The 255,551-nt window shown below is 36.7% G+C and overlaps 18 protein-coding genes, 2 long non-coding RNA genes and 2 pseudogenes across 52 annotated transcripts; 10 read left to right on the forward strand and 12 right to left on the reverse strand.

Annotated features, from left to right (window-relative positions):
* Positions 1-4,112: 4,112 nt before the first annotated feature.
* Positions 4,113-11,673, forward strand: LOC147537322 (uncharacterized). 4 transcript variants are annotated; one of them, XM_086639182.1, is made up of 12 exons: positions 4,113-4,239; positions 4,725-6,998; positions 7,122-7,229; positions 7,304-7,404; positions 7,516-7,606; positions 7,718-7,828; positions 7,927-7,992; positions 8,815-8,874; positions 9,383-9,940; positions 10,128-10,247; positions 10,334-10,453; positions 10,960-11,673. In XM_086639182.1, exons 2-12 carry the CDS (start codon positions 4,770-4,772, stop codon positions 11,026-11,028), a joined length of 3,633 nt encoding a protein of 1,210 aa, XP_086495308.1. In that variant the 5' UTR covers positions 4,113-4,239; positions 4,725-4,769; the 3' UTR covers positions 11,029-11,673. The 4 variants fall into 4 exon arrangements, with proteins under 4 accessions (XP_086495308.1, XP_086495310.1, XP_086495309.1 ...); XM_086639184.1 differs by having other exon boundaries at positions 11,059-11,673; XM_086639183.1 differs by having other exon boundaries at positions 4,139-4,174.
* Positions 11,674-20,475: 8,802 nt separating this feature from the next.
* EMB1138 (DEAD box RNA helicase (RH3)) lies at positions 20,476-25,453 on the forward strand. Its single transcript, XM_086639186.1, has 10 exons — positions 20,476-21,045; positions 21,146-21,282; positions 21,374-21,788; positions 22,220-22,318; positions 22,880-23,104; positions 23,348-23,725; positions 24,054-24,197; positions 24,292-24,387; positions 24,567-24,850; positions 25,057-25,453. The coding sequence occupies exons 1-10, from the start codon at positions 20,602-20,604 to the stop codon at positions 25,133-25,135; spliced, it is 2,301 nt and encodes a 766-aa protein (XP_086495312.1). The 5' UTR covers positions 20,476-20,601; the 3' UTR covers positions 25,136-25,453.
* Positions 25,454-25,868: 415 nt separating this feature from the next.
* On the reverse strand, positions 25,869-30,707 carry LOC147537324 (VAMP-like protein YKT61). 2 transcript variants are annotated; one of them, XM_086639187.1, is made up of 7 exons: positions 30,370-30,707; positions 29,009-29,212; positions 28,654-28,751; positions 28,290-28,394; positions 28,025-28,090; positions 27,010-27,096; positions 25,869-26,216 (listed from the first exon to the last, which is right to left on the reverse strand). In XM_086639187.1, exons 2-7 carry the CDS (start codon positions 29,208-29,210, stop codon positions 26,166-26,168), a joined length of 609 nt encoding a protein of 202 aa, XP_086495313.1. In that variant the 5' UTR covers positions 29,211-29,212; positions 30,370-30,707; the 3' UTR covers positions 25,869-26,165. The 2 variants fall into 2 exon arrangements, with proteins under 2 accessions (XP_086495313.1, XP_086495314.1); XM_086639188.1 differs by having other exon boundaries at positions 30,374-30,584.
* Positions 30,708-36,213: 5,506 nt separating this feature from the next.
* LOC147537325 (CLP protease regulatory subunit CLPX1, mitochondrial-like) lies at positions 36,214-42,684 on the forward strand. Its single transcript, XM_086639189.1, has 15 exons — positions 36,214-37,734; positions 37,809-37,870; positions 38,051-38,151; positions 38,293-38,372; positions 38,452-38,502; positions 38,700-38,774; positions 38,856-38,933; positions 39,129-39,185; positions 39,417-39,487; positions 39,573-39,672; positions 39,762-39,866; positions 40,528-40,590; positions 40,716-40,838; positions 41,395-41,550; positions 42,343-42,684. The coding sequence occupies exons 1-15, from the start codon at positions 36,853-36,855 to the stop codon at positions 42,415-42,417; spliced, it is 2,079 nt and encodes a 692-aa protein (XP_086495315.1). The 5' UTR covers positions 36,214-36,852; the 3' UTR covers positions 42,418-42,684.
* A 3,081-nt stretch (positions 42,685-45,765) lies between these two features.
* Positions 45,766-49,357, reverse strand: LOC147537326 (P-loop containing nucleoside triphosphate hydrolases superfamily protein). Of its 2 annotated transcripts, XM_086642537.1 has the most exons (9): positions 48,974-49,357; positions 48,819-48,881; positions 48,261-48,338; positions 47,867-48,087; positions 47,723-47,795; positions 47,347-47,631; positions 47,100-47,243; positions 46,622-46,672; positions 45,766-46,332 (listed from the first exon to the last, which is right to left on the reverse strand). In XM_086642537.1, exons 1-9 carry the CDS (start codon positions 49,211-49,213, stop codon positions 46,261-46,263), a joined length of 1,227 nt encoding a protein of 408 aa, XP_086498663.1. In that variant the 5' UTR covers positions 49,214-49,357; the 3' UTR covers positions 45,766-46,260. The 2 variants fall into 2 exon arrangements, with proteins under 2 accessions (XP_086498663.1, XP_086498664.1); XM_086642538.1 differs by lacking the exon at positions 48,819-48,881 and having other exon boundaries at positions 48,974-49,347.
* An 11,234-nt stretch (positions 49,358-60,591) lies between these two features.
* On the reverse strand, positions 60,592-61,985 carry LOC147537327 (transcription termination factor MTERF15, mitochondrial-like). Its single transcript, XM_086639190.1, has one exon. It carries the CDS (start codon positions 61,847-61,849, stop codon positions 60,701-60,703), a length of 1,149 nt encoding a protein of 382 aa, XP_086495316.1. The 5' UTR covers positions 61,850-61,985; the 3' UTR covers positions 60,592-60,700.
* A 3,554-nt stretch (positions 61,986-65,539) lies between these two features.
* LOC147537328 (tetratricopeptide repeat (TPR)-containing protein) lies at positions 65,540-89,816 on the reverse strand. 10 transcript variants are annotated; one of them, XR_015224916.1, is made up of 20 exons: positions 89,667-89,804; positions 89,483-89,559; positions 88,544-88,880; positions 87,781-87,883; positions 84,814-84,921; positions 84,169-84,365; positions 83,501-83,696; positions 76,190-76,444; positions 75,819-75,962; positions 74,363-74,441; positions 73,409-73,522; positions 73,154-73,323; positions 70,630-70,751; positions 70,004-70,127; positions 69,786-69,857; positions 67,622-67,748; positions 66,986-67,100; positions 66,683-66,883; positions 66,453-66,565; positions 65,540-66,046 (listed from the first exon to the last, which is right to left on the reverse strand). XR_015224916.1 is itself a non-coding variant. In XM_086639195.1 (20 exons), exons 3-20 carry the CDS (start codon positions 88,876-88,878, stop codon positions 65,780-65,782), a joined length of 2,826 nt encoding a protein of 941 aa, XP_086495321.1. In that variant the 5' UTR covers positions 88,879-88,880; positions 89,483-89,559; positions 89,667-89,816; the 3' UTR covers positions 65,540-65,779. The 10 variants fall into 10 exon arrangements, 6 of the variants coding, with proteins under 6 accessions (XP_086495321.1, XP_086495318.1, XP_086495322.1 ...); XR_015224919.1 differs by having other exon boundaries at positions 73,154-73,317; positions 89,667-89,803; XR_015224918.1 differs by having other exon boundaries at positions 73,154-73,320; positions 89,667-89,803.
* Positions 89,817-100,944: 11,128 nt separating this feature from the next.
* Positions 100,945-106,988, forward strand: LOC147537329 (nucleic acid binding/RNA binding protein). Of its 2 annotated transcripts, XM_086639197.1 has the most exons (9): positions 100,945-101,307; positions 102,305-102,373; positions 103,062-103,190; positions 103,443-103,525; positions 103,640-103,715; positions 104,748-104,933; positions 105,552-105,680; positions 106,338-106,508; positions 106,698-106,988. In XM_086639197.1, the coding sequence occupies exons 1-8, from the start codon at positions 101,233-101,235 to the stop codon at positions 106,497-106,499; spliced, it is 909 nt and encodes a 302-aa protein (XP_086495323.1). In that variant the 5' UTR covers positions 100,945-101,232; the 3' UTR covers positions 106,500-106,508; positions 106,698-106,988. The 2 variants fall into 2 exon arrangements, with proteins under 2 accessions (XP_086495323.1, XP_086495324.1); XM_086639198.1 differs by lacking the exon at positions 106,698-106,988 and having other exon boundaries at positions 101,008-101,307; positions 106,338-106,668.
* A 3,216-nt stretch (positions 106,989-110,204) lies between these two features.
* On the forward strand, positions 110,205-117,434 carry LOC147537330 (uncharacterized). 7 transcript variants are annotated; one of them, XR_015225200.1, is made up of 7 exons: positions 110,205-110,595; positions 110,737-110,835; positions 114,337-114,671; positions 115,098-115,634; positions 115,718-116,654; positions 116,874-117,041; positions 117,142-117,434. It is a non-coding gene; the product is annotated as an uncharacterized LOC147537330 (long non-coding RNA). The 7 variants fall into 7 exon arrangements; XR_015225199.1 differs by having other exon boundaries at positions 115,718-116,620; XR_015225197.1 differs by having other exon boundaries at positions 110,209-110,595; positions 114,370-114,671.
* LOC147537331 (PHD finger protein At1g33420-like) lies at positions 114,786-122,495 on the reverse strand. 2 transcript variants are annotated; one of them, XM_086640372.1, is made up of 7 exons: positions 121,492-122,495; positions 119,782-120,378; positions 117,805-118,578; positions 117,160-117,274; positions 116,853-117,068; positions 115,933-116,538; positions 114,786-115,846 (listed from the first exon to the last, which is right to left on the reverse strand). In XM_086640372.1, exons 3-7 carry the CDS (start codon positions 118,103-118,105, stop codon positions 114,973-114,975), a joined length of 2,112 nt encoding a protein of 703 aa, XP_086496498.1. In that variant the 5' UTR covers positions 118,106-118,578; positions 119,782-120,378; positions 121,492-122,495; the 3' UTR covers positions 114,786-114,972. The 2 variants fall into 2 exon arrangements, with proteins under 2 accessions (XP_086496498.1, XP_086496499.1); XM_086640373.1 differs by lacking the exons at positions 119,782-120,378; positions 121,492-122,495 and having other exon boundaries at positions 117,805-118,614.
* A 4,824-nt stretch (positions 122,496-127,319) lies between these two features.
* Positions 127,320-128,075, forward strand: LOC147537332 (uncharacterized). The gene has a single exon (XM_086642764.1). The coding sequence runs from the start codon at positions 127,320-127,322 to the stop codon at positions 128,073-128,075; it is 756 nt and encodes a 251-aa protein (XP_086498890.1).
* A 4,415-nt stretch (positions 128,076-132,490) lies between these two features.
* Positions 132,491-142,101, forward strand: LOC147537333 (uncharacterized). Of its 3 annotated transcripts, none has more exons than XM_086643773.1 (6): positions 132,491-132,983; positions 133,223-133,358; positions 133,815-133,938; positions 138,206-138,242; positions 139,631-139,907; positions 140,593-142,101. In XM_086643773.1, exons 1-6 carry the CDS (start codon positions 132,801-132,803, stop codon positions 140,616-140,618), a joined length of 783 nt encoding a protein of 260 aa, XP_086499899.1. In that variant the 5' UTR covers positions 132,491-132,800; the 3' UTR covers positions 140,619-142,101. The 3 variants fall into 3 exon arrangements, with proteins under 3 accessions (XP_086499899.1, XP_086499897.1, XP_086499898.1); XM_086643771.1 differs by having other exon boundaries at positions 140,610-142,101; XM_086643772.1 differs by having other exon boundaries at positions 140,613-142,101.
* A 3,074-nt stretch (positions 142,102-145,175) lies between these two features.
* On the forward strand, positions 145,176-150,147 carry SGS3 (XS domain-containing protein / XS zinc finger domain-containing protein-like protein). Of its 2 annotated transcripts, none has more exons than XM_086643774.1 (7): positions 145,176-145,382; positions 145,514-145,562; positions 146,769-147,821; positions 148,047-148,341; positions 148,636-148,880; positions 149,310-149,467; positions 149,598-150,147. In XM_086643774.1, the coding sequence occupies exons 3-7, from the start codon at positions 146,787-146,789 to the stop codon at positions 149,830-149,832; spliced, it is 1,968 nt and encodes a 655-aa protein (XP_086499900.1). In that variant the 5' UTR covers positions 145,176-145,382; positions 145,514-145,562; positions 146,769-146,786; the 3' UTR covers positions 149,833-150,147. The 2 variants fall into 2 exon arrangements, with proteins under 2 accessions (XP_086499900.1, XP_086499901.1); XM_086643775.1 differs by having other exon boundaries at positions 145,249-145,374.
* Positions 150,148-161,383: 11,236 nt separating this feature from the next.
* On the reverse strand, positions 161,384-162,582 carry LOC147537335 (putative carboxylesterase 18). Its single transcript, XM_086643776.1, has one exon. It carries the CDS (start codon positions 162,454-162,456, stop codon positions 161,467-161,469), a length of 990 nt encoding a protein of 329 aa, XP_086499902.1. The 5' UTR covers positions 162,457-162,582; the 3' UTR covers positions 161,384-161,466.
* Positions 162,583-184,091: 21,509 nt separating this feature from the next.
* On the reverse strand, positions 184,092-185,600 carry LOC147537336 (putative carboxylesterase 18 pseudogene; annotated as a pseudogene). The gene has a single exon (XR_015226294.1). The product of XR_015226294.1 is annotated as a putative carboxylesterase 18 pseudogene (transcript).
* Positions 185,601-204,385: 18,785 nt separating this feature from the next.
* On the reverse strand, positions 204,386-206,144 carry LOC147537337 (protein RETICULATA-RELATED 3, chloroplastic-like). Its single transcript, XM_086643777.1, has 2 exons — positions 205,938-206,144; positions 204,386-205,824 (listed from the first exon to the last, which is right to left on the reverse strand). Exon 2 carries the CDS (start codon positions 205,716-205,718, stop codon positions 204,564-204,566), a length of 1,155 nt encoding a protein of 384 aa, XP_086499903.1. The 5' UTR covers positions 205,719-205,824; positions 205,938-206,144; the 3' UTR covers positions 204,386-204,563.
* A 5,534-nt stretch (positions 206,145-211,678) lies between these two features.
* FC2 (ferrochelatase 2) lies at positions 211,679-220,628 on the reverse strand. The gene is made up of 11 exons (XM_086639926.1): positions 220,224-220,628; positions 219,252-219,360; positions 218,354-218,678; positions 217,560-217,703; positions 216,958-217,059; positions 216,629-216,732; positions 216,403-216,529; positions 216,119-216,271; positions 213,065-213,165; positions 212,680-212,881; positions 211,679-212,086 (listed from the first exon to the last, which is right to left on the reverse strand). Exons 1-11 carry the CDS (start codon positions 220,270-220,272, stop codon positions 211,862-211,864), a joined length of 1,641 nt encoding a protein of 546 aa, XP_086496052.1. The 5' UTR covers positions 220,273-220,628; the 3' UTR covers positions 211,679-211,861.
* Positions 220,629-222,066: 1,438 nt separating this feature from the next.
* On the reverse strand, positions 222,067-222,802 carry LOC147537339 (uncharacterized). The gene is made up of 2 exons (XR_015225956.1): positions 222,702-222,802; positions 222,067-222,380 (listed from the first exon to the last, which is right to left on the reverse strand). It is a non-coding gene; the product is annotated as an uncharacterized LOC147537339 (long non-coding RNA).
* A 721-nt stretch (positions 222,803-223,523) lies between these two features.
* Positions 223,524-224,231, forward strand: LOC147537340 (transcription factor MYB102-like; annotated as a pseudogene).
* A 976-nt stretch (positions 224,232-225,207) lies between these two features.
* LOC147537341 (glycosyltransferase BC10-like) lies at positions 225,208-227,976 on the forward strand. The gene is made up of 2 exons (XM_086644029.1): positions 225,208-226,320; positions 227,322-227,976. The coding sequence occupies exons 1-2, from the start codon at positions 225,856-225,858 to the stop codon at positions 227,961-227,963; spliced, it is 1,107 nt and encodes a 368-aa protein (XP_086500155.1). The 5' UTR covers positions 225,208-225,855; the 3' UTR covers positions 227,964-227,976.
* A 2,272-nt stretch (positions 227,977-230,248) lies between these two features.
* Positions 230,249-236,378, reverse strand: FRS11 (FAR1-related sequence 11). Of its 4 annotated transcripts, none has more exons than XM_086639262.1 (6): positions 236,108-236,378; positions 234,049-234,796; positions 233,681-233,921; positions 233,135-233,578; positions 232,204-232,520; positions 230,249-230,734 (listed from the first exon to the last, which is right to left on the reverse strand). In XM_086639262.1, the coding sequence occupies exons 2-6, from the start codon at positions 234,759-234,761 to the stop codon at positions 230,458-230,460; spliced, it is 1,992 nt and encodes a 663-aa protein (XP_086495388.1). In that variant the 5' UTR covers positions 234,762-234,796; positions 236,108-236,378; the 3' UTR covers positions 230,249-230,457. The 4 variants fall into 4 exon arrangements, with proteins under 4 accessions (XP_086495388.1, XP_086495389.1, XP_086495390.1 ...); XM_086639263.1 differs by having other exon boundaries at positions 234,882-236,119; XM_086639264.1 differs by having other exon boundaries at positions 235,830-236,109.
* Positions 236,379-240,680: 4,302 nt separating this feature from the next.
* Positions 240,681-249,744, reverse strand: LOC147537343 (uncharacterized). 4 transcript variants are annotated; one of them, XM_086642338.1, is made up of 11 exons: positions 249,627-249,744; positions 246,292-246,727; positions 246,127-246,210; positions 245,829-245,962; positions 245,640-245,737; positions 244,566-244,654; positions 244,372-244,486; positions 243,681-243,832; positions 243,521-243,591; positions 241,298-241,412; positions 240,681-241,081 (listed from the first exon to the last, which is right to left on the reverse strand). In XM_086642338.1, the coding sequence occupies exons 2-11, from the start codon at positions 246,460-246,462 to the stop codon at positions 240,914-240,916; spliced, it is 1,197 nt and encodes a 398-aa protein (XP_086498464.1). In that variant the 5' UTR covers positions 246,463-246,727; positions 249,627-249,744; the 3' UTR covers positions 240,681-240,913. The 4 variants fall into 4 exon arrangements, with proteins under 4 accessions (XP_086498464.1, XP_086498463.1, XP_086498462.1 ...); XM_086642337.1 differs by lacking the exon at positions 249,627-249,744 and adding an exon at positions 248,051-248,315 and having other exon boundaries at positions 246,292-246,474; XM_086642336.1 differs by lacking the exon at positions 249,627-249,744 and adding an exon at positions 248,051-248,315 and having other exon boundaries at positions 246,292-246,479.
* Positions 249,745-255,551: the final 5,807 nt, after the last annotated feature.

The raw sequence follows: 255,551 nt of genomic DNA on the forward strand, positions 1-255,551 counted from the left end.
CAGAAATCTCCCTTAAAAAATTCAGTCCAATCCGAGCCCTAGAATTGTCCGAATCGGCCTAGGCCCAAAAATCCTGTTTTTGGCCTTTTTGTACTATCTTTGCCTAATTCATTTTTAGGCCTATGATTTCTGTTTATGAGACACTCCCATGATTATATCTCACTCCCACTAGTCATATCCTTGATCAAATTGTCACTCTTATGTGTAACCCGTTGTAGGATCCGATCGAAGTTAGTCGCGAATTACTTCGTAATTTGACGATCATGGTTGGTTTATAGCTTAAACTCCACGACCCCTAAATCAACCGGACTTGATGATCTTCTTCATCAATTTCCTTAACCGACAAATTGCTCGCATTGCAATCTTGGTCGAAGGACATCTCCTTCAATACCTTCATGACTGTTATATTCAACATCAACCAAAAATTCAGGAAGATTTAATTTATCTCGAGGAGATTCACCGTACCCGTCTGGAACAGAGAACCTGTCAATTCTGGGCTCTTAATGGTAACATGAATACTAAGTCGTTCCATGTTTCCATATCAAACCAGCGACGGGAAAACCATATCCAGTTTCTCACAACAAACGATGATATCAGACTCATTATTGAATAAGACATTGCAGGTACGTTAGTTGCTCACTTTCAGAATCTATTTCAGGCTATTCAGGTTGAGCCTGCACCACCATATGTGTTGAATGCATACAAGCAACTACAACCAGAGAACTCACAAGCCATTTCGAGGATACCAACGGAGGAGGAAATCAAGAACGTTATTTTCAACATGGGGCCCCTTAAGAGTACATGACCAGATGGCCTACCATGCTATTTTTACCAGAATGGTTGGAATATCATGGGTCCAGAGATCATTAAGTGTATTCAAGTTTCTTTCAGACTTGGGCAATTCCCTCATGAAATAAATGAAACAAACTTGGTCTTAATCCCTAAATCCGAGCACCTAACGAAGGTTGTCGATTATCGACCGATAAATCTATGCAACACACTATATAAATTCATCACAAAGATCATTGCAATTCGGTTGCGGCTTTACTTGGACGCTTATATTAGCCAACACCAGAATGCATTTTTTCCTAACAGACAAATCATAGACAATATAGTGATAGTTCAAGAGTCTCTAGACTCCCATGAAACTTTCAAAGGCAAGGTCAGGGCCATTTATTCTCAAACTCGACATGCCAAAAGCCTATGATAGAGTCGACTGGGGCTTCTTAAAACAGGTTCTGATTTCCTCTGGTCTCACGGTCCCATTCTGAACTTAATCATGTGTTGTGTCACTACACCCGTCTTCAGTGTTTTAGTTCATGGCAAAAAATATGGTAATTTCTCTGCATCGAGAGGACTCAGACAAGGATGTCCATTATCTTCTTATTCATATTGTTTCCCAGGTACTTTCATTACTTTTCGAGAAATCCGAAAGGGAATCCTTTTTTGAGGGCTATCGGGGTAATAGTAAAGTCCCACAGGTTTCTCATCTCTTATTTCCAGATGATCTTATCATTATGAGAGAGGCTTTACTACATAATTTGCATGTTGTACAGATGATAATAGAGACATACACAGGTTTCTTGGGCCAATTAGTGAACTTCACTAAGTCTTCTATCCTATTCAGTACGGGGATAACTCTAGAGATGCGGGAAACTTTTACACTACACTCCAGACACCATTAATGTTAGAATCAGAGAAATACCCTTGGTCTCTTATTTTGAAACCCAAGTCTATAATCAAGTCCCATGACTTCTTAAGAAATTCAAATCTAGACTAGCAGGTTGGAGGAGAAAATTCGTATCCCAGGCTGGTCGCACCATGTTGATCAAGGTTTTTTTAAGCCCAATATGCATCTACTTTATGGGCCTCTCCTTACTGCCCCAAGTCACGATCAACCAACTTGAGAAGCTGGAACGGTGTTTTTGGTGGAATCGTGATGAAGGGGAACATAAGATGCATTTCCTCCATTCAGAACTCATCCAGAAACCTAAAGAACTAGGGGGCCGAGGCATCAGGTCACTCTCCAAGGGCAATCAGTCTCTTGTGCCCAAATTAGCCTGGAGACTACTGACTCAACCTAATACTACATGAGCGAGGATCATTATAGCAAAGTATTACAAGTCCGATACATTCTTGAATGGAACAAAGCAAAGAAAGGCAGCTCCACCGTTGAATTCGCTGATGGAGGTCAAAGAGATACTTCGTAGTCAGTGTTGTTGGCAGGTTGGTGATGGCCCATCTCTCCAAATTATGAAGGATCCTTGGATTCCCCAGCTTCCAGGTTTCATACCACACTGTATCGAACAACTACCTACAAACATATGTTGGGTTTCAGACTTAATGAATCATCTCGATTACACATGGAACTCAGAAATCATTAGTAGATACTTTGATTCGGCTACAGTAGAGGCAATCAACCAAATCACTCTTTCTGGTAATATGCTTTTAGACAGATTGATTTTACTTCTAAATCATGTTTCAAAGAGTTAATTCAATGTGACAGTAATCCTAGAGTACGGGGGAGAGTCCGGCCCTTTCCCCCGTCTAGTGTGTTTTCTCGTTCTTGGCCGTTGTTTTGTTTGTTTGCTTTATCTTGTTTCATTAATATCTTAATTCAAATCGGAAAAAAAAAAGAAAAAAAATAATAATAATTAAAAAAAAAAAAAAGTTAAGTCAATGTGACAGTAATCCTAGAGTACCTCTAATTTCCCTTGGTCAAAGTTCTGGAAGAAGAAGACAACCAGCTGGCACATTACATTCCCAAATCTTTTCTTGCTCCTTTAGATTCCTTGTATTACCATTTCACTCCCTCTTCTGTTTGGAGTTTTTTTTTTTTTGTCGAAAGCTGTTTGGAGTTGAATGTTGGTCTTTTTTAACTGTATGTTTTCACTAGCCGTTTGGGCAATTAATGAAGTTTTATTTCCAAAAAATAACTACTATCAAGTTCGACTGAGTACAATAGTCAGACGGGCCGGCCCTGACTTTTCAGTGGCCCGAAGCGAGGTCTGAAAATGTGGCCCCTTCTATCAAATTGTAAAACGTATAAATGTATTACATGAAAATCGTAAGTACCACAAAATATTTTCATCAAATTTATATAACAAAAATAGTTTTTTTGATAATTACAATCACTAAAATTTTGTTCTTCTTAAATTTTTCGATGCAAAGTCACTAATAATCGTCGAATGATCAAGACTGACATCCACATACTTCTCAATAGATAATATAGCTAACCCGTTTAACTGTTCTTGCGACATAGTGGATCGAATATAAGACTTAATCAACTTCAACTTAGAAAAACTTCTTTCTGCATAGGCAACAACAATTGGTATGGTTAACATAATTCTATAAGAAACCCATGTGTTCGGGTAACAACCTTTCATATCTTTCAAAAAATCTAGTACTTTAATTGGTCTTTTGATCTCATTCGGTAAAAAATGCTTCAACAGTTTCAGTTCAGAAAATAAATCTAGTTCGTCTATGTCATATGACTCATTATGCTTGAAAAAGGTTTCAAAGTGACCACATGAATCTCTATCACCATCATCTTGGGTAACTTTTTTAACTCAAATAGAAAACAAAATATTTCTTTGTACTTCTGAAACGAAACAACTTACAAAGAAAAACAATAAACTTTGTTTCTAGAAATTGAATAAGCAGTCCGGTTCGGCATTTTGGCTTGAAGAAAGAAAGGGATATTGGGACTTCATGATTTGGATATTTAAAAAGCATTTTTGTTTCATAAGTCAAACAAACTGTTGGGGCTCGTCCTTCATTTAAAGATCATCAAATTTGGTGGCCCTTTTTACTTAAAATTTGTTAAATGGGGCCCTTATAATTTTCTTAGAGAGTTGGGCTTCTTATATATTTCTTAATGAAATTAATGTCTTGGTGGCCCCTAAAAACCGGTGGCCCGAAGCGACGCTTTGTTCGCTTTGGTCCAGGGCCACCCTTCATTTAAAGATCATCAAATTTGGTGGCCCTTTTTACTTAAAATTTGTTAAATGAGGCCCTTATAATTTTCTTAGAGAGTTGGGCTTCTTATATATTTCTTAATGAAATTAATGTCTTGGTGGCCCCTAAAAACCGGTGGCCCGAAGCGACGCTTTGTTCGCTTTGGCCCAGGGCCACCCCTGTCAGAGAAAGCTTTATAATTTCAACTTCAAACCAGGTTAAGAGATCTAATTCGTCTCTTTCTATATTTGCATGTTCATCACTGATTTGTTCTTTCACAAGGTTTGATGCTTTCAAACCCTAATAATACTTCCTGTTTTGTTAAAATTTAATGCACAAAAGGATTTCAGATTGTTTTGTTTACAGTTTCTATTGTATAGATAGATTACTTTCTAAGACCACTGTAGAATCTTCAAATTTGTTCCTATTAAATTGAAGAAGACACAAGAGATATAATTATCAAAGGTGCTTTCATTGATAGAATTGGGTACATATTTATAGGAGTGTACATTAGGGTCTGTAGAGAAATTATAAATAAGGAAACAATACAAAGAGGAAATAATTAAATTACAATTGCTATACTATTTATTTCTTTCTATCTTGGGGAGATATCTTCCTTGTCTTCAATATACTTCAATAGTTCCTGGTGGAATTTTTTTTTCTTATTGTTTCCAAGTTCAATGGAAAATGTAGAGTTTTTGGGGTTTCCATTGTGAATTGGAACTCTATCTATTAGTTTCTGATTCTCTGTAACTTTTTATGTGTAGGATTGAGTGGTGAAAGGTTAAGCTTATTCTGATTTGGTTTATTCAATGGGTCGAAAGAAGCCTAACGCTCGCGACGAAGACAACCCGCCTGCTCCAAAGGCTGGGAATTCCAAATCTAAGAAAAATTCACATGTCATTGAAGATGATGAATATTCCATTGGGACAGAGGTATCTGAGGATCCCATAAAACAAGCTGTTGAAGAAGAAGAAATTGCACCGATGGCTGGAAAGGAGAAGGGTAACAAGGTAGATAAACCTAAAGATGAAGTCGATGAAGATGATGCTCCCACCATTGTTTTCTCTGGTAAAAAGAAGCCGAAAAACAACAAGGGTGGTACCAGTCTACTTAGCTCTTCCGCTTTTCATCACCTCAATGAGGATAATGGGGAAGACCCCTCGGAAGATGGTGACAATGCAAAACTGAATAATATCGTAGAAGAGGATGATATCGTAGAAGAGGAGGATAGTGAAGATGGTGACAAGTCGAAAAACAAGAAGGGTGGTAACAGTCTACTTAGCTCAATTACTAGCATTGCAGATGAAAACGCTGATGAACAACCTTCTGTTGTCAACAGCACTAATGAAGCTGGCAAGAACATTAGTGTTGATACCAAAGCTAATAAACTGGGAAGTGAGGGTGTGATGGAGACCTCAAAGAACAAAAAGAAAAAAAAGAAGAGTGGAAGAACTGCTCCAGAGGAAGATGACCTAGACAAACTCCTTGCGGAACTCGGTGAAGCTCCCTCTGTACCACAACCTAGTGCTCGTCCCGAAGAAGATAAGGATCCTTTTCGGCCCGAATCAATAAGCACAGGTGATGCAGTGGTAGAGAAGAAGGAAGCTGAAGCAGAAACCGGGGAATCTGCTGCTGCAAAGAAAAAGAAAAAGAAGAAGGAAAAGGAGAAAGAGAAGAAGGCAGCAGCGGCTACTTCCGTGGTAAAAAAAATAGATGTGGCGGAAGATAAGTCAGTGGAAACGAAAAGTGAAGTTTCTGATAAGAAAATCCCCAAGCATGTCAGAGAAAAGCAGGAGGCAATGGCGAGGTGGAGAGAAGCCGAAGAGAGGCAGAAGAAGGAAGAAGAGGAAAAAATTAGAAGGGAAGAAGAGGAGCGTCAAAGGCAAGAGGAGCAAGAAAGGCAAGCGGAGGAGGCTAGGCGGAGGAAAAAGGAGAAAGAAAAGGAGAAGCTTCAAAAGAAAAAGCAGGAAGGGAAGTTTCTAACACCTAAGCAGAAGGAAGAAGCTCATCGACGGGAGATAATGAGAAATCAGATTCTCGCGAGTGGTGCTGCGCTTCCCTCTGCTGACAGCGGGACTTCGACAACCAAGCGACCGAAGTACCAAACCAAGAAATCTAAACAAGCTGTTTCTCAAACAAATGGTGCACCTACCGAGACAGACGAAAACCAGTTGGATATCATTGCTGACGGGGATTCAGTGGAAGCTGAGCAGGTTAAAGTAGAGTCAGCTGTAAGCGAGTCTCCCGAGGAAGTGATTGTTAGTAATGAAGTTGAGGAAAAAACAGTTGAAGAGGAAGAAGAAGAAGAAGATGATGCAGAATGGGATGCAAAGAGCTGGGATGATGATGCTGTTGTCAACTTGCGTGTTAAAAGTGCTTTTGCTGATGAAGAAGCTGAGGTTGAACCTGAACCTGAACCCTTGGTTGTGGTGAAGAAAGACATCAAGAATGTCACACAAACAGTTTCTAAGAATGCAGAGTCACTTCCCCCGAAGCCCGCTACTGCTTCCAGAAAAACTAGTTCTAAATCTACGGAAACCCAAAGTATTGAGCATTCCAATACAAATGGTTCACCAGTTGATGTTCCGCAAAATAATAAGAAAAAGGATTCTACACCTAAAGGGCCTTCAGTGGCACCATTGTCAAAGAGTGGAGACTTGCGTTCTCCAATATGCTGCATCATGGGACATGTCGATACTGGTAAGACGAAGCTTCTAGACTGCATCCGAGGCACTAATGTTCAGGAAGGTGAGGCTGGAGGAATTACACAACAGATTGGGGCAACCTACTTCCCTGCGGAGAACATAAGAGAGAGAACCAAAGAGCTAAAGGCAGATGCCACTTTGATGGTCCCTGGTCTTCTGGTTATTGATACACCCGGGCACGAGTCGTTCACAAATTTACGTTCACGTGGCTCAGGTTTATGTGATATTGCTATTTTAGTCGTGGACATAATGCATGGACTGGAACCACAGACTATTGAATCGTTGAATCTCTTGAAAATGCGGAATACGGAGTTCATAATTGCATTGAATAAGGTGAGGTGCTCTTTTTCTTTGATAGGTCGGTTTTAGGTTCTATTAAGTTGTTTTGAGTTATTAGTTTAGAGTGAATATTCTTAACAATTGTTTTCTTGTCTATGCCATTTTTTAATTTAAAAGGTAGACAGATTATATGGGTGGAAGACCTGCCCAAACACGCCTTTTATAAAAACTATTAAACAGCAGTCAAATGATGTGCTAAATGAGTTCAAGATGAGGGTGACTCAGGTAATTATACCACTGAACCTTTTGCTTCCTCTGACATGAGTTGTAATGATAATAATTGGTACTTCGGTTATCAGATTGTTACCCAGTTCAAGGAGCAAGGTCTGAATACTGAGCTGTACTACAAGAACAAAGAAATGGGCGAAACTTTTAGTATTGTTCCAACAAGTGCAATCAGGTGCTTTATCAACCTAAGCTTGTCTTGGATATACGACTGTAGGATGCATTAACACACAATTTGTGAATACTTTTCTGAGCTGTTTTTGTGTCTGCATGTGCAAATTAACAGTGGAGAAGGCATCCCGGATTTGCTCTTATTGTTGGTCCAGTGGACTCAGAAAACTATGAAGAAAAAGCTCATGTTTACCAATGAAATCCAGGTTTACATTATTCATTTATATGCATCAAAGAAGTACTAATCATAGTATGATGTCCATCAAAACTAGTGGGTTAACATAATTTATTCTTTTTATTTTGGTACTGTGTTACAGTGCACAGTGTTGGAAGTTAAGGTCATTGAAGGCCTAGGAACTACCATTGATGTTGTATTAGTTAATGGTGTGCTTCATGAGGGAGATCAAATAGTGGTTTGTGGAATGCAGGTATACCTTCTTCTTATATGTAACAGTAGTGAAGAATTAGGATGTTTTGACACTTTTTTCTTCTGTAAGCTTCTTACATTCACCTGTGCTTGCTATAGGGGCCTATTGTTACTACAATCCGTGCATTACTCACTCCACATCCAATGAAGGAACTCCGAATAAAGGTGACTTATTATATTCTTGTGGCGAGTGTTGTGCTCAGTTATACATCCATTATAATCCACACCTTACTTCTGTTGACTATGTTTCGGCAATATGTAATTTGTGCTGGTACTAGACTTAGCAACTTTGAAAATTAAAGAGATGACATGCTAGTGAAATCCTGAAAATTGGGGGAGGAGTTTTTTGAAATTAGATGTATAATTACTTTATTTTTGGTATTAACTTGCAGACTACATTTTTGCCCCATCTATAAATTTTTTTTACTTTTATCTCTCCACTCCCATTCATATATATATATTAAGAAACTATAAATGTTTCATTGATTTCAGAGGGCTTGATTTTCCCGTGTTGTAATTTTTCTCCGTTATGTTATGTTTGACTTTTGGAAGAATTGAGTTGCGATTTGTGGTTGTATGGTCGGTCTTAAGCAAGAAAATGTAGATGGAATAGCCTTAGAAAATAAGTTTAGGTCTGAAAGAATGTTACATTTTTTACTTCTTTTCCTTTTCGTTCTTCCTCCATCATCCATTATATTTCATCTACATGCTAAACTTTATCCCCAAAATGCAATTGAAAGTAGAAAATGATTCATTATATCATTGCCCTCTTCCTCGCCAATTACCATTAACTCAATTGACATGGTTATTGTTCCTACACGCAATTTATATGCGAAAATGAAATGATTCGCTCCAATATTTCTGCTTGAGTTAACTTCCAAATAATTATAACTGATGAGTGTTCAGATATCTTTGTGCGAGAAGAAGCTTTAATTTGTTCAGAAATCTCAACGCTGCTTGACGAGTTTCGTGTTTTGCTTTCTCTAGGGTTCTTATTTGCATCATAAAGAAATCAATGCAGCACAGGGTATCAAGATCACTGCCCAGGTATATACTAGTTTTGCACATTATTTCAGAAATGATATATAGTAATACTGTTGAGATACATGATACACGAGATGCTTGAGAAGGTGAAGATATGGAAGATATAATTTCTTATATCAGGATATCTCTTGTAACTATGTAATGAAAATAATAGATAGATATTATGTAGTTTCCTAGTTTAGTTAGAAGAAACTAGGAAACCCTAAACCCTAATTTACTCTACAAATAAGTGATGTGTTCTATGAGTTTAAGCATTCGATTACTATTCGACTATTATAACGAATCACCACAATAGTGAGGAATAAATCATGTAGCCGTTGTGGCTTTCTCCGATGATGTAGGTCGTGAATATCCGACTAAACCTCGTTAAACATGGTGTTCTTGATTTATGTTCATCTATCTCCAATTATAATACAGTCGTGATTTTAATAAATACATGCCGATGATTAAATATGTGCATGCGCTTTTACATCTTTTATGGGTATGTTCTAAAAATGTAATTGTTTTTCAGGGCCTTGAACATGCTATTGCCGGGACTGGGCTTTATGTAGTGGGTCCTGACGGTGATGTGGAAGACATCAAGGAAACAACAATGCAAGATATGAAAAGCGTAATGAGCAGAACTGACAAGAGTGGGGAAGGTGTTTGTGTGCAAGCATCGACACTCGGGTCATTGGAGGCCTTATTGGAGTTTTTGAAATCCCCAGATGTGAACATTCCCGTCAGTGGCATAAGCATAGGGCCAGTACACAAAAAAGATGTCATGAGGGCCAGTGTGATGCTTGAGAAGAAGAAGGAATATGCCACCATCTTGGCATTTGATGTGAAAGTGACACCTGAGGCCCGCGACCTTGCTGAGGAGTCTGGTGTAGAAATATTTACTGCTGATATTATATATCACTTGTTTGATAAGTTCAAGGTTTATATTGATAATCTCAAGGAAGAAAAGAAGAAGGAAGCAGCAGAAGAAGCAGTATTTCCATGTGTTCTTAAGATCATGCCTAATTGTGTTTTCAACAAGAAGGACCCAATTGTTTTGGGTGTTGACGTGGTTGAAGGAATTGCTAAGGTATCATTTTATTTACTTTTCTCGGTTACCTCGACCTAGTCATTGCTTTGACCAAGTATCGTTCTTCTTAGTACTAGCTAATTGAAACAGCATGACTGAACTTTCCGACTCTTCAGAATTTAAGTTATATAACAATCTCTCATGTGTTGGTTCCGCGACATTTTATGTTGATTTGGTCTGGTCTCAGGTCGGGTGTCCAATTTGTATTCCTTCAAAGGAATTTATTGATATTGGCCGTATTGCATCAATCGAAATTAATCACAAACAAGTTGACACAGCCAAGAAAGGGCAGCAAGTGGCCATAAAGGTAACTTCTGAACCATACACAACAAAAATGCCTCAAGAATTTATTATTTTCTGTTGGGAGTTGCAAACTTTTTCTTTTTTGTGCAGATTGTGGGTACCAATGCCGAGGAGCAACAGAAGATGTTTGGCAGACATTTTGAGATGGATGATGAGCTTGTGAGCCACATTAGCAGGAAGTCAATTGATATACTGAATACTAACTATCGGGTAACTAATGCAAAACCATACTTCAGGCTTCTTTCTTGTTTGCTGCAAAGATTGATCTACTATTTAGACTCTTTCTCGCACTTTCTATATAAATGGGTGGATGGATCGACAATTTAGTGTCTTCCTTCCTGTTTTCCATGAGATGGATCGACGATTTGGTCTCTTCTTTTCTACCAAATTGTGTAGATAAATTAGGTGTTTCTGGGTTTTTGTTTTATTCCGGCTGACAGAATGTTAGTTTTTGTTTGACTGGTGTGAATGTCTGAGTCAAGCTGATTTTTCTGTTGTCTGCATCCGACATAAAATAATTCTGAAGTAGAAATCATTATCCGAAATATCCTGAAATTGTTATCATAATCCTGACTAAGAAAGGGCAGACCTAGACGAGTCTTACCCGGACATGAAAAAACAAACACTTACTGGTTTTTTAGAATCCTTCTTGTTTTTGACCAATGGTACACAATTTCGTGTCTAACCTTATTTGCTTTACCACCTAATATTGACAGAATGATTTGTCTATGGAAGAACGGGAATTGGTTGTGAAACTGGGGTCTATCTTCAATTTTGTGTTCTAACCGTATTTGCTTTATCACCTATATTGACAGGATGATTTGTCTATGGAAGAACGGAAGTTGGTTGTGAAACTGAAGACTATCTTCAAGATCCAGTAATTCCAAATCTATGATTTCTGCTACTGTACCCTAATGCAAGCAGGGAGTTTGTTGGACCTCGCAATCAATTTTCAAGTCCAACGAGAAAGAAGATGGTTCTTTTGCTCCAAAGAAGGGGTCTTAATGTAAGTGGAAATGAGTCGTAATAGAGGGCGGAGCCAGGTAGGGGCAGTCCCTGGCTGCAGCCAGGGGTCCAATTGGTTGGTTCTACTACATATGTTAAATTATAACAAGATTGAGTTCCATCCGAGATGGTTGGCTCTCGAGTCTAACGCACCTCGCATCCTGAGTCCCTTCACCCTAAAATCAAAGTTTGTTTTTATTGTTTGACTTAATTCCCTTTTGGCCCCTTATAATTTGTATTTTTTCACTTTGGGTCCCAATTTGTACCCCTATGTGTGAACCAGATTCTTTTTTAACCCATTATTTTTGCTAAGTCAAGTTTCACCCTCTTTTTTGAAGTTTCATCCTGTGTTCTAGTAACTTCTTTGTCCTTGAATTACCAATAATCACATGCATTATTAAATCGAAATTGTTAGTGTTTCTTAAGTTTTTGTTGTTTAAGTCATTAACAAAATTTCACGTAGATCTTATTTCTCTTCATGTCTTGTTTTGGAATCACTAGTTTTGTATTGAAAAGTTGAAATATATATGTAATGATAGAGAAGATATCATATATGAAAATTTTGCTCTCTTCGTAATTTTAGGCTAGTCCAGGCTAATTTAAAATCCTAGCTCCCCCCTTACTAACAGTAGTTATAGTAATATTAGGTGGGAGAAGAGAAAAGAGAAAAAAAGGATAATTTACTTACTGATAACAATAATATGCAAAGAGAATAAAATTTGTGTTGTTTCATTGTTTTTTCCGCGATTTGTTACTACTTGAATCACCATATTTTCTTTTTTGAGATTTTGAAGTTCTTATAATATTCATGACTCGTATATCTGAATTGAACTTATTTTCTTCAAAGACTTGACACATTTTGACACAGTTCTTATTTTTTTGATAAGGTCGTCGTAACAGCGCGATATTAGCTCGCACAGTTTAGTTTACCAGTTTGAGGCTGATCAATACTCTTTGATCACACAGGTACATAATCCCCCAGGGTTTAATACACCGACTTGTATTCTTGCTTCCCAAAACAGTCTACAGGGTTAGTCTTCCTCGTCAACACAAACTCCATCAATACCTCAGACACTAGGGCAATTTTACCGTATCTACATTTGAAAAACAAGGGGGAGATAGAGGGGCAATCAGCGGGTCTGACCAAGAAAGTGTCGAACTGGCTCCTGTGCGGAATCTGGTAAGGGAAGTTGGAGGCTCAACTCGATTTGATTTCAAGACAAATTTAAAAACCCACTCGGACGACCATGCTTAGTTGGTTGTTCTTTCTTTTCTCTAGACTTCAGTTCCGGTCAGAGTTTAGGTTGGGATATCTAGGTTCGCTTCCACCTTCTCTTGCCTTGAGGCAAAACGGGACTTTAAGGTGTCGCCCCACTCCCACATACCTCACTCGTTGTTTTACGATCCAGAGTGGAGCTTTAACCAGGCATGACCTAGTTTACTTTAGCGTAAAAACAAGATTTAAGACACCAAGGAAACTCATATCGACTTCTCAATTTTGAGTTTAGGTGGCAGAGCTTCAGGTTCGCCTCCATGGTGACTTAGATTCAGGTCGACTTATTTGTTTTTCAGTCGTTTTGTTGACTTCTTGACTTGGTAAAAATGACCATGATTTGACTTAGTAGTTTTAACCTCTTTTTAAGAACTATGGGATGCTTTTATGGGAGGCGCTATTAGCAATATCTGGGGCCGTTTTAGAACTTCATTTTCTTATTTGCTTAGAAGGGGTTCAAAAAATTAGGCATAAAACCCAAACTCTTTGATTGTTCAAAAGACCTCCACAACCCCGCTTAAACTTCTATGAATTTGTTCAAATCAAACCCAAAATATTTGTGAAGTGAATTTGTCTAGTCTTCGTTGGCACAAACCTGTGCAAAGCTTGCGAGACTGCTAATACATATAAAAACCAGTTGGATCCAAGTGCATTGTTTTGCTATTCAAGAAGGAATTTGAAACACATCGAGACGATCCAATAGTGTTTTTGATGAGAAAGATCAAAAGGTATGTGGACCAACGGGGCCTCGATATGTAAATCTAATAAAAAAAAAAGGTGGCCAATACGTAGACAACTATTTTTCTTTTGTGGACAACTATTTTCGGGCCCGGTGCGAGTCAATTATGCTTGACTTAGTTGATTTTGATTTAATAAGAGGACAACTCCATAAAGTCTTAAATACTAACAGTTACTAACTTGTGGACCATTAACAAAAGTAATAGTAAAAAATTGAAAACCTAAGTTGTCTTCTCCTTCATCATCTTCTTCTTCTTTCTTCTTCTTAGTCTTATTCTTATTCTTTTACTGCTACTAAAAGTAAACTATAGTTTCTACCACTTCCGCTTGTTTTTTATCAAACCCTAGATGGATGAAGAAGATAAAACTCATCAATCTCTTCTTCCCTTGTTTTTTAGTAAACTATAGTTTCAACCACTTCCTTTTGTTTTTTAGTGAACTCTAACTTGATGGTTTTTTTAGTGAACTCCTTACTTCCTTTTGTTGCTCTTTATCGAATCCTATTCGATTTTTCCTCCCACTTGTCTTCTTTGAAGGACCTTCCTTTTAATGAAGACACCATCGAGAGCAACAATCTCATTGTGTTTCGATGATTTGTGAGAAAACCTCGTTCTTCTTTTCGAAGAACTTGTGTCTAACACGCTTTAGACATTAGAATAATTGACAAATTTTAGAACTCCTTCTAAAATAATATCCATTTCCATATGGACTCAATTATCCACTATAGCTTTTCTAGGTTTTTAGTGGGTTGGCAGATACGTATTAGACTTTTGTGTTTTCGGAAGAGCGATGACTATTGAACTTATGATCTCATCATATTCTTTAGTCACCCAGACCCACTTCTCAATTTAGGATTTGTTTCCAAAACTTCTCCAAAATCAAGTCTTACGTCCATTCTAATCACATTAATCGTAAACTTTTATGTCTAACATTATTTTCTACGATTAACTGAACTCTTGTACTCTTACAAGATTAGAATGACTAAGTCAGATCATTCGGTATAATTACTTAAAAGTTAAATAGGCTCTTTTAAGAACATCATAAAATATCTCATATTTTATTCACTCCCATAATCTCATTACAGAGTCAATGTTTTGAAAAGAAAAAGAAATACTAAAACTACTTTAAAGTATTGCCTATCGAGTCTATGATCCTTCTTGAGCTTTTCCAGCAACTCTTGCCTTCTTAGCTTTTGACAGGTTCATCTCCTCTTCAATAAATACTCAGCTCCCCCTTGCTCCTGTCATTCATAATGATAAGAGTCTTTTAGGTATCACATACCTTGAGGAATTTTGTATTTAATTGAATAACTTTTAATAATTTTTACCTTGACCGGAACTCCCAGTTCCGTCGTTTAATTCTTCCAAAAATCGCGGGCAATCTCTTAATCGAATATGAGATATACTACCGCACACAAGACATCTCTTGTTAGGAAGGATAGTTCTGGGTTTCGGTGCTTTCTTGCCCATTCTCTTGCCAGATGGCTTCCTTCTCCTAACGTCTTCCGTTCCCGTATTTACAGTCTCCTGAACACCTAGAATTTCTTCTAGAGTTTCAGGGGTGCTGAACCTACTTTCAGCAACTTCCAGAATCGCTAGCAGACTTTCGAAGGAAACTCGGCCAAACTTATCTTCAAAGTTCGTTACTACATTCTGAAACCTTTCATCTAATGAATTCAGGATGATGTCAACCGCCATGTCGACTGGCATGGGAGACCCCATCCATTCCATGTCTTTGAAGTGATCAATCATCTCCAAAACATGATAACGAACGGATTTCCCTTTCTCCAGTCGCATTTCCAGTGTCACCATTGTGATTCTAAATCTTTCCATTCGACATTGTGTTCCAAACACTTCTCTTAGTCGTCGAATGATGGTGTATGCTTCCATGTCAATGAACATATCTATATATTTTCTTTCCATGGCCATTAGCATTAAACCGGTTACTGGCGCTGACTTCCTTTGAATATCGTCTACTTGCTTACGTTCTTCATCAGAAGAGGTTTCTGAAAGCACGGGGATCGGAATGTCCAATACTTCTGCGCTTTCTCCTAAAACCTTTCTCAGGTTCCTCTCCCATTGAACGAAGTTGGTATCTTTCAATTTCTCAAGTATGGTATAGAGGTTGAAGATGTTCTTTGTCATAATTAAACTACATGTAAGAAATGCGAAAGTGATTAAACTTGTTATCCTGGCAATTTTCTTAATTTGCCTATATTATTCTACTTTTGTCGTCCCCTTAGAATAATATAATTCCAAGATCCCATTCCTTCGAAATTAAGCGTACTTTGGCACTGCCCTTAATTCGTCGTCCTGGGTGAGTAACTCCTTACTAATCATACTCCTACGACTCTTGGTTAACGATTTAAACATTAAATCGTCCTTTAGCCTCGAAATCCAAAACTCTTTTGCTGACTCGCTGAGAATTACCATTTAGACATGTAGACCTCTTCATAGATCTACCCGTATTGTCCCGAGGTAAAAGATGGCATCCTACTTTGGCATGACCCACCATCGATGAACAAGGGCTCAACAGGTGTCTTAATCTGGGTAGGCTTTACTCAAAATTCTTTTTGGGACTTATTACGTAATTTATCAAGTTGCATTACTGTGAACTCTTGCATAACCATTCATGATTTATTACGTAAAAGTTTATGTGGGTTTGCGTAATGATTTGTTAAATCTTAGTATTACCCCTTAAAAGATCTCATCTTTTAAGTTTATTTCTTGTTCGTCTATGGTTCGTTTGGGTCCATATCCAAGAACCTCTATTGACTACTCCCACTTGAACCATGATCTCATCATTCAGTTCGTCAATAGATTCTAAGACCCTATATTCTAAGTATTATTCGGGCACAACTCCTTGCGCTTAGAACAAGAAACGATAATCTTATCTAAAGGTATACTATTCTATGCAATCACATACATCCATACATACAATAATATGACAATCATAATAAACAAAGTATGTATCCTAGATTTGTTTCTAGGTCTTGCTATGTTTCGTATAGCTATTCGGGGGAATTTGTGACATCTCTATGTCTAATGGGCTCTAAAGTTTCGTATTCACAATACTTAAACTAGAAGCACATTACGTTTCTTCCTTAATTGTTTCCTAAATCAATATAAGGAAAAACTCCGTTCGGGCTCTTCTCTAACCCGGGTCTATGTCGGAAAAAATATGCTCGGAACCGGGAGAAAAAGTCTGAAAAACTCCCTCTCAGGTCATGGCCTAAAAGCCCTTGAGTCACACTCAAAAAGACCTAAGTCAACCCTGGTCAAAGTCCCTTGACAAGTCTCTGGTCAACCCTTGACTTAACCTGGTCAAGGTCCGGACCATGAGACAACACCTTCCTGTCGTGCTCAGTCTCTCGGGCAGACGCGTCCTAGCCCAGCTAGACGCTTCTGTCCTACCATAGACATCTCAGGTGAGATGTCTAGGATGCGTCCTGGTCGCGTCCCAGACGCGTCCAGACCATCCGGTCACCTTTCATCCCTCTCGGGTACTCAATCTGAGAGGTGTTGGAACTTCCAGACGCGTCCCGTACGTGTCTTGACCTGGGACAGCACATGTGCCATCTCGGATGTTCGGTCCGAGATGCACTCGTGCTCCACAGTCGCGTCCCAGACGCTTCTGTGCACAGATGGCAAAGCCATCCTTCTTGGAATGCCTTCTGGACGCGTCCAGATGCGTCCTAGACGCTTCTGGATGCTCCGGTCGCATCCCAGTCGCATCTAAGATGCGTCTGGTAGCTCTAGACGCATTCTGAATACGTCCGGACACCCGTCCAGTGTCTCGGTCCTAGACCGAGACTCTAATAGGTTCCCTCGAGCGCGTCCAAGCCGCGTCAGGGATGTCCGAGACGCTCCTGTCTCGGAATCCTATCCCGTCTCGGACTGGGATATCCCAGACGCGTCTTCCACGCGCTGGGACGTTCGAGACCCGAGGGTCTCGGACTCCTAGTCCGTGTCGTACTGGGATATCCCAGACGCGTCCTAGACGCTCTGGGACGTCCGAGACCCGAGAGTCTCGGACACCTAATCCGCCTCGGACTGGGATTTCCAGTCCCTGTCTGTCTCGGACTGTCTGTCTGAGACGTGTTGGTCCGACCCGGACGCGTCCTGTCCGGTCCGGCCAGCTGGGTTTCCAAACTCTTTGGAAATCCAACCGTTCCAACTGATTTTCTTTTTGTTATTCTTTGTTCCAGCTGCTGTTAGGTACTGTTTTTGATAAATTCATCAACCAATCTTCATGGTTTTGATGATTTTTATCAAAATTCTTATACCCTAAGCTTGTTTATGCAAACTCTTTTCATAAAACTATGTTTTTAGTGTTTCTAGGTCATGAATCTCATTCAAAACTCTAATTTGATCTCATCAAACTATGCTTGAATCTCTATTCAAACATCATAAACACTAGCATCTAGTTGTTCAAGTATGAATCTAATTCGTCTAGTCAAAGATAGTTCATGCAAACGGCTCGTGATGCCACTGAAGGGGATTGTACTAGGGTATCTCATACACCTAATTGTCTAGTGTCTCAAACATCTCTATGTTTAACACTAGTTTCCAGGATCTATACATGAACATACCAATGAACTAGATTGGGAAGATGATTACCTCTTAATCGCTTTCCCACGAACTAAATCTCGACCAGTATTCGGAAGATAAGAGCTCCAAGTGTAGCTCCTCTACTAGAGACACCGAGTAATGACTTGAACTCCCTCCTTTCAGTCAGCTAGGACCTTCTTGAAGGTTGAGATGAAGAACTCCTTCTTCTTGATTAGATACTTGAGAAAACTCCTTTTCTCTCTCTCTCTCTCTGAGATGTATATGCTGAAACTCTTTCAGACACTCAGAGAAAACCTTTCAACTCCTTGAAAATTGTCTCTCTCTTTAGGTTGTATAATTAGGTATATATAGAAATCCCTAGAAGAGGTATTAGACTCAAACTAGGATTCCATAAACCTAATTATAAGGCAACACCCAAAATACCCTCCTTTGGGTCACTTAAAGTGGCCGGCCAACATAGCCCTTTATGGGCTTCCTTGGCCGGCCCACTTAGGGCCTAGCCGGCCATCACATGGCCGGCCCTATTGCCTAGGTCGGCCATCACATGGCCGGCCTACCTAAAGCCTTTCCGGGCCTCTCTTTTGGGCCCGGACATGTTTATCTCTTCGGACTTCTCCGAATCTTTCAGGACTTACCAATAATGGATCCAATCCACTTATTTGCCATTATCCATCTAGTCAATTCTCTCCGTTGAAATCATTACTCTGATGTGTAACCCTTGTAGGATCCGGTCTATGTTAGCCGCGAATCAACTCTTGATTCGACGATCGTAGTTGGCTTCTAGCTAAGCATTACGACCCCTAATTGGACCGGACTAATGATCTTCCGAGTAAGGTCATTAAGATCCTATTCGCCAAATTGTACGCATTGCAACCTTGGTCGAAGGACACTCCTTCGGAAGGATACCATTCCTTCAGACTTAGGCATTATATCCTTCAGTTCTTTCTAGCACGTGCCTTATTTAGACATTTGGTTCTGATAAAGGACTGAATTTCTCACAAAGGATCTGCAATCTCGGTTCCAATCAAATGGAATTGTTCATCAACGCAGTTGTGTCTACACTCCTGAACAAAATGGTGTGGTCGAGCGGAACCATCGTCACTTACTCGATGTCGCTCGCGCCTTGCGTTTCCAATCTAATCTCCCAATTTCCTTTTGGGATGAATATCTCCAAACAACTTAGTATCTTATTAACAAGATGCCTATCCCACTTCTTTCCAATAAGTCTCCTCATGAGCTCTTACACGGGGCCTTGCCGGATTATCAAATTCTCTGAGTCTTTGGTGGCCTATGCTTTGCCCACAAAGTTCATGCTACGAACAAATTTGACCAACGAGCAAACCCGAGCATATTTGTTGGCTACCCTGTCGGCAAAAAGGGATACACCGTTTATGATCTCGAGAGCAAGACTCTCTATGAATCACGAAATGCGCGCTTCTTTGAGGACAACTTCCCCTTTTCCGCAGTCTCTCTCGATTCTTTTGAATCCCAGACTTACACTCCCTTCAATCTTCGTATTGTGGATGATCACATTGAATACCCCTCTTCGAATTTCGCTTCACCTAACCCAGTCGTGCTTTCTCCACTTTTTCTTGCGGGTACCCCTGACACACCCCCTTCCAGAAGTGAAGCCCTAAATCTACCTTCCTCTACTACATCAGTTTCAACAGACTCTCCCACCTCTTCTGAGCAGGTGGATAATCTAGGTGATGATCCTGATTTTCATTCTTCTACTTCTTCTTGCCAACAGTCTGACGATCCTTCCAAGAGACTGACGACTCGCTTTTTCCCAAGCAACTCCTTTCTCGTCCTGTTAGGGACCGACACCCCCCGAGTTACTTGGCTGATTACATCCTTGCAAATTCTGAGTCTCGTCATTCACGGGCTCCCTACCCATTAGTTTATTATATCACTTTTGAGAATTTCAGTCGACCTCACCGGACCTTCCTCACCTTCGTCATCACGAAGGATGAACTTAATTCTTACAAAACCGCTTCCGCTTGCTATATGGCATGACGCCATGTCTAAAGAAATCTCCGCACTCGAGGTCAATAATACTTTAACTCTAACTCTCTTACCTCCTAGCAAGAGACCCATTGGTTGTAAATGAGTTTACGAAATCAAATATCATTCTGACGGTTCTATCGAACGTCATAAAGCACACCTTGTTGCAAAAGGTTTTACTCAAATAGAAAGTGTTGACTATCATGACACATTTGCCCCTATAGCCAAAATGGTCACTGTACATGTCTCATCGTCTCTTGCTTCCATTACGAGATGACCCCTGCTTCAGTTAGACGTGAATAACACTTTCCTACAGGGCAACTTAGACGAGGAGGTCTATATGACCATCTCGCCCAGTTTCATTAAAAGTGGTGATAATCGTGTTTATCGCTTGAACAAATCCCTTTATGGTATGAAACATGCATCTTGTCGATGGTTAGCCAAATTTTCCTCTGGCTTACAAGCTGAAGGTTTTGTTCCATCTTCCTCCGACCCCTCTCTTTTTTGTTATTTCTGACGTGTCCCTCTGAACTTGCTCTCGTAAGTGTGAGGGTATTTTGGGTTGCTCAAAGTGACATCGTGTGGGATGCCCGTGTTGGGATATTTTGCAAATATATAGGAAATGGGGCGAAGCAGGAAACGGTGGAACTTTGTAAGGCCATAAACATTAGGTCTGCGCCTTATCATCTCATTTCCTTCTCCTCCTCCTTCTTCTTCTTCAGAAGAGTGAGAAAAAGAAGCTATCTTTTTCTCCTTCACCTCTTCTAATGGCTTCCATTTTAGGCGTTTCTTCTCTATATCAGTTTCACATTTTGACTAAAGGAGGAGCTCCCTCATCTTCCCTCTCTCTACCCTTATCTTCATCATCATCATCATCATCATCATCCAGTAAGCAATTCCACTTGGGAACTTCATTTTTAAAGTCCCCAGTTAAACTCGTCTTCACAACAAGTTTCAGGTCAGCTACTAGCACTAGTCCCTTGTTTCTCCCTCCTTGTGCTATTGCCACTCCAAACTCTGTCTTGACTAAAGAAGCTTTCAAAAGTCTCGGTGGTTTCTCCGACGACCAAGAAGACCTCTTTGATGATTCCGGTGATGAACAAGGTGAACCTGCCGACCCTAACGACCTCGCCATCGCCAGTTTAGATTTGCCTCCACCTCTCGTTGAGTCTCTTGAAAAACGAGGGATTACCCATCTTTTCCCCATTCAAGTAAAAAACTCTTTCTTTATCTATTAATTATGTATCTTATCTTCATTTCTGAATTTCATATGTCTCTCTTGCTTATTTTGTCTTCTTGGGTTTTCTCTAGAGAGCTGTGTTAATTCCAGCTTTGGAAGGTAGAGACATAATTGCTAGAGCAAAGACAGGGACAGGGAAAACATTGGCATTTGGAATCCCAATTATTAAGCGCCTTACTGTTGATGAAGAAGGAAGAGCTATTTCAAGGTACCCATCTTCATTTTTATGCATATATATACAAGTGTCTTTCTTTTTGTCAAACTGAACAAGTCAAGATTGGTTCTTTTTTCGTTTGAAGGCGTTCGGGTCGACTTCCTAGATTTCTAGTTCTAGCACCCACTAGGGAGTTAGCAAAGCAAGTGGATAAAGAAATTCAAGAGTCAGCACCTTACTTGAATACTGTTTGTGTTTACGGAGGAGTATCTTATCATATTCAACAAAATGCACTCGCCCGTGGAGTCGATGTAGTGGTAGGAACTCCGGGTCGTATTATTGATTTGGTTAAGAGTAACAGCCTCAAGTTGGGTGAAGTTGAGTACTTGGTCCTTGATGAAGCTGATCAAATGCTTGCTGTTGGTTTTGAGGAGGATGTAGAAGTAATTTTAGAGAACCTTCCACCTAAGCGACAAAGTATGCTTTTTTCTGCAACAATGCCTACTTGGGTCAAGAAGTTGTCAAGGAAGTACTTGGACAATCCTTTGACAATTGATTTGGTAATTTTCATTCTGCGTTACTTTTGCATTTACATAGTTTTGTTATTTGTTATATTTCAAGTCTGCATTTGAACTTGGCCGTTTTGCGCGTATTATAGTTTTTCTATGTTTTTGGTGACCGTCTGCTGTATCTTCAGTGATTGAGTGTTTTACTATGTCTTTCTTGGTTATCATCTGATATGCTGAAATGGAGTTGAAAATGTAAGTTTTCATCGAGCATGTGCACATGGATACCCTAGACATATAATCATGTAGAAGGAATTTCATCTATGAGGAAAATAAGTAGTGGATATGGAGATACATAGTCTCGAAAACTGAATGTTCATACGAAGGCTTAGGGTGTTCTAAAGTTTTGGACAGTTTTGGGAGTCCTTCAGTTGAACTATCCGTGATATTTGTTGAATTTAATTCATCTCTTTTTTGTCCTATAGGTTGGTAATGAAGATGAAAAGTTGGCGGAGGGGATTAAACTGTATGCAATCCCAACAACTTCAACATCGAAGCGCACCATTCTCAGCGATCTTATTACGGTATCCCATGGATGACCTTTTGTAAATTGATTTTGATCCTCTTCCATTCCAGAAAGTATATTATATTTGATTTAGGAAAAATGATTATCTTATTTGTGTTTATGAATTTCTGAAGTGATTAATCTACTAAGTTTATTTTTTTTTTAGTATTTGATTAGTAAATACTATCTCTTTTGCTAGCTTTAAGAGGGTATATTAGTAGATGTCTAACTTCCTATCTTATTCTTAGATTAGATCGAAAAAAGGACTGACACGAGCAGGTGTAAAAAGAGTTCTTTGTGTGAGCTTCTAATAAAGAAAAGCCCTAGTTAATTCCCATGAGTAAATATCGATCATAAGTTCCCTCAATTTGCATAAGATGTCCCGTCATATAAGCTTAACGTTTTTTTGTGTATAAATATCTCAATTCACACAAATTGTTGTCTCATCCAGTTAATGGACCACAGGATGGTGTATTTATTCCGTTAGTACTTCAGTTAACATTGACTGATTGCCTGCGAAATAAGCTTTGGCATATGCTTAAGCGGCATCTTCCAACAATAACTCCTGTTACCATTTCAGGTTTACGCGAAGGGCGGGAAGACCATTGTTTTTACACAGACAAAGCGAGATGCTGACGAGGTGTCATTGGCTTTAACCAGTAGTATCACATCAGAGGCTCTGCATGGTGATATATCTCAACATCAACGAGAAAGAACATTGAATGGTTTTCGTCAAGGAAAGTTCACTGTGCTCGTTGCTACAGATGTTGCAGCTCGTGGACTTGACATTCCTAACGTTGATCTTGTAAGTCTTTTTTTTTGCTTGAGAATATAAGCCTGGAAGAGGGTAGTCTCTCAAACACCTTGTAACTGTTGTCTCTTTGTTGCTTACACATGGTATTCTCTGTCTTGAGTCACCTGGCGGAGGTTGTACATATTATCTTTCCGCAATATATTAATACGTACATTAAAAACAAATGGATGAACCCTAAATACAAACAATTTGTGAAAAATGATCTTCTCACAACCCTCTTTCTACACGTTGCAGGTTATTCACTATGAATTACCCAATGATCCGGAGACATTTGTGCATCGTTCTGGTCGCACAGGTCGTGCAGGCAAAGAAGGAAATGCCATTCTTATGTTCACTAGTAGTCAGAGAAGAACTGTAAGATCTCTTGAGCGTGACGTGGGATGTCATTTCGAGTTTATCAGCCCGCCTACTGTTGAAGATGTATTGGAATCTTCAGCTGAGCAAGTAGTTGCTACCTTAAATGGGGTTCATCCAGAATCAATAGAGTTCTTTACTCCAACTGCACAAAAGATGATAGAAGAAAAGGGAACATCTGCTCTTGCTGCTGCGTTGGCTCATTTGAGTGGTTTCTCTCAACCCCCTTCCTCCCGTTCTCTTATCACTCATGAGCAGGTAGACTTCATATTTTATTTCTTAACATGGCCTTGCTTGAACCATGTCTTTATGTGCATTTTTTAAAGTTCAATCATCTTAATGGAAACTAAAACGTGCATCGAATATTAGAAATGTAAGCTGTTTGCAGCCTTATCCAGGCTGGGGTTTTAACTTTGAGACATTTTTATCACCGTCTTGATCTGTTCGTGGGGATCATTATCTAAAACTTGGATCTCAGTTGATTGTGCACCTTTTTTTCATTTTCCATCTGCTTGCTTAAACTCTGTTTTCAGTTTTCGTATGATAAAAGACAGATTACTGATTGTCCACTGTCATTTCCATGCAGGGACTGGTAACATTACAATTAACTCGAGATTCAGTTTCTTCAAGGGGATATTTCTCTGCCAGATCAGTCACGGGTTTCCTCTCTGATGTTTGTACTGCTGCTGCTGATGAAGTTGGAAAAATTTTCTTAATTGCAGATGAAAGGGTGTGTATGACAGAATCACAATGATTTTTTGGCGAATAGTACTCTTTTCAATGAATTTTTCCTAGCGCGAATAATAAGGGTTGTCGTATTCCAGGTTCAGGGTGCAGTTTTTGATTTGCCGGAGGAGATAGCTAAAGAACTATTAAGCAAGGAGATACCCCCTGGAAACACCGTATCCAAGATTACTAAGGTTTGTTTGCATGTCCCGTTGTTTTCTTTCTGCTTTAGATAAAATTGGTGGAGTATCTTTAATGTGCCAAGTGTGCTAACAAAGTTTTATAAGTATTTATAGAGCGAATTTTCAGTGTAAGCTACTTAGAGAGCTAGAGGTATCTGAGCAATTTTATCTTTGTGAACAATCTTTTGCAGTTACCGACCTTGCAAGATGATGGTCCTTCGAGTGACAACTATGGTAGGTTCTCCAACCGTGAACGAGGTGGCAGAGGAAGCTCTCGGGACCGAGGAGGCCCAGGAGGGTTCAGAAGTTCTCGGGGAGGACGATCTTCTGATGATGAGGATGGATACAGACGGGGTGGGCGAAGTTTCAGGACGGAGAACAATTGGTCTAGGAACTCAAGAAGCAGTGGAGATGATTGGCTAATTGGTGGTAGGAAACCCAGTCGATCCTCATCTTTCAGAGGCGGCAGGGACAGGTATTCCTAGCTTGATTTACCATAGCTCTGTCCATACTTCCTAGTAAAATCTGGATTCGATAGGGAGCCCTGGTTTCATCTTTCGAGATTAGTTGGAGGCTACCATGGGATCTCTTAACCAGTTCAACTTGATTGTATTTTATATATTCATCAATTTTCACTAAATAGAGTTGTGACCTTCTGACTGAATATTGCTCACATAACAGTGGCTTTGGAGGGGCATGTTTCAATTGTGGAAGAGCTGGGCACAAGGCATCAGACTGCCCCGGCAAACAAGATTACTAGAAGAAGACTATCAGTTTTGATCTCTTGTTTGGCTCTGCGTTTCTACTTCATCAGGGGATGCAAGTAATCCTAGAACCAACTCACGCTCGCCTGCGCATCAAACTGCTGCTGCTGTGGTCTTGCTATTTTGCGTTTATGGACTCTGCGGTGAACAACTTTTGGAGTGAATGTCGGGTCAGTCGAAATTGGGTGGAGGCAGGAGTCAAAACTCACTAATTTTGCCGTCTTTCTATGTCTCCTATTATTAGAAATTAGAACTGTCAGTGACTAAATGTGTTTAGAGCTTGTGTAATTTATAGTAGCATGATTCCTTTCTTATTCGCCTTCAACATCTTACCTATGAAAGAAACAAAAAGAAGCCACTTCTCTAATGCTCATGAAACCATGAAAAGAGTGGTTGTGTTATTCTGCAGCAGGATCTGCACTCTAAATAATTTATGGTTGAAACCTAAAGCAGCAGTTTGTACCGCGGTAACAAAATTCACACAAAAAGCAACCTGTTCTCTCCTACTCTTATCATCAAATTCAAAAAAGAACGGAACATAAATTTTGTCCGAAAAGTCATTTTCCCCAAAGTCTTATTATTCTGCGAAGTTCTGAAGGGACTTTTCCCCGGAATCTTGTTATTCTGCGAAGTTCTGAAGGGAAAGAATTGAAATTGTCAAAATGACGGAAGTATTTCCATTACCACACCTGCCAAAATTTCCTCCATCTAAAGTGGGACAGCCCCGCATTTTCTTAAGAAGCATGTTTATTTGTGAAAGTTTGAATAAAAACAAATACACAAATACATGAAAGTCTCACACGAATACTTAATAAGAATGCCAACCCTAACCGCAGATACCGTAGATAATACATGTTTATATATAAATGGCATCCACAAGTTTTTAACTTTCCCATACGACAAGAAAAGGATATTACAACCACAACCAAAAGTCATTTAAATCTATTTCAAGTAAAACATTTAACACCAGAATGCGAGTAAGTAGTATTAGACAGGTATTCTCCCGAGAATCAGCCCATCAGAAGCCTACAATATCGTACAGCACTGGTTGGTTTTCTTTGCTTGCTTGTAAAACATCTGTTTCAAATATCCATAACCATGTCATTCAGGATTAGCAATGAACCTTAAAATGAAACCACTGCTTCCACAGATTCTGATTTACATTTTTCTTTAACATAAAAGGGAAACCACATGCTCATAATGCGACATCAAGTACCCGCAAGGCCGCAATTATTTCACTACCCATGCTCACTAGGGTACTTCGGACACTGAGGTGGTTGGCCTTCTCACAAGAAAAGGTGGTTAGCCTCCCCGCAATTATTTCACTACCACATGCTTATAATGCGACATCAAGTACCCGCAAGGCCGCAATTATTTGACTACCCATGCTCACTAGGGTACTTCAGACACTGAGGTGGTTGGCCTTCTCACAAGAAAAGGTGGTTAGCCTCCCCGAGAAGGTAATAAATAAGACATGTACAATTCGAGGTGCAAGCCTCATTTTGTGGAGGAGAAGGGAGGGCTTAAATATTAGGAAACTAATATCAGGCTCGAATACTTCATGTGGAGAGAGGGGAAAGTTTAGCAAGGGATCACATTGAACAAACAACATCCTGATAAACGACCTTTTTCCTACTGATATTGGCATTACGAGGTTTAACAGAGAGGCTTAAATAGCAAAATTGCAAAACCAAGGAGCGCTTTGACGTGCAGCCTCATTAATTTGTCCTCAGCAAGCCAAAAAAACAAAAGAATGCTAAACCCGAACTAACTTTGATAGTTGTGTACTTTTTTTTTTTTTAATTATTGATAGTCGTGTACTTGTGTATAGATTAAACTGTGCATGATGGTAACATGGCTTTGACTTCACCTGAGATGCTGCACTAAGATCTGAACTCTTCTCAACTAAGCTATCCAGCTTCTCGCCTCTTGCAAGCACACTGTCAATGGTCTTGTGCTGTGTTTGCCAGAAAAGAGAATAATGAGGGAATTTACTGCTGCCATGCTGCAACTAGTTTTATTTCCAAAGCAACAAAAATAACTTATATAAATCCGGCATTGACATTAAAAAAATCATCATTCTGCGCTTTTCCTTCTACGGCAAATGGAATTGCAATATTTGCTTGCTGCAGAACTATTATTCCTATAAGTAGCCTAACAATATAAAGGTGGTTTTCATTCTATATTCACAATAATCATTTCACAGAGATAATCCCAGACATGAAAACAGGTCCTGTAGTAAAGCATTACTCAGAATGCTCATTTTTTTAAGACAACAATAAGAATTTAATTAGTTGGTGTATACCCTACGAAAATCATGTAACAATGAGATGTTCAAGAATCAAGGATAAGAATGCATCTAAACTTGATGGTTGATCATGCTTAAAAAACCCACTTAATTGGAGCAGAGGCAAGAAATGGCCTAAACCCTTCAGCTATCAGAGTTTGTTTTTGACAGAGACCAGTGATTGATTCATTGTAAGTGAAATATCATGCTAGTTACGGGACTCTTTTAACCCGATTTTCATCCTAACGGGCAACTTTACACTTGAAACTCACTTAATAGTATACATACAAAATGCATCAATAACATATATATATAATATTAATTAGGTAGAAGATAGATGGTTGACGATAAAACCACCAGATTCAGGATTGTTTCGAAGATGCAATGTAAGTGAAATATCATGCTAGTGACGGTACTCTTTTAACCCGATTTTCATCCTAACGGGCAACTTTACACTTGAAACTCACTTAATAGTATACATACAAAATGCATCAATAACATATATACAATATTAAATTAGGTAGAAAATAGATGGTTGACGATAAAACCACCAGATTCAGGATTGTTTCGAAGATGCAATGTAGAGCTCGACACTTACAAGGATAATTTTAGTTTCATCTAATTCCCTCTGAATTTTTAACAACTTATCAGCCTCAGCAGGGTCCTGAAAGAAAAAAATAAAGAAGAAAATGGTCAAGTCCAAGGTTAGTGAGGATTGAAAGCTAATAAGAAGTAACTTTCACTATGATAAATTTGAAAACATAATAAATTAATAAACTTTAAGAAGCAAACAGAAAAAATAATATATTTGATATTGGGTTCATTACTTTTGCTTGCATAGACAGAAAATGGCGGACAAATACCTGAAATTTGGTTAAAGCTTCATTTAAATAGGGCCACGGTTGAGTTGGATCCGCCTGTATAGTCCTCCAAGATTCCCCAAAAGCTTTTTGATATTCATCTAATACCTGCATAGGCAATTTCATTTCATGACATCATAAAATGCAAGCAACAAAACGCTGTTGGGATACTTTAGAGGTAGCTACTTGAAAGCAAGTGAAAGAAGAAATGCGGCCCACACTCATTCAGATCTTTGTAATAATGTGATCTACAACTGGGGCAGTAACACTATGGAGATTTAAGTTGATACTTCAACAATAATCATGAGACCATAAAAAATGGTCAATTTTTCCAGGAAAGGTACATGTTACAAATATAAGTATGTACCTTGTTGAGAAGAGAGAATGCACTTCGAATGGGGTAATGGTCGTCCATAAAGCCAACAGCACAGAGACCATTTCTGTTGTAAGAATGCACCTTGTATTCTGCAAACAAGCAAACATTACTTAAATGGGAAAAAAGTCATTAGCTTTTCGGCCTGATAATTCCATCAATCAAGTGAATCACTGGAAAGAATTGCATCTAATTGTAAAGAATTTTAGTTATTGGGTATCTTGTAATTAAACTTTATAATGTCTATATAAGATTAAATCTTACAAAGATCAACTAATGTAATCAATATTGAAAAAACACCAAGAAATCATAATTGGAAACCCTAAAGAAGGATTGAAGAAAAGGGGACCTTCGTGTTCGATGGATTGGCGTTGGGAGGGGGGAGTTCGTTTAGCAACGGTGCGTCCGAAGAAGGTAATGAATTCCTTGACACCAGTCCTCTGAAAGTAGCCAAATTGGCTCACATCTGATGCATTCGCTAGGATGATAGGATCTGGTCCAGAATCTCCCCCATTGTTGCACTTGAGTACCAGAAGAGCCGTGATCTTCATCCCTGCAACAACAATTATATATAAAACTAAACAGCCTAAAAAAGAAATTTCAGACTTTTATCTTTTCTTCCTCCGTTCGTGATTTTAAACCCCCTTCTCTTTCGAAACCACGGGCAGAAAATCCCAGGAATCCGAGGAAAATAAAGCAGCAATATGATCCAGAAATCACCACCCATTCCAATTTTATGGTTTGTTTAAAGTGGAATACATATCTATATTTTTCCATTATATCATTACATTGAATATATCGTAAGGGTGTAGTATACACATAAACTGTCACGGAAAACAATACGTTCCAAACAAGTCCTGAACTAAAAATATTTTGTTATCTCAATGTTAGAGTGAGTGGTGTGTGTTTTGTCTCATAGTTCCAACCTGACTCGGGGCTCATTTGGGTACGCATATAGCTTATTTCAAAAGCTTTTTGTTTCAGCTCTTAAGCAAAAATGCCTATAATAAGCTATTAGTTGTTTGGCATAACTTAATAAAAGTGCTTTTACAGCTTCAATAGCTACAAGATGACTATTGATAAGAATAAGCTAAAATCCTTGCTATATTGGTGTTTTATCAAATTTAAATTGAGCAAATAATCAATAACTCGAAAGTTTGATTCCCTAAAACACAATGGTATCTTGCAAAATAGTCTATCAATCATATATATTACTGCACTCCTTGTTGTTTTATCAAATTTCAATTGTGGAAAAAAATCGAAAAGTCGAAAGTTTGATTTACAAGATTCCCTACAAACTTTTATTCACAAATTGAGCACCAAATTAACAAACAATAATGAAGAATCATTCAAAACAATCTCATTCCTCAAAAATCAAAAGATCTCTTAGATTACATATCAATAATTGGGGACGTGGGTTTGAGTTCAAAAAACCCATGAAGATCCACTCAAACCCCAGAAAAGAAGAAAACAACTAATACCTAAATACCTTACTTTTAATCCAAAAACGAAAAATTTCTAAAATTCAATTCCAAATCGGGGTAATTTCTGATTTTTACCAAAACAAGAAAGAATTTCAAAAGATCTATTGATTTTGGCTTTCAACGTGATAGAAAGACCAAAAAAACTTTGAAAAAAATAACCTAGAACCAAGAAATTAAATGGAACTAAGAACATCAAATGAAAACCTAAAAGAGATCATGAACTTACCAACCTACAAATATACAAAAATCCGAGTTGATGTCTTCTGTGTGATTATGAAGATCAAGACGTTATTTAGCTAGAGATCGAACTTCCAGAACAAGTATGTTATGATGATCAATAGCTTTCTTTCCCAAACCTAGCATGACGAAGAAAAATAAATTCTCTCTCTACCCTAGTTGTCCGGGAAATGATGGTTTTTCTTTTCGCGAAATGACCCATGTGTCCCTGAATTAGCTTTCTGGAAACGCAATAAGCAAAAGCCGCGAGAATCTGGATTCTGCTTTTCAATGAAAAAGGGCTTTTGCTGCTCAAACAAACTGTAACTTTTTTTTAACCAAAGGCACATCATTTTTAATAAGCACTGAAAATAAATTAGTAGCTAGTTTTAGCTTTTTCTAAGCTGAACCAAATGAGACCTCACTATGTTGTATTAGGCGTGACGCGTGAGGGCGAGGCGACAACTTTCTCGCCTGGCCTCTAAGAGAGGGCCTCACATAATGGCAGGACTTACCCACTTTTATCAGCTTTCTCGCCTCGCATTGCATGATTCCAAGTATCAAGTTGCATTCGTGCTTCATCAATCAACATTAAATGATCCCGAAATTCCAATAAGAGTATCATAAGTGCAAGCCAATTTATAGAAGATGAAGAAATTGCCTTGAACTCTTGAAATTAATCAATTAGGACAACAAAGGGAGGAGAAGAGTATGACTATTGAGCAAAAAGTATTTCCTCTCTCTACATGTTTGATCAATTAGGGTAAAGGAGAAATTGATTTGGTTGTGTTCGAGTTACCATTCCTCAGTGGCGACGATAAAGATATGAGGGTTACATGCAAGACACTCCGACACTCAAGTCAGTTCAGTGTTGCAGGTTGTAAGTCAATAATAGAATGGTAAAGACCAGATTCCCTTTCGAGACAAACATGTGCCATTTATATAGGTTTGCATAGCGGTAGTGAACCATCGGCTTAAAGGAGGTCTATCGCAGGACCGTTAATTATAAAATTTTTCTAATCATAACGGAAATGATCGTGTCTTAAGATAAGGCAGGAGGATATTCGACGCTATCTGGTCTTCCGCGTAACTGACATACTTTTGCAGACTTTTCATTTCAAGGCTAAGGTTGCAGAGCTGACTCAGATCCACCCTTCTACTGACTTTTAATCATGACAAAGCTCAAGGTTGAAGAGCTAACTCGAATCAGATGACTTCTTGACTGGTCAAGGCTAACAATATTTGGCTTAGCACGAGTCCCCCTCTGTCTCACTCCTTGGCAAAATGCATAGATGCTAAAAAATAGACGAACTCAACCGTTTAAACGAAAGTAAATATTTTTATCCCATCTTTGTGCATTCACGTCAGTTGCTTATTCTTCATTAAATCACTCAATTTGAGGTCACGGGCAAGTAACTTTTTGTTATTCCACTGCTCTCATTTTTTTTTTTTTTGCATAAATCAACAAGCTTAAGGGAGCTTAAACCCTCACAAAGGAACTAACAGAACCAATAGAGAAAAACTAGCCACATGCCGCTACAACACCCATAAGGTCCCAACGACACCCTATTAAAAACATGGTAGCCAATACGCGGACAACCGTTTTTCTTATATGGACAACTATTTTCGGGCCCGATGCGAGTCAACTATACTTGACTTAGTTGACTTTGATTTAATAAGAGGACAACTCCATAAAGTCTTAAATACTAATAATTAGTAACTTGTGGACTACTAACAAAAATAATAGTTAAAGATTGAAAACCTAAACCGTCTTCTTCTTCATCTTCTTCCTTCTTCTTACTCTTATTCTTCTTTCTTCACTTCTACTAAAAGTAAACTGTAGTTTCTACCATTTTTTTTATCAAACCCTAGATGGATGAAGAAGACAAAATCTCTTCTTAGTCTTATTCTTCTTTCTTCACTTCTACTAAAAGTAAATTGTAGTTTCTACCATTTTTTTTTATCAAACCCTAGATCGATGAAGAAGACAAAATCCCTCAATCTGCACCTGAAGAAGTTTTTCCGGACGTTTCTATAATAGGCATTAATGAAATTAATGAGGTAAAACAGAACATAACTTGCACGAAAATCTGGCAAAATCGGACAATTTTCCAGATTTTCGTAGCAACTTAGCTTCTGTTATGCCATATTTTCGCAGATTTTCTGCGAAAATATGGCATAACAGAAGCTAAGTTGCGACGAAAATCTAGCAAATTTTCTGATTATGCCAGATTTTCGTCGCAAGTAATGTTCTGTTATGCCATATATTTGCACAACCCCAATTACCAGATTCATCTTCCTCTTCACCATCGTTTTAAGAGTCGGAACCAACAAATCCATCTTCGTCTTCCACATCTTCTCTGATTTTCTCTCCCATCAGTACCATCTTCTTCTTCATGGTTGGTTTTAGAGTTTTAGGGTTCTAACCTTTATCTTTGGGAAGATTCTACAACAACTCCCTTGCCTTTGTTTGATGCTATAACCACCAATATTGCTTCTCCAAGGAATTTCTCTCTCTAGAAATTTGGGTGATGATGAAGAACAAGTAATAGAAGAGATGAAGACTAACTAACCTAGGATTTATGGAGAAAGAGGGAGGTCATCAAATAATACATCTGATTCTAAGAGGACTTGAGTGAAAATAATAGAGAGTTGTCCCCTTAGAAACTGATGTCCATATAAAAATTTAATTTTTTTGCGTTGTCCACATATGATAGTTGTCCATATAAGAAAAACGGTTGTCCGCATATTGGCCACCAAAAACATATGATCCCACAAATAGATTACAACCATAAGCTAACCAAGGCAAAAAGAAAAATCAGCAGCCTATTACTACAAGCGGTTTCTAATGACCCCCTGACTGTCCTCCAAGGCCACCTGCTGCATATCAGCTCCCAAGTCAGTAGCACACATAATCTCCATGCTCTCCACACTCCTTGCTTTGGACAAAAGATCAGCCAGCATATTTGTCTCTCTATAAACATGCTCAATGGAGATGACATCAAAATCATTCTATTTCTCTTTAATCCTACGCCAGATAGTTAAGGATCCCCAAGGTGGAACAACACCAAGCTTCCCCACCATCTCAGAAGCCAATTTAGAATCAATAGTCATAACCACCCTTTTGTGCCCATAAGTAGAAGCCCACTACAACCCAGCATCAATCTGTTGGAGCTCATGATGCAAAACACTAATTGGTTTAGTCCCACCAGCAACAACAACAATAACAAAACCAGTACTGTTCCTCAAAACACACCCAAACCCAACCTCGTTTTCACTGAAAGCCATCTGTGTTGATCATAATGACCCACACCTTAAGTATTTTCCAAACACAATGAATAATCACGGCATGCCTACTAACAAATTCAGATTCTAGTGAGCAGCAAGCAAAGCCAATCTAGGACTAGGATTTGAGTCACACTTCAGCACAGATAACTTTAACTGAACCTCCTCAAGATCTCCTCAGCGGGTTCAGAAGTCCCATCGAACACCCTCCTATTCCTCTCACACCAAATATGATATAAGAAAGCATTAAAAGTAAGCTTACCCAAGATAGCAACCTTTTCATTCTCACTGAAAAGCCTAAGGCGCCAACTTACAATAGCATCCCAAGAGTGGCAAGGAGCCTGATGTAAGGCGAGGTGGCTAAGAAGACCCCTCCAAAGAAACTTAGAAAAGCTGCATGGGATAAAAAGATGCACATCATTCTCTTCATCACAACTACACAAAGAGCAAGTAACACTTACATTCAACCTCCATCCATACAACTTTCTCCTAGTCTTCAAGGCCCTATGTATAGGCACCCAAGAAATAAAACTGTGTCTAGGGATGTTATGGCTAAACCCACAACTGACTCCAACCAACATTTGGCTTCACATCCCTCAAAGCATTATAAGTCTCTTCAAGGTAAACACTCCCTTGTCATTGGTCAACCAGACCCTAAAGTCAGTAGCATCAACTGGAACCTGACTCAACCTATCAGCAATAGGCCCCTTATAGATAGTCAGAAGAGGGGAAATCCCCCACCTACCTCCTAATAAGCAATCACTAACCTTGGCCTTCCTGTGCAGAGTCTCATCTTACTGAAAAACATAAGTAAAATAGGGATCCAAAACACCCAAAGGGTGCCAAATATCCTTATATTAGTAGGGAAATCATATTTTTCCACCACAAACATCACAAAAAAGTGAAAAAAAAACTTAGCTTTGACTTTTGAGAGTATAAACAACAAAATATGTTACAATCTCGTTCTTTTAGTAATGATTTGTTTATACCAATAGTAATAAAATTTGACGAGTCAGTGTCTTCAAAGTCACGTTAATCGTATATTAAGCCAAACAAATATTTCGAAAACTAAGTAATATTTGTACACTAAGATAATATGTTAAGCAAAGGTTAATCAACAAAAGAGCCTACCGGCTGAATTTGAGGATTAAGAAAAAATTAGAATTGAATTTGTCTAGTTTGGGTAAAAGTGTAGCTTCTTAGCACGTTTTTAGTGGATTCTTGTTTTTTTTGTTCTTGTATAGCTTGCCGCTACTACCTACAGGGTCGGGCCCTTTAGCCTGTTTATCAATGCAAAAAAAGTTAATCAACAAATAATATGTTGCAGTTCAACAAAAAAAAACAAAAACAAATAATATGTTGCAAATAACTACTTCCTCGCAGTGGCGGACCCAGAAAGTTCTCTTTGTGGAGGCACATTAATTTGATCATAATAAATAGTAAAAAAACAAATACCACCACTAATGACAAATTGACGAGCATCATTAAGAATCTCTATCGAAATTAGTTATAATTAAATTACTAAGAAACTTTCAATTAATGATCCATATATGTCATAAGATTGCTCTCAAGTAATTACGCTACGAAATCTAAATAAATAATTAGTGTAGTTAAATATATAAAAACAAATGTGTATGACCTTTTATCTTAATTTTTTTTTTCACAAATCCATGTGCTATAAAGAAATTAAGGAATGAGTGAAAGAGAGATAAGAGTGAATAAAATAAAATATTATAAGAAAATATTTATAAAATTAAAATATGAAAAGGGCATTTGGGTTATATGATGATACAAATAACGCTACTAGAGGTTAAATGTTTATCATTTGACGCTACTAGGAGTTAAAAAAAAATTTAAAGTGTCAAATGATAAACAGGAGAAAAGTAGTAGGACAAAAAACAAAAGAGTAATTTTAAAAGGACGGCTCAAAGTGTTATTGACGCCCACTTCTTCATACTTGACCCTCTAATAATTGCTTCTTAGAGGCACCAACACCAGTTGAAAGGGCGCCTTTAAAATTACTTAAAGGAATTAACCCAAAAAATAAAAGAAAAAGAGTGGATGGTGGGGCTCGAACCTATAACTTACCACGTGGTAATCCAAGGACGACTCTAGTGAGCCAATCGCCCATTACTAATTAATTGGTGCTAATAACACTCGGGATAATTTGGGGCTCCAATACTTTTTGGCTCAGGGTCGTGGGGGCATGTGACCCCATAGGCCCCAACGTGGGTCCGCCCCTGCTTCCTCGGTCTAATAGGATAGGGTTATATCAATAAAAATAAAGGTAAAAATAAATGGGCTTTAGGCCCCATAGAAAAAGCGAGACTCTTAATCATCATAAATATATAACTGTAAAATAACTGTATATTTCTTTACAAAATTATCATGTCATATAAATAATAAAAACTAGTTTAGAAATTTGCGTTAGACACAAAATTGTATAATCTCGAGATGACTAGATTGTCACATAAAATGAAAATCTTAGTGATTGAGACTTCAAACGCAAGAATAATGAAATTTATTTTTAATTATGCATTAAAAATGTTTTAAAATTTAGGAGAAATTTGAGATCCTAAAAAAAAATCTCAAATTTAAATGTAAGATCTAATTTAAAATCGAGGAGACATTTAAGATCCTGAAGAGAAATCTCAAATTTTAATGTAAGATGTAATTTAAAATTGAGGAGACATTTGAGATCTTAAAGAGTTTTTTTTTTTTGATGAAGAAGATCTTAAAGAGTTTTTATATTAGAATCTTGTTATTGCTGAGAGTCACGTGCAACTCACGTGCTACCTAATCCCATTAACGGTTAAAAAGGCCGAGAGAGATAGAGAGTGGCAAGATAAAACTGCTATACTGAGCACGAAAAAGAACAGAGAAAACGAAAATTTCTAGAGAGAGAGAGAAAAGAACGAAGAGAGAATTTTGCTCACACTCTTTAATAAAACAATTCTCTCTCTCTCCCTCATCCAATCACCCTTTCTCGCATTTCTCTCTCTCTCTCTCTCTCTCTCTCTTCAGAACCTATAGATTTATAGTAAAAACTATTCTTTTTTTTTCAGATCCCAATCTCTTTCTCTATCCATCAATCATTCTATCTCTTTCAATCCCAATCTCTCTTGGGTTTCTTTTTATTGTTGAGAATTATCAAAATTTCTTTGTCAATTTCAAAAATTTATTTTTTCAATTGAAGAAAAAGAAGAAGATGTTTAGTATTATTAGATTGAGGAAGTTAAAGGAAACAGTGATTAGAACATCAAAGTTTGCAACTTTATCAGAAACTAGGTCATCATCAGATTCTTATATTAGAATCTCGAATAGATCGTTAATTTATACTCGATTTGATAGTGTTTACCGTCGGCGTGAATCTTTGATTGGATTATTACAACAAGAACGTCATAAATGGGATGGAGGTAGTGGTAGTGGTGGTGGTGGTTCTGATGAATATTCAACTCGTAAAATTAGGGCAGAAGCAAATTGTCCTCGTTGTTCTAAACCAATGGACCTTCATTTCTCTGATCGTGGTGATAAATCTATTTATCAAGATGTTAATCTTTGCCCTAATTGTAAAACTGCTTATTATTTTCGTCCTCACAAGTTTGTACCTTTACAAGGTAATTTTATTGAAATTGGTAGGGTTAAGAAAAAGGGTAATTTGGATAAGAAATCCAGTAGTACTAGTAGTAGTAATGGGGGAGGGCAAAGTGGAGATGAATTGGATTTTGGTGATAGACTTAGGGTTTCGTTTTTGGAAAATTTGAGGTCATCTGGTGGTTTCCTGCCGGAAAATTGGCCACCACTAGGTCCACCTGCTCCAAATGGATTAGCAGTTCATGCTCCACCAGGTCCACCAGGCCCGCCGTTCGCTCCTGGTGTGAATGTGGTGCGGCCGTCAGGCTCGGCCAGGCCTGGTGGTGGCAGTAATGGTGGTGGTGGTAGTGGTGGTGGTGATGAAGGCGGTGGTGGTGGGTCTTATGGTGAGAAGAATGGTTGGGGTGGAGCGAATTTGGGGAAAGATTTGCCAACACCTAAAGAAATTTGCAAAGGGCTTGATAAATTTGTTATTGGGCAAGAAAGAGCTAAAAAGGTTTGTAATATGTTAATGAATAATCTTAGAGATTTAGAATAGTGTCCTATGTGATACTAAATTTCATGTTTCAGGTGCTTTCGGTTGCCGTTTATAATCACTACAAAAGGATATATCACGCTTCTTCGCAAAAATGGTATTCCTTTTGTTTATTTATATCTTTAATCCTATAGATGCTTTAGGTTGTGGTTGTTGAATTAATTGTCAATCTCCTCTTTAGTTATGTATATATACATGTGTTCAAGGGAATGATACTTTCAATCTTTGTATATTGATTCTATGCACATATTCGGTAATTTATTGATTTATATTTTAGGCCAGCAGCAGAATCAGGGAACACTGAGTCGAATATTGATCCACAAGATTTTGTAGAACTAGACAAAAGCAATGTACTACTAATGGGTCCAACTGGCTCGGGTATGAAGCTCTTCTTTATGACCTTGATGTTCATTTCTTACTTTTCGCGATGAAATGAAAATCCTTTTCGGTACCTATAGTAGTTTGAATTTATGAAGCACACCGCAAAGTTTAAATATGAAGAATTTGTTATGAGGACAGGAAAGACATTGCTTGCGAAAACACTAGCTCGATTTGTCAATGTACCATTTGTCATTGCAGATGCAACAACATTGACACAGGCATGTTGGTTTCTTGCTCTGATTCGTTCCCATGATCTTGAATATATCAGTACTCAATCTAATAGCTATTGTTTTGCAGGCTGGTTATGTTGGAGAAGACGTGGAATCTATATTGTATAAGCTACTTACGGTATGTTTCATGATCAATGATCTTCATATCCGTTTTGGTTGAAGGGTATTAAGCTTAGAAATATTCGTATTGATTTTCATAAATGTTTACAACTTCGGGAGATACTTCAGTTCAGTCTACTTTAATAATTGTGCCTCCCGTTTTCATTTAAAAATGCATTTGAAGTCATTTATTTCTATTTTAACTATGTTATGTAGGTGGCTGAGTTTAACGTGTTAGCGGCTCAACAAGGAATCGTCTACATAGATGAAGTTGACAAGATAACTAAAAAGGTTATTCAATTTTTTGGTTCTTGTATGACCCCATTGTTTTGCTCAGATTTTATGTATGATATTAGTATGGACTTTATGCAGGCTGAGAGTCAAAACATTAGTAGAGATGTATCGGGCGAGGGTGTTCAGCAAGCATTATTGAAAATGCTCGAAGGAACAGTAAGTATATTAAGTTTATAAAAGAGTAAATATAGTCAAAAAAATTGTTTAAACTTCTGAAATGGGATGAGTACCTAGTTTTATCTTTATGGAATTTGCTGGTTACGACATCTCTTTAATTATTTTGAAGGGGAAGTGTATCTTGTTAATTCATTTTTCATTCTTTTTAATTGACTTTCACATTTTCTTATTTAGATAGTAAACGTCCCTGAAAAGGGTGCTCGCAAGCATCCTCGTGGTGATAACATTCAGGTATGGACGCTCCAATTGTTTCTTCTATTCGTCCTACGGTCCTACCAATCTAGTTCATGTTCGATATATTTCTTAATAACTATCTTTTGGCATTTAATAATGAAGTAGATAACTCACGGGTAACGGGTTTGGCGAGCTTACTTTAGTTCTTCCTTTCATATGTTAATGATAACATTTGGTCCAACCTAGACCTTTTGCTGATTTATATCATTAATTCATTATCATATGCAGATAGATACAAAAGATATACTTTTCATATGTGGTGGAGCATTTATTGATCTAGAAAAGACTATTTCAGAAAGGTAACTCCATTTTATAACGTTATCATGGATTTGAAGGAATTCTGGATAAGTGAAGACATTTTTCTAACTCTACTATATTTACTAGACGGCAAGATTCTTCTATTGGTTTCGGAGCTCCAGTACGTGCAAACATGAGATCTGGAGGGCCTACGGATGCTATGATAACATCCTCTTTAATCGAGTCGGTGAGACACTGGAGGAGAAGATTTATTTTTCTGCATCAGTTTCAAATCTTGTATCTTTAATCAGACTGAAATTTGCTTTTGTTATCTAGGTTGAAAGCGGGGATCTAGCTGCATATGGTCTGATCCCAGAATTTATTGGACGATTTCCAATCTTAGTTAGTTTGTCAGCTTTGTATGAAGATCAGCTTGTTCAGGTAATATCTCTAAAATGCAAGTTACATTCATATCATTAGCTCTTTCAAGTTTACTCCTATATTTTTAGTTTTTCGTTTAAATATAAAAAATAGCACCATTTTTTACAATCCACCAACTGCAGTAGACAGTAAACTTCATAGTCTATATACAATAGTAGATCGCCTTTTCACATTGATCTGTTCACAATATGAGTTAGTTGGAGTTCAAGAGAAGGCGAGGACCTTCTTTTAGCTACCGGCCTAAGCAGAAGAGACTATCCTCTTTGATCGGTTGATTGGACCGAAGAATGAAGAGGTTGATTGAACCCTCACTTTAGCTTGGGCTTTTAATAGCGACAGTGATACTGGGACTAGCTGAATTCTGGGCGAAACCCTGTGAAGTTTTTACCAGATGGGAGTGTTGGGTTTTTGCATATCTCATTGATGAATCATGAGGGCGGCACTCAAACCATCTGGCCCGAGGATTTAACCTGGAGTTCATTTATTCCAGTAGTTTCTTGTTTTGATCACAAGAGGCCTCTGGCAGGAACCTCCTGAGATTTGTTGGGTTCAAATTATTCCTTTTCCTTTCAAGTTTGATATACTGCTGTCTGCTGATTCGTTTTCAATTGCTGCTAATTGTGACGATTTTCTGATGTCTCTCCCTATATTATTACATTAGGTCCTGACAGAACCCAAAAATGCGCTCGGAAAACAATACAAGAAAATGTTTAGCATGAACAATGTAAGTATTTGATTCAGAAAGTATCACTAACAAGAAATGTATTCTCGTTTAACCCTCGTAACAGTTCAGTTGAAACTTGACATGTTCTAGGCCTTAATGCTGTAATTAATACGTGTATTTCTCAGGTCAAGCTACATTTCACAGATACTGCACTAAGATTGATAGCGAAAAAGGCTATGGCAAAGAACACAGGAGCACGAGGTTTAAGAGCCATACTGGAAAGCATTCTTACAGAAGCTATGTATGAGGTATTAATTGGCTCTTGTTCGTACTTGAATTTGTGATATATAACTTTATGGCCTTTCTGGAAGAAGGATTAAAGAATCCCAAGAAACAGGAATTCTTTGGAAACTGAAATTTTAGGAAACACGATTCTTCTGGACTTTTTTCTCCTTCCGTTTGGGTACCAATAAGGAATCACAGGGTTAGATACAGAACGTGGATTTGGGTAAGTTTTTTGGGGAGACTAACCTAATCTTATTAGCAAGGGGAAGGTGGGAGTCAAAATAAAGGATTTGTTAGAAAACACAATTCCATTGGGAACTAGATTCCATTAGATTCTGGCTGACATATTGACCAAGGAAAATGGTTTACCAGCAAATACTCGTCTCACATTTTTCTACTCTGTTTTCCTTAGTGAAACAGATCACTAACGTTTATACAAGGTTAAACTTTATCAAAGTTACTACGCCATCGCCTAATATTTGAAATTCTTGGCCAGATAGGTCTTTTATATTATTATTATCATAGTAATAGTAATCTCATATCATCGTAACTGAATCACTAATGGACATCCATTCTCAGATTCCAGATGTGAAAACAGGAAAGAACAGAGTAGATGCTGTTGTTGTTGATGAACAGGCCCTCGGTTCTATCAACATGGTGGGTCTCGGAGCAAAAATTCTTCGAGGTGATGGGGCACTAGAGCGTTACCTTTCCGAAACAAAGTTGAGAGATCAGGTAAGTTTCTATTTTGTTCCACCCATCTCCATTTGGTTAGACCTGTAACCCGTTTGTATTTGGTTCAGCCCATTTTTATTTGGTCTGACCCATCTCTATTTGGCTCCAGCCATCTCTATTTGGTTAGACCGCTTAGCCGTTTGTATTTGATTCAGCACATTTGTATTTGGTCCAACCCATCTCTATTTGGTTCGACTCATCATTTTCTACTTGGTTCCACCGATTTCTATTCGGTCCTACACATTTGTAATTGGTTCGACCCATCTCTACTTGGTTCACCCATTTGGGTTTGATTCAACACATTCAAGATGAACCTCTTCTGGTAAATATAAAATAAGCAGAAAACTAAGTTATGTTCTTAAGGTGTTTTTATCATTAAATTACTCTGTCTTTTTAAGTTAAAAAAGAAAAAAACTGTTTAAGCGGTTATAATAACAAATGTTCATCCACTGTTACACTATTGTTTATTTGTTTTTACCATTAATGGTCTAAATGGCCCAACGGGCTGAACCATTTATAAACAGGCTTGGGCCTGCGCTCATGTTGGGCCGACATATTTTGTGTGTGGGCCTCTAAACAGATCGGGTCCTAAATGGCCTGACAGGCTGAACAGTCAGCCCATACAGGGCCCGTTATGTCAAGGGTCGGCCTACCCCATCTGAATGATAGCTCGGGGCTGCCTTAAACGAGTCGGGCTCAAGGCAGTCTTAAACTGGCATGGCCCATATGACCACTACTTTTGCATGTGCATCCAATTTCTCTTTGTAAAGATATGACTGGAAATGTTTGCAGGGTAATGGCGGTGAATGTAAGGGGGATTGGTTGGCCGGCCAAACAGAGGCCTCATCGAAAGCCATGAGCATGTGATTTACGGTACGGAAAGTGTAGATGTTAAAATGTAAAAATCTGTTACTTTGTTGTAGGTCTTCTCACTGAGTTTGGTGTAGTTTTTTTCCTTTTGTAAAAATTTCATGGCTTCTTGTTTCAGTAGAAAGGAGAAACAAGAACAAATAAAATAAATTTTAACAGGCTAATTTAAGCAAACTAATGTAGAAATTATTACCCGCCATTTGAATGGGATTTTGTAGTCACTCTTTCATAAACATCGAAATAAAATTGAAGTTTTTGTTATTACTCTTATCTCATTACTTGATGAAATTATGTGATGATTGTATTGGTAAAGAAATCTTTTGAGTTATGTTGTGACCAGGAGTTACCCACATTGATGTTCGTAATATGCCGATTGAGTTAGTTAACATTGTAAATGCTGATTTTAGAGGGACGAATGAGGAAAGGTTGGGGCTAATGTTATTTTTTTTTTGCTTTCCTAGCTATTTTTAATCTTTTTGCCTTGTAAAAGGTTCGGGCTTCTCCCGCTTATCATTATAAAAGAAAAAGACAATTTAGCATTATCTTTTTTTTACTGTAGTTTTATTTTTAGAAAATAAGCGGAGCTGCAGTAAAAATATCAGCATAATGTTTGGCGATGGGGAAAGTAATAGGATTATCAGGAATAGCAACCACCTTACCATGAAACCGCAAGCCCCGGTAGGTGGGTCGGTTTGGGATTCCTTTTATTTTGTAATCACCAAGGTTTGGTTGGAAGAGAAGGAATCATAAATCCACACATTTCGTTTGGGAGACAACATTCCCCTTGGAAATGTGTTCTTTTTTATGCTTTATCGGTGCATCCTACACCGTAATGGAATGCCGTTTCTGGTCGTTGCATTCCAGTTTGGCGCCATACATGGTCATGGAGTTCCCAAAATTTCAGTTCAGGTTCCTTTGAGCCCCTGACTAATCGTTCGAGTAACCTATTGAACAACAAGGAAGAAAAACGAAAAAAGAAGATAGATACGAGAAGAAAGCGTTAGTCAGTAATTCTGAACTCTTCCTCAAATACTGCTTGTCGCTGGATTCGTGAAATTTTACAGACTTCATTCATTCTCTGGAAACAAGTAAATTCCTGAAACATCAAATATATTCATCTAGCTTATATACAATTAACAAGACAGTGGATACAGTATCTCACACACATTATCCTTACAGTCGTTTATACAGAGATTGTGAACCGCTACATATATATCTCTTATTATTCTTCGAAGTTGTAGTGCTTTTCGACAGTTTCTAAAACTTGCCACGTGCATTTCAATCCTTTAGGAAACCTGACTAAATCACCTGCACCGAACTCTACGAAGTTGCTGTCGTTATCTCCGTCGAGATAAACCTTCACCTTTCCCTTCAAAAAGTAACACGTCTCCTTTGAAGTATATGTCCATGGGAATTTGCTTGGAGGACATCCCCACCTAATTATACATAATCACCACACTACTACATAATCAGTTTAATCATACACAGACATAAATGACACAGATGATTCATAAATGTACATTAAAAAGTCTAGTAATTCACTAGTTAAGTATATATGTGTGAGTTGCTTCTTCTCCTTCTTAAAAGGAAAAAGGGTGAACTCCGTCGGAATTCACTCACTCGGTTAGGGAGGGATTAAGCGAGTCGAGTTCACCTAGGGTGAGGGAATAAAGTCCGTAAGCCAAATACCGATTCATTCACCTGAGCCCGTTATAGGCCACAAACATGTTCACTCGGTCTACAAACGAGATAACTCCAGACTCCCAAGTGAGGTTACAAAATCCACCAGATACATGATTATACCAAACATTGTTGGTGATGCACATCCGAAAGAGGACTGTTTAGTGCATAGGATGAGTAGTCAATTGCTAGTTTCATTTTCCTACTTCTTAGGTTTAATTCTATATTGTTTAGTTACTGAGTATGAAATGATATACTCTTTTGCCCTAGAACAATTGAAAATGAATTTATTAGGTCATTGCTTATCGACGTGTACATGTTCGATGTTTCAGAACACAAACGACATTAATAGAGTAGTAATACCATGGTATTAACATGATTAAATTGCACATATAAAATCTCACATAACAAGTAGTCTAGTCTAGGTATTGAAATTGTTAATGACTTTCACAAGTTTAGTACTCTTGTTTCATAGCTAGGGTTTCAGTTCCATGCTGTGAAAAACAAAGGTTTGGTGGGATTTCATTGTAGAATCATTCATATCACTAGTTGCTTCTAGCCAACAAAAAAAAAAGGTGGATCTTTTATAACCTATTACTTTTATATGCAATTAAGGAAGAAGCATCTTGAATGGAATTTTCCACTCTAAAGTTTTGAAGTTTTTTCAATCTTGTAAAACCCTAAACCCTGATGATTTATAGGTTGAACATTAACAAGACAACTAGACAGAGAAAAAGGAGAGAGAGGTACTTGGGCCATGTCCAGACAGAGAGGTCGTTGAGCATGGAGTCACTAGGGTTGTTTTGGATCAATATTCCCGTTTTCTCAGTAGCCATTTTTGTGCCTTAAGAAGCTCTGACTGATGGTGAGGATGTGCTTTTAGTTATAGAAACATTCCATTTGTATTTTATACAGAGTCTGATCACAATTTTTATTTTTTGTTTGTCGCATCTAATGTTTATACATGAAAATCGATGTATTGTATTTGTATCTAGTGGAAATGACATTGTATGCTGTTTCATAAAATGTGTTGAATCATATGATATTGTGTATCTGATACGTCATGTGACATTTACACATTCATGTTTGATATCTGAATCTGTACTTTTGAGCACCCAAGGTCAATTTTTATTGCTCGCAACTCTTTTGCATTAGGATTATATTTTTTTATTGATGTCTCATTCTTCCTGTGCCTTAGGAGCACATTGAACCGGGGCAAACTTCGGGTCAAACGTTGATGACCAAATTGAACTACCCATGTGGCTGAGAGTCCTCACGAGTTCAAACTCCAACTCCAGCCGGATAGGATTAGTTGTTTATTGTGATAGTCCCACATCGCTTGCGAGAGTGTCCGGAGCCTGAGATATAGGAGTACACTCAAGCTTGGTAAGTGGCGAGGCCTTTTGGGTGGGATCGTGGAGCCTTCACCAAGAACAAAATCTTGTACTTATAAACTTGGACCTGAGGTGCCAAAAAACGAAGACAATATCATCAACTGCTACAACTTGGGGCGTCACATGTCGTATCAGAGCCGAGGACGGTTCTCCGTCGAAGGTGGAGGATTGTGATAGTCCCACTTCTCTTGCGAGAGTGTCAGGAGCCAAGGCTAGGGGTGTCACATTTACTGTATATGCATATTCAACATTCATGGAAAGATGGGGAATATGGAGTCTCACAAAAGTGGTTATACTCCATTACAACTATAGTTATAGATAGTTCTTAACTCAAAAAGAAAACAATATTGCTTCCAATTTTATGAAGGAAAGAAGCTAAATTACTAGAGAAAATTACAAACCAAGTGCTATAGATTACAAGAAAGAAAAGCACAATCAGTACAGATTTCAGGAAAGTACTTCTCTTCAAGCTTCATGGCATTCTCGCTGCCCAGTCTTTTTCATCCTTGACTTCTCGGGTTACGTGACCCACGAAATGACACGTCGACATGATGGAATCGAAATTTAATTGGGTGTTTCTCGGTCGAACTTTCATCGACCCGTACTACTTCTCTCCGGCATCGACATAAGAAACACGTAAAACTTACACGATGTGAACATTTTCTCTAAAGCTCTCGGAATTTTCAGATTTCAGAATATATTTGAAGGCTTCGTAACCCTTTCTTCTACTTGGAAACTGAAGAAGATGCTTCAATGTGAATTTGACTTAAATTCCATCTCCATCGTATGCTTTCCATCTTTCTATCACAACCTTGAATTGATCGTCCCGCTTCCTTACCTGCAAATCGAGTTTCTTTTCTGTTGAGACTTGTGTTTAACAGAAGAACACTACAGAAAACTATACTTATTAGAGAACCAAAAGTTCCAACTTTTTTCGGCGACAAAACTTTTCCGAAATTTAGAAACTACAAATAAACTCAACTTTAGTATACAAAAACAAGCATTATGATGACTATGAATTGAAAAAATATTGATTTCGTTATTGGACATTCTAAATAATCGTCACCAAGGCATAAATAGGATGCAAATATTTGCAAAGCAGAGCCATAGTCTATAAAAAGAACTACCTCGACCAGTGGTTTTTTCCCATGCAATAACATATCAACACTTCTTTCTGTCTGCAATAATAAAAATAAAGAAATAACTTAGATGCATTGAGTTAGACAAAGAAGCTATCTAACATCTTTATGTGTACAGCAATGTAAGAATACCAAAACGGGAAGATACTCGTATATGTGTATTTCCTTCTCCTGCTTAATAGATTCTTGTTCAAATATTTACTTTTGGAATAACTGTTGCTATATATCATACATAAATGAGGTTAACTTAGAACGGTATTTTATGGTCCTAGCAAGCTGGTTTGCCAGCAACTCCAGATGTATATATATGTTGTTATATCTCTCAGTAGCATCGTCTCAAATGGATCTTATCGAATGACAAGAACTTATTTTACACAAGTTCACTGGTTTAATGATGCAGATATTTTATTGTTAGATAGATGAAATTGAGTGTAAAGACTAGAAGAGAGAAGATATTAGTGCATACTCGATGTGTCACCCAGTAGTTTCTTTCCCTCATCTCAATCAGAAAAGGAAACGTAGGAGGACCTTTCCTCTCAAGAATGCTTTTCTGACTCCGTCTAGCTCGAGCTTCATCGTCCCCTAAAGTAACGGTTTCTACGCCACCAATCTGGATATTTGACAGAAAGAATATATCAATATATTGCAAATCAAGGTTTTCTCAAGAAATAACATTTTTAACTCTGTTCATATTTTTAAGTAAGAAAACAAACCAGATCAGAAAGAGTAGGATTCTTTATCATATTAACGAGCAGTTCCCCGTGAGCAGTTCCAATGAGCATAACTCCTCTTTCCGCTATAGTACGACAAGCGAGAGACTCTGCTTCTGTTCCAATCTCATCGACAAGGATCACCTCTGGTGTGTGATTTTCCACTGCCTCAATCATGACTTTATGCTGCATTGATGGTTCGGGAACTTGCATTCTTCGTGCACTACCAATCGCTGAATGGGGAATATCTCCGTCCCCTCCAATTTCATTGCTAGTGTCGACAATAACCTATTATTTTGATTCATGAGATTCAAAAGTAAGTCCAATAACCATTTTAATGCAAGAAAATTTATCATTATAGAAATGTAAGACCACAAACCACTCGTTTATGAAGATCATCTGCCAAGACACGAGCCATTTCACGTAGGACAGTAGTTTTTCCTACTCCAGGCCTGGTAAGATCAAACAGATAGTAGTTTCGCCATGAACATTGTAGCTAATGCATGTGGAGTAGTAGATTTACCTCCCTAGAAACAAGATGCTCTCGCCATACTGAAGGAGATCATGAACCATGTCGATATGACCACTAATTGCACGCCCGACTCTACAAGTTAACCCAACCACCAAACCCTTTCGACTCCTTATTGCAGATATTCTATGCAAAGTACCTTCAATACCTGCTCTATTATCTCCTCCAAATTCTCCAACAACATTTTGAGCTTCTTCCAATTCTTTCATTGATACCTACAAATAATCAAAGTATACATTGTGACTCAGGAGAACCACTGGATTGAAACTCGAGTAAAAGAGTAAATGAAATGAAAGAACTATTAGTACCAATTTCATTTATTGTTCGGATAAAATTTGTTAAAATGGAAAGAGAAAATAAAAGTAACTGAATGTAGCTTAGGTGTTACCTCTGTGCTTCTTAAATATTCCCCACCTGATACACCGAGAAAACGTGCTTCCGGAAAACGACCCAAATCCAATACAACCTAATTACAAGAGATGACTAAGAAGTAAGAACAATATAAGAACAAAGAAGCCGAGGTGAAGTTAACCTTGAGAAATTGAGTGCTTAATGTTTTTTCTTTCTTTTCTGAAACAGTAAGATTCGAACGCTGGTCTCCAAATTGGCCTCCTATAGACTAATGAGAATCTCTAAGGTAGCAATGAAGTTGGGCCTACTCATGGAGTTGTTCTCAACTTTTTATTAAAGGTTGCAACTTTGAGTTTCTTCTAACTTGAGAGTGGAACCAACAAACACTTGAAGTAACAAATATAACTAAGGTAGTGTTTGTTTGTTTTTCTAAGTCATATATAAAATCTAACTCGATATTTGAATACGATGATTCAAATTTAGGCAATGATAAAAAAAACAAACACTACCTAAGAGGGAAATAAGTCAAGAAATAACTCAGCTACCATCTAGATTTTAGAATCATTGGGTTGTAACTTGTAAGAAGACTATTTACCTCTATAAGTTCAGCTCTTTTGGGATTCTTCCAGAGATTATCACGCAAATCTCGAGGTAGAATCTATGGAAATACAAATAGAATTTGAATTGAATCAAAAATGAAAATGCATTAATTTATAGAAAGAGGGAGAGAGAGAGAGAGATTTATTATACCTCCAAGAGTGCAGGAAGATCATCATCCACAACTACAAACCCATCATCAGTTGATGAACTTAAACCCTTAATTGATAGAGATGGACATGAATAAAGAAGAGAAAATCTCCTCTTGTTAAAATTAAAGGATGGGTTCTTACTGAAATTGAAGAATAAACAACAAGACTTGATGGAGGAGTGAAAAGAAGAAGATAAACAATTAGAAGTAGAAGCAGATGATTGTGCAATCATAACGGTCATATTTCTTCTTTTTCCTCCTCTTCTTCTCGTTAATACAAGAAGAAGAAAAACAGAAATTTCAAACTTGAATTCTTTTCTGTGAAGTTCAATCGAGGATCGGTGGTTGGAGAGAAAGATGAGCTTATCTTTTACACTGGTAAGTTGATTTTCATGTGTGTGCGTCTACAGGCGCCTCCTAAAATTGCTCTTCGCCCCTCCGAAATGGAATTGATTGTAGTTAGGGGTGAAAACTAAAGACCGTGAACACCGAATCAGACTGGAAAAAAAAAGCAGACCAAATTAGTCCAATTCAGAATGGTCGATCTTTTTTTGACTGAATTGATCTTTAGGTTCGGTTCGGTCATTTTTGTGACAAACCCGTGGGCCTCGAACCGGACCAAATCAAATATGTGGAAGAAAAAGGATGGCGTGGAAGAAAAAACGATCTATTTTGGCCAACCGAAATGCTTAAGCTTTTGAAGTCATTGCAATTGAAGTTTCTTTTATCTTTGAATAATCAATCAAGTTAGATGTTACTCCGTCTTTTATTGAAATCCATTGCTCTTGTTCACATTTTTCTTTCGTTGGACTATTGAGCAAAGAAAATATTAGCACTGTTGGATCATATTCATTTGATCTCTTGCATACATTATTAGCCTCAAAATAATCGTTTAATTGTTAATATTTGGTTAAATAAAACTTAAATTAGGTTTAAACTGAAAAACCACACCGAAAACCTGTTTCTAATTGAGTGGTCTATTTTATTGTCTATGAGCTTTTGGTCAGTCTTTGTTACATATATAAATCGAACCATTATAATAGGTACCCGTTCAAATATATCAAGAAACGGTTCACCCTAACCGGTTTCACCTCTAACTCTATTTAATCTCGTTTGACCTTTGACATTTATAAGTGCCCTTTTTGGACTGACCATTTCAAGACCCACAGCAAGGGCTCGGACTCGGGACCAGTCCGAGGGTCTTGCACCCTTCAAGCTCGAAATCTAGGGCATAAACCAAACACTTTCCAAGCTCGAAATCTGGCGCATTGAAAACATATCTAGGTCTCGGATCTTCATAAGCAAGGGAGGCATCAAACCCTTCTGCTATAGAAAAGACGAAAAAGAGACGAAGAAAGGGCAACTAAATCTAGGTCTCAAATCCATAAGCAAGCTCATATCTTCAAGCTAGCCTTATGTTTTTCTTGCAAGATATTTGAAGAGACAGAAAGTAAAGAGAGAAAGATGAAGAAACAAAGAAGAAAAGAATAGAGGAGGCACTGGGGTAGCATTTTGGGCCTGTACAAGGGGTGCCTACAGAGCACTTTTGGGGTGCGCCTATCAGGGCCGGTCCTGATAATTCGGTGGCCCGAAGCCATTTAAGAAAATGTGGCCCAGTAAAAGCTTGTGCAAAAAATTTCACAAAAAACATAAAATTATTGTGTAAAATTTGGTATTTTATAAGAATCCATTGGTGCTCCTAAATGTGTTAGCTTAAGATTATTTAGTAATTCGTAGAAGACGAAGAAATAGACCAATTGATGGTAATTTTCTCATATTTTCACTCATGTCTACTTAACTAAATCATCCAAATTGATGTGTATCTCTAATTAAACAAAGGAGATTTTGTTAAAAGGTCTCTCCTCAGTGATAATTTAGCAAGTAAAATGGTTCATGGGGAGGCCTTTTAACAAAATTAAGCGCAAATAAAATAGTTAACGGATCTATAGATTTATCATTTACTCTTTTGATTAGTTCAACAAAAAGTTCAACAAAAAAAATGTAGTCTTTTAATTTACTCCATCTTTTATTCACAACGCTATTTTCTAGTTCAATTTTTGTTCTATTCGTTGTATTTAATATGTATCGAGATATGAATAGAATATAAAATTAAATCATGATTAGTCCTATTAACTACCATGAAACAAAAATATTTTGATCCTGAAAGACATGTAAAGACCGTTCAGGTTGTCTTACATGTTTAAAGCCGATACACACTCTCACTTTATATATATATATATATATATTTACATAAGTCAATAAATGATAAAATCTATTTCGAACAAATGTGACCTCCAAATATGAGAATAAGATTTTAATTATGGATAAATAATTATATATAAATAGAGTTATTTCCTATATGGCCCCCTACTTTGTGACCAGCTTCCTTTATGACCCCCAAATTTTTGTAAATTCAAATATGACCCCCTATTTTCATGGAAATGTCATAACTACCCTTCCCATTAATATATTTTCAAAATAAAATAAAAAACAAAACCCTAAATTCCACCTCACTTCCCTCTCCACCACTCATCTCTCTCCACGCACCTATCTCTCCAACTCACCTTTCTCTCTCTCCAAGTCAGCACTCTCATGAAGGTCGCCGGCCGGAAAATTTTCCGGCCGGCGACCTTCAAACTTAAAAAAAAAAAATTTTTTTTTCACTCACCTCTCTCTCTCTCTCCAAGTCAGCACTCTCATGAAGGTCGCCGGCCGGAAAATTTTCCGGCCGGCGACCTTCAAACTTAAATAAATTTTTTTTTTTTTTTTTCACTCATCTCTCTCTAAAGATTCCGGCGAAGGGGGTTTCCCTTCGCCGGAATCTGGTCTGTTTTGTTGAAGAACAGACCAGATCTGGTCTGTTCTTCAACAAAACAGATTCCGGCGAAGGGAAACACCCTTCGCCGGAATCTTTAGAGAGAGAGAGATGAGTGAAAAAAAAAAAAAAAAAAAATTTTAAGTTTGAAGGTCGCCGGCCGGAAAATTTTCCGGCCGGCGACCTTCATGAGAGTGCTGACTTGGAGAGAGAGAGAGTTGAGTTGGAGAGAGATGAGTGGTGGAGAGGGAAGTGGGGTGGAATTTAGGTTTTTGTTTTTAATTTTATTTTGAAAATATATTAATGGGAAGGGTAGTTATGACATTTCCATGAAAATAGGGGGCTATATTTGAATTTACAAAAATTTGGGGGCCATAAAGGAAGCTGGTCACAAAGTAGGGGGCCATATAGGAATTAACTCATATAAATATTATATGGGGAGGTGATGAATGATGGAATACAAATAAGATTGATTTTTCTGTTGAAAGATAAATAAGATAGATATTTTCAAGAGATATAAGATAGATTTGATAAATAAAAGTGCAACGTCTCTGGATGGTTGGGATTAGATTTTTCTGTTGAAAGATAAATAAGATAGATATTTTTCAATAGAAATAAGATAGATTTGATAAATAAAAGTGCAACGTCTCTGGATGGTTGGGACTAGATTAGATGGACATGGTTTTTGGAAAATAGATGGACATGGTTGGGACTTGGGAGTGGGATTGGAGATGAGACAGAGAGGAGATACGATTTACCATGGAAGGGACCCACACTTAAAAAATAAAGTTAAAAGAAGTGGGGCCACCCTTAGCTTAGTATTCGTTAATCGTTAGTGGCTGCCGTTACTGATTTTCCTTTTTTAAGGCAGTGTTGGGCCGCTCAATTGGGCTAAAACAAAGCCTAGAATATACAAACTTTAGAGGTAACTCACGAAAATTGTGGCCCCTAAAATTTCGTGGCCCCGGGCCGGCTCTGGCGCCTATATATGCACCCTTCCATGTCCTTTATCCACTGCATTAATTTTGATTTGGCCCCCTCTTTGTGACCAAATGAAAATTTGACTTCTATATTACTCTAACTTTCCAATCAATAGTACCATAGTTGGGTTAGTCTTCGTTAGTCATTTTTGCTTTCCTTTTATGACCAACTGAAAATTTGACCTCTACATTACTCCCACATTCCAATAAATACCATAGTTCGGTTAGTCTTTGCCGACAACGGTCGACTTACTATTTCCGGTGACCTTCAACCAATCTTTTTTAGTCTCTCTTGATGATGTCTAAAATTGGCTTTAGGTTACCAATCGGGTAACGAAGGCTTAATGAACCAAAGAACCAATTTATCTTTGTGATTTTGGAGAGAAAACCTGCAAAAAACTCAGAAACCTCTCAGACACTCAAGTCAGTAGAGTGTTTTTACTGTTAAAGAAATGAATTTGAAGTTTAACTTTAGAAGTTAAACCTCGATAATTGATTAGGGCGAATCTGTTACGACTGTGATGATCGACTGAGATGATGCGGTAGTGAGACACCGGGTAGATGAAACCAACTTTGACGGTCGTGAAAATGATAAGTTTTCTTGTTTGCGCATTCTATTTTTCTCTTAATAATCTCTAAATATCATGGTTCTGACCTAGTTTTTTGCTATGGTAGTGAAAAAAATTTCTCTATGATAGTGCATAGAAGAAGAACAAAGAGGAATCAGTTCAAAAATGGAACTCCCAAGAAGAGACTAAGATCCCTTGTTCCAACTCAAAAATGGAACTCCTTGAAAATACTTCTTCTTCTCTCTCTGTGATTGATAAATACTCTCTTTCAATCACTCTCTATAGTCAATCGGAATTCCTCCCCTCTCTTTCCATCTATCTCTCTGATCTTCTCCCTTGATTTATGTCTAAAATTTCAAGCTATCTCTCTTATCTTCAATTCACTGATTTCTCTCCTTAAAATATCCAGAGAAAACTCAATTCCCATTCTCTTTCTATCTCTCTCTGTCTAAGATATCCAGCCAGCCGAGTTTTTTCTCACTCCTTTGATCACTCTTTATTTCTAATCTCTATAATCACTCCTTTGATCACTCTCTATTACAAATCTCCTTCTTTCCATCTCTGTAAATCCCAGTTCTCTCTCACGCTCTCTGTTTCAATTTCTAGAGAAAAGATATCTATCTCTCTGTAGTAAAATTACGGGTATTGGTTAGAGATGAGAACAAATTTGAAAATCCCCTTCCTCACGCCAATCAGATCAAAGGACTTGCCAACAACGGGTAGCCCTGTTGGTAAGTATATCTGTAAGTGCATCTACTCCGTAATGCGGAGGTCCAAGGTTCGATCCCATGGAAGTGCAAATCCACAAATATTGAACTTGAGTATAAAGTAGTTTCTGTAGGTTTTAGGTCATAATTTCGCCTTGCTTTAGGCCAGTAGTAATTTGACAGTTATCGTGTTTATCAAATGGTAACGATGTATCAATGCCTTTGTAATGACTATTGTAACCAATGACTTCATCTGTTGGGCCATACAAACATGGTACAACTCAAGGCTACGAGAGTGTCACGTACTCCTTTTCTGTCTCGCATGCCAAGGTGTTCCGAGGTCATCCCACTGGTCAACAATGTCTGACCGAAAAGTTGGCGCACTTGATTCTTGGTCAATTGTTGACTTCTAGACTCGGTCAAAGATGACCAATATTTGGAACATCAACTCTCTCATTCTTCTCACCAACACCACTATCATCATTCTCTTTATCTCACTCACTCTTGCTCTCTCTTGTTCCACCTCTCTCTCTCTCTCTGAAGCTTCAACATAAGTTTTTTTTCTACAAGTCGAAGCTTCTGTAGAAGCTCAACAAAAGCTTGAATTTGAAATTTTTCATCTTTAAATCAGAGCAACTTCAATGTGAATCATCATATATGAATCTTCGGAGAAAGAGAAAAAGAGAGAAAGATAAAATGATGATGAATCTAATGGATAGTATATCTAGATCTGTAGATTTATAGATCTAATCATAGCATATTGTAAGGTGACATTTCTTATTGGATTTTATGCTTGTATGATTAAATTCAAATAACATTTGAGAGTATCTAGAATGAAACTTGCAAGTAACAAAATCGTCTGATGACATTCACATTAGATCATTCTATTCAACTTTGAACTATTTTTATTCATGAAAAGAAAAAGACATTGCATCCTTCATAAAATACAGTATAATTTTTCGTTTGATACTTAAACAACAAATTTTTTATTTGATACTTAGAGAGCAGTCCTAAGTATTCATGAAATGAAGGTTCTCATATATGTATATGTGAGACTTTACTTACTATTTACACTTCCACATCTTCTTCTCCTTAACATTTTGCAAATCGGTCACCTATGAAACTCAATATTATCTACTTTTTCAACTTTCATACTTACGCAGTTGCCATGAGACCATTGTTCACACACATCACAACATATCCAAAGCTCGTCTCCGACATCAAATTTTCTTGCAGACTCCACAACCATTTTTTGCATCGTTCTATTCTCGATCTTCAGGTATACTTGGCCGAACCATTGCCTGGAAATGGGGTTCTTTCTGTTTCTGAAAGAAATACAAGGCAGAGATAAATATTTGTTTTAGATTTGGCAAGAGTTTCTTAACTTCGTGCTTTCGACAATCGAATTTAAAATGAACTACCAAGGAAATGGAGAAACTATACCATCTTTGTTTTCTCTTTTTTATGTTGTTGATGTTCTTGGTTTGTCTCTTGTATGAGTCATATGGACCATTTTGAACAGAGTTGGAAGATCGTTTATCATATCAAATTGATACCGTGACAAAAACTGTATTACCATCATTCCCTCTCGAAATGATTTTTTGACTGAATCAAAATTATTTTCGATACGTAACAAAAAAAAGTTGATACTTTTGATTCCAAATATTTAGGTATATTTTAGTTTTTATTATTCATATCTAACATAATTTTGAAAGGCATTTTAAAATGTCTTTTGTTTTATGAATGCTTTGAAATTCTTCAATTGAGTATCACTTTTTTTATGCATGTCTTTTGTTATCATGAATTGACATTTTTTTTATTCATGAATTAAACGAATACATGTTGATAATCATTATTCATAGGGTCAGGCTATTAATTTAATCTTGTACAAAATATTATCATTTTAATTTTGTCAAGAACTTAAGATGGTTATTGCATTAATTTGGCAATGAGCTGGTCCATGTGAAGTGATTGCCTGTTACTCTTTAAGCCACACTTTTTTGGGCCACATTGGTAGAAGTTACTGTTATTTCAAACTTTTCTTGTTACTCTTTAAGCCACACTTTTTTGGTTTTCCATTTTTCGCCCCAAATTTAAGACCAATTTGCCATTTTCTCTATTGACATGTCCAAAATAAATTTTATTTATCAAATTATTAGCATGAGTAACATCAAATTGCTTCTTAAATTTATCGTTAAGAAAAGTACTCTCACTTGTCTTTTTCTCGATTCGCACAGATAATCCTTACAATAGTTTAGGTCAATGTGAATTGACCAAGTCAGATATCATGGGCACATGAAAGGAAACTCCACTATAATCCTTCAATGATTAGTTTTATTTTGTCATAGGTAAAATTAACTAAAAAGCTTAGGTGCTTACATTGGCTTAAACTACAAAGTAGATCGAAGGGTTTCGAAAGATTTGATCCCTCTGTAAAACTAAACTCAAAATCTGATTATAATACCTGCAGCTCTTCTCTTCTTCCTAACTATTACGCTTTTATCTTTCTTGATTAGTTCTTCTCTCATCTTCTGCCATTGAAGAGATACATTCTCTTCTTTAATTGATTTCTATATTTAGATTTTGATTTAGGATTTTGATCAATGATTGGAAAGAAGTTTAAAAAGAGAGGGGATGGAAGAGTCGGCGGTTTCTTATGAGAATATGAGATGGGAAGTTTTATAAGGCCTCTCCAATTTTGTTAAAAGGCCTCCCCATGAACCATCTTACTTGGTAAATTATCATTGAGGGGGGGGCCTTTTAACAAAAATGAGGGGGCCCTATAAAATCTCCCATATGAGATTATTAGGGTTTAATAGGAATTATTTAAGGGGATTTTTACTACAAAACAGGTACTCATTTGTTATTTCAAATACTCCCTAACTATACTATTTATTGCAATTTAAGCCCCTAACCTAATTATTTTAACCTAACCTCAAGGAGTCCAGTGAACTTTGAGGATCTGTCTAGCAAGATCAACAACGCCACTCTTTTTGTAGATCATATGCAAATTCTAAGTTGCTTCTCTTTTTGAAGATCACACTAACCCTTTTCATTTTTCTTTTTTGCAAAACTAACCTTTTTTTCTTAGTTTCAGGAGTAGTTGGATCCTCGTTAGGAAGCTTTGGAAGTGGGTAATCTTTCAACGTCGTTGCCGGTGCCTTTTCATAATATAAAGTTGTTATTGTTACAAGACCAACATGCTGACCTGCCCGAGCGTTGTTGTATAACGATTCCTGCATGTATAATTCAAATTGTCTCTCAGTTACCTCACGTTTTTGTAAAAACATTGGAAACGTAAGTAGTATTGTATGTGTGGATCACTTAGTGCCAAACATAATCAAGTCTATCAACCTCGATAACATCAATACATATATATATCCATTTGAGACGGTAAGAAGTATCGGGAACAAAATCAAAAACTGAAACCTAGGCAATTGGGCGCAGGACAGGCTCAGGGTTCGATAACAGTCGAATCTCGATCAACACCCGTCCTAGCCGAGCAACTCCGCTGAGTTCCCTTATGTATATGTGGCTATGTATGTACGTGTTTGTGTGTATGTGTATGTGTGCCCTTCTGACTCTACTTGACTAATTCACATTAGACTCAAACAACCCAAAGCCACATCCACAACAACTTGGAGAATTGGCACAGGTGGGGCTCCGGTTACACCCATCTAGATCTGACGTGAAGTGCTATTGTGGATAGGCCGATCCCAAACACTTAGGTGTTGTTTGTTTTTCTATTTATGTCTGAATCTGAATTTGTTGAATCTTAATTGGCTGAATCTTAATTGGCTAAATTCAGATGTTTGTTTTTTAAATCTGAATTATGAAGTCTGAAAAACAAAAATTACGTTTATACCCCTGATTAATAAAAAAAAATTATCTTTTGTGTTTTGGCCAAATGAGAACAGTAGAACTAAAAAACCCTAAAAAGCTAGGGTTGCCTTCTCTTTCTACTTTATAACCAAAAAAATTCAGAAGTCCCCATCTACACCTCACCTTCACCGGATCTCTCTCCAGCCGAAAAGTTCGCCGGATCTCTCTCCAGCCGAAAAGTTCGCCGGATCTCTCTCCAGCCGAAAAGTTCGCCGGATCTCTCTATCTCCAGCCGGAAAGTTCGTCGGATCTCTTTATCTCCAGCCGAAAACTTCATCAGATTTCTCTCCCTCTAATCTAAAGTCTAGTCGGATATCTCTCTCCCTCACCAGATATCTCTCCCTCGCCAGATCTCTCTCTCTCTCTCTAGCTAACTCTAGTCGGATCTCTCAATCTCCCTCTCTGATCGAAGACAAAAAAACTAACCCTCGCCAGATCCGGCGAGGGTATCTCTTTTCCCACTCTCTTTCCTTCTCTTTGGTGGTTGTGGTTTCTAGCGGTGGTCTGGTGGTGGTCGTGATGTCGTGATATGTGTTGGTGTTGTGTTGATGGTGGTGGTCAAGGTTGGTGGTGGTGCTGATTTGGGTGGTGGTGGTGGTGCTGATTTTTGTGGTAGTGGTGGTGGTGCTGATTTTTGTGGTGGTGGTGGTGGTGGTGATACTAATTTGGGTGGTGGTGGTGGTGTTGATTTGGGTGGTGGTGGTGGTGCTGATTTGGGTGGTGGTGGTGGTGCTGATTTGGGTGGCAGTGGTGGTGGTGGTGCTGATTTTTGTGGTGGTGGTGTTGCTAAATAAAATAATGATAGAGAATAGTAAAATTTATGGGGTATAAATGACATTAACCCATTTCAGCATTCGACATTTGTTTTCAGACTTGTTTGGAAGTCTGAAAAATATGGGCTCATTTTCAGTCAATTCAGACAATTGACCAAATTCAGACAACATTTCAGATTTCTTAAATACAAAAAGCAAACATCTGAAATCTGAATTGATCCGAATTCAGATTTCAGATCTGAAAAATTAAAAAAACAAACAACACCTTAGACTGAAACTAAAATCTGAAATCCAGGTGTGTTGGTCAACATGTATATTTTCTGGTCTTAGGTACTATTAGGTGGTGTACTTGTTTTCATTGCAGTTTTTTACTTCTCCATCAGCCATTATAAAATTATTCATAAATGACATTAACCTAAGGGTTGAAATTTAGAATGGGAGCCCAAAGCCCATCCCGGGTCCGATGGGCGGGATTCGGTTCCATTCAAAAATCCTTACCTGGTCATCCAACCCACACATTGGGCCCGAGAGAAAAGCCAGACTAAAAAGACAGATTTTATAGACCCGTAGCCACTCCAATTTTAACTTCTTCTCGTGACACGGCTAGGGAGGAACATGATGAAGAATATGTACACGACCTGACCCGACAACTCTAGCAATTTTTTTCTCTTTTGGAAGTGGACAAAGATATGTCATGATTCATGAATTGAATAAGCCCCATAACCGCTCGATATACACCCCTGAAGGTCATCTTAAAGAGCTTAAAACCTAATCTTGAAAGCCTAAACCCCAACCTATAAAGTCCAAAACTAACTAAATTATTTTATTTATACCTAAAGTTCAATAAATCTTCGATTTGTACTTCTATAAGATCGAACTTAGAACCTCTGTATTGCGAATTGGGTGTCCAACCACAAGAAGTGGTGGACAACTATATCGAATTCATATGTGGCAAGTTTAGGGTTTAACTTGTGCCTCTATGGTTTATATCGAGCATGTTACACATATTTCTACTATGGTTGTCGTCAAACCCCGAAGTACTAGAGATTACATTGTAAACAAAAACTTAGATGGAATATAATATTTTATTTTTCTTGAGACTCTAATAGAATATCGTTAATGTTGTTTTAATGGAGGAAGATGACATCTTTAAATCGAACCAACAACCACCAATGCGATCAAACAATGATATTATAGATGAAGAATCTCTCAAGACGTTTGGAATTCTAAAGACAAATGGGTCAAATTGGAAAAAAAAAATCGAACTTTGGACTTGTAACTTTTTAGTTGGAAGTGATATTTTAACTAATTAATTATGTGTTAAGAAGAATTCCTTAAAATTAGTTAACCACGTTCAATAAGTGAAACTTGATAATTGTGAATATCAAACACCCTCTCTCTAAGGGAGACTCAAACTCTAAAACTAGTACCACCTAGAAATTCTGGAGATTTTGTTAAAAAAACTTTTTCAATTCGACACTCTATGATGATGTGGGAGCAATTATTATAGAAACTCCCAACTCTAAAATTAGAGTATCATATTAAGACTCTCCAAGTCATATAACCGACTTAAGTACTTAGAAAAGACTCAAGTACTTAGAAATCCACATAAAATACAATATCAAAACAAGCATTACAGACTAAAGAATTTGATTAGTTTTTTTTTTTTTTTTTTGTTGAAAAAAGAATTTGATTAGTTAGAGTATCGACAAACATTGAGAATTTGAGGAAAAAAAAATTACTTAACACAGATTCAACAATCAAATCATGAACTATAACACTAACTATTCCCTTCAATTCCCACAGTCATCCAGCATTCATTGAGATTTGAGAACAAAATTCTTAACATAACAGAGCTTCAAAAATCAATCATGAAGTATGGGTATTTTTCGACTGCCTTTGTAATGAGTTCTCTTTTATATATGGAGCAAACTTGAAATGATTAGAGTATCCGATAAAAGCAAGAACTTGATTACAAATAGTTATGAATCAATTACAACAAACTACTTGTGATTAGATTCCAACTGACCCTGGTATATGTTCAACAATTCAGGAATTTGTTTCTCGTATCTAATCACAAATGTTTCTACGAACGACTTCTTTGTTCTCGTAACTATCGTATAGATGCTAATATTTTTATCAATCAAACCTTTAGAGATTAGAATTCTAATAACTTTGTACCTAGGAATAGTAGTCTTCTCCAAGCTATATGAAAAAACACCTGGTGATTGAGCTAGTGCAACTGGATCACAACCCATTTGATTCACGAGGAAATCCATTATCGCATTTATCTTCTTCTCAGATGTCATCATACAAAGTGGTTGTTTCATGAAAGCTGTCTTAATGTCATTTTCGGACCAACCCCATTTTCTATAAACATTCAATTTTGCTTCCCAAGTAGATTTACTCATTGAAACTAATCCTCTAATACCTAGAAGAAATGTAAACTTCAAAGGATCAAAACCCATTTCTTTAATCTTTTCTACATTTTCCTTCAATTTAACAAGATTAACTGTTGCTACTCTTGGTTGGGTTAGTAGTAACCTTGCAATATTTGATTCTGGTACACCTTCATCTCTCAAAAGCTCTATTTTGGGAACCAATCTTGTTTGGCTAAGAACAGATGAAGATATTTTAAGAGCAGTAATGACATTCTTGTTAGAAGAAAGAATGGTTTTGAGGAAATCAAAACAAGGGATCATTTCTTTCTCTAAGCTTATTTCCAAGAGACCTGGTTCTTTAGAAATAGCATTTGCTAAGTCAATCCCACAAAGTCCTTTAGAATTGAAAAAATCTAATTTAGGTTTTAGGGTTTTTAAAGGATTGGATTTGAGTAAACAAGGGACCTTGGTAATGATTTTGCAGATATGGGATTTAGTGAAACCATAACTTTCAAGAAGGGTAAGAACTGAGTCTGGTTGAGATGAAGTTTCAAATTGTAATTTCTTAGAAGCATATTTTGCTTTTTCTTCTGATAATCCACAAAACTTAATCAAATAAGAAACTACAAAAGGTGAGTTGCTGCATTTTTTAGTATGATGAAGAAATTTAGGGTTTTGATAGTTGCCAAGGAGAAATATATTATAAAGATGGGTTGATGAATGAGGTTTTTCACAAATGATATTCTTTACTTGAAAAAGTGATCGAAACATTGAAGTTAAAAAAAAAAGAAAGCTTACTTTTGAATCTCCCCTGGTTCAGATTTGTTGGGAATTAGGGTTTGAAGAGCAGCAGAGGCAAACACCCCAATAACACACACACACACACACCCTTTTACTATGTAAAGAGGTGCCTTTAGTGCCCCTGCTCAAATTAAGTTAAAAACTCAAATGGCCCACCCACTAGGTCCTTCTTTTACGACCCTCCATCGATCCAATTATGACCTTTTCTTGTGATGGTCCATTGAAGGACTTCACGTAGATGATAGATCCCAAATTCCTTGTTTTAATTGTAGCTAAAATTAATTTTCCCCTCCACCCTCCTACACTGATATAAACCCAAATTCCAAACCAAATATGAAACATAAAAAAAATTATAAATTTTGGTGGTTATATTTTTTACGAAGTCATAATCTCATCTTTCTTTTTGGTCGAGTCATTAAAAAAAGACAGATGTATGATTTTGGTGGTTGTTTCATTCAAAATTAAGGTGTCTTTCTGTCTCTCTATCACAAGATATTTTAGTAATTAGTTTCTTATTAACTTCAAAATAATTTTAATTTATCATTAATTTTGAAATAAATAGTTTACGTTTACAAGGGCGGAGCCAGGATTTCAAGTTAGACCGGGCTACCTTAAAATTCTTATAGACTGTATTTTTTCTTACGACATACATCTACTTGTAAACATGGATTTTGGAACAATTTTAATGGTGAAAGTTGTACATTTTTCTACCTAGATCAATACTTTTTTTTTTTTTATGAAAGACCTAGATCAATACTTAGTTTAACTTTTTAGCTCAATTTAAAATAAATAATTTTCGAAACATAAACAAATTAAAACATATGAAGTAGCACCCTATTATTGTCCATTTGCTATTATACTAGGTATTTTCAATGAAATACCAATCGTAATAAATCTATGACATTTTACAATATAATAAGATTTTTTACTTTTTTTTTTGATGAAATATAAGATTTTTTACTTGAGAAACTAAATATATAGACAAATAATTGGTGAGTTCAGAACTTCAAATAAGTAAAATTATGAAAAAAACATCAAGAATTTATACAAAAAGAGAATGGTTGTGATTAATAATTTTGACACAAATAAGTAGTTCTAACAACGCTTGATGAAACGTTATAAAACAGATTTAAACTTGAATCAGCAAATAAATTGAGAGGCGAAAAAGAATTGGCCAAAAAAATGGATCGATGAAAGAAGTGAGCAAAGTTACTCTATAGAAGAGGGGATGAATGAAAATTTTCAAAAAATACCTAGATATGCAAAAAATACCAAATTCCACCCCTGGCTCGCTACACCAACTTGGTTAACTTTCTACCTAGATATGGAAAAAGAACAAATTCCACCCCTGGCTTGAGCCAGGGGTGGTCTCCATGTGGCTCCGCCCATGTACGTTTATGTATGCTTATGACTAGTGTTTGTTTAATTCTCTTTTTCAACGTGTTTCAGTTTTTCGTGAAACAAAGTGTTCTCCAGTATGAGTATTGTAAAAAAAACAGATTACGAAAACAAATAAGAGACAAAGGATGAATGATAATTTACTTGCCTACATTGAGAAAGATATATTTGATACTATTAGTAATGAACTTATTAAGATGAAAACTCGTCCAGGACAATTATAAATATATAAATAGATAAAATTTTATGAATCAATAAAAGTCATTATCTTATAGCATATAAGTTTCTATTTCCTTTGATCTAAATGTGTCCCCACATAAAAAAAAAAAAAAAAAAAAAAAAAAAAAAAAAAATCAGGCCTCGCCACTATCCTTAAGACAGTTTACATCATGTTACTTGTATCAACAGATTCAGTGTTTGTCTCTTGGGATAAACCGACTTTACCTCTGAAAGGCTAGATGGTAATTCTTATTTTTTGAAAGTCTGACGAACTTTGAATAAGTAATATGAACGTCTGATGAACTGAAACATTAATGTTTAAAGCTCTAATTTTTCTGCTAATTTTTTTTTTGTTTGGTCCCTCAAATCACGAAATACGGTTCACGCCTGCTTTCGATTGTCAACTATGATTCGTCTTTTTCGCAGGGGAATAACTCACGATGGATAAATATCCAATTTAAACCTAAGAGCACTCAAATAAATGGGCTGAATGATTTCGGGTATTATCAAACTTGGATTTTATTCACCCACGTCATAAAAGAGTCACCACAATTTTTCATCCCAGTGGATGATGCATAAATTGTCCAAACGTTGACTGACGTCAAAGAGCCAAGAATTGACCTGAAGTCTAACGGGTCAACTCGGATTAAGGTAGCAGAACAGCTAAGCCCTCAACGTTCCGCCACTTACACCCCTAAATGGGAGGTCGGCTGGACAAGATAAGAGGTATCAGCTCTGTTTCGCCCCCGGCACAAACAGATCAGCCCTAGAATCTCTAAAGGAATGAGGGGGTCCGCGTAAGCTAGGCCGATCTCACGCCCTAAACTGAGGAAGCAGAAGCAGCCAACAACTTACAGACTTAATCCAGGAATCTCCCTAAAAGATCCCACTCGGTTAAAGATCTTAAGTGTTTAAGCAAGTTTGGACTTCAAGAGTATCAAAGGAGAGAGTATATCCCCGAAGATCTATCACCTCGACATGATATCTATGAAGTATCTTTGAACATTGGAACTTCCTGTTATCTTAGTACGAGATAGACTCTAAGGAAAATCCTAGATACGAATAAGAGATAACTTCTCTAATGGTTTGACGACAGCCGCCTCACTTACGCCACTTATCACAGTCGGCCTAACATCGCCTATAAAGAGCCCCCACATCGTCTTCCAGATGACAACTTGAGTTTGATATTCATCCCCACTTTTCACTGAGTAACACATAGTCGCCCCCAAAAGGTTCAATTAATATTCAATCTTTTACTGCAAAGACATCCCGACTGTCTCGAGCGTCAGAGCGGTTTTCGAACCCTTTACAGGTTTTCACCTCAGGAATCAAGATCTAGGAAGAGGAGTAGGAGTAGAAGCAAGGAGCTGGAGCTGGAGCTGGAGCTGGAGCGAGGAACGGAAAGAAGGAATCCCAATCAACTCACAGAATGTTGGATCATAACGGACGCTGTCATGCATCAAGTCCCTGTTTCATGCTGATATAATGGAAGGTCATTTTTTGACATCAGCACCCGTAACTCTTTAAAATAATTAGATACTTGACATCTAATATTTATTTTTATATATGTTTGCTTGGGACGTCACAATTTGGTATCAGAGTTGTTATCTTCGTTGAGGGTCAGAGGATTATGATAGTCCCACGTCGCTCACGAGAGTGTCCATAGACTGGACTATAGGTGTATACTATTGCTTAGTAAGTGTCGAGGCCTTTCGGAGTGGCTCCTAGAGCCCTGGTTAAAAACAAACCCACACCTGTGCATGGTGACTAAAACAGGGACAATATCGACAACTACTAAGATTTGTGACGTCAAATTTTTAGTTTAAAATGTTTTAGCCATATTCATTTGTTTTTCAACTTTTGGAAGACTACTGGAACATTACTTGAAAATTCATTGTGATATTTGATATAATGTCTAGCTTTTGTTTTAGTTAGCTGCCTATTTTTGTGTACTTGAGACTGAGTCAGTCACAAACTGCCCTTGCAGCTTCACAATTCTTGCTCTACCAAATCCTAAATTTTTATTTCCCTGAAAAATTCTGAGGTCACCAAATACTTACATTTGATTTTACTGGAAAAATAATTATCATCTTTTCCCATGGGAAAGAAAACGGTTTTCCTTAATAATTCACATGAACCAAAAGGACCCTAAGAAAATTCCTTCCAGATGCTCTAACAATGAAGTCTAAACCCTATTTCCTTCAAGTTGTTAAACCACCATGATCATCGGTTTCCCCCACTAACCTTATAGCAGAGGTTAGAGGTCATATTTCTATCCTGACCTCAAGGAGTGCAGTGATCTTTGAGGACCTGTCTAGCAAGATCTACAGCTCCACTCTTTTTGTAGATCATATGCAAATTGTAAGCTGCTTCTCTTCGAAGATCACAGTAACCCTCTTTCTTAGTTTCCGGAGTAGTCAGATCCTCGTTAGGAAGCTTAGGAAGTGGGTAATCTATCACTCTCATTGCCAGTACCTTTTCATAATATGAAACTGCTAACGTTACAAGACCAACATGCTGACATGCCCGAGCAATGTTGTATAACGATTCCTGCATATAGAATTCAAATTGTTTCAGTTACCTCACTCACGTTATAGTAAAAAACTGCAAAAAAAGTAGTATTGTATGTCCCAAGCACTTGGGTATTGTTAGGTGTTTTACTTTTTTTACCTGCAGTTTTTTACTTTTCGATCAGCCATTATCAAATTATACCTAAATGGCATTAACCCAAGGGTGGGAATTTAGACAGGGAGCCCGAAGCCCGGCCCGGGTCCAATGGCGGTCTTCGGTTCAATTGGAAAAATCCTTACCCAGTCATCCAAACCCACACAGGGCCTGAGAGAAAAGCCTAACTATTAAGACCGATTTTATAGGCCCGTAGCCACTTCAATTTTTAAAGACCTAAATCTGACAGCTAGCAAAACAAAAGGTTTACGATGTAAAATAAATGACATACCTGGCTTTCTTTGCAAAGACGCAAGTAGTTGAAGAGGAATGCAAAGCCTTGGGCTACACATTGATGTTTGTTTTGAAGCCTATGTCCAAGCGCCAAGTTGATTAAAGCGGTACCTGGGGATAACAAACTGAATTATTCTCTAAAGTTCAAGATCAAGGAAATGAAATCCTTCTCAAAAATCATCACAGGCAGAACACTATTAGGTATGGAAGTAAAGAAACAAAATTGACCTATCCTCACCCACACACAGATTAATCAAAGGATTATCTGGCTGAAGTTTATAAGCTTCAAGATATTCTTTTGCAGCTGCTTGATGCTGGCTGATTGCAGTAAGCTGGTGACCGGAAATGATCTTTGGAGGCACACACTCTGAGTGTGTGCGCCTCCTCATACGCAAAAATTTAGAATGCTTTGACAACCTATCCTCGAATCTATAACATGAAAAAAAATGGAAGTATAAATAAAGTTAGAATAAAGTATCTTTGGAGGATACTCTCAATTGTGTCATCAGAAAAAACGACAGTGTTAAGTACCTGGAAATGATTTTATAATAGCAGTTCCACGCAGAGATGCTCTTTGGATTTTGAAGAACGAGGTCTCGTGCGTAATCATAGCCAAATGATGGATTTGTTGTGTTGAATGCTATCTCTGAAGAATATGAGAAGATAGTAAATCAGAATTTATTTATTTTTCCTCTCTTGTTTTCCCTCTTCTTTATAAATTCAAATTATTCAAAAAAAAAATATCTTTGTATAAAGAAAATTTCCAACTTGAATAATATCTTGAACTTATGGTACTCAATGAGAAAACAAAAAATAAAAGCAAAACAAAACTTATCAAAGTTCTAAAATCTTCCATGTTTCATCCTTGTACACGCAGATAGATGAATTCAGGCTACACAAGCAAACATGAAAATTTCTGCAAGAGATCAACTAATTCGACTACAACAGAAGAATGAGTTATATTCCAAGTGGACGCAGTTTTCTAGGACATATTGTGCAATGTTTTTAAGTCCAGTACTTGCTGTTTTTTCTAGACAGGTTCTAAAGATTCTCAAATTTTCTCTCAGGTAAAATAACCTCTCGTGTTAGTAGATATGTAACAAAGTTTATGATCAGAACCTAGAAATAAAGTAATTCAATTTAGTTCCCTTTAATATAAGTACTTACGAGCTCCAAGTGACTTAAGTTCCTCTTTCTTCTCCTGTTGAAGTCTGTTGCCCACTAATCTCAGACAGTCATCAATAATCTCTAAAGCTTCTGAGTATCTACATAAAGAGGCCAATGCCTTGCATAGCTGTAGATATAATTGATTGGTTTGGAAAGGTCAGAGTAAGCCATAAATGAGAGCGTTTGCATTAGTAAGAAATTAATGACCAATAGAAGTTAAAGTTGAAGGCACAACTAATATACGAAAAATTAAAAATATTAAGAGAAAAGTGACAGATCAATTATTTCCTCATACAGGTAAAATAAGAAGTGCAACGAATAAAAGCTCAGCATGACACTGACAGCTAACTAACCCAAAAGGTTTCATTTGGTTTCCCCTGCTTGTTTTTCTTTGCCTTCTTCATTTGGTTTCATAAGAGTTTTAACTTATTAAACTTCTAGCTCCAACCATAAAGCAGGGGAACTTCAACTTATTCAAATAGCTAGTATTTTGTTCAATGTCGAACCCAAGGCCGGCCCTGGGCCTAAAGCGAGCAAAGCCTCGCTTTGGGCCCCAAAAATTCGGGGCCACATTTTCATTTGTAATTTTAAGAAATGAGGGGTGACTGTAAAGAAAATTAATCGACTAAAGCCCACTATTAGACTAACTCCTATTGTCCTACACGGACCCACCTTGCCTTTCTGCTTCATGTACGGTAACAATCCCCTTTTGAAATGGTTAATTACAATTTGGCCCCAAGTTGTAACCAACTGTGGAATTTGGCCCCAAGTTGTAACGAACTGTGGAATTTGGCCCTATATTTATCTAATACTCAAATTTATCCCCAAAATTATAATTCCATCAGTTAGCTTTTGTTGTTCTTCTTTTCCTGTTTACTCTTTTTTCAAAGTACTTCCCTTCTTAATTTCTCTCTCACCTCTTTCTGTCTTTTTCTCTCTTCTTCATCTCCTCTTTATGTCTCTCTCCTCCCCCCTATTTCAACTCTCGTGAATTTATTGAGAAATCCTCGACGAAATTCTTGAGATTTAAGTCAATATGAAAGACTAGGCTCTTAAGGTTTTTTCAGTACGATTAATGCAAGTTTAATCAATATATTTTGGATATATATATATACAAGACAATTGAGTTGATTTTTATGTTGGTATTGGTTAAAAATCATGTGAATGCTTTCAAGACTTCAGCTACTTGTTGAATTATACAACTATGTGTTAACTTGTGCGAACCTGTGTGTAAATCTTGCATGTACATGACTTGTGCAAATTTCACCGAAATTTCGTGAAACGTTTCCTAAAATGAGATTAGGTGCACGAAATAACACTTACAACTATTTCCTGCATAGTTTCCACCGACATGATCGAAATTTCCACAGAAATGATGGAAATTTCGACCGACATAGTAGAAATCTAGCAAAAAAACCGGAGAGACTAATACTAGAAACATATCCCTTCCTTCGTCTTTTTTATCTTCATTTCTCTTAGATCTCTCTTGCTTTTTATGTTATGTTTTCCATGGTTTTTAAATCTATTTGAATGATTTACGCCTTGACTTAACTGCCTAAATTGATTTTATCTTAGTAACACCCTGATATAACTGTGTAATTGACGATACATTCTCAAACTAACACAGTTTGTTAACTATTAACTATTATCAGTAAGAATGTTATTGTTTAGGTGTTATAGCCAAGAAGTTATTCAATTTACACCCGGAAGTAATTGTGTAATTGTTAATAGTCCTTTAAACTAATAGATAAAGTTAAACATCATTTTCATGCTTCATTATGGTTTAATAATCTTGTTATACATAATTGCATCATATTTCTATCATTTCTGTAGATTTGTAAGATTTCCACACTGACCGAAACATTTCTAAGAAACGTTTCCACTTTTGGACCGACCGAAATTTCCACCGAAACCGAAATTTCATTCCTTGGTCGGTATATCCCTTCGACTACTATCAGTATCTCTCTATCAATCTCACAAGTCAAAAGATATAGAGAATAGTATCATATAGGTTTCCTCCATCCTTCTCTTTCCTAATGCAAAGCATGCATATACACAACTAAGATCATGATTCTTATGACCAATCACTATACCCGATTTTTCACCGAGACACAACGCAAACAAAACTAAGTCTAAACGAAAAGGAAAAAGAAATGATACTGACATTTAAAATAAGCTGATAATGTTCATCATCCTTCAGGAGATTTGGCAATGGCGGCTCCCTTAGTGCTTCTCTCTGAAACCAATCATCAGAAAGCAATAACAATAGGTAAGAGTATAAGAATTCCAATATCTCGGATTCAAAAAAAAAAAAAAGAATTCCAATATCTCCAAATATAATTGCTAATTAGTGAGTAAGCGTGTTTGGAAATAATCACTTACCGGACACTCTTCTTCTGAGTCGTCACTGTGCCATTCTAGGCCAGAAGCAATTACAGCAGCTTTATTTTTCTCTCTCATTGCTGCTTTCTTTTCAAGTGACTTCTTTGCTCTTGTAGCTTTTAACCTTGAGCGAAGAGAAATCACACAAATGATTAAATATTATTATCAAATGAAGGTAAATAAAACAGTGTTAATAAGATATACATCCATTGGAAAAAGATAACAATGAAAGAGGAGAAGATAACAGGATCAAGGTTAACCAAACAGCTGCATATAAGGACATTATATAAACTGAAATTTGTACCATACGTCTCCAGAATTTTAGAGGTTTTTCTACTGTTCTACATTAAATTGAACTTAATTTGATAAAAATGTATTTCTACTATAGTATATGAAGTGACAAAAAGCAAGTCCTCCGTCTCTAACTTGGCGAGATATCTTCCGCAGCTTCGTATTCCCAACGGAAATTCAAATACTTCTTTTGGTACTAGTGATTCTTCATTAGAATCACTTTATGAAGAGTGGGCATTTGAAGATGGTGTTGTCACTTTGTCATAAAAAACAGATCATATATTGTTCCCATATTAAACACCAACACAAAAAAACGAAAACACCCAAGCACTCACATTTCTATTGGTGTTACTTCAGGTGGTTTAAATCCAGAAAACACATTATCAGTTTGATCACCATCCAACAATTTTACTCTTTCACAGAGGACACTCTTCGAGAGCCTTCTTGATGGGCGTACCTATTTCAAGTGTAGAACTTGTATTAGTGAGGAAGCAAAACTTTTTATGCTTGAAAAGGAGATTGCAAAGAATGTCTATTATTTTTTTTTGAAAACTTTGAATTAATTTAAAGGGAAAGAAAGAATGAGACTGTACAAGGGATGGGGGTTAGCACGATTACAAGATTACATGCTTATGACACCCCCCCAGTTCGACACGAAGTCTAAATAAGAATACGCCCTAGCCCAGCCCAGGGACCTACTCCAGTGGAATAGGACCCCCAAAACATCCTCCTCCCCCACCTTGAAGGCATGGGTGGAGTCCTTAAAGGTGCCCTCGTTCCTAGCCTTCCATATACACCAGCAAACTGCTAATGGGATCATAACCCAAAGGTTTCGCTTTGATTTCTTCATGGGAATCTTCTTCCATTGGGCTAAGAGCTGAACTAGAGATCCTGGAAGACACCAACTGACTCCAATCGACCCAATAAAGAACTGCCACAGATTATTAGCCTCCTGGCAATGAATGAACAAATGGGACACTGATTCTTCCTCCTGAATGCACCTTCCACATCTATTAGGCATAATCCATCCTCTCCTTTTTAAATTATCCATCGTAGGTAGCTTGCCTATAGCTGCTGCCCAGACCATAAAGCTTACCCTAGGAGGGATGCTACTGGACCAAAGGGATCTGTAGTCAAACGAATCCATCAACTGATGTGAAGACTGGTTAAGCCTAACATAGCAGTTACTAACCGAGAGTTTATCCTCTTCATCCTTAACCCAGACCCTCACATCTTCTTTACCCTTTACCGGCGCAAGATGTTCCAACAAGCTCAAAAGGTCTGCATAGATTGGGATCTCCCAATCATTCAGACTTCTTCTCGTGCGTATATCCCATGACCCTAAGGCTTGGTTGTAGTGACTCTCTTAACCGATTTCTGATGGGATGTTGAGATAGAGTAGATAGCTGGGTACCTCTCCTTGAGAGGAATATGTGAGCACCAAACATCCTCCCAGAACCTAATGTACTCCCCATCTCTCAGCACCCACTTAGTTAGGCTAAAGAAGAGTTTCTCTCTGGCCGAAATCCCCTTCCATAGCCCACAACCAAATGGAGACTTTATGTTTTCCTGCCTCCAGCCCCCTCTAGAGCTCCCGAACTTTTCAAAAATAATAGTCCTCCATAAAGCTTCCTTTTCTATCGCAAATCTCCACAACCATTTAGTGAGTAGAGCATCATTCATCCTCTTCAGATCCTTGATACCCAAGCCCCCTGCCTCCAATTCCTTACACACCGACTCCCATGCTACCCAATGTATTCTCTTAGAGTTCCCCTTATCATGCCATAGGAACTCGCACATCTTTCTGTCTATCTCCTTCAGAACTGAAGAGGGCATGCTAAAGAGAGACAGGTAATAGATAGGGAGGGCCGAGAGGACCGACTTGATAAGAGTAAGCTTCCCACCTCTCGAAAGGGTTTTTGCTTTCCACGAGGAGAGTCTCTTATTTACCCTCTCAATTACCGGATCCCAAATGGTCTTACATTTGTACGACTGACCTAATGGAAGTCCAAGGTAGTTAGAAGGTAAAGATCCCACCACACAACCTAAAGAATGTCTATTATTAACATGTCAAGACCCGAACGGTAAGAGATTTAACATCACATAAATTATGTTCGAGTATAACCTCATTCCTATTATTGATGAAACATAAACTTAAGCATTTCAAATCATAATATGAGGCCAAGAGATACATTAGCATTTATGATATCCTGGCAAATTTCAAAAAGAAAATTTCTTGTCTCTTGAATCACCTAGATCTTGGGATCTACCGCTGTAAAGTACCCCATGAGTAACTCAAAAGGAAATGAAGTAATAGGAGACCCCAGAGAAGGTTTATCTCTGAGATCCCATCAACGGAGCACCTTGTCCAGCCTCCCTACTTATTTTCTCCACAACTCATTTAGCTGAAAGAAGAAAATACGGCATGGCATTGTCCTAAGGAAATGTCAGAGGACACCATGAAAATTCCATACGCTTGACTGAGTGTACAAATCTACATTTTGACTACAACTCTAACTTATACCACAATTCTAAAAAAAAAATTGTGACCAGCAATCACACTTGAATCATATCTACCTGACGAGACCCCTTTTGTTTTTAAAGGTAACTGTTAGTGTTTAGTGCTCGGAGGTTGACTTCCCGATTGGAAATACTGGCTCAAAATTCAAATCTCATACTGAGTTGAAGGATCTCTTAGGCCTTATCTTTTTCGAGTAATATCGTTTAATCTCTTAAGTCATCATCTACTCAAAATATCAGCCCAAATTCCGAATTGTCTACCCATTCAGCTCATGTTAAATTGCTGTTTGTACAAAAACCTGATACAAGAGTAATGTTTATATGGTTGCAAATGATTACCTTCTGGTTCAAACTTTCGATGAACATTGTTTCCTGAACCGATGATAAGATTGTTTGCACAAAATCTTCAAGCATCCCCCTAGCATGATAAATTTGAGCAAGTTGCATTCTGACTTTACCATTACTCCACCAAGGTTTAGATTGTTTGGAACTTGCATCAGTATCTGCTACTGGAATAAGATGGGTATAAGTGTGTAACAACATTCCTGTTACATATTAACAAAGTTGGTTGTGAATTTTAAATGCAACTTCTACCTAAATCTTTCGGAGGAGAAAGCAACATAATAGCTTCATCATTTCTTTCTTCTTCAAGAAGAAGAGAAGCCAAAGTTAGGCGACCACTAATATTCTCCTCCATTGCACGCAAAGCTGCAAAAAACATCAAAAAGAAATAGTGGATAAATGATGAGTAGCTGGAAAAAACACTTGCGTAACAACGCAACAACAAACTTAAATACCTACCACAAGCATGTGCATGAGTAGCCAAATATGCAAGCCTCAAGCAATCACAGTCCAACTATTAAATTAATAATAGATGGTGTTATTGTCTAATAATGAAATCAGTGTTGTAACGAATCTACTTCCTTCTTAAAACTTCAAAGTTTAAGAGGGAATAGATAAAGTCAAGGTGTTACGCGTAGAATCTGTCATGAAACCCAAACTTTCCAAAATATCCTCCTTGAAAGTTATGAAAGAGAACACGTTATGTCGCCCTAGAACTTCAGCTTACTTAACTATAGTTCAAGAACCACTCAATCACATACCCATATTATCAATTAGTCCAAAAATTTTTCATGTTCCAAATTCTTCTCAACTGTATTATGATATATTGCTATCAGCATAAAGTTTCATATTGTTCCACTACTGTGTAAAAACAGTTAGTAGTCCAAATCAGAGGTATGATAGTCAGATAGAAAGTGTAGAACGAAAAGAGACTCCAGTGGTGCAAAGAGAAATCAGAAGTTGTCTCGAGAGTTTCAAAGAAAGTTCAGCATGACAGACAATAAAAAGTTGCTCTTGACCTATAACGCATCTCCTCAAAAATAATAGATTTTCCTCAGTATACACTTTGTGGTGGCAACATGAGCATAACATAATTAGTAAATCAAACTAATACTACCTCACTCACCAAAGGATATAAGCATAACCGACAACCAAAAGCAAATTAAATTGGAAAACCCTAAGACATACAAAAAAGTCAAAACTCACATTTGTAAAAGTATGCAATAGCTTGACTTCGTTCCTTCAATGATACATAGCACTGAGCAATTTTAAGGTGTAAATCGCCCTGCAAAGTTCCATGCACAAAAGTAGTCAGCAACCGAGGAAGTTATTTGAGACACTAGCAAAATACTGCAAGGTTCCAACTGCCTACTAACTATTCAAACTGTGAGTGTTAATTGAAACACTAGCAAATACAAAACATCAAGGAAATAAAAGTAGGCCCGACATGGGTACTCGTGTCGGCACGTCAAAAGCAATTTTATTTTGCCTTATCCAAGGTGCATAGCAGTAAAGACCAAAACATGTTCTAATATTTAGTATGTGTAGGGCTATATTTAAATGGGCTGCTAATAAACATCTCCATTTGTTCAAAATATTCAAGACATCATTGAGGAACATCAGTTGTTTGACATCAGCTCAACTTTTTGTTAGAAGAAAAGTTGCCCTCTTCTCCTTTTTTGCCTAACTGTACGTAAACATGACAGATGTAACGCCACATGATAGATTATGCAGAGAGATGGGGTAAGAATACTGAAATCATAACTCCGGAGTTTTTTTTGAGCCATGATCATCCAACTTTTATCAGTTCATGCTTCATTTGATTACGCATAGGAATCTTGAAGTGATTCTGGACTGTGAAACTAAATTAATTTTAGAACTTCAAAGACAGACCTAGCAAGGTTTTAGGGGCGAAAGACGGACTTGTGGAGAATACTAAAACTTGTTGGGTATGCCGAGGCATGGAGGTAGATGTTGGAGCGCCAAACATTCTGCAGATATTTATATCTCATATTATAGAACATTGTCATTTGATAGACAATGTGAATCAAAATAATCAATTAAATCAATAGATAAATGATACTCCCTCCGACCTCAATTGCTTGTATGATGGCAAACCTTTTATTCTTTCATTAATCGTGTTGTATAAAAATTAATAAAAATAAAATTGGAAAAGTTATTTTGCTTTTAATGTAGTTGCACAAATTAATGATGTTCCCTAAAAAAAATCAGTTTGCAAGTTATACAGTATAGTTATTCCAATGACCAAATGTACGATTATTACAATTTTCATAGAACCTCAAACAAGGAAATAAGTTATTATTGTAAAATAAATAAATACTCAACGAAGTAAAATCCACAAAACAATGAACTATTCTAACTTATTCAGTTGTTTGTTATTCACATCAACTCCAAGTCTTTAATTCTACCATTTCATTTTTTCTGGTCACGAACTATTAAAACATAGCACGCCACATATAAGTCAGAAAGGATTCTTTCCATACTTCCTGAGTAAGTAGTCTTCATAAAATTTACAATTCTATATATATGTGAAGTTCCAATGAAGGGAAGGGCAACTAACTAGTTTCTTCTAAATTCTATAATTTGACAGTGCAGAAAAAAACAAAAATTAATGTAAATATGTATACTGATGTTCACTTACATTGTCATGTTCTTCAATTCCTTCTAGCAAGAAATAATACTTCAGTGCAGACTCACAGCGCCCAAGATTCATAAATGTGTCTGCTACTACCTTAATTAAACTGGCATTGGGTTCTTGCTTCACTAGCAGCTTCTTGAAACAGTCCTACAATGTGTCCAAATAATTCACTATTAACATGACCATCCAGTATTTGCATGTAGAAGGAGAACAGTTTCATTAATTCCTTCAGAATATCTCAAAAATCAACAAAAAAAACATATACCGCCACTTAAAAAGCTTCGCAAAAGAAAGAAAAGAGATAGATTATGTAAACTAAAACACTACAAACCAGACTAAATTAGCGTCTATAATACAAGCCAATCAGTACAAACCTCAGACTTTTCAATATTTCCGAGATGAGCGTGGCAAATTCCTGCCATCACGTTCAAATGCAGTGGAAATTCTTCAGGAGAGCAGTTAGAACTTGCATGCTCAATTTGCTGAAGTGCTTTCGCATGGTCATTATTTTCCATGTGTATGGTAGCTAAAAGATTAATCACACTCCAATCAGCGTCTTTTGACCTTTCTTTTATATAGTCCTCCAAAATGCTGATGGATTTATCAACCCTGCCACACTTTTGGTGCATCTGAAACAGCAACGAGAGAAATGCAAAATGTAAGAGGCAGGTACAAAGTAGAAACATTGAAATGAGACGTGTTATCAATTGATGGCCATTATAAGTGTTATCAAATGCTTACTCTCAGCTTACCTGATTATGAGATAAAATTACTTATGTTGTGAAGTTATATGATGGGAGACAAACAAAATACTAAAGGATAGGGCTAATGTATGTCCTGTATGAAGAAGAAAAAACTCGCATATTGTGAAAAAAGATATACACAACAAGAACACATAGTAGGGACAGACCAGATAAATGCCCTTTTTTTTTTTTGAAAATTTGATTGAATATATTGAAAAGAGAACTATACAACGGCAGCACCAAAGAATAGAAAAGAAACAGAAAAGAGTAAGGCTAAGATGGATTCTTCACGATATCCACGCCTCCCAATTACAAACTACATCGACATAAGACGAGTGACTAAACTTTGGGATACCCTTCGCCCACATACATACAATCGACTTAACGTCATCCACGTCGAGGCTCGTGTTCCCATTAGCCTCCTTAAATACTTTGCTATTCCGGTCCTTCCATATGCTCCACACTATTGCCACTGGGATAACACTCCAGATCTCTTTCCTGAACCTAGGCTTCGGGATGGAGTGCCATTGCTCGAACAGTTGAGGGACTGTTGAGGGCATACACCATGTTATCTTCAATGTCGATAGGAAGTAGGACCAGATCCCACTGGCTACCTTGCAATGGAGGAATAGGTGATCCCTTGATTCCTCCTCCTGTTTGCATAGAGTACATCGATTAACCATCTGGAATCCTCTGCGTTTTAGCTTGTCCACCGTCGGCAGCCTATCTAATAAGGTGGCCCAAAGCATAAATCCAACTCTTGGAGGGGCTGCCACCCTCCTTAGTACTTTTACTAAGGTTGGAGCTATGATTTGGTCACCTCCATCCAGTAATCCATAGCACTGTTTGACCGAGAGCGATTCCTTTGCATCATGATTCCAAACTCTTTTATCTTCCTCATTGCCTAGGGTGACTGACTGTAATACCTCAAGTAACCCCAGGTACGAGTTGATTTCCCAGTCATTTAGCGCCCTCCTCACATTGACTTCCCAAACTTGGGTCTCCTGGTTGAACATGTTCTGCACCAACACCTTCTTATCTGGAGCTATAGCGTAAATCAAAGGAAACTGAGCCATAAGGCTAGTAGGACCCAACCAAACATCAGACCAGAATTTAATCTTCCTCCCGTCACCTACTTCCCACCTGGTTAAACTTCGATACTTGGTAAGGAATCCTTGGATTCCTTTCCACACACCACAACCGAAAGGTAAATTGCGTACCCTAGCAGCCCATTGCTCCGGGTCTTCACCATACTTATCCCCCACCACCTCTCTCCACAGATTTCCGGCTTCTTGGTCGAATCTCCAAATCCATTTAGATAACAAAGCTTGATTCATGATCTTCAACTTCTTTATACCGAGACCACCTTTACCTTTAGAAGTGTTAACGTATTTCCATGCCACCCAATGCATTCTCTTACTCTCCGACTTCCCATTCCATAGAAAATTATTCATCTTAGTGTCTATAATCTTTAGTACTCCGGAGGGGATAGAAAAGAGTGAGAGGTAGTATGTTGGGAGAGCTTGGAGTACCGACTTGATGAGAGTCACCTTCCCACCTCGGGAGAGAACCGATCCTTTCCACATAGCCAATTTCCTGTTCACTCTCTCAATCACCGGGTCCCAAAGGACTTTTGCTTTATATCTATGTCCTAGTGGCAGACCCAAGTAAGAAGTTGGTAACGAACCTAACGGGCAGCCGAAGCTATTGAGTAGTTCATGGTTGCGATTGTCATCCCCCACTTTTGTGGCCTCATAGACATATGATTTCTCCATGTTTACCTTCAAGCCCGAGGCTAGTTCATACCAGAGGAGGATCTCCCTTAGCTTAGCCAATTGATCTGCATTCTCGTCTAGGAAAAACAGTGTATCATCCGCAAATTGAAGATGATTAATTCTTCTACTCGAAACTGTTGCCTGAAACCCTGAGACCCAATCCTTACTCTCCGCCAGTTGCATACAATGACTCAGAACTTCCCCCACCAAACTGATCGGGCGAAACTCAGAGAATCTAGAACTGTTTTTCTTCTTGGGGATGAGGACTATGAACGTTTGGTTCAACCTCCAATCCATCGAAGCCGAATTGGAGAACATCGAGATAGCCTCCATCATATCATGCTTAATAATGTCCCAACACTTACTGAAAAAACATATTGGGAAGCCATCCGGACCCGGGGCTTTGTCCTTGGCTAGTTCGGATATAGCTTGAACCACTTCCTCCTCACGAAAATCCCTCTCCAAACTCTCTGCCTCCACTAAAGATAGATGCGGGAGATTCATACCTTCAATACCTGGCCTCCAGAAGGTTGGTTCACAATAAAGATTGGTGAAGTAATTCACCGCTTCTTTCATGATCTCTTCCTCCGACGTTATAGACCCATTTTCTTGGAGAATGATGCTGATCCTATTCTGTCTCCCCCTACAATTCAAAACCCTATGAAAATACGCCGTGTTTTTATCCCCTGCCTTCAACCACGTAACCCTTGATTTTTGTCTTAAACTCACTTCCTCCTTCCCCAAAAAAGTTTCAAACTTATCTTTTAACTTCTTCCTCTCGCTGAACTCCATGGGAGAGAGAGGCTGAGCCTCCTCCTTGAAGTCTAAGTCATGGATGTCAGATTGGAGCTTCAAATATTCCTTCTGGAACTTGTTGAACTTGTCCCTCGACCATACCTTGAGCTTGTCTTTAAGATAATGAAGCTTCTTCCATAATGTATTACTCGGGCTATTTCCTTTTGGGGCCTCATTCCACCAAATCTCTATATTAGGAAGAAAATCCGCATCAGACATCCATCTCTCTTCTAACCGAAACGGAGGAGGGTTGGATTTAGTGACATCTGTGCGCAGCAGGATAGGGGCATGGTCCGAGATAGGACGTGGTAGGATGATTTGTTCTACCTTAGGATATTTGGTTTCCCATTCCCCATTAATGAGGAATCTATCTAGTACGTTAAGGACTGGATTGGCTTGGTTATTAGTCCAGGTAAACTCCATTCCTTGTTTGGGAAGGTCCAAGAGACAGTGTCTATCCACCCAATCTCCAAATTCCCTCATGCTCCGAGTGATCTTCCTCCCATTTTTCTTCTCATGTAAAAATCTAATGACATTGAAGTCACCCCCAATGCACCAAGGTTTCTGCCACTTAGAGGCCACATCATCTAACTCCAACCAGAAGTTTGGTCTAGAAGACCTCTCACAGGGACCATAAACCCCTGTGAAGACCCATTCGAAATCATCTGATTTGTTTTGGAACAAGATAGAAAGACAGAAATCTGATTTAACTACTTCCTTAGCTTCCAAAATATTATCATCCCAAACACATAGAATGCCTCCAGAGGTTCCTACTGCTGGGATGGCATCCCATCCACAGCCACCTATACCCCAGACACTCCTAATCAAAGACTCAGGACACACCATACACTTGGTTTCCTGAATGCACAAAACAGAGACACTAAATTCCTTAACTAACTTCCTAATAGCTAACTTCTTGGCCGGACTCCCTAGCCCCCTGATGTTCCAGCTCAAAAGGTTCAAGGACATTTAGACTGCATCACCCCAAAGCTAGGTGCTGAACGAGACTTCTTCAAGTTGGAAGGAGGGTCGCTGAGTCCCCATTCTAAATTCTTCAGTTCCCTGCTAACTTTGCTAGGGCTCTCCTTCTGATGCTCAGCCATCACCATGTCTTCATCCTGAATGATTATTGCCATACCCACCTTTTCCACCGACCCCGATTGCTTCCCTTTGCTGCCCCCATCGTGGTCCTTCTTTGAGGGCCTGATAATGGCTAGAGGGGTAGTGTTCAGGACCTCCTCACCTTGATTTGCCTTCATCTTACCTTGCTGCTTGATGTTCACCCTTTCCTTCTTCATGAGTTCAACGATCTGTTCGTACTCTTCCCCACCAGTAAAACCTAGTTCCATACCTGTCTTATAGAACCGAGCCATCATTTCATCTTCATCAGTGCCTTTAGTAAACCTATCATCTGTTGGATCTTGAGCTGCTGCCTCTGGTTTATTCTCCTTATCAACACCACCTTTGCTGGGCCTGGCTTGATTGGGCTTTCTGTAGTGCTTTGAAATTGTTTTCTTAACCATAGGAATCCTTCCCAAAGCCCATAGTTTCTTCTTGTTGAAATCATGGTGTTTCCTAAGTCTTTTGTAGGTAATAGACTTTGACCATTTGTTAGTATCATTCATAATCTTGGTCAAAGCTTCAACCATCTCAGTCCGGATCTCCATGCCTTTCAGCTCAGGCATCACTTTCAACTTTTCAGAGACTTCTTCCACTCTAATCTCCTTATCCTGGACCACTTTAGCCTTGCCTTTTCTCACATCTCTAATCAATGTCTCATCGGGCCTGTCCAGATCAGTGTCAGTACCTGTCACCAACTCAGAGTTCAAAGCTGCCTCTATCGTACCAGTCTTCTCCACACCAGGCTGTCCTTCGGTACTCGCGCTACCTACTTTTACCATGTTCTTCTCCGGCAAGGTTTGAGTCTCCGGCGATGATAGCGTCTGAATACTTTGCCTTCTTTCCGCCACCACTTCAGTAGTAATCCATATTTGATAGCACTCACCATCCACCATCAACGTCTTCCTTTCAGTGATAGATCCGTTGGGTTTAACTTCCACCGATACACATGCATAGTTAAGGATGCGAAGGTGTGTTGTTACATAGCTAATGGCGACTATCTCCCCCAGATCTTCTACTAAGTTAGCGAAGGTCCTCTCGTTCCAAAGGTGGAAAGGGATACCATACATTTTCACATCCATGAGCGTAGGAGTGATTATCACCGAGTTACAGTGAGGGTTCCATTTCCTGACAAAGATCTTCTTATCTGTGTTATCTACAAAGAAGAACTCCATTGATCTCAAAGCTTCTAAAGAAACATTGGATTTCACTAAAACTGCACCATTTTTGTACGGGAGGACCTCAATCTCCTCAGAACCAACAATCTTTCTAACTTCCTGTTCCACCAACTCCCAGTGGTCGGAAGATGATTTCCTTTCTAGAATAATGGCGGAGGACCAGTCCATATTATAAATATCCGCAGAAGCCATTAAGGGATTTGAAGAAGAAGAAGAGAGGGTTTGCCTATTAGGGAAAGAAGCTGACTGTTGCGACCGAATGGTAACCTTCGGGTTTTTATAGCCAGGAAAAGAAGGGTTCCCAAGAGAAGACCCCTTACCATGCATTGGTTGACCAAACGGTGGTGGTTGAGAATAAAGACCCCTTCGTCCGGCGTGGGTGTTATTCTCCTTGGGGATTTGAAAAGATTTATTATTCTCTACCCTAATATTCTTTGCTCGAGGGAAATCTTTTTTCAAAGAAGCATGGCTATCCATAGGATCTAATGCACCTAAGGCATTAAATCTGTTAAAGGTGCGCACTCCTGCCTCCTTAGTAAGATTCGAATGTCTCTGCTTCCTAAGAGAACTAGGATTATAAGATGAAGACCTAGCCGTTGGGGTTGCAAGCTGTCTCGCCGGAGGTTCTAACATTAAAGCTTCTTGGAAGTTTTTGGGGACATAAAACTCAGAACACACCTCGCTAATGGCTTTCGAAAATTTATTCCACCCATCCCCATTTCTTCCAAAAGGGATACAGATAGATTTCTTTGTGTTCCGACCTTCTCCTCCTCTATGGGCCCAAATGTATCTACCCCTCTGGTTAGACATGATCTCCCATAACCAAAGTGACGATCCATCTCTGAATATAGTCACCTTTTGATCCTTAGGTCTATCCTTCAGTGCATTCTCCACAAACGATCTCAAGCTATTCATTCCCTCCAAGGAAATGAGGATTTCCCATTCCCTGAAATAACCTTGCTCCAGAACTCGGAATCTACCTCCTATCAGTTTAGAGAGAGAAAGCCTCTTGTTTTCTATGAAAACGAAAATTCCATTCTTGGTTGCCATCAAACACTCCCGGCTAGACGGTACCCCTATCGATACTCTCAGTTCACCAGACGGCGCTACACCGGAATCAAAGGATTCCGTGCAATGGCACTAGCGGTGGGCTGGTTTGCTGCGATCTCTAGGGATGGAGATGCTGCCGGAAAGTGTCAATGAACAGCCCTTCCCCTACCCTCCCCCCACCAACTACGTTTCTCCTTTTCGATGCACTCAGCCCACCAATCGGCGCTATCCCAGAATCACCGATTCTGTGCAATGGTATTAGCGGTGGAGTGGTGAGGCTGCGATCTCAAGGGAGAAAAAGTTGCCGGACGGTGATCGGAGAACCTACCTGTGTCAGAGCTTCTCTCTCCTATCGATGATAAAGTAAATCTCAGCTTCACTGAGTACAGATAAATGCCCTCTGTCGAGTCAAAGTAGATACATAGACATGGTGGTTGCGACTAGGCAAGTGGGGAGTCTGCCTAATATCCAATGTCAGATAGAGATGCGAAGCTGCTTAACCAGTATCCTGAGTTTAGTCAACGGAATTATCCTGAATTCACTTTTCAGGTTTTCGTCACAAAGGATGCATGATTAGATTACCCCTTATTGTTGCAAGAAAAATAACTATTTAGCCTACCATGTATCTGAGGAAGTAGGTTAGTGCGCTATCATTCTTGTAAAATATTTGGCCTATCGGACCATCTAATAATATCTTGGACATTTTTTTCACGAGAATAATAACTTGGTAACTGGCTAAACAGTATGTCCCAAATTCCTGGACAGACTTATGAAACTCAAATGTCATCAATAGTAGAAATGTTAAACCTGTGCCAAAGTCTGACGAATATAAGAAGCCTCTATGATATCAAGTAGTCTTTAATCAGTCTCAACTCTTTCATTAAATGCAACTATAAATATGAAGATCGTGTGACAATAATACCTTTCATGTGTTTTTGATGCATGACACCAATTACGTGGTGTTAATCATATGTCATATGAATTGAGTGGGAGGGAGAGAGAGAGAGAGAGAGAATGAGGAAAACCTTCGCAGACATCTCTCGTGCTTCAACATTTTCCGGACAAAATCCTACTATACTGTCATATGTTTCAGCAGCCTTCTGATAATTTCCCAGCTTATTATAAAGTGAGGCACGCTGAAATCGAACACTCATGTCATCAGGATCTGCCCTTATTGCTTTAGAGAGACAATAAGTAGCCTGACCTGTATTACCTTGGTCTCTGCATTCAATAAATATGAGAACGTAAATACTACACCAGATTTTGTTTATCCAAACCCATATGAAGATTGAAAAGTCTAAGAAGATGTGTATAAACATATATCTACACGACTTAAACATGAAGCTCATACACTGAACAGATGTGGTTGAGTCCCTGAAGCATATAATTCCCCATTGTGCACTAACCCCACACATAGCCAATTGACTCTAAATTCTAATAAATACTACAGCTAGAACCGCTTTAACAACATTATAGACCTCCCGAACTCCTGAATCTCCCTAGACTTAATATGATGATCTAGGGAGTATATACATTTTTTTCTTATATTTATTCAAAGTATTCAAAAAAGAAAATCTAAAATTGCTGTGGTGCTATTAAAAATTTACTGGACTTCACTTAAAGACTAATACTGATACCACTAGATAACAACATGCTTACAGTACCAGAGATGATGACTGATGAGATAACTTACATAGAGAGGCACACAAGCCTTTTCCATAGAATAGCAGCTTGCTCCTTGGGCGCAAGATGAGCAGCAAGCATATAAAAGTTCATGGCCTTTACGATATCTTTATTCTCTCCGCAATCTTCATATACAAAGCCAAGTGATTGGTACGATTCGTAGAAATTTGGTGCAAGCTTAATAGCTTCGTTAAGTACACATTTGGCCTAGTCAAAAAAACTGACGACAGTTAGTACAAGTACAACCATTACAACTGTGATGCTACCACAACCAGGAAGTATCCAAAAGGACAAAACCACATTTTGATCATTAAAAATTTAGTTTGGGAAAGAAGTCGTATTAAACGACATGATAATATCTTTGGAACAAACAATTTTTAACAAATCCAACTGCAAAATGATGAGACGCTAAGCGGATCTACCCTTTATATGGGTAAACAGTTGTTACCTATTCAGTTCCCTTATGTTAATTAATAAGGTTTTGTAGTCACTAATACTAATGGTAAGCTAGTTTAACAAGTACCCCTAAATATTAGTAATTTCCTGAAAGAAAAAACTAATCAAAATAGAAATAATGGAACACCACACATAAATCATTTGTGGCACACTTACACTAAAGCAGTAAAACTAAATGTTGATGTATGAGCAAGCTCACCTCTTCATATTGGCTTTTAGCATAAAAGTTAATACCCTCGCCAAGTTTTTTTGTGACTTCAGGGCTAGGTCTTTTACTTGATCCCTTTCTTCTGCCCTTTTTCTTATGCTGCACAAAGAAACAAAAAAAGTGGTTAGGTAATTCCATCAAACAATTTCTTTATTCTGAAAAAAACGGAATCAAGAACATCTAAATGGCGCAAGATTTAAGAAAAATCCATCATCAAAGACCAAATACTTCTGGACTCCATTCCAGCAAGAGTTCGGGAAGAAGTAGAAAAGTAGATGTGCGACTTTATGTGGGACAACAATAAGGAGAGTAAGAGGATGCATTGGGTGGCATGGAGTACAGTATGCAAAGGGCTGCAGCAGGGGGTGTCTCATCATCAAGCAACTAAAGAACATGAATCAGGCTCTACTTACAAAATGCCTTCGGAGATTTGAAGAAGAGGAAACAGCTCTGTGGAGAGTTATCATAACCGAAAAGTATGGAGCAGATATGAAAGGGTGGAGGAGGATAAGGAATAGAAACCTATATGGCTGTGGAGAGTCTGAAGAGGTACTCAGAATAGGATAGAAGAATATATGGAGGTTACCAAATGGAAGGTGGGTACTGGTCAGAGAATAATGTTTATCCATAAGTCTCAAGGTTAGGTTTCCAGCAATACATCACTTGGCAAAATCAAAAGGCAAAACTATAGCTCAAATTTACAATCAACAGCAGGGGATGTGGGATATTCAGATCAGAAGAAACCTAAATGACTGGGTAATCCCAATCCTAGCTGGTATGTTAGGGAGACTCCAAGGTATAACAAAAACAGAATACCCAGATACCAGAATTTTGAAGGAAAAAAGAAAACGAGAAGATAAATGTGAAAAGCTTCTATATCAGAAGTTGCCAGGGCCAAGAAATGCTTATGGAATACAACAAGTCAATATGGAGAAAGCCAATTCCACCGAGAGTGAGCTTCACTGTCTGGGCAGCACGCATTCAGAAGCTGCCAACACTAGATCAATTAAACAAGTGAGGCTTCAATATGATCAAATAGATGTGTTATGTGTAAGAAAGACTCGGAATCTATTGATCACATCTTCGTTCTGTCCAGTGGCTAAAAGCATATGGAACTATTTCATAGGTCGCTCAAAGTCAGCTGGTACAGAGCTAGGACAATGGTCACAATCTAGAGCAATGGGAAGGGCTTCGGGAACAGAAGAGAAGTAAAGCAATCTGGTACATCTTCCAGATAGCTATTATATGGAGAATATGGAAAGATAGGAATAACAAAATATTTAAAGATGAAAACATATATAGCAGATTAGTTGAAGATGTCAAGGGGGTACTGTTGCGTTGGGCAAGAAATGGCAATATGTACTCATACTATGATTTTGTTCATAACTGGGAAGAATGGATGACGTAACAAGTCTTGTAACAAGCTTTATTTTCTTTTCTCTTATATGGTTTTCTTTCATCTTAATGAAATATTCATTCAAAGTTTCAAGAAAAAACAATCACCGGTATAGAGTATATCATATTGTCTCTCTTTTTAATACGAGTTATTGTGAACAAAACCGACTGGATTGGTTCAGTTAATTGATTTGGTTTTAAAATACCAAACCGCACTGAACCAAACAGCATACAACCTATACAAGTTGTCACATATCTTACATATACTAGGTTTCCGCCGCGTCCTACGGACGCGACAGATCCCTCTTGGCTAACGCCGGAGATGACATTTAAGTAGTGGGTAGGGAGATTAACTAACTCATAAATAAGTTGAAAATCCTGACAAAAAATCATGGGTAGGGAGAGAAATACGTGGTAGTAGTTATTGTAAGGATATCCTAACCAATTTTGGTCGACTTACACTAATGCCCTTCTATTTTGTTTTAATTTGCATGAAGAGGATCTCATATCAGCCGTCCGATGAGATAATTTAACTTATGTGTATCTTGACATATATATGAAATAAAGTAATGCATTTTTGCTATAGTATCAAATATAAGGAAAAAATCAGGATATAATAATGTCTCTCTTTGATCGTAAATTTTCTATTTGATGTTCAAACATGCACGTTATGTTTTTTTGTAGTGGTTCAGTAACCAATCTACTAAATTCTGCCTCGGTTTGGTAACCAAACCAACCCCATTGAGTAATTATATTAACAAATTACTTCGGATTAGTTAAGGATGACTCCGAAATACCAGATACCAAACCGATGAACACCAAATTAAGAACTTGGAAGGAGAAAAGGTGTAATAGTAAGGAAAAGAAATATAACTGTCTCCTCATTTTGGAATTGCGTGCAATTGTATCCAACACCTCGTGTAAGTGTTCGCAATGATGTTAAATCGTAAAATTTACGATTCAAATCGTGCAATTTGAATCGGATCGTACAAGTTTCGATCCAAATCGTACTTAAAATCATTTATGAGCGAGCCTGCATGGTATGATTCACGCTACGATTTAGCAACTCAAAGGTCACATATAAAGGTGAGTGAAATGATTTTATAGATATTTTTTACCCAGAAATATAAATACTAAAGAATAAAGAGAAGCATATGGGAACATGACCATTGGAGGAGTTCTGCTGTAAATTGTAATACAATTTTTTTCAGTTTTTCCTTTACTTGGATAAGAGCAATCAGTGAGAAGATATACAATATATGGACTTCCATATGGTGAGAATCGAAGAATTGTGACTTCCCAGTAAAAAGAAAAGAATATGCTACTTCTATTAAGATTTTTGCCAAGCAAAAACATTACCTCGTCTAACCCAAGCTTATAATCCTCACTCATGTATATCACAAACACACTAGCTTGACTCTTGAATGCCTATTGCACCTCAAATGTCTCATAAAGCTCAAATGAAAATTGAGTTATCATTTTGTAATTATAACACACAAAGAGAGAGTAAAACTACAATTCGGTCAAGTATCAAGTACCAGAATTTTGATGTAAGGAGCATACCTTCCTTCCCTTTCTCGGCGGGCATAAATTCATCCCTTCCATTATTTCATCATATCTTTTGAGAAAATCATCTTCATGTCTGGCCTTCTTTGCAGAGCCATCACTGTCAAAGATTTAAAGCATCAAGAATGCGGTTGGGTCGGGCGATTTGTGAAATCAAATGGATATAAAGTTAAACTAAAACAAATGACAAAAGGGATGGATGTGTTTCTCGTAAGGGTAATTTGTTGATGAACCTTCTTACATACAGGACTATGAAATCCTTAAGGTTTCGTCCTATGTCTAAACCCAAATATATATAATAACATCATAGTGTGTTGTCACAGAAAAATTAGAAAAAAGTATCATAGTTAACGGAAAATACAAATTTTGCATATCATATTTCGCTTGTTAAGAGGATGGTATAAAAAGGATGCAATTTCTTTGTGCACTCGACATTAGCTAGAATTCCAAAATAACAAGTCATTGAGTTGTATGAAATAAGTGTTGTTTTTTCTCGTTGTCTGAATTTGCCTCATCTGAATTGTCTTACTCAAATGAAACCAAAAATCAAAATCAACTTAATACAGTCAATTCAGACCTCCAGTCAGATTTTAGACCTGACTTAAAAGAACACTACCATAGTAAAATCTTTAAGTACAAAAGATATCTAAAACCTAGAATAAAATTAACCCTAATTTCCCTGAAGTATTACCAATATGAATTAACTGAAATTGCAATGCAAAAAAACAAAACAAAAGGGGAAGGGATTCTAGAAGTTCACCGTGGGCGATCATTAAGAGCTTTGCGTTTTTTCTCAGCTAGAGCCTCATATTCAAGCCGTTCAAACTGTTGATAAAGTTGAATTCCAGAAGCATTATCCTTTATAAAATCCAAAGGATTCATCTCTCCATCAAATCTAAGTCTGTATTCATCATCTTCAATATCTTCTTCTCCTTCAACTTCTTCATAATCAACGTCTTCTTGTCCTTCGTAATCAACTTCTTCATCAACCACTTCTGTATCTTTCATCTGAAAGTTCGAGTTAGAAGTAGAAGCTTCTTCAACCATGGGCATGGCATCATCCCTTGTTGTTTCCATCTCTTCAACAGTTGTCATACCTAGAAAGAAAGAAACACTAGAGAAATCACTTGTGAACGATTCGTGCCAAACTGAAAACCAAGGGCATGGCAAGGATTTCAAACCAAGTTGCGCTAGTGAAAATATACTACAACGTATATTTGTAAACTATAACCAAAAGGCAACTTTTTAGTGGTAATGTTATCCTTCTTCTATCGTGACTAGGGTATAGCCCGTGCCTCCCGGCACGAAAATATTCTTGTAACAACTTATGTGCTTGAATTTTGCAGTGACATTTTTCACATATAGATATAGTGTTTTGTCATATATTTGTCTTATTCATAAACCTAAAAATAATGGAGGGTCTCAAGTAATAGTATTCAAGTTTAGATAGACAACTTCGAATATCAGAGACAATAAGAAGTTTAGGAGATGGCGGAATAAGATTGAACATGAGAGAGGGAGAGAGACTTAAAGAAAGTTCTACTGAACAAAATTGATAGATTTAAACGGAAAAGGTCAATTTCAGTGGAGAAGAAATTATTACACAATTGAAATGTTGCAGCTAAGGGTATCTCTACAACATTAGAAACCCTAAATACCACAACAACTTCAGTAATTATCTAAATTGTTGATTTCTTACCTTTATTTAAATGAATATCATTAGAAAAGCTTTCCTTTGATGAATCTCTTTCAATCCCTTCTTTGATTAGCCGAATTCTTCAAATTTGAAATGAAAAACTCCATTAAAGCCCAAACTTATAGAACTATAACAATTTAGAGAGAGAAATGAAAATTCTTATTATAAAACCATTATAACCACTTACCTTCAAAGAAAATCAAATTTCCCCCTTGAAAACCATTCGAAATTCTCCCTTTGATCAAATTCCTCTTGAACCCTAACCCTAGCAGTCTAATAGAGAAGAAGAGAAAAAAATCTACTCTCCTTTTTCTCTTTTATTAATTAATAATATTAATTACCTCGAAATTCTAGATTGGTCCTCAATTTCAGTCGGATTGCGAAACACCCACTTCATCCTACCAGATTGCAGAACCTCCTAAAATCTGAACCATTTGTTGATTTAGCCCCTATCTTGACTTGAACCAAATGCCAAAGAGTCCCTCAACTAACCTTATTCTTTCATTTTTTTTAACCAATAACATGGGATGTTACAATCCTCCCCCCTTAAGAGAAATTTCGTCAACAGAATTTGGATTAACTCGCCTCTGTCTCGCATGAATCTCTGTCATCGGCTTCCTTACACTATAATGGTAAACTTCTGACTCTATCTATAGATTCTATAAGAGATCCTCTTATTTTTGTAACTTATGAGCTTTTCAGATAGCATACTGGATGCTCTTGAGCTTATGACCTGAGATTTCTAACCATAATATTTCCTAGTACCCTTACCTTCTTCATGTAAATGAATCTTCAAACCTCCCTACAAATCCTCCTATGTCCTTCCGAAGGTTAGGGTCACACCATTGCAGTCACAATATTTCATAAGTGGTTCAATCAGTAGCTTCTTCATTACTCGATGACATTTCTCATATTCTCAATTCGCCTAGGTTAGATACTTCTGGCAATGCGTTCATATGAGAATCACATGCTCGAGTGACTTCGGCTTACAAATTTTACCACTAGTCCATCCATATTGAACAAGTTGACCACATATATACAAATTTTAACACCATTTGTTTCTTTAAGTTTCCCGAATTGTTGTAAATTTTTACATTGTCGTTCTTCAGAGATTAACTTACTAATTTCAATATTCGTGCCAAGTTAACTGATATATTATCTTGTAAGTTTATTAACAGTTTGTTGTCGTCGCTCATCATAAACTTGTTTACTGTCAAACGCTAGTTATATTTGACCTCATACAATTTTGTCTTTGATACCTCCACGACATCGATATGTCGACTTGCCAAAAAATTGACCACAAAATCCTTGGTTGTCCTCTCATACCACCTTGTACAACAGTGAAGGAATGAAACGACTATCATAAGCCATCCACTAGGTATTCTTTTCGCGAGTAAAACGAAGTAAGAAACAAAAATCATAATAAAAAGTTGAAAACGTATATATATCGTCTTTTAATCTTGGTAGTTTTTAATCTTGAAGCTTTTCGACACCTAGTCTTCGTCGTTTTTATCTTTCTCTAAAGTCTAGAGCAATCAATGCTCTACATTACACAAGACTTATCGATCACTAGAACTTCTAATACCAACTGTGACGCCCCGTGTCCCAAAATAGAAACTACCACGCCTCGACAATTCACAAACAAGACAAAAATCTGGCAGAGTCTCCTCTATGAATCGAACAGGTCGCACCTGTAAAATCTGTCATGCAAACCATACATTCGCATACACAACATAAAACTACAGAGCACAAACCCTGACCACAAAAAATTGCAGAACCCTTATAAAACATGGATACAACTTACAAACAACTCTAAGTGTTAAGTATATACGTATTAGAGTTTGGTTTGTTCGATAACTACGTAACTTCGAAAAAAGAAGAGTCAATAATCAATAACCAAAGAAACATCGAAACACCTAAAGTCTTGTAAAAAAAGACCACTGACTGAAATAGAAAATCTGCCTCGAGGATACGATGAAGCACCCACACATGATGTTTATTGGTGTCTTATAATCATATAACCATAAGATGAATGATCAAACATCTATATAACAAAACAACTTGGTTGTGACTAGGACAAGTTGACTAGAACAATCCACCTATTTGGATTTGTAAAAGCTGACTAGGAAATCCGACTTAATATTTGGAATTCTAATGGTTTCTAAAACCTTATCTACTCCTGAATTTCTATCTCTTCCGTTGTCCTTCAGCAACATATTCATCTAACTCTTCATTCAATGAATTCATAACAAGATACATTACAATAATTTCCTTCATTCAATAATTTTCTTCATTCACCCATGTCTTTTCTCATCCTTTTCAGTTACTCAATTATCCTTATTCATTCCATCAATTGCTTTTACTCCTCCATTTTCAACCGGTTTTAAATTTTTTGGTTACCATCTTAGTTTTCTAAGGAAGAACATACGACTAGGTTAGGTTTTTTTTAGCAACCCCAATTAAAATAGGTAACACAATCAAAATGTCCAATAACATGTAAGTTTTACTGCTCTATCTTTCAACCGATTTTATCTTTTGGCTACCAACTTAGTTTTCTGAGGAAGAAAAATCTTTGTTTGGAGATTAATCAATATATGGCTACAACCTTAGTTCTAATCACTTTGGTTTTGAAAGTTTACTAGAATTGATTAATCAAATTTGTTCTAGATAATATTAAGAAATTTAAATAGAAAAATCTCCAACTCACTATCTACATTTAATACTTTTGCAGGTAAAATTTCAAGGTAGATGAAATTTTATTACATTGACCAATTTGCTATGAGCTTCAACTGTTTAAAGAAAATCCTCAACCAACTCAAAAAAAACTTCATTTTTTGTTTTTCAATTTCAACTTGTCTGATGAAATTTCAAGTGTTGAATTGAACAAGAACAAGCATTTTACTCTCCGCTTCACCGGATTAAAAAGGAGGCTTTGTATTTCAAGGGTATTTACTCTTTTCATATCTTGAGAATTTACTTTGTGTTGATGATGAAATTTAGTTTTAATTAACAATTGATTTAATGATCTATGTTTTGTCATTTTAGATAGGCAACACTTGTAGATGGGTCTCCCTTGGTATCACCAATTATGTGTTACCGCCAATTAGAAATTTTGTTCGTATTGTTGTAAGAAACCAGAAACCTATAATATTATGCTCCCTATCATGTACACAAAACTCTCCTTTCGGTTGAACTTAGAGTTAGAGGAGTCTCAGATTGTTATCTTTACTCTTCAAGGCTCTGGAACTGTTAACCTAACTGGTTACTATATCAGGTTTGTACTTGGTATCTATATATAACTTTATTTTGTTTGTCTTGGTTTCTTTGATGGTTGAATTATACTGTATGTTTTTCTTGTATTTGATCTGAATAGAGATACATTTGAAAGAGATACCAAGATAAGGGTCAGAGGAGTACCCATCGACGATATACCCATTGTTATATTTTTGAAAGTCCTGCTGGAAATATTCATTGAGCAATCGTCAAAAGGCCAGTATCTATTTAATTTGACTACCTATCACTCAAAAGAATAGTCTAATATCTTACTTGGTTGATGACAAATGAGTAACATCGTAAGTTGAATACTTCGAAGAGGAGAAATTTTGTGCAATAAAACATGAAATGAAAATTTATTTCTGCCCTATTTTTATGTTCATCTTTGATTATCTTGAATATTTTCTTTTAGTAAACCTTGTGGTGGAATGGCGATTGGAAGCGTTAGCGGTAGTTTTCATGATCCACATTTATCTTTTGATGGGCAACAACTAACTGGTGGTAAGTTTAAGTACTATGTCTGGGTTGCTATATTTTATGTCTTTGCACCTCAAAGTTGTGAAAGGTACTTGTATATGCTTGTCTCTTTTTGCATTGTTGTATTTAGATAACTAAATATTTTTGATGAAATTGGTACACATAGTATATTTTCCTGTGCACATAGTGAATGTAGTCTTTTTAACTTGAATACTTCTATCTATGGTTGTCTTTTGCAGTCACTATTGAAGAACCTGATAATTCTAATGCGCCGGTAGAGATCATGCATGAATGTGCAATGGAAAATCAGATAGATCTTCTAGATAAACTATTAAATATGGTTGTTGAAGAAATAGTGGAACATCGAAAAGTTGGCAAAAGTAAAGATACCACTATCGAGGAGTATAAACAAAGTTCGGAGAAGAAAGAGTGAGTTTCTTCTGTAATGATTACATTGTTAATATTAAGTGATATGTTTGCGCTTTTATATATCTAAGGTATGTAGCATAATTTTATGGGGACATATCAATGACCTAGTTTTGTTTAACTGTAGTACTGGGTAGATAATGATGGTGTTACAAAGGTTAAAAGGAAAAGGAAGAATCGTAAAGCTAAGAAAGATGAAGAAGTTGATGAGGCGAAGTCAAAGTACTATTTTACCTTTGATTTCTTGATTTTGCTTGCTATTGTTGGATAAATTGTTCTTTGAGTTTTTCATTTTTCTTTATTTTTTAACCAAACGACCCACCTATTTGGATTTCTAAAAGATGACTAGGAAATCCAACTTAATATTTGGAATTCTGATAGTTTCTTAAATCTTCTCTACTCTTGAATTTCCATCTCTTTTCTTGTCCTTCAACAACAGATTCATCTAACTCTTCATTCAATGAATTCATTAAAAATATATTACAATAATTTCCTTCGTTCAATAATTTTCTTCATTCACTCAATGTCTCTTCCTCATTCTTTTCAATCACTCAATTATCCGTATTCATACCACCAATTGCTTTTACTCGTCCATTTTCAACCGGTTTTAAATTTTTTGGTTACCATCTTAGTTTTGTAAGGAAGAACATTTGACTAGGTTAGGTTTTTTTTCAACAACCCGAATCAAGATAGGTAATGCAATCAAAGTGCTCGATAACGAGTAAGTTTTACTACTCTATCTTTCAATCGATTTTATCTTTTGGCTACCAACTTAGTTTTCTAAGGAAGAAAAATCTTTGTTTGAATATTAATCAATATTTGCCTAAAACCTTAGTTCTTATTACTTTGGTTTTTAAGTTTACTAGAATTGATGAATCGAATTTGTTCTAGATAACATTAGAAATTAAAATTGACAAATCTCCAACTCACCATCTACATTTAATACTTTTGCAGGTAAAATTTCATGGTAGATGAAACAATATATTTTATTACATTGACCAATTTGCTATGCCCTCCTGTTGTTTAAAGAAACCCCTCAACCAATACAGATATTGTATATTGAAGATTAGTTTCTTTAGTCTTTACTTTTGAGTTTATTTAAGTTTATAAGAAATCAGTTATATTTGAGTACACTTTCTCTTGCTTTTGAAATGGTGATGTTTAGGTCACGATGGACAGATTTACATGGCACTCTCATAGTTTTAGATTTGTTACTTTTGGTGGAAGGTTCAATCACAATGTTGCATGGAAAGAAGTCATGGAGCTCGGTGAATGGATTATTTCGGTCTCTGTGTCTGAGCATTTTGGTTCCCATGACCTTAGTTTAGTTCTTCATACTATTTCAGAGTAACTGTTACCGTGGTTTCTAACATTAATTTGTGTTGTCCTCAACCTATTTTCGATGACCCATTCGGAAGGGGAAGCAACATTCTTGTAAGTACTCAAATTATTTTATCTAGTATACTATGATATGAAGTATAAGCATCAAACATCTTTTGGCAGTTTCTATAGGTCATTTGTGATGCCTATACTATGGCTGGAGAAACCATCGCAGTGAACATTAGATAAGCTGCTTCAAATATCTTCAACTGTCTTGAAGTTGTTAAAGAAGAGCCATGGTATTTTGGCTTCATACTATCTTTTACTTGACAAATTAATCTTTAGATATTGATAATGAAGAATCATGTACGGACTAGAGTATGAATATACCCCTTTGCAAAGGGATGTTAAATAGCCTATTGGGTGACCAGTGGGAGGCTATCCTGGTCTACAACTTACAAAACTTTGTGTTCGTTCTTTTTTTTTTGAAAGTTTATGATATTTGCTATATGACCACCTAATTTCATAGTTGATTTGAATTGTAACATTGTTAGGAAGTACATCTGCTATCTTTACCATTTTCCCGCTGTCTCCTTGAATATATGTATACAATTTGAATATAAAAACCTAGCTAAACAGATTGGATATCTTCCAAACATCAATAACCATAATATTATATTCTAGAAAAGCATAGAAATGAAGTGTGGGCATTGGTGTTTGTGTAGGTTATGAATAACATATATGCATATAACTGAGATTTTAGATATTTGATTTTTGAAGATCAATGGGGCGGAATTTTTATCAGGAATATGAACGGTTCAAAGGTGTTGTCTTTCCATTTCAGTTTAGAAGTTGCATCGCAAGATGGATAGAAGAAGTTTCCGCCATCATTATACTAGGTACTCTTCAAAAGGACATGATAATTATCAGGAAGAAAGAGATTATACTGTGTAATTGTGAGAGCTTTGATGGTTACAAATTAAAAGGAAATAATTTTGTTTGAAAGAAGACTATAAGATAGGTGATTCAATTGCCTTTGTGTCATTTATTAACCTTTCTTAATCTTGTTAGACATGTCTTTAAATGGGTATTCATGAAACTTGTTATGGTTACCAATGCAGAACCGATCATTCTTCGTGAAGAAAATATATAATATATCAACATTTTTTTTCGTATTCTTATCTATTGACGGGCGTGTCGGAGGCACCAGTCATATCTAGTACTTGAATAAGATAGAATTACAATTGAAGGTTGATTGCCTCGGGGGAGGAGAAGTCTGAATTGCGGCAAATTAAATGAAGATGGAGAGTTTTAGTTTAGGGCAAAGAGTGTTGATGATCTGCTACTATACGATTTGTCTTACAATTATTATAATCTTTTCAGAAGGAACAAACTATGAATATGGAGAATCGATTCTTCTTCTTCTCAGCTTATTAAAATCGCATTCTATTTGATCTGGCCAACACAATACAAGTAGAAGAAGCAGAACAATACGAACAAGAATGGCTTTTTGGGGTAACAAAGTATTATATCCATTTCTTTCTGTTAACAAGAGAAAAACTTCCTTTTTTGTTTTTCAACTTCAACTTGTCTGTTGAAATTTCAGGTGTTGAATTGAACAAGAACAAGCCTTTTACTCTCTGCTTCACCAGATTGAAAAGGAGGCTCTGTATTTCAAGGGTATTTACTCTTTTCATATCTTAAGAATTTACTTTGTGTTGATGATGAAATTTAGTTTCAAATTAACAATTGGTTTAATGATCTATGTTTTGTCATTTTGGACAGGCAACACTTGTAGATGGGTCTCCCCTGGTATCATCAATTAGGAATTATGTGTTACCACTCGTTAGGAATTTTATTCCTATTGTTGTAGGAAACCAGACACCTATAGTATTATGCTCCCTATCACGTGACACAAAGCTCTCGTGTCGGTTGAACTTACAGTTAAAGGAGACTCAAGATGTTATCTTTACTCTTCAAGGCCCTGGAACTGTAATCCAAACTGGTTACTACATCAGGTTTGTACTTAGTATCTTTATATAACTTTATATTGTTTGTCTTGGTTTTGTTGATGGCTGAATTATACTGTATGATTTTATTGTATTTGATCTAAGTAGAGATACATTTGAAAGAGATACCAAGATAAGGGTCGGAGGAGTACCCATTGACGATACACCGTTTGTTATATTTTTGAAAGACTTGCTGGAAAAATTCATTGAGCGATCGACAAAAGGTAACTATCTGTTTAATTTGACTACCTATCAATCAAAAGAATAGTCTAATATCTTTCTTGGTTGATGGCAAAGGAGCAACATCGTAAGTTGAGTATTTCGAAGAGTGGAAATTTTTTGCAATATAAAAACATGAAAATGAAAATTTATTTCTGCGCTATTTTTATGTTCATATTTGATTATCTTGAATGTTTTCTTTTAGTAAACCTTGTGGAGAAATGGTGATTGGAAGCGCCAACGGTAGTTTTCATGGTCCACATTTATCTTTTGATGGGCAACAGCTAACTGGTGGTAAGTTTAAGTATTATGTCTGGATTGCTATGTTTTATGTCTTTGCACCTCAAAGTTGTGAAAGGTACTTATATATGCTTGTCTCTTTTCGTATTTTTATATTTAGATAATAAATATTTTCGATGGAATTGGTACACATAGTATATTTTCCTTTGAACATGGTGAATATAGTCTTTTTAACTTGAATACTTCTATCTATGATTGTCTTTGGCAGTCACTAGTGAAGAACCTAATAATTCTAATACGCCGGTAGAGATCATGCATGATTGTGCGATGGAAAATCAGATAGATCCTCCAGATAAACTATCAAATATGGTTGTTGAAAAAACAGTTGAACATCGAAAAGTTTGCAAAAGTAAAGATGTCACTATCGAGGAGTATAAACAAAGTTCGGAAGAGAAAGAGTGAGTTTCTTCTGTAATGATTACATTGCTAATATTAAGTGATATTTTGGGCTTTTATATATCTAATATATGTAGTATAATTTCACGATGACATATCAATGATCTGCTTTTGTTTAACTGTAGTAATGGAGTAGATAATGGTGGTGTTACAAAGGTTAGAAGGAAAAGGAAGAATCGTAAAGCTAAAAAAGATGAAGAAGTTGATGAGGCGAAGGTAAAGTACTATTTTACCTTTGATTCCTTGATTTTGCTTGCTACTGTTAGATAAACAATTTTTTTTGTTTTAATCTTTCCTTATCTTTTAACTGAACAACCTACCTATTTGGAATTCTAAAAGCTGACTAGGAAATCCAACTTAATATTTGGAATTCTAATAGTTTGTTAAACCTTATCTACTCCTGAATTTCCATCTCTTCCCTTCTCTTTCAACAACAGATTCATTTAACCCTTCATTCAATGAATTCATTATAATAATTTCCTCCATTCAATAATTTTCTTCATTCAGCCAATGTCTCTTCCTCATCTTTTCAATTACTCAAACATCCTTATTCATTCCATCAATTGCTTTTACTCCTTCATTTTCAACCAATTTTAAATTGGGTTATTTCCCTAATAACCCCTAACTTTGTGACCAGCTTCCTGCCTAGCCCCTAACTTTATCAAAATTCTCAAATGACCCCTTTTTTCAGTTACCGTTAGAATAATCTCCAACTCACCATCTACATTTAATACTTTTGCAGGTAAAATTACAAGGTAGATGAAACAGTATATTTTATTACATTGACCAATTTGTTATGAGCTCCAGTTGTTTGAAGAAAATCCTCAACCAACTAAGTTATTGTATATTGAAGATTAGTTTCTTTAGTCTTTACTTTTGAGTCTATTTAAGTTTATAAGAAATTGGTTATATTTGAGTATACTCTCTCTTGCTTTTGGAATGGTGCTGTTTAGGTCACGATGGACAAATTTACATGACACTCTCATAGTTTTAGATTTGTTACTTTTGCTGGAAGGTTCAATCAAAATGTTGCATGAAAAGGAGTCATGGAGCTCGGTGAATGAATTATTTCGGTTAGAAAGGCTCACCCTAAGATGCGGGATTACAATGATTCAATGGACAATCGTCCTAGGTGGGTAAATGTCAATAGTTATCTCTTTTAAAACAATTAGTGGTACAAAAACTTGTTTCTTTCCTACATTATGTTCTTGCCTTTTCTGTCTACGTGTCTGAGCCTTTTGATTCCAATGACCTTAATTTAGTTCTTCATACTATTTCAGAGTAATTGTTACCGTGGTTTCTAACATTAATTTATGTTGTCCTCAAGCTGTTTTTGATGACTCATTCGGTAGGGGAAGCAACATTTTTGTAAGTACTCAAATTATTTTATCTACAATACTATGATCACAAGTATAAGCATTAAACATTTTTTTGGCAGTTTGTGCAGGTCATTTGTGATGCTTATACTCTGGTTGGAGAAATCATCACAACGAATAATAGATTACCTGATTCAAATAACTTCAATCGTCTTGAAGTTGTTAAAGAAGAACCATGGTATTTTGACTTTATGCTTTCTTTTACTTGACATATTTTTGGATTTTGATAATGAAGAATCATGTACGGACTAGGAATATACCCCTTTGCAAAGGGATGTTAAATAGCCTATTGGGTGATCAGTGGGAGGCTATCCTAGTCTATGACTCACAAAACTTTGTGTTCGTTTTCCTTTTTTTTTGAAGGTTTACGATATTACTATATGACCACCTAATTTCAGAGTTGATTTGAGTTATAACATTTTTAAGAAGTACATCTGCTTCATTTATCTTTACCATTTTGCCGTTGTCTCCTTAAATATGCGTACATAATTTGAATATAAAAACCTAGTTAAACATTATGTTCCAAAAAAGCAGGGAAATGAAGTGTGGTCATTGGTGTTTGTGTAGGTTATACATAACATATATGCATGTAACTGGGGTTTTAGATTTATGACTTTTGAAGATCAACGAGGCGGAATTTTTATCAGGATTATGAATGGTTCAAAGCTGTGGTCTGGCCATTTCAGTTTACAAGTTGCATCGCAAGACGGAAAGAAGTAGTTCCGCCCATCTTTATACTGTGTAATTGTGAGAGCTTTGATGGTTACAAATTAAAAGGAAATAATCTTGCTAGAAATGTCTTTAAATGGATATTCATGAAACTTGCTATAATTATCAATACAGAGCCGGTCATTTTTCGTGAAGAAAATATGAAATATATAATATATCAACACTTTTTTTTCTTCTTATTCTTATCTATTGTCGAGATCCACTGTGTTGGAGGCACGAGTCATATCTAGTTTGATAATATTCCAATGGTTATTATTTCATATGTTATGATTTAATTAATAATTATCTTTTGTAATCAAGTTAACATAGTTTTGTACCTTGTAGACCCTTTTTTAAGATGGGAGATATATTCCTTTGCTGAATTTTTTTTCTTCTTATTTTTGAAAGTTAACTTGGTTACAACTTTAACAATAGCTCAGACACAAATGTCATAGTAAAAGAAACAATTTCTCTTAACCTTTCTGGTATTGCTAGTCTCTTTGCGCCGGTGGACATATCTCACAATACATACAATCGTTTTATCCCATGTGACTGATGAAAATATAAATCTCATGAGTATGAAGAATTGGAAGTTCAGTCCACCGTCAGTGAATTGGCATAAATATAGTAACAATTTTCTTGATTATGTATCTATACTTTTATACCATAGCTTTTACATCATGAACAATCTAAGTCCAATATGTCATTAATATTCTGATCCATTGATTTCATGCAAGCAGTTATGATGAATGTTATTTGATAAACTAATTTATGTTATCGTAAATCATCATGCAAACTTCGATGAATCCAGAGAAATTGAAGTACGTAATCTTGAAGTTAAAGTTATGAGTTTGGGTCGTGATGGAAAACCCATCAAAGTGGAAGCTTCAAGATGGTAAGAGTCATGGGAGTGCGATTCCAAACATCAAACTAAAATAATCTGATTTTCAGGAATCGCGTTATGAGCCCACTCCCGCGCACCAAACATGACCTAATAGTTTGGATGTGATACTAAAACTAGAACGGACACCGTATTTGTTTTGTGTTTGCAGGGCCGCAGGAAGAACCAAACCTAACTGGGTCGATAAATCTCCAGAACAAGAACCAGAAGAGCCCGAGGGCTTCGTCTCTATCTCTCTTTCTCTTCTCTCTATTCGTCTTCCCCGATTATTCCACTATCTGGTTTTCTTCTCCTCAACTAACAAATCTTTTTCTACTCTGTCTTCCCCGTTAACGAAAAGAAGAAAGAATGCAAGGAACCGAAGAACTAAGCATTGATGAACTCACTTCTAATCTTTCTACATACAAGGAGCAACTCCAACAGGTTATCATCAACCCTAATTCCTTTTTAATTTTTTCTCTGTTTGTTGTTTTTGTTCCAAATTATAGGGTTTTGTTTAATTTTTCATTATTTTTCCGGACTTTAAATATAATAAAGGGATATTATTTGTTTTGAATGTGTTGTTCGACCTAAATTAGGGGTTTCTAGGGTTCAAGATTGGGAATTCGGTAGTTGCTTCTTCTGTATCTTTTCTCTCACTACCTGAAGTACTGCAATCACAATTCGAAATTGTGAGATGTTCAATAGGGTATCCAAGTTCTGTAAGCATTATTATCTGTGTTAGGAAAGCATTAAGATCATATTGAATAAACCCCTGTTAACAGTTCAAAACAGTTAAGTTTCACTTGCAAGTTGGATTAATTTTTATAAGTTAGACGTTTTGCCGGTTTCCTACTTGTTCTCTGTCAATGATGATCTCCTCAGAGAGAAATGGGTTATGAGGACTGAGGATGACACTGAGCAAAATTATTCTCTTTTCATCAATGTTATGATCTCCTCCGAGAGAAATGGCTTATATGGACTAGGTTTTATGAAATTCGGAGATAAAATTTGGAAACACAAGCTGCTGTATTTGAGTGAGCTTTGTTATCTTGAATATGTGCATCAATGTTATGATCATATTATATATAATAGGAGCCAACTAACCTATTTTGATCCCAAAAGTTGTTTTGACATATGAGTATATGACACAACCTGCAATTACTTGTAAGAGTAGTCAGGAAAGTTTAGATCTTATTACTTGTGCATTCAGAAGTTTCAATTCTAAGGTTGCACCATATAACTGCCACCTACTGTAAGGGCTAATAAACACCTAAAATTTTAAAAATTTACCCAGGATATAGCTTGTGCTAGTGGACTAGTGTTTCTGGCACTCTCTGCATGCCACATGCATCTATAAAATTGATAAATAGCTCTTATTTGCATAATTATTTATAATATCTGTATTTAAAGCAATATACTTTTCTTCTGGGTGAATTAGGTCCGAACACTGTTGGTGGATGTACCTGGGAACTCTGAGTATGCAGAAATGGAAAAGGAGCTTGAGGAGGTGAGTTGTGTCTAAGCGACTTGTTCATTTTCCCTGTATTGAGTCCCTTTTTTCCCCAAACTCCAATCCCCTATAACTTGTTATCTTTGGAATCTAGGAGTAGAAAATTCACATATTGCTCGTGCCTTTACATTCATATGAAAAAAGTTATAAATGTAAAAGAACAACAGAAATTACCAGGATGCCCATCACTGGTATCTTACTTCCATAGAACGTTTAGAATTTTGAATTTGCACATGGAATGTATTTCTCCTCGTCTCTATTCTCTTTTCAAGGAACTATTATGTGTTCGAGCAGGGCAGCATCATATCGCTGCGTAATGGCTGAGGAATACTCGCGGAGAATTATGTTTTTGTTTATATCTTGAAAAGGTGAGGATGGTTTAAAGAATTGCTTATAGAGTCTGGAAGTTGAGGAAGTACAGACAATTAGTACTAAAAAGATCCAAAATGTGGAAAAATAAACACGACTTACCAGGATGCCCATCACTCGTATCTTGGTTCCTGTGCAGGTGCTATGTGTCGTCAATGGTCTGCCTGCTTGCCTCCTCCTGATTTCAGATGTCATGCTGCTATTATAAGTTTGAAATTCACAGTTCACGGGTTCAGGGTTTATTTCGTGGAGAGTGGTTTCTTATTCATATTTTCTTTTATTGCCTCACTCCATCGTGAAACACGTGGTTGTGCAGGTAATTGTGTTGACAGAGGAACTATTGGCAACTGCAAAGCAAAGCGAGCTTCCAGCCCTGGCTTCTGGATCAAGTGTTGGTGTTTCTACCAGTCCACTTCGGTCTGATGGGACCTATGAACATACCCAGGTAGCTTTGTTTGATCATTTTGTTTTCTGTCATGCCTTATTTGATTTGTGCTGCAGTCGCTTTCTTAATGTTCTGGAGCAAGGAATGGTAATTTAAAGTAAAAGAAAATATTTGCTCTAATAGGAGTGCAATGAATTTTCTTCATTTACTCTCTTAATTAAGAGCTCTTACGGTTTGGTGTCTGATAAAGTGAAATATATCTTATTTATGCTCTATATCTTTTCTCTAATGATTTCATGCCTATTCTTTTAGGGATCAGTCCACATGTCGGGGTCTTTTGAGAAGTTGTCTGTCGGCACAAAAGTGCAGGCTGTCTGGAGTGAAGACGGAGAGTGGTATGGACCTAATAAAGAAATTTCAGTTGTTTATCCATCATTTTTATTTTTCTTTCATTTGTTTTACCCTTCTTTTTTTCTTTTTTCTGTGTGTTTGATTAGTTGAATGTTCAGGTATGATGCAACAATTGAGGCACTGACTCCAAATGGTTACTATGTTGCTTTCGATGGATGGGGTAACGGAGAAGAGGTATGGTGTTTATGGCTTTGCACTTGCATGTTAGAAATTTTATTCCTTGATTGAACGAATTTCATTTAATCTTATCATTTTCAGTCTATTTATGTTAATATGCTACTGGAGAGTCTAAATAGGGCAGTGGAAATGCAGCCATAGCTATTGTAGTTTAGTTTCAACTTTCACCTACACCCTTCAAACTTCAATCAGTTTTATTTGTTATAAAGAACAACATCCTAGTCTCAAGTTTTGGCTGTGATACAAGTGGCAACATATGTTTGTCTGTGTACATGGGAATATGCTCTGATGGGAATGAGATTCATGGGTTTCTGATTTCTTTACCACATAGCTGGTGTGCATTTTCGAATTTGTCATTTTCCTTCAGACCATTCTCACTATGTTAATGTTTCCTAACGTGTTTAGATATAATATTCACAGTAAATTCAACCATTAACATTTCTTACTCTTTATATAGTTCACCTATTTTTGTAATAACTGTGTACCAAATAAAATTGAAGGTTCTCCGGCTGTCTATCTAGTAATTACGCGGTTGTTAATAATTCAATGAGGAATGACAAATAGGCTTGTGTAAAAGTTGACAGGGTTGATTCTGAATGTTTTGATAAGACCAACTACAAACGAAATAAATATCATAGTACAAGCCAATCTGTTTAGCTTTGAGTGGTAGTTGATGCATTTGTTACTTGTCAGAGCGTCACACTTAAATGACCCCTACTCAATCACTTTGTATTCCAATTATCGAATGGGAAAGAGTTAAAGTGAGTACTCTAGTCAAATGCTCTTTGCATGCCTTTTGGTACTCGATACTTGTTAGAAGATCAAAGTAAAATTCTTTGGCATGTTCTTATGGCTTATATGACGTGTCATAGTTCGTTTCATTCATAAAAACATAAAGAATTTTGTAGACCAAAACTCCATGTTGTACCTCCTGACATCCTCAGATTTTTAGTATTGTGCACGTGTTATATATACCTTACACCTGTCTTTTCATCTACCTGACCTGTCTTTTCACTCAATGGTTAATAGGTGGATCCTGACAACGTGAGGCCAATCGAGGAAGGGCCAGTGAATGCTTTGGTAGAAGCTGAGAAAGAAGCTGAAGCTACAAAGCAAGCCATTAAAAGAAAGATAGCACAAGCAGCTATAACAGACTATCAGTCAAAGACCTTACCAGCAAAATTAAAGATAGAGGCCGATGATCCTGAAGATGTGGTAAGAAAGAGTACTTCAGTTATTTTCTTCATCTATTCTTTTAGATAGTAGCATCTTCTTTGCCTACGATGGGCTTAAGGGTATACCAGATCCGTGTCTATTTAATGAGGTAGGACTCTGGAGTTATAATGGCTAGTTCTGCGACAAATTCTGGGTAAAGAGGGAAAGGAGGAGGAAAATAAACTTGACTATTTCCTCCTCGAAATATTACTTCTTTCACTCGTTCCCTTCTAGCCAGCCTAGCCATTTACTGGTGGAAGAACTCCGGTTTTTTCGTTTATGCATGTTTGTTACCCCACGCGGATAATTCAGAAATACTTGCAGGCCAGTTACTCTCAGGTTTACTGCTAAACTTTGTTTTTCGTTAAAAAAGAAAGACGGAAATGCTTTTATGCACATGTAGAAGTTGAGTTGAACCTATTTAAAACTGAAATCTATAATGCGAGAAAGCATAGTTTCCAACAACAAGTATTCAGTTTTCTGATTTGATCTTTATGGGTATTTTCCTGTATCATTTTCTTTCCAATTATGCGTAAATTATGACTTGAAGTTTGAGTAATCTTGCTTTTGGAGACGGGTGACTTTGATGTTATTGTTGACTATAAATTACATGTACAGAAAGCTGCTAAGAAGAAGAAGATACATGCTTTCAAATCTAAGGTTCGTTTTGAGCAGCTTGAGGTTACGCAGAATAAGAGGCAAAATGCTTGGCAGCAATTCCAGACAACCAAAGGCCACTCCAAGAAGGTAAAATTTTCAGCTATACTATACTTGCACCCATGCCAATCTCTCTTTGTAATAAAAGCGTAAGGATAGAAAATATATTATTTTTTTGTAGTCCTATGAGTGCATGTGATGTCGTTGGTTCTTGCTTGATGCATGAATCATATGTAGCATCATCATTCTTCTGCTTTCCTTTCCGTAATAATTTGTCTTCTTTCTGGGATGTTCATGTGAAAGTATTCTTGATATAAAAACTGGGATCTTCGACTTGGTTTTCTGTAAATTGAACAAAAATAACTGCTTTTACTCTCTTTAAAGCAAACATGTGGCGCTTCTTTGATGTTCTCAAGAAAAAATTTTGACAATGAGGTGATATTATGCAAGATTTTTTCGTTTATTTTCCTGGAGGGTTTCCTTACTTCCTAAATAGTTGCCTTGACAATGAATAACTTCAGTAGTTGCCTTTCCACCACGTAGCCCTTTGTCCATTGAGTCATTTGCATACGATATCTTTTAAAGTGAGGGGTGGTAGTGGTCTTACAATTACTTGGTGCCGGAAAAATCAAGTTGTTCCTCTGGGCCTCATGGGTACAGAACATTGCACTCATTTAACGATGAACTAGCTTAAATATGTTGCTTTCTGGTTGTAATTTATGTTTGTAAATTCTTTTTTCTGTGTAGATTGGTTTTTTCTCTGGACGAAAGCGTGAAAGTATATTCAAGTCTCCAGACGATCCTAAGGGTAAGGTTGGTGTAACAGGGAGTGGGAAGGGATTGACTGATTTCCAGAAGAGGGAGAAGCATTTGCTTCTTAAGGGAGGAGGTGCAGAAACAGAAGATTGAAGTTCTCAGGTTTCTTCTGCTCTCTCATCAATGTTAATACTCATCTTGACATTCACTGAGTGAGTACATGAATGACGAGATTATAGTAGTCAGTCAGAATTTGCAATTTGCTTGCAGAGATGGTGTTTTGTAATTTTAGAAGCAAGATTCTGCACCTTAGATTGACTCATCTCTTTTATTCTTCTTTTTCTGTTTCAGTTCTCATATTGACAGCAACTCTTATTTGAGAATCCACACAAAACCAAATGTTCTCTGGGTGATTTGACGAACACCCAAAAACCGACAAAGAATTGAAACACTCGTACATTAGCTCTCTTGATAGTGGATCTATTACTTCACTTCGATCAAATATCAACTATTCCTAGAATCTAATTAGTAAACTTTGCACCTTTTGGCAATGTTAGGGAGCTTGTTTATGGTCTGTTTTCGATGAACGAATCATGAATTCTAGTAACAATAAATCCTTTAGAAACATGAATTATTTATGAACCCTCCTTGAATATTTTTACCATCAATTAAGCCAAAATCCCTCCAAATCTTAGGCTGGGGTTTACTACCAGTACAAAAGAAGGAAAAGTAATTCTACAAGATCTAGGATTTCATATTCTTGATGTTAAGATATCTGCAAAATACTTTTTTCGCCATTCCTTAACCGAAGCACAAAGTTTTTTTTCCATTCGACATTTTTGGAATACAGAAAGGGTTTCTTTTTGTTGCGAAGAGAAGTAAATTAATAAACATAAGAGTCATTACAATAATTATGTTAATAATATTGGGAACAACTTCCCAATTACTTATACTCTTCGTCTTCCTTGCCCATTTTTGGCTAGAGAGTCAGCGAGCTCATTGCTTTTGCCGGGTAAATGAGTGAGGATCGTGCCTTTGAATTACGAGAGCAGATGCTTGGTCTTTTGGACATGACCTTTGGTTTGCCAGTTGATGTGATGGTTGGGGTCATTCAGATGGTTGATGATAGCTTGATTATCACTTTCAAATGTGGAGGCAGTCAAAGTTGTGAGTGATTGCTCACTGGATTCCTTCAGATATAGTTATAATTTCACCTTCTTCCACTGTTCTGATATTGATAATAGTGGTATGCAGATGCAAAAATGTGCGTTGTCATCATGAAAGGTGGTACTAATGCGTGCCAGTTCGTTAAAATTACAAAATATACCATCAAAGATAACAAAAATATACTCCATAAGGAACACATGGGTCACCAACTCTAAGGTGCTGTTTGTTTTTTAGTTTTTTCAGATCTGAAATCTGAATTGGGTCTGAATTACAATCCAATTCAGATTTCAGATGTTTGTTTTTAAATTACAGAAAATCTGAAAATTTAGCTGATTTTTGTCATGGTCTGAATTGGCTGAAAAAGATGCCACTTATTTCAGACTTCAAATCAAGTCTGAAACATTCACCCAACATCTGAAATCTGTCGAATGACGCTTTTACCCCTGCGATTTTAATTAAGTCCTTTGTCTATATTTAAATATTTCACCACCGGCCACCGCAACCACCGGCCACCACAAACCAGACCATCCCACCACCACAACCCAGACCACCCCACCACCATAATACCACCACAAACCAGATCAGCCCACCACCATAATACCACCACAAACCAGATCAGCCCACCACCATACCACCACCACCACAAACCAATCCAGCCCACCACCACCAAATACCAAGATTCAAGCTACTACCACAACACCACCACCAAAAAGTTCCTGTTTTAGAAATAAAAAGAAGGTAGCTAGCAGGAGGGGCTGATGAAATTATCATGGAAAAGTACACAAAATACTACTTTCCTGTACAATCCCCCCCACAAAATCCATATAAACCCCAACATCTATCATTCCCATTGTCTTCATGACTTCCCCTATAAAACCCCAATAATATCAAGCAAGATTCACAGAGACACAAATAGAGTTAAGTTTTGAAGCTTCTATGAAGGGAGAAAGATCGGAAATCAGTGACTTTTAAAGACATCGTTGAAGCTTCTGCAGATTGATCATTAGAGAGAACTTTGCTTGTGGTTAGAGAGAGAGAGCGAGAAAAGGAGAAGAGGCAGAAAAGTGAGTAGGGTTTTTATTTTTTAGATTAGGGTTTTCTTTTATCTAGGCCGGACAAGAAAAGAAAGAGAAAGGGGAAAAACAAAAATCTGGGGGTATAAAGGTCATAAATTGAATTCAGACTTTATAATTCAGATTTAAAAAACAAACATCTAACTTGAAAATAATTCAACTAATTTAGATTCAACTAATTTAGATTCAGCAAATTCAGATTCAGCTAATTCAGATTCAGACATTAAAAAAAAAACAAACAGCACCTTAATCTATCATCATAAACAGGAAGTGACTTAACTTGCCAAAAAGATGGCAAGCAAAGTAATCATATCCACATATGAGGCTAATTTGTGAGTCTGACTCAACCTTCGTAAGTCTGAAATCTTTAAACTCTAGTCTATTCCTTAAGCTAGAGGATACTTGTTTGTCTGGGAATAATAGTCGTTCTAGACCTGATTGGAAAGATTGAACTGAAAGCAAGCACGAACGCTAATACACATGCATTTGCCCGTTAGCAACTGTGACTCTGAACCACAATAAAAGAGTAGTCACCTTGTTTAGTGGAAAGTAGTCGCTCGATCACCGAGAGAGGCCCATTTGTAGGGGGCGCCTCTTACTTGACTCTCAAAGACGCGAAAGCCCCTTACTAGTATAATATAGGAGTCGACGCATGCCCTTTCTTGGTCCTCAAATTGATCTGCCACCAGTTTTAGATGGTCTGCTTTAACAGTTACATGTAAATCATAGGCTCACAAATTCGGAAAAAATAGATAATCGGATTAAGGGTTAAACTAAATTATGTTGCACAATCAGGATTAGCCACATATTCTGTTCGTTCTAAGCCATCCAAATGAAACAACATACACAAATTAAAACGTACAATATCATGATAAAAAATTCAGAGATAATACAGACTTGCTTGTGATGTAAAAGATGAAACAAACTTATAGAAAGTGTATAAATACGAGTTAAGATATGCGTGTTGTTTTGCAAAAAAGAAGATAACAGAAATAGAGTAAAAGATCAACGAAAACCAAAAGAAAAATGAAGAAACAAAAACAGAAATTGACACTTACAAAAAAAAAATGTTTAAAGATCTGGTTTCGAGATGGTGGTTAATGGTGAACTAGGGTCAAAGTGCCACATCATGAAATGTAAGATATCATAAATAGAAGCTATGCAACAGGTCGATAAAAAAAATGAAGAAAAACAATAGAAAAGTAGAAAAATAAAAACATAATAAACACTTATCAAAAAATATTTGAAGATTTGTTTTCGAGATGGTGGTTGATGGTGAACCAGCGCCGAAATTTAACTTCAGGAGAGTAAAATAACAAAAATAGAAGTTGTCGAACAACTATGCGATTACTTGGTCAGGCTAAACGGACATGCAAAAATTCCAAACTCACAAACGGTCGTACCGTTGGGTAGTCATGGACGGTACGTCTAGTAAAGCTTCTTGGTACGTCCACTTCTCGGACGTATGGGTTTTGTCCCAGCCTGTTATCGGGCGTCTATCGACTCTCACATACGCGGGTGCCCATCGGGGGATCTGGATAGCAGGCAAAAACCCCACCCCGTTTTTCAACCCACGGGCTCGCGTATGAAAGAAAAGGAAGAAAGTTGACTCCGACCTATTTGACCCTTCTCTTCTCTTGAGAAAGATAATTAGAGAGAGAGAGAGAGAGAGAGAGAGAGAGAGAATTGGTGGTTGATTTTAGGGCAAAACTCTTAAAATAAAATGACAGAACTTTAATTTCTAGGGCAATACAAGGGAGAACAAAGAAAAAAAAAGTAGCCAACCTTTTCTCGTCTCTCACATTTTCAAAGGGTTTTCTTTCAATCAGATAGCCGTAACAGAACTTTTTTTTAACTTTCTATCCCTTTGATGCAGTTACCTTTCTGTTGTCTTAAATTTAAGTTTAGGGTTTCCTAGTTTATAAGCTATTAATGAAGCTATGTTTGATGGATAATTCCAAGTTGAAGGGTTTCAAGCAATTAGAATTTGGTATTTTTGGTTAATTGAGGTAAGCTTTTATTTTCAGTGGATTATTTGGGAAAAATCTAATCATCTAATTGTGTTAGTATTGTATTATTTTGGAGAATTTGGGGTTATTACATATTCAAGTTTCTTGTTTTGCTTTCTTGAATTTCAGCTGTGGTTTTAGGTTAATTGTCAATAGTGATATCCTGATTCGTTATAGAAAATGAGAACGGGCAAAATCAACCTAGTTTGAACTGATAAAAGTTCTATCTTAGAACTATGGGTAAGTATTGGTTTCCTAAAATTCATATCGTGAAGAGTTGTTTCATTGAGTTAGTTAGGGTTCATATTTTTTTTCTTTAGCAGTAGAAAAGATTGTTGGAGAAACATAAGGAATAAGATTTATTTACTTTGAAACCCTATAGAGTAAACTTGAGGTTCGGCTATAGAAATTAGGTCATACTACTAAAGTGCATTGGAGGTTGAGTTTGATGCCCTGATGTCTCTGTTGTGCTTCTTTTTTATCATTATCTCTTTTGATTCTCTTGGGTATGTTGCATAAATTTGTAGCATATTTTATCTTCTTCCTTAGTACGTCTAATTGATGTTTTTTTCTTTCTGAAAGATGGATTAGATATATACCAATTTTGCGTCTTCGTAAATGTAATTACGAGTTCCATCCACAGTACTTACCGTCATACTTGTCAAGGACTGTGGATGATAGTGGTTAAACGTTTGTGTGTTAACCCTCATTCCTGATTCCTTTCAAGTTGATTCTTCTTGGGGTTTTGGTTTTATATGTTGACTGATTTTGTTGTGTTGAATGTGATAATTGCTGCTTATTTTCTAGAATTCACTTCGTATCACTAGGCAAAAGATCTCTATATGTGTTTTTCTTCAGTTAATCATGTTCCTGTAGGTGCTAATATCTTTCTTTGTGTTCTTATGTACATTACCATCAGGCAAGCCCCAATTGTTAATATGTGTTTCTGAAAGTCAGAGTCTTATTGGGTTCTCACTATTTTTACTAGTAAGATGTAGCTTGATTATTTGATCTTGAGGCTTGAAGAATTAACATGGAGTAAATGTGTATAAAAGGCACCCACATCAATTATTATGCGGTTTCTAACTTTTCCCTTGAGCAAGATAGCCTATTTTATTTTCTTTGGATACTTGGAACTTTCATTTTGACATCACGTGATAACTTGATCTACTGGGTTCTCTACTTTGGTTGGCAATATGGTTTTGAGCATATTTGGACTACTTTTATTTCACTGAATGCGTAGATCGTGGTAGAGTACTTAATTTGGTTATTCTAGAATAAACATAGTGAGGATATCTCAGCGAACTGTTTATGGATAGTCTGTTGATTCTCATAAATGAACCTTGGATGCTAAGGGTATAGTCTGTAATGTGTACTCTATTAGGGCATGAAAATGATGGATGAGTATCTTGTTATTGCATTTCTAGTTTCAAAAGGAAGGAAATATTTTTATTGTTTTATACTTTGACATTTTATGATATATGCTTGATATCACTTGTGAGAAGTGGGTAAAATGGAAACTTTCAAAATGCAAGACTGCTTTCATTTTGTGGATTAGAATTTGATCCACGAAAACAAATGCATTCATGAAATTATTGTAATTACGTGACATTGATGCTTATATCATATATCTATGCTGGATTCAAGAAAAGACAATAAAAATGTGATGCTCAAGAAAACAAAGTAGTCTCGATAGTTGTGAACAAGTCAGGTGGCTAGGTCATTTGGAAGTTACAACATACATTTCTGGGGAAGTAACAGGAAGATCCATGGAGGTGAGGTTTCAAAAAAAAGCTTTGGAAAAGCCAAATGGGGTTGGGAGTCTTCTTTTGCCAGTTAGTTTCATAATGCCTTGCGTTGTTGCGTTAGTTAGAGTTAGCTAGATGAATAGATTAGGTTCTTAACCCTTATATTTGATTCATGATGGAAGTATAACAGCAAGGCAAATATCACCAAATTCAGTGATGGGTAATAGTGCCGATGTAGGGATAAAATAAAAAGAAGTCATGTAAGATGGTTATTGTTTACATTCTTACCAAGGTGGAACCACGGCAGTGAAATGATTTGCTAAAGTGCGTATTGGACGGTTAATGTAGTTGAAGATTGAATAACTAGATACACTACTGAGTACGTTGGATCATTTTGCGCCTTCTGAGGGTAAGGAGGATGTGAGGGTTTGGGCTAAGGATGGTGAGGAGAAGCTCTCGGTTGGAAGTTGTTACTCTAGGCTAAACCGTAGGCCAGTCCAGTCTGATGATATGTTTGACTTCAGATCCCTATGGTCCAGCACCAGCCCTCCTAGGGTGAGCTTTATGGTCTGGGAAGCAACTTTGGGAAAGTTGCCTACGGTGGATAATCTAGTTAGGAGAGGATGGAGTATGCCTAATAGATGTGGAAGGTGCAAAGAGGAGGAAGAAACAGTGTCGCACTTGTTTATTCATTGCTCGGAGGCAGATAATCTTTGGAAGTTCTTTATTGGGTCGATAGGGGTAATCTGGTGCCTGCCCGGGTCTCTCGTCCAGCTCTTAGCTCAGTGGAAGAAGTTTCCTATGAAGAAATCAAAGCGAAGCCTCTGGTCTTTGGTCCCATTTGCTGTCTGCTGGTGTATTTGGAAGGCTAGGAACGATGGAGTCTTTAAGGACTCCCTCCGTGCCTTCAAGGTGGGGGAGGAGGATGTTTTGGGGACTCTATTCCATTGGAGTAGGTCCTTGGGTTGGGCTAGGGCGTACTCGTACCTAGATTTTGTGTCTAATTGGGGGGGGGGGGGCATGATGAGTATGTAATCATGTAATCGTGCAAGCTCCCCCTTGTCGCCTTGTATAGTTCCTTTTTTCTATTATATTAATTCTAAGTTTTCAAAAAAAAAAAAAACTAGATACTAGCTTTAAGTAACTGTGAATTATGCGCATTTCAATTGCATAGCTTATTTTGCTCCCTGAATTCATTTAATTTATATTTCCTAATACAGCACTTGGAGAAAATTTATTAAATTATCTATAAACCTCATTGTCACATAATAGCTTCCTTACAATATCGTTTATGCGCATACACGTTCATATTACAACATGCTTTGAACTAACCGACAAAAAGTACACTTACGCAAACTAGATCATTAATGCGAGATCCACATTTTGGTCTTGTATATCTTTCTTCTTTTGATCAATGGAGTCTGTGTGTTATTACTTGTAATCTTCTTTGTGCTTCTTTCATTGGATTGCGCTTGGAACTTTTCTTTCGCAGCATGTACGTGCAAACACACATGGCCAATAGATTTGAGTCAATCAGTAGCAGAGTTGGATTTTGCAAATATTGTCTTGGATATTGAATTCTTCAAATATTACCTACATGGGATATACTTCCTTGCCGTGTATGTGTAGCATTTTCTTCTCTCTGCTATAGATATAGTTTTTGCTACTACATCTGTATCGGTTTAACCTAATCAGTATTTCCCGACTAGTTTATGATTTACCTACCAATTAGTAAGTCTTTCAATATTAGTCCCATCATAGGTCCAGGGCAGAGAGCCCAAACGCTTGAAGTTTCCATTCAACACATTTCTGCAGCTAATGGCATGCTTTTCTTATGCTCAAGAAAGTCTATCTGAATATTAATTTATAAACTCGATTAAACAAATAAATTCTGAAATTGATGCTTTTCTTATGCTGCATTTTTTTGTTGAAAGTTCTCTCTTCTTCTCACATTGTTTCTGGCGTTGCATTTTGACTTGCTCACTTTTACCAGAGAGAGCTTCTTCTAACCGGATGCTTTCATTAGATATCAATTCGGATAAGGATAAGCAGAGCTACTGGTGTTAACAGAAATGGAAGCAGTTTGGATGGCCGATCCAAGTATCGGAGCACCTTCTAGGCATTTCCATCAAATGGCTGGTAAGGTAGAAATCAGCATTCCTCATATTTTCTCTTTTGACGTTCTATAAACGTTTGAAGGGGCAGAGGGGCAGATTTGAATCGGCTTCAGGAGATTCAGAATCAAACCAAGGCGAAAACTAACAATAGCTCAACCAAAAACAAATAGTTGCTTTGAAATTTAAGGAGTACATAATAACAAAAAAAAAGGTGAGTCTTTATATTCTGCGTGTTTTATCTGTTTCCATTCTTCTACTTAACTTTTTTTTTGTTGAAAGTTCTACTTCTTAACTTAGATATTATGTTAGAATAAAAGACAAGAGAGACCAAAAAAGGATATGCCTATACATAGAAACTTGTCCCCTTCTTTTCTGGTTACAACAAAACAGAGAGACTTGAATATCCAAAACCTTAGAAACAGACCTGGAATACATTCCATAGGTCAAACTGCATTAAGGGCTTAAGGCTAGTTAGCAGAATTTTTTAGACTATACAGATTTGAATTTACAACTTAACGAACAACAGAAGCGACATTTAGGTTATTCCCAGTTACGTCGGAGTTTTCCACCATAACACCGTCATTCTTGCAGTTATCACTTTTCAGAAGACCTATGACTGTTGGCCTTTTTCTTTCAGTGCCCACTTTGACCCTTGGACGAGAGCAGCGGGCTCTACATTTCCAACACCTGAATTTTTCTGGTACTGCATCAAAGTCATGGATACCAGCACACCTAGTATGTTGCCATACTCCACACCCATCACATGCCAACATTCTCTCTCCGTCATCGTCCGTAGCTCCACAAGCACAGTTAACAGTCCAGTTTTCAGTCCCCCTCTCCATTCTAAAGCGGTTAAGGACTTGTTTTCCAAGAAACCTTCCTCGTACTCGAATGGTCGGATATGATCCAACTGAGTTTTCTTTAGAAGCTACTGTTGGAACACCGTTTCGGAAGTAAAGGTCAAGTACATCCTCTGCTTGAAACCTCCTGAATAGGACATACACTTCTTGGAAAGCTTTTGTTGCTTCATACTTGATATCAGACAATGAGGCATTAGAGGGTACCAAGATTAGCTCGGCTGGTGGAGATGTGTAGTCTTTCTGTGGGTGATCAATTATTTCCACCTTACATAAAAGTCGGACGGTCAACGGATTATCCTGCTGAATCTGTTCAGGTTTGTAATCTTTTACAAACTTTTTGCAGTCAAGGAGCTTAGAAGCCGAATTGACTGCTTCCCATGTGGATCTGGGTTTGTAGGCTGTTCGGGGATCGAGTAAAGAGTCATAGAGAAATTTTAGATCGCGTAGAAGATGTTCCTTCCTAAGGCAAGCCATTGAGGAGCCACTTTTCATATCATCGGCATTATCATCCTTACTGTGCTTCAGCCTGTAAAAATAGAGCTACACAGATTAAGAACTTGGTTGAAAAATGGTACAGAAACACTTCTGTCAAGAAAATAGTCCTTGCTTCACCTATACTCCAAAGTATTAGTTTCAGGGTTGTGTCGTGCACAAACCACGCCACCGTCCACCAATTTCCCTCCCATCTCCTTCAAGCAGTAGTCAAGAAGCTCAGGTGAAGCCACTTTATTCGAGGCACCTTTCAAGGAACGCCATGAAACCCATATTCCTTCACTGACTGCTCCTAGAACTTTGATAATGGTTTCTTCAACACGATCGATATCATCCTTCTTCCATGTGCATAACGTCAATGAACTAGTCTTCAGTTTCTTGCTAGGGTTTACAGCAGTTGACGAGTCACGGGTGTCGCGAATTAGTCTTGTCAGGAAGCAGAACAAGTCTTTTATTGTTAAGAGTTCAAACTCTGAAACTGATCGATAGAGTGAAATAACATTCTGAAGTTGGGATCTTGGGTTTCGAGAATGAGAGAAGAAAACAGATAGGGGAATTTCAGATAGGTTTTGGATAGCTTTCTGATAGGTATCAAAAGTGAGAGCAAAGCTCCCAGTTCCGAACTCATAACCCCAGTCACCATACCAAGGATGTCCATTGGTAACAGCATGAAGCAATCTATACTCCATTCCGTGCTTTTTGGACACATCCATTACACTTATCTTCCTGTATCAATTGGAACATAAAGCACATCTCTTTAAGAATATAAAGATTTCCATTCTAATGTCAGAACGATGAAGGTCCACGAGTAAGGTTTTCTCATCAAAGTTCAGTGATTTACGGTACATAAATTTATATTTATGTTTAGTCTTTTTCTTTAATATATTCATTCAAAGTTTCAAAAAAAAGGCAGGTGAAATAACAAAAATATCGAGTAAATTTGCACAATGTTTTTCTTTATTTGCAATGACATCGTTGTGTTTACATAGTATCGATACCTCAAGAAACAGGCAGACATAAAACAGGTGAAAAATCCTAACCTGACTCTGATTGTTGAACAGAGCCGATCCCAAAAGTTCATGATATCAGAACCAGATACATATTTTGATCCACCTTCTCTGCCGTTTACTCGAAGAAGATGACCGTATCCGTTTGAGTGAACAACACCATGTAAAAGATTGGTTGTATCTTCTAGTTGGAGGCTCACCCATTCATCTACGTCGTCTGAGGTCAGTACATAGTTGCAGGATTTGCACCTACAAAACAATAGAATTACTGAAACAACTCAACTGTTGTTTAATTTGGTTGTATAAATCATAACATGTGCAGAATTTCGAAGACCAGTACCTGGAATCAGGTAATTGAAGCAAATCACCACAGCTGGAACAGGGCTTGTTGTACCCATCAGTTGCCCTAATTATGAAATGGTAACGCTTCCCACATACTGGATGCCCACTCCAACCTATTCAAATTTACACACAAATTATACTTGATGCAACGAAAATAATTCGCAAAAACAAGCATTATCGGAAAACTAGTACATAGAATGGTCAACCTGCTTTGACCATATTTTAATTTTAATATTTCTTAATCGTCCATCTAAAAGCAGAATTTTTTTCTAATTTCACAGTTTTATTTTTTCTCTGTTCAGTGTCCAGTCAAACATGTTTGACCACTTAGTCAAGTGGCCAAATCGTAATTATAACTAATTTCCAATGTCAATTAGATATCACTATTAATGGGCGCCTGTAAGTTTTATAGGCGCCTCTTTCCCTCCAAACTTCCGCTCAAATTTGCCTTGTGGGAGGCGCTTATAACACTATTAATGGGCGCCTTTAAAACTTCCTCATATAATTTTGTCCATAAAGATAGGTCCCGCCTGTCCACAATCTCTGCCTCATAATTACGCATCGTTAAAATCTAACGGTCAGAGAATGTTTACTGAGGTAATGAAGGGTTGAAGACGATCCACGACTCAGTGAGTAAACTCACCAACAACTCGGCATTGATCGCAATAAACAGATCTAGATTTCGTAACATCTTGTTCGATAATGTCGAGAGTTAGAATCGCCGGCGATGAATCGGGACCGTCGGTTAAATCTCCGATCCGGAAAAAGATCTGATATATCAGAAGATGAGGGAAAAGAGAAGCTGGTGGTGAAAATTGTGCATGCTTCGTTAAAAATGATTTAATGTTTGATCTGAATGGACCATCAAATTGGCCGGCAAATTCATCTGTAGCTGCCGGAAAACTCAGAAAGTCATATAGATCAGCGGTGATTCTTCTCTTCATTCTCAGAAAGTCATATAGCAGAGTTTGGATTTGACAGGAGATGAGTAGATCTCCTCCGGCGACTTGATCGGAATCCTCGAACGGAATATTTTATCGACGGATCTGACAATAAAGAAAGATAATTGCTGCTGAAACACTGAATGTTTAATTTTTGTGGAAGAGGTTGGAGGCGGTAGAGAGAGGAAGGGTGAGAGAGAAAGGAGTTAGGGTTTTAGAATTGGGGGAGGGGAAGAGATGATGTTTGCCCTAATTAGGGTTTGTTTTGTACCCTTATTTTAATGGATCTCGATTTTCAAGAACGTTTGAGTCGGTCAGACAGGGAAAACAAACAACCCCTCAAAAACTCCACCCAAAAATAAAGACATATAAGCCCTTCATAAGTAAGAAATTTTGTATTTTACCCCTTAGATTCACATGACTAGATCCAAAAGACCCAATCTCTTGATCCGGTCTTCCACTTTTTATTGCAAGATCTAAGGGTGTGTTTGATTCTAAGTTGGGCAAAGGAAAAAAAATAAGAGAAAGTGTTTCTCCAAGAAACATTTTCATAAGCCCTTCATAAGTAAGAAATTTTGTATTTTACCCCTTAGATCCACATGACTAGATCCAAAAGACCCAATCTCTTGATCCGGTCTTCCACTTTTTATTGCAAGATCTAAGGGTGTGTTTGATTCTAAGTTGGGCAAAGGAAAAAAAATAAGAGAAAGTGTTTCTCCAAGAAACATTTTCATCTAGAAAATGATTCTTTGAAACATTTTCAAAATTTTCTACTGTTTGGTTTACCGAAGAAAATACAGTTATATTCTCACTTCTCACGTTGTTATTTTCCGTTGTTTGTTCAGCGTATTGAAAAATATTTATTTACTAAATTATTTATTTATAAAATATTATTGATAACATAATACTTCATCGAATTAAATAGGCATTTATTTTAAAGGCTTAAAAATGGCTCAAATACTTGTCTTACATTATCTTAATTAAAAACATCTACTGAAATAACTTACTAAATATCATTATAGTAGATCGGCCACAATCATCAACTTGTTCCACTATCTATATTTTTTTTATAGGACTTCATCTCTTAACCCACATAGTTATAATTTCATGCATGGATTTTGCTTCTTTTGTTGATTTCACATCTCTCTCTAAACCGATCATTTTTTTCTTCTTATAATCGTGATGTCAAATACAAGAATTTAAGTTATTACTGTCATTATTGTATTCAAGTTTTTTTTTTTTGGGGGGGGGGGGGGGGGGGGGGGGGGGGGGTTCACATGAAATGAAGGAAAAATATAGTAATTTTAAAAAGCAATATAAATTAAACTGTGATACTAGTGACATATCTGGAATTGATACTTTCTATAGTACAGATAGTTCAAAGAGAGAGAACTGTTGAGATTTTTAGTACTTATTCACCCGAGAGATAGAGTAGTAGTATAGAGAGAGAGAAAGTAGTTGGGAGAAAATATGGTAAAATGGATTAAATAGTTGTTGAGAAAGAGATTCTTTAGGGGGAGGTGGGTAACAACTTTCCTTAATTTTAGAGAAAATTCAGAAAATTTGATCACGTGAGTGAAAATTTCATTTCCCTTAAAATACTCAACAAACATATGAAAAATAATATTTTTAGGGTAACTGTTTCTCTTTTCCCCAGGAAAATTCCCAATCAAACACACCCTAAGATAATGAAATAACTAAGGGTTGATTCCGTTTTGGCACACAATTTATGATCTACTTGTCGTTTTGACCCCTGTATGTGTCTGACAGACTAAGAAGTTCCAATTCTTTTCAGAAATATCTTTAGGGGCCAAAAAGGAATTAATTCTGGGGAAAAAAATAAAATTCACCTCATTTCTCTTTCTTTCCTCAATTTCATCACCTCTTTCTTCCACTTAACCTCTCTCTCTCCCTCTCGCCATCTCACCATCTTCGATGAAGGTCGTTGACTGACCAATTTTTCTGGTCATCTTCAAATTTAATGTTTTTTTGCTCTTTCTTGTTCTTTGTTTCTTCCTTCTCTTTCTTTCCCTTCCCTCTCCCTCCAACCTTCGGCCGAAGAGAAGCCTCCGTCAGAGGTCTTCTTCACCAAATCTGGGGAACGAATTGAGTCACTATAAGGGGTTGAAATCGCAGGTCAAGAAGTCAATAGGCCCGAAGCGTTAAGCGGAGGTCAGACCGTAAGATTTGGTGAACAAGACCTAACTTGTGACAAGAAACAGAACTCACACGATCGTAAGATCCTTGGGACACTGAGGTGGTGCCGATCAAAGGGACTCCAATTGTCAAGTCAGTAAGCTAGACAAATATTAAATATGAATTATAAAATCGAGATAGAACTATTGATATGTTTGAATAAGATGGTGAAGGTATATTGTAACAATCAACCATAAGAGAATGTGATATGATGAAGCGTATGCTTGTCTAACCCTTTGGTCATCAAGAACGATAAAATGGTTAAGTACGAACACTCTTTAGTCGTCAGAAGAAACGAGGTCGCCCTTCTTTGATAAAGTAGTTATTAGGAGAGGAAGATAGGTTGTCATCTTCTTTTTTTTTTTTGAATTGGTTAGGTTGTCATCTTTTGATAAAGTATTCGTTAGTCAAGAGAGAAAGATAGGTCGTATTCATTTGATAAACTAGTCGTTCGGAGAGCAAAATATAGGTCGCCTCCTCCGATAAACTAGTCATTATGAGAGAGAAAATTAGGTCATTAAAGTAGTCGTCGGGAGAAAGAAGGTCAGGTCCCTCCTTTAGTATGTATGCGTGATGAAGTGAGGTCGTCTCTCTAGGATGTATATCAGCCTATGTATGAGTTAGAAAGCAAGGTCGTCTTACTTTCAGGGTGTATGAGGGAGAAAGTAGTAGTTGCAGGTTGTTTAGTGGAGAATGGGATGATCCATATCAGTAAGACAGTAGTAGTGTTGTAATTGAATGTTCGCTCTGAGAGGGAAAATAAGGCATACGGTTGTTTCCTCTGGAATTGGATGTTCGGCATGTGGTTTTCCTCGTCCTTATATAGTGTATTGTGTTCAACTGTCACCTTGTGGCGAATTGTCGACTTGAATGTGGATTGTGTTAACTCCTCCAACGGCTATATTGACAGAAAAGGAGATCTTGCACATTTACTCGGGTAGCTGTCATCTTGATCATGGGTAATGCCTCCAAGGAATATATTGGCGGGATAAGATCGTGCTAATGGATGTGAACGGTCGCCCAACTTTATTCTCCTGAGCTCACGTCTTCATTCAGTTTTTGCATATTTTCTTGTCACCTCGGGTAGCCGAAGGTGAGTGGCCTATTTAGCATTTAATTTGGGGACTTGGTTGATGTGTAGGCCCATTGATGTAGACTCCTAGGGGGACCCTCGATGACGAATTATGGTCCACAATCACTAGTGAATTGGTTCTTATTTTGATTTGTTGGTAAATCAATCGAAAACGCTTTCGTTCATAATTAACAGAGAGAGAGATTTAGGAAGAGAACAATTCAATATCTTTCATTTTTCTAACCAATAGTGTCTGTTATCCAGAATAGATGATCCGTAGTCGACTCTTATTATCGGTTTAAGATTGGAAAGATGAATTGTAGTCCTTCTGTGTTTTCTGTTTTTTTACTTTAAAATCATATACACTTCTTGATTATAAGAACCAGAATCTTTGATTCAAAAATCTAAACGAAAAAGAAAAAGAAAATTCCGAGGATTAGGAAAAATGTTGTAGTCGAAGCAAGAATAAATTCTCTTTCATTAAGACATTTTACACCCCTAACCAACAGTTAGGGTATATGCCTTCACGATATGTTACGAGCTCCTTAACTGATGCGACTTGATCTTCTAGACACTTAAATGCTTATGAATTCACTCAGATGCTTCTTTTTTTGAATTTCAGACACATTAAAATATTTCTGAAATTAGAATATTATTCCAAACACGTTTGGAAAATAATTTCAGAAAAAGAGAGTGAATACAAAAAATGATGTGGATTTGGGTTGTCTGTATAGGAATCAAATAGACACAAAATGATGTGGATTTTGGTACTCTATATAAGAATCAAACAAACACAAGTACCATTTGAGTTCTAGGGACACATCCCTTAGAAAAGGGGACTAATTTTGAAATTTGTGTCCAAGATATGGTCGACTGGACTATTGGGCATTGGATATGGGTCAAAAACTTGGGTGAAACGCCTACCCGTAGGGTATGTTTGATATCTCTTATTTTCATAAAAATAAAAGAATTTCCATGAAATTAGGTATTTCCACCGTTTGATACGAAGTATAATCCATGGCTTTAATTCTCTAGGGAATCTATTTCCATGAAATACCTCGCTTTTAATTCCTTTCTCCACCCTAGGAATTAGTTTCCGTAGAAATTCAAAAATAAAAATAAAAATATTTTAATATATTCGGATACTTGAAACCCAATATTTACCTCCATATATGTTCTAAATGATATTTTACCCATTTAGCAAAATAAATTTTTACTTATACATTGGGCAAATGACACTTTTGCCCTTCTTACCAAATGATATGTTTACAAAGTTAATAAAATGACATTTTGACTACATAAGGAGTAAATAAAAACTCTTAACTGAATATTATATTCGTAGAAGTTAGTTGTCAACTAAATAACAGAGTTTGTAATTCCACGGAATAATAAATGACTATCAAACGAAAGAACTCTTATTTCCACGGAATAAATTCCGTGGAAGACTTTCCATGGAACTCTTTTATTTTCATAGAATTATTTCCCTGATATCAAACACAGCCTTAGATCTGTACCAAATTCAACCCAACTGACGAGGGAATTAGCCTTTAGATGAGGATCTAACGTGATCTTCGTGCGCTGGTTAGATATGGGAGTTTCCCGCGACTTGAACGTGAGCCATCCAGATCTAGACGTGTTAGGTTCGACCAAATGATCCCTCCATCTAACTTGTCTATTTGGCCTTTAGTCCCTATCTTAACTAATCTTCTTTCAAACTCTAAACTTGAATTTCCCGTTCATCTGGAATCGGATTCAAGTCATTCTTCACTCTAAATTAGAACTCGACAAGACGACTGTAGTGACACACTCCGTTTATGAGTTTGACGAGTCAGGTCGAGCCAAAACCAGCTCGTATTCCAACAAACCATACTTGTAACCGATAGACTCTGTTTAACATATTGAGAAACTAAAGTATTATTTTTCAACGTCAACTTAGATCGAGGTTTGAATTGGTTCGAGATTGATTTTATAATGTGCTTGTGTGTGTTTTCAGATTCGTGACACGTAGCTAGTCTGAATGACACAATTGAATTTCTTGTATGTATACATAAATAAGACTTGTTGGATTAGTATAACTACCTTCAGCAGTTTAAAAAACTAAGATTGACGATAAAGTTTCATTAAGTGGTAGGATATAGACGCTCTAAGGGAGGGGGGGGGGGGTAGTGGATTGGGACTTTTTCAGACATTTATAGACAAAATGTCCCGTAGACATTTCAAGACATTTCACGTGATTTATTATAGACGAATTGTCTTTATAGACATTTTCAAGACATTGAGTTTGTAGACAAAATGTCTTAGAGACATTTCAAGACATTCGATCCATGGACAAAATGTCTTGGGGACATTTCAAGATCTTGAATTCATTGACAAAATGTGTAGTGCATATTATATTTGTGCTAATCAAAAATACATTTTTCGACTTGCGTAGACATCTATGAACATCTGCGGACATTGATGGAAATTTATTACTATTATTGTTTAATCACATGAAATAATATATTTGCACTAACATTTCAAAAATATATTTTTCGACTTGCGTAGACATCTGTTAATATCTACAGACATTGATGGACATCTGATGGATATTTATTACTTTAATATTATTATTATTATTATTTTTTGTTTTTTTTGTATAGGTCAGCAGGCTTTTTAGAGAGCCTGAAACTCAAGTGCCTCGAACCCCTGACCCCGAGGATAGTGAAGCAAGTGTTTCACCACTCGGCCGAGGGGTCTTTTGGCTATTATTATTATTATTATTATTATTATTATTATTATTATTATTATTATTATTATTATTATTGTTTAATCACATGAAATAATGTATTTGTACTCACAGTTAAAAATATATTTTCGACTATCGTAAACATCTGTAAATATCTGCGGACATTGATGGACATTTGGTAGATATTTATTATTTTAATATTATTATTATAGTTTAAACATTTCAAATATATAATTTTTGACTTTCATAAATATTTGTAGAGGCTGATAGACATTTGGTTGATATTTATTATTTTGATACAATTATTATCTCATCATATGAAACAATTTTATTAATGTTTCAAAAATATATTTTTTGAATTTCGTAGATATCCGTAGATATCAATGGACAACTTTGCAAATTTATGAACAATTAATGGATATTGATTATTTATTATAGTGACATTTTGTGGATTTTTAGTACATGGACAAAATGTCTCTTGTTTTTGTAAAGACAAATTGGGCTCCAAATTTGTTCCAAATCCTTCATAAAATCCACCGAACTATGAAGTCTACCAAAGTCCGCTGACATTTTGTCTATAATTGAATGCGATAGATGTTCGGGAATTTGTAAATGTTTAGATTTGGATGCTTCGGATATTTCATGATTCTCAAATGTCTGGATTTGAATGCCTCAAACATTTCAGGATTCTCAAATGTCTAGATTTGAATGCCTCAAACATTTCAGGATTCTCAATTGTCTGGGAAAGTCTCAATCCACTACCCCCCGAACTTGTTTTCCTCGGAGATCTAAAAAATAACTTAATTTGATATACATGTCACTCTTATATTTAAAAAGATAAAATAGTTACAAGAAAGTTTTATTATTTTAAATCCTAAAGTTATATTAGGTGGTCCCTAAAGAAACACAAGAAGACACTCTAGTTTAAAGTACTGCGTCTTTGGGAGTCTATATAGATAATGTTCTCACATCATCATGGAGCGTCTTAATAAATTGTCATATTGAAGAGGTATTTGTAACAGAACTCTAAAAATCCCTAAGTTGCACTACAAGTCTCAGAGTTTGAGTGTCCCAATGGAGATGCTCTTAGAAAACTAAAAACATCTTAAATGGGATAATCAATAAAAACTCTAAAAATCCTAGCTGTCAAGTGTGAATTAAGATTTTCTTTCCTGATTGATAAGACAGAGACAGTCTAAATTTTTTATGTCTTCAATGGAGATATTTATATTTGATACATATTTCATTCTTAAATCTAATAGGGAAAAAAATATTTAACAAGAAAGTTTTTTTTTCTATTTAAATTTTAAAGCTTTATAAGGTGTAATTTAGCAGTGTCTCTCTTGAGAATCTCTATAACAAATAGTGCCGCATCATCACGAAGTGTCTAATAGAGTGTTCTACTGGAAAAGTTATTTTAACAAAATTTCTAAAAATTCCTTAGTGGCTCACCAAATTTTTAGAGTTAAGTGTCCTATTAGAGATGCTCTAATAAAAGTGAGGTTCTTGTTTCATAATATCCATGTCGGGTGCCTATTTAGGTTAACTAATCAGTACGAGTTGCCTAAATTTTGTTAAGAAAAATGGTAGAGTTTAACGTTTAGACTCCAGTAACATAAGAAATTTGGGAAACTTGGATTCAATGCACTAGAGCCGATCTATCTTTCACAAATTCGGTTCGATGTGACCGTTTTCAACTTCCTATGTTACTAGAGTTTATTTCGGTATGCACAGGCTGAATTTGTCTTACCATTTCGGTTCGAGCCTACAGATTACATATTAGGCTTTTAGCCTCTGCTATTTTTGGAGTTAAATTCGGTCTTGTGTAACCGAAATTTACACACTAATTAGGTTAAACCAGACCATATTAACCTTCGTGCTCCACAAATTTTTTCTTAATATAACCAACAAAATTCATCAAACATGTAATATTGTGTTAGAACATGTTCATAGTCTGAATCATATCTTGAAAGAGATTTTTTTTTAGAGTCCTTTGACATTTCACCAAAATTTGGGGACTTCATACAGGTGGTTTCAACAATGAAGATATATATCGCTTGGCCTTAGAGTTTGGGGAGATGATGTATGAATTCGGTGTTGTGAGGCCGTTTCGAAAATTCACGGACGATGGATACCCAAAGGCATTTTGTTGAGAAACTTAGGGTTGATAGATTTAGGGTCAAGAGATTTAGAGTATAGGGACAACAAGAAAATGAGATGATGTTTGGGCCTATAAAACTTCCCAAACTGTTATTGCTCATTTTCTCAAGTTGAGGCTTCTTGGTGAGTTATGGAAATCTTACTCACAGTTTATGTCGAGCATAGTATATAACTGGCTGGCAATTGGACCCACAAAAGTGTATTGTTCTGAGGAAGCATGTTACTCTCTGCAGATGAGTGAGAAAGTAATAAAACCCTAGAGAGAGGGTGTGAAATGTGTAGGGTTGTTGATGTCTCACTTTCCAGTCAAAATGATATGTTGGAAGCCAGCTTGCTTTCTTTCTTTTTCCCCTGTCTATCAAATTCTCCTATTTTAGATCCAACTTTCCAACACCAATTGGTAATCTTAGATGGTCTTTCTCATTCATAGTATCTTTGCTCATCCAACGGTCAAAAGGGAAGGAATAATTGTTCTTTTTGTGAGAACAGGGCATAATTCATGTCCGTCCAGCACTAATAGTTCTATCAAATGCGTTTATGTGAGGTGCATAAGGGTATAATTCATGTCTGTCGAGTACAATTAGTTCTATCAAATGCGTTTACGTGAGGTGCATATGTGAAAATAGATTTAACCTTGAACTTCAAGTCGATACTTTAGAAAAAATTAATTTTGGTTTAGCACAATTCGATCTTAAAAATCCACAAAAAAACTCACCAAGATTGAGAAAGTAAATACTAACTGCAATTCAAAATGAAGTCTACAATGTGAAAATTACTCTTACAAACTAATAAGTTCAAACAAAGTGGGAGATATTTTTCAAGTAAATTTGAAGATAATTTTTTTTTTTTTTGATGAAATAAATTTGAAGTAATTTAGAAGTTATAATTGCAACTTTTCAAGTAAAAAAATTTGAAGATAATTTTTTTTTTTTTTTTAGAAGTTATAATTGCAACTATGGAAATGTAGTACGAATAGCTTACCAGTCAGAGCTAGAATTGGCAAGTTCATTGGAAATAATTACTCCTGTACTAACTGCAATGAGGAAGAGACTATTGATCATGTCATGCTTCATTGCCCTTTCGCGAAGGCAGTCTGGTTTCATTATAATGTTAGAACTGATCATATTGAGACCATTATGCAATGGATTCAACAATGGAAGTCCCTTGACGAAGAAACTATTAATCTGTATGCTAAGATTCTTTGGTTACTGTGGAAGTCCAGATGTGAGAACTGTTTCACGACGAATAAACAGAATCCAGTCCAAACGATAGAAAGGATTAACAGCACCTCTACAACCCCACTCAGAACAGTAAATGGCATCACCACTAAGAGTAAGGAAAAAACGGATATACAAACATGGAAACCACCTACGGCACCTTATATTAAAATCAATGTAGATGCCTCTTTTATGAAACTTTCAGAACAAGCAGGAATTGGTTACATTATGCGTGATGCAGATGCCAAAATTCTAATGGCAGCAGCAGATACTGTACGAGGACAGAATGCGGAAGAATGTGAAAGCTTAGCAATATTATATGGGCTTCTAGGAGCGAGGCAACTACAAATTGAGTATGTGCATCTAGAAAGTGATAACAAGTCTATAATCCAAGCTATCAACGGTGATGAAGGAAAAACTCAATGGCAATCTCAAGATACCATCCAACAGATCAAGAACATCAAAGACAGATTTTCGGGAATCATTTTCACTTATGTGTCTAGAAATGGTAATGGCTATGCCGATGCTTTAGCTAAATGGGGACGTACTCATGGGTATAAGAAAATATGGAATGATGTAGCATCTTTCTTTTCTGAATTTTAAGTTGGTTTGTAATAGACGCTTTAGTTTAATGTTATTTCCCTTCGTCAAAAAAAAAAAGTAAAAATATATCAAAACTAACCGTACTTAAATTCAAACTTTTTTTTTTTTTTTTATGTTTTATTTTCTAAAATGTAAATGTTCATTCAAGTGACAAGGGAAGAGTTTACCACCTCAGGTCCAATCAGTCAATCAAAAGTCAATGGTTCCAGACTACAAGTCTATGGAGGATGATCCAATTTCTTTGGTAGCACCTACACCATTCTAGCAGTCAGTCCCACACAAACTTTCAAGTTCTTCCTGGTTGAAATTCTCATATGTGCTTCTCTCCTCTAACAAAAAAACAAAAGAATTATTTCCCAAATAGCTCCTAACTTTGTGACCAGCTTCCTGCCTAGCCCCTATCTTTATCAAATATTCTTATATTGACTCCTTTTTTCAGTTATCGTTAGCACACCGTTAACTAGTCATCACCTTCTCTCCTCCATCTCATCTTCTCTCTCTGCCACTTCATCTTCTCGCCACCTCATCGTCTTTACCGGCGAGGGACGCCGACCGGCGACCTTCAAACATTAATTTTTTTTCTCTTGTTTCTCTCCCTCTCTCTAAATTTTTTTTTCCTCCTCCTCTCTCTCTAATCAGATCTAGAGAGGAGGTCTATTCTTGAACAGACCGGGATCTGTTCAAGAACAAATCACCTCTCTCTAGATCTGATTAGAGAAAGAGGAAAAAATTTTTATGTTTGAAGGTCACCAGGCGGAAAATTTGCTGGTCGGCGACCCTCGCCGGTGAAGACGATGAGGTGGCGAGAAGATAATGTGGCAGAGAGAGAAGATGGGATGGAGGAGAGAAGGTGATGACTAGTTAACGGTGTGCTAACGGTAACTGAAAAAATGAGTCTCGGAATATTTGATAAAATTAGAGACTAGACAGGCCGCAGGAAGCTGGTCACAAAGTTGGGGGCAATTTGGAATAACCCAAAACAAATTCACATCTTTAACCTCAAAAGAAGGGGTAGTAGTTCCCATTTAACCCCAATATTAAAACTACCAGAGAGGATCAGGGAAATGGAAGGTGATAGATAATGGAGGGAGAAGAAAAAAAGGTTTACCTCATGCTTGTCTCTAGTAAAGAAATGTCAATCCTTAACAAAAAAAAAAAAAAAGTAAAGAAATGTCAATGTTAGCCAATAGGAATCGGCCTGAAAAAATGCTACCAAAAATGTCATTTTGGTGTTACCCATGGTAGTAGTGCATAGTGCCATTTTCTTTCATTTGTCTTTTGCTGAAAGATCATTCACAAAATCACAAGTATATATATACATAAACTCAAAAGGATTAAAGAATATAATCATTTGTCTTTGGACACAATATTTTAATGGTTAATTTATAACATATACGAAAATAAAAGAATATAGGCGTGGTGGTACTGATAGTAGTAGTGCACCAAAGAATACATATTTTATTAGAAAATTTGCAGTTTCGTATTTCATAATGCATTATGAATAAATAACTTTTTGTGTTCAACTTTCGACATTTTTTTATTATGCTAATATAAGAAATATTTTACAATTTTGTACATTCTTTAGTTACACAAATACGTACTACATTAGAACTAAAATTGTAAGGGCTACTTATTTTCAACTCACCAAAATTTTGTGTAACCCTAAAAAGATTTGAATACATCATAACAAATCTAGAGCAAAAACCATTTATCACCTTATTATGCTTGAGCCTTGAAGTATGTAAACAATCTCTATGTCAAATGGAAAACCTCATCCAGTACTCAGCTATAAAATTTGGAGAAATATATGAGCACTTCTAATGGCACCCCCCCAAAGTGTTATTGACGCTTCCTCAAAGAGAATTTAGAGATAGAGTGAGGAAAAAAGTGCCAACAACAGTTTTGGAGCACCTCTAAAAATACCCAAAAGCTATATATTTATTATAAAAGTTTATAAGACTAATTTTCGAACATCTAGGTTCAGCTTAATTATGACGAAATGGGGAAAAGTAGCGAGAGATAAGCGTTCTCAGAGAAGACGAAGAATGTGCTTGGTGGTTGAGGTTGTGGTTGACCAATACATGGTACTGGTGGTAATTTGGGTGCGTGTTGTTGTAGACCTCACCTCACCAACTCATGGTATTTTTGAAACATTTTTGTTAATACTGTTATAAGTTTCCTAGTGGATTTTATATTTATGGTTCAATTAGCTAGGATGGACTAAAAACCTATTAATGTGATCCAAAGTAAACTTTCCGCCCATTATCACATACATCAAATTATTTAGTTTACGGTCACTTTTCGTTTGACCCCCTCATTTGTGACTAGTTTCTCCACTCCTTCCCTCCTAATTTATACAAGGCCACCGCTTTGGAGAAAACAGAAATGTTTATGGGGAAGACGGTGAAAAACAAAAAAAAATGAAACCAAACGCACCTTAATGTCGTCGGCAGAAAGTTGTTGGCCGGATATTGCCGGCGACGGTCGACGACATCATCTTCTCTCTCTCTCCCTCTCCCCTTTCTCTCTATATCTCCCATCTCTCTCTCTCCTCTCTCTCTCTTCTGTTTCTCTTTCTTCTCTCCATCTCCGGCGAAGGGGAGGAGCCCCTTCGCCGGAGATGGAGAGCTGGAGAAAAAAAATGTCGCCGGAGATTGTGAAAGTCGCCGGAGATGATGGTTGTAGGTGAAACGAAGAAGAAGCCGAAAAAGATTTGGTCGTTTGGGGGAAATAAAAAAGCTTATTTTTTTTTCTTTCCACCCAAAACTTCGGACCCGAATTTTTTTTTTTTATTTCCCTGTAATACCGACCTTTATACAAATACCAAAATGACTTTTTTTTGTACTTTCAAATTTCAATTCATTGACAATAGAGTCAATATCCTACTATCCTAACAAATCAGTTTTAGATTCTTTTTTTCTATTTTTTTCTTCTTTCGATTTCCTTTTTATCTTCTTAGGCTCTCCCTTTCACAAAAACCAGTTGCAAGTTGACAACCACAGGCGAGCGCTCGACGATGTTTTTTTGTTCTCTTTCCCCCTCTCCTTTATCCTCCTTCTTCTTTATTTCTTTCCTCTTTCTTTTCTTTACCTCTACGCTATCTCTTGTCTCTTTGTCCAATGAGGGAGAAAGCAACCCCTTCACCCAGATATTCATTTGGTAAAATCAGACAAGGAAGATCTTGTAAAACGAACAAACATCGCTTGGTTTTACCAGATTTTCATCATCATCTAGAAGTTCCAGACCAAAGACGAGAATTCTGACAGAAAGGTTCCCTTCTTCTTTAACGGGCAGAGAGACAGAGGAAAGGGAGAGATGGGATAGAAAAAGGGAGAGGAAATGTAAAGAGGAAGTAGAGAACTGAGAGAGAGACAGGGAGGGAGGGAGGGAGAGAGAGAGGATAAAAATTACCAATCAACTGAAAACTGGTTGTGGTAAGAGCAAGAGACAAAAAAGAAAAGAAGTCATCTAAATATTTAGCATAGACTAAGGAACTATAGGAAATACTAGGGGTGTACTCGAGTCGAGCCGAGCCGAGTAGTAAGATGTTCAAGCTCGGTTCGTGTATTTGACTGTCGAGCTCGAGCTCGAGCTCGTTCGAGTAATTGTTCACTTGTTCAAGCTCGGTTCGTATAAGTTTGAAAGAGCTCGAGCTCGCATTGTTTTAAGCTCGTCTATCAAAATACTTCAAATTAAAACTTTCTAAATCATCAAAATACTTCAATGATCATTTGTCACATACAATAATAATGATTAATGATTCATATTTCGATAATTTTTTAATGGTTGATATTTCATGTACAAGTTTCAATACTAATACGTAATTATGTACTATATTATTATAAGAGTATGTTAAACGAGCTGTTCACGAGTAGCTCGTGATACACTAAAGAATGTTCAAGCTCGACTCGTTTATGTAAACGAGCTTGATTTTGAGCTCGTGTTAAGCTCGGGCTCGTTAATATTCGAGTCGAGCACGAGCAATAGTCGAGCCGAGCTCGAGCAACTCGTTAAGAGCTCGGCTCGTGTACACCCCTAGGAAATACTCGTAAAAAACTAGGGTCCAATCGGAAAAAATAACACGAAACTGTCAGTCATACTATAATACATTGATCAACGGCTAAGATCTTTCCTTAATTTTATTTTAGGGTTTTCCATGTTAAATCCAACTATCTGAAAAATGGCGGTAAATTCTTATAACCCAAAAGAATCGACCGCTTAATTTTTTTGAAATAACTCGTAGGTTGACTGTTGACTTCTCAGTGAAGCTCAACAATTTCCGTTCCGTTTTTGCCATTGACATCAAAGTAAATACGGTAAGGTATTTTTGAAATAATAAACAAGGTGAAGGTTAATAAAGTAATTTTGATTAATAAAGTAACAGATCATAATGGCGGTAGCAAAAGATAATGAGTATATAATACATGTTTGATTATTATATGAAGGTCTTTTTCTTTCTAACCTTTTGCTTTTCTTCATCTTCTTCTTTCCTTCCCTCAATCTTTCTCTCTCTCTAATCTCTAACCCTAATTCAGCTGATCCCATTCAATATCTTCATACCCTTAACTCATCTGATCAATAATCTAAAACTCATTGTGGGTAGTTCTTGATCATTCAATTTGGGGTTTTCAAATATATCCTTGTGACTTGTTAGATTTGGATAATTTTAGAGAGAGAGAAATCAGATCAAAAGGAGTAGTAAGAGTTTTAGAGAGAAAGGATAAGATGAGTCCAGCAAATATAGTAGGTCAATTTGGGGATACAACTTATACTAAAGTGTTTGTTGGAGGATTGGCTTGGGAGACACAAAAAGAAACCATGAAGAAATATTTTGAACAATTTGGTGAGATTTTAGAAGCTGTTGTTATCTCTGACAAAAATACTGGAAGATCTAAAGGCTATGGTTTTGTAAGTACTTGATCACCATATTTTGTTTTTATAGATACAGTAAGATTCGAATTCTGATCTTCGCTCCGCGCTGAGCGATACTAGACAACTTTTTTTGTTTTAACTTGTTTTGATTATCTTTAATTCTTCTCATATTATGCATCTATACCCTTCTTTTATTACCATATCTTTTAATTTTTTGTTATTTTTCTTTTTTTATTTGTTGTTAATTTAATTAGTTCAATTGAATAATTATGTAGGTAACATTTAAAGAACCAGATGCAGCTATGAAATCTTGTGTGGATGCAGCTCCTGTGATTGATGGAAGAAGGGCTAACTGCAATCTTGCTTCTTTTGGTGTTCAAAAAAGTACTAGACCTTCTACTCCTAAACATGGTACATGACCAAACTCAAATGTATATATATATACATATATTATATATACAAGTATTTTATTTATTTATTTAAAATAGTAAGTTTTATTGATCCATCTTATCAATTAAATCCATGATCTATTAAAGTTCAATTTTCTAATTAGATGAAGATCAATTTGACCAGATGTTTGGACTGAAACTTTGAAGTTGTTGTAGAGAAATTCTATTCATCTCTCCGTTTTGGTCATTCCTCCAACCATCGATATGGCAACATATCACTTAAGTGTGGAGCAATTGGAGAGAGAACTGTGAGAAAATATACTCTAGTGATATGTCGTCACATCGGCAGAAGGTTGAGAGACGGACCAAAATAGAAGGATAAATAGAATTTTTTATATTATAAACATTAAGATGAGATAAAATTAGTTTAAATTAGTAAATATGTTAACCATTTATCTGATATATGTACGTGATTTAGGAGGGGGGAGGAACTTTAGGGTGATGAGATCATTTCATGGAGTTGTTGGAGGAGGAGGAGCAACTTTTCCATCAACATTTGCTCATTATGGCATCCAACAAGGGATTCCTTACAATCTTTATGGGTAAGCAACTAAGCATGCCTTCTCTCTCTCTCTCTCTCTCTCTCTCTCTCTCTCTCTCTCTCTCTCTCTCTCTCTCTCTCTCTCTCTCTCTTTCCAACCTTCATAACTTTTTTTTTTTTGTTGAAATCAACCTTCATAACTTATTTAACTTATCATACTAATTAAAGATAACATTTAAGTGTATGATATATGTATATATGTATTATACATATACACAACAAAAAAATACTACTACTTAAAATTTGGATTCTTGATTCACGTCATAAGATTCCACTAAATTAATTAGTGCACGTAATCATTTAAGGTTAACTCTCACTCTCTCCATCAATTTTTTTCGATCTTCTATTGAAGGATTCGTTTCTACTAGAAATTATATTCTTCTTTGAGATATTCACAAATCATGTACAATAATAAAGTATATAATGACTTCACTATTTTTTTTATTTTTTTTATTGAAACAATATATGATGACTTAACTAGCTATTTGTATCTTCAACAAAAAAAGAAAAGAAAAAGAGAACTAGCTATTTGTACCATATATCCTCCTTCCATCAAAATTAGGTCCATTCTCTCTCTCTCTCTCTCTCTCTCTCTCTCTCTCTCTCTCTCTCTCTCTCTCTCTCTCTCTCTCTCTCTCTCTCTCTCTCTCTCTCTCTCTCTCTCTCTCTCTCTCTTCATCCTTCCTAGACAGTCAAACCTGCAAACTACCTGTCTAAACGGTCAACAACTAAATACATGCTTAATGGAGTATATTAAATAGGAGTATTTTATAGGGCTTTAGTTGAGCATGTGCATGGTCGTAGCCATCCAGCCAGCAAAAGTGAAAGCAAATATGCGCATGACATATTAGTACTGTGCGTCTCAATAAGGACCACACTCTTTCATGCATGTGCATCATCTCAGAGGCATGATTCCTTTTTATGCAGGCATCTATTTGTCCATGTGCACACATCCATGCATATATATATATATATATATATTATATATATGCATACAATTATATACGTACATATTTAACTACATCCCTCAATAAGTACATACATAAATACATCCATTCTAACATACATACATGCATACATTCTTTTAATCCAAAAATACATACATACAAACAAAATTCTTTACATTAGACTAGTCTTTGTGAAGTTCTGAAATCTCATTGGAAGTTTAAACTGGTTCGAGGCGAAATTCAAGTTGTTTGTATTTCTCTCACTAATCACATGTAAATGGGTGATTTGTGTTGATTTTGGATCTATTTAATAAAAAAAGAGTTAATTCCCATATAGCCCCCTACTTTGTGACCAGTTTCCTTTATGGCCCCATTTTTTTCGTAAATTCAAATATGGCCCCCTATTTTCAGGTAAATGTCATTACTACCCTTCTTAATTCTAAATTAAAAACATTAAAAAAATTTTATTTCCACCTCATTCCTCTCTCTCTCCACCTCATCTCTCCCTACACCTCACCCCTCTCTCTCTCTCCAATTCACCTCTCTCTCTCTCTCCAACTCACCTCTCTCTCTCTAACTCACCCCTTTCTTCTCCGCCAAGGTGGCCGGCCGGAAAATTCAAACCTAAAAAAAAAAATTTCTCTCTCCTCTCTCTTTCTAATTTTTTTTTTTTTTTAAATCTCTCCACTCTCTCTCTCTCTAAAACTCCGGCGAAGGGGGTTTCCCTTCGTCGGAGGATCTGTTCGTGAACTATCTATTCCTTCTCCTCTATTCCTTCAATTATATTCCATATTTTTTTAAAAAACACCTGTAAACCACTTCCTACCTCAGCTTGATTCAATCCTTCTATTCCTCTCTCTAAAACCTTCATCCCTTCCAACCGTACTTTATTCCCCGTCTCAGAAAGCCAAACTAATTCCTCATCAATGACAGTAATTCCAGAGAGTGAGTTCTCCTCACACAGACATTGAATCTCATGATGCAGCTGTGCTGCCTTAGAGAGATCCATTTTCTCAGGTTCAGATCCACCAATTGCCATCAAATCTCTCAATTTCTTCGACAATCTAAGAACTCTCACAGTAAATTGCAAAAATTCAGCAGTTTGATGAATGTTAGAAAGCTGCGCCGTTTTCAACCGGATCTGACGATGAGGATCCGCGATTTCCTGACGAATCCTACGAACAGATGATTGAAGTGTTGAAATACCAGACCTAACAATAGAGAGAGTAGATTCAGCGTCTTTAAGAGAAGATAATTGAGATAGGAGATCATCATGACGAGATAAAACTTCAGATCGGAGTTGTTTTTCGAGAAGTCGAATCCCTTCTTCGAGCTTTTCAACACGAGCAGCTGCTGAACCAGAACTTAGGGCTTGTGAAGAAAATTGCGCGGAATCAAATGCATTAGAAAGAAAAACATAGAAAATTAGATCAGAGGAGAAGAAATCAAGAGGAGCAGAAGGTGGAGCAGTAGATGAAGATGGAGTGATTAAAGAAGTAGCGGAAGAAGGGATAGATGTTGAAATTCTTTGAAGAATCACCATTTTTTTTTCGTCTTCTCCTCTATTCCTTCTCTTTCATAAAAAAAAGAAACTATCTATGTTCACGAACAGATCCTCCGGCGAAGGGAAACCCCCTTCGCCGGAGTTTTAGAGAGAGAGAGTAGAGAGATTTAAAAAAAAAAAAAAATTTAGAAAGAGAGAGGAGAGAGAAATTTTTTTTTTTTTAGGTTTGAAGGTGGCCGGCCGGAAAATTTTCCGGCCGGCCACCTTGCCGGAGAAGAAAGGGGTGAGTTGGAGAGAGAGAGGTGAGTTGGAGAGAGAGAGAGAGGTGAATTGGAGAGAGAGGGGTGAGGTGTAGGGAGAGATGAGGTGGAGAGAGAGAGGAATGAGGAGGAAATAAATTTTTTTTAATGTTTTTAATTTAGAATTAAGAAGGGTAGTAATGACATTTACCTGAAAATAGGGGGCCATATTTGAATTTACGAAAAAAAGGGGGTCATAAAGGAAGCTGGTCACAAAGTAGGGGGCCATATAGGAATTAACTCTAAAAAAAAATACTAAGGTAGGAAATAAACTTTTACATAGCTATTGAGGTAGTTCTCTTTCAACAAAAAAAGGAAAAATATTGAGATAATCCTGTCATAACAAGCTTGTGTTCACTAACATGTTCCTAATCAATATAAATGTTTTGACGCAGCGGAAAATTCTGAAACATCTTTAGACCTACGTCTTAAGATATGTAAAATCGAATTTCACAAGATTAAACTAAATACTTAAATTTATTGATAAAACTGAAAGAATCAAACAACTACTGATCCCCATTTATATAGCGTCAGAATTTCCTAAACCTAATCAAATTCGAAATAACAATTTTAGTAAATAAAATGTTAGAATCTCAAGAAAATAGGAAACTACCTAAACTAAAGAACACTTACTAAAAATAGTAAACACTAGTAAAAGTCCGTTTTGAGGGCCTAAATAATGGAATTTGACCCCCAAAGTGGTCTTATTGGGGCGTAAGCGACATCTGTGCGGAACGTTATTTCCCACCAACCCTTAATCGTGCGATTCCGACACTCTTAGCTTCAGTTTTGGTCGTTTCAGTCTCTCACCTTTATATTTGGCCCCATCGATTTCTTCCATGTATGTCTTAGCCAATTCCTCTACATTATATCTTGACCTCTACCCACTACACTAAATATAGGATTCGTGTCAAGGACCCCATCACCATTTCTCTTGTCCATTAAAATCCTTAATTTGCTTTCTTCTCTCCCTTGACGTACGAAGAACATAGAGAAAGGAGAAGGGGAAGGAATGTGTGCGGAAAGAAAGAGGAGTGACGTAATTTCTCCCTGAGGTGATAGAGATATAAAACGAAGAGTACTTCCAGAGAGGTGGTGGTGATCTGAGATGGTGATGGCCATGGTCTGCAATGAATGAAGACAAAAACGTAGATGAAGAAGGTAATTTTGGTAAAAAAAAGAAAGAAAGAAAAGTAGCTATGCAAAAAGTGGAGACTGATGATAAAGATGTTTGGTTTCTCATTAATTCCCAACAATGGTACAACATACAAGTACTTCTTTGATGACTCTAGACAAGGAGATCAGCGAGGGAGTAGTCAAGAAAGTACCTTTATCATTTGTTGTTAATTTTTGAGCATAGAAAAGAAATGTGACGCTCTATATAACGACCTATAAAAGTTATTACAATATTTCATAAGAAGCTAAATTTGATTAAACTAATACTTTGATTAATTTGACTGTGGAAAGTTTTATTTCAAATTTAAGTTCTAAAATCATAATTGGGTTTTCTATTTTCAGGTTCCCTGCCTACTCTCCGGATTACGCGTATCCAACGGTTTGAATTTACTCTTTTCTTTGATTTCTCTAAAACGTCTAAAATGAATGTATATAAAATTGGGAAGTTTTAAAGGCAATGTGTTTTTTGTTTGGAAACGCTAGATAACTTATCATTTTCAAGTCACTAAGCGGACAAATACAGTTGGACTACAAAATTAACTGTCTGGATTTTATCCAAGTTTTTTTTTTCAAGTTGTAGTCCAGCTTACTTGTCCACTTTTTTTTTTGTTGAAGAGCTGTACTTGTCCACTTAGCGGCTTGGAAATGCTGAGTTGTCTAGTGTTTCACTTTTTCGTTGAAAGCAATGTTTTTTTGTTGACGGTCGACGACCTTTTGCTAGAGCAAAATGAAGATGACATTGCCTTCAATACCACATTGTCCTTAATCATTTGTGGGATTACTTTTAGCGGGAATGCTTTTATCAACTTTAGACATGGCCTATCAAATCTCCCTACAAAATTTTAAATAAAGGTCACAGGGGACTCCCTAACCCTACTTCCAAGTGTACTCCTCCTCACATAGGAAAGCCACTTTGGTCTTTTCAGAGTTGCTGTCAGACTGAAAAGACCAAACTAGCCTTCCCATGTGAGGAGGAGTACACTTGGGAGCAGGGTTTAGGGAGTCCCCAAATCATTTTCCAATTTTAAAAGATTTCCTTTGTGAACCTGTTGACGTGTACCCCAAATTCCCTTAATACAAGTTGCTTGGTTTATCGATATTTTGACAAAGTGACTGAGTCACAATGTCATTGGCCTGGATTTCTTTTAGGTGGGGAGAGAGAGAGGTAAAAAATATTCCCCATAAAATATGTTTCTCCAGAAAAATTTCAAAATTTTGCACATTCCCTTTAAAATTTCACACTCCAGAAACTATTTAGCTTTCCCCAAAGCGCTGGCCTTTTCTTTAAAGTATCTCCTAATGTGGTCAAACCCAAAATACAAATGGGGCCTTTGTAGAAATTCCCGTGTCATCATTACCTTGGCCCACTTTGGGCTCCTTAATTAACCAGTGGAAATGTTAATTAGTTTGGTTTGAGACGGTATAGTCTGTCTAACGTAGTCTCGTAGGTTGGGGGCACCTTCTTCGGCAGCTCTCACAACCCTTAAGTCTGACATGAGCCCAAGCTTAACATAGCAAATTGTCACAAATAACTCAGACTACACTAGCAAGTAAGGTTTAAAAAAAAAATGTGTCTACGTAAACTTTCATATTGTATTTTTTAGAAAAGTAATATTTTTCCGCGTTTGAAATTTGAGATCTATTGTTTGGAAACCAATTTAGTAATCACTCCATAAATAAAGCATTCTATTCACCAATGTAAGTTTTCCATATATAATTTTTTGATCATAAGTAACTAGTTTTCAATTTTTTTTTCCTTGTATGTAGAGCTATTATGGTATGTATGGTGGCGCAACAACTCAAATCCCAATGTACAACAGTGGAGGAGGAGCGGTTGTAGGAGGTGGTGCCAATGCCGGAGCTTTTTATCCATATATCCAGTTCGGGCAGGGTAATGGGGGAGCATCTGCCCCAACTTATGCTACTGGCCAAGGGTACGGCTTATACCACCACCAGGTCTACCCTTACTCAACCATTAACACAACCGGGTTTCAGCAGTACCCTGCACCATTGTCTCTTCCTTCTTCTCCTCCCGCTCAACCAGGTTTGTCTTCCTTCTATTGTCTGTTTAGTTTTTTTTTTCTTTTTTCGATTGGCCTTGGATATATTGATACCGATTTCACTGTTTCAAGTTTCGGTATTGAAATCGCCTTAAATTGGTTTTAGATAAAATTTATCTGAAATTAATATTAAAAATAAAAAACTCAGAAACCAAAATGGTGGGATGCCCTAAACACAAATCAATTTTGCCCTCAATCTCGCGGCATCAACAATTGCCCCCTAAGTTTGGATCTCTAGAAATTTACACCCTCTTGCTGTTAACTGTTTTACATTTGATCCTCCGTTTGTATTTTGCCTTGTTTATCCCGACTATATAAGACTCTTCAATTTATGTATGGGTTTTCCTCAAAAGAACAAAAAAAAAAAACAAAATTTCGACCAAAATAAATTATTCTAATTCCCAAAAATCCACTAGAATATCAATATCATTGGGCTAAAATGCTATGATCTAATAGTTTACGCCAAAATTATCATAATGCCACTACTGCCCCTCTATTTATACATGGAAACTAGGTTTCTTTTTACGTTATAAATCAAGCCAAGATCTTTTGTACACTTAGCATTTTCGTCCTTTTAAATCTAATAATATTTAAATAATTCTTCCCGGTTGAATTTATTTATTTTAAATTAATTAACCTTCTAATATGGTGTACTAATATCTTAAACAGTTTGTTTTGCCATACAGCAGGCATGAGCATGGCTCTCCCAGCCCCAACTACCACTTTCCCACTTCAGATTCATCCCTACCCACTTCACTCCATCTGATGCATCTCCTTAACCATGGTTGTTTCTCTCTCCTCTTCTCTCTCTCTCCTCTTTCCTCCCTCTCTCTCAATCTAACAAAGCTCAAATGGTGTGAATGGTTCACACTGAAAGTAGTCCCCCATAAGGACAAAAAGGGCCCTACATTTAACCCCTTAGTACTACATGCATGCATTTTTTAGAAAGAGAAGCAGAATTGGGTTAAATCATTCCCACTTAAAAACTTATTTTTTTAGGTTCTTTCAACAGAACTCTCTTAAGAATTAGAGAGGATAAAGTTGCAAATAACTACCACTAATTAACAATTAGCCCAAGAAAGGCTATACAACCAATTAACTTTAACTTGCAAGAGATGTACATTTTCAACAAACAAAATATGGCAAGTTCTCAAAATCTAGGTTTTTGTTTTATAAAAGCACCTCTAAAGGTAGAGAAGTGCATGGTAGAAGGCATGGGATGCCCTTAGTGATTTTTGTTGTTGTTTTTAATTTTTACTAATTCACCCCATCTTTAGGCATGTAATGTGCCCTAATTGGATGGTAACTAGTTCACTAACCTCATGTAGGGCATGGGATAAACCCTAACAAGTAACAAAAAATCCTAGATTTTTAAGCTAGTTAGGTGATTTGAATGACCAAAAGCTTTGTGACCCATGTGTCCTTTTTTTGGATTGTTTAATTTACCAAAACCTGATTTTAATTTTCAAAACCTAATCTCTTTTAATCACTCACAAAACCCACCTTCCCTTAGGAAAAGGGAAGAATCACCCAATCACTCATTGTTTTTGAATTTTTTATGTACATTCATCTTTGATGCTAGACTTTTGGGAGTTTTAGCACAATGTTAACATAGAGTTTAGTTCATAGGAGGGGCTATATTTTTCATATTTAGCTTTCCACCTCCTCTAACACAGCTTAGTTAAAGCTCCATTAGTGGTTATGGAGCTCAATTAACCCTAGGATAATATCTCTCTCTCTCTCTCTCTCTCTCTCTCTCTAAGGTTAGATGGGTTCCATTATTGGCTTTGGAGCTCCACTATAACCTTTCTTTCTCTTTCTACCCCAATGGATGGTAACCCATTGGGCTTCTCAAAGTTCATCTTCACTTAATCCATCTCCAACCATGGTTGGCATCAAGTTTATTATATTAAGTATCAACTCTCTCTCTCTCTCTCTCTCTCTCTCTCTTAGCTTTGATACATTGCATTTATATGTAACTTTAAGTGGTATGGAGATTATGGACTGTAATAACTCTAGATATGCATAACTAGATTTGTAAGGACTCATCATGGGTATGTATGCTCATTTCCAATATTGTACAACTAAACTAAACTAGGTACTGGATTGTTTTGACATATTTATCTCTTGGTCTTTTGTTTAGGGTTTTGAACTAAATGAAATGCATGTGTTGAATAAGCTAATTAGCCCAAGCCCTAATGTTACTTGACAGTAACTTTTTAAGTATGTATCTGTATCTTCAATCACTTAAAAACAACTTTTTAGTGAATATGATACGTTTTCCTATCATGATTCTCACATGTATCTTGTTGTTTTGACTCAATACAAATAATTGATTTCGAGAAGTTAATGAACACTAGATTTTTCATGCACCAGAGCAGCATATGAAACTGTTATTTTAAGTACAAGTTGACGAAAAAAAATCCTATCCAGAGAAATATTTTACAATCCACATAAGAATTTGAGCTTTTCATGAGAATAATTTGATAATCTAAGAACTTCTTAGAAGAACAAATATGAGCTCAATGTTTACACCATTGCCTCCCCACTTCTCCCTGCTTGATTGAATTGCATCAAATTCACCCATGGCACACCACGGTTCAGAAATGTGCGTATGAAATGCTCGCAAAAAATTCCAGAATTTTCTCTTTCATGAATGATGAATCATAGGCGGTCCGTATACTTCAGATAAGCTCCATGATCGATTATTCCCTGTTGCATTGATTTTGCCGTGTATGTGATTTTGAGATGAACTAACAACATCCACCTGTAGATTGTCTTCCCATATGAGCCATAACCCACCACTTAGTCCAACTGAAGGCACAAAATGATGATTCTTGTACCATAGTTTCTTAATCCATTTTTTCAAGGAAGTTTGTGATAACTTTGTTTGAGACGAAAAAACAATGGATGGCTTGATTGCCCAGAGCAATGGAATTCAACGTCTGGATAGTCCGGGTATTCCCCACACCTCGAGTATCCCAACTGAGAACTAACATTGAGTTTGCGGCCTTATTGGGCTAGCCGCCTTTGCTCCGTTTTCATCTGTTTTTGATAATTTTCTAACCTTCTTCTTTGAGTTATTTTCTTTCTATGCACTAACTGAATTCCTATCTTTTCTCATATCCCTTCTTTTCAATCATCCTCTTGTTGTTACTAAATTTTTACTTTTTTTTTTTGTTGAAAGTACTAAATTTTTACTTCTAGCTGATCTTTTCTGGTTCTGATTGCGATTTCAATGGTCGTGGCTTTGGGACATAAAGACATAGTCAATTAAGATTGACTTAGGGGGCATATTATTTGTAAGTCCAAAAATTGGATTCTTTGTTTTCTCCCCCTAATCTCCATCTTTTCATGTTTTTCTCTCTCATTCTCTCTTCATGCTCACTCTCTCTCTCTCTCTCTCTCTCTCTCTCTCTCAACTCACTCTCTTTCTTATGGTCTCTCTTTCTTATGGTCTCTCTTTCTTATGGTCTCTCTCCCTCCCTCTCTCTTATTGTCTCACTCTCGCTTACGGTTTCTTTCTTTCATAGTGTCTCACAATCTCTATCTCTCTTTGTCGAAGGGAAGTAGTCCCTTTGTCGGAGCAAAACTTCTATTTTTTGGCTAGCCTGCCACGAAACCCTTAAGGAAGGCGTCTTCTCCTTGAGGTTCCCGTCGTCTCAGGCGAAGGGGGACAAAACTATGAGAGACCGAGAGAGAAAGTGTAACAATGAGAGAGAGAGAGAGAGAGGGTGTGTGGGAGAGATAGATAGATGCCGAGAGATAGAGAGATACCCTAAGAGAGAGAGAGTAACAGTGAGAGATGGAGATAGATAGATATCAGTGTGAGAGAGAGATAGAGAAAGGGAGACCAAGTAGGAGAGATAAAAAGAAGGAAAAAGACCAGATGAGAAAGAAGATGTTGCAGTGGTGGTCGGTGGTCGGAAATGGTGGCGGTGGTAAAGAAAAATGTTACTGCAGGTGATGAGAAGATGAAGATTAGGGGACAATGTTCAAATAAGTAAATTTTTAGACCCAATTAATAATAAATTTGCTCCCTCAGTCAATCTTGACTGACTAAGTACTTATGTCCTAAATTTTTTTCTTTATACCCCAAATTCCTCACCTTATCAATTTCCCTGACGAAGTGTTGGTTGGTCATGATAAACTATATGTAAACGGAACGAAGAAGATAATAAGACATTGGACCGAAAGATATTGCTCTCCATTTGGGTGGTTGAACTTCTCGAGTCAAACGAGGGTTACGACTAAAATATTGGTTGGTCGTGATAAATTTAGGTAAAAAGAAAGAAAAGTTACTTTAGAGGGTAGTAAAGCATTAAGACCGACGATATTGCTTTCCTGCCCGTTGTCTGAATTTATTGAGCTAGCAAAGGTCACTATGGACACATGGTTGGTCGCGATTAAAGTTTTATAAAAGGAATAAAAAACAAGAAAGAAGGTAATGAAATATTGAAACTGAAAAATATCGTGTCTCCAGTTGGATGGTTGAACTCATTGAGCCAATGTCAGTTACAAATGAAACAGATAGTGGTTGGTCGTGATGAATTAGGTAAAAAGAAACAAAATGCAGTAAATAAGGTAATAAAGCATTGAACCGTTTATATTGCTCTCCAGTTGGATGACTGAACTTAATAAGTCAGTGAAGGTAATAGTGATATTGTCTGTTTTGACAACCAGATTGGCCAGGATAATATCAGGTAAGAAGAACCAAAAGTGAAAGAAAGAACTAATACAGTAAAACCAAACGATATCGCTCTCCACCTAGATTGTCGGGCTCATTAAGCTAGTGAGGGGTTACCGTTGAAATAGTTGTTCGACGTGATACAAATAAGTAAGAAAAGATTGACAAAGAAGGTAATAGTGCACTCTAGCTATTGGGCAAATAAACTACCTAAAATTGTTCACGAGTTGTTCGAGAAAGTAAATGGGTCGATTCGATATCATTGCATTAAAATAAAAGATTTTTTTTTAAATTGAACATTTTCTCGTCACCTTAAACAAGAAGCTTCAACACTAAATCTACAGGGATGTCGTATCGTTCCGTAGTGAAATTTGATCCAAAAAGTAGACCTATCGATCACGTGGCCAAAGCTGACGCGGTAAACCTAGATTGGTCAGTATATTTTTCAAAATTCTTCGGCCAATCTATACTGGCCACATCAGCTTCCGGTACGTGGTCGACCTCCTTTTCTTGTCATTGGTTTTGAACTTTATAAAGAAAGAAATGTGCCACATCATCAACCAAGGCAAGATCTTTTTGCCAACTTGGCATTGCCCCCACAATATATTTCTTGTATTTTTAATTTTCTCATTGTTTTTATTCCATTTATATTGAATTTACAAAACCAGATTTAATAGTGATTTGAAGTCCGCAGTGTCTTATTATAAACTAAAAGAAAGGACCTCAGTCTGTTTTTCTTATTCTCCAGTCTCTCCACTCTTTTGGTACTAGAGTACGACTACTCTCTTCAATAACCCTCTTTTTCTGTTTCTCTTTCTTGAAACCAAAATTGTTCAAACTTTTTTAGGTTTTTGATTCACATTTTTGACTGATTCTTAACCAGGATTTTCTTTCAATTTTCAGGTGACGATCGTCGGAAGAAACTTTTGATTTCTCTTACTGCAGTTTTCTGGTAATGCTCGTTTACCATTTATGTTATTTTGTTTACAATTTTTCTTTTTATCTTTTGGTTCATTTTAGGGCTTGAAATTGTTTGTTGATTCTTGGTTAGAGTTCTTTGTTGATGGAGGTATTTTCTTCTTCTTATTTCTTTCTCTCAGTATACTTCTGTTTCTTGGAGTTTGTTGATGTTTCTCAAGCGTTCCTTGTGCATTATCTTTTTTTGTTTGCTTTCTATTTTAATGATTTTTGGTTCTCTCTTAGAAAATCTTTTTTCGCACTCCTGCAATTATTTTGGAACAAGGGTTTTGATTGCATTCCCTTTCTCATCAAAGATAAAGGTTATCAGATAAGATCATCATTCTTCTTGTAATTTCAACTTTAAAAATGAAATCATGGCAATTACTGTTTTAATCTATCATCAAATTATTTTTGCTTAGATTTCTTTTCGTCGTTTTTGGGTCATATGTTCCTTGAAAGAAAGGGTTTTATCTGTGAGGGTTCTGATTTTTTACTCCTTTATTGCTGTTAGTTTCGGCCGTTTGTATTTGAAAGTAAAGAAAGGGTTTCTTTTACAAATTCTCAGTAAAGAAAGGGTTTCTTTTACTTGCTCTTGTTTGTCTATATTCTATGTTTATGTTTCATCTTACATTACCCACAAACATATATAGCAGAGAAAATGGCACCATTTTCTTTTACTTCATGAGGGTTTCCTCCTTCTATGGCTAGTCGAAGCCAGTAATGAGGCATTTTCTGCTTTAGAGGACCCTAGTTCATATGTTTTTTTCCGAATATATTCATCCAAGGTTTCAAAACAAAACATATATATGGCTGTATGCATTGAGACCATTAGGATGATTTATGTGTCCTCTATCTATTGTTCTGAGAAATATGATTAGAAACGGTGATACTATTGTTCAATGTCCTCTACTAAATCGTGGAAAGACTTTTTAGCATAGAAAATGATATCAAAGTCAAACTGTCATTGCAATAAGGACATATTGAGGCAGTCTCTTAGCGATTATGTTATTTTGGTAATACAAAGGTGTAAATTATGTGAACGGATTCATAGTGTTTATAGTGTTAAGAGCATTCATATTATATTGATTGTAGTGACCAAACCTCTTATATATATATATATATAAGTGTGCGTGTGATGTTTCAAGTAGTTTAGTTCAGGTAAAGATTGACACTGAGTTGATTTTTTATTATAATGCAGGGAGACAGTAGTATCAAAATGAATCGAAACAGAGGGGGCCCACGACCATTCATCCCAGGTGCTAATGCACCATCAAAAGGGAAAAGTGTGGGTCCTCAGTATGGACAATCGTCTAGAGGTCCTGGCTTTGGTAACAACAGCCATGAAGTTAGCCAGCTGCATGCTAATGTGGCAGATTTAAGCATAGATCCTGCAAATGATGATGATAATTGGCAGGACGTAGTATCAAAAGGCAAAAATAGAGGTGGAACAAGTGGACAAAAACAGTGGGGCTCCTCCGTTCAGAGTTCTGCTCCTAAATCCTGGGCTCCTGGAAAGAATTCACCAGGAGGTGCCTGGCAAGGAAGGGGTGGTGAACCTAACAAGTCAGTTGGAAGAGGAAACAAGGTTCAACCTACAACTAGGGGTTGGGAGAACACTTATATGGCACCACCACCACCACTACCTGTTATTCCTCCTCCTCTGCAAAATGGATGGAAGTGGAACACCATAAATCGTTCTACCCAACCCAAAGCTTCAGATGACAAACAACTAAACTATTTGTCTGATGGGGACGATTCAGCCCAAAACGGTACTGTTGTTGATGATGATGATGACGATGACATATTGGACGATGACGAAGACGACGATATAAGTGATGGGTTCGAGTCAGATGAAAGTCAGAAAAGCCATAATACTCGTAAGAAGAACAAAATGCTTAAAGTTTTTTTTGAGAAATTAGATGAGTTGAGTATTGAAGATTTGAATGCACCCTCAAGGCAATGGCACTGTCCTGCTTGCCAAAATGGACCAGGAGCCATCGACTGGTATCGTGGCTTGCAGCCACTGATGGCTCACGCGAAAACCAAAGGATCGAAACGAGTCAAGCTTCATCGAGAGTTTGCAGAACTCTTGGATGAGGAGCTGCATAGGAGGGGAACCTCTGTCATACAATCAGGCGAAGCGTATGGGCTATGGAGAGGTTTACAAAGTGAGGTTCCTGACAAAGAAATTGTTTGGCCTCCGATGGTCATGGTTAGGAACACTCAACTCAAACTGGATGACGATGACAAGGTACAATCTTTCATATTTTTTTAATAGAATCCAGTTCCAGTTAAGCTCTGCTATGTGATACGACCAAGACATGTTAAAACTGATGGGGTCTTAGAATATCTTTCTGCAGATGCATAGAGTATTAGAATTATTTTATTACATTTTCCAAATTTATTGTTTCTTGTATTTTTTCTCTTCCTACTTCTATCTATCTCATAATCACTGTCTGTTGGATGGCATTTTCAGTGGCTAGGCATGGGGAATCAAGAACTTGTCGACTACTTCAAATCATATCAAGTAGAAAAGGCTCGACATTCTTATGGTCCAAAAGGGCACAGGGGGATAAGTCTCCTCATATTTGAGGCCGGGCCAACAGGATATGTAGAAGCCGAGGCCCTCCACAATCACTTTGTCGAAGAAGGGAGAGACAGAGATGCCTGGGACCGTCGTAGGGTTTTATTCTACCCAGGTGGAGAACGACAGTTGTATGGTTATCTGGCTCGCAAAGAGGACATGGACGAGTTCAACCAACATTCACACGGTTTTGTTACCAACTTCTTTTTGTTTTTATGAGCACATTTTTTAAAAGAAAGTCCTAGGCGAAGAGTTTAGTAGTTTACAGAAATATATAATACATGAACGAGAAAAACATCGATATTTTCAGGCCATATTAATGTTATTTAGCGAGTCAAATTCATGTCCGTTCGTCATCCAAATATCTCTACATCATTGAATATCTCTGATGTTTGATCAATTAGAAACAGGTCTTTGTCTGATTTGAGCTCTTAGTGAGATAAATCTCACAATTATTCTGACTCTCCATGTACTTAATTAGGTAAGTCAAAGCTGAAGTTTGAAATGAGATCATATAAAGAGATGGTTGCGGGCCCTATGAAACAAATGAGCGAAGACAACCAGCTACTGACTTATCTTAAGAATAAGGTTGTGAAAGAGCAAAGACATTCAAAGTTTCTTGAAGAGTCCTTCGATGTGATGACTGCGAAATTGCGGAAGACCATGAAAGAGAACCAAATTGTGAAAGAGAGAACTAAGTTGCAGCACAAAGAATACAAGGAAGAGGTAACACTAAAAGCAACAATTACCAGCTTTTATCTACTTTTTATATGCTCCTGAAGTTTAGTACTTGCTATGTTGGGTTATGCTCTTACTAGCTCTTGTCTAGTTTTGGATAAGTCAATGAATTTTAGTACATAGGAATGTTGGTTAAGCTCTTGCTAAGTCAACAAATATGTCTTGGGCTTAGAGGTGGGAATTGGGCTGGGTGGGCTCTAAATATGTTTCTCTGTTAGGGCTACCTGGTAGAATCTCATGGGTACTTTTACAAAATTTATGCCCATTGTGTGTCCAAGCCAACCAAAATTGTCGGGCTCGTAGTGTAACGGGCTCATCCTCTGTAATGCAAATCCCTGTTAGGTCCTTGTAACTTCAGTCACTAAATTTTAGCTTTAATAGTTTTAGCTAAATTCAAATGATGGATAAATCTTACAGATGGACCATCTAGAGCAATTTTACAAGGATCAGGTGCATAAGATTCATGAGCAGTTGGAAGAGAAGGAAATAGCTTTTGACAAAAGCCTTCAGGAAGAACGCGAGAGAAAGAAGCAGTCAAATGTGGAGTCCCGAAGTAACGAGGAAAAAAAGATCAAGTAAGAGTGCTTAATCCTGTCCATATAGGATTCCTCTATAAGAACTTGAACTTGTGACTCTTGGAACTAATGTTCACATAATTTTCAGTTTTACCAGAACCAACTAATCCTTGTCTCTTGCTCTATTCAGGAAAAAAGAGATTGATGCGTTCATTGATTCGCAGTCGAAGGGCATAGAAGAGTTCGTGGCGGAGAGAGAAAAGTTGGTTAAACTCCACAACGACCAAAGAGTTGAGATGAAAAAGAGGCACATGGAGGAAGAAGTTGAACTTGAGAAAGAGTTTGATGCATTATTGACAGAACTCATGAAAAAGTACAGCCCAGAATCTTCTGAGGAGAACACCAGCACTGCTTCTTTGAAGTAAGACATGCAGAGGGGAGGGTGACCAAACAACTGCCTTACTTCGTCTGTCACCATTACTCTCTCTCTCTCTCTCTCTCTCTCTCTCTCTCTCTCTCTCTCTCTCTCTCTCTCTCTTGTTCGGTTAGGGGAAGTTTGAACTTAGGTCTTTTTTAAAAACAGGTGAAGAACAATTACTGAGGAGAGGTATACTGCCAGAAGTTTGACTGGCAAACAATGACAGAGCTTATATGATGCTATAATGGTTTTAGTTTTTTGGATGCGGAAACATCATATTAAACTTGAATTTATGTTAAATGGGTTCAATAGTTACTGATAATCCTCAAGGTTTTACTTTGTTACTTTGTTTTCATTGAATGGGTTTTATACTGTTATATTGGTGTTATTGGAGTAATCTAGATGGGAAGACTGGGAAGTATTTCTGGTCAGATGATGATTTGAACCTCGATCATGACACAAAATGCCCCAGGTTTGGGGGTTTCGTGTAGGAGGAAACAAGTGCAACCATATCAGGCGGTGTCGATCTTATTTGAAAATCTTATTTGCACCTATGATCTTGCTTCAAGCTTTTGTGCAGCATTGAAGTCTTGCTCATAATTTAGTTGAGATAGGTTATCCACAGACAACTCCCATCCATCCCACTTGATCAAAGTCAAGTGAAATTGGTTCTCCAGACTAGCAAAATTACAAGGACCCCCAGTTTTACTTGGCTCATCTTTCAAGTCGTCTTAGGTATTGTCTTGGTCCAGTCACTTGAACTAGGTCTTTGCTAAACTCAACACCCAAGTTTTAAGGCCACCTGTGCTGTATGCCTGTTTACAGGTGGGGAAGGATTTCTTAAAGGCGCTTTGGGGAATAAAGAAAATTCTTCGGGGAATAAAGAAGTTGTCAATAAAAATTAATTTAGAGGGCATATTCTTCCTTTAATCCAAAAACTGACTTAATCAAACATTGCCCCCTAATCTTCATCTTCTCTCTCGTCCTCTCTCTCCCTCTCACCATCTCTTTTACTCTCATTGACTATTTCTTTGTCACTCTCACTCTAGATCTCTCTTTCATTGTAGATCACTCTCGTCTCTCTCGTTGTAGACATATCTCTCTGTAGATTAATTTTTTTTCTCTCGCAGTCTTTATCTTTCTTTCTCGTAGCCTTTATCTCGTCCTCTCTCTCTTGCAGTATGTATAGAACTCTATGTGGAGATCATAGAATTCGTGGCCACGAACATTTTGTAGCCACGAAATGTTTTGCAGACACGAAATGTTTTGCAGCCACGAAATTGTTAGGCCACAAAACGTTTTGTGTTCACGAAATACTGGAAGGGTTTCGGCGTTTCGCCAAAAACCCTCCTCGAGGTCTGGTTCTGGCGAAGGAAACACTTCATTCGCCGGAACAGTGTCTGTGTGTGAGAGAGAAAAAAACAATGAGAGATCGATCAAGAAAAAATGAAAGATTGAGAGGGAAACAGTGAGAGACCGAGAGATATGGAGAGCAATAGAGAGAGATAGTGAGAGAGAGAGGGAGAGACCAAGAGAGAGGGTAAGAGTAAGTGAGAGAGGAGAAGAAAGGAGAAAGAAGAGGAGGAAATGGTAGTCAAAATGGTGGTAGTGGAAAGTTGTGGTGGTGATAGCGATAGAGAAGATGAAGATTATGGGGCAATGTTTGATCAAGTAAATTTTAGGTTAAAAAAATAATATTCTCCCGAGAACGTACAGAAAAACATGGATTCCTTAGAGAATTTATTCTCCGGAGGTTATTTTTTATGCCCCAAAGCCGCGGCCTTCTTAAATTTGATCCTAGAGTAAGAAATATATTTTCTCTCTAGTGAGTAAGAGATCGGTTTTCTTACCCAAATATTTTCCCGCCAATCAAACGAACCCTAAAAATTTGAAAAATATCATTGGAGAATTCAACTCTAGTACCCTTTAGACTTTATCACTCCTATTTCTGTCCATAAACTACTTCCGAACCCTAACAAACATCCTCATTAGTTCAACAAAAAAAAAACAAACATCTTCATCTTGTTTCCTACTCAAATTTTTTAAAGAGAGAAAATGTGAAATCTCAAACACAACTTGATTACAAGGGACCCATCGTTGAAGATGTACTATACATAAAGATATAATTCTTAAACTTCTAAGGCTTTTCTTCAACTCCGTAAACTTGTAAATGGGACGTTTTCGTATCCAAAATAATACATAGGGTGGCATTCTTATTTTCAGACTCAAAATAATTATGATTGTATTTTAGCCCGTAATCTTAATCTTCATATTCACCTCACCTCTACTGCCACCACAACTTCCGATCACCTTTCAACCACAGACGACCACCATTACCATGCTCGGTAGATACTAGCAACATTATATTTTCTAAATCCTTAGTTTTAATTGGAATCTGAGACATCAATTTTGTTTTTAGTTTTATTTCTTTATTCATATCGTTGTTGTTACCTAGTAACTGAGATGTCTAAGTAGTTGATTAATATGCTCACATGATGCTGCTCTTGTAGAACATTACAAACCAGCTCTGAAGAACCGACTTGAATACATATGTGAATTCTTCAGAACTCAAAAGAATATTACGTCATCAGTCAAACCATTGCAACCTATTGCTAACCACTGCAATCCTATTACAAACCATTACAACTTATTCGCCAACCATTGCGACTTATTCGTAAACCATATCACTTGTTCTGCAAACCGCTGCAACCCTTCTCCAAAACATTTAAACCTTCTGCAACCCAACTGAAAACCAATTTGCAATCCTTCGCAATCAAGACAAAAATGTATTACTCACTCCAGTCTATGGCAACCTCATAGATAGTAGTCTATTGCAACATCATTCTCTATTGCAACTTTACTGCAGTCCACTGCAAACCTATTGCAAACTAATTGCAAACAACACTTTTCAACCACTTCCTGGCATACCTATTGAGTACATAAACATGCATCCAAGTGCATATATCATATTTTACCAACCTTCATCCAAACATTCATCTAAATGTATACATATCATTTCAAATTAGTCATTCATTCACAACAAAACACAAAATTGCAGTCTAAAATTATAATTCTATTTCAGATTAACATTTATCTCAAAACAATTTGATCTAGCAATGCTTCCAACCTAACTGATCTAGAGCAACAATGTGTAGCATCTGAAATCACTTGAGCAACCACATTCACTCTAAGTTTCGACATGTAATGTGGTTCAATCTCTATTTGTTTGATACATTATTTGCATCAGATTTGCTTACGTACGTAGAACAATAAAATCCGCACAGAAAAAGAGAAAACATTCAAATTGTTTGTGGCAAAGATATATTTAAAATATTTCTAATTGTCGTGGACAAGTTGTAACCTTCAATCTCTCTGTCGTGGTAGAGGTTTTGGACATCGAAGTATGAGTATTTTTTTTTTGAGAAATCGACTACGATCTACGTTAGTCGTTACAAGGCGTGCGCCGTAAAAGGAGGTTATAAAAGCGAATACTGGGAAAGACATGAAGCTGAGTAGGAGCACAAGAATGGATTGTGTCATCCTAATTACATTAAGAAAACGTATCTCAAGGCCGTTTGATGAGTAGCAACTGAAAATGCGTGACCGCGCTCAAATGGATTAAAAGTTAATCATTTGTCTTTGACAGTTGTACTCGGTATCAAAAAAGTCTGAAAGATGTGACGTATCAGATGGGATAGAAATTGACACAGGAATCGAGCATTGCACTTGTTCTAAGTATAAGTGGGAGTCTGAAGAAGATGTCCTTCGACCAAAGATGCAATGCGAGCAATTTGTGGGATAGGACAATTGATGAAGAAGATCATCAAGTCCGGACGATTTAGGGGTCATAGTGTTTAACTAGAAACCAACTACGACCGTCGAATTACGAAGTAATTCGCGGTTAACTTCGACCGGATCCTACATCAAGTTACACATAAGAATGTCTATTTGATCAGATGATATGACTAGTGGGATGAGACATATAATCATGGGAGAGTCCCATAAACATGTCTCATAGGCCTAAAAGAAGTTTAGGCAAAGATAACACAAAAGGCCCGAAAGAAGGGATTTGGGCCGGGGGCAAAAAGTGAAGTTTTTGGGCCCGGATTGGGGCCGGCCTTGGCTGGCCAGTTCTCCTAATGGGGCCGGTAAGATCTTCCCTTTTGGGCATGGTTTGGACGGCTACATGTTCGGATTATTTCCTTAATCTTATTCAAAAGGGATTTTCAGAAACTCCTAATTAGGGTGAGACTCTAACTTTGGGTTCTATATAAGGTCTCTTAGGGACATGAATAAGGTGTGGAATTTCTCAAGAAGCTTTCTTACTCTACAACATCAAGTAGAGAGAGAAAGTGAGCTAATTCCCAAACTATCTAACTAGTTATAAAGAAGAAGGTGTTCTTCATATCAAACCACCATTGGAGTTATAGCTAGATACAAGGAGGGAGATCAAGTTGACCATTCGGGTGTCTTGAGTAGAGGAACAACACGTGGGGCTCTTGGTCTTCGCATTCGATTGGAAAGGTTCGAGGGAAAACTAGCGGTTAAGGTAATCCTAAACTCTTAGTTAATTATTAGCTTATGCATAATGATCTTGAGACCATACTAGTTTTAGACATAAGATGTCTGAGATTCCGCTTAGAATACCAGAAAACACCACAACCCAACAACTGGAAGGTATAAGTTTTCTAATGCGTGTGATACTTTCCGCCAAGGAATTTTTCATCTAGGGTTACGAACACTAGATAACCAGATTTCGGCGAAGGGGAAAAGAGGTGGAAAGGAAAAGAAGATAAAGAAAAAAATTGTAAGTTGAAGGTTGTCTGCCGAAAAGTTGTCGTTCGACGAACTTTTTGTCGGAGAAGGAAGGGAATGGACATCGCCTCTAACCATACTTAGTCAACTTGTTTTGACGAAGTCCTGTGTGAAAACCATATTGCGTTTAACAATATTGGGATTCTCTATAAAATTCTCAAATTCAATAAGGAGTTGATGCAAAAAAAATTTTGATGAATCCTTTTAACCAAAGAAAAGATGGGGGAGATTTGACCAATTTTTTGGGGTTAATTTCCCGTTGACCCCTAATTTGTGACCAACTGGAAATTTTGGTCCCTCCATTTGTCAAACATTCAAAGTTGGCCCCCAAAGCCGTAATTTCCCTAAGCAAACTCAACAATCAATTTTTTCTTTCTCTTTCCATCTTTTTTTTTATCTACAGTATTATCTTCATGTCCCTTTCCCCTTTCTATGACTGAAAACCAGTCTCGACGAGAACAAATCGGTTATTAGCTGACAACTAGTTAAGGAAAACAAATTCTCCCTTTTTCGCTGACAACTACCACCATCATCGTCGCAACGACCATTCCTGTCTCCCCATCGCTCTCTTTATTGTGTGCTTCCCCTCTTTCACTCTCTACACTGTCTCTCTAAGAAACATAAATTAGGTCTCTTCAGTGAAGAAGCCTAATCACGGGAGGGAATTGAAGAAACCGTAATTTGGGATTTTTAGAGTCAAAAAAGAGAAGAAATTAATAAAAAGAGAAACAAATACACAAAAAGAGAAACGATGATGATGGTGGTTGGTGGAGGAGATAGGAGTAAGAGAGAATCTTTTTTTAATATAACAAGTCATAGGTCGATCGCTGACGACAAGTCTCTAGTGAGTAGGCGAGAAAAGACACGCTCTTATTAAGCTTTAGAACAAATGGTAAAAAGATATATTTATTTGTTTCTTTTATATAATTTATTTTTTACTATTTATACTTTTGTAACGAAACTATAGTCTTAGGAGATAAATGGGACGTTAAACGAATATGAAGGCCACAACGTTAAGTCAGCAGAGAGAGAAAATATAGTATGAAATCTCTTATATTGGGTCAATACTTGGTTGCCCAAGTGGTTTAAAGTGTTAACATATACTTTAAATGTCCTTGAAGGTCCTGGTTCGATCCCCAGAGGTGGTGGAATCCTCGGGGTTATTGGAATTGCGATTATTAGGGGATAAATAATGTACTCAATTTTCCAAAAAAAAAAGTCTCTTATATTGGTTGTCCCTATTAGGTCAAATTGATCACATATGTTTGACTTGGAGTGGGGCTAATAATTTCCTTCCCTGTACAAATTTTTTATCGTTCATGATGGCGGCCATCCACCTATAGGCCTCACGGCTATTCCAACTATAGGGCCAACGGCCTAGAAGTTATATTATTATAAGTTTCTTATTTTATTATTTAGGGTTTCTATGTTTAGGAATATTAGCAATCAAGGAAAGTAATATTAGTAGTTATCTTATTTCCCACTTTGAGTCTAATTAGGAAAGCATAATCTCTATATAAGAGAAGTCCAGTTTATCTTGTAAGACATTGAATTGAATTATAAACAAACCCCTTGATTGCATCTTCTTTCTTTACAATTATTTTAGTTTATCATTAGTTATTTCTTGTCTCTTCTTTAGTTTTAGTAATGGATTCCAATGTTGTTTCGCTTCCGCAACAATCTACATCAGCTGGTATCATGAGCCTTAAAAATCCTGAATTTTTTTTTCCAACAAATCATCCAGAAAGGAATAAGGTGTTCAAATCAAGACTTACAATAAACAAGAAAGTCTGCGATTTCATCATCGATAATGGTAGTGAAGAGAACATGATTTCTCAACGACTTGTTAATGCTCTTCAACTACCTACAACTGAACACCCAAATCCTTACAAAGTTGGTTGGATTTCTAATCAAAAGGAATTATCGGTAATAACCCAATGCACATTCCCGTTCTCCATTGGCTCTTATTATCGTGATTCAATTTGTTGTGACGTCGTCGATATGGATAATTGTCATCTTATTTTCGGAAGACCATGGATTTTTGACGTCGACGCCACATATTATTGTCGGGCAACTCTTGGTCTAACCGTACCCTTAAACTATTACCGTTAACGGAGAAAACCGACCTCTCGGTTCACACTTCCACCACGGAACCATCATGGCAAGCCAACAAACCTATCACCGATCACCACCAACAACAACAACCGAAACCCACCACCACCGTAACACCACAACTCCCATCCACTACACCACACCGAGACTACACCATCACCCCGAACCAGCTTCACCACGGGTCAAACATCACCGATCACCACCACCAACAACAACCGAAACCCACCACCACCGTAACACCACAACAGCCAAAACAGCAACCACCGACGCCTATCCCTACCGAAACCGCACCACCAACAGCCCTACTTCGCGGCTTCTTGCTAGCAAACAAAGATACTTCATCCACCGACCGACCACCACACCCATCCGTTAAACCCCTTCTTGACGAATTCCAAGATCTTATACCGTCCATCACACCACCTTCTCTTCCACCTTTACGGGATATTCAACACCAAATTGATCTTATACCGAGAGCTAATTTTCCGAATTTACCTCACCACAAGATGAGTCCTCAGGAACATAAGTTACTCTAGGAACAAGTAGAAGATTTATTATCTAAGGGCTTTATTCGGGAAAGCCTTAGTCCATGTGCGGTTTCGACACTTTTGGTTCCAAAGAAAGACGGTACATGGCGTATGTGTGTTGACAGTAGAGCTATCAACAAAATTACCATTAAGTATGGTTTCCCAATCCCTCGTTTAGAAGACATGCTTGATCACCTAACAGGGGCTACAATTTTTTCCAAAATTGATCTAAAAGCAGGTTATCACCAAATAAGGATTCGAGAAGGAGATGAATGGAAGACAGCTTTCAAAACAAAGGAAGGACTTTATGAATGGTTAGTAATGCCTTTTGGCCTCTCTAACGCTCCTAGTACTTTTATGCGTTTCATGAATCAAATTCTTAAACCTTTTTTGAACAAGTTTGTAGTCGTTTACTTCGATGATATCCTCATCTTTAGTAAATCAAGAAACGATCACTTAGATCATATTCGAGCAGTTTTTGAGGTTATGAGACAAAACTCACTATTCATGAATATTCCCAAAAGTTTTTTCTTCTTGGATGAAGTTTATTTTTTGGGATTCATTATCAGTAAAAGCGGTATGAAAGTTGATCCCGCCAAAGTCCGAGCTATTTCTGAGTGGCCTATTCCATCCTCACCTTCCGAAGTTTGTAGTTTCAATGGTTTGGCCTCTTTTTACAGACGTTTTATACGGGATTTCAGTACAGTTATGGCACCACTTACTGATTGCTTAAAAAAGGGTAAGTTTTTATGGGGACCCCAACAGGATGAGAGTTTCTCTACAATTAAACAACGATTATGTTCAGCTCCAGTTTTGGCATTCCCAGATTTCCCCAAACTTTTTGAAGTGGAATGTGACGCTTCAGGCTTAGGTATTGGAGCAGTACTATCTCAACATAAAAGACCTATTGAATTTATGAGTGAAAAATTATGGGACGCAAGACGAAAGTGGACGGTCTATGAATCCGAATTTTATGCCCTCTACCGAGCACTACGTCATTGGCAACGTTTTCTCCTCGGGGTCGAGTTTGTCCTATATACGGACCATAAAGCGTTACAAACACTTAACGATCAAAGAACCGCGGACCCTATGCATATGAGATGGATTTCGTTTATTCAACGATTTAACTTCGTTATCAAGCATAAATCCGGGTCTTCTAACACCGTGGCCGACGCCCTTAGTCGGAGAGCTAGTCTGTTAACCACCATGACCGTTCACGTTCCGGGTTTTGAGATCTTACCCGACCAATATAAAGATGACCCCGATTTTGGTACAATTTGGGATTCATGCAGTCAAAATCGTTCTTCAGGTGAGTTCTTTATCTCTTCCGGTTATTTATTTCGTGGTAATCAGTTATGTACTCCTATCTCTTCTCTTCGGGAACATATTATTCGAGAATTACACAACGAGGGCCACGTAGGACGTGACAAAACGTTCATGTTAGTTTCCGAAAGATTTTATTGGCCTAAGCTCAAAAGAGATGTCTCCCGTATTGTAGAGCGTTGCTATGTTTGTCAATCAAGTAAAGGCAAAACACAAAATTCAGGCCTTTACTTACCATTACCAACTCCGGGAACTATTTGGAAGGATTTATCTATGGGTTTTGTTCTTGGTCTTCCCCGTTCTCAGAAAGGACGAGACTCAATTATGGTCGTCGTTGACCGTTTTAGCAAGATGGCTCACTTTATTCCATGCAAGAAAACTGACAATGCTTCTAATATTGCTAATTTATTCTTTTGGGAGATTGTTCGTCTTCACGGGTTACCTAAAAGTATAGTCTCTGATCGAGATGTGAAATTTCAAAGCCACTTTTGGCGCTTTTTGTGGAAGAGACTAAATACTAAGCTTAATTTCAGTAGTACATGTCACCCTCAAAGTGACGGACAAACGGAAGTTGTCAACCGTTCTCTTGGTAACCTACTTCGTTGTATTATCAAAGATAGGAGTGTCAATTGGGAAACCGCTATTCCTCATGCAGAGTTCGTTTATAATAGCACCGTTAACCGTAGTACGAGGAAGACACCATTCGAGATAGTATATACCTCTCGGCCGAACCATGTAGTCGACCTCGTCCCTCTTCCTTCTATTGCCGAGTTCGACCTACTGGCCGACACCTTCGCTTATCATATCCTCTCTTTACATAATGAGGTTCGTCATAATATTTCTATGGCCAATTCGTCCTACAAGGCGTCCGCCGACCGTCATCGTGTTCATAAAGATTTCAAAGAAGGTGATTTGGTCATGATTTATATTTCGAAGCAACGTACTCCCGTGGGTACTTTCAAGAAGTTAGGCCAAAAGAAATTTGGTCCATTCAAGATTCTCCACAAAATCAATGATAATGCGTTCGTGATTGATCTTCCATCGGATTTCAATATTTCCAACACTTTTAATGTTTCCGATATTTATCCATTTTTTCCGGACGAACCAATTTATGAAGACACCAACTTGGGGGCAAGTTGTTCCACGGAGGGGGAGTATGATGGGGGCCATCCACCTATGGGCCTCACGGCTATTCCAATATAGGCCCAACGGCCTAGAAGTTCTATTATTATAAGTTTCCTATTTTATTATTTAGGGTTTCTATGTTTAGGAATATTAGCAATCAAGGAAAGTAATATTAGTAGTTATCTTATTTCCCACTTTGAGTCTAATTAGGAAAGCATAATCTCTATATAAGAGAAGTCCAGTTTATCTTGTAAGACATTGAATTGAATTATAAACAAACCCCTTGATTGCATCTTCTTTCTTTACAATTATTTTAGTTTATCATTAGTTATTTCTTGTCTCTTCTTTAGTTTTAGTAATGGATTCCAATGTTATTTCGCTTCCGCAACAATCTACATCAGTTCATATATAAACGATAAAATTTAATGAAAGAAATAGAAGCATTTCGGTTCGATGGAGATACAAATGAGGAGAAAGTCAAAGATGAATGAGAAAGAAATAGAAAAAGAAAAGGATCTGATACGATGGAGATATAAATGAGAAGAAAGCCGAAGATGAATGACAAAAAAGAGAAGGATTTCGATACGATAGATAAATGAGAAGAAAGCCGAAGATGAATGAGAAAAAAAAGAAGGATTTTGAATCGATGAAGATACAAATGAGAAAAAAAAGTCGAAGATGAATGCAGGGTCGGCCCTAGCGGTGGCTTTGGGCCTCCAATTTTATAGGGCCTCTTGATGAAATATATAAGTTTATTTTATTACTTTCGTTCAGTATTTAGCACAAAAGTGTAGTTGGAAGATTGGTACATATGCTTGATTACAACTGAACTGATCATGGTTCGAGTCCATATGGTAGTTTGGGCCCCATAAGTGGTAGGGGCGGCCCTGGATGAACGAGGAAAAAGAGAGAAGATTTCCATCACCGGAATTAGAGAGATGTAAGAGACATAAAAAAAAAGAGAAGATTTCCATCACCGGAATTAGAGAGATGTAAGAGACATAAAAAGGATCGAGGAGGTTGGCAAATGGTGTGGTGGTTGATGGTACCATGCTTATTTCTGTAAAGAAATACAATATTATGAAATTAACAAAATCACAATCGGAGTGCGACAATAAATTTTATTCTTTGAAATGTGTGTAGGTCACGACAAAAAACTATTCATACAACTAAATTTACAACAGTTTTGTCCACCAGTCTTTAGTGCATTGGTTGGACACCCTTCTTAAGTCCACGAGATCGCGAGATCGAGTCTCGCTGGAAGCAGTTTGTCATCAAGATTCAATCCATGTAATTTAAGCTATAAATAAAATAAATAATGTAATAAACTTGTCGGGTTTTAGGCCACTTTTATGTTGTTAGGCTTTAAGCCTCTTTCTTTCATGCTTTAAATTAGACGGTTATCGTGCTTCTCACATCTTCATGATGTATCAATGCCTCCTAACAACTAACTCACGTTAGTCGAATTCTTAAAAAAATTACAACAGTTTTACAACATAATTTTATCTGAATCTTTTCACTTCTGCTATATCTTAATGTTTTTGAATTGCAAAATTTCTTGAAAATAATCAAAATAGTATAAATTAAATTTTGTTCCATAAATAAATATTATAATAATGTTGTATCAATAATACCACTCTAGTGCACTGGCCAACCATAAAACAAAATAGACCCCTTCAATTTCTAACCACAAATAATTCTAACCACAAATAACTTATCCCCATTAACTTTTTTCTTTATAATCATTTACTTGATTGTTTTTTAATGAAATCCATCACTTCTCTAAACAAAAGAGAAGACTCTGGTAATTCAGGAAAAACATAAAAAGCATGAATTGCATTGGGATACTCAACAAGATTAACTTCTTTCCCACTTCTCTTCAATCCTTCATAATATTTTCTCTGCCAATCTTGTAACGGATCAAATCCCCCAATAAAAAGTAACGTATTCGGAAATAACGTTAATCCCGATATATCACTCGATTTTGGACCAAAAACGTTAACTGCTTCATGATCTCGATCAAATCCTTCTGGTAAAAACGCTTTCCAAAGCCAATCTGTTCGATCAACTGATACTAATGGAGCGTTTTTTAATCGAATCTCTGAATCGGTTCTTTCTTCTCCACCGAAAAACGGTTGGATTTCAATCAATCCGATAACTTTCAGTTCTTGAAAAACGGATTTTGATGCTCGGATTGCTACATGATGAGCTATATTTCCACCGGCACTATCACCGGCGAGAAAGCACTTTGATAGATCTGCATTCGCCGGAAAATCTTGAAATTTTTTCTCGTCTAAGAATTTCAGAGTATCAAATCCGTCGTCGTATTGAGCAGGAAATTTGGATTCCGGTGAGTGACGATAATTCACAGAGACGACAATGACGGAAAGTTGAAGAGCGAATCGGCGGCAAACATTATCGTAACCTTTTGAATCAGGAGAGAGAAAAGCGAATCCTCCGCCGTGGAAGAAAATAAAGACGGGGAGAGAACTTCCGGCGGCGACGTTAGTCGGAGTGAAAAGACGAAACCAGAGGTTACGAGCGGGGTCGATGGTGATGTCTGTGATTTTTAGACCGGGAATTGGTTCGGAGGGGATTTTGGTGGTGATATGGAAGAGGTTTAAGAGACGGCGGTTGACGGTGCCGTTAGTACGACGAGTAATGTCTGTGAAAGTAGAGGCTAGAGAGAGAGATATCTTCGTCTTCCATGGAAGAATTGGTGAGGTAGACATATTTTGTTTCTCTCTCTCTCTAAAAAAGTCAGCCTTTTCTTTTGTGTTTCTTTTGTAAGTGGTAGGAGGCTCACTCCTTTGTTATTTGTAGGCAAGGGGTTTCAACAAGTTTAAAGTGATGGTTTTTTTTTTTCTACTCCAATTAGAGAGCCATCTCTTTCAAAAAAAAAAAAAAAAAAAAAAAAAGAAAAAAAAATTGGAGAGCCATCCCCAACCGTTGCTTGGTAAATATCAAAAAGAAAAAATAGTCAATTTTTTTTCTTATGGATGCTACTATACGCCACCCCAATTTTATTACAAACAACGGTTAGACATAGTTGTGTCTAATCCAACAAGTTTCTTTCATGATTTTCTTATAGTAGTTTTTGTGCAATGTTAAGGTTATATAGAAAAAAAAAATAGAGTGCATTCAAGTCAAATTAGTAATCTTAAAAAAAGAAAAATCTAAAATAAAGTGGGTTAGAGTCAAATTAGTAATCCTTTTTAAAAAGATTATAAAATAGATTGTATTAGAGTCAAATTAGTAATCTTTTTTAAAAAGAAATTTTATATGTATTTTATATATTATTTTTTGGGTTCAATTTGGAGTGGTGTTTTTTTTAGATTCTCAATATAATATTTGCTAGATAACACCAATAAAACAAATTTTATTTTTCTTTAACAATTTAACAAAAGAAAATGTTGTGTCTAGTAAATGATTTTTTAGAGTTAAAACATAATTGTATTTAACAATTTAAGATTTAAATAAAACAAATAAACCAACTCTAGCTTGTGGAGTAATTATGCAGCTTTGTTTAGCATTTGTCTTTTTTATTCGCCCAATTTTCTGTTTTTTTGGTTAAAAAGACAACATATCCTATATATTAAAAGAACTCAGCCGATTGGGATAAGTCTGTCCGTCTATTTTTATTGGGAGTTTGACGGAAATCACATCCGATGACTGGTATAAAATCTTCTTCATGTAAATTAAATCAAAATAGAAGGGTATTAGTGTAAATCGACCAAAATCGGTTAGGATATCCATACAATAACTACTACCCACGTATTTCTCTCCACACCCACGATTTTCTATCAGGATTTACAACTTTTATTTATGAGTTAGTTAATACCCCTTTCCTATTTCTTCTCCCTTATCTTCTTTATTTTCTTTCCAAAATCGATATTATCTTTATTACTGATTGTTCTCTGTTTTTCCGTCTACAGAGGGTTTTGATTTAAATGTCATCTCCGTCGTTAGCCAAGAGGGATCTGTCGCGTCCGCAGTACGCGGCGGAAACCTAGTCTTTTTAACAAGCTAGGCCCCAAATAAGTTTTATTGTTCTTGAAGGATAAAAGTACCTTTTCTCCGATTAAAAATACCAAGAAACCCAATTTATAATAAATCAGGAAGTTGTTCTAACGACTGAAATAGACGAGCGAGGGAAATTAGCGTCGCCGAGCTGAATCTCTAGGGTTTGAAGTCGATTTTTGCTATAACATAGATTGATCTATTTTTGGTTTTGGTGATTTAATCCCTTTACTTGTTGTTTGAAGATGATTTGGAGGGTTTTGAGTTAGTTTTTGGTGAAGATTCTTAGAGAGAGAAAGTTGCAATTTCTGATTTTTGAATCTTTAGGCTGAAGTAAATTTTTTGCTATGTTAGTTATGATGGTTTGTTAGTTTTGATGTTTATGTTAAAACTTATTTGTTAAATTTATATGGAGTTGTAGAAGTATAGTTGATTCAAGGAATGCGTTTGATAAAATTCTTGAAATATATGTTGTTGCTTGGAATGCAATGTTAGTTGGTTATACAAGATTGGGTTGGTTGAAATAGTTATAAACATGAAATGCCTGTGAGAAATATTTCTTCATGGACAATCATGATAGGTGGTTATGTTCAAGTTGAGAATTTCGTCAAAGCTTTGGAAGTTTTTCGAAGAAATGTAAAAAGATGGTGCTAGAGCTTATAAAATTACTATTTTGAATTTCTAGGGGGTTTAACTAGTTTTTTTGGTAAAATAGACAAAATATTATAATTTGTAACAAATTTCATGTCAAATCAATTCGAAAACTAATTTGCTAACCATTTGCAAGACACTACATGGTGTTTGCAAGGTTACTGCAAGGCTTTGCAAGTTATTTGCAAGGCACTGCAGACTCATTGCAAGGCACTGAAAGGTGTTTACAAAGCGCTACAAGATATTTCCAAGGCACTGCAAGGTGTTTGTAATGCACTGCAAGAAGTATTCAAAGCAATAATAGAATCCAAAATGTAACTTTAGGAACTTGAAATTTATTTGGTAAATGTTGTTGACCTTCTTTTTATTGGGGTTCGGGAGCGGATCCCTCATTTTATTTGTTGAAATTTTTAAAGAAATTAATAAAATAAAAAAAATGTAACTTTCAGTGTTTGAAATTTAAAATGTATTTACAAGATTAAGAGAAACATCTAAGCATTATGTAATTGTTCTTGCAGCCCTATCAAATCAATTGAAAAAACAATTTGAAAAAACTTTTGTAAGGCACTGCAAGCAATTTGCAAAACACTGCAAGTGTATTGCAAGACTCTGCAAGGTTATTTCAAGACTCTGCAAGGTGTTTGCAAGGTAATAGGTAGTGAATCACTAACATATATAAGGACAAACTATCATAAAGGAAATCACTTTTCATATCATATTCATTCATCAAAGTATTCACAAACACATTCATTCATTTATCAAAATATTCACAGCAAAAAATAAATTCAAACGTCTTTTTCGACTTAAAGCAACATTATTTATCATTTGAAACCACTTGAGCAACTATCTTTCCTCTAAGTTTTCTCATTTATTGTGGTTCAACCTCAAGTTGTTGAATATCCTTGCCTTTTGTAATATTAATAATGAATAGGCATAAATACAACGCACAATAAACTCTGCGAAGAAAAAGACAAGCCATTAAGCTAATGGAGATCAATTCAAAAAATATTTTATAACTGAGTTGCAAGGCACTACAAGGTGTTTGCAAGGTACAGAAAGGCGTTTACAAGCTACTACATCATTAATAATTAACATATATGAGAACAAACAATCATAAAGGAAATCACTTTCCATATCACATTCATTCATCAAAATATTCACAAACACATTCATTCATTTATCAAAATATTCACAGCAAAAAATAAATTCAAACGTCTTTTTCGACTTATAGCAACATTATTTATCATTTGAAATCACTTAAACAACTATCTTTCCGCTACGTTTTCTCATCTATTGTGGTTCAACCTCAATTTCTCGAATATCCTCGCCTTTTGTAATATTCAAAATGAATAGGCATAAATACAACATCCAATCAACTCTGCGAAAGAAAAGACAAGTCATTTAGCTAATGCAAATCAATTAAAAAAATATTTTACAACTGAGTTGCAAGGCAGTGCAAGGTGTTTGCAAGACAGTGCAAGGTGTTTGCAAGCATTTCGTCGAGCAGATCTTGTGCATAATTTAAACGACCTGATTTCAGCAAAACCTAAACAAAAGCCTTGGAAGAGGCCTAAATAACATTATAAAATAGAGCTTATAGACCTAAATACAACAAAAATTAGGCTAATTCACATTAACAATAGCTAAAATCAACATCGATGTTGAATAGAACAAAACATCTATAAACAATAGCTAAAATGTTATATTTAGTTCAAAAATTGTTTCTAAATCATCTATGAACAAAACATCCACATTAATAGTAGTTAATGAACAAAACATCCACATTAACAGTAGGTAATGAACAAACTATGAACAAAACATCCACATTAATATTAGCTAATAAAACTGGGAATAATAAACTCAATTTCTAATAATCAGGAAGTTAAGATAAACCCTAGCTAAAATCAACAGAAGAAATGCTAAAGCCACTAATGTTACAAACCTTAGATGATAGAAAGGATTGAAATCGTAAGAGAGAAAGGATTGAATCGTCGGTGGTTTTAGTGAGAGAAAAAGGAAATCGTGGGTTTGGAGAGAGAGAAAGTGTAATTTCCTGACTCTTGTTTGATTTTAATTTCTTGGGCTACGGTTAAGTTGGTCTTTGCACTGAAATAAAAAATTACATAATTGTCACACGGAAGCGAAGCTTTTGATGAATCTTTTTTAACCAAAGTCATCATTTCTTAGGGAGTTTTGGCCAAATTCCCGTTTTTTTATTTATGTTCACTCCAACCTATTTTGCTAAAGTTTCACCGAAACATAGTATTTCATTATTTAATAATTTTTAACTTATTATATGTATTGGTTGCCCATAGAGTTAGTATATGGGTGTCTTGAGAGTTATTTTCTACCAATAGTAGCATAGCTTTTGGGATGAAGGTTTTGCATAGGAAGGTTTAGTTGGCAAGGGTTTTGGATGGTTTATGCATGGGTGGGTTTTGTTAGGAAAAATAACCTAATTGACTTGTTCAGGAATATGAAGATAAACGATGTGAAAGTAAAAATAGAGACACCAAGATTATTTAACGTGGCAAAAAATCCCTCCAAGATAGAAGGTAAAAAAACCATGGGACCTAGCCCAGAAATCTTCCACTATAATAATAATAATGGGTTACACAATTCTTCACCAAACCTATGGTGGATAAACCAATTGTTCAAGATTTGTAGAAACACTCTTGGATAATAATTCTTCCCTAAACAAATAAAGGATTAACCAATTCTTCAAGATGTGTAGAAACACTCTTGAATAACAACTCTTCACCAAGACTATGGTGGATAAACTGAACAAAGAAACAAAGAAAAAGAAATCTCTTACTCCTTAGGATTTGAACAAATCATAGATTACTAAAGGTTGAAGAAGATAACCACAAACTAATATTCTTCAAACCAATATTCTTCTACTTCAATCTCTCTTGAAAGAACCACTTTAGAAATCTCTCTTTCTCTGACTTCTCTTTGTTATGAAAGTTGTTGGGAATAATCTCATCCCTTTCATTTCTTTTTATAATGATAAATAGGGAGGTTTACCAATAGAAATAGGAATTCCTTTTTAGGCTTGAAAAAATAGAAGTTTCTATTTTTTCACCAAACAAGGAATAAGGGAAATTGTATTCCAACTAGGAGTCCTTTTATTATAAGGAGGGACCCCAACAAACTCCCCCTTCCGACTTATGAAGAGGGACCTACCATCCCCAAACCTGCAACACTGCTACATAGCTCATGTTTGCCTTTGGGTAATGGTTTTGTCATCATATCTGAACCATTGTCGTCAGTATGGATTTTCTCGATCTTCAACACCTTGTCTTTAAGAACATCTTGGATCCACTGGTATCTCACATTTATATGCTTGGATAGAATTCTTACTAAGGTGGATGACACTTTGACTGTCGCAATGAATAACATAATTATCCTGTTTCATACCAAGTTCTTCTAACAACCTCTTCATCCATAACATCTCCTTGCAACATTCTGTAATGGCAATATATTCTGCCTCTGTAGTAGATAAAGCTACACACTTTTGTAATTTAGATTGCCATGACACTGCTCCCCCTGAAAGTGTAAATAGGTAGCCTGATGTGGACCTTTTGGAGTCTACATCTCCTGCCATGTCTGCATCTGTGTAACCGATTAATACTAGCTTATCATTACCGAAACATATACGAGCTTTAGACGTACCTCTAAGATACTTCAGAATCCACTTCATTGCTAACCAATGCTCTTTGCCTGGATTGGCAAGAAATCTGCTTACTGCTCCAACTGCAAATGCAATGTCCGGTCTCGTACACACCATTGCATACATCAAGCTTCCTACAGCTGAAGCATAAGGAATTTTCTCCATTTCTTCTTTCTCACTTCTAGTTGATGGACACTGATCATGAGTCAACTTGAAGTGACTGGGTAATGGAGAACTCACTGGTTTTGTCTTGTCCATATTGAACCTTTCTAGAACCTTCTGAATGTATCTTTCTTGTGATAGCCAAAGTTTTCCAGCTTTTCTATCATGAGAGATATGCATGCCAATAATTTGTTTTGCTAGACCCAAGTCTTTCATATCGAAATACTTGTTTAGTTCCTTCTTTAACCTGCTAATTTTATTAGCATCCTGACCAACAATCAACATATCATCAACATAAAGCAGAAGTATAATCAAATCTCCATCAGGAAATTTATGAACGAAAACACAATGATCTGAAGTCGTCTTGTGATACCCTTGATCCTTCATGAATGATTCAAACTTTTTGTACCACTGTCTTGGTGCTTGTTTTAGCCCATATAAACTCTTCTCTAACTTACAAACCAAGTGTTCCTTACCTTTAACTTCAAACCCTGTTGGTTGTTACATATACACATCTTCCTCCAAGTCACCATGAAGGAAAGTGGTCTTGACATTTAGTTGCTCAATTTCTAGGTTCATACTTGCAGCCAATCCCAATACTAACCGTATAGAGGACATCTTCACCACCGGGGAGAAAATCTCATCAAAATCAATACCCTTCTTTTGCCCAAATCCTTTCACCACTATGCGTGCCTTGTACCGTGGTTGTGAATTTCTTTCTTCGGTTTTGACTTTGAAAACCCACTTATTGTTAAGAATTTTCTTATTCTTAGGTTTTTCAACCAACTTAAAAGTGTTGTTCTTATGCAACGATTCAATCTCATCTTGCATAGCTTTCAACTACTCCTTCTTGTGTTCATCATCTAGGGTTTCTTCATAACACTGTGGTTTTCCACTATCTGTAACATCACATACTTGTGTGGAGGATACTTGGTAGATGGTGCTCTCTCTCTAATCGATCTTCTCAATTCAGCTGGTGGTTCATGTTGAACTTCCATTCCTTGCTCAACATCATCACCCATAGGAACATCTTCATGAGCTTCATCTTCATGATTTTGTTCTTCACCTGCATTATCATGCATAACCTTAGAAGAGATATGTGGATCTAGATCAATGAGATCATTACTATGATTCTCATGCTTCTCAACTTTCCCGAAGTCCTCAATAGTTTGATCTTCAAGAAAGACCACATCTCTACTTCTAATAATCTTCTTGTCGACTGGATCCCATAATCTGTATCCAAATTTCTCATCTACATACCCTAAAAAGATGCATTGCTTGGCTTTATCATCAAGCTTTGCTCTTTGATCTTTAGGTATATGCACGAAAGCCCTGCAACCAAACACCCTTAGGTGTCCATAACTGACTTCTTTCCCAGCCCACACTCTCTCAGCTACATCTCCAACTAATGGTGCTGAAGGTAATAAATTAATCAGATAACATGGAGTACGCATTGCTTCACCCCAGAAGCTTTTAGCCAACTTAGCTTCTGAGAGCATACATCTGATCATCTCCACAATAGTGTGCTTCATGCGTTTTACTAAACCATTTTGTTGTGAAGTTTTGTGAACTGTTTGTATGTCGAATATCATGGGTTTTGCAATACTCTTCAAATGACCCGATGTATTCTCCTCCATTGTCAGTGCGAATGCACTTCAATGATTTTCCTGTCTCCCGTTCTACCATGTTGTGCAAATTCTTGAAAACTGTAAGTACCTGATCTTTGGTCTTTATGGCATATGCCCAAACTTTCCTGGAAGCATCATCTATAAACGTAACAAAATATAAAGCACCACTAAGTGTTTTGACCTTCAAAGGTCCACAAACGTCAGAATAAACAAGCTCCAAAACACTTGATTTTCTTTCAAATGCATTCCTTTGAAAGGAAACTCTGTGTTGCTTTCCTGCTAAACAATATGAGCAAGTGTTTATATTTATACCTTTCATGTTCGGTAAGTCTTGTCGTTTAGCAAGGATTTGAAGTCCCTTCTCGCTCATATGCCTGAGTCTTCTATGCCAAAGATTAGTGGAAGAATATTTTTTAGCTGCATTTAATTCTTCTTTACACAGTTTTACTTGAGTCATGTATAAAGTACAACACTTCTTCCCCCTTGCTATCACCATTGACCCTTTTGTGAGTTTCAACTTTCCATCACCAAAGTGACTGTGACACCCTTCATCATCTAATACTCTTGTAGAGATTAGGTTATATTGAAGATCTGGTATATGTCTTACATTCTTAATAATCAATGTACTCCACGTGCTCGTCTCAATTTTCACTTCTCCAATTCCTACGATTTTTGAGAAACCTAAGTTTCCCATCCTGACTTTGCCAAGGTGACCAGTTCTGTAAGAGTTAAAGAAATCCTTACATGAAATAGCATGATACGAAGCACCTGAGTCAACCAACCATGTTGTTTTTGGTTCTGACTCAGTCATACTTAAGCAAGTGTCTCCACAACATGAGAGTAAGATAATGTCATCACCTGATGCAACTGCCGCAACATTATCTTGTTTTTCATCATCCTTTTTATTTTCCTTCTTTGGTTTCTTGCAATCACTCTTGTAATGACCCATTTTTCCACAACCAAAACATCTAACTTCTTTCTTTTGTTTTGATCTCTCCCTTGACTTATCACGGTTATGAGGTTTTCTACATTTACCTCTCCCCCGTCTTTCTGTAACAAGTGCCTCTGAATGAGACTCGTCTGACGATGATTTCCTTCTTGTTTCTTCATTCAACAAACTACCTGTTACGTGATTCATACGCATTATGCCATCAGGAACAGAATTGCTAAGAGACACCACTAATGTCTCCCAACTATCTGGTAAAGAATTTAGAAGAAGTAAGTCCTGCAACTCATCATCCAAAACTAACTTCATTGCACAAAGCTGATTTACTAGACTTTTCATCTCATTAATTCAAGTGTTGAGCAATTGAGGTTCCTTCTTTATATTGTAATTTTCCTAGCTTTCTGAACAAGTAAGCCTTTTTTGCAGCTGTCTTCTGATTATATAATTCTTCTAATTTCCTCCATAGACTAAAAGCGAAAGTCTCCGTCGATACATGATGAAAAACACTGGGTTCTACTCATTGTCAAATAAATCCAACAACCTTTCGATCTAATACCTTCCAGTCATCTTCATCCATCTTCATCGGTTTCGTACCGTCATTTTCAATGGGTGTAGCTAGGTCTTTGCAGTATAACAAATCTTCCATTTTTGCTTTCCACATCAAATAGTTTTCTCTATCTAAACTAATCATGCGATTAGTATTCACTTCCATATTTTTGAACAATAAATCTAACCCTAGCTCTGATACCACTTGTTAGGAAAAATAGCCTAATTGACTTGTTCAGGAATATGAAGATAAACGATGCGAAAGTAAAAGTAGAGACACCAAGATTATTTAACGTGACAAAAAACCCCTCCAAGATAGAAGGTAAAAAACCACGGGACCTAGTCCAGAAATCTTCCACTATAATAATAATAATGGGTTACACAATTCTTCACCAAACCTATGGTGGATAAACCAATTGTTCAAGATTTGTAGAAACACTCTTGGATAATAATTCTTCCATAAACAAATAAAGGATTAACCAATTCTTCAAGATGTGTAGAAACACTCTTGAATAACAACTCTTCACCAAGACTATGGTGGATAAACTGAACAAAGAAACAAAGAAAAAGAAATCTCTTACTCCTTAGGATTTGAACAAATCCTAGATTACTAAAGGTTGAAGAAGATAACCACAAAATAAATCGCTTCACAAGATTAATTATCTTCTTTTCTTCAAACCAATATTCTTCTCTTTCAATCTCTCTTGAAAGAACCACTTCAGAAATCTCTCTTTCTCTGACTTCTCTTTGCTCTGAAAGTTGTTGTGAATAATCTCTTCCCTTTCATTCCCTTTTATAATGATAAATAGGGAGGTTTACCAATAGAAATAGGAATTCCTTTTAAGCTTGAAAAAATAGAAGTTTCTATTTTTCTCCAAACAAGGAATAAGGGAAATCTTATTCCAACTTTTCTCCAAACAAGGAATAAGGGAAATCTTATTCCAACTAGGAGTCCTTTTATTATGAGGGACCCCAACAGGTTTAGGTGGCAAGAGTTTTGGATGGTTTATGCATGTGTGGGTTTAGGTACAAGGGTATTGGGCGGTTTAGGTGGTTTATGAGTACATAATCATGTGGGTTTAGGTACAAGGGTATTGGGCGGTTTAGGTGGTTTATGAGTACATAATCATGCGTATATTGATGTATCTTTTCTCTCTTATTTACTTGCCTCCTAATTACCCTCTTTAAGACTTTTAAGTTAAAAAAGATTTTTATACAATATAAATAAAAGTTCTTTAATTATTTCCATTTTCCTTCATCTTAATCTGCTGAATTACGAAACGTTATTAGCACGATAATTATAGACGAGAAGCTGTCTTGAAGGCTATCTGATTATCAAAGTAAGTTTGTTATTAATTTTCATATGTCAAATCTAACCAATATCGAGTATGTAGCTTTCTCAAGAAAACTATAAAAAATTCACGTATCTTGTAATATCATGAATCCAAATAAAGGAAGAATTAAATTAATAAGGTTTGGTTTGTAGTACTTTATCTAATTTATTTTATATTTTCTCCACAGTCTCTTTAATTAATTAGTAGGGTTATTTCCCAAATAGCCCCGAACTTTGTGACCAAATTCCTGCCTAACCCCCTACTTTGTCAAAAATACCCAGATGACCCTCTTTTTGAGTTATCGTTATAACACCGTTAACCAGTCATCAATTTTCTCTCCTCCATCTCATCATCTCTCTCTGTCATCTCATATTCTCGCCACCTCATCGTCTTCAACCGCGAAGGTCGCCGACCGGCCAATTTTCAAGACGACGACCTTCGCCGGTGAAGACGATGAGGTGGCGAGAATATGAGGTGGCAGAGAGAGGTGATGAGATGGAGGATAGAGAATTGATGACTGGTTAACGGTGTTATAACGGTAACTAAAAAAGGGGACCATCTGGGCATTTTTGACAAAGTAGGGGGCTAGGCAGGAAACCGGTCACAAAGTTGGGGGCTATTTGGGAAATAACCCTAATTAGTATTATAATAACAATTTCCTAACATTCGGTCAAATTATGTGGTTGTTGTAAAAATCACGATAAAAATACTAAAGACGGTGGTAACGGTTCTGGGAGAGGTGATCGTGGCAACGATCACAGTAGAAATAACAGAGGTGGTGGCCACCACTTTAAGAGCCATGGCAACCAGTGGCGAGGCCAGAAAATTTCTTTTGTAGGGTCACTTTTAACTATAAAAAAAATTAACATATCATAAATAAATCAAACACCATTTTTTTTTTCATCGTGTTTTATTTTACTGTATCGAATGCCTTCTGAATCGACTCAATAGAAAAAAAATTGGTCCTACAGAATAGTTCATCATATCTGGAAAACAATTATTTTGGACGAAATTTCTTCGAATTAACATATTTTTGTTTCACATTATTTGAATGATCATATAAAATACATATGTAAATTTCATTACGTTCTGAATTACATTTTTAAGGTAGTTTGATTAAAAATTTTGAGAAAAAAAAGAATTACACATTTTCAAATGAAAATATGAAGACAAGGGAAGGAAAATTGATACATACTTTCTAATGGACAAAATTTACATTTGATCAACATTTTAAGAGTATACTATCAATTTACATTTGATCAACATTTTAAGAGTATATCAATATTAAAGTCCATATAATAAGATTTTTGTCTTGTTTGATTTTTCAGACGACTGACTATCCACGATCACTCTTTTAACATTAACATGTTTCACGCACTTTCATTTATAAATAATAGAGTTAAGTATTTAAGGTAACAAAATACGTATTGTAATGCAAAAAGAAAGAAGGACCAAACTTTAGAGAGTAGATAATTATGGAAAGTGTGTTACGTAACAAATTAAGTTTACAAAGAAATTAAATTATGAAAGACATACGTGTAATATAGTTTCACATATGAAGAACTGGATCAGAGTTAAATGGTCTCAAGACGATTTTTTAATGGACATGAACTATACTTAATATTGATGGTGGTGGGTATACATCAGAATAGGATTTTCTTTTAATAGTGGACTTTGGAGTGATGTTAAAGGGAGGTCTCCATGGAGCTTGTGGGGGCACGTGCCCCCACATGCCCCTTGGTGGCCTAGACCCTGGTGGCAACGATCACCAATTAAATACCAGAGATGGTGGCTACCACTCTAAGGGTCGTGGCCACGATCATCAATTAAATATCAGAGAGGGTGACTACCATTTTGGAAGACGTGGTTGTGGTAACAATCAAAATTGGAATAACATAGATGGTGACTACCACTCTGGTGGATGTGGTCGTGGTTACGACTGTGACCAACATGGAAATTACAATAACTCGAATACTAGATCTCAACAATCTAGTCGATGAGGTAATGAAAAAGGGGAAATAATAAATTAACCACCTGAAATGCGAAATAAGTCATGTTATAGATGCGGTATGACAGGTCATTGACAAATGACTTGTAAAACTGCAAAACATCTGGTAGATCTTTATCAAGTGTCGTTGAAGAAATCAACGACCAATACAGAAATGAACCAGATGGAGATAGGTGGCCCCTCCTATAACACTAGATTGGATGTGTCTGATTATCTAGTTAATGAGGTAATACATCAACTGAATCAGAGACCGAGTTATTTTCCGTTGATTACGACAGTAATCCTGAAATTCCAAAGGACTGTGGCACAGAAGATTAACGAGATATATACGATGGTCGCTTCGATCATATATCTTCTGATGAATTTGACAAACTACTTAATAAAGAATTTGACAAAGTGTTTGGTCAAATTTAATGTTTGCCAGAATAGTGTTATATTTTTACAATAATGTAATATTATCATGTTCATATAATATAAATATGTTTTAATTATCTTATGTCTTATTTTTGTATACACAAGGTATGGATTGCAGAAATAAAATATCGAAAGATGATAAAGATATATGTGTGGTTGATAGCGGAACTACTAACTCTATCTTTCGAAGCAATAAGTATTTCGAGACCTTGAGGCTATACAAGGCTAATGCGAGAACAATCGTCGACTTATCTAGTATCATTGAGGGCTCTAGTAGAGCTACTATATATTAAAACATGGTACAAAAATAACCATTGACAACGCATTGTTTTCAACCAAGTCTTTGAAAAATTTATTAAGTTTTAAAGACATTCGTCGACATGGCGGTTATCAAATTGAGAATAGAGATGAAAACAATGAAGAATATTTATATATTACTTCCTATGATTCTTGCAAGAAGCATGATCTAGATAATATATCGACGTTCTCTTTTGGATTGTATATTTATATATTACTGCCAATACTTCCAATGCCACACTTTCTGAACGAATACCCCTTGAAGAGGGTGAAACCCTTGATAAGACAGAGATACCTAACAATGAAGAAATCTCTATAAGTTATGAATGTTCGAGAGAAGTGTAGGATCGAAATAAAACAATTATCGATGAGGTATTTTCTTTTGCGGTAACAATCTTAATTTTGAAAGAAAGTGATGATTATGTAACACGCTTTATTGAGGAATGTCGACAAAGACCCGATTGGTCAAAATTAAAATACCCAATTCAGGCAGAACTACATTCACTCAATAAGTGTAGTATTTTTAAACCAGTGGTCCTCGCACCTAAAGATGTAAATCCAGTTGGGTTCAAATGAGTTTTTGTAAGAAAACATAATGAAAATAATGAAATCGTTCTCTATAGAGCACGACTTGTGGCACAAGGTTTTCTACGAAAATCTAGTATAGATTATGAAGAAACATATTATCCTTCTCTGGATACAATTATATTTAGATATTTAATCAGTCTGGCAGTTCAAGAAGAACTTGATATGCATCTATTAGATGTCGTTAGGCTGTATCTGTATGGCAATCTAGATGCTGATTTTTCTATGATTCAGGAAGGATATGTAAATGATCTTATCTGTCCATGTGTGTTCATTAAGAAATCATATAGTGGATTCGCTATGACTGCAATGTACGTTGATGATATAAATCTAATTGGGACAGTTAAAGATGTCTCAAAAGCTGCATAATATTTGAAGAAAGAATTTGAGATGAAAGACCTTGGACAAATAAAATTTTGCATGAGAAAAGTGCAAGTGGCATACCAGTCCATCAAAATTTATATACGGCAACAGTTTTGAAAAGATCTCACATGGATATGCATACCCTCTTAGTACTTCAATGGCTGTCAGATCTTTAGATATTATAAAAGATCCTTATCATCCTAAGGAAGATAATGAAACACTCCTTGGTCCTGAAGTACCATATTTAAGTGCAATCAATGTTTTATTATATTTGGCTCAATATACTAGACCTGCCATTTCTTTTGCAGTAAATTTATTAGCCAGGTTCAGTTCGACACCAATAAAGCGACATTAGATGAGAATAAAGCATATTCTGCGATGTTTTCTGGAACTACTGACATGGGATTATTTTATTCATCCGATGGTTCACAAATAATAGGATACACCGATGCAGGATATCTCTGACCCACATAAAGAAGTTTTACAGGTTATGTTTTTACTAGTGACTGTACAACTTTCTCTTAGAGACCAACTGAACAAAGTATGCCCTCTACATCTTCCAACCACTCACAGATTATTGATTTTCATGAAGCTACAACTTTATTAGAATTTTATGTGATATTTCTGGAATCACAAAGTCACCTACCATTATTTATGAAGACAATGCGGTTTGCATTGCTCAAAGTAAGGAAGGATATATTAAAGGTGACAAAACGAAACACATTTCACTCAAATTATTTTTCTCGCACCATCTACAGAATAATAGAGAAATTGATATTCGGTAGATACATTCATGTGAGACTTATGCTGACTTGTTTACCAAGTCTTTACTTGCTACAACGTTCAGAAAATTAGTACAAGGCATCAGAATGAAATGCTCAAATAATCTGTTGAGGTAAATCTATAATGGTCCACGATATGATATTCATCAGGGGTAGAATATTATCATGTGAGGATTTTCGCGTCACTAATACTGGATATCTACGCTCTGTACTCTTTTTTCCTTCGTCCAATTTTTGTCCCAATGGGTTTTTCTGGTAAGGTTTTAACGAGGCAGCATTTTGCATATCCAACACGACTCAGAACCTCTTCTACTGCACTCTTTTTCCTTCATCAGATTTTTTCTCACTAGGTTTTTCTGACAAGGTTTTAATGAGGTAATTATTTTAACTAATGGTCATCCAAGCGGAAGTATATATGTATTGGTTGCCCATAGGGTTAGTATATGGGTGCCTTGAGAGTTATTTTCTGCCAATGGTAGCATAGCCTTTGGGATGAAGGTTTTGCATGAGAGGGTTTAGGTGGCAAGAGTTTTGGATGGTTTATGCATGGGTAGGTTTAGGTGCAAGAGTATTGGGTGGTGTAAGTGGCTTATGAGTACATACTTTAAACATCCTCTCTTCCTCACTATGAATGCACTCATACCATACGTATATTGATGTATCTTTTCTCTCTTCTTTACTTGAATTCTAATTATCCTCTTTAAGGCTTTTAAGTCAAAAGAGATTTTTATACAGTATAAATAAAAGTTTTTTTAAGTATTCCTATTTCTCTTGATCTTCATCTACTAAATTACGATATAACTCTTCAATAAACCATTTTGGGATATTTAAATTTTAATGTTAGGGTCAAAGAAAAGTCCCGAGATTAGCGTTTGAGTCAAGAGTTCTATAACGTTATAGGGTCTGGGTCACAAACTAACCGTTGACCCAGTTGACTAGAGCCAGTGGTTAAGAACCATCAGACTGTGACCCAAACGCTAATGTCGGTACTTTACGTTGACCAAAACACTAAATATCTCAGAAGTAAATTGTAATGTCTAAATAAAAGTATATTGATCAATCTAGCAAAACTACAATGTTATTCAAAAACATAAATGTGCTTTATTTACACTTAATGTGCGTCCTTAAAAAGTTGCGTCTCTCTGATGCAAAAATTGTTGTACCAGTGCCTCAAAATATAAGATTATTTTCCCTACAAATTCTCTAGATCACTTTCTCTTTGTTCTCATGGCACTCGTCTTTCTTATCGTGGAACTCTCAATACTCCTCAATATATTTTTCATAAATATCACATGAACTTAATCTTTTTCCTGAGCGTTCGATACAGTTTCCCTCTGGGAATCTCACCGGATGAGTTCTTACGACTATTTCTTTAATACATTGCAGGGGTCTAAGCTCATCAGTAGATCCATTGGAGTGACTTATGCTAACACAACTTGTCTTTTTACCAAGGGTAGGTCGTCGGTGTCCATGACTCTCTACTGACGGTTCGTCGATCAGTGTTCATGTCTTTCATAGTGCTAACGATGGTGGAAGAGCTAGCTTAGGACTAGGCCCCGCTCTATGTCTGACAAGTTCTCAAATCTGATAAGTTTTCCATCGAAAAGTGTACACCTCTGAAACCCAAACATCTTTCACCAATTTCCCTTAAGACGCCCATGTTCCAATGCTTAAAAGGTAAAGTTAGTATTAGGGTCAACGAAAAAGTACCGACATTAGTATTTGGGTCACAAACTAACGGTTGTAACAACCGTCTCTAGTCAATTGGGTCAACGGTTAGTGTGTGACCCAGACCTTATAATGGACAAACTCTTAACCCAAATACTAATGATGGTACTTTTTTTTAACCGCCTAACTCTAAATATCCCAACCATTTTAATACATATTACTAGTATTTAGGTAAGTCTTCCCATTCGTATCTACTTTTGTACTCACTTCCATGTTGGGTAAATATATTGAAATCACTATGATTAAAATTAGATAACGATCCACAATTGCATTAGTTTTTTCTATGATTCCCTGAATTGTTCTTATAAAACATTCATGCTTGTTTGGATCCGTTATACTATTAACGCTATTCTTCACAAGTTACGTTTTTTGTTTTAAGCAATTGTGCTTTAATTTGTTGAGTCATTCTCAGATTTTATCAACATATCTCGAGTACGCACCTAAGATTCTTTATCTTTTTTCGCATACCTTTCATTTTATTTTTTGTGTTTCCTCCCTTGTTAGCATCTGAAAGCTTTCATCATTTTAAGTGAAGATTTAACCATCTTTTTAGCATTGTCTTCGTTTATCCTTTAATGACATTAATGTGATATAATCATCTCACTTATTTGGAAATTTAATGTAGAGTAAAACTCTTCTGGTACAACATAATATACAAGAAAAATGAATTTAAAATGGGTTAATTCCGTTTTGGACCATAAGTGTCCGGTAGTTTGATTTGGCCCCCAAAGGCCAAAAAAGTTTCAAGTTTTTTCGGAAACACCCTTGGGGGCAAAAAATGGAATTAATCCTACATTTCTTTTGAAAACACAAGGCCACCTCACCTCCTCTTATTTCCTCCACCTCATCAGTTAATTACATCTCACATCCATGTCATATGCCCATCTCATCATCTTCTCCGATGAAAGTTGCCGACCGACCAATTTTCCGGCGACCTTCAAACATAAAAACAAAAACAAAAACTTTTTTTTCTCACTCGTCTTCCTTTATCTATCTTTCCTCTCAATTCCTCTCTTCGAGTTCCCCTTTGCCGGTAGAAATCCCGGCGAAGGGGACAACTCTGACCGAAGGTTTTCCAGGTCGAAACCCTTCGTCTATGGGGGTTTCCAGCCTAGAAACCCTTCATTCACGAAGGGTTTACGATCTGGAAACCCTCTTCGTGGATCGAAAACCCTCTTCGTGAATGAAGGTTTTCCGATATGGAAACCCTCCGTCTTCACGATCTGGAAGTCCTTCATGAAAATGAGGGTTTCCAGACCGGAAATCGTCATGGACGAAGGGTTTCTGATCTGGAAACCCTTCGATCGGAGTTGTCCTCTTCGTCGGAATTTCTGCTGGCGAAGGGGAACTTAGAGAGAGATTGAGAGGAAAGAAAAGAAAAATAAGAGAGAGAGAAAAGAAGATGAGAGAAATTTGTTTTTTTTATGTTTCAAGGTCGCCGAAAAAATTGGTCGGTCGGAGACATTATGATGAGATGGGCATATGGCATGGATGTGAGATGTAATAAACTGATGAGGTGGAGGAAATAAGAGGAGGTGAAGCGGCCTTGTGTTTTCAAAAAAAAATTAGAATTAATTCCATTTTGGCCCTCAAGGGTGTTTCTGGAAAAAGTTGAAATTTTTTTAGTTTTTGGGGGCCAAATCGAACTGCCAGACACTTATGGGGGCCAAAATGGTGAGTTGGTCACAAATTTGCGGATGGTATACAGCGTAAATAATCAGCTCTTGTTCAAACTATCTCAAAACGTCAAGATAAAAAATATACATATATTTTGAGGGGTGCAAAAAGAGCATGTCAAAAAGATGTCAAACGAGCATTTGAAGTTCTCTAATCCCGGTGTGCCATTATTAAGGGACAACTCCTTCTAAAAAGGTAATCCATGATATATTATGTGCTTGTATTACAAAGCATAACATGATTACAGAGGACGATAGTAAAGATTCTATGGGTGTTGCAAATTTATCTGAAACACCTCCTCCTAATGTAGATATTGGAAGACGCAACTGAACATTTTTATCTCCACACAAGAAAATCACATATAAAGAAGTTCACTCTAAGTTGCAAGATGCTTGATTGAACATTTATGGGGTAAGATGAGGTGATGCCTGGTCTTAATAATTTATGACTACTTTGTAAGAGATTAGTACCAAATGATCTTATTCATATAATCTTTCTATATGTTTATTGTACTGTATATTTTCATTATATTACTAAGAAATATGTTAAGTTTTATTTTTCTATATTGTTGATTATTTTAGCATTTGGTGAAAATTTGTTGTACACTAAAGTCTTTGTGTCGATTTAGATCGAACTCATAGGAAAACAAACACATCTTAGAAAATAATGAACTTTTCAATTCAAGTTATGACGGATGGTTCTTCACTACTTGTATTACATTTCAAATGTCTAATCCATTTTTCTTACTAATACACTCGAGATACGAGATCTAAAATGTATTTCATGTTTAAACGAAACTGCAAATCAGAAATATCGGACTAGCGGATAGAATTTTTTTCCCTCGAACTCAGACCTGAAATTTGATTCCAATTCTGAATTAACTCAAGCCTTTCAGATTTTTTTTTTGTACGATATGTGGTTCTGGTTCATCTAAATAACTGATTTAGGTTGATTTTGGCTCATATTTAATTCAGAAAAGTTGAATTCAAATAATAGAAAAAAGACACCACTTGAGACAAGCATGAGGAATCATATTTAAATAGAGTTGCCTTCCCAACTAGTCCTATAGAAGTTTCAACAAAAAAAACCAGTCCTATAAAGAAATAGACAATCTAGTTCGATGAGAAAGGTAAATCGTACATATGTGTTTTCCCATCATATTATTCAATACAAACACTGCAACTTCATGTCAAGATGGTATAAAGTTTGTATGGCCTAAGTTTGTAGAATTGTAATTGTAGTTTTGAGGGAGTTGTCCATCTTTCCTAACTTTTTCGTAAGTATTCGATTCCATGATGTTTCCATGCTATTTTGATGTACCTAATGTTCATTTTGAGGGAAAAAAAGTAAAGCATGGGTTAGAACAATCTAACTTTTCTTTTATTCTAGAAGTGTAAGGTATCAATATTTTCTTCAACTAACTCACTTTATGAAAAATTGAGAAAGCCTCTTTGGGTTGGTTGTTGATGGTCTTAAATGACATTTAAAGTTATTGTTTTCGGATGAATTGATTACTTCCACTCAACTGTATAAGGTATGGTGAGGTATGGTGGGTGTTATTTGATTCTATTACTAAATGTTTTGATGGAGCTAATTAATTAATGAATAACTTTATACAAATGAATCTATTAATTACATTCAATAATGGTGTTTTAACAATGTTAACATGCCACTGGGGCATATCTTCGACTGGTGTGAATTGGAGGTGTTAAAGTGAGAGGGTAGTTGATGATGTCGAAAAGTGGCTTGACGGTCATCTCTACAAAAGTTATTCTTGTTACCTTTGGTTCCATCATGTTCTCTGTGATGATAACTTGATGGAGGGGATACCTGCACACACACTCTGATACTCAATTTAGTTTAGCGCCCAGATTTAGAGTAAAGAAATGTCAAAAGTTAATAATTAGATCCTTCTTTTGGGGCAAACCGCTTATATATATTTTCGTGGCCATGGTCAATCATTTTTGTGATTTTGGGGTGGTTATAGACTGACTTTATGAAGGCCACATGGTGGAGTTGTTTATAGAATCTTTGTGGTCATGGTTGTATGACTGTGTCTACTGATATTGAAGGTTAATATTAAGGTGTCGAACTTACTTCTGCAGACCTCTCGTTCCAGGCTCAGGTGAAAGAACTTATTTGGTTTTAGTTCCAGACTCAGGTGAAAGAGCTTACTTGGATTCACCCTTCTGGTTGTCTTTAAGTCGTGACAAAATTCTAGGTGCCTAGGAGACTCGGGTCGACCTTCCTTTTCAGGGTTCAAGTGGCAGAAGTCTTTCGTTTTCACACTCTGTCGGTCCTATCAAAGGTTCGTACATATGTCATGTGGAAATCTAACATGTGTCGCAAGTCAATCTTTGGAGTTATTTATTGGTGAAGGACCAACATTCATCTCATCACCAGTCCCCCACTCTTTATCATAGAGATGTTAAGTAGTATTATCAGTAACTCTACTCTAAAATAAATTAAGAAAGTGACGTGAAAATGATGATAAAAAAAGAAAAAAATTGGCAAAGAGAAGTGAAAGAAAAGTGACGAGGAAGGAGAAAATGAGGATAATTACTTATTTCCTTTATAGTTGGTAGCTAGGCTCCCAATTTTTTGAATTTGCCCAGTACGGGAGTCTTGGTGATGGGCTTTTCCAGAGGTTAGAGCATCTCCAATGTAACACTCAACAATAACTCAATTAATGTAATGTATCAAGTATGAATTGAGATTCTCTTTCATAGTTGGCACAATTGAGATCCTCAATTCAAAATACTTCTATAATGCAACACTAAAAAAAACTCAACATTTATTTTAGTTTTACTCTTGTTTCTTATTTTAATATATAAAATGATGATGTGGACCAATTGACGAACAACAATAAATGTTGAGATACTCAAAAGAAAACTCAACAAGTATCTCAATATTTATTGTTGCCACATCATATTGAGATTTTAGTTGAGTGTTGCATTGGAGAATGTTTTTTTGTTAAAAACTCAAACAATCTTATGTGTCAAATTGAATTTTTCAAGTTGAGTGTTGCACTGGAGATGCTCTTAGGAGCTTCTGCCAATGTAGCCATTAGGCCGCAACGCTAGTTTGGGGCTCGAACCAGTACTTATTGGGTGGATCCCCCATTTGTTTTTTACCCCTTCTCAGCTTCTCATCTAAACTTTTTTCCATTCTTTTCAATCTAGTTTAATATTTTTATTCACTGGTCCCTCGACACAATGATTGTAATGATAATATAGTAGTTTTCTTTATATGTTAAATATGAATTTTCAAATTGATCTAGCCAATATCTCATCAAAAGAAAAAAAAAAAATTAATCTAGCCAATGAAGGCTGAAGAAATGTTTGTTGATTTTTCTTAAAAGCAAAACCAACGGTCAGCGTCAAACTTTACAGTCAACTTGATGATATTGTACTCGTAAACAGTTATTTACACGAGCGTGGAGAATGCAATTGTAGCAAATGATAAAATAGTTTTCTGGATTCTGTTTTTATTTGTTTTAAAATTTCGTAGTAGTTATAATTTTCTATTCAGATAACTGAATCTAACTTGCAACTTTAAAATGAACAATAATTTTATAGATTAAGAATTAAAATTCTACACATTATATTACACGCGTACAAAACAAACTAAATTAGAGTTCGAAGTTCATCGATTGCACTAGAGATTCCAAAAAATTTAGTGACTCCAAAAAAAAATGTGATTGGAGTTTCCTATGGATTTATATCCTTCAATGGCCAATCACTTGTTTTTCAATAAAATTCTTCATCTCATCTATAAGCATTGAAGATTCAGGCAATTCAGGAAACCCATAAAATAAATGAATAGCTTTTGGGTATTCAACTAAATAAACTTCTTTCCCAAATTTCTTCAAACCTTCATAATACTGTTTTTGCCAATCTTGTAACGGATCAAACCCTCCAATAACAATCAATGTAGCGGGAAACTTTTCCAATCCCGATATATCGGTTGAATTCGGACCAAAAACGTTAACCGCGTAATTATCTCGATTAGCCCCTTCAGGTAAAAACGCTTTCCATACCCAATCAGTCCGTTTTATTGAAACAACAGGAACTTTACGGAGTCGGATTTCTGAATCCGACCTCTTTTCTCCACCAAAAAACGGTTGAATTGGTATCAGTCCGATAACCTTCAATTCTTGAAATTCGGTTTCAGCGGCTTTGACAGCCACAAAATGAGCCAGGTTACCTCCGGCACTATCTCCGGCGATAAAACATTTTGATATATCAGCGTTCACCGGAAAACCTTCGAACTTTTTCCCGTCAAGAAAAAGTAAAGTTTGTAATCCGTCTTCATAATGTGCCGGACACTTATTTTCCGGTGAGAGACGGTAACCGACGGAAACGACAACCGCGTTAAGTTTCCGAGCTAATCGACGACAGAACTTATCGTAAATGAAGAAACTAGGAGACCAAAATGAGAACCCACCACCGTGGAAGTAGATAATTACAGGGAGAGTGGGAGATGCAGCGGTGCCGGAGGAGGAGGAGGAGGTTTTCTTAATAGTAGGGATGAAGAGACGGAAGAAGAGGTTTTTAGTTGGGTCAACAATGATATCTAGGGTTTTCACACCTTTCTTAGGTTTTTTATTAGCAGGATTATGTAAGAAAAAGTTGAAGATGCTTAAGAGAGGTCTATTAATGGTGCCATTAGGACGAGTTGAAGCATCGACAACGGCGGATTCGTAAGCAATCATTATTTTGGTCTTTAATGGAAGCTCTGGGGAGGTTGATGATGATTGCTTCATTATCTCTCTCTCTCTCTAGAATTTCAATTGAGTTGAAAGTTGAACAGATAGATTTTTTGAGGACTTCTTTTTTTTATGTTGAAAGGGAAATGCTACAAATGTACTTGTAACATTTTTTTCTTACGTGATGGAGTTGGCTTCCTTACATTTTCACTAGTCATTTTCAGTTGAAAATGATCGAGCAACCGAAAAAAGTAAAGCGAAATTGGAGAAAAGTAATATCGACCGATTTGATTCTCTCGGTCTCTCTCAATAGACTATCTCTGGCTAAGTAGTGGTGGACGATTCGTTCTTGGTCAATTTGAGCTTGTTTTAGATCACTATTGTTTTCAATCAATACTTGTTTTCATTGTTGATAATATTGTCTCAATTATTGGTTAGGTGGGTAAGATAAAATTTTGGTAGGGGTTACAAAATCAGGAGATTTTTCTATTTTAAGTGAAACGGCTCTTGCAATGTCACTAATGTAGGCTGTAGCCACATTAGACCATCCCAATCATGCACTCTAAAGAATTTTCCAAAAGAAAAACTACCAATTGAAACTACTATGTTATCCATAACCACCTTCGCACCCACACATGTAGGTGTAGCTATCTCCATACTCATCTCCATATCCACCTATAGGTTGTTCAAGGGTCGCTATGACCAAAGCCACCAAAACGGTCGCTTTGGGCCCAATTAATTCAGGGCCTCATGTTTTCTATCTCGTATGTAACTTTCGAAAAACTAATTATACTTTAAATCAATTTCAAACATAATTTAAGGTTTAGCTTAGTGGTAAAGAGTTTAGATCTTGGATTAAAGGTTCAGGGTTTGATTCCTACCCTTTGCATGGTTTAAATTTTAGAGGGAATGGATGAAAGATCCAAAATTGGGCCCAAAATAAGAGCCCAACCCAAACTTGGACAAAATTGTAAAGCAGGTCCAATGCGTCAGACCAAGAGATGAAATGTCCGGAAAGTCCTTATTCTTTTCGAAATTTACGAAATTGCCATCAAAAAGTTTCTCAGAAAAGCAAAAATTTCTGAAAAACTAGCTGACACACCAGGCTGTCAGACAGTGTACTCCCCACATATTTACAACATTGCCACCGAAAAATTTTCGGAAAACACGAAATTTTTTGAAAAATAGTCTGACGCACTGACATCAAACCTTGTACTTTCCCACAAAATTACAGAATTGCCATTACAAAATTACCAACTTGCCATTTTCGTTTTTTTTTCATATTTATTTCTTTTTTTATTTTCTCCCACACATATTTCTCTCTCTAATCTCAACAAATTTCTCTCTCCAATCTCAACAAATTTCCTTTTTTTTCCAGATTTATTTCTTATATCTTTAAAATTAATTTTTCCTCATTTTTGATAGTTTTCCATTGACTTGTTTTCATATATTCTGTGTCCTTGGAATTTGGTTATGCACTAGACATTTTTGTACTGGGAAATTTTCTTGTTTTCTGGAAATTGTCTTGTGCACCGGAAATTGTTCAGTTTACTGGGAATCTGGTTATGTAATAGACATTTTTATACTAGGAAATTTTCTTGTGTACTAGAAACTGTTTTGTTTACTGGAAATTTGGTTATGTACTAGACATTTTTGTACTGGAAAATTTTCTTGTTTTCTGAAAATTGTCTTGTGTACCGGAAATTGTTCAGTTTACTGGGAATCTGGTTATGTACTAGACATTTTTATACTGGGGAATTTTCTTGTGTACTGGAAATTGTTTTGTTTACTGGAAATTTGGTTCTGTACTAGACATTTTTGTAGTGGAAATTTTCTTGTGTACCGGAAATTATTCTGTGTACTGGTCAACTTTAAACTAATTTGTTTTTTTTTGTAAAAAAATCTTTCAAAAACGTGAAACAAAATAAGAATGATGAAGAAGATCTTGGATGTACTGGTCAACTTTAAACCAAATATTTCCAAAATGTGAAACAAAATGAAAATGATGAAGAAGATCTTGGATGTATAAATATGGAAAGATCTGGAAACAAAATAAATTAAAAAAAAGATAGAGATGAAGAAATAAATAAATCGATTGAAAGAGATGAAGAAGATAAATAAGAACATAAAACTTACAGAGAGAAATAACTGAAAACTTTGATGTTTTTAGAGATTGAAAGTGATGAAGAAATAAATAAATCGATTGAAAGAGATGAAGGAGATAAATAAGACCATAAAACTTTTAAAGAGAGAAAGAACTGGAAACTTAGATGTTTTTAGAGATTGAGAAAGATGGAGAAGATAAAATGTGAAGCAAAATAAGAATGATGAAGAAGATTTTTGGATGTATAAATAGGAACAAAGAAGGAATTGAAACAGAATACAATGGGCGGTATCCAAAAAAAATGGCCGAAATTTCGTCAAAAATGGCGCCATTTTTGAAATTTCGAAAAATCTGAATGTCTTCCTGTTGTGACGTCATGTACGGGAAACTAATTAATTCGCTGACTCGCGTCAGAGTGTTAGAAAACTGGAAAATATCCCGTCCAAGGGCAAGAAGGGGGGAAAATAAAATAAAATCAGGAAATAGTACTGTTTTCTGACATTTGGACCTGCTTCACATTTTTGGCCAAAAATGGATTGGGTTCTCATTTACCCCCCAAAATTTGGATCTCTCACTCATTTTTTGTAAATTTTATTAATTTTTTTCTAATATCTATTGTATGGGGTCCAAATTTTTAATTTCGCTTGGGGCCTCCGATATACTTGGGCCGGCCTTGAGGTTGGTTAAAGTTATTAGAGTCATTAGGACTAAAATTCGGTCATAGACTCAAATAAATTTATATATAGTAGTTTATTTTGAATATTATTGTTTAAGCCTAATGAATTGGAATATTGAATTTCCATTCTATCATTTTAATAGTTTATACATGCAGTAAGTTAGTAAGATGTTTGAAATGAAGAAGAAGAGAGAAAATTGTAAATCTCTCATCAGTGAATGTATATTATTAATTGAGATTACATATAAAAAGGTTGTAGTCTTGTAGAGAGAGAATTTGTTATAACTAACTTCTAACAGTAACAAACTCTTTCATAACAACCATAACTAACTCTCTAACTAATTAATCTCTAATAAACTATAATATCTAACAAACTTAACTTACTCTTCTCATTAACTAAGTAACCAAAATAGTTTTCATAAAATGAAAGATAAGAAATTTTGACACAGTCTACTCTGTCAATTGAACTCATCAAACCTGAAAAACCTGTCTAACATTCATACCTGTTTTCATTACCTTCAATATATAAATAACATCATCATTGTGATAGTGTGCATACTATTTACATGTGTATAATCACAAATAAGTGAGAGAACGATCCTAACTATTCTAGATGATACATATATGATATTGACGTTGTGATAAAATTGTAAGTTGAAAATATAATAGAGATTATATTCTTACATAATGTGAGTCAACGAAGTAAACCATGTCACTCCTGACCACCAGTACTTGCCAAGGGCGGCCTGGCCCAAAGCCACCAAAGCGGTGGCTTAGGGCCCCCAATTTTGAAGGGCTTCTCCATAAATTTTTATCAATTATTTACTTGTTTCCTTACATCAGTTAACACAAGAGAGATGCTAGTGGGTTGGTCCACACAGTTGTTTGCGTCGCAACTTACCCAGATTCGAGTCCCCTGCATTTTTCTTTTGTTTTTTTATAAAGCATTACAAGGACCTATTAGGGGCCCCAAATTTACAAACGGCTTTGGGCCTCGCAAATGTTAGGGTCGGCCTTGGTACCTGCAACTGAACAAAAACAAATAGGAATGAGATAACCCGAAGGTCAGCTTAGTAGGATACCTAGATATCTCACTCGAACCACACACATAGAATAATTAATATTCAATAGTTATAAGTGTTACATATATATAAAGATATCATTATGCACACAAATCAAGGCAATATAGCAAGACAATTCTTCTAGCTTACCAAGATCACGACTGAATACGCCCTCAGTTGGGGTCACCTACTATTCGGCTAGGAAGAACCGTTCGGCCTTTGTTAGTGTGTAGGCAGGCGGTGCCTTATCGAACGTTTGACTACTGCAGTGTACACATGGATCCACGTAATACCTCGATATGAGCTTCTGTAACTCTTCCTTCGACATCATCTCCCATCGGGCTAGTTTGTGATCTCAATACGCATCGAATAGTAAATCCCACCCAAACACTGATAACTTATAATATGTCATGACTAACCCAGACGACTATAAGAGCATCGTCGTGTAGCAGAGCCATATACTGACGACGATACAATTATCTCGTCTTGAGGTGCGTCCTATCTCCGGTCAGATCTGACGCTTCCTTGCAAGATAATTCATTAACCATTCGAAGAATACCCAAACATATACATGCACCTATTTAAAGCCAGAGGAAAAGAAAATTCTTATGTCTCAAGGTAGGGTAAACCCTGTTTAAAGCCAAGCTTTTACATGTGTCCACTTTCAGGGATTAAGTATTTTCCTATTAAGAAAATTCAGGTAGACGCCCTCTTTCATTTCGGTGAAAACATTGTAAGTATCAATCACAACATATTTCAAACCACACACACCAGTAGCTTAGCAGAATAAATAAACAAGCATGACATTGGGTCCATCTCCTAATCACTCCAAGGGTCGGAATACTCCAACTCCCATCCTCTCCGGATCCCATTCCGGGTAAACTAGAATGGTCGTTACCACACGGTTGCGCACGCACTGAGTGTAACCCTTGACATAAATCATTGTTGTTCTATAACATAAAAATAAACAAGGGGACCAACCAATGTCCGTCTAAAAACAACCATGTTATACACGCAGCTCAAGCGATTCTACCACAACGTGTTTACAATTGACACAAAACGATCACACAACTCAAGCGATTCCGCCACCATGCGATTACTTTTCAGAAAACCCAATTTATTTTGAAAAGATAAACATCCATAACAGAGAGCGCACTACATACATTCACATCATATCATATCATGCCATAATTTGAACTAAAGAACGATAAAAAGAAAATAATATATATATATATATATATATAAAGTGGTGAGAAGGGGAATACCCGTGCTCCAAGTAAGATTCATAGGATCCTACTTCTTCTTGCGCCTCCAGTGGTGCTCCTAACTAAGCTCCATATCTCATCGAACTCCCTACTGTAGTGCATTAGTCCTACTGAATATAAAAGGGCAAAATGGTCATTTGACAGTTATATAACCGTCAAGAGTCTTCTTACAAAGCAAGAATGCATAAAATGAATGAAACTATACTAAGAATGTCCTTTCGACACTATGCATCTCACTGATACATTCCACCGAATAACTGAAATGTATACAAATCAACCTACGAACTTCCCATAAACTCTATTTTACACTCCAGCATCCCCAAAGCAGTCAAATGATATAATAAACTCCATAACGTAAATCTATAAGTGAAACTCTTCATTCAAGTGAAATATAAAAAAGTTCGATTTAACCATCTCTATTCCAATTCATTTCCAAAATTAGTCCAAACATGAAATTTGAGCCGTAAAATAATTCGACAGCAACCTGTCTAAATATGGACACCCCGAAATAGCCTATAATATCCTAAATATGTTCCTGAACATAAATCATTCGAAGAAACTAAAGAATAACCACCTTAAATCATAAACACACAAGAAAACCTGATTCAACTATATAGTCTTCGAAATAACTATCAAACAGCCACTAAATTCAGACGAAATAGAAAATTCTTACCTGCTAGATATGTAGAACGAATCCAATAGGATTACTGAAAGAAATTTTATTGAATTCCGACCATAATCCGCTAATTAATCGACCATCAAAGTTTCGGATCCCTGCACGGCTAAACCACCTCTTGTTCTTGGTTACATGCAGTTTGATGAGTTATTAAAGCCTAAAGGCATATCACGGAATGATTTTGAAAGGGTAAAGAGTGGGGTTTGTGTTGGGTTTAAACTATTAAAATAGTAATACAATCCAATTAAGTCCCACGTCAACTTGCATGCAATGCCACCAATTGTTGTCGTTGAATCAATCTTGACTTTTCAAATTCCCTTTTGTAATAATATAAACTAATAAATTAGTTGTATATTTGTATTTTTTTTAAATATCAAAAGCCCATTTTAAATTATAATGTATGTTTTCTATAAAAAAAGAATATGATAACTGATATAAAGTTGTAAAGCAATCTCACATTGGTGGTGAGACGGAGTGTGGTGCTCCTCTTAAGAGGTTAAGTACCCTTCCTTAGTGAGGCATTTTAAAACCGTGAGGCCCAAGTGTGCCGAAGCGAGCAGTATCACTAGCCGCCCAGAAGGCTAGTCCGCACCATCCTATAACACGTTATCAGCACGATTCGTTCTACAGTGATGTGGTCTTGGGAGGGTGTAATGTAAAACAATCCCACATTGGTGGTGAGACGGAGTGTGGTGCTCCTCTTAAGAGGTTAAGCACCCTTCCCTAGTGAGACCTTTTAAACCCATGAGGCCGAGGTGTGCCAAAGCGGACAGTATGACTAGAAGCACAGAAGACTGGTCTGCACCATCCTATATCACGTTATCAGCACGATTCGCTCTACTATGATGTGGTCTTGGGAGGGTGTGTTGTAAGCAAATTCCACATTGGTGATGAGACGGAGTGTGGTGCTCCTCTTAAGAGGTTAAGCACCCTTCCCTAGTGAGGCCTTTTAACGTGTTGATAACGTGTTATAGGATGGTGCGGACCAGCCTTCTGGGCTGCTAGTGATATTGTCCGCTTTGGCACACCTGGGCCTCACAATTTTAGAAGGCCTCACTAGGAAATGGTGCTTAACCTCTTAAGAGTAGCACCACACTCCGTCTCACCACCAATGTGGAATTGCTTTACAACACACCATCCCAAGACCACACCACAGTGGAGCGAATCGTGCTGAAACGTGTTATAGGATGGTGCGGACTTGCCTTCTGGGTTGCTAGTGATACTGTCCGCTTTGGCACACCTGGGCCTCACGGTTTTAAAAGGCCTCACTAGGCAGGGTGCTTAACCTCGTAAGGGGAGCACCACACTCCGTCTCACCACCAATGTGGGATTGCTTTACAACACACCCTCTCAAGACCACATCACAGTAGAGCGAATCGTGCTCATAACGTGTTATAGGATGGTGCGGACCAGCCTTCTGGCCTGCTAGTGATATTGTCCACTTTGGCACACCTGGGTCTCACAGTTTTAAAAGGCCTCACTAGGGAAGGGTGTTTAACCTTTTAAGAGGAGCACCACACTCCGTCTCACCACCAATGTGGGATTGACTTCCAACATATAAAACATTTTTCTACTATATAAAAAGATATTCTTTTATTCGAGAAAATACTACAAATGAATGAACGACTGACACCCTTCGCCCACTGTCATTCTATTGATCTTCTAATAAAGTTACAATAACATCGGAACCTCACCAATGACCAGTCAATATTCCTAGTTTCTCGATATCTACCCGATGAGTGCCCAAGTTCAACGAAACAGGTATTCAAAGCCAAAACCCAAAACAAACTACTAGCTCTGCACAACGCTTTAACTCATTTAATTCTCTGACTCGGAGATCTGGGTGCTACAAGACTTTCTATCATATATCTGGACACCCTACTTAATAGACATTAGAGAATGCTTGAAGATCATTTTCAGAGGAACCAATAAGAGAGAAAAAGGACCTCTGCATTTGAAAAGTATGATCAATGGTATTCATGAGATATCTCAAAATCCTTTTAGTTGCACACTACTGATCTTAAGTAGGTAATTGAAGAAATTGACTTACTTAATTCACAAGAAAGGATGTGTGTGGTTGTGTAATTGTAGCATACTGAAGTGTTTCCAACGTACTACGATATAATTGAAATTCTTATTTACTCAATAGTTCACCCTACATCCTTATTCAGACGCAAATTGGTACCCATAGGTGTGGACACTGATTTTGCCTCATTCATCTTAGTTTTAAGCACAAGATTTGTACTATATTGTTTTCTGATAGAGAAGAAGACCATCTGATGAAGGCAAGACTTCAATAGCAAGAAAGTAATTGAGATAACCAAGACCAGAAATAACTAACTCATTTGAAAAAAAGTGGTAATGGTTGCTTGAACAAATTAAAGAGGGGTTGCTACCTGTAATTATAATGTCATCTACATAGACGAGGATAAACACTTGTTGGAGAAATATGAAAGAACAATTATGTGTCTATTTCGGAAGCTAAAAATTCCTGGCTAAGAAGAAAGGTGCTCTGTCTTTCAAACCAAGCTTTTAGATCTTTCTTGAAAGTATAGAGAAAAACATGTTGTGGCTTATCTAGATCAATGAAGTCAGGCGGCTGGCTCATGTAAACTTTTTATGGAAAAATGTCATTGAGAAAAAACATTTTTGATATTTAGCTGCCTAAGAATTTACCTTTGGAAAAAACTAAAGATAAAATAATCCTAATTGTAATTGGCTTAAATACATGACTGAAAGTTTTCTCATAGTTTGGTCCTTCAATTTGATTAAAGTTTTTAGTAACTAACCTTACCTTATATCTAGAAATAGACCCATCTGAAGGAGATATCCTTCGACCAAATATGCAATGCGAGAAATTTGTCGAATAAGACAATTGATGAAGAAGATCATCAAGTCTGGACAATTTAGGGATCGTAATGTTTTGCTAGCAACCAACTACGATCGTCGAATTACTAAGTAATTCGGAGCTAAATTCAACCAGATCCTACATCAGGTAACACCAAAGAATGACGATTTGATCGGATGATATGACTAGTGGGATGAGACATATATAGAAGGATAAGACCCATAAATATGTCCCAAAAGTCTAAAAGAAGTTTAGGCAAAGATAGCACAAAAGACCCGAATAAAGGGGATTTGGGTCGGGGCATAAAAGAGGAGTTTTGGGGGCCGGAAATGGGCCGACCTTGGATGGCCGTTTACCCTAATGGGGTCGGCCAGATCTGTCCAATAGGGCATGGTATGGCCGGCCAAAACTTAGGAAGTTCAGAAAATAGAAACGAGTTTCTATTTTTGAGTATTTCCTAAATCTTATTCAAAAGGGACTTTTAGGAAACCTAATTAGGGTTGGAGTCTAACTTAGGGTTCTATATAATGTCTCTTAGGAACTTGAATAAGGTGTGGAATTTCTCTAGAAGCTTTCTAACTCTACAACATCAAGTAGAGAAAGAAAGAAAGATTATTCCCAAGCTATCTAACTAGTCAAAAGAATATGTGTTCTTCATAAAACCACCATTGGAGTTCTAGCAAGCATCAAGGTGGGAGATCAAATTGATTATTCGATTGTCTTGAGTAGAGGAACAACAATTGCAGCTTTTGGTCTTCGCATTCGATTGGAAAGGTTCAAGGAAAAATTTAGCGATTAAGGTAATCTCTAAACTCTTAGTTAATTATTAGCTTATGCATGAGATCTTGGGAAATACTAGTGTTAAACATTAGAGCGGAACTAATGTCCGTGATTCCGTTAGTAACACTAAAAGACATCATAACCTAACACCATCTGCATTTTTTTTATTCAAACAATCCATTTGCACCCAATAACACTCATGGTTAGAGTAGAAGGAGTAAGAACCCAAGTTCCATTTTGAATAAGAGCATTAATATCTTTTGACATTGTTGATCTCCACTTGGAATCCTTAAATGCTTGAAGATAGGTAGTGAGAGTTAGATCAGAAAAACGTGTCTTGAAGGTAAACAGTGTGAACTTTGGGTTTTCTAGTGTCATCTTTTACTCTGGTGATCATAGGATGAATACTGAAGATAAAAATAAAAGAAAGAATAGGAGTATGAGGATAAGGGGTAAGAGAAGGATGAGGAGAAGAAGTGGGAGGAGATACATTTAAAAGTGCATGAAAAATAGATGAAAAAGGAAGAGGAGAAAGATGAAATGAAGAAGAACAAGAAACAACAGGAAGGTGTAGAAAGAGAAATAAAAGGAAATAAGGACTCATCAAAAACAACATTTGAAGAGATAACGATCTGAAGTCTTTGGGGTTTAAACATATATACCCTTTATGGTTGGGACTATAGCCAAGAAAAATTTGCCAGGAGCTTCGAAAGTCAAACTTATGCTTATTATAAGGCCTGAGACAAGGATGGCCGCCACAACCAAATATTTTGAGGTAGCCATAATCAGGCTTGGTGTGAAACAAGTTTCAAGAGGTGAATAATTATTAAGAACGGGAGTTGGAAGTCTATTAATGAGATATACTGCAGTCTCAAAAAAAAATCCCAAAAAATCAGTGGTAAATTAGCATGTGCTAACAAAGCTAGGCATGTGCCTATGTTTTCTTTCCACCACTCTATTTCGAGCACGGTCATGAGGACATGAAACTCGGTGGCCAATGTCATTTGCTTCAAGGTATTTGAAGGCATTTTGAAATTCAACTACCCAGTCAGATTAAGCACATTTAATTTTGAGAGAGAATATGTTTTCTACATGACATTAGAGAAGAAAGTGTTAGGTTAAACCCACATTGGTTGTGGAAGGGGCAAGGGGTGTGTTAATAAGTGCGGGAGGAGCCTTACCTCTTGAGCTAGCTTTTGGGGTAAGAGAGGCCCAAGACCACCCAACATAAAGGTGGCGAAAACATCAAACTTTTGAGTAATGGAAAAAATCTATGTATATCTGGTATATGTGTCTAAAAATGTAACATAATACTTTTAACCATTGAAAGAAGAATATGGAAAGGGGCCTCAAACATCAAAATCTATTAATTCTTAAGAAGAAGTTACAGAAGCAACACAAGATTTATGAGATAGAGAATGACTCTTAACCATTTGACAAGAATTACAAATAAAAGGGAGAAAATATGTAAAAGGAAGATTATTTGCCTAAATGATATGCTTCATGCATGGTTCCGAAAGTTGGATGACCTATCCTAGAATGCCAGTCATGAGTTAAAATAGAAAAGAAAGTTGAACCTTGCAAAGAAGATGTATTGGATTGAAGTTGAAATGTCTATAAACCATCCTCACATGGACTAGTGACAAGCTCTTTGTCAGTTTGAAGATCCTTAATTTTGAAACCTCGAACCCCTACATTGGACTACTTTAACATTATCAAACTCTTTTCTTTGTACCCATAACTAACTCTCTAATCTCTGACAAACTAATTTAATCTTCTCATTAGTTTGTAAATGTTTATTCTTAACATAATGAAAAATTAGTTTCAACTTAATTGATATAAAAACCGAACACGAAAATAATTCATGAAAATTATACCAAACGTTAAACCGAAAATCGAAAGAGATAAAACAAATAAAATTAAGAATTCACCAAACCAGCAATTCGCAGGATGAGCAGTGACGCGCTAAATTTGACGTCAGTGTTCATGAGACTAAAAAATTTAAACGTTTTTTAGTCCCGTTAGAGAGGCGATACTAGAAAACACAAGAGATACTCATAAACCTCTAGTAGAACGCTAGAATGGCTAGAATTTGGCTATACTCGTAGGCAACAAATGGGTTTGCCCATACTTCTGAGTGAAGAATGCTCTAATCCGTCATTTACCCTAACTATGGGAAGGCAATAAAGTGTCATTTAACATTGTTAGGTGGTGTTTGTTTTTTTAAGAGTGTCTGAATCTAAATTAGTTGAATTGAATTGGTTGAACCTGAAATGTCTGAATTCTCTTCAATTTTAATGTTTGTTTTCTAAATCTCCATAATTAAATCTAAATTAGAATTTTGACATTTATACCTTCAATTGTTTTAACCCAAAGAAAACCAAATTTAGCCAGATCTGAAAGGTCTGGGCCGCGACCATGAAAGGTGGGGTTTTGAGCCGCGACCATGAAAGGTCTGTTCGTGAAGAACATACCCAGATCTGGTATGTTCTTCACGAACAGACCAGATCTAGGTATGTTCTTGAACTCCGACGAAGGGTTCTCCCTTCGCCGGAGTGTTTAAAAAGAGAGGGGAGGGAAGAAAAACAAAAAAAAAATTAGAGAGAGAGGGAATTTTTTTTTTATGTTTGAAGGTCGCCGGCCGACGACCTTCGTCGGTGAAGACGATGAGATCGCGAGAAAATAAGGTGGCAAAGAGAGGTTATGAGATGGATGACAGAGAAATAATGACTGGTTAACGGAGTTATAACGGTAACTCAAAAAGGGGGTCATCTAGGTATTTTTGATAAAGTAGGGGGCTAGGCAGGAAACTGGTCACGAAGTTAGGGGCTATTTGGGAAATAATTTTTTTATTGTAACAGAATGTAAACAATGTGTAATTTAAAAGAAATTATGTGTAATTTATTGAACATTACACGTTTTTTTGTAACCGAATGTAAACGATGTGTAATTTAAAAGAAATTATGTGTAATTTATTGAACATGACACATTTGAACCAGAGAAGATTTTGTACAGTGTTATTGTAACAGAATGTAAACAATCTGTATTGTTCAAACAATTATATGTACTTTATTGCGCTTTACACATTTGAAGCAGTACTTTACTAAACAGTACTATAAAATTTATAAACAGTACATATACTTTATAACATTTTACATTGTAGTTTTTCATAAATGATACGTATTGTTGACAATTATTTACATTTTTATTTTGTAGTTTAGCTGTTACTGATGGAAATTTCTTCGGAATCATCCAAAGTAGGGAAGAAGATAAAACTAAAGCATTTCGATTCGTCCTTCAACAGTATAGTATAAACACAGGACATGATTTCAAGTTCGTCAAGAATGATTTAAACCGTGTAACTGTTGTTTGTTGAATGACTCAGATAGTTGAGAAGATACTGTAGTGTGCCTATGTAAAAAACGTTAAGTTCTAGTATAAATAATGTGAACCATTGGAATAAATTACATAGTATACATGACAAATGATGGTTTCCTCGTCATAAATAACACATAATTTACGAACTTGTTTCATAATTTGTATTTAATGTGTGGTTATGTATGAGTAAAAACGAAAACAAATGTTGTTGTAATGTTCGTAAATTATACATAATTTATGAACATGTTTCATAATTTGTAAGGGATGTTTGGTTATGTATAAGTAAAAAGAAAATTAAATGAGAGAAAGTGATATATAAGTTATGTATATTAACCCCCAAATCACGCTAAATTGATCCCAGAAAAATATACTCTTTCCAAATCTGAAAGTTAAGTGAGAGAAAGTAATATATACGTTTTGTATACTGACTCCCAAATCACGCTAAATTGATCCCAGAAAATATACTTTTCCCAAATCTGAAAGTTAAGTGAGAGAAAGTGATATATACTTTCTGTATATTAACCCCCAAATCACGCTAAATTGATCCCAGAAAAAACTGGTCCTTGATTTGATTCGGAAAGAGGGAGATTTTATATGGTTTCCAAATCTGTAAAGAAGAGAGAGAAAATTGATTTGGAAATATTCGTTATTTCTTATTTAATACCATAAATCACGCTACAAAAATGTTGTTTGCACTTTAGTCCAGGCCCAATTTAAAAATAGTGGAAAATCTGTACGGGGATATGGACGGGATTTGAGTATATATAGTAAGGGTTTTTAGGTCCAAAGTGCAAAAGGACTAAAAACCCATTTTTTGAGAAGACTGGACCCTAAACCTTTTTTAACCATTATTTTGGGCCTTATACCCATGAACCCAAATAATAACACAATAAACCAATTCAAGTTGTATTTAAATATTTGTTTAAAATAAATAAAGGTCTCACCCAAAAAATCTTTTTAAACATTATGCACTCGATTTGAATGAACGAAGAACGAGAGAGAATTAAAAACTAAAGATAGGGAGACAGAGTTATATTAGAACGAGAGAGTTGTTATGCTGGCGGCTGAAACTTTAGATTTTTATTTTATTTAAGTGAAAATATAATGTGAAGGACAATTTTAATATTAGTCATTCTAATATTTTATTTAAGATAATTTTGTTTATGAATATTAAACCAAATTATTGTCGGGAGTGGGAATCACAAACAAAGAATTACATTCTCCCAAACCAAAACGGTAGTTAGGATTGTGATTCCCGAAAATCACATTCTATTCCTACGTGATTCCCGCGCGCCAAACATGATCTAAAGGTTAGTAGCAACAAAGGCAGAAAGTAACATTACTGTCTTTGATTCCTTGATATCACCTATTTCCATGAAAATAAAAGAATTTTCATAATTAGAGCATCTCCAATGGGACACTCTAACAAACACTCTAAAAGTCCTAGTTGTCAAGGGCCAATAGAGATTCTCTTTCCAAAATGTCAATATAGAGACACTCTAATTTTTGTTGGTCTCCAATGGAGATCTCTAAAGTGTCTATACTTAATACACATGTCCTTCTTCAATTCAATTGATAAAAAGTAGTTGAAAAGCAAGATTTTTTATTGGTTGAAATTTAAAAGTAACACTTAGAGTGTCTCAAGTAGACACTCTCATTTTAGAGTTTCTCTCTCTAGACACTCTACAATAAATGTGTCCACCTCATATTAGAGTGTCTAATAGAGTGTTCCATTGGAGATGATTTTTTAACAAAAACTCCAAAAAGTCTATGTGGCACTCTAAGTGTTAGAGATTGAGTGTCCCATTGGAGATGCTCTTAGTGAAAATTTACCTTATAGATAGAAGGTTACTTTATCAACTCAGTTAAGTCAAAATTAATTTATATTCCAAATTTATCAGTCAATACGTATGTCTATCCCTCTGTAAACAAAATTATATTGGCGCCCCAAAGTCACCATATAGTACTTATGTTTGTTCGTTTTAACAAAATGGGTTATTTTCCAAATGGCCCCCAACTTTGAGACCAGCTTCCTACCTGGTCCCCTACTTTAGCAATAATTCTCGTATGGGCACCTTTTTCCGTTATCTTTAACTTTTCGTTACTCTCTCTCCTCCATATCATTTTCTCTCTCCGCCACATCATTTCAGCACGCCACATCATCGTCTTCACCAGCAGGGGTCGCCGGCCGGCCAAATTTCTGACCGGCGACCTTTAAACTTTTTTGTTCTCTCTCTCCCTAAAATTTTTTTTTCTTTCCTCTCTCTCTAGATCTGTTCTAGAAAGAGAGAGATGAAAGAAAAAAAAAATTAGAGAAAGAGAAAAAAAAAGTTTGAACTAGAGAGAGAGGAAAGAATTTTTTTTTTTTTTTTTAGGGTGTGTTTGATATCTCCCATTTCCATGGAAACAAAAGAATTTCCATGAAAATAGGTATTTCCACCGTTTGATATGAAGTGTAATTCCATGGTTTTCATTCCCTAGGGAATCTAATTCCATGAAATAGTCCACTTTTAATTCCTTGCTCCCCCCTCGGAATTAGTTTCCGTAGAAAGTAAAAAATCAAAATAAAAATATTTCAATATATTCGGATACTTGAAACCTAATATTTATCTCCATATATGTTCAAAATGATATTTTTGCCCATAAAATTTAGCAAAATAATTTTTTACTTATACATTGGCAAATGACGTTTTTGTCCTTCTTACTAAATGACATGTTTACAAAGTTGTCAAAATGACATTTTGGATCTTTATAGCCAAAATTACATTCTTACATTTTATAATGTCAAAATGACATTTTACCCTTATGTCGTCAAAATGATATTTTTACCCTCGTATAATATCAAAATGACATTTTTACCCTTAAATTAGTAAAGTGACACATTTTTAAATAATTTTCAAGATAGGGGTAAAAATATAATTTTGAAAACATAAGGGTAAAAATTTAATTTTCGCAAAAGTAAAAAATATCATTTAGACTACATAAAAAGTAAATAAAAACTCTTAATTGAATATTATATTCCTAGAAGTTAGTTGTCAACCAAATAACAAAGTTCGTAATTCCACGAAATAATAAATGACTACCAAACGAAAGAACTCTTATTTCCACGGAGTAAATTCTGTGGAAGACTTTCCATGGAACTCTTGTATTTCCATGAAATTGTTTCGCTGATATCAAACACAACCTTAGAGAGAGAGAGAGCAAAAGAATTTTGAAGGTGAAGGGGCATACGAGAATTATTGTTAAAGTAAGGGTGCCAGGAAGCTGATCACAAAATTAGAGGTCATTTAGGAAATAACCTTAACAAATATTTTAGGGTAGGAAACCCATCTAAAAGAAGGTGGCACCTTGACCACTCAAGCGGGTGGTCATGTGTAAGTGGGTGAGCTAATTGATGTGACACATTAAAGTTAAACGACTTTGGTGGGAGTTGGGCTGCCCCAAGTTGCAAAAAACATTATAACCATTGAGTTTTCAAACCATATTATTGACATGATTCCATCTACCATTGTCCTCGTAGTCCACACTCATTTATCAGAGTCACTTTTATGTGGAATTTTGGATAATGATTTTCCATTGTTGTCTGGTTGGTCCCAACAAAGGGTGTGTTAAAGGGTGTGTTTATATGCTCCCCTCCTTTTTACTCTTAGTCTTCTGTCACTCTTAACACTCCACTTCCATTATGAAAACCATAGTTGAAACTCCGCTAATTAGAGCATCTCCAATGCAAAACTCAAAAAAATCTCGATTCATCATATGTGTCAAGTTTTAATTGAGATTCTCACTCCTATGTGACGTTAATAGAGATCTTTAATAGAGATCGTTAATAGAGATCTTTAATTAGTTATTTTAGAAAAAATAGAAGACTTGATTTCTATTGGTTGAAAATCAAATATTAATGAGTTGGACAATTAGAAACATCTCAAATACCTCTATTCCACTCTCGACACGTCATCTTAGAGATCTAAATAGAGTGTTGCATTCAGGGACGGAACTAGGAGTAGTAGTCAAGGGGGACCGAACCAAAAAAAAAAAAGTAAAAAATCTAAGTCTACCAGTGCTCGAACCCAGGTCTCTCACGTCCAAAACTCGGACCTCTACCATCTCACCCATGCTACATATATGTTATGTGTATGACTCGAACTTTATTTATGCGATAAATCAGAAAGCAATCAGCATTTCTAAAACAATTTACGGCAAGTCAAGGGGGGCCATGGCCCCCTTTGGCCTGCATGTAGATCCGTCCCTGGTTGCATTGGAGATGATTTTTAAGAAAAAACTTTAAAGTCCTACATGGCACTCGGAGTTTCTAAGATTGAGTGTTGCATTGGAGATGCTCTTATCTTCTCCTGTGATGATATACATATGTGTGTGGTGAGCCAGCTTCCTTAGTTATTTAGTGTAGCATTAAGTTTAAAGAAGTAATCCAGTGAAATGAAAGAGTAGTTCCCCTTTAGGGCAAACTTGATATTGTCATATAGGTTGAGTGGCTGGTGGGTTAGGCATCGATTAAAATGATGCGGTGGTAAGACACCGACTCAATGAAGTCGCATGACATAGTCGTTAGTAGAATAATCATTAACCATGTGTGTATCTTTTGACCAAATTTCGGGACAATAACGGTTTGTGTATGACAACTGGATCTTTAACACTATCTAGCCCTCCACGCTACTGCCACCCTCTTAGACGGAGCAAAGCTCATGATGTCGAATTGGCTTCTATAGACCTTCTTACTTTGCTTCTCTGGTAAGACTTGAGCTCAGAGGAGGGACTACTTGCCTCCCCACTCTGCCAGACTGCCACTTCAATCAAAGCAAAGCTCAAGGGCAGAGCTAGTTCGGGTCCGTCATCTCGCATGCCTCTAGACTAGTGCAAGGTTCAAGGTGTTTAGGAAGCTTGTACCAACCTCCCAATAATCTCTCGGGTGAGTTGGACTCAGATAGTAGAGCTCTATTGGGACCGTCTCTCTTGTTCTTCTATCGAGAGCTTGCTCGTGTGCGTGTGGACGCTGGCACGTGTGGCGGTCTATCTTGTTGACTTCTTTGCTGGTCAATCCTGATCATTATTTGGCTCAACAAGTTTCCTATCAAAATGAATCATGAAAGTGAAAGAGAAAAAAACGAAAAAACAAAGAATACTACAAAGTGAAATTGATCATATCACCCCTTACTCTTTTAGTGTCTTCCTTCTTTAGAGTTTTCTTCAACCCTCTCAGACTCCATCTTTCTCTATTATTTCATCTCTCTCTCTCATGGAAGAACAGAAGACCTAGGGTTCTTGTGGACTAAATTGGTTGAATGAGGAAGGATGAAAACGGCTTAAGAAGATGAACCCACGGAACTAGGTGCGAGTGTGTGACACCCATGGTGAAGAAAGTGGGGATAAATATAGGCGTCCACAACCCCCCCACCTTGGATCTAAGATCAAGATTGAAGGCATTGCTTTCCTTACTGTTAGATCTATGAGTGAATAAACTTAGTACCAAAAATCACACATGAGAGTGCCTGTAGACGAGTCTATGAATGGGGCTTGAAGACAAGTAGGGGGTCGAGCCTAATATGCGGGTTTCTGATACGAGTAAAGGTTCTTTTTTTCTTTCTTTTTTTTGAATATGGACTATGATTGCCTTTACAAAGGCATTGATACATCGATTCAAGCCCGACGAACTAAATGGCCTAAAGCCTACAGAAACTATTTTATTTATACTCAAGTTTTATATTCCTGGATTTACACTTTCATGGGATCGAACCTAGGACCTCCGCATTGCGGAATAGATGCACTAACCAACTAGACTACCAGTTGTTGGCAGCTAAAGTTTTTTTCAACTAGCCCCATCCATCAACTTTATGCAGGCTAAAGGACGGGTGGGGCAGGACAGCTCGTTAGCCCATCAGACCGGGGTGTTCAAGGTCGAGGTTTGGGCAAAACCCCACCCTTACTACAAACAGGCAGTACCAGTGTATAGGCTACAGAGTCCAACTACTTGTTTAGGTCTGTCTCTCTCTCCCACCATGATATGAGTTGCTTATTTAGGTCTCTCTCTTTCCCCACCAAGTTAGGATCGATTCGTAAGATCACAACAAAATACAACACATGAGAATAAAAGGTGGGGTTTGATGACATCATAGGGAAAGAGAATAGGAATTTGGCAGCTTAAGGTATGCATGTACTTTTCTTTTTTTTGTTGCAAGAGCATGTACTTGGGTTTGGACATTATAATCAAGAACCAAGAAACTTATAGTATTCCAAGATGGTGTTCAATCATATGGGACCTAGGTTTGAATAGGCACTAGAATCTAAAACAAAAAACAAGACATCAAAAGATCCAACAAAATATCTAAAGTAAAATCATGATAAAAATACCCATTTATTCATGGAAATAACTTGACTATCATTCAAACTACAACTAGAACACTAAATCAAAAACACCCAAACCTAAAATTTTATTGTCTACTACCCAAACAACACACAAAAAAGAAAACTTTTTCCTAAAAGAAGAGCAAGAAAAGTATGAACCCTAAAAATGAAATCACTTAAAAGAAGTAGGATCATTACTCTGATAATCTTCATGGGTCTCTATTAACTTCTCCTTCTCATCAACTAATCTTGTTTCTTGAGTAATAAGAGGCTTATCTTCATCTACCTTTTGTGAACCAGTCAATCTAGCCAAAGTAACAAAAGAAACTCCTCCAAGAACATTATTCAAACATCTCAAAATCACAACAGAAGCTTTAAATGGTAATGGAGGTAAACCCTTAGCTAACAAATATTCAATCCCATTTAGGGTTTGATATCTGAAATTACTACTTAAACCCATATGAGTTGCCCAAGTTAAAGCATTCAAAATTGTGGGTGGAGGTTTATTTGGTGTTTCAAAATTAGGATCCATCTTCTTCCTCATTAAGATCAAACCATTTGAAATTGCAGTACCAACTAAACCAGCAGCAAATCCAACAACAGCAAACCCAATTCCTTTATAAATAAAAGTCCCACATCTATCCATTATACTATACATACCTGGTTCAAACATGTGACTTTTAGGGCAACTTGAGAAAATTGCAGGAAGAGTTGAAGAAGATGAACCCATTGTTGGAGCTAACAAATACATTAGAACAAAGTTCATAATTGATCCAACTACTAGTGTTGAGAAGACAAAATCTAGTTCGTTAAGACCAAAATTAGGTCTAGAAGCCATATCTCCAAGAACACAAGCACTTACACCAACTATTTCTTCCATTAAAACCTTAAATGGGAATTGGGGATCAGCTGAAACTCTTGATCTCCACCCATTCAAGAAAAGCCCTAGAATTCCAAGACCATCAGATGATGATGATGATGATGATCGATCCTCGGAATCTCCATTGCCACCACCATCACCTCCACCGCTATTCCCATCTCCTCCTTTTCCACCTGAGCCACCATCGTTGCTACTACCATTACCTCCATAACCACCAGTATCAACTAGATCTGCCTTGATCGTAAACTTCTGATTTAGATCTCTGGGTTGGAAAAGGGAAAATGATAGGTTTTGGGGAGTAGGAGAAGATGCGATTAACGAAATCGGATTATGAGATTGAAATCGACGAATTAATGGAGATTGCTCTGAGAAATGACGGTTTCCGGCGAAATTACTGTTTGGGGTGTTCGAAAATGGAGAGAATCGGAGTTGAGCAATACTTGACATGATCGAATCAGATTAAATGACCTTCAAAATGAGATTTGTAAGTTTACCCAGATTCCCTAATTCCTTCAATATCAAGAGAAATCAAAGATCAAGCATGTCCAATGAACTGATGAAGTTGATGGTGATATCAGAAAACAAAAAGAAAATGGTGAAAAAATCAGTAAGATTGAATGAAAGATTTGAAGAAGGAAGATTAGAGAGAGAAAGAGAGAAAATTACCTGGTTCACTGTAGCCGGTTGAAGGAGAGAGAGACAGAGAGAGCTTGAATTGGGGAGATGGGTGTGAGAGAGAGAGATTTTAACTTTTAAATTAGGGTTTAGTTGGATGGCAAATGAGTAATTTAATTAGGGACGAAAAACGAGAGAGGTGAGAAAAGTTTTTTCGATCCACCAACTTTCCCAATATAATTTTCCACCAAACAGGTGTCAATTCGTGATTCCTCTACAAAGTAACACTAACGTTATTCGACCACACCTCTGAGGCCCGACGGGCCAGTCATAGCTCGAATGTTAATGTAGTAAAAGATAGATCCATAAATGAGTATGTATCAAGTCCCAACTGTGGCTAGATACATTTGTATTTAGCCACAAATTTGAAATAGGAAAGTTTATTTCTCAACTTTTTACTTTGATTTTGAATACATCACGGAAATACAAAATAAAATTTGTCAAAAAAAAAATACAAAACAAAATATAATCACCATATTGCAAAAGAAAAATACGACATGATGATTAATGAGCATAAATAGTGACATAGCGGAGATGTTTAACCCTTTAAAGGCTATAACAAGACCCTACGGTCCAAGGAGACTAACTCACGACCTGGAGTTGCTCTAACAACTCCAACCCCAGCTTGACTTAGACACAAAAATTATTTTTTCAATCTAAAATTTTCAGCTCAGCTCATCTCCAATCCTAGCCTCTCTCTTGAGACTTGAAATGTGCATTTTGAATTTCTCTCTTTTTCTACCCATCCAACAACCATATTAAATATTTGGTAGCCAATATATGGACAAACACAAGTCTTATGTGGACAACAATAATGGGTGTAAAAATAATTCTCCCATTCATCATCTAAATCTTTGACTTCATCCTTCCTTGTTTCTCTCTCTAAGAATTTACTGTAAAACAAATGGTTGATCATTGAGTTATAGATCATTATTCTCAACTGATATAACATCTTACATAAATCATTATGTTTCCTACTTCTGGGCTCTGGCATCGTTTTTTTTTATCTTTCTCTTATTCTAAACTTGGCTTCTTCTCTCCCTCTTTTCTTTTTCTCTCTAAAGAGACAATAAACTTCGTGATCAATTGTCTCGGCATGTCGGCTAATCGATCAAAAACAGATTTCCAAAAGTTATCTATTCCCAACTCTTCAATCACAACGTCTTCACTAAGTTTCTTGTTGTAGGATGAAGAGAAGAGGAGTAACAGATAGTATTTTTCTTTTTTATTTTGTCTTCATCCTCTAGTTAATATTCATGATTTTCATGAAAGGGGGATTCTGAAAACTGCATATGCGATTACTAACAAGAAGAAAAAAGTTCTACCTAAGGAGGCTTATTAATCGGTTGTCCATATATGAATTTCATTTGTCCCTTCATCGATTGTTTGTACACCCAATTTCAGTTGTCCATATAAGAATTTTGTTTGTCCACGTATTGGCCACCTTTTTCATTATCTGTTATCTTTCTCTACAAAGTCATCAAACTTCATATTCTTCTTTTACAGCTTCCATCTATTACTTTTATACCTTCCATCTTTCTTCATAATGGATAATGATTTTACTTTATTGAAAGTGATGTTTGAAGAAGGCGAATTGGTTCGAAAAGGGGATGATGATGATCGTAAAATGTTAGAAGAAATGAAAATGAAAGTAACACAAAAACAATATCGTCATGTTGATTTTGTTTCGGGTCAACAAACGATAACTTGTAGTAGATAACTCGGTCATGAAACTCGAACTTATGATGATGCAATGTTTCGTTCGAGCTACAGGATGAATCGTGGTTTATTTCTGCGTATTCTCAACGCGGTTGGGGAATACAACCCCAAATTCACGGAAAGAATTGATGCATTAGGCAAAAGAGACTGTCACCTCATCAAAAAAATTACATATGTAATGAGGATGCTTGCATATGGAGGTCTGACCGATTCACAAGATGAATATTATCAGATTGGTAAGTCTACCGACACTGACTCTTTAAGAAAATCTGTAATAGAAGTCATCCATGTCTTTAGCTCTAGATACTTGAGGGATCCGATTGAGTCAGATATATCTAGACTCCTCGCACTTGATGAATCACAAGAATTTCCTGGAATGCTAGGGGAGTATTGATTGTACGCAGTGGGAATGGAATAAATTCCCTGTTGCATGGCATGGAACCTACACGAACCATGTTAAAGCCCAACTGTCATCCTAGAAGCGGTTGCATCTTCAGATATCCATATATGACATGCATCTTTTGGGATGTCTGGATCCTGCAAAGACATTAATGTTCTTAAACGTTCACCGATTTTTGATAAACTGTTAATGGGTGAGAGTCTCCCGGTTAATTCTGTAGTTAATGGCACACAATATGATATGTGTTATCTTGTTGATGGGATATACCCTCAGTAAGGTACCTTAGTCAAAATTATTTCTAATCCATAAGGCCTGAAAGAAGCATATTTTGCCAAAAGACAAGAGTCGATTCGAAAAGATGTTGAACGAGCTTTTGGTGTACTGCAAGCTCGTTGGAAAATTATTCAGGGACCGTCACGTTGGTGGGATGTAAAAACAATAAGTGATATCATAAAGGTGTGTATCATAGCATAACATGATTATTGAAGACGAATGACCAAATATTAAGGGATGTGAAACGGATCCGATATATCGCGGAGAAACTTTACCAGACTAATTGATTGATCGTCTTGGTCGAGTTAAAAGCAAGAAAATTCATACCCAGTTGAAGGCAAATCTTGTTGAACATGAGATCTAACGATGACAATGAATAGATTTTGGTCATTAGATTACTAGTAATGTGTTTTAGATCGTTTGATTATTGAAGTAAAAGTTTAATTAGTAATGTATTTTAATTATTAATGTGGGAGTAAAAATCATTTTTTTTAAAGTAATTAAAATTAAAAGATAATATATATAATTGTCCCCTATTTACGTTTTTTTATCATACTAGAGCACTAGTGTTGTCAATGGATTGCTAGTGGTCAATCCAGCAAGGCACACCTCACATGGCACCCCTAAATTGCAAGGCCAACACTGATTCGACTGACCTCAAACTTGGCCTGGCAAATCTCAAATCAACGTGTAGATAGATGATCATAGTAAGTCAGACAGTCTTATAGATGGATGATGCTCAGGCCAAAGCTCAAGCCATGCCGATCAACCTATTAGGTTCGGAAAAGAAATTTGAGAGTATTCATTTCCACATGGTAAAAATGTGGTTTAGAGCACCTCCAATGCAAAACTCAAAAAAATCTCTATTCGTCCTATTTGTCGAATTTCAATTAAGATTCTCACTTATACGTGACGAAAATAGAGTTCCTCAATTCTTGTATGTCTCCAATGAAAAACTCTAAACTTGCTTTTTTTACTTATATGGCATGGTTATTTTTGTAAAAAAATAAGGGTTATTTCCCTAATGGCCCCCAACTTTGTGACCAGCTTTCCGCCTGACACCCTACTTTACGAGAAATACCCATATGGCCCCCTTCCGTTATAACACTGTCACTCTCTCTCCTCCATCATGTTTTCTCTCTCTGCCAACTCACGCCACATCATCTGTTACGCCACCTCATCACCTTCTCCCGCAGAGGTCGCCGGCCGGCCAAATTTCCGGCCGGCAACCTTCAAATTTTTTTTATTCTCTCTCTCTAAAATTTTTTTTTTTTTAATTTCCTCTCACATCTCTCTCTCTCTCTCTCTACTCCGGCGAAGGGAAACCCCCTTCGCCGGAGTTTAGAGAGAGAGAGAGATGTGAGAGAAAATAAAAAAAATAAAAAATTTATTTTAGAGAGAGAGAGAATAAAAAAAAAAATTGAAGGTCGCCGGCCGAAAATTTGGCCGGCCGACAACCTCTGTCGGAGAAGGTGATGAGGTTGCGTAACAGATGATGTGGCGTGAGTTGGCAGAGAGAGAAAACATGATGGAGAAGAGAGAGTGACGGTGTATTAACGGAAGGGGGCCATATGGGTATTTCTCGTAAAGTAGGGGGCCAGGCGGGAAGCTGGTCACAAAGTTGGGGGCCATAAGAGAAATAACCCAAAAAATAATTAGTTATTTTGGAAACATACAAATACTTGATTTCTATTGGTTGAAGTTTAGATATTGATGAGTTGGACAATTAGAGATATCTCAAGAGGACACTATATTTCTAGAGTGTCCTCTTGAGATATCTCTATTCCACCCTCGACACATCATCCTTGAGATCCTAATTGAGTTTTGCATTGGAGATGATTTTTCAAGAAAAACTTAGAAAATCCTATGTGGCACTTTAAGTTTCTAAGATTGAGTTTTGCATTGGAGATGCTCTTACTACCTAAGAATCATTATCTATTCGTGTCCGAGTTAAATGACCAAAAATGTAACCGACATAGTATTCTTTTTTTTTTTTTGAGAAATCGACTACGATCTACGTTAGTCGTTACAAGGCATTGATACATCATGAAGATGTGGTGAGCACGATAACCGCCTAATTTAAACCATGTTGAAAGAGGCCTAAAGCCCGACAAATTTATTATATTATTTACTTCATATATTACCTAAATTAGATGAAATAAGTCTTGATGGCTAACTGCTTCCAGCGATATTCGATCCCACGACTTCATGGGCTTAAGAGGGGGTGTCCAACCGTTGCACCAAAGAGTGGTGGACTAACTAACATAATATTAGAACTAAAACCTACACATAATATGATCAACTATCATACTCTTCACATCCAAAATAAATAAAAAAGTACACTAGGTTATGCCAAATGTTTGCAACAAAAAAGAAATACCAAATGTGAGGATGACAATCTCAAATATAATAACAACAAAAAAAAAGTAGAATAACAACAAGATTCATTGATTAAATATGAACTAAAATCAAATCATCGTATATGATAAAACTCGGGCAAAATATTTTTTTTGGACCGAAAGCAACAAGCATGTGCTTTTTTTGTTTAATGAAAGCAACACCAATGTGCCAATTTGGTGGCCATGAATGAATGGACAAAGGAAACGATTTTTCTGCTTAAATATCTCATTCATTCCAGACGTGGTTAAATATCTGGTTCATTCCAGAAGTGGACACTATACCTATTATTTTCTTCTTCTTTATGTATGATATTAAGCTTTTAGTTATCTAACTGGAAACTAATTGGCTAGAAATAGGAGATATTTGTGTTGTCTTACTCAAATGGATGCAAAATCAAGGCCGTTTTGTTATTCGAATGAGTCAGACATCACAAATCAAACAAAGACATATTTCAAAATGACTATGAATTCAGTCCTCGAGCCAGATGTCAAGTCAAATCTAGTTATCGGAGTACTCTTTGTCTATGTGAAACTGTATTCACACAGTAAAATTACTCTATGTGAAACTGTATTCACACAGTGAAATCATCGAAGTTGCAATCACTCGTAACAAGAATATTAGGATTACAAAAATGTATTTTATTGATCTTTGATAATAAATATATATAGACAGAGTTACATTAGGGTTTGTACATGTACCTGGAAGTCTAGATTTCATTATCAGATGGGATTGAGATTTACGTTTACCTATTCTGATTGATCACTGATTGTTTTACTTTCATTGACAACCCATTCATGTTCAGGAAGCAACAACCATGATTATACCAGTTTTTGTTTAATAATCTGATTTCGGTCCTTCATTATCATGTTCAAGTGAGAATCATTCTTAAGAAAACGAATTATATAGTCTAGCAAAAAATAACGAAAATAAAAATTTAACGTGGATTCAAATACACAACCTTTAAAGATCGATTCATAACCAACAATGTAATATAGTGGCATGTAACAAATTATAGGTACTAAATAACGTGTATAAGTATTAAATAACATGTAGTAGCGGAAATAAAATAAGAATTGTCGATACTCACAGCTTCGTTTATTCAGAATTGCAGGTGAAGGAAAATTTAGTGAAACAAAGGTAGAATACCCCATTGGTGTAAAAAACCCTCTCCGGTAGTGACTTCGAGAACCAATAGCACAAGCACTGCAAGCATTGCAGCTCTGCCATTCCAAGTTTCTGCGCTTTTTGTCCATCCCCATTCCCACATTGTAACTGGTGGTGGTAGCTCCCTCCGCTGCGAGTCGTATGCTGCTAATAGTTCTTCCACACTACCGAGTGGAACGAGCGACTGCAATAAAGCTCGTACGTCAGTAACTTCATAGATTTAAACAAGTTAGTAGTGATTATTTTAAGTTTTTTAGCTTCAACAACTATTATAATAATTACGGATGGGAATGTACAGTAAAATGACAGATTTTTACAGTGTGGCTGGTTCAGTTTACAAAGAAGACTGCAAAATTAAGTCTCGTCTGTGAGTAGTCAGGTCGTTTCCCTGGCTTACATTTTCGAACGCAGGCCTTTAGAAGTTTTGCATATATAGTCTGTATCTCACAGTTTCCTGGAAAGTCGTTTTCTGTCAATTTGTAGGAGAACGCGACTCAGAACAACGAATCAAATCTGTTGGTTTTGTTCATCCATGAAAATGTGGCATCAAAAGTTGGAGTCACCTCGTGGAGCACTAACAAAATACTCGAAGTTGAAGCTGGACAAACTTTTCGAGGATTTTTACAGAATACTCTTCTCATCGTGAGACCCATTTGGATCTGCATACGATTACCGTCTCATCTCTGAGTCCTACGAGGATTGTGATATATATGTCCTAAGGCATTTCTCGTTTGAGGTCAATTGTTAGTTCAGAAAATTGTGAAAAGTGGGAATTACCTGACGAGCTTCAAGATTTGAGACTGCCATTGCCCCAACATAAGGGAGACTTTCAATAACAGCATCTGCAAGGTCCGAAATGAAAGTTGGTTCACACCCTAGAGCAGGAACACGGCCCCATTTTTTTATCCCAGATTTTAAAGCTAACTCCCTGTATTCGACATCAATCTCTTCGAGCGTTTCAATGTGCTCGCTGACAAAGCTGCAAATCAGGTACCAAATATATTATTGATAAGCCTAAGACTTTGCTAACCTATTCCCAAAGCACAAGTGAAAGAAGTAGAAAAGGATACATGCTCGATAACCAAATAAATGGCCTAATTCCCCCATCCTCACAACAATGGAAAACACTATGAGAATGGAATAGGGAGTCGGAAATAACTACCTAATTGGAACAGCAAGAAGACTTTTTGTACCCTTCTGACCCAGCTCGATAATTGTGTCATCAGTATAGGGTTTCAACCATTCAACAGGTCCAACTCTGCTCTGCAAATACCGAAGCAAAAAAAGGTTTTACTATGAGAATGGCTTAAAAAGGGAAACAACTAGAAATGAAATACAAAGATCATCCCTGATTAGGTAATGGATATATGACGAAATACAAATTACAGTTTTTCCAGAGACAAACAATGATGGAATTTATTTGAGAAAATGTAACTAATAATGTCCTCCAAGGTCCAACTTTGAAGCGTAGGGACGATTTTGTGATCACAATTACCTCTTCAGTTTTAAGTCAGATAGTAGAATCATTTGAAGGATCTTCCTAGGTTGAAGTTCAATCATTGAAGTAGAGTGCGAAATGGATGGGATTTATAATAACATGACATACTAACATGAGTATGTGCTAAAAATCAAGAAATAGATAGGCACAAATTATGAATGCCTTATAAAGTGTATTTGCTAGTCTTGAATATCATATACCGTTTGAACTTGTTATCTTTGATGGTCATTGTTCTTTCTCTTAAAGTAGTTTTGGTACGTTATCCGATGGGAATTAGTTAGATATCATAGGAGTGATAAAGCACGCAGCGGAAGGAACAATAAAGCTAACTATCGAAATTATAGAACTAGAAATTGAAGAAAACATTATAATAAAGAAGATAAATTGGCAATCAAGGGTCTTTTTAATTGATTATTGAATGAATGTATGCAACTAAGGCTATATCCAAAGAGTTTAACAATAAAAGAAAACATACTCCCCCCAATCTGAATCTAACTACCAAATACAATGAAACTTGGATTACAAGGAAACCCATAAAATAGAAACTCCTAAAGGATCTTGATTACCTACTAATAATACTAATACTAATAAAATAAGTTTAAGGGACCCAAAAGAGCACGGTTAGCGGTTTGTCCCAGACCGTTTGAACAAGAGTGTCTAACTCGCCGCAACCATCTTGGAGAGGTGAAAACAGACATGTGCTGATTATTCCAACCCAACTCATAACTGTTGGCACGACCATGGTAGATACATTCATGTCTTATTACCATGGATGTCCTAAAATAAGATGAGGAGTGTCTATGACAGTGACATCGCAAGTGATATTCCATGCCGGTGGAGAGAGGGACCTTACAAACACGGTCCATGCAGGTAGTTGCACCACTCTTTATCCATGTCGCCTGTATGATTGAGGATGAGGTTCTGTGGGGAGACCCAAATGTTTGACCAAAGCCGAAGAAACCAAATTTCCTACACATCCACTATCAATGACGATTACGAATACTTTGTTGAGGATATTCCCTCGCGTGACGAATAGATTTTTCCGACTGGGGTCGTCACGACGAGCAAAAACATCTTACGAGTGACAAGTACCACTCTGCCACCCAAATCTGGGTTGGTGACAATGGGTTCGGCACGATCATCTTCTTCGCCTTCTCTATCATTCTTTTCCAACAAATAAGGTTTCTTCCTAAGAGCACAGCTGTTAGAGGTATGCCCCATCTTTAAACACCTAAAGACTTCATATTATTATTATTTTTTTTGTATGGGTTAGAGGAAACCTTATTCTGCTCAGTTCTTAAAGAAGTATGGTTTGAAGGTTTATCAATTTCTTCAGACCAGGGTTCAGACATATTCTGATAAGAAGAGCCACAATAAGGTTTTCTGCGATATAAAGGTCTAGGATCAGCTTCAAAACCTTGGGAAACTTATCTATCTGACTATCACGCAACATGATATATCTTATGCTGTGAGTATTGTTAGCCAATTCATAGCTACCCCTCGTGGTCATCATCTAGAGGCAGTGATTCGGATACTCAAATATCTTAAGGGGGCACCTGGTCGTGGTTTATTGTATCGTCCTAATGGACACTTGAACATTGTAGGGTACACGGACGCAGATTGGGCGGGATCTCTATCTGATAGACGCTCCACAACAGGGTATTGCACTTTTGTTGGAGGTAACCTAGTTGCTTGGAAGAGTAAAAAGCAATCTGTTGTTGCTCGATCTAGTGCCGAAGCAGAGTATCGTGCAATGACACATACCACATGTGAGCTTGTATGGCTGAGATCCTTTCTGGAAGAACTTGGCTACTCTTCTTCAAGCGCAACTCCTCTTTATTGTGATAACCAAGCTGCTATTCATATTGCAAGTAATCCTGTCTTTCATTAGCGTACTAAGCACATAGAAGTAGATTGTCACTTCATTCCGTCCAAACTCCAAACTCCAAACTAAAGAGATGCACCCCTTTTGTTTCTTCTTCTAATCAACTTGCAGATACTTCGCTAAGGCTCTTCCTAAGAGTAAGAGTCAATTAGAAAGTATATCTAACAAGCTTGGAGTTTCGAATATCTACTCTCCAGCTTAGGGGGGGGGGGCTAGAGTAATGACTTGTTTAAATATATATATAATATAGTCTATATGGAATGTTACCATTAATCTAGGGTATTCTTCTTGTAAGAAACAAGTTAGAACATCATGAATGAAAGTAGTTCAACTTTTCATCACTTCTTTAACTCTAAATCTCAACACAACTAAAAGGAAGCATACGCCTATTCTGAATCTAACTACTAAATATAATGAAACTTAGATTTCAAGGAACCCCATTAATAGAAACTCCTAAAAGATCTTGATTGCCTACTAATAACACTAATACTGCTAATATAAGGTTAAAGGGCCCAAAAGGGCACCGTTAGATGTGCCGGCTACATCAAGGAGCGAGAAACAATTTCCTTAAATCATTAACAACAGAGACTTCCTTTCCTATATGGCGCTACAAAACTTACCCTTCGACTCTTCATCTGAGCTAGTATAAGTTGCTTAAAGTTCGACTATACAATTGGACACTCCCTCGGACCACATATTCAAACTTATAGGGAAAAAGGTAACGTTTCATCTGTGGTTAGAAAGAGTGCCCGTCATCAAGTCAAAGTATAAAACAGTCTGCAGTTACAATTATGAATTCTCAAATTCTACGAATCACAGATTAAAAACACTACCTGATAAGCAAGAGTATATGCATTAGATATTTTCCGATTTTCTAGTTCTTCCATTATCAAATCCACACACTCTTCCATCTCAGCTTTGTAAGGATCACCAGCTTCTTCCACATAAGCAAGTGGCACCCCATGAGCACTAAAAAATATCATCACCTGTTATCCACTCTCAAATTGGATTATACTAAAAAAGTCAAAAAAATGCATGAATGGTAACGTTTACCATGTTCACCTGTTATCCACTCTCAAGTTGGATTATACTAATAAAATTGAGTACAATTTCCTACCTCCTCAGGGCAGTCAAACTTTTTAAGCTCCTGTTCAATCAAATTAGTCATGGCCTTAATGTATCCTTCACGCTGGTACCAGGAAGGAATAACTGTGTGTTGCATGTTTACCAAATACTCATCCTCCCTGGAGATCCATAACATATATTCAGATAAAATTTGATTTTGGTGGTAAATTTAATGATCCCAATCTGTATATTATAACACTAAATGGTTATATATTTACCTGAATATGCTCTCCAATAGCCTAAGGCTTGAACCACTTGTTGATATTGAAAATTGTGGATAAAGAGGAAGCACTACAAGCTTTGTTATTCGATCTCTTTTAATCTGCATAAACAAGGAAATGTAGACTAACACCCTTAATTCCAATCGCGTGATTTTGTAAATGGAGCTTGACCAGATACTATCAGGTACAATTTTTGGATAGTAAGGGTCAAAACTGTATTAGTTAGAAACCAAGGAAGTGTTTTGAAACCATGGAGGAAATAAAGTTCGAGAAGCAGAATCCCAAATATTAGCATATTCGGAACTGACATTCGGAAAACCGGATACCTGCTCAATAGCTTCCTCAGTGAAAGGATGCCAGTAACGCATTCCCACGTACACCTTCGCAGGGACATTCTTTTCGCCAAGTGATTTCATCAACTCTTCGGCCTAAGCAAGATAAAGAATTGTCACATCAGATTATTTAACAAGCATAGAAGTCCTAAAAGCATTTGATTATTGATACCAAAAGAAAAAGCTTATTAAAGATGATTCCTGGCCATGCAAACCTTTCTTAAATACGAGGTATTTCGTTTATACCTTATACAATGACACTCACTGAAAGAATAATGGAGATAAGGTATGGGTGGTTTATTTGTTGATACACACAAACAATATGTCAAATCACCAATGAACATCAATATGCATTGTTTAATCATTGAAAGCTAGGATATGCTAGGTGGAATTTACTTATGATCAGCTACAGCTAAAGTTCTACTCTATTTCTTATCTTTATACATACAAAGAGAGTTTTGTTGAATTAAATTCGTAAATATAGAAGGTGAAGCAGGGTGGGTGTTTAACACTAGACAGGTGCATTCGTTTACATGGTTCCTAATGAATGAAAACTGCAAATAATCCGCAGCAACTAGAGTGCATATGCTACATACTTGCTCATCAGTTATCCGGCGAAGAGGTGAACCACCACCAATGGAAGCATAACCTTCTTTGCTCTTGGGTGCCCTAAGAACAGATATGAATTGTGCCAAGGGACCTTGAAGAAAACGGAACAGTCTTGGTAGACGTATAATATCCTGTCATCCATGAAGAAATATACATTAATAGTAGTACCGTACTAAAGCATATTGAAAGTTGAGTCGATTTACAAAGATGCAGATAAAGGTCAAGTAGATTTCGAACATTTTAAGTTGTAACATTGTAGATTCTTCACTATTAATTTGCACGAAATTGAGCTCTTAGTACATTGTTAATTTGCAAATGAGAACGAACGTGTCACTTCACTCAATTTCGTAATCAAGAGAATCAGGACAGAGAAAGGATTTCATTTCAATGTAGGCACAACTCAATAATGGAAGAAACGTAACTACCACTAGAAATAAAGACAGTGACAAAATGAATATGTTTTAGGCTGTATCACAGGAAAGGAAAAAAAATTATTGGCCCCAAAAAAGATAGCCTGAAGCTTAATTAACTGTTAGTATCTGCCAAGCCACATGGCTAAAATCCTAAAAAATCCAAATTACATTGAAATCAATTGGAGTAGTAGGGTAACAAAATTAACAACATCATTTATCTAAAACTCTAAACAAGAGTAAACTAAAAAAAACCGGCCCGACAATAAATGCAAGTTCTAGCTGTTTGAAATCCCATTTGACAGTGACAAATGAAAACGAGAAAATTCAATGAGATTAAAATATTCATTGGCAATGAGAAGTCTATTTACCGGGTCAGCAAAAAGATTAAACAAGAAAGGCTGCACATCGTCAAGAGTCTCTGGGCCTCCAAGATTCAGCAACAAAACCCCTATCTTATCCTCACCAATAAGAAAATCTGTAGATACATCTTGAGATGCTGAGGTAACTAATGCCTTCACGGTCAGAGAATTCCTTTTTGGTTGTTGCTTTGAAACTAAATATGGTGCTTGTAGCCCTGCGGGATTTCTGGCAACTCCACGAGTTTTGGGAAAACATGTTTTAACACAAGCTTCCGTTTGAACCCCACAATAATTATGCAATCTTTGAGTTGTGCACATAGGATGCCGTAACAGCCTAAAAATCACAAGATAATACTAGTTATATGAGATGAAAAATGAAAAAAACACTAATTGATCAATTAAATTGTTTCTGTCAGTACAAAATATGGTACTTATTTAACATCAAAATATTGTTCTGGTCCAAAAACTTATCTTCTACTTGCTATGTTTAAATAACAGAGAACTGGATCATACAAATATGTGTTAGCTTAGAAATCGCACAAAGAAATAGAAGAGGGACATTATAGAAACGATGATTATTATTCCTAATAAAAGTAAATCATATCCATAGAAAATGAACAAAAAAAAAAAGAGAAAGCGGAACAGTAAAAAGACGGCAAATGGTTAAATAACAGTTAACTTGATTTGATGAAAGAAGAAACTCTTCCAGTAGGTTCTTGTGTTAATCCTTCCTGGCCAATTTTATATCTTCAATAACACGTTTCAGATTTCGAAATTTTAACATAAACACATAAACAATATTAAATCAAGTTAAAACCATTGCATGATCACTATATATAATCTCTCTAGGTTTTACTTACATGACGAAACTAAATAACATCCGAAGCCCCTAACAACAAATATATACCTGATTGAAGGAGACGCTTGACAGGTGAGTTTCACAGGTCTTATTTCTGTGCTTCCCATCTCTATCACACCTCTTGTACTAGCCTGATCTGAGGATGATAATCTCTCCCCTACCAATTGTTTTAATCAATAAATTATACACCAAAAATAAGAACATCTTGATGTCAACAAGTTAATAAAAATTCAATATAAAAAAAATGCAGCTTTTATATTAGCCCTCCTACCTAAATAACATCATATGGATATCAGTGAGATCAGTTATGTGGTACACTAGGGGTATGTACCTTTACGAACCCCTACTTAAATCATGATAAATTAGTTACACTAAACAACTCCATCTTCATAAAACTTAAAAATCTTAATCAGGTTAACTGGTTAAATATAATCTATTCTAGTCAACTACTCAACTAGCCGATCCTATTAATTAAATTTTTGGGTTGACTAAGCTTGAAAACTTCAGAATGCCAAATTCGGAGTATACTATTGAAAGTGCCTAAAGGAGAATGGGAAATTCAGTATGTCGTATGCAAGAACGGTATAGGATTCGTTAACATGGAACGTCTTCATCGTTGGGACATGAAAACATGAGATGGTTCATAGAATTTGGGAAAATCAACACTATTCTCTATCTGAGTAGATAGAGTTTTGCTAGTGATATAATTTGAAATACACTTGGGAAGTTGGTGAGAGTTTAAGGGCTGAGATGGTGAGTGTCATCTAAACCTAGATTTCATTCTTTTACCACTATTACAGGTTGCTTGGTACAACTCTGATGACTCCACTCTGTTTAGAGTAACTTAGAAGAATTAATTACATCAGACTCACTCATTTTTAAGAATCAGAAATATCAATATTCATGGCAGATAATCCAAATGTATCAAAGTAGAAATATAAATCCAATAGAATAGCTAATTAAGTAAGAATTAGAGTATTTGAGTGTTTTAGAGAAAGAAACAGAGTAAAGAAAGCTTACATTGAGAAGCTGGTGAAGGAAGAGAGACCGCAAGAACCTCTACTCCCATTTTGCCCTAAAATCGAACTAAAAAACTCTCTGAACAAAACCGAAAAATTACGAAAAAAAAATTCTTCTCTAAAAAACTCTCTCTCTCTCTCTCTATCTCTCTCAAGAAATGCAGAAGCAGTGATTAAGTTAGAGAGAGAGAGAGGAGATGAAGGAAGGAAAGGGGAGGAAGGTTTAATGGATCAGAAGAAGAAAAATCTTGGGGGAATTTAGGGGGGAAAATGAGAGAGGTTAATCTGGAATGATTGGTGATACTTTTTTCCTGGGAAATGGATAAAACCATTTTCTTTTTTTTTTTTTTTTTTTTTTTTTTTGAAACGTCTGAATCTCGGAAAGGAGTGAATGTTTTTTTTTTTTGGGTCCTCCTTTGAGAGGATATTGTACCGATTTTATCGTACCTATTTCAAGACCGTAGATATTCATCGAGTCTTGCATTGATCAGATGTTTTCTGTGTCTTGTAAGCACGTCCCGAGCCTGATAGACTTACCATCTAGGTGTACCATCTTGTTGACCAACTCAAATAAGACAAGGGGTAAACTGGTAATTTTATTAGTTCAAAATTACCATTTTACTCCTTTTGTTATCTGAGTTGGTCAACAAGATGGTACATCTCTCATTTTCCCGCCCACAAATTATTTTTGGTGCACTTCAAGAGAGATTGACTACCGTCACACCTATTTGACTCCATAGACTCCCTTTTCTAGGACGGTAGAGTTTGAGACCAATAGTACTGGTTAAAATTTGAGGGAATCAATTCCTACTTACAAATCACTCGATATTAATCTCAAACGGATGACAAATACTTTTTAAGGGTTTAATGACTTCAAAAAACTTTGAAACATAGGATGAAAGATAAAATCGAACTACTGTACACTATGGGAGCCAAAACGATGAGTTGGTCACAAATTGGGGGTCAAAACAGAATTAACCTTCAAAAAATAAGAATTTTAAAAACAATTTCTAATAAGAGTAGAGATCTTTCTAATCTCATGTTTAATTTCTTTTTTTTTCAATTAATGGACCATAGATGATAAACATCAAAAGAACAATAAGGAGTCTATATGGCTTTTGATGAAAATTTTAGACAAAAAAAACGAAATGGAAGAAGTCAAGGACTGCTCGGGTGTGTCAATGAAGAAAAGTAAAAAAGAAAAAGTACAGAGAGATAAATAGACCAAGAGCGAGCTTGGGTTTGCCTATAGATGCACTCTACTCTAACGGCTTATCCTTCCATTATAAAGATGTAAATGAGGCAAAGAAAGGATTAAGGTGATCACTACAAAAAAAAGGTCCATTAGGGACGGCCAAAAACCGTCCCAAACATAGGAAAACCGTCCCTAATAGAGTATTGGGGACGGTTTTCATCTGTCCCCAAAAGCGGCGTCCCAAATACTATTTGGGACAGATATGGGGACGGATAGCATCTGTCCCAAAGTTATTTTTGGGACGGTTTGTATCTGTCCCTGTATCGACGATTATTAAGGACGACATATATCTGTCCCTAAAAATTTGGCGGGAATTTCCTCTTGTTAGCATTTGGGACAATTAATATCTGTCCCTAAAAATTGTGGCGGGAATTTCTCCTCCTTAGCATTTGGGACAATCAATATCTGTCCCTAAAAGTTTGACGGGAATTTCCTCTTTTTAGTATTTGGGACAATTAGTATATGTCCCTAAAAATTTGGCGGGAATTGCCTCTCGTTTGCATTTGGGACAGACAATATCCATCCCTATAAGATTGGCGGCAATTTTCTACTTCATGTACGTAATATAGTTAATATTCGTCCCTACAAATGTGACTAGGAGTTTCCCATACAATAGTTAGTGTATACAAGAGGGAAAATTTTACTAGAACCAATATTTAATAAATCACATATTCACATCAAACATGTTTTGAGAAGTCCCCTGAACATATTCACAAGTCTGGACGAGAAAAAAGGTCAAACCAAAATAAGAGAATAAAGTAATACCTCTTCCATAGGAAGATAAAATTCTATTAAAAATAAACTACCCTAACTTCATCCTCCATCTTGCTTCTCACGTTGTAGGAAGATAACATATTCACATAAACTACTCTAACACCATCCCAGTAGAGCTCCATCCAATCCCTATGTCATGGACAAAAAACAAAAGACAGCGAAAGCTATTAGTTTATTCCCTTTTTCTAAATTAAGACACGGCAAATAATACAAACATATTAAAACTTCTATAAAATTGTTAAAAGAGCAAACATTCACACACAAAATCTTCTTAAAAGCGGTAGCTTCATAATAAGTTCGTGTTTACTGTTCTTGCAATCTAACGAGCATACTCTCATGGGTATTTGGAGTTCTTTTACATAATAATGTTTCATATTAGGTGTCAAGATCAATACCGCATTAGTTCTAGAACAATGGTCTAATTCAGTAAAAGATAACACCGAAACGTACGGCGACGCAGCAGCAGCTGCAGCCTATTGGCATGCTGCGACGCAGCAGCAGCTGCAGCCTATTGGCATGCTGCGACGCAGCAGCAGCTGCAGCCCATTGGCTTGCTGCGACGCAGCAGCAGCTGCAGCCCATTGGCTTGCTGCGATGCAGCAGCAGCTGCAGCCCATTGGCTTGCTGCGACGCAACACCATCCCCTTGCCCTGTTCCATAAGATTTACATTGTTGCGATTATAAAGTTGTGATAAAGTGGGACGTGAAATTGTGGCATAAATAGCATTACCAGTCAAAGTCACTAGAACAAGTTGAGTGGACAATGTCATTGTCTAACCAGATGTATAATGGAACCACATACTTAAATGACATGTTGAGGTTAAGTTTCATGCCCCATATATTTTGGTTTCTCAACACAATCTTATTTTTATGATTATAATTATAGATATCAAACAGAACAACATATACGAAATGAAAGTTTTGTTTTAGTACAAGTAGACAGATTGTTTTCTGAAAAAGTAAGTATATGTACTATACTAATTACCTAATTGATAAATGGTTCACTCATATGCCTATTTTAGTTCTCACTTTATATTCAGAAACATGGTCATGGTAGTTGGAGAACCCTACCAAAAATGCTGGTATACTTATTTCTATCTATCTATACACATAACCCATGACTTATTTTTCGTTTTTGAAAGAAACCCATAACTTCATTAAACCCTAGCTAGCTAGTTTAATAGGTTTGGTACTTTGATACCACAAGTAAGACTAGTTTCCACTAATATAGACTATATATTCTAAGTTTATAGCATATCTTCATAATTTAACTTTGAACTTGTTCTTTTTTGCCCTAATTTCAGATGGTCTGCTATCGCTGCTCGATTACCTGGAAGAACTGATAACGAAATTAAGAACTACTGGAATACCAATATTAGAAAAAGATTACTTCGTATGGGAATAGACCCAGTATCACATAGTCCCCGTTTCGATCTTTTAGATATCTCTTCACTTCTAAATTCATCTCAATTCAATGTTTCAAGGTTGCTTGGGGTTAACCAACCAGAGCTTCTAAATTTAGCTACCACTCTCTTTTCATCTCAATGTGATCAAAACCCCGATGTTATTATCCCAACTCTTCAAGAAACTTTGCTTTTCAATTCTAATCAAATCGAAAACCAATTCCAGTTTAAGTCCAACCAAGTTCAAGAACTACAAGCTTGCACCACCACTACTCCTTTTTCAAATGCTCCTAGCCAATTTGTAAACCCAAATGTAGAACAATTTCAATCAAATCTTATAAACTTTTCTACCATCTGCCAAAATTCACAATCAAATTTGTGGGAAGATAATGTGATTCTACCTATTAATTTGATGGATAATTTTATTCCAATACAAAATTATGTGTCTTATGGCTCTAATCAATCAACAATGAATGATCCTTTATAAATTGGTACAGAAGACAAGAGAGAAAGCTACTGTAGTAATGGGTTGAAGTTTGAAATGGGTAATATTTTCGGCCTAAATAAGTTCCTGTAATCAGCTAGTATGAGCAAACCCTAGAAGAAGAAGAAGAAGAAGAAGAGGAGGAACACATACCTGTGCAAACCCTAGAAGTGGAAGAAAAGAAACAACCCACGCCCAAAAGAGAGAGATTGAAGAAGAGATCGAACAAAGAAACCAAACCCTATAATTAAGTGTAAAAGCAGGAGAAATCTCCTTTCTTCGCTGAAGAACTCGGTTCCTCTCTTCTCTGTACGTGGTGGTGGTGAGGAGAAACGAAGAGAGAGAAAAAGGAAAGAAAAAGAAAAAAAAATAAAAAGGAATTTTTTTTGGGGGGAAAAAAACGAGGGAAGAGTTTTTTTGGGCCATTTTTTTATGTGGCCGAAATTTTGCGCCATTTTTCTAGTTGTGCTCAAAATTGTCCCTATTGTAATATTAATGGGGACAAATAGTAAAAAATTGTCCCTATCTTTAAAATATTAGGGACAGACGTAAAAATGTATGTCCCTATTGAGCGTTTTTTTTGTAGTGGATCCAACTGCTTATCCAACTAGTTGTTCATCTACTCTATGAATTCGGAGGTCACAAGGTGGATTTAAGGTGGAGGTTAAATCAATCACTTATTGACTTTTGTTAAAGAATATAAATAAAGTCGGGAAATGTCTTTCATGCCCCTAAGATGACTTTAAGGATCGTTTCATGGCATTTAGAGTCCTAACTTTTTCTTTTATAGTAGTTATTGGACTCATTCAATTTACGTATTTATTCATGATGTAATCGTATCATATTAAATGTAATGACTCTTATAGTCCACTAGTCTAGGTACCATATTGAATATAATTACTCTTGGGATCCATGTGAAAAAAATACTAGTTAAAATCGAGCAACCCAAAATTTAAAAAAGGGGTCATCTTGGAAACAGTCCATCTTTACGAGGGGCAAAAAGCAATCAGCCCCTTCAAAAACCGCTTAGAGTATTAGGCTTTTATTTCCTCTTCTTTATCTCATACAGATTCCTATTTTACCAGAAACATCAATATCAGTCCAACTGAATCGGTCGGAAAATCTTCTCTTAACTCACCGCCGACTTTTTAAGGTATATTTCTAAAACCCACCACCCTTTCTCTCAAACAAACAATTCATCTTTCAGTTCTGAGAGATAATCTGAACCAGAAAATCATAGAAACGTCAAGGTTATCTGTTCAAAATTCACTTCTTCCTTTTATTCTCTCAGATTGATGGTTAATGGATCCCTAATAGTTCATTAGTTTCTGGGTTAACATCTGAATTACATAAGTTATAATGGGTCATGGGTTGAATTGTTTTTCCTGGATCAATAGACAAAAAGTAAAAAAGATTCTTTAGTAAAGTAAGTTCTACTTTTTGGTTGAGTTTCATCTAATGTTCTTGCCAGTTTTTAATAGGATTTGAAGTATTTGAAATCAGTTGGATTTGGTAATAGCTTATAGGATTTCTGATTCTGGGTATTAATCTAATTCAGATTTTGATTGAGAATAGCATTGTGAGTTGAAAATTTATGAAAGTTAGGGATTGGATTTAGAGATAGCTAATGCCTGATTGGGAATGATATAAATCCAGTTATTCTAATTAGGGCAGACGAAGAAGAGATTTATCGAATATCAAGTTATTTACTTGAGAAATGGATTCACCATTTAGACTTGTGAAGGTTGTTTCGTATTTACTTATATTTGTTGCTGGGGCAGTTCTAGGGTTAACAGCCAGTTCACATCTTAATCGATATATTACTTCACAAACTGGTTTTTTCCCTAGAAATCAAAGTCCGATTCGTGAAATGGTGAACTGTTTGAATTGCCCGAAATTTAGAAGTTTTGATAAATTAGGTAATTTAAGTCATAGTATGACAGATGAAGAGCTCTTTTGGAGAGCTTCAATGCACCCAAAGAAAGAAAACTATCCTTATAAAAGAGTTCCGAAAGTGGCTTTCATGTTTTTAACTCGTGGACCGCTGCCATTTTCGCCATTGTGGGATAGGTTTTTCAAAGGTCATGAGAGGTTTTTTTCGATTTATGTTCATACAGTTCCAGGGTACGAACTCAATGTGTCTGAGGACTCTGCTTTCTATGAACGCCAAATCCCAAGTCGGGTATGATCTCTTCCCCGTTCTTTACTATTTTTCTTATTTCTTTCTCCATATCTTTTGATAATAGTTTAGTTTTACTAGAAGCTTCTCGAATTATAAAATCTTGATTTACTGTCTTTAGTTTTCTTATTTTCCGGATACTTGAATTGACTTGACACACCATAACTCTTGTCATTGGGAAAGTTCTCACATTCTTTAATCATATTTTCAGTTTCTTTCATTATCGATGAGGCCGCTTCTAGATTGTGTTTGTGCGTAAAACATGAGTGATGAACTTGAATCTTCATAAAATGCATTAATATCAAAGAAATGTCCTGTATGGGTAAAGACTTTTTACTCGTTAAACATTCTTACTGTAGATCTATCTGTAAATACAAGTACACAACCTACTCAACCAAACAGAAGTAAAAAGGAATGGTATGTGGAGCTCTCATAGGATGGTTAACCATTGATTTGGTACAATACTTCATAAGGATTTCCATTGATTGAGATATGATAGAATGTACGCATGAATGTCTACTTTATGCCCTTAAAGTGATAAGTTCAAACTCAAAGACATTTAGAAGGATATAAGAAATCAAGTCGGCATTCTATAGATTGAAAATCGAAAGATTTCTCACCTTTGGTGCAGCAACCCTTCATATGCTCTCTCCACCCCTCCCGAGTACCCTCCCGGTGGGTTCCGCTGTGTAGGGGCCAGGAGCTTGGGGGGAGTCGATCCTGAAAGTTATGAGAATTAGTAAAAGGGTGACATGGTCATAGGTCAGGTTTTGTCCACTTCTTTAGAATAGAATGTTTCTCATTTTTTCACGTTTGGAAGGTCTTTGTCTTCTCACTTATCTCATATTTTCAAGTTTAGATGTACTTACAAAATCTACTATTAAGTTATTATGTACTGAAGTATTGGCCTATTGGGTACTGCTTTTCCTCTAAATTTCTTTTTTCCATTGTGAATATGTTCACTGACGCTCTCTTCTTGGTCCAATGTCTCCTTTTTTCTTCAGGATGTTCAATGGGGAGGAATAACACTAGCAGACGCTGAGAGGCGTCTTCTAGCCAACGCACTGCTCGACTTTTCAAATGAGCGATTTGTTCTACTTTCTGAAAGTTGCATTCCAGTCTACGATTTTCCAACTGTTTACCAATACCTAACCGACTCTGCACATAGCTTTGTTGATTCCTATGATGATCCAAGCCGATACGGACGTGGTCGATATAGTAGATATATGAATCCAGAAATCACGCTCAGCCAATGGCGAAAAGGGTCTCAGTGGTTCGAATTGAATCGTTTCTTGGCTATTTATATAATCTCTGACACCAAATACTACACCCTCTTTAGTAAATACTGTAAGCCTTCATGTTACCCTGATGAACACTATATACCCACTTATCTTAACATGTTTTTTCAGAACTCGAACTCAAATCGTAGCGTTACTTGGGTAGATTGGTCGAGAGGCGGACCTCACCCGGCAACCTATGGAGAGTCTGATATTACGGAAGAGTTTATAGAATCAATAAGGAATAACGGGACATTATGTTTGTATAACTCAGAGAAGACATCGGTTTGTTATCTCTTCGCTAGGAAGTTTGCTCCAAGTGCACTTGAGCCTCTATTGAACCTTACATCAACAGTAATGAAATTTTAAATTCATATTCTTATACATTTGAGTTAATGTCTTCTCATTTTATTTTTTTATATTTGTTCTTGTGGCTTAGGGTGAGATTTTCAGTAACCTCTGATGAGAATATTGTGGGTTAGTCTTAAAACTGGTGGATTTTAGGTTAGATGAGGAGAGAGGGGTGGAGGGGTTTCTTATAGTGATATAGTCTCTCTTCTAGGGCTGAAAAAACAGTGACAGAGAAGTAAGATCTCATTCCAGATGTGATTACTTGATTTTCATTTTCATTTTTTTTTCTTAGACCCATTTTTTGGTTTTGGGTTAGATCTTGATTAACTTATAGAGATTAGTTGAATTTTTTATTGATTTCAGTTTGGATGTTCACTAGTTATAATGCAGTTTCTTAGGTCAACTTCATGTGCTTATTTTTCTAGGGCTCATCTTGGTAAGGCTGTAACTGCTTAGTTGTTTCCATCACCACTTAATAATTAAGATTAAAGTGATGCTCTGAACGTGACAAATACTATGCAAGATGGATATTTATACTTTGTGATCTGACATGGTACGAAATGTTTCAGCCAAGGAATAAAAAATCGAAACATGCTGATGGAGACATCCGAAATATTCTGAATTCTCATATTAGGTCCACGAAAGTATCTGAATTCTCATATTAGGTCCACGAAAGTAACTTACTAAGTGTTTTCATGATAATTTGGCTCCAACAAAAATTGAAATTTCGAGGGGACCAAAAAGAGATGCGACATTTTTTTTTGTCACCAACCAAGTGAGATGCCCAATAGATAAGGAACGTGGGGAAGAGAAGAATCGACCAAAAGAGCAAACGAAAAGGAATAAAAGCATGACGAGAATACTAGTCTCAAAATAAGTGTGAAGTTTCGAAATAAGATTTCTCATCAAAAAAAAAAAGTTTCGAAATAAGATGAAAAGAAACAAATTTAAATAATATAAAGGGTTATTTCCCAAATGGCCCCAACTTTGTGACCAGCTTCCTTCCTGACCCCCTACTTTAGTAATAATTCCCGTATGGCCTATTTTTCCATTATCTTTAACTTTCCGTTACTCTCTCTCTCCTCTATCTCATTTTCTCTCTCTGCCATATCATTTCAGCACGCGACATTATCGTCTTCACCGACAGGGGTCCGACCGGCGACCTTCAAACATTTTTTTTCCTATTCTCTCTCTCAAAATTTTTTTTTTTTTAACTAACTCTCCTCTCTCTCTCTAAACTCCGGCGAAGGGGGTTTCCCTTCGCCGGAAGTCTGTTCATCACGAACAGACTAGATCAGGGGCCATATGGGAATTTTTTTTAGAGAGAGAGAGGAAAAAAGTTTGAAGGTCGCCGGTGAAGACGATGATGTGGCGTGCTGAAATGATGTGGCAGAGAGAGAAAATGAGATAGAGGAGAGAGAGAGTAACGGAAAGTTAAAGATAATGGAAAAATAGGCCATACGGGAATTATTGCTAAAGTAGGGGGCCAGGAAGGAAGCTGGTCACAAAGTTGGGGGCCATTTGGAAAACAAAATTAAATGTAAGAAAGGAACGTCAATAAAAAAATTTTGTAGTGTTCAAATGGAGAAATGTATAAAATCAGACCTGGAAATCAAAACATTGAACTTCCATCTTCATTTCTGCTTCATTTTCTCTACACTTTATTTTTATTTGTGCTCAGATTTCTTTTCCATTTGGGTTGATTTCTTCAACATCATAGAGAACCCCATGAACATTGGCAAGGTTCTTTGGGGGGTTTTTGCACCCATTTTGCTAACCTAGAGAGAAGCGATAGATTAGGACGTGAAGACTCAATGTCTCGTTCGAAACCCTATTTAACATTTTAATTCACTCCCTCCAAAAACTGATATTTCAATTTGCTCCCTTTTTTTCGACACAACGGTGTAATTACAATTTACACATACCCCTCCAACTAATAAATTTGGCTAATGAACCGTTAAATTTTCATATTTGCCCTTATACCAACGGAGTGCAAGTAATTTCCATTTCTACTTTCATCAGCTATTGTTAGAGTGACGATGATATCTTTTTTATACTTCATATTATGGTTTAATAACCTTGGTAATATATAGTTGCATCACATTTCTACTATTTAGACATATTTGTAAAATTTCCACACTAACAGAAATATTTCAAATTTGGGACGTCCAAAATTTCCATAAAAATCAAAATTTCATTCCTTGTTTAGGCTGGACAACGCTGATCAATAATTTGTCATTATCGATATCATCCACAAAAACATCAAACGGGGAGATATATAATCACCTTATAGGACCGATACCTTTGCAAGTGAAACTACCTTCGAATAACATTATCTACTAATAAACATAAACAGATCAAGAAAGCACGTTTACTGTGTCATGTACATGCAAAACTAACATTCTATTCCATTACCGAAACCTACCCGCTAATTCCAAGCACAACAACAAAAATCAGAAAACCGGTTGTATTTGCGGTGTGAAAAAGGTTTGAAAACAAAAACATGTTTTCATCAGTCATACCTTGTTTTGATGGTGGGTTTCTCCTTTATCTGAGATATAAGTATGGAAATCTGCTCGGTTGCAATATCTAAACGTTCCTTCGACTTGGCTGATTCAGTCATAAGAGTTGATACCATTGACTGCAGGACTTGAACTTGTTCAGAATGATCGCTCGAAGTAATTTGGAGTTGCTTACCTGGTGTAGTGTTTATTCGACGCCAACGTAGTGGTAAATACTGTTCTGGAATCTGAAAGCAATTCATTGCTGAAAGAACTCGAAGAGCATGCCTGCAAATGCAAATGTGGATTAGTATTTATTTATCCAAGAACTATGTTTAAACGAAACTGATTATCCCTCGTTCTGGTTCTACAAATTTGGAGAAATGCTGATTGGAAACAAATGTCTCTAGACACATGATCTAACACAAGCTCATCGGACTATTCAGTATTACATTATTGAATGATGTGTATCGCCAGATCTCGACAACAGTAAAAGTAATGGTCAAATGACCTGTGAATTAGTATATGAATAAAAATTGAGACAATCTAGCATTATTGTTCATCATTTAAGACTATTTCTGTCCCCAATTGGGCAGGCATGGTGTGTTATTCCTTAAGACTTTAACCATGTCAACAATATCGAACTCAGCATTTTTCAATTCACTGCCCAACAGCCTACAGCATAAGTAGTAACTGATTCTAGTTCCAAGCAAGGAATGAAATTTCGAAAAATTTCGGTCGACATGACCGAAATATTTCGGTTTTTCAACCAACCGAAGTAAAAACACACATACATGATTTTCGTGTAAGATTTCGTCCAAAAAAATCGAGATTTCGACCGAAATCTATGGAAATTTCAAAATAGTTCAGAGATTTTGAAAGATTAAAGAAAAACCTGGTTAATTCATCGTTTTTTTCTTGTTTTCTTCATCGTATGCTCTTGATTTCTTCTTCTTATCTTCTTGATTTCTATGATTTCATATTTTAAGGTGATTTTAGAGGTGAAGAAGAAGAAAACTGGATTAGGGTTTCAGATGGGGAAGAAGGAGAAGGGTTACGGCTGCTGAAGAAGAAAAGGATTAGGGTTTTAAATTTATAAGTCTAAAAGCCCCTCTAGAAACTGTTATTGGCACCCACTTTCTCACTGTCCCTAAGCCTTCGAGGGTGCCAGTAAGACTTTGTACGGGTGCTTTAGAAATTTTATACTAATTATTATTTAACCCCTGAAAAAATTCTGATATGAATATAACCCCTCCAATTAACAGAATGGTTAAAATTTAAGAACATTTACCCCCTAAACTAACTATTTCTGGGTTATTAGGGGTGAATAAGTGATATTAGCCCTCTAACTTCTATTTTATTGCATGTTAGGCCTCCAAGATACCAACCTTTCATGCTAAACAAACTTTAATAAAGATAATAAAATTTCGACAGATTTGCAAGATTTCCACACAGAGCGAAACGTTTCCACGAAACGTTTCCACTTTTGGACCGGCCGAAATTTCCACCGAAACCGAAGTTTCATTCCTTGGTTCCAAGTACTCAGAGACCGGGAAATATGCCATTTTTACGACTAAAAAGAAATTCAATATTCGATAATTGAAAATCCAAATCTTGGTGTAGACGAGAATTGGAACTAGTACTTCTTGTTTTGGTTCCAACTATTTGAGAAATGGAACTCAAACCAACTTGATGTTTAAATTCCAGTCTTGGGTAAGTGAACTAGAAACGATATATCGACAGAATGGTTTACGTACCTGCAAAGAATACCCGAAAATTCAAATTGACGGCAGCTGCAACTTATAATACTATCTTGAGAAATCCAGATAACTTTATGGCCTCCCTCCATTTCTGCATGATGTCTCACGAGAAAATATCCTTCTTCCAACATAAACGATGCGTAGTGTGAAGCCAACACAATTTCTTCTTGCAGCTTACAAAAAGCGTAAGGAGTGAGAACTGATGCTGCATGGGATTCCATTGGTGCCCCGGTCTTTAGACAAATGTTTTGAAGATTCTGCTGCATAATTTGTTGTTCTCCTGCTTGATCTTTGAAGTCAATTGCAACAGCAGCCTTTTTAATGCAAATAAAAATTAGAGATGATGATAAATCTTCGGGAATGGATTAGTCGAACAGTAAAAAAGAAAATAAATAGTTTTCGTAATATGTGTGGAAAAAAGAAATAAACCATCTTTCTCTACAAGGAATTGGTAAATTAAAAAAATAAATAAACTTAGACTTACGAAAAGCAATCACTAGAGTTGTTCTCGAAATATATAAAATGGGTAGAGAGAAAAATGGATTGTCATTCTTTACAAGAAGTTGAATGGAGAAACTAGGTAAAAGATAAGGCAAACCAAAGTTTACCTAAGCTCACTAGCTCAGTAAAGCACAAGAGAGAATCCAAGTTTATCATTAATCCTAAAGCCTATCTGGTTCAGAATGAATATTATCTATTTTCATAGTCTATTAAGATCACATTTTTTTACTACTATTCCTAAATAGGAAGGGAAGAAACAAAGAAGTTTTAACCATGTCAAAAGGCGACATATTTACTACATAATGTTTCAACTTTGCGCACTTCAGGTATTGGGGGGTTGCGGAGTGGAATGCATTTTGTGGGGGTCATGATGAGATCATAATAGCAAAAAGTGTGATTAAAAAAGTAATAGAGAAAAGAGTAATACTTGCTCCACGAAGTGTGCCAGCCGGGTTTGTGCACTCAGGAATCGTTGAATGAAAGCATTTATCGACTTTGATGGGCCAGTTGTAGTCATCCCTGCAAGGAAATGGCTTCTCAAGTACGGTAACGCCCAATGCATCCTTAAGGCAAACAGACTTGAGATGTGTCTATTGGTGTGTAAACCGAAGGAGTTAATCATGTTCCCCCATCCTAGCTCGAAATCCTCGAGCCTCTCCAAATGATATAGCCTATAGAACTCAGCTTTCCATTCATTATACCTTTCCCCCAAAACAGCATTAAACCATGACGGGAACTTTGCTACTATGAACCAAATGCAGAGAGCATGTTTAGTTCTTGGCATTTCAATAGCTATTGCTTCTTTCAGTGACATATTTTGGTCGGTCAAGATTGTCTGTGGAGCCTTCCCATTCATGAACCCTAAAAACGCCTACCATAATTAACACAAAGAAACACCAAGATGAGAAACAGAGAGATATTAGGATGATAAACCACCATAGTTCTGCAGAAATGTTCTCAAATCTCAATTTACCTTCAAGGCCCAAGAGAAGGATCGAGTATTTTCTTCTCGGAGGAGTACACAGGCGAAGAAGCAAGGTGTGCCATAGTTGTTCATGCCAACCCAAATACCAAGTGGCATATCAAAGGAGGTCAATCGATGTGTAGTATCAAACACTACTGCATCACCAAAAGTATTGTACGACTGAATTGACGAAGCATATGACCATGCAATGTTCTCTAACCTCTCGTTCACATCAAGTGTGTATTCATACCTAAATTATATTTTCAGGTTATTAGACAAAATCTACTACCAGAGAACCCACAAACAAGAGAATTCTACAGAACTTAGAAACCAAGAAGCAGGAGAGAGAAATGGGTCAGCAGAAATTTTTCTCATACCTGAAATTTGGATCTTTATCCTTGATGTTCTTACACATTCTTAGAATATCAACACTATCATCTTCCTGTTCCACTTTCTTTAATGCTTGAAGCAGGTTTCTCACATCTTTTTCGGTGAACGGCAAGTATCCAGGCTCAACACACTTCTCAAGCTCCATGAGCCTCATCATTTGCTGCACAGAGATGCCAGTCTTGGCAAACATGAAGATCCTGTTTTTGTCGGAGTCCGATATTGTCCTGTAAGCAGGTAAGAAACGGACCTGGTTCGGTTCTAGTAACTCATGGTTGTGATAATTGGAGAAACCTGTTACTCGCCATTCTGGTACTCCTAAATCAACGGTTTTGCTGATCCGCAAGTAAGCTTGGCATCCACACCTTGATGACTTGCGATTTCTTTGAGGTTTACTCTCGTTTGATGCCTTCATGGGGGTATTACCAGCTCGGTGGCAAACAAAATATCTTCTCGTCAGTCCTTTACCAACCCCGTCCTTTCCTTCTGTTCGATGACGCCTAATCGAGAAACCACATCTCTTTGCAAATTCACTGTAAAATTCGTATGCAGCATCATGGGTAACGAATCTTTGGCTAATATAGGGACATAAATCATCAGACGACTCTATTAGTCTGGTCTCATGGGGTGATTCCTCGGCACTGCTTGTATCATCCAAAGATAAAGATCTTTGGGTGTCTGAATACTCATCATAAGTCTCCATAATCAAGCTAACTTCTTGGTCATGTTCTATATATCCTGCATTGATCAAAAGGAAAGAAGTTAGACCAAGGTTTTAAAATACGTTGTTACGCCTCAAGGCGGTTTTAAAATACGTTGTTACTTCCTAATGCAGTAATGCAAACTATGGAAAAAGTGTTTCCCCACACTTCAGCATCTCTCCTTGTCGAATTGATTCATAAGAAGAGTGAGAAAGAAAAACATTAGCATCAGAAATTTCAGAATAGCCATAGTTTGATGATAGATTATCCTCAGCGAAAATCAGCATTCAACTCATCAACATTTGACACCTCAGGGAGACCAGAACTAATAATCCACACAGAGATGAATCAGGTCCCCTAAACTTCATAGTAAAAAAAATGCTCAGAACTAGCTCATTCTTTGTTCAGTCCAAAACTTCATGATTGTCACATTTGTAGATAAGGTACTGGTCAAGAAAGAAACTAGTTTACGCAGACAAAGTTCGAGAAGAAAAGGGTTCTACATTTTTCTTGAGAGAAAGGTAAAAAGGTCGGATAACTTCATTATGCTACACATAAGTACATACCATCCCAAATTTCCCAACCAGGTTGGCACCTCAAGAAAGGAAAGGATTACCCGCTTAATATAGTTTCTTGTACTTCAAAATTTGAAAACTTCAGATTTCCAAAAATCTTCTTGGCCATTTTAATCGTTAATCGAAAGTTTACCATTAGCAACCAAGTACTCATTTAGTATTCAAATTTCAATATCAAGGGTTTGAATAACCAAAGCTGTTTAGAAAACATTTTGAAGCATATAGAACAAACCTAATCAAGCTGAATCAAAGTACAAGTTCAAACAGAAGGAACCAAGCTTAATTTCTTTTATAAGATACCAAATGCTGGTAAAAGATGACTAAACAAGCAACTACATTGTACTGATATTTTATTATTTCCAAGCACCCAAACCCAAATGACATTTGATTTGCAATAAACTAGTTGCTTCATACTATTGGGAAAATCAATTTTCTTCAAATTGGGCATAAAAAAGTGATGAAAGAAAGAAAAAAAAATCCAAAGACAAATAAAACCTTGGTGTTTCTACCAGTTATCTAATAAACCCAAATAGCCATTCTTGAAATTAGGACAATAATTTGATCTTCATGGGAAAAAATCAAGAATTGGTCATCATCAACGAAATCCTTCCTTCTCACTTCTAAAATCTACAATTATTTCATTACTTCCGTTTTACAAGAAAAGCAAAAAAAAAAAAAGAAAACCTAATATTTCAACTAGGGTTTCACAAATTGGTACACTCCCCATAAAAGAAAAATCAAATGAGAGACAGACAGAGAGTGAAAGAGATTACCTGAGGGGATCCATGGGGTGGAGATGGAAAAATAAGAGAAAACTGGAAAGAACTTTTTTGTGGCTGGAGAACCCTAACGTGCGCAGGGATGTTAAGAAGACCCTATTATCCCCCTATACAACAAACCCTCGTTTTCAACGAATATAGCACAAGGGTGAAAACGAGAGATGGCTAAAAGCCATACCAACCGTACCCTTTCTTTAACAGTTTAACACTTTAACTTAGGGGTGGGAATCGGACGGGCTCGGGCATAATATAGTTGGACTCGTGCGGATTGGGCACCAGAATCTCTAGTCCGCTACTAGTAGCCGGGCGGATCGGGTCGCACAAATTCCTCATATTCACTGCCCGTAGCTCGCCCGAGTCCGCCTGCCCGAGCGGACTTCAACGGCCATGGGTCAGACGGGCTCGGGTTATTTTGAGAAAAAAAAATAATAACCAACTATTTAATTTATAATTTTTTAGGGAAACCATTTCATTTATAATTATATTTTTAATTAAAGTACCCAATTTCATATTTAGGTTTTTTTTTTTTTTATTTTGCCAAGATTAAAGTTGAAGATCATGTGTTTCAAAAATAAACAAAAAAAGAATTCCACTATTTTTTCTGTACATCATACATATTACATCAAGATTCAAGACAACGTAAAAAAAAGTACATGAAAACATCATCTAATTACAGAAATAGAACTCTCTGATCTATTTGATCAGACAGATCAAAGGTTTAGATCTGTCTGATCAAACAGATCTGACTTGAGAGAGTCGAGATCTATATACAACCTTTGCAATAAAATACAAACTACAATATAAAATCAGAAAATAAAATCAATAACATCATTTATTTAATTCTCTAAGATGAGTTTAAAGGCTTAACCGCGTCATTTGATCGTTACATCATCGACGTATACCCATTACGAACATAACATCTTATCTTCAACCAACATGTAGAGATCAGAGAGGTGTAGACAGTAGATTTGATCGTAAAAATAAGCCACAAATGGTTAGGGTTAGGGTAATTATAATGGAGTAATGAGAGGCAGTAAGTAGTAACCAACCTGGAGTAATTATAATTGAGTAATGGTTATGGTTTAGGGTTAGGGTTCTCTGTTTAGAGAGAAAAAAAGAGGCGGGAAAAAGAGAGAGGCGTGGAGAGAGAGAGAGGCGTGGAGAGAGAGAGAGGCGGAAAGAGATTTAGGGTTAGGGTTCTCGTTTAGAGAATGGTCTTTTATAGCTGTGGTACCCTTAATTAGGGGTGGGAATTTTGCCATGAGCCCGCACCCATCCACGGGCACCCGAGCCCTACGAGGACCATGGACGCCCATGCCCGTCTCGGGTATAACCCGCCCAGCCCGCCAAGTTTTGGTGGACGGACTTGGGTTAAAACCTCTACCCGCGCACCCGCCCATGCCCGCACCCACTTAACGTCGCCCAATGATAACCAACCAAATTACATCAACTTTTTGGGTTGATGAAGCTCAACATTTCATGTTGCTAGGCCTAGTTAAGATGGTAAACAATATATTTAAGTGCAACCATACTAACCAATGCATTGTTTTGCAATGACCCCAAGAGAATTCCTGATAGGTTACTGAAGTAGTGTTTGGCTTTGAAGGCGCCAGGAGAGGGATAAATTTATATTATATACCATGAAAATTCTTCATTAGTTATTAATGTGAGATTAAATTTCTAACAAAAAACAACACAAATAATGTCTAATTTTAATCCCTAATTGCCTCTTTAGAATTAGGAAAGGTGTTTGGAGACTTTATAAAAGGAAATGAAAAAGTGAATATTTTCAAGTAATGAGCTTACCCTACTCGCCCACCCATACCCGAATTACCCGAGCTTCTTAATGGGCTTGGACGGGTAATGGGCAAGGCGAATTTCAAAATTTCCCGCCCGATTAACCCGCTTACCCTAATAGCCATTGAAATTTCGTGCCCGACCCGCACGACCCGATGCTTCAAGTGCCCATGGACACCCGTACCCGCCCAATTCCCACCCCTACCCTTAATCCAACGGCTGAGATATGATTTGAAGGGGCGCCCAATCTCAACCGTTGGATTAAATTTTGCATGTGGATCTTAAGCTGGGTAGCGAGTAGGGTAGCCGAGCGGATTGGGTAGCCGGGTATCGGACGCTTTCGCGGGCACGTGTATCGAGCGGGTTCTCGCGGACGTCCGTCGGAAGGACCAAACGGGCCGGGACTCGAAATTGTGGGCCTGTCCGAGTCCCGACCTATTAGCCCGATTCTCTCGGGCCTGGTAAGCCCGACTCGAGTACATGTCGGTCTGCGGTTCCATACGGTCCGGGCCGAACGGGCCGGATCCCGGGTTCCCGGACCGTTTTCCCAGCCCTACTTTAACTCCTTGACAATGTTTGAGAAACGGTAGGAAGACGGTCGTTACCGTTATTTCAAAAAAAAATCCGTTACAATATTTAATTATTTATAACAGTAAAAGAAGAATAGTTATATTTGGATTTGCAAACGGAGAAATAACAATAGTTATACTTGAATTTGCGAATGAAGAAACCTCAACTGAAGACAATAGAAGTAACAAAGAACGAAAACAAATAAATAGAGTACACCACACATAAAACTCTCAGAATGTCACGCAGTAAGTTGAATTTTTCTCCTGCCATCATCTTCTTTAACTCAACTAAGTTGTCGCTAGTGTCATTATTGTACTGCTCTAGGGTGACTTCATCTCGGTTAAAAATATGTCGTCTGATTAGCTTTTCCGTAAACATTAAATATCTTACAATCCTCTAGTTGTTTCCATGACATACGAATTTCTATACATATCTTCTCTTTGCCACAGGGGAGTCTTCCTGTTGCTGGAAAGTAATGCACAAGTCACAAAGGATTTAGTCACAATGCGTACCATTTAACTACACCCCTATTTTACTGCTAGTTGGAGTCATAACCTAACTTGCTGGAGTCTGTGTGCAGCACAAGCACAGGAGGTTCAGTCAGTCACACCTCCAGCTTTAATCGTGTCACCGTTTCCGTCCTGTAACCCACCATATCCTCAGGATGTTAAGTCGTCATAAGCCCTATCATGTGTTTAAGAGTGTCCATCCCTCCTTAGGCCCATGCCATTGCAAGTCGCTCCCGTCTACGCTTGTGGCCTTTGGTTCCATGCCATGATATGGCTAGAAAACACAAGGTCAATTGCTTTAGCCCAACTATAGGTAAAGAAAAAGTATTTATAAAGGCCACAACTTTGGAGCATAAAGAAAAGTCCCCGAAAATACAGACTTAGTCAATTAAGATTGACTCTGGAGACATATTTATTTTTTAACCCAAAATATTCATTTGATTAAAATTTGCCCCTTAATATTCATCTCCTCATTTCTTTTCTCTCTTCCCCTCTCTCTCTCTCTCTCTCTCTCTCTCTCTCTCTCTCTCTCTCTCTCTCTCTCTCTCTCTCTCTCTCTCTCTCTCTCTCTCTCTCTCTCTCCCGACTTATTTTAGGCTTCAAGAAAGGATGTCCATCGTGATTTCTTTACCGTTCATTTTCTCTGTCTTCATCATCTACACAGTGAAGGACAAATCAATTTCTCAATATGGAACGGATAATTCAATCATCATCTCAGTTCTCCTAAAAATAAAATAAAAAACTAAATATAAGAGAGGGAAAGATATTGCGAAGGAGATATCAAGAACGGTGGTACTGTCGTAATCTTGCTCGGCGAAAATTCAAAAAACGGTGGTATCGTCGTAATCTATTCTCTTTGCAACAAACTGATCTTCGAACTTTGGCATTTGAAAACAGGCACCACATGATCTTTAACTCATACCGTCATATTTATTACTGTTGGATCTATTGCTTAATCCGTTTGGTTATTCATAATAACCCTTTTTGCTTAAATCGGAGCTTCAAAGATAGAGAGACACGGTTTGAGAGAAGAAGAGGGGAACGTTGAGAAATAAAACGAAAAAGATACCAGAGAGGAGATGGAAAGAAAGAGAGAGAAAAGCGGTAGTAATGGTGTTAGGTAGTCAGAATGGTGGTGGAGGCGAGAGGGAGATGAAGATTAGATGGCAAAATACAACTCAGTAAATTTTTAGACTAAAAATAAATATAACTTAAGTCAATTTTGATAAGTCTTTATGTCGAGGACATTTTTCTTTATGGCCCAAAGCCCCACCTTCATAAATATAACGACATTGGACATTATATTAGGGTTAATTCCGTTTTGGCCCCCAAGGGCTAAAAAGTATTCAACTTTTTCTAAAACTATCCTTACAGGACAAAATAGAATTAATTCCAATTTTTTTAAAAACATAAACTCCACCTCATCCCTTACTTTCTCTATCATTTTATCACCTCGCTCCTCCAGTTCACCTATTTCGCCACCTCATCATCTTCTCCGGCTGACTAGCCATTTATCAGGCCACCTTCAACCTTATGAAAAAAAAAACTTTTTTATTTTTTCTCTCTCTTCTTCCTTCTTCATCAAAATCCAAAGTACATGAATTGCCCTCTTATTTAACTCAAGATGGCGAAATCCATATAAGTCTCCCTTAAATATTGGTTTGCAAGCATAGAACAAATGAAGAAAAACATAAAGCAAACACTCAAACTGAGAAATAGATTGAAGAAAAAAAAATAATGAAAGAACAAAATTGTGGGGTTGAACCATTAACATGTATATTCTTACTGACGTACCATCCCGGAAAATAAAATGGAACTCCAGCAAAACTACAGCACAAACTCAGCGACAAACTAAGCTCCGCAGAATATCTTTAGAGAACCCCTTACAGACAAGGAAGAGCCCATAATTGTTTCTACCAGACAATCATGGTGCCGCACCAGATGGAGAAGAAAGCTGAACCCAAGCAAATTCCTCTTTATATGGGATCTTTGACTCGCAAGAGTCTTCACATGTGTAGATAGTTATAGTTGCCCAATCAAGAGAATCTATTTCATTTTCCACGCCAAAGTAATAGAGAAGCTGCGGCAAGATCTGTAAATACTCACAAAATACAAATCGAAGAATGTTAATCGCACAAAAGTGTGATATTATAGGCAATAGAAAAAACTCTTTTTGGTTGTTACAAGGATTAAACGAATGAAAAATGACAGGTGAAAGTTACAGCAACAAATGACTGTTATTTCATTATCTAATGACAGTTTCTAATTACCAGTTGACTGTATGATTACAAAGAAAGGTAATCCTAACCTGCATTTCGAAACATAGAGGGCCATTGCAGTAGTTGCATCTGGGTATGTCTGCTTTAGATGGGCGACCAACTGACATGGGCCATACCGGTTTTGCCTTTGCATCTCGAGAATACCTGTGATAACATGGGGATCATATGATATGTGGGTAATGCTTCTACAAGAAAATAAAATGTCAACAGAAAAAGATGAGTGGCAAGATCATTTTCGAGGTGCTGAAGTTGTGGCAGAATAATGGAGTACCCGTTTGGCAAAGTTTTGAGGTGATCGAATGAGTTGTATTTAATAACAAGAGATTTGGTAGTAAAGGTTAACATCTTATGCATTACACTGATATAGCTATAGACATTTCAGTGCTCAAGTCATTATACTCTGATACAAGTATCCTATGTTTAACAAATTGTTTTTTCGCCTCAGAGGTTTGCTCCGAAAAGCAAAGTGCCGCCTTGATACATACAAGGCATACACCAATTCTTTTAGACAAAAAGATGATACCATATTATAGAAAAAGAGATGAAGAGTGTGAGATAGAGAAAAGAAATTGATGGTTGTGGCCGGTAGTGGGTGTCGCTAGTTGTGGTGGTCGGAGGTGGTGGTGAAGATGAAGATTAGGGGGTAAAATACAAACTTACTGATATTCTGACTCAAACTTAAGTTACCCTCTAAGCCATTAAAGTCCGCTCTAATTCACCACCAAAGGTCGATGCCCAAAAGCACTGCCCTTTATCAAACAAGGAATACAGATGTTGTTACTTTTTATGTTGCATAAACATAATCGATGCTTGTACGTTTTGTTTCTGTCTGTACTAATGTGTACACCTAGAGGCCAAAACAGAACAAATTGCCTTGATGCTAGCCTTAGGGCGTACGCATCTACAAAATTTTAAGACATGGCGAGTATCAGATACTCCAGACACTTAAGACAATGAGATTCAGAAAGTAACATTTTTGTAAACTTGTCGTGTTAGGATTGTGAATTACTACTCTAGGTTAACAACTTATAATGTAACAATGGTTGATTAAAAAGTTAAGCAAAATTATAAGAATAAAAGAAATAATAACTAAACGAAATAAACATATTTGTGCGAAGTTTTTTTTTTTTTTTGATGAAGAGTAATACCATTAAATAAAGAGTCTATTACAAACCGACTAAAATTCAGAAATAAAAGAAGAGACATCATTCCAAGTTTTCTTATGACCGTGGGTACGACCCCATTTAGCTAATGCATCTGCATAGGTATTACAATTTCTAGACACATGGGTGAATATAATTCCTGTAAATTTGTCCTTGATGTCTTTGATCTGTTGGATGATTCTTTGTGATTGCCAGTGAAGACTTCCTCCATTGCCATTGAGAGCTAAGATTATTGCCTGATTATCACTTTCTAAATGCACATAAGGTAGTTGAAGTTGCATAGCACCTAGGAGACTACATAATACCGCTAAGCTTTCACATTCTTCCGCATGTTGCCCTCGAACAATATCTGCTACCGCTATTATATAGTTAGCCTCTGCATCTCGTATAATGTAACCGATTCCAGCCTGTTCATTTAAACTAACAAAGGAAGCATCTACATTGATCTTTATATACGGTGTCGATGGAGGTCTCCATGTTTGGATATTCGTTTTTTCCTTACATTTAGTGGTAATACTAGACTCAGTTCTGAGTGGAGTAGTCGTGGTATTGGTAATCCTCTCTATCATCTGTAATGGATTTTGTTTATTCGTCGTAAAGCAGTTCTCACATCTGGCTTTCCACAGAAACCATAGAATTTTAGCATATAGATTAATAGTTGTGATCATATCTTTGCTATTTCACTCACTAACAAAACATACCACAGTTTATGTTACATAGGCGTGCAACATGTTTAACACCCTGAACGAACGCTTAACCTACTAGACAAATGGAAAATTCACTAAAAAGGTGGTTTTGAAATTTCTAACAATAAACCACTTAATAGGGTTCAACTTTAAGTTAGTGTACTTATAATTTGATGGGTTTTGCAGTAGTATCATCCATCTAACTTACTCCAGAAATTTTTCTTTATTTCCTCTATGACTGCTATTTTCTCTCTCATTGTTCTCTCTTTCATCTAACTTCACTTCAGATTTGCGTGCTCTTGTGTTCTATCTAATAAGAAAAAAAAAATTCTACCTAAGCTGCATAAGTGGAGAGAAAAATGCAAATGCAAATGTATATTTATGATATACATAAACAAGTTACCTTAGCACTTGCTCAGGAGCCTTAGCAATGCGAGTGTGAAAAGAAGTCCAGCTCCTTTTATCCTCATCTCCCTGTTTACAGGATTTAATGAGGCTAAAAATATTTAAGAAGAAAGAACTTTAACAACGGTAGCAGTACGAGACGCTGAGCCAGTTGTTACCTCAAAGTCAGCCATCAATGTCTTGTACGTCTCATCCGTTTGCTCCTTGACAACCAATGAGTTTGAAAAATCGTCATCAGATGACTCTGTATCAAAATCCACTTCATCCTTATTTATTATCTCAAACTCTGGCCATAGAGTAGTGCAAGCACCTGCTCGAGAAAAAGGAAAAGAGGGAACCTTAAAAGCCAGACACATGGACCTTGCCTGTACAATTGTTATGGCACTAGTTAATGGATTATTTTTAGTGGTCAAAACTCCTCAACCTTCAACTGAAGGCCTTATTCCCAAAATATCAAGAAGTTACTCTGGTTTGCATAATCAGAATAAAGGTAAAGATTGGTGTAGATATGAAGGATGGGCAAACAACGTTAGCCACATCATATTACTGTTTTTATGGCTATTTAGGTCTTAGGTGCTATTACCCTTGTGTATCATGAATATCCGATTTTACATATTTGATATCTCTGCAATATATTCCTTCCTGTTTTCAATTGCTAAAGATTGAGTTGTTTAATCTAGTGTGGTGTGCTAGCGCAGTTTTAACCTTAAAATATAGAATGGTAAATAACAATCTGGATGATCTTGATTGATGAGCATGCTAGCCACATCTCTTAGGTGTGATATTAATTTTGTTCTTACTGGAAGAAAAATGAAAATCTTCATCATCTTTAAGAGTAAATCAACCAACCTGATTTTTTTTCTGTTGATGTGATTGTTGCATTAGTGGAGCTAGAATCAGAAGATGGACAAGACATGCTTATACGTTGACAAGCAAGTTTATGCCCTGAATGCCAATGCTTAGCCTAAATGACAAAAATCAATAACTTCATATCGTGTTAAGCTTCAAAGAACTAAAACAATGAAAATCCTAACTCTCACTACCTGGTGTTTTTCAGAGCAGTAGCGTGCACTTTGACAACTACTGCAAATCTTGTCTCCTTTCCAAGTACCACACCACGAACAGAGTGCAGCTATACACAGACACTAATTAACAGTCATGAAATAACCTAAGCAATTGCGTATTTGAAGGAGATAAGAAGTTTCGTCCTTCATATTAGACTTCCACTTCATTTTATTAGATAATTACTTGGAAAGTGGAAAACAATGAGTTTATCATAAATCAAGTACCGTTTGTACGTAATTCAGATATGCTTCATTTTTTGGAACCAAAGGATATGAAAATCCTCAGAAAAGGGAAACAGAGTTTGGGTGTCTTCTCCGGCAACAAATTAGAATCCTAAAAGTAGCCTGATCTCCAAACAAATAGACGAACTCATATCAGGTGTTTTCAAATGTTAGTTGACTTATATATGTTTCCAATCTATTATAATAAAACAATTCAGTCGGTTACATGAGGTATAAGTCTCGCCATCCATTTTTATTGGAGTTTCATAAAGATCACATACGACTGCTGGTATAAATCCTTTTTTTATGTAAATCGACTCAAAAGGGAAGGGTATTAGTGTCAACAATTAATTTCTAACTTCTTGAAACTACTACTGGACTTTTATACCCTCATTTGTATAAGATATTATCAGATATGTAAGCTTCTAACAAATTAACTGCAAGGCTATTGTAGGCATTTACTAGATACCCAACAATTATGGGAGGAGATCGTGGAAAGAAAAGAAATTAGTGGAGAGGAAATCAGTTACAATATCTCTAAACTACATAAATCACTTCCCCTTACCCGCACACATATTTTTCTCCACTGAAATTATTGAAGTTGTTAATTTGCAGGAAAGAATTTCAGATGGTGGAAACCTAGTATTCTTACAAGCCAAACCAATTTTGAACCACAAACATGTTTTGTATGTTAAAATGTGATGAGAATATAGGCCAAAATGTTGAAGTGTCTCCTAGTTTCAGAATACCAATTACAGGTTCCAAACCAGTTACCAAACACAACCTTCAGACTCGAGTATCATAAGTTACAAAAGTAAGGTTACTACCTACCTCCAACTGCGGACGATTTATTCATCTTGTCAACTTTTTGAGCCTCAGGCTGGTAATAAGTATTTATCTGAGGTAGCTGGCAGCGAAAAACCTTCACACTGTAGAAACCATTTGTGTTATAAAAATGTTTAAATTTAAAATAGAAAAGAGGCACTGAACACAGAAATGATATATCTTTCCTAATAATACCTTCGAGATGGACATTCAGGCCGGCGTTTCCATTGTTGATGTTGATCTTGGAGCAGACAAGCCATTGATGGGCACATGAACACAAACAACGTACGGTGAAATGTGGATTCCTTCCCAGAGATTGGAGCGTAAACCTAGTAATCAATTACCATAATCCCATTAACCTATAAAAAAAGTTGAACTTAAAAGTGTTTTTCTTCTTTCACATGTCTCTATCACTCTATGCATAAGGACTTCAACCACTAAGAAATCATTGACAAGGAAAAACACAGCTCAAACTTATCACGATCATAGATACCTGAAGCAAGAATTGCAGAGGCTCACCGCAAATGTCGCAGGTACGGGATTTTCCTGTAGGAAGATTTACAGGATCCATCCAAGCCTACATTTATAGAAGAAAACTTCAGAGAAAAAAAATTCACCACCAACCTGCAATTCAAAAAAGATAGTCTTTACAACATACAGGTGTGCCTCCAGCCTTGCTAGGAAATAATTGAGGGAGAAGGGAATTGATGTTTTTTGGCTTCTCAACAAAACCTAGAATTACTTCTTCAACATCATCATCATCGTCATCATTGTCATCATATTCAATAATGTTCTCTTGTTCCACTTCGATCTCTGTCTCTTCATCCATTTCAGATAATGTCTAGCCTTTCATGGATAAGTAACAGCACAATCAGACAACATTAGGACAAAATCGTAAGAACTGGATACCCCTTGTTTAAACTGACCTAGTCGGACGCTTTTATGTACGCAGATCTCAAAGTAAGTTTCAGCTAAAAAATTGAGCAAAAGATAAGATGTATAACTTTACTTGAATATGTAATCTACTAAGGCAATATTTGACGAGCTGGAAGTGAATGTGATTATCAGGAATAGGTGGTCTCGTAATGTGATTCCTAGGAAAAGGGAATCGTGAATGCACCAACTCCCTAGGGTTGGAACTCCTTCAGAGGAATAACAGTCCTCCTTGGAACGTGATTCCTATTGCATTCCCGGGCACCAAACATCATTTTGGAATGCGATTACCAGAAATCGCATTTCATTCTGGTGTGCCATATTTGGCCTAAGAGAAAACAACATCCAAATCAACATTACCAAATACTAAAAAAACCCTTGCGTACCACGTACCCCAAGTCTCTGTAACCTTCTTGGGCGGGTTCGCGATCCAGTACCCTAAATTTGGCATACCGGATTCTTCATTTTTTGTTAACTCTATTTCTTTCGAAAAACCTATAAGCTCCACTAATAAGGTAGTTAACTACAAGGTTTTTTATTCAACTGGTTAAGATTTTAAGCTATGAAATGGAATGTTTGGTTGTAGGTGGATCTATTATATATGTATCACTAAAAGTTTAAGTTATTAAGTAAAGTAGTCCAAAAGTACCGAAGAGGTCTACTCCTCCGTGTATCCGATTCTCACATGTTAGTGTATCCCATACCGGCAAGGGCGGAGCCAGGATCTGAAACTATACAAGACTAGCCTAAACTTTCTATAACCAAATTTCTTCTTACGGTAAATATATAATCGCCGAAGGTAACATGTAAAAACAATTTTTAGTGTCAAAATAAAGTTTTGCATCATTATTGTCACTATGCAATTACCTAAATTAGAGTTTAATCGTAGACCATTTCGAAAAATGAAAAGTAAGAACACACGTATTAAGAATGCGAAAATCATTCGTGGTAATTTCGAACATCTGTCGATATCCCCATGCATCTTTATCTTAGTTTAAGATTAGCGAATCAATATTTAAACCTTATACCCGACAAATTCAACTCAAAATGGCTGAAATTGGAGCAGCCAATACAGACTATTAGAGCATCCAACTAAATCACACAACCTAGTAATCAATCCCCATGAATTCACAACCAGGATTGACACTTCTGTAGTATCAAATCCGGGTTCAAATAATTACTCTGGAACAGGAAATATTGAAGAATTTGGTGGTCTCATTTCCTATATTATTGGTTCTTTGAATTCCAAGAGAGGAATCCTGGTAGCTACTGATGTTTATGGTAAATACCTAACTTAGATTTCTTGCCTTTTTCACCTATTTATGATACTACGTTAACAATTGAGTGGTTCTTTACTAGTTCTTCTTAGGATCTTGATTGTGGGCAAAATGACCAAATTGACAAGTATAAGAACAAATAAACAAGTATAAGAACAAATTGTACACATTTATTAGGGAAAAATGAAAATTACTTACCTTACTTACCTAGACAGTGGATAACCAAGCCTGAATCTCTTGATTAGTTGATTACCTGATTTTGTTTATGAAGAACCCTAGGTTTCACTTTGAAGTTTGAATCTTCAATTTATATAAGCATTAGATAGAGATGATGATGTCAGGGAATCTGAGAAGGAGAACTGACGAAGACCTCTAATCAATTCACGGTTTGATCTCTCTCTCGGATTCCTCTAGGTTGAGAAGTTCAAAACTTGAAGTTACGGCTCTTTCCCTCTCTAGTTCTTTCTTGTTCATTTAAAAAAAAAAAAAAATGCCTATTTTCCAAATGGCCCCCTACTTTATGACCAGCTTCTCGCGTAGCCCCATACTTTATCGAAAATACCCAGATGACCCTCTTTTTCCGTTCCCGTCAAATGTCCGTTAACTCTCTCTCCTCGATCTCATCACCTCTCTCTGCAACGTCATCCCTCTCGCCACCTCATCATCTTCTCTGATAAGGTCGCCAACCGACCAAAATTTTCGGCAACCTTCATACTTGAAAAAATACATAATTTCTTTCTCTCTCTTCTTTTTCATCTCTTTTTCTCTTTCCTCCTCTCATTTCCTCTCTCTTCTCACCGTCTCTTCACACTGTCTCTCTCTATTCTGATCAGCGAAGGGGGACCAGAATAGAGAGAGAGTGAGAAGAGAGAGAAAAGGAGATGAGGAGAAAGAAGAAGAGAAAGAAATATGTATATTGTTTTAGTATGAAGGTCGTCGGGCCGACGAACTTATCGGAGAAGGTCATGAGGTGGTGAGAGGGATGACGTGGTAGAGAGAGGTGATGAGATGGAGGAGTGAGAGTTAACGGGCATTTGACGGTAACAGAAAAAGGGGGTCATCTAAGTATTTTCGATAAAGTAGGGGGCTACGTAGAGAAAGAGAAAGAAGGAGATAATGAGAAGAGAGAGGATGAGAGAGAAAATGATAGGAGGAGAGGGAAATATATATATGTACTTTTTTTAGTATGAAGGTCGTCTGCCGGTCACCGGAAATTTTGGTCGGTCGTGGACCTTATCGGAGAAGATAATGAGGTGGCGAGAGGGATGGCGTGGCAGAGAGAGGTGATGAGATGGAGGAGTGAGAGTTAACGAACATTTGACGGTAACAGAAAAAAGGGGTCATCTGAGTATTTTCGATAAATTAGGGGGCTATGCAGGAAGATTAATAGATGTTAAATTAGGGCAAGAAACGAAAACAACACACTGGTAGAAGGAAAGGAATAGAGATTCCGGCAAAGGGACAACCCTTCATCTGGGATGGTAATAGATGAAAAGGGTTGTCCCTTTGCCGGAATCTCTATTCCTTTCCTTCTACCGGTTTTGGAGTATATCAGAGTGGTATAACTGTAGGAATGAGATGAAAATGTTGGTACGGGTAGAAGATCAGATTCACCAAAATCAACAAATCATCATCAGACTAACCATTTTCAATTGTCATTGAGGGAAGAGGAAGTGGGTAAAGGTGGTGGTTTCTTAAGGTGATCCGTTCATTGATGGAGACTGATGTTTCGCCCATTAATAAAGATCGACGATTTGGTAGTTCTTCATGAATAGTAAGGCACAAGGAATGAAAAATCGACATATTTCGGTCGAAATATGTCGGTTTTCCAGATTAGGGAAGCGAAACATCACTTACAAAGATTTCGTGCACAATTTCAGTCGAAATCATTCGAAATTTCGCATTCTTCATCGTTTTCTTCTTGATTTCTTCTTCATAGCTTAGAGTTTCAGATTTGAAGGGTGGAATTAAGGTGAAGAAGAAGAAGAAAAGGATTAGGGTTTCTTCGTGAAGAAGGAGAAGAGAGAGACAGGCGCGACTAAAGAAGAAAAGGATTAGGGTTTTGGGTTTATCAAAATAATAAGGCTAAACACACCCTTAAAAAGGTTATCCAACACCCCTTCATTCACTGTCCCAATGCCTTGTAGGGGTGCCAGTAATGATTTTGAGGGGCGCCTTCAGAACCTGATATTTTTGTATTTCTTTAAGATCATCTTTTTTACTAATTTCTTAAGTGAATATAGTCCTAAACCTAACAGAATAGGTTAACAACAATTCAATTTACCCCCTAAACTAACTATTTTATCGAAGATTAGTTCCCGACCTAAGTGTTTTAGGGTAATAAGAGGTGAATAATTCAATTTAGCCCCTAACTTAACTACTCCAATGCATATTAGGCCTCTAAGATAGTAACATTTCATACTAAAGAGACGTTAATAAGGAAACTAACATTTTTGCAGATTTGTAAAATTTTCACATAAACCGAAACGTTTTCACTTTTGGACTGCCCGAAATTTCGTTCCTTGAATAAGGCACCACGATTCGTCCATTGATGAAGATCGACGATTCCTTGTTTAAACAACTATGAAAAAATGGTCAATCTATAGTCCACGATCCAACTGTTTCCAACTGCAAGAAAGAAGAGTTCGTGATTTTTTTAACAAAATTCAGTTTGACAGACTCGCACGATCTCCATTTCTCTACCCGGTTTATAATTTCTACTTATGTTTTAGTACAATAAAATTTTATGACCTTTAGCGTATTTTCATTTAGTTTTTGTTTTGTTTCTCCTTTCCCTTCATGAGGTACTTTACGTTTGGAAGTTATGTGTTGTACTTTACTTATGTAACTCTCATGTTGTACCGAGAGGAGTTAAGAATCTCAACCATGTAATGTTCTGGATTGATTTCCAACTTATGAATAAAATTCTGGTTTAACTAAAAAAAAAAAAGATTAGAGAAGACATGAAAGCCACTATAAAATGGCTAAAAGTGAAAGCTCTGGATGCAGTAAATGAATCCAATACCTTCTTTCTTTCAAGGGATACTGTATCATATGCAAGTATACAACATAAAACAACAATTTTCAACTTTCTCTGCCATTATGCAGTTCTTTTCAGGATAATAAACCACAAAATAATTTATAGTAGAAATCACATTATACTTCTTAACTCCTCGACGTGAAGGACTTCGTTTTTTTGGTGGCCCATGGCATCCAATTTAGCACACAGACAAGCAATATCTAACTACATTTCACAAAGTGTGATCAGATGACCGATATAAAATATCATTGGGGTATTATAATTATGAATGCCTTTGTGATATCCAAAATTGCAATAGTGATTAGAACTAGTATAGAAAAAAAAGCTCAATTTTTTACCCCAATAAGACGGTACTTAGGTTCATATAACTTCGCATTATCAACAAAATCATAAATCAAACCAAAATCAATAGATTTTTCACCACCAAAATGAGTCCTAAACTTGAGCACAAAAATTGAATTCAGATCTTTCGCTTTTTACATCTTTCCTAGCTTCTCCTTAAGCTCCGCCTTTATTAAAATCAAAATAGTTGGGAAAGTCAGAATGATCAAATCCATACCAGTAAAAGAAAATAGATGAAGTAGAAAATCTTTTTGAAGTTGGATATTTACCTTAGATACATTACGTCTGCTAGGATGAAGAACATCGATAACCTTTATCAAATGATAAAATCAAAGAGATATGTTAATTGGATACATGTGTGACACGTGTATGCACGTAAGAGATCGAGAAGACAAGTTCCGATGATCAAGAAGAATTCAGGATATGTGAAGATATATGAAGATCCATAATATTAACTTTCTTATATTTAGAATATCTCTTGTAATTATCTAATGACAAAATTAGATAGATTTTATATTATTTCCTAGTTTAGTTAGGAGAAACTAGGAAACCCTAAACCCTAAGTTATCTATAAATAGGAGAGGATTCTAGGGATTAAATCATCAAGTTATGTCTGACCAATGTAACCGATCAACCCCACAATTGTATGTGGTGATTATTAATAAAGAAATGATTCTCCGTAGATGTATGTCATGATTATCCGACCGAACCACGTTATATTATCGTGTCAATTACTTTATGTTTATGTGTCCGATTATCAATTAACCATGATTTTGACATGGTATCATGAGCAGGTTTATCCATCTAGCTTCATCGATTTTTTTGCTTCCGCTATTTCCAATGATTTTATTTCGATGTGACTTTACTTTTCAATCACATGAAAAAAATTCTAAGATTTCTATCGAAAGTTTCATCTGCCTTCATCATCGTATTGAAGAAGACCTTAATTTATGGGATCTCTAGTTCTACTCACCAAACAAGCACCAAGGACTTCATGTTTTATTTTATTTCTTCATCTACACTCAAAGGTCAGTCTACATCTTTCCATATTTTCAGATTTTTTTTCTTTCAACTTTTGAATTAGACTTGTCTAAGTTAGATTGGACGGTTGCTTTATAACTAAATCGAATTCAATATATAGATCATATCCAAAGACTCCATCAAATTTTTTCGAATCTGACTTTTCTAGTTAGATTTGGTCTTTATTTCATTGACTTAGAAACGGGGTTCATCCTAAACCCGACAACCCAACTCACTTACGATTGTGTTTATTAGTTGACTTAGAAACCAGGTTCACCCAAGACCCGATTCCTCGACCCACCCAAATTAAAAAGGACCAACCCTAATAAAGACTACTGCCTTTTGTCTTCATGGCAGAGAAGACCCTCTTAGCATTTCTCACTGTGGAAGACGGCAAATCATCGTCCCCATTTATCTTGCTAACCGGTGCTAGTAGGCATTCTCACCGATGTCATTTCTTGTCAATTTTAAACACAACAATTTTATTTTGTTGTCACTCATCAAGTTAATGCTTGACACTGTTTATATGACAATTCTTCTGTTGTTGGTACTAATCGTCACAACTTTTCTATTGTCGACATTTTTTCACATTGGTTTTACAATGCCATCTTCTCATATAAGAAAAATCAACAAAATTTTTTCTCTCCAAGTCGGACACTTATTTTCGTGCTCCAACTTGGGGGGGGGGGGGGGGGGTGGGATGTAATAGGATACGTGTATGACATGTGTATATACGTGACAGATCGAGAAGACTAGATCCGATGATCAAGAAGTATTCAAGATATGTGAAGATATATGAAGATCCATAATATTAACTTTCTTATATTTAGAATATCTCTTGTAACTATCTAATCGTAATATTAGATAGATTTTATATCCTTTCCTACTTTAGTTATGAGAAACTAGGAAACACTAAGTTTTCTATAAATAAGAAGGGTTCTAGGGATTAAATCATCGAGTTATGTCTGACCAATGTAATCGATCAACCCCACAATTGTATGTGGTGATTATTAATAAATAAATTATTCTCCGTAGATGTAGGTCATGATTATCCGAGCGAACTACGTTATATTATCGTTTTAATTACTTTATGTTCATTTGTCCGATTATCAATTAATCGTGATTTTAACATGGCGTCATGAGCAGGTTAATCGTTCATATTTTCATTAAAAAAAGTATTATGCTTCCGTTATTTTGGATGATTTTTTATGTAATCGTTGTAACCTAATCATCCTTCATTCATCTTCATCAAGCTACTAAAATCTGAGAGTTGTAAGAAGACGAATAAGACATTTGTTTTTTTCTCTCCATGTCGGACACTCCCAGATTTACGTGCTCCTACTTGTGGGGGGATATTGAGATATGAGACCCATCGAGATGAAGAGATCCGACGATCAAGATGAGTCCAAGATATTAAAAGATATTTATGATATATTTTCTTATTAGGATATTCTTGTAACTATCAAATAATAATATCAGACAGATTTTATATTGTTTCTTACTTTAGTTAGGAGAAACTAGGGAACCTTAACCTAATTTCTCTATAAATAAGAGAGGGTTTTAGGGACTAAATCATTCGATCACTATTCAATTTTTTTACTGAATCACCACAATTGTGAGGAATAAAGTATGTAGCCGCTCTGATACCATATTAAAATCATGATTAGCCAATTGGATATATGAACATAAAGTAATTGACACGATAATATAACGTGGTTCGGTCGAATAATCATGACCTACATCCAGTCCACGGAGAATAATTTCTTCATTAATAATCACCACATACAATTGTGGGGTTCATCAATAACATTAGTCAGACATAACTCGATGATTTAATCCCTAGAACCCTATTCTATTTATAGATAACTTAGGGTTTAGGGTTTAGGGTTTAGGGTTTTCTAGTTTCTCCTAATTAAACTAGGAAATAATTTAAAATCTATCTAATATTACCATTAGGTAGTTACAAGAGATATTCTAAATATAAGAAAGTTAATGTTATGGATCTTCATAGATCTTCACATATCTTGAATTCTTCTTGATCGTTGGGTCTCGTCTTCTCGATCTTTCACGTGCATACACGAGTCACTCGTGTATCCTAGAAGGAAGCTGTAGTAAGTGAGATGGACTCATAACACAAAACAACACTTGAAAACTCGTTGATTTACCTCCAGGTTCTAAAACTATAAGAAGCAAATGGATTTTTAAAAGGGAACGAAAACCTGATGGCACAGTAGAAAAATACAAAACTAGGTTAGTAACTAAAGGGTTCAGACAGAAAGAAGGACGTGACTTTTTTGACACTTACTCTCCTGTCAAAGGGATCACTTCGATTATAATCCTAATTGCAATTGCAACAATCTACAACCTAGAGATACATCAAATGGATGTAAAAACTGCATTTCTAAATGGTGAACTAGAAGAAGAAATCAACATGGATCAACCTGAGGGGGTTGCGATCAAGGGGCTAGAGAACAGAGTCTGCAAACTCATAAAATCCCTATATGGTCTTAAACAAGCATCGAAACAATGGCATGAAAAGTTTGATCAAATAGTATTAGAAAATAGTTTCAAGATTAATGAGTCAGATAAATGTGTGTACACTAAATGTGTAAATAGGTGTTATGTGATTATATGTCTATATGTAGATGACATGTTAATTTTAGGCACTTCTTTAGAAATAATAAACCAAACTAAGGAACTCCTAATTAAAAACTTTGAAATGAAGGACCTAGGGCAAGCAGATGTCATCCTAGGGATAAAGTCATCAGAAACCCTGAAGGGATTACCTTGAGTCAAACACACTATATCGAGATCTGTACTCAGGAAATTTAACTAATTTGACTCCTCACCTGTGAGAGTACCCTTTGACCATTCTTTAGTCTTAAAGAAAAACAAGGGTGAGGCAGTATCCCAACTTGAGTACTCTAAGGTGATAGGAAGTCTCATGTACGTAATGAACTGCATGAGGCCAGACATTGCTTACGCGGTAAGTAGACTTAGCAGATACACATGTAATCCTGTGCACACCCATTGGGATGCACTAATTAAGGTACTGAGATACCTTAAATATACACTATCACACAGTTTACATCACTCCAGGATAAATCCACGAGTGTTTTTTTTTTATTATTCTAGCAAGAGCTGCAGTTGCTTGGGTCATCGGAGCAAACTTGCATCACTTGATCAACTATGGAATCAGAATTCATCGCACTTGATAAAGCCGTTGAAGAAGTTGAATGGATAAGAAGTTGTTTGGATGATATTCCAATTTGCCTAAACCAATGCCTTCAATTCTGATTCACTGTG

Source organism: Eschscholzia californica, unplaced genomic scaffold (assembly GCF_041429995.1).
Source record: "Eschscholzia californica isolate CP2 unplaced genomic scaffold, dmEscCali1.0.p SCAF_5, whole genome shotgun sequence".
Lineage (NCBI taxonomy): Eukaryota > Viridiplantae > Streptophyta > Magnoliopsida > Ranunculales > Papaveraceae > Eschscholzia > Eschscholzia californica.

Excerpts from the sequence above, each read along its gene's own strand:
- LOC147537322 (XM_086639182.1), top strand. The coding sequence starts at position 4,770 with ATGGGTCGAAAGAAGCCTAACGCTCGCGACGAAGACAACCCGCCTGCT. Across the intron at positions 7,829-7,926 it reads TAGTGGTTTGTGGAATGCAG|GGGCCTATTGTTACTACAAT; the intron begins GTATACCTTCTT and ends TGCTTGCTATAG. Across the intron at positions 10,454-10,959 it reads TACTGAATACTAACTATCGG|AATGATTTGTCTATGGAAGA; the intron begins GTAACTAATGCA and ends TAATATTGACAG.
- LOC147537327 (XM_086639190.1), bottom strand. The coding sequence starts at position 61,849 with ATGTTTCGATCACTTTTTCAAGTAAAGAATATCATTTGTGAAAAACCT.
- LOC147537324 (XM_086639187.1), bottom strand. The coding sequence starts at position 29,210 with ATGAAGATCACGGCTCTTCTGGTACTCAAGTGCAACAATGGGGGAGAT. Across the intron at positions 28,091-28,289 it reads AAGCTTTAACCAAATTTCAG|GACCCTGCTGAGGCTGATAA; the intron begins GTATTTGTCCGC and ends TTTTTCTTTCAG. Across the intron at positions 27,097-28,024 it reads ATGAAACTAAAATTATCCTT|CACAAGACCATTGACAGTGT; the intron begins GTAAGTGTCGAG and ends TGGCAAACACAG.
- LOC147537332 (XM_086642764.1), top strand. The coding sequence starts at position 127,320 with ATGCTTCATTGCCCTTTCGCGAAGGCAGTCTGGTTTCATTATAATGTT.
- LOC147537331 (XM_086640372.1), bottom strand. The coding sequence starts at position 118,105 with ATGAAGAGAAGAATCACCGCTGATCTATATGACTTTCTGAGTTTTCCG. Across the intron at positions 117,069-117,159 it reads CTTCAATTACCTGATTCCAG|GTGCAAATCCTGCAACTATG; the intron begins GTACTGGTCTTC and ends ATTGTTTTGTAG. Across the intron at positions 116,539-116,852 it reads TGTTCAACAATCAGAGTCAG|GAAGATAAGTGTAATGGATG; the intron begins GTTAGGATTTTT and ends CAATTGATACAG.
- LOC147537328 (XM_086639192.1), bottom strand. The coding sequence starts at position 88,878 with ATGACAACTGTTGAAGAGATGGAAACAACAAGGGATGATGCCATGCCC. Across the intron at positions 75,963-76,189 it reads GAAATATTGAAAAGTCTGAG|GACTGTTTCAAGAAGCTGCT; the intron begins GTTTGTACTGAT and ends GACACATTGTAG. Across the intron at positions 66,884-66,985 it reads TATTATAAAATCATTTCCAG|ATTCGAGGATAGGTTGTCAA; the intron begins GTACTTAACACT and ends TTCATGTTATAG.
- LOC147537335 (XM_086643776.1), bottom strand. The coding sequence starts at position 162,456 with ATGTCTACCTCACCAATTCTTCCATGGAAGACGAAGATATCTCTCTCT.
- FRS11 (XM_086639262.1), bottom strand. The coding sequence starts at position 234,761 with ATGGAGACTTATGATGAGTATTCAGACACCCAAAGATCTTTATCTTTG. Across the intron at positions 233,579-233,680 it reads CCTTCTCTTGGGCCTTGAAG|GCGTTTTTAGGGTTCATGAA; the intron begins GTAAATTGAGAT and ends TAATTATGGTAG. Across the intron at positions 232,521-233,134 it reads TGGCACACTTCGTGGAGCAA|GCTGCTGTTGCAATTGACTT; the intron begins GTATTACTCTTT and ends TGCATTAAAAAG.
- FC2 (XM_086639926.1), bottom strand. The coding sequence starts at position 220,272 with ATGGGAGTAGAGGTTCTTGCGGTCTCTCTTCCTTCACCAGCTTCTCAA. Across the intron at positions 218,679-219,251 it reads CAAGCGTCTCCTTCAATCAG|GCTGTTACGGCATCCTATGT; the intron begins GTATATATTTGT and ends TGTGATTTTTAG. Across the intron at positions 212,882-213,064 it reads CTTCTTGCTGTTCCAATTAG|CTTTGTCAGCGAGCACATTG; the intron begins GTAGTTATTTCC and ends CCTGATTTGCAG.
- LOC147537326 (XM_086642537.1), bottom strand. The coding sequence starts at position 49,213 with ATGACCGTTATGATTGCACAATCATCTGCTTCTACTTCTAATTGTTTA. Across the intron at positions 48,882-48,973 it reads ATCTTCCTGCACTCTTGGAG|ATTCTACCTCGAGATTTGCG; the intron begins GTATAATAAATC and ends GTATTTCCATAG. Across the intron at positions 47,632-47,722 it reads ATGATCTTCATAAACGAGTG|GTTATTGTCGACACTAGCAA; the intron begins GTTTGTGGTCTT and ends TCAAAATAATAG.
- LOC147537341 (XM_086644029.1), top strand. The coding sequence starts at position 225,856 with ATGGATTCACCATTTAGACTTGTGAAGGTTGTTTCGTATTTACTTATA. Across the intron at positions 226,321-227,321 it reads AACGCCAAATCCCAAGTCGG|GATGTTCAATGGGGAGGAAT; the intron begins GTATGATCTCTT and ends TTTTTTCTTCAG.
- LOC147537333 (XM_086643771.1), top strand. The coding sequence starts at position 132,801 with ATGAGTCCAGCAAATATAGTAGGTCAATTTGGGGATACAACTTATACT. Across the intron at positions 133,359-133,814 it reads ACCTTCTACTCCTAAACATG|GAGGGGGGAGGAACTTTAGG; the intron begins GTACATGACCAA and ends TACGTGATTTAG. Across the intron at positions 139,908-140,609 it reads TTCTCCTCCCGCTCAACCAG|CAGGCATGAGCATGGCTCTC; the intron begins GTTTGTCTTCCT and ends TTTGCCATACAG.
- LOC147537329 (XM_086639197.1), top strand. The coding sequence starts at position 101,233 with ATGCAAGGAACCGAAGAACTAAGCATTGATGAACTCACTTCTAATCTT. Across the intron at positions 101,308-102,304 it reads ACAAGGAGCAACTCCAACAG|GTCCGAACACTGTTGGTGGA; the intron begins GTTATCATCAAC and ends TGGGTGAATTAG. Across the intron at positions 103,716-104,747 it reads GATGGGGTAACGGAGAAGAG|GTGGATCCTGACAACGTGAG; the intron begins GTATGGTGTTTA and ends AATGGTTAATAG.
- EMB1138 (XM_086639186.1), top strand. The coding sequence starts at position 20,602 with ATGGCTTCCATTTTAGGCGTTTCTTCTCTATATCAGTTTCACATTTTG. Across the intron at positions 21,283-21,373 it reads GAAGGAAGAGCTATTTCAAG|GCGTTCGGGTCGACTTCCTA; the intron begins GTACCCATCTTC and ends TTTCGTTTGAAG. Across the intron at positions 24,388-24,566 it reads CCGTATCCAAGATTACTAAG|TTACCGACCTTGCAAGATGA; the intron begins GTTTGTTTGCAT and ends AATCTTTTGCAG.
- SGS3 (XM_086643774.1), top strand. The coding sequence starts at position 146,787 with ATGAATCGAAACAGAGGGGGCCCACGACCATTCATCCCAGGTGCTAAT. Across the intron at positions 147,822-148,046 it reads AACTGGATGACGATGACAAG|TGGCTAGGCATGGGGAATCA; the intron begins GTACAATCTTTC and ends TGGCATTTTCAG. Across the intron at positions 149,468-149,597 it reads AACGAGGAAAAAAAGATCAA|GAAAAAAGAGATTGATGCGT; the intron begins GTAAGAGTGCTT and ends TGCTCTATTCAG.
- LOC147537343 (XM_086642338.1), bottom strand. The coding sequence starts at position 246,462 with ATGGATGAAGAGACAGAGATCGAAGTGGAACAAGAGAACATTATTGAA. Across the intron at positions 245,963-246,126 it reads CTCTGCAATTCTTGCTTCAG|GTTTACGCTCCAATCTCTGG; the intron begins GTATCTATGATC and ends ATTGATTACTAG. Across the intron at positions 241,413-243,520 it reads GCTCCTGAGCAAGTGCTAAG|GTATTCTCGAGATGCAAAGG; the intron begins GTAACTTGTTTA and ends ATGTTATCACAG.
- LOC147537337 (XM_086643777.1), bottom strand. The coding sequence starts at position 205,718 with ATGTCAAGTATTGCTCAACTCCGATTCTCTCCATTTTCGAACACCCCA.
- LOC147537325 (XM_086639189.1), top strand. The coding sequence starts at position 36,853 with ATGTTTAGTATTATTAGATTGAGGAAGTTAAAGGAAACAGTGATTAGA. Across the intron at positions 38,775-38,855 it reads TTGACAAGATAACTAAAAAG|GCTGAGAGTCAAAACATTAG; the intron begins GTTATTCAATTT and ends GACTTTATGCAG. Across the intron at positions 39,488-39,572 it reads GAAAAGACTATTTCAGAAAG|ACGGCAAGATTCTTCTATTG; the intron begins GTAACTCCATTT and ends TATATTTACTAG.